Here is a 250649-nt window from a genome sequence, read left to right as displayed (position 1 = left end):
TGGGGTGCTCACGTGTGCACTCACTGGGTGCTCAGGTTTGCGCTATTTAACCCCTCATGCAATTAGTTGGGTGCTCATGGGTGAACCGATGGGGTGCTCATGCATCAAGTAATTGGCCACTTATGCACAAAATAAGAGGGCATTCCTGCATTTATTAATTGGAATTTGCTCATTCAAAAAGGCAGGAGAGGCTGGGACTTGTGCCCGGAGGAGGTGTGGGGACCAGCCCTGAGCAGGGGAAGGCACCAACATTTCTGGACAGGCAAAGCCTGGGGTGAGCCCCAGCTCCCTGGGGGGTCTCGTACAGCTCCCCTGGGCTTCGGGGTGTGACTGTGAACATCTGGAGGACATGCACACAGCTGGAGCTATACAGCACCAGGTACCCAGCAAAGTCACCCCAAAACGGCTCCCAGCCCTGCCAGGCTGCGATGCTGCGAGTGCTCGGGGCTGCGACTGTCTTACTGCTGAGCCCAGGGCCGTCGTGCCCATTGCCCTGGGCAGAGCCCACGAACTCCCGGGGAACAGGTTAGCCTGAAAGAAATCTCTGAAGCAGCTTTTAGCCTAACAGGAGCATTTTCTGCGTTAAAGTGTCATTCTCACGTTCCCCTTCTCTGCCAAAACTTTTCTCAGTTATTCCCAACAGAAAGCCTTTAAGCCACCAGGCACTCGGAACTGACGGTCCTGCGTTTGTGTCACAGGCTGGCATCCATCCCCCGTACGAACGCGCAAGGAGCTCGGGGCTGCCTCTTCGTGCCCGGCACGTACAGAGCCCTGTCCTGCACAGGGGCGGCTGGCTGCCACGTGCCACCCTCGCAGCAGGGTGACGAGGGGGCGTCCCTGCCACGGGAGGAACGGAGCCCGTTTTGGTGCCGGCTGGGTGGACACAGCACCAGCCACAGGCAGCGTGCCCGGGGGCCGCATCCTGCACCGGGTCCCTCCGTGCCCGGCTGGGCAGGCATGCAGCCCCACGCCTGGCACGCTCTGTTTGTGCCTGTTTTGTCTCCATGACATTGAGACTCGTCTATTAATTACCTGGCAGTTGCCATGGTTATGCCAAAGCCCTCCAGGAGATGCTGCCGCGCAGGACCAGGCGAGCATGCCGCTGCCAGGGGCTGCGGGAAAGGGGGACAAGGGCATCTCCCCCAAAGCACCCACCCTTCCCGCTGCTGGGGCTACGCCGGCTCCAGCCACAAGCTGTGGTTTTCCAGGGTCCCACGCTGCATTTGCAGCCGGGGCTATGCTTGCCGTTCTGCAGACCAGGCTCCGGCAAGGGGCTTGCCACTGGTGTGAGGTGACAGCTCTGTCCCCACGCACCCCACCGGCAAGCGCTGGGGAGTCAGTCCTCGCACGTTGGGGGGGCCTCGCCGCCGGGCTCCCGCTGCTCTTGGGAAGGCACCGGCAAGTCGGCCGGCACCACAGCGGCTGCTTGTGCACTTTGCTGCCGGGCGCTCCCGAGACGCACTGGGAGTTGAAGAGGCCGCTGTGCAAATTCACTGGCACTGACCTTAATCCGCTTTGTGTTTCTTTTCTTCCTGGATGTCTTTATAGGGCTTAATCTGCACCCAGCGAGATGTCTTAATGCAGCTGCTGGATCACACCAAGCGGCCGGCTTTCAGCAAGCTTTCCAATTAACAGCGCGTTTCATTCCCGCCTGAGGAATTAGGATCAATGAATTCATCAGCCTTTATTCCTGCTCCTCCGTGGCTGGCACCCCTGCCTGCGCCCAGCGCCTGCAGAACACCCCTGGGACAGGCAGCGGGGGGGCTGCATTGCCCCCAGGCTCGTGCACGATGCTCTGGCCCCCACAAGGCACCTTCAATCCGAGCAGCCCTAGCAGCAGGGTGCGAGGGAGAGCCCTCACCCCTTGGGCAATGCATTGTCACGCTGACCGGCTCCAAGCAGTGACAGGGCCCAGAGCTCATCCCAGTGGGGAAAATAAGCCAGAATCACCAGTTTTAATAAGAAATGCAGTGGTTGTGGCTCTGATCCTCTCTCCAGAAGTAGCACACACAGTCTTGTGTGCTGGGAGCAAGGCGAGGGCAGGGAAAACCTGGATGAATTAATTGCCCAGTATAGCTTTGCTCTCCCCCCCTCTTTCACCCCCAGAGCTCGGGGCCGTGCACGGCGGCAGCTTTCTGCTCCCCATCCCAGGGCACATCTCAGACCCACACGCGGGGAAGGGGCTCGGGGCGCACACTTGCCTTGCAGGAGGCGATGCCCGAGAAACCCCTTCCCGGGGGCGAAGGCTGCGTGCGATCACCCTGCGATCCTGTCCCCTTTTGTCCCCTTCCATCCCCGGGGTCGGGCACAGCCCACCGCAGCGGCTGACGTGCTGCCAGGCTGCAGCCCATCAGGGCTGGCAGCTGGTTTCACCCAGGCCCATCTCCGGCCTCTCCCAAGCCATTACAGCGTGATGACAGCAATCTTCCCTCCGCGCACCGATCAGCTCATCTCTGTGGCTTTTTCTATTATAAGTGGGGAAAATAAAAAAAGACCTGTGTGCTCCCCTCCCAGCCCACCCCGCCCGCAGCCTCAGGGCTCCCCTTTAAAGTCAGCCTCGCCGCCAGCTAATAAGCATATAATGGATTTGGGCAATTTTCTCAATTAGGAGTTTTAATTATATTATTTTAGTGGCTGCTTGTTCTGGGTGGCTTTTGGCTGCATTTCCCTGGGCTGCCGTGAAGACGAAAACACAACTTTGCCCTGTTGATCCAAACAGGCGATGGTCAGAGCGATTCCTACCAGAACAAAAGGACCATTAGAAGGGAGCTGGCGGGATAACTGGTGCCAGGGCTGCACGGCGGGAGCACGAGCACCTCGGCCTCACAGCATCGCGTCCTTCCCCTGAAGAGGCGGCTGAGCTTACATGGACACACAAGCCCCGAGCCAGAGCATGGTGCAGCCTTCCTCCTCCAGACATGCTGGGGCTGGGAGAGACCCTGAGCCTCCTGTCCTGGCAGCAGGCAGGGGAGCAGGCAGCAGCAGGCAGCAGCCTGCAGCTCTCCAGGGGCTGCTTGCTGGGATCCCCGGTCCCCCAGACCCGTGGGTCAGCAGTGTGACCCACGGCATCACGGCCACTGCACACATGGAATATGTTTTCCCGAGAGGAGGCAGGGAGCCATGGGAGGCAGCAGGCAGGAGGGACAGGGCAGCAGGCAGGCAGGGACAGGGCAGCAGGCAAGAGCAGGCTGGCGCCGGAGTACCAGAGCACAGTCCAGACTAACTCCAGGGTATTTGCACTTTCCCATTGTTATTGCAATAAAAGGAAGAAAGAGCATTTCTGGGAGCGTGGTAGGAACGGAGGGGGCAGGGAGAGGAGACAAGGGACGACATTCAAAGCCCAGACAGTTTGTGTCCCCCTGCAAGGATCCGTCCCATCTGGCACGAGGCACTTGCACTCCTGGCGCAGGGTGTCCCCACCATCACCGTCATGCCAGCTCCACTCCCAGAGCCGTGAAGTCCTCTCCGAGCTGCAGCTATTCTACGATGCTCTATCATTATCCTCATCGCCTACGTCTTCCTCCGAGAGCTCTTCCTCATGGGCTTCGGACTTGGCATCATCTTCCACTGGGGAGAGGGGATGCAGGGCTGCAGCAGGAGCGGGTGGCCCTGACCCGCCGAGGGGAGGTAAAACCCCCCGGCTGCAAACACAGCCAGCAATCCCACCCCCATGCTGGGAGTGGGAACACGGACGCCATCCCACCCCACGGCAGCAAAGGCAGAGCAGAGAGCCGGCACAGACCACCGTGTCGAGCCCACGAATGCAGACAAGCACTGAACCCCCCCGCAGACCAGCAATCCCTCCATCCCCGGGGCGAAGCAGCCCTGTTGAGGGCACCAGCTGCCACGAAAGCCGCCGTGGGACCCAGGAGCAGCCCCAGCGCAGCCCCCAGCCCAAGCGCTCGCCCTGGCCCCGCAGCACTCACGGGTGACGTGCTGCCCGCTGAGGTAGACTGGTCCAGCTCCACACTTGAGCACAAAGGTGACGGGAGGGACCAGCTCCAGACCTTTGAGACTGATCTGCAAAGAGACAGAGCTCAGAGACCCCTGACCCCAGCCCGGGGTGAAATTATCGCCCCACGGCCAGGGGCTGCACGCTGTGCGTTCGGCTGCCCTTACCATGGGGAGCACCGAGGTCCGCAGCGCCGCGATGGGCACCGGCTTGTGGTCCCCGTAGGTGTTTTTCGAATCAACAGCCACCACGTGCAGCTCGTCCCTGGCCTCAGCCCCCAGGCAGATCTGCAGAGCCAAGCAGAGACCCGTGGCAGGGAGCCCAGCCATCAGCCAGCCCTGCTGCTAGGGCACAGGCTCGCTCCGACGGGCTCTTCGGCAAGCCTCGGATCTCACCGTTCTCAGCAGGACCAGGTGCTCCAAGAAGTCATCGTCCTCCTTCACCACGCAGCTCCGAGTGCCCGTGTTCAGCTGGCAGCCTGCAGGGACGCAGCATCGTCTGTGCACGCGTGAGCTGCCCACCCCGTGCAAGCCTCAGGCGAGCCAAAAGCAAAGGGGAGGCTTTCCTGGGTGCACACTCCACGGGAAAGGAGGAATCATGCCCTGTGCACACCCACCCTGGCCGCCCGGAGAGCACAGCCACCGTCCTCCCACTCACTCCTGCCACCAGGTCCCACTAAAGCAGCCCGGGGCATGCGGCTCCATACCCCACAGGGCAGCAACGGGCCTCTCCTCCGACAGCGACCTGCAGAAGGGAGAAGGGCTGCTCATCCTCCACAGCGGATCCAACACCAGCAGCAGAAACCAGCTCCTGTGGAACAAACACCAGAGAAAACAGCGTTCAACTGCTCTGGAGCAGAAACACAAGGAAGAAACGTGACTTTGGAGCACAGAGAGCAAACTCTCCAGTCCCAAAAGCCCAGAGAGCAAACTCTCCAGTTCCAAAAGCCCAGAGCCAGGACAGCAGCATGCAGGCAGCTCACACCAGGACCGTTTGCTTTCTGCAAGAGGTGACAGCAGCTGGACAAGCCTCCCCTGGGCAGGATGGCATTGCTAAGTGAAGAATAAAAACACCTAGCTGCTTATGCATCCCCTGGGGAAAGGGAAAGCCAGTTAAATGCCTTTACAGACAAAACCAGCCCCACGAGGATGAGCAGCCTCCCTGCAGCAGGAGAGCGTGGTAAGCAGAGGCAGCTCGGGGCAGCCGGTGCACCCTCCCAGCACAGAGCGGTTTCAGCTAACCAGAGCCACTAAAGCCTCTGAGAAGCATTTAGTACAGAGAGAGCACATGGAGGCCCCCAAACGCCACACTGGCACCAAGGACTTGGTCAGCATCGGTGTTTAATCTGGCAGCACGATCCAGCACAGGGACTGGGGTGTCAGAGGGAGCTGCCCCCCTGCCCCACACACAGCAGCAGCCCTGGGGGACCACAGGACGTGCCCCTCCCCACAGGCTGCCCAGCAGCCCGCACCCAGCCGGGGAGAGCCGCACCAAGAGAGCCGCACCGAGAGAGCCACAAGCACCAGCACCTGGCACTGGCTGCTGATAAAGAGAAGGGGGACCCCGAGGGAGGTGCGGTTTGGGAACGCAGCGCAGGTGCTTTGGGGGGGCAGGTGGCACCAATGCACCCACCCCCCCCTCATCACTGCACGCCCCCCAGGAGGACCTGCAGCAAACAGTTAAGCCTGAAGGCAGAAGCAGCTCCACTCGAGCAAACTTTATCACAGAATCATAGGCTCCCAGGTTGGAAGGGACCTCGAGGATCATCTGGTCCAACCTTTCCTGGCAGAAGCACTGGCTAGACAAGGTGGCCCAGCACCTTGATTGGAGACGAGGACGCCAGCCCTGTGAGTGGGACTTGCAGAGACCCAGGGTCCCCCATTCCCTGCGACAGCCCCCCATCACCCCCTGCCTGGGGCTTTCCTGTGGTCCGGGAAGTTACTCATTAACACCGTGGCTCTTGAGGGGCTAACGAACAGCTCCTGGGCTGGTGCTGGACTGTGTCCCCTCAGCAGGTCACTGAGGGTACCCTGGGGAGGATGAGGCCACAGCGGGGCTTGGGGACACACAGGACCTGCTTGTGCTTGGGGCCAGCTGCAGGGGTCAGACACCAGCCCCCCAAGAGCCACCAGAGCGAAGTCTGAAGCTCTACAATGGAAACAGTCAGCAAGAGCTTCATTTGTCTCTTTATTTAGCGATTTCATCCTTGCTGGGTATTAAAAGCAAAATGCGCCAAGGGAGGATCCCGGCAGGGGAGACCCCCAGCACCCCAGTCCCTGGGGCTGCAGCCAGACCCCGCAGGCTCCGTGTGGGAGCTGGGACTTCCCCGGCACCAGGAGGTGGCACTGGGCATCTGCGCGTGGGCTCCCGGGGAGGGACACGGTAGCCGGGGCAGCTCGGGGGGCTGCGGGTGCGTGGGGTGCCCCAATGCTCCGGGCATCACCCCGGCACAAAGCTCCCCCCTGGGGCACAGGGCTGGTGGGTGCTGTCCCCAGCCCTGGGGAGGGACAGCCCTGCCTGCCAGGGAACCCTGGCAGCACCAGGCTCTGCCTGCCCTTTCGGGGTGCAGGGAGATGTGGCAGGGCTGGGGGCTGGCACCGTGGCATGCCCAGAGCCCGGCTTTTCCCTGCCTGCCCGCTCAGCCGGTCCCTGCCAGCCACAGCCCCGGGTGCCCGGGAGGGGGATGCACGCCCGAGCCTCGGGCAGCCCCTCGGGAAGGGCACGTGGAAGAAGCATCCCTCTGCTCGGCACAGATTCAAAGGCATCGCAGAGTTTCGAAGGTTTATTTCACACAGAGGGTGGGGGGAGGCAAAACAGGACAAAAACTTTACAGTCACCGTGACATATTTACAACCAACGTTATCCCCAAAGTCACTGCGTGGCAGCGTGGCGTGGGCACAGCCGCGAAGGCGAGCGCCCGTCTGTACATGCACCCCGAGCTCCGCTGGCACCGCAGCGTGCACGGAGGAGCCACCGCAGCATCTCGGGGCTGGCCTGGCCCTGCCGCCGCCTCCCACCACGCTGGCAGCACAAATTGGTTTAAAGCAAGAGCTTAACCTCCCTGCCCTTGCCCCACTGCCCCACGTACCCAGACCAGCGTGCAGGGGCCCCAGGATGAAAACCGCCCCCCTACAATGCTCTCCCCGCCTGATCCCACTGCTGATGCTCCTCCAGCTTCATCCACCCCGCCTCCCGTTCCCGAACGGCACAGAAACATGGACATCTGCCCCGAACGGAGAGGGAGAAACAGGATGAGATTTGACAAGAGCATAATTCACTTTTTTTGCCCACTCCCCCATGCTCGGAGCTCCCCTTGCTGCCCTGTGCTTTTCCTTTGCTAAAGGTATCGCTGCGGCTCCCGGGATCGCACCCAGCCCTGGGAATGCAGCGGCTGGGGTAGGAATGGCGTGGAGATCCTGGAAAGGGCTCGTGCCTGCAGGAGGCTCTTCTCCCCTTCCTGACGGGCTGTCCGAAACCTGGCCAAGCCTGGGATGACGAGGTCCTTTGAGAGAGCGGAGCCGCCAGCCACCGCATCCCACCACCAGCCGTGCCGGGAAGCATCCCCGGGTGGGAGCTTGTCCCTGGTCCACGCAGCGAGCACAGGCGCGTCCCCAAGGCTGTGCTGCCTCTTGGCCAGCGGCGCGGGAGCTTTTTCCCTGCTGGCTCCAGCTCTCCAGCACCAACAGCATGGAGGAGCCAGCTCCTCGGGCCCTGCTGTGACCACGACTGCTCCCGAGGGAGAGCCCCTCTCCTCTCCGGGTCAGTGCATGCACCGGAGGGTCCTTCCAGCACCACTGCCCCCAGCACCGCTCCTCCGTCCCCTTCGCAACACCCGGCCCTGCAAGAAGAGGGTGGGAGGTGACGCAGCATCACCCACCGGGCTCAACCCTCGCAGCTGCATAGCCCCGGGGACGGGGACCCAAAGCCACCGCCCTGGGAGAAAGGGGAGCAGCGGGCAGGGAAGGGGATCCAGGGCTGGAGCCGGGCCAAAAGCACCATGCGTAAGGTCTGGAGCCCCAGCAGCCCGTAAGCCAACGCGGCAGAGGCAGCCGCCCCGACGGGGGTTAAAGCATCCCGGGGCAGGCGGGGAGGTGGCAGCAGACGGCAGGGCTGACGCCAGGCTCACGTGCGGAAAGCGGGCAGCTGCCTGCGGGCTGGCCAAAGGCTGCGCTCCCCCAGGGAAGGCAGCGGCCAAAGCGGGCAGAGGAGATGCTGCGAGGGATGATCGCCCCGACCCCGCCGCAGGGCCGGCCGAGGGGAAGCACACTCACTCTCGTCCCGGCTCTCGGCTGCTCCCAGTCAGATGGAAGGACCCGCTGGCGTCTCTCTGCCGGCAAACCTTAAACAGGAGAGCACAGTGCGTGAAGAGCCCAGAGCTTTCCCATGATTTACCATCCCGTAGTCCGAGCGTGGATGAATCCTTCCTCAGAACACGCGACTTCAGGAAACACTTTCTGGCACCTCTTTCTGCACGTCTCTGCCAACAGTAGCTCTGCCTGTGTGTGCTGGCAGGAACCTCTCCTGCCTTCGGGCATCAGGAGGGGTTTTGGACCAGAGAAAGCTGGTTAAAATCCACAGTAACCAGAATAATTCAAATTTTGTCATACTAATAAATAATTCAGGGAGGAAAAAACCCACCCTGTAATTTGCAGAAGGAGGTGTAAACCCACGTAAGGGTGCAGGCAGCGGGCTGGCAGGGCAGAGCCACAGCACAGGCATCCCTGCCAGCCCTCTGCCCTGGCACGGGGCTGCCAGCTACGGAAAGCCCATCTCCCGTCCGCAGGGCTGATGGCAGCGAGGGACGGAGGGCGACGAAATAAATTCCCTTCCCAGGTTTACACTCTGTCGGAGAGCAAAGCGACCTGCAGAGCCCAGGCTGGCGACAGCGGCCCCCGGCTGCCTCACTGCGGAGGGGCTCCCCCCATTTTCCTTCTTTAACAGCAGAAGTGGGAGCCGGGGGGGGGGGGGAGAAGGAGGGGAATCCCAGGCTTCGGGATGCATTCCTGTTCAGCCGGTTTGCTTCCCTATTCACCACCAGTGTTTTCTTTACCCAGGAACAGCAGACCCCGTCCTGGCGGGCTGGGGTGCTCCCTGGGAAGGGACAAGGCGGGACTGGGCTGGGACCCCAGTTTTGCAGCCCAGTGGAGGGGCCGGGGTTTTAGGGGAACCTAAAGGCAGAGGGCAGCGGTTCCCAGCCCTGCACCCCAGCGCCTCTCCCACGCACCCCAAGGTCTGCCTGTCCTCCGGCTCCGCGCTGTGCCGTCAGACCATCGACAGCCCCCCCGGTCGCACCCCAAAGGGCTGGTCTCCCGGAGCCCCCCCAAGCGAGCGCCTGCGGGTACCTACTCGTCAAGCTGCGAGCACAGCGTGGTCTGGGTGCCCTGCAGCCGGGACTCGCCCAGGGGCCGCTGCCGGTGGCCGCTGCCCTGGGACAGGCTGGTCTCCTCCGTCCGGCTGCTGCAGCGGCTGCCGCTGCCCCGAGCCTCGCCGTCCTCCTCGGGGTGCCCGGGGGCCGCCGCCTTGCTGTCCTCCGAGGGCCCCCCCCCGGGCTGAAGGCACAGGGACAGCGCTGCAGGTCCTGTGAGACGGCGTGGAGCCGGCGGTCGGCGCGGCGCGGGCAGCACAGCAGCTTGCGGAAGGCGCTCCTGAAGTCGGGGCTGCGGCAGTAGATGATGGGGTTGAAGGCTGAGTTGACGTAGCCCAGCCAGTTGAGGAAGAGGAAGAGCTGATCCGGCACCAGCGGCCGGCAGAAGACCTTGATGATGTTGGCCACAAAGAAGGGCAGCCAGCAGAGCGTGAAGGTGCCCATGATGATGCCCAGGGTCTTGAGCGCCTTGTGCTCCTTGATGGCCAGCAGACGGGAGGGCCGTCTCCGCCGGCTGCTCCTGGAGCTGGAGCTGGAGCTGGGGGGCTCCTGCAAGAACCTCACCTTGTCCTTGCCAATGAGCTGGACGTGCCGCGTGGCCACGGCGAAGACGCGGACGTAGACGAAGATCATGACGAGCAGGGGCACGTAGAAGGAGATGGTGGAGGAGATGATGGCGTAGGTCACGTTGGTGACAAAGTCGCAGCAGCGCGGGTCGTCGTAGCAGCGCACCGCCTGCTCGTCCGCCCCGTCCCGCCACCAGTGGTTCATGATGGGCAGGAAGGAGATGAAGGCAGAGATGGCCCACACCAGGCACACCACGGCCCGCGCCCTGCCCTTGGTCACCAGCGCCTCGTACTGCAGCGGCGACGTGATGGCGAGGTAGCGATCCACGGCGATGGCGCACAGCGTCTCGATGCTGGCCGTGACGCACAGCACGTCCAGCGAGGTCCACAGCTCGCACACCATCGTGCCGTAGGGCCAGTGGCCGCTCAGCAGGATGGTGGCCCCCGGCGGCACCACCAGCAAGCCCATGATGAGGTCGGCGCAAGCCAGCGAGGTGACGAAGACGTTGGTCATGGTCTGCAGCCGCGGCGTCCTGGCGATGGCCACGATCACCAGCAAGTTGCCGGCCACGATGACCAGCACGGTGAGGCTCAGGGCGGCCCCCACCACCCACTGCCGGCTCAGGCTGGCCGCCCCGCTGCAGTTGCTGCCGCCCCCAGCGCTGCCGCCCCCCAGGCGCTGCCGTTGCCGGCGGCCAGGGCGGTCATCTCCGCCGGGCTCGGGGCGGGGGGGGGCTGGGGGGGGGAGCGGGTCCCGCACCCCCGACGTGCCGCTCCCTCCCCGAGCACCCCGCTCCCCGCGGCCGCCGGAGCCCGGAGCAGCCCTCGGGGCGGACCGGCGGGGCTGCGGCGGGGCCGGGCTCCCCTCCGCCGCGCTCCCCGGGCCGCTGCTGGGAGGAGGAGCCTTTAAAGGCGCGGGGCGGCCCCGGGCTGCCCCGCTCCGGAGATCAATGAAGGCAGAACGGACTACGGCACCGCCTCCCCCCGGCCGGGCACCCCCGGCCCGCCCCGCTCCCCCCGGCATCCCCACGGAGCGCTCCAGCCCCGCACCGTCCGTCCTTGTTCTCCACGCAGCCTGCACCGTGCCACGCACACACCAGCCCCTCACCGTCCGCCCTGGTCCTTCTCTGTGCACCCCTCACCCTGCACCCCTCACCGCGTGCTCTCGTCCTTCTCCAAGCACCTCAGCGTCTCGCCCTGCACCCCTCGCTCTAAACCCCCCACCCTGCACCCCAGGACTTCGCTACGTGCCCCTCTCCGTACACCCCTCCCCGTGCTCAGGCTCTCCCTGGGGAGGACAATGACACCCCTGTCCCCCCGACATCAGCGGAGGGATGGCGATGACAGCCCCACTCCAAAAGACGACATCCAGGGCATCTCACAGTCGCTACTTCACTTCCACATTTATTGCCCAAACCTCCTTCCCAGCTGATGGAGGAGAACGGGCAGAGCTTTGTTGCTCCCCCTCCTGTATTTGGGAGGGTGCTGCTGTTCTGGAGACCCCCACCCACCCTTCCTTCTCCACTCACACACGGCAGTGGGGAGCCCCCTCAAGACTGGAAGGCACTGGGCTGCTCCAGAGCCCCAGCAGCCTTGGCCCCACGGCTGCCCCCAGCTCCGCTCCTCCTGAGGGCCCCTGGGCAGACTCCAGAGCGGGTAATTTTTTCACTATCAGCTATTTATACAAATACTGGAACTTCTAAGACAGGCGCTCTCCAAATATGGCATTTTGAAGTTTCAGCCAAATGGGGGAATGTTGACAAAGAGGAAAAAAATATGTGTAAAAATTATCCAGTTGGCATTTCTTCCCATTCATGAGCTAGCAAAACAGAGCCCCATTTTTACAAGCTTGATCTTTACAAGACTGTTTTGGTTTTTCAAAGCAGACGAGGGCTTGATGCAACCCCTTTTAGCTCCCAGCTCTGGCATTAATTACCGGCTTGGACCGAGCCCTGGACTTGCTATTTACAGAGCGAGTTGTCCCTCCGCTGGAACGGCACATGGCCCAAACGAGATGCGTGCAGGAAAGGCCTTGTCTTTTCAATGTGGCTGCAGGTGTAACTCCAGCGTGCATCGGCACACAGAGCCGCAGCTGGGGTTTGTGTCTGAAAAGTAAAGCAAGAGCATCTGTGGGAATGCCCATGGATAACGAGGGCGTCGGGCTTGGCTCCACAGAGCCGGCAGAGGCCAGGCACAGGGGCAGGATGCCCGGCTCTGTTCATGGCTCTGCCACCGCTCTGCTGGGTGACCAGGGGCTGGCGGCTTCCCATCCTCACCTCCGCTTCCCATCCTCGCCTCCGCCTCCCAGGCAGCCCGGTGTGCGCCCACCCGGCAGAGCTGGGCTGCACGCTGGCTCCAGGGCACCGAAAGGGCTGCAGGACTCGGCCCCGGGGGTTTTACAGTGTATTCTCCTGCAGCCGGTCCTTCACGGCGCTTTCAGACCATCTCCACACCACCGTGCCCTGGAGGGGATCTCCCACCGCATTCGGAGTAACAGACAGACACACTGCCCGCAGCGGGACAAACAGCCAGGCTTTCTCGAGTTGCTGAAGCAGGCATCCAAAACACCACTTCTGATTGTCTTCTCTCCAGCGCCTAAATGAGACTTTTCCTCCCACTCCCAGACAGGAGAGCTCGGCACCCTCCCCCCTTCCCAGGGAGCCGACTGGACTGGGGAGAGGAAGGGAGAGTCCTGGGCATTTCGTCAAGGCAGGGGAAGTAACGTGGCTCAGTATCTTTGTCCCAGTTTTACAGCTGGAAAAGCTGAAGCACAGAGATGCTGGGTCTCGCACAGCCCTGACCCCCATCCCCTCTGCTCTAGAGCCTCCACCCAAGCCCCCGCGGTGCTGGAGACCCCGGCTGCACCCTCCAGCCCAGGGCTGTCACCAGGGAAAGCATCCTCTCCCCTTGCCCATCGCTGCCATGGGCCAGAACCGCCGGCCCGGCTCTCTACCTGCGCAGCCGCTGCCGCCACGGGCAGAGGGAGGCAGAGCCGGCCCCAGAGAGACCCGGTGGGGAAGCGCTGGCCAGAGGGTCAAGCGGCTGTTTAGAAAACTCTGGGAAAATATGTTTATGCCATGCATCAGAGCAGCTCCTTTGGCTCTTGCTACAGAATAAACAATGGCTATTTAAAAAAATACTTCTTTATACATAGAGAGGGAGTCAGGATGGATTAGGGAAGGTCCCTACTTGGGGAGAGATGGGATGCAGGGAACAAGCAGTGCAGCTCTCTGTGCTGGATAGCACACGGAGCTCCTGGTGCCCACAGATGTGTTGAGAGAGGAAACAGATGTCTGAGCTGGTCCCAGACCCACCTGAGGGGGCACAGGGTCTGCCTGGCCACAGAGGTAGAGGCGTGAGACAGCTCAAGTAGCAGCTATGGAGCCGTTTGCAGAGGGTGTTCGGCAGCTCCTGGAGGATGCCTCAGCATGGGGCATTTTCCCCTGCAAACAGAGCCTAGCACCGGGGCAAGATGCCTGCGAGGTTCTGGATCCCTCCCAAGGCGATGCTGAGGGCAAGGGGCTGCATACCAGCCTGCAGCGTCAGGCTCCCCCAGGCCCGCTGATGCCCAGCAGTGCCGGGGCAGCGAGCAGGAGCCATCCCTTCGGCCAGGGGAGGATGGAGCAGGGGTTTCCTCTGTGCCAGCGTTCCTCCTGCAAGGAGCTCAAACACAATTTTGTAGATTCCTGGGGAAATAACTTGGGGTCATTCAGAGACGGCTGGACACAAGCCCGCCTTTCTCCAGCTGGTGCACCAGCGTAGCCCTCCATGCAGGGCCAGGGCAACCTGCTTTGGCCAGCGCTGGCATCCTGAGCCTGTGTAAGGCATAAATCATCCTCCCTGATCTTAAACAAAGTTTTTGCATGCTGGCACTCCTGCTTAAGTGGATGTAAAGTCCCTGCACTGTTTAATCCCTGTCCCACAGCCTTATCCACCCCAACCAGGCTGCTTGCACACAACCCTAATTAAGTGTTTCAGGTTCACACATACAGTTCTAGTTCTATTAATCCCCCTCACCAAGGGTGTGGGTGAGGCGTGATTCGAGACATGTAAAGCATATAAATCAGCGCCTGGCATTTAGCAGATAGAGGGGAGCTTGTGACGGCTGCAGGAGCTTGGCAGACACGAGGTCTGGCTCCAGCCCGCTTAGGGAAGGGCAACGCACCCCGAGGGGTGACGTGCTGGTGTCGGTCACACTGTCAGGGTGCAGCCTGCCTCGGGGCTGCGAAGTGAGCCAGAGCTGCGGCGCTGACCCCTTCACCTGCAAACCAGAGAGCCAGCCCTTGTCCAAACCCAAGGTACCCCAGCGTGCCTGTGTGGGTATGCACAGGGATAACGCTGTTCAAGGGAGGGTGGATCATTTCTGTCTGCCCGAGAGACAAACCCAGCCTGGGCAAGCGGTGCACGAGCAGCTGGCAGGGAGGAGGGCACCACGTATCAGATCCCTGCCCAAGCTCCCATGACCTGCCACCTCAGGTATTAAGCACAGTTTTAATCCTCTGTCCCTCATATTCAATTCATAATTGCATCTGTGAGCTCACCAAAGCTGGCTGTGCCCCAAGAGGGCAGGCAGGCACCGAGGAGGGACCAAGGCTTGACAGGAGGAGAGGAGAGACCAGGCAGCAGTGGGCAAGCACTAGCTTTGCCTCCCAGCATCATCAAATGCAGCACATTCAGACTCTGCCAAGGCTGAGCCGGGCTGATGCCACACTAGGATAAAACAAAAGCTTTTTATAGCTGGGAACTCTTGCTCTCTCCCCTGGCATGCTGTTTGCATGCTCACCATTACAGAACAAGTGATAAAAACCAGCACACAGCAGGAGTCACAGCGGCATTGCTGCTCACTGCCATCACCGCTGCAGGCACACCGACAGCGGGGACACGGGCATCCCCCTCTCCCCAGGGCCTCGCTGCTCTCCCCTTTGGTTCAGCCTTCCTCAGCTTCCCTATCACAGCAGAGGGTCAGAAAGCAAAGCCAGTGCAGTATGTGATTGCACTGAAACTGCCAAGAGAGCTTTTGAGGGTTTTTGCCTGTCCATCCCAGCCCTTCCCTGGAACATGGGTGCAGGGAGCAGAGCAGGGGAGAGGCACTACTGCACCCAGAGAGATCCAGTTCAGCTTTGCACCAGTAAGAGACCGTGCCAGAGCCCCTCTTGAGCCAGGCTTGTGTTGCAAAGTGTTGCCCATCCATGGAATTCAGAGCTAGAGCTGTGCTGGCGCAAGTCCCCAGCCCAGAGCAAAGGGCAAGGGCAGCTGGAGAGGATCACCACCACAGCCTGGGACAGCCATGAGCCCCAGCACCTCTGGGATGGGCACTGCACCCCTGCAGCCTCATCAGCACTCATTCCCCCACCAGGTTTCCAAAAAAGGTTTTCCCAAGAAACCACACACACTCTAAGGACACAACAACTCCTGGCTCACATGCCCCAGCCTAGCCAGAGCAGCCTGAGTGACCGCTAAAGCCCTCAAGATACGATTTACTTATGCAAACTCTCCGGGGAAGCACCCAGGCAGGTACAGGGCAGCAGGCTCAGGCTCCGCAGGCAGGACTAACACCTCTGAGAGCTGTCCCTGCACAGCACGTAAGTCCCACCAGCCCAGGACCCTGCAGCTTCCCCACATTCACATCTGCACAAGGGCTCTGAGCAAGCCCTGCCCGGGGACCCCACGGACCCACATCACCCCGCAGCGCTGCGTGGGGCTGATGAGACATCCCCTCTGCGGCAAACCCACCTGGGCTCGGAGCCATCCACAACACAGAGCCACACACCACACCATTACCTGCACCAGAACAAGCCACCAGCCCCTGCAAGGCTGCCTGCCATAGTGCTGGCTGCCACCAGGGTCCCACCACCTCCCCAGCCTCTTTTATCCCTCCCTCCCTAATCCCTAAATGCCTCCCAGGTGGAGGGGGCTGCATCCCAGTTTGGCATTAACCCCCTTTTGCCCGGGGGGGCTGGCATAGCTGAGGGGTGAGACGGGGCTGTTGTGGCTGCAGGGAAGACCCTGCCCACCCACCCAGGGCCGCAGGGGACACTTGGGGACAGCGCAGGAGGTCGGTGAGGACTGTGTGATGCTCTACCCTCTGCCTAAGCAAGAGCGGCTCAAGGAACATCGTTTTACCCCAAATCCCCTTGGCCACCCGGTGCGGCGCGGGGAGGGAGCCCGGCGTTTGGTGGGGCGGGCACGGGGCCAGGCCAGGAGCTGGGCTTTTGGCAATGGGTCCTGCTCTGCCTTTAACGTCCGCAGTGGTAATTAGTCTGGGGCTCTCCGCACTGAGACTTGAGGAATAGTTTCCATATCAGATTCACAAATCTTGCTTTGAAGTTGTTTGGGATTATCTGTCATCATGTTTCCTTGTCAGCACACAAACACGCTGTGATGAAGCTTTAACCCGCTGGGTACTGCCTGTCCCAGGAAGGCTGGAGGAAGCTGTACATAAACTCTCGGCTCTATATAAACTCTCCTCCCCCAGTAAATGCAAGCGCAGCTCTGGGAGCCGTAGCATCGTGTCAGCCGGGGCTCAGGCACAGGCAGGAAGGAAAAATTCTCTGTGTCAGAACAATAAAAAATAATTTAAAAGTGCTGTTTCACTGACTCTCATGCAAGCTGCTCATTTTAGAGCTTGGGTTAGTCAAGACATGCTCAGTAGCCCACCGTACCTGCAAAGGGAAACACGTTTCCTTTTGCAGGGCAGCATATACATCGCCTTTATGGGAGTTTAAGCAGGGTTTGTGCTTTGCCTCTGAGGCAGCTTATAACCCATCACACGTCTTGTAGCTCCTTTGACCTGGCTGCCACCCTAGCGCAGCCTCCCCGGCAGCCTGCGGCACAGCACGGGGGGTAGTCCTGGTCCCCCAGCCGGCACGCGAGCCTCGGCACTGCCATCCCTGCTCGGGGCAAGCCTTGCTTCCCACAGCGGCGCAGACGGGAGCATCCCGGCAGGCTCCGAGCTCCCACGTATTTGGAAGGGCGAGCAGCCATCTCACACGCTCACATCCTGTTTTCCAAGCGAAGCTCCTGGGAGCAAATGCATCGATAATGATGAAAGAGGCAGAGCGTACCCTGGGTACCGAGAAGGTCAAAGCCCGCTGCTGGCTGCCTGCGCAGGCAGGGCTGAGGTCACTCGATTCGCTGTTTATTAGCCCGTTCCCACAGTGGTTTGCCCTACGGACACACAGCTTCGGCGGAGGGAGCTGTGGTGCCTCCCAGGGTGAAGGATGGGGCCGGGCAGGGCTGGTGGGATCCCTTCGCCTCGTCTGGGACACCCCGGGTGGCTTTGGGGGGACAGACAGGGCTGGCGGGGTGGGAAAGCTGGCATGGTGAATGCAGCTTGTTACCTGCCGCGGTGGCGAGCAGCATCGCTTCCCACCGGGGAGGAGATGGAGGCACGGATCTCGCTGCTGGGGCCGATCCTGCCCTGCCCAGAGCAGGCAGCCCCGAGGCCGGGCACGGCCGCTCACCATCCTGGGGCTGAGGCTCTTCCCGAGGCTACAGCAGCGTTGTGAGAATTAGGGAAAGGGGCATCGAGATCCTGAAACCCAGCCAGTGTCAAAGGCTACACTAAAGCAATCTCAGGTCCTTCTCCTGCCCCCCAAATCCCTGTGCAATTATGTTTTCAGATTTAAAAAAAAAAAAAACAACATAATAAAGCTGTTTTCTTTCCCTTGTTGCTGCAGGGAAAGCCTGCCGCAGCAGCAAGAGCAATGCCTGCAGGCAGTTATTCCCACTTTCCGACATTTTTAACACAGCTTGCAGCAGGGTTTTGTTTCTGACATTTCCCATCTCCCTCCAGCCACAGGTACCTGGAGAAGTGAGAGTCCTTGTCCTGCCGCCTGGACCTGCAAAGGTTTTACAGATGTTTTCACAACCCCTTCTCCATCGTTTCTGGTTTTCCTGAAGCTATTGCTAAAGAAAAATGGGCTGGGGGGGAAAGAGGGAGAAGTTTGCAATAACACTGGTACAGATTTCACAAAAAGTGTGGAAACTGTCGTGAAAAAACGTCAGCAACAAAAATAACATCTGAGAGTAGCCGTGCTTTCGGGCAGAGGTTTCTGAGGAAGAGAGGAGCATCCCCGTGGTGGTTTTCCCTGGCTCTGCCCCTGGCCGCAGGGCAGGAGGGTGAGGGTCCGGCCCCGCTTTGGGGAGAGGAGGCTGCTTTGGGGGACGGTGGGCAGGGATGGGGGCCTCCCGCAGGGAGGGAGCGAGCGAGCGAGAGTCAGCAGCCCTGAGCGGTGCCGCCGGCCAGCCCGGCCACGGCCGCAGGACACCGGCCAAACCGCCACATGCCACCCTGGTGTCAGACCCCCGGGTGCTGCCCGTGGCTGCCTCCCGCCGCGCATCCCCCTGCCCCTCCTCTGCCCCCTTCCCTGCCCCGGGCTCCATCCGCTGCAGCTCCCAGTTGCACCCCCGCCACCTGAGAGCATCCCTGCTTCCCAGTGCTCCGGTCCCCTCCTGGGCCTGACCCTGCACCCAGCGCGCCCGTGCGAGGGCTCGCCCCTGCTTGCGCAGCCCCCGGGGCTGTGTTTGCTTCCAGCCCGTGATGTTTGCAGGGTGGAAAAACAACAACAACAACAACAACAACAACAACAGCAACAAGGAGGAGGAGGAGGTCAGGCACTTCCCCTCCGGCTCTGGCCATGGCCGCTGTGGTGGCTCCCATGCCATGGCAGCTATTTTTAACCCGTGCATTCCTCCTGCCTCCCCGGCATTTCTCAGGAACCTCCTTCTTGAGGGAAGCAAATGGGGAAAAGGTTCTTCCCTTCAGACTGCATCCCGGAGCTCATGTCCGGGCGCTGGGAGAAGCGGCTGCCCCAGTGCCCTGTCCCCTCGCCCTGCCCACCAGGACGGAGACCCTTGGGGCTGCGAGGGGCTCCGGGTCCCTCTGCCCGGGCAGGCAAAACTCCCTCCCTCGGGCTGGGAGCTGAGCAAGATTTCACAGCTCCAGGCACGCTCATCGCTGCCCGGAGCCATCTTTCACAGCCCGGCTCGCTCCCAGCCCGGCTCCAGCACCCACAGCGCCTTCAGCCCAGCTGCTTCTCTTGGCATGCCGCGCAGGCGGGTGTTTCCATCGGCACATAGTTCACATCACGCTCGGAGCTCAGCTTTTACGCTTATGCAATAAGCACTGGGAGCAGCTTGTTGTTCGGTGACTCCCGCGTGCCTTAGATGGGGAGAGACGAGAATAGGAATGAGGAGGTCCTGTGGCTGCAGCGAAAGCACTGGGGGATGCGGCGGGAGCCAGGAGGAGGAGGAGGAGGAGGAGGCAGAAGCTAAGCCAGTTTCCAAACCCCGAAGGCAGAACCCGTGCTGGCAGCTCAGCCTCACCTCCCGCAGCAGACCTGCCTGAGCATCCCGGTTCACACGGGATCCGGCACGGCCACGGGGCAGGCAGGCTGCCGAGGGCAGGTTACTCTCAGTGCAGGCAGGGAATGAAAACCTTTCCCTGCCCAGGCATTTCCGTGGTTGCGAAGGGCAGCGGTGGCTTGCCCGGGCAGGGCAGGGTGTTGTAAGAGCCGGGAGCAGGCCAGCAGGAGCTGCCGGGCCGGTGGAGGGACTGAGCCCCTCTGAGGTCAGGAAAGGTCCAATGAATATTTTTTTTCCTAATTGGCACACGGGCCTTTTGGCTCCCAGAAGCGATTTGAAGCGTGAGCAAGCACAGCGCGGGGACTCCGGGTGCTGGGACCCACGTCCCAGCTGCGTCCTCTCCGCAGCCTGCCCAACCGCGCTGCCTCTTGCCTGCTTCTGCCCCGGGGAAGAGCCCAGGATCCATACCGAAGGGCAGGCGGATTGCTCAGGAATACTTTCCTTCTCCAGGCCACCTTCCAGCCCCATCTACGGAGCAGGCTGGAGTCGGACGGCACATGGCAGAGGGATGCCAGGTGCCACGCAAACGGCATGGATGTGAGCCTGCGGCCGACGGGCAAAGGCTTCCCTCCTGACTCAGAGATGCATCCCAGCTCCTGGGAGTCTGACTCAGTGCCATTTGCTCTCCCTGCTCCATTTTTCCGCCCTGCAGTTGTTTCTGCCAGGCTTTCCCCCCACAAACAGCCGGAGAGCCCCTGCCTCCAGTGCAGGAGAGCCCATGCAGCCCCTTGGTCTGGGGCAGAGCTTGCTGCGGGTGCGAGTGGAGCCGTGGCTTGTGCAAGACGCTGGTGGCAGGCGTGTGCCCGCGCCGTGCCGGCCCGCAGGGACGTCCCTGCCTCTGCCGAATTTCCTTTGCAAAAGCATGAACCAAACGGCACGTCCCAGGGATGCGTTTTGGGGTGCTGAGCACCCTCAGCAAGTGCCAGCCCCGACCCGCGCCCAGGGGACAGGGACACTGGGGTCCGCAGTCCTGCCGAGCCCTGGCGAGGGTTTTCCTGCCCTGGCGAGGGTTTTCCTGCCCGAGGGCTGCAGGCAGGGCTGCAGGCAGGATGGGCTTGTTTACCAGGGGCAACTTTTATCTGCACAAACAGCTCTTGGGCGGGCAAAGTGGATATGGGTTTGTCGTTATCTCCGCTGGCAATCGGAGGGGAATGTAAACACGGATGGGGTGGAAATGCTGCGGCACAGGGACATCCTCGCCGGGGGGTCGCTGCGGTGGGCAGCAGCACCCGGGGACCCACCATCACCCCGTCCTGCGTGGGGCTGGAGCTGGGTTTCCCAGCCACGGGAGAGACGGGGTGCGGCGTTGGGCTGAAGACGAGCCCTCCTGCGCGGGAGCCATGCAGACGGGGAGATGATGGATGGGGTGAGATGAAAGCCGCCAGTCCCCGCTGCCCACCATGCAGAAGTTTATCCTCCCCTCCGTTTATTTTCTTCCTGTCTGCAGCAAACCCTCCTGTAATCAGCAGCCCGGTTAGTATTGGTGGAAGTGCCACCGGGGATAGCCCGGGGATGGGCAGGAACTGCCCCTTGCTGCCCGTCCCCGGAGGCTGCTCTCACGCCAGGGGCTGCTGGGCAGTGGAGAAGGGGGCTGTTCCCCCCGGCAGCCCCCGGCTGTCGTGTGTGCAATGCAAACTTCAGTATTTCATGACTTACAAGACAGATTGCCCTCCCCGGGAGCCTGCTAGGGGAGCAAGCGGTGTACAAAAAGCCGCCCCTGCTCAGCTAGAAGTGATTTAAACCGGGTCAATAGCAAAGGCGCTGCAATTGCTGGGGAGCAGGTGAAGAGATGGACACCTATGAGAAGCACTTCTGCTCCCGATTTAGGAGGCAATAAGGTGATAACCCTGTATCACATGAGGATGATGAAGGGCTTTCCAGCCCTGTTAGCTGCCCAGGGAAAGGGCAAATAAAATGACCTAGAGATGAACATACTGTAACCAGTGGGTGCTGGCAGCGTGGGCAGGCGAACATCAGGGCCCGATGCCTCTTCCCTGCCTGCTGGCACAGAGCAGGCAGCACCAGGGCAGCAGGAGCCGGTGTCTGGGGGCATCTAACGAACCCCCTGGCCAGGAGCATCCCTGGTGCCCCGCGTGCTGCCGGGAGCACCGGGCTCTGACAGGCGCTGGGACGGCGACACCATGGCGGGGCTGGGGTCCCCACGTCCCCCTTCATCTCTTTTCTTGGTGGTTGTCGGTGCCGTCCCCGTGCACAGAACCGCAGAGAAATGCCGGACGTCCCAGCGACAGGCGGCACAGGGGTCCTGCCCCCCCTGGAGACATCACTGATTTATTGCCCGGGGCTGGTTGTTCCCTGGCCCTGGGTCCAGGTGGTTTCCCCTTTCTTTCTTCTTGCTTTTTTTTTTAATCTCCAGCCTGTGTGGGAAATGGGAGACAGAGACAGATGAGGAGGAAAGGCTATTGTTAGGGCTCTGGGCTGTGCATCCCGGACCAGCTCGCTCGGTGCCAGCTGGTTTCTGGGGAGGTCTCTCCAGCGGGGGAGATGATTGTATCAGCAGAGTCCAGGAAAGACGTCGCTGCCAGCCTGGGAGAGCAGCGTGTTCTCCGCGACGGGCTGGAGCTCTGCAGAACTCAGCAAAGGCAGCCAGAGCTGAGCATCCACATCCTTGGTCTTGGGGGATGCTGGGGGACCAGCTGTCTCACGCTGCTTGGCTCTGCTGCAGCTTTTCGGGGTCCCCTGGGCACCCCAAGTGCTGCGTGGGAGCCCCCCCGATGGGGACGTGCCTGCAGGTCTCATGGCGTGGAGAAGCCGTCTCTGCAGGACAGAAAGGGTCCGGTCCCCTGAAGGGGCATCTCCAGAAAGAGCATTTCGTGGGATTTTGAACACCCTGGAGGGTTTCCCCCCACATTTACTGTTGCAGCCAGTCCTTGCCCACAGCCTGACCCGGGGGTCCCCCAGGCACCGAGAGCAGATGCCCCGATGAAGCGGGGGCTCGTGGCCCCCTGCTCTGCCCCAGCCAGGATGTGCCCTTAAACCCTGACCTCCCCCCAGCTCCTTGACCCCGTAATGGTCCATTCTCTGGGAGGAGGAGGAGGAGGAAACGGCGGTGGACCTTGTTATTCGGCGGCGGGACGCCTCGCTGGGTTGGGGGTCACTGCTGATGTCATTTGGCACGGCCGGATATGTTATTTTCCTGCCCCAGCGCCTGGTAATCGATTCAGCAGCTGGCACGGGGCGAGGGCTGCAGGCTGCTGCCTGGCACCGCCGCCTGCCCGGGGTCCCAGGGGTTCTTGGGGATACCATAGCCTGCCCGGGGTCTTGGGAGTCCTTGGTGGGCACCGCAGCCTGCCTGGGGTCCCGGGGGTCCTTGGGGAGCAGAGCCCTCGAAGCGCCCCTCTCCATACCCCAGCCTGGCAGGAGACCACTGCCCTGGCCACACAAATGCTGCCCTGGAGAAAGGGCTCAGAGCTCCCCCCCTCCCGGGGACCCCCAGCACCCCAGGGCTGGACCATGGCTCCGCAGGGATGAGGTTTCATCCCCCAGGGATGGGGCAGTGGCTGGGGAACCGCGGGAGCTGGCTCAGCCCTGGCTGGCCGGGGCTGCCCAAGCCAAGCGTGGGTCGAAGCAGGCAGGGAAGGAGGGAGGGCAGCGAGGTGCCGCCGGTTTGGCCGTGCCCAGCTCCAGGCCCTGGGCCAGGGTCCGGCGCGGCGTGCGGCAGCCCAGCTCCATCTGTTGGAGCCGGGGTGATGGCGGGGTTTGGGCAGAAGAGGGGCTGGCTGTGTCCCACCACCGCCTGGGCCAGGAGAGCAGCCCCAAGCCCCTTTCCAGGGACGGTCACGGCCACCGCCACGGTTCTGCGATGCAGGCGGAATGCTGCCGAAACGCTGCTGGCATCCATGCCGGCTCCCTGCTTCCCTGCCATCAGCAGATGTCAGCATCGGACCGGTGTCCCTGGGTGGGTCAGCCGAGCCCTGCGGTCACTGCTGAGGCAGGGTCAGGCCCTCGGCTTACTCGGCTGCCTCGTGTGCGAAGCACCGGGCTGGGATAGCGGGGGCACTGGTGGGGGTCTGCCCCCTTCCCGGCCATGCCACCCTTCTGACAAGCTAAGGGAGCCCCTCTCCCTCCGTCGGGCAGGCATGGCTGAGCTGCTGGCACTCATCACACTTGTGAGCAGGGTGGTCCTGCCGGGTGGGAGCGGGCTCTGCCCTGCCCAAGGATGCTCAGAGAGGCTTTGTGCCAGGGCTTCATCCCTGGGCCCCCCAGCTTTCCCCCCCTGCCCAGCCTGGGGCTCCCGCACAGCGAGTCCAACCCACCCTGCTGTCCTCCCCCTGCACTTCAGCTTCAATTTAAATGTTTTATTTAATAAAGTTTTAACAAAAAAACCCGACTTTTTTTCACTGCCCCCAGGCCCGGGCAGCCCAACCGGAGCAGTCCTGCTCAGGGTGGGTCCCAGCACCCCTCGGGGCCACGGCGTGGGGGTGCCGGACGCGTGTGCAGGCGCTGCGCAGCCCCCCCGGCCCCTCCCGCATTTGCTCCCTGTCCCCCCGGCGGTGGCAGAGCCATTTGGGATGGGGGGGGTCCTGCCACCCAGGCGGGCAGACATCTGTCCCCGCAGGGTTCACACGGGGACCACCCGGGATCTCCCACAGCGGCCACCCCAGCTGCACGCCCCGCGTGGGGCAGGCGGGGGTCACTAAGCGGCGGGGGGGGGGGGGGGGCACCCCCAGGGGGGCAGGGGGGCTGGGACCCCCCGGCGGGAGGAGGCAGGAGGCAGCGCTGTCAGCATCCCCCTGCGGACCCCGTGGGGTCACTGCACGGCGCTGGGCGCACGGCACGGGGCGGGGGGGCAGGGGGCACCGCGCCCCCCAGCAGCGGGGGCACAGGCGCTGGGTGCCTCGGGCGGGGGGGGGGGGGGGGGGGGGGGGGGGGGGGGGGGGGGGGGGGACGACGACGGACCGGGGGGCACAGGGACCCGGCGGGCGCCCGGGCGCGCCCCGCCCCCTGCCCCGCCCCCGCCCCTGCCCAGACTAAACCCCGCCCTCGTCCCCGCCCCCTGCCCCGCCCTTCACTCTATTTCCCGTCGCACCCCGCAGCGGAAGGGGCGTGTCCGGGGGCGGAAGCGGCGGGCAGGGCGGGCAGGGCGGCAGCAGCAGCAGGAGCGCCCCGGTCCCGGCCGCGGCGCCATGTCGGGCCGCTGCTGTCAGGGGCAGACGCCGAGTCGCGACATCCCGGGCCCCGGCAAGTGCCTCGCCCTGCCCGACGGCGCCCCGTTGCCGCCCGGCGACTACAGCACCACGCCGGGGGCACCGTCTTCGGGACCACGCCGGGCGGTGAGCGGCGGGCCGGGGCCGGGGCCTCTCCCTGCCGGGGTGTGGGGGGAGGATGCTCGAGCGGGAGCCTCTCGGGTGCGGGGGGCGGCCCCGGTTTTGCGGTGGGAACCGGGCGGGCCCTTGTTTGGCAGCTCGTACCCTAGCGCGGGGTTACGGGGGGAGGCCCTTGTGTTGGCACGGCGGCGTGTGGGGAGCTGGGGGGGCTCGTGTTCCAGTGGCGGGGGCTGTCCCCTTGAGCAAGGGGACGTGGAGGGAAGGGGGGGCTCTCCCTTTGGCCGGGGGTGTGCGGGGAGCGGCGGAGGAGGGGGGAGGAGGGAGCCCTTGCTTTGCCCGGGGGCTGTGTGGGGGCTTGGGGGGGTTCTTACTCAGATGGGGATATAAGGGGGTGGTGAGGGGGGTCTCTTGCTTTGACTGGGGGGTGTACGGGTAGTGGGGGGGCTCTCGTTCTGCAGGTGGTGTTGGGGGACACACACACCCCCCGTTTGGGCGGCAGCAGCTGCGTGGGTGTTCTCACTTCGGCGCGGACTTGGTGCTGGGGGCTCTCATCTTGCGGGGGTGACCTGGGAGCCCCATGTGTTGGCTGGGGTGGGTCCCCCCTCCCCGGGCCAGGGTCTGGCTTAGCAGGGTCAGGTTTTCCCCTGGGAGCTTGGCCGCTGCTGTGCTGTGAGGGAAAACAGGGGAGCCGGGGGGCTTCCACCTTCCCACGAGCGTGCCGGAGCTGGTGCAGTGACAGCATCTGCCTGGGTGTCTGCGCTGAAAAGCAAGGCTGCTGTTTGTGCCCCTGGGGAGCCTTGCAGGGAGCAAAGCCATCCTCCAATTTGGGTTACTGATTAATTCTAATCTCTAGTATTTGCTGTTTCCTGTGGCAGTAAGTAAACCCCAGGGCATTTTTTTTTCTTCTTGTCCCAAGTTGCTCTAACTTCTGAAAGTGCAGTGCTCCGCTACCGCAGAAAGGCAGTGGGTTGGTTCCTTCTTTCTTTGCTGCAAGTCTTGTTGTGCGGCCTCGATAGCTGCGCTGTGTGTGACTACCAGGGGTGGTATCTTTTAGGGATCTGATCTTCAAATAAGAAGAATAAACTGATTGTGGGAGTTAGCTGTACTTGCTGCCTGCTCAGAGCAGAGGCAGCTAAGGGGGGCTGCAAGTACACAACCTGTAAGCTTAGCGTTTATGCCTCATGTGTTTTCTGTCGCCATGTACTACAGCAGAGACATAATGTGCAAAGCTCCCTAAAGGGCTCGTCCATCTGAAGGCTTTGTGCCCACGTTGCTTGCTTGAGTGTCTGTTTATTTTGAGTAGTTTGGCTTTCGAGACAAGTGGCTGCTGTTCCGGATGATGACACCGGGCACCAGGTCAGTTGTGTGTATTTCCAGCTACGGCAGCTGCCTGTGCTCCTGCTGATCAGTGGTTGGAGATAATTTTCTCCATACCTTTAAGATTAACCCCGTGCTGCTACATAAAAGATCCATGTGAGCAGCGGGAATGATGAAACTGTACTTGAAGTTCAGCCAAAAGAGCAAACTAAATGGGAGGTGGTGGGTGATGTTTTGTTTGTCCCTCAGGCCTACTGTTCTCTTTACAACACAATATTTCAGGGGTTAAAATTCAGAGAGAAGGGGGAAGTCAGCATTGCTGACTCACTTGGTTTTTTTGTGTTTGTGCATAAAAGCTTGGTTGGGGAACTGAAGTTCTTGTGTTATTTCTGCCATATGTTCTCTGAAAGCAGCAAATAACTGAAGTACTTAAATAGCACTTGCAGTAATTATGCCATGGAAGACAGGAGAATGAGAATGACTTTCTCAGCTATATTCGTGTGCTCTGAGTAGTGGAATAGAAATGAGCAATTAACAGTGTTGTGCAGTGTAATGAGCCTTCCAGGATTATCATCTCTGTCTGTGGAGAGTTAATGAATGTCTAGAGTGAGGAGGAGGAACACAAATTGTGTTTATTGTCAGGGTGTGCGCACCTGGCAAAATCCACAGTGCTCTTGTGACTGCGTGGTACTTTAGGCTGTCCCCAGCCTGTTTGAGGACACCTCGTGCTGCTGAGGCCCAGCTGTGGGTGCTGGCTCTTCACCTTCAGGTGTTGAATTTGGGTGCTAAAAGGAGGAATTGATTTAAGACTCCTGAAGGACTTGGGGGGCTGTTAGCCTTGGGTTGTTGGTCTGCCTTTGTGGCCACTATTGCAAAGAATTTCTTGTCCTGTGCAGTCTGGAAGAGCTCTCATGAAGACATTATCAATACATTTCACACCAGACTCCCCAGGTTAACGCACTGAAGTGTCACTTCAAAGAGTGCTGGGGCCAGGCCAGCTTGGACTTGGAGAGCCTCTCTGCTTCCTGGGCCGTGCTCTCTTCATCTGTTTTCTGCTAAGCCATGTATCCACTGGTTCAGGCAGAATGCTTTGCATTACTCCTTTGCATATAACCCCTGACTGCTGTAAAAATAAATAATCTTATGTTTCAGAAGCACTCATTTTAGGTGCTTTTGTTGAAAATGTTCAACATATGCAGTCCACTGAAAAAAGTCTGAGATTTCCTGCAAAGCAGTAGGTTAAATTTGAAGAATCAGAAGAAAGAAGCAAATCAAGTTTGTTGTGTGAAACCTCTGACTAATTTCGGAGAAGAATTGAGGACTGTAATCTCTGAAGTCATCCCTTTGGCTGTAGGCAGCGCTGGGGATGTGAGTGATGGAAAAAGGGCTCGGTGCCAGAGCCAGAAACCCACAGCAGCAGTGCGGGGTGACTGAAGGCTTTTGAAAAGGTGGTACTCTGCAGCTATGGTATGCTGAGTTATGTGCATCTAACAGCTGAGTTTATTGACTTGGAAAGAGCAGAGGAACACTTGGTTTTCCAGTCACCAGGCACTTGTAGATCAGCTTTTTTGTTACCACCTCTACTCTGGTCTGGCTTTGCTGCTTGTGGGCAAAAACACAAGCTTTTCCTCTTCTGCACGACACTGAGATGAAGTTCTCGGGGCAGGTTGCTTTTGAGTCTCCAGAAGTGTTGAAGTGACATCCTAAAATGCGGTTTGGATAAAAGGGGCCTTTCTGGGGAGGGCAGGCAGTTGTGTGTTGTGATGCTCTGAAGTGTCCTCCCTCTAATCCCGGGAGCAGCACAGCCCGCCGTGGGACTGATGTGAGCGAGCAGAGTTTCACTGTGGTTTCTGGGCCTTTGGTTCGGTGCCAGCGATCGGAGGAAAGGACTTGGTTTTCCTTTTTCAGCTACCTTCACAGATCTCTCGGGGTTCTGTGATCCCCTCTGGAAGGGAAGAAATTCCCTGTCCTCTGCCAGCACAGGCAGTAGCTGTTTTTCTTACAGCAGTGGTAAAAAAAAAAAACAGTATGAAGGAGCAGAGAGGAGTGTGTAAGAGGTGATGTGTGACCTTTAAGCATAGTCTGTTCTCAGTATTCCCTTTGTGCCTGTCCTGGCTCCTTGCCCAGGGCGCACACACGCTTTGTCTTTAAGTAAAGCCCATGTGCAGTAGTATCTGGGGAGTCCCGCCAGCTCGGTCCGTCAGAGCCGAGATGCACGGCGAGCTGCAGTGCTCGTGGTGCTTGCGGTGCTTGCCATGAGCAATGCAGAGCGGGTGGTGATCCGCTGGTGCCCACACTGCGTGTTGCAGAAGGAGCTGCCTCTGGTGCTGCTGGCTCAGCCACGGACGTGTCGGCTCTTTTGATGGGGATGGGATGGCCCTTAGAGCAGCGCAGCTCACAGTGCCTGGGCTCCGTCAGGACCAGAGCAACAGGGGTGTATTTGGCAGGAAGGGAATGAGGTGTTGTACTGGATGCGTCTTCAAACTTAGTGTTTCATCCTGATGAAAATACTCAAAGTGAACCAAACTCTCATCCAGACTTCCCAAGTCGCACAGCGAGGCGCTTGAGTGTTGAAGCCGTGGTATAACCAGGGCTTTCAGGGAGCAGAGCAGTCCCCATGGGGTGTAGGCTTTCCTACTAAATACATACTAATCTCCCTTACAACGGGAGGAGAGCTGCTATTAACTCAGCTTTCCGCGGTGGAAGGAGCCCATTTATGGCCTCGGGCCGTGCCTGTTGACAGCCGAGGCTGGGTGTCCTGCTCTGGCTGTCTGTGGGGTGTTTGCTTTTGTAAGCTTTGGGCATGTGACTGTCAGAGGAACGTGAACCAGGCGTGGAAACTCTTGTCCGCCTGAACTGTGCTCTTAATACTGGGTACGTGAGCTGCAGTTCTAGGAAGCCCTGTCCTCGCCTCTGTGAACCTCCCAGGAATTTAACACGAACTCACAGACTAGCTGCCTGCCTTCTCCAGTCCAGCTGACTGCTAGAGCACAGATCTGTGTTGGGTTAGATCTCCCCTTGGATCTAGTGAAGCAGCTCAAATTCAAAATCTTTTAGTGAAAAGGTTTTCAGTGTTTTGGGAACTCAACTTTCTTGAAACATGATACCCAGCTATATTATTTTATAGCCATGCTTCAAAATAAAGTGAGTTTAATGTTCCAGGACTGATGTTAATGGGAGCTTGTTTGCCTGCACGTGTGTACTTTCAGTTAATGCTTTTCAGGGAGTACAAACGGAGAAGTTGCCTTTCCCTCTTGCTGGAACAGGAGCAGAGCAGCAAGGGCCTGATCCAGAGGGGGTTTGCAGGCCTCCTCTTGGGGAAAGAAAAAAATTGTTTTCCAGTACTTTATGGGTTAAGGCTGTGGTCTGTTTGGAGGGATCCCTTTTCTGTGTGTGGCTTTTGAGCTTCTTCCAGTGCAATTCCTTTATAAGGAACGGGCTGTTCAGTCCAGTGGTATTCCTAGAAGTCCGTGCCCAGAGCTGAGCTCTGCTCCCGCGGAGGCTCCTGTAATGCGCTGGAGCTGGCTTCTTCCACATAGGGCAGGGCAAGTAGGCTGTGGTCTGGTTAACCATTAAAACAGACGAGTGTTAACAACTTTATTCAAGCCTTTTGAAAGGTATATGTAACTGTGCTGGACAGCCAGCACCTGGTACGTGAATGCCGGTGCAGGAATTTCTGCTGGGCAATGTTCAGTGTGACATAAGGTCGGCACTGCCATGTCCTATTACCTGATGTGTATGCTTGTGTCTACCTACAGTTCTGAGCCCCTGACAACTTAGAAAAGCCTGTTATGCTTATGAGCGGAAATTAAATTCAATTTACTGTTTCCTTTGGGTGGTGTTGTGACCTTGAGTTAGGTAGAAGGGGCTGGATCTATTGCATGTGGTGTTGGTCTGGGTTTTGGAGTCTTGTTCTCTCTGGGCAGCAGATTGGTAGCGTTAGCTGTTACTTGGGTACCTGATGCTTCATACTTTTTTGGCAAATAAAGTGTTAATGGTATCTGGCTTTCTTGTAAGGTAGCACAAAATGAACAGAGTAAGTGCTAAATAATAGGTATCACTTTAAATATGACTCCTGCTGTTGCTTTACACCTCTAGCTGTGAAGAGGGCCCAGCTGTACTCATGCATCAAAAAGCTAAAAGCTGACAGTGTTCTTGTCTCCCCCAGGTACCAGGATTATTTATGATCGTAAGTTTTTGATGGAGTGCCGCAATTCTCCGGTTGCCAAAACACCACCTTCTGACCTTCCGGACATTCCAGGTGTTACAAGCCCAAATGTGGAGGAGTTGAAGATTGAGAACAACCATGTCCAAAACTGCGATGAGAAAGTGAGCACAGGTGAGTGCGTGCAAAAAAACCTGGTGAAGTGCACTGCTGGTTCCTAGAAATACTGAAGTTTACACAAGGAATGGGGCCAGGAGATCCCTATAAGCTATGGACAATACTCTAATAACTTCTTGCAAAAACAAAGCGTGCTTGATGTTACTAGGTAATTAGGTTCTCATGGCTATTAGGTTCTGCTGTGGTCCCCAGTAATGTGACTTTTTTCAGTTAAGTGTAATCTGTTACAATCACTTAATTCTCATTAATGTAGCATTTGGGAAACTGCTGCTGGATTAACAGTCCTGTGGTGAGGGAACGGGTGTGGCTGTTGCTGCCTCTCTCTATCCTGGACCAGTTTGCAGCTGCTTTGCGTTTTTGAAAAAGATCAGATTACAATTTGAAGAAGGATTTGCTTGGGGTTTTTAATATCAGCCTGACTTGTAAATTCCTTCTGCCTTTTTTGACACCGAGGCTTCTGGTGTACAAGTGAGCTCAATTTAGGTAGCTTTGTATATATCAGTTATCCAGTATCCACTGCTGTCCTTAGTGGGTTCAGCAGAAGCTTGCGGGTGTGGGTAAGATGGCAAGGTAGAGGTGAGTCCCCAGGAGAACAGAGATCACTGGCCACTTTGTGCATGTGGACACTTAACTAAAGGCACTGTAGCAGCATCAAGTATTGCTCTTGAACAGTTTTTTTTGAAGTTACATGAGATTACTTCTTGAAGCAACCTGAAACTACTGAGTAAGATCATTTATCTTCTCTCTAAAAATAAAGATCTGAGTGCTCATTAGTTGGCTTCCATGCCCACTCTAAGCAAAATCTTTCCAGAGTCAGTATTGCTTAATGGTTTTTTTTACACACTGTTGTGACCTTTAGTGGCTCACTGGATTCTCTGGCAAAGTGCAATGCAGGCTGCATGCTGGAAGCCAGCTTGGCTGTGGCTCTTCCAAAGAAGCCCTGTCCTCGGGGACGGACCGTCGCTGCTCCTGTTGGCATCCTGTCAGCTTGCGGGAGCTGTGGTAACAGCTGTACGGGTGACAGGTTGTGAAATGTACTGTTGTGACTCTGGTAACAGGAGTTTGTACCAGTGATCATTATCAACATTGTTCTTTCTGTTCCTTTTTACAAGGAAATCCAGGGGTAGAAACAAATTACTTAAAGGGCATCTTCTCTACCTCTGCTCTTGTCTGTCTGTCTGTGAGTAAGATCCCCTCTACAGACAGGGCTTACATTTTGCTTGTACAAGATGGTTTTTTGTATCAAGCTTGATGCCTGAATGCAGATTTTAAGTCTGAACTGCCATGTTTCTGAAGCACAGCTGACGGTTGTTTCTTCAATAAAATATTTGGTATTTAATGTGAAACTTTGAGGACTCATTTGTGGTTTTTGTCCCTCTCAACAGGTGAGGAAGAGCAGTTTGACATGGACATCTAAAGCGTGTGCCCTGAGAGTGCTTATCTAGTGAAGAACCAGGACCTTGTCTTGAGGATTCCCACCAGCCAGGCTTAAAAGTAGCCCATGCCTTGAGTGCCTTCCTGCTTCCTGGGAAAGGCAGTTTATTCCCTTCCGAGAACAGAGTGTGTCCTGTTACAAGGACTGAGTCTCAGCCTCTCTGTGTGGGTGCGAATACACAAGCGCAGCCCCTGCTGATGGGCCTTGGAGTGCCGGAGGAAACACTCTCAATGATTGTTTTTGTTTCCAGTTTTATGCTTTTGTTAATCATTTTAATACTGTAAAAGTTACAGAAATGCAATATAAGGGAGAAATAAAAATCATTTTGAGTCTCCTGGTACGGAGATTAATGCAATAAATATGGCTTCCGTCCTTTATTCATTCCAGCAAGAAACTACTGACCTGTTGCAGAAAAATCGTGTATAGCCTTCAGATAAACACTGTGCTTTTGGGTTTCCCCTGAAGGACAAAGGCTGTGATGCCTTAAGCCCTCTTGGCAAAACATCTGCGTATGTCCCACATGCAACACCTGGTCACTGCAGGAAGTTTCAGTGTGCTCTGAGTCTGCTTCCAGAAATAGTTAGCAAAAACCATCCACTGCGTGTTTCCAGATGGTTCTTTTGCAAGGTCGTGGTGCAGGTGTCTGAGCTCCTTCACCCTCCCTGACGAGGGGCAGGGCTTGCTCAGGCTGTGGGTGGAAGCACCTGAAATGGGTTCGGCAGGAGCCACCCGTAGCTGAGCGCTGCAGAGAGCGTCCCTGACTCCGAGCTGCCTTCTCCTGCCCTGCCGGGGGAAAAAACCGAGCTTCCAGCTTCTGCGCTGCAATTCCCACCTCCCAGAATAGCAGATCTCTGCCAGCATGCGAGTGAGTGCTTGACTATGTTTTCTGCTGGGTTTTTGATCCATGCTGAAACTGTCATGCTGCTTTATACTTGTTTCTCCTTTCTGTAACTTGGAGAGCAGGGATTAAGATGCCTGGAAAAGAGAGGGTTTAACTGGGAGGTTAGAAATAACTCTGGTTTTAAGAGGGGAATTTTCATCTGAGAAAGTAATTTTACTGTGGGAGTGCTCAACTTGGGCCCCCAGAGCGAGTATCTGCTTTTCTAGTCTCGGTGCAGTTTAGTAGGCATGTGTTACGGAGCAGTCTGTAACACACCGCTGCCTTCCTGCTTTAGGGATGGTGCTGATGGTGGCATCTTGTGGTGGTGGTGGCAGCTGAGGCACCTCAAAGAGGGAGAATGCATATTAGGACGTGGCCTGAACCTCAGACTTCCTAAAAGACAATGAGCGTCTGTTCAGATAGTCTTGGTAGGTAGTGCTTAAATATCTGCTAATTAAGCTCAATTGTGACATTATGATATGCAAGCCTTTAATAATGAGTAACAGAAGAAACAGAGACAAAGCAATTGCTGCAGATAAACTTGCATTTCTTTAAGATAAGATTTAAGTGTTTCTCTGAAACCTTAATGGGAACAGATTCAAATTTATTGCCCTCAAGTGTCACTTTATCAGTCTTGCAACTCCAGCTCAGTTGCAGGGTTTTGTTATGATGTGTGTTTAAAGAGGAGCTGCTATCGCTGCTGGAATACGCGCTGAGACTGACTTGTCTTCCTTGCTAAATTAATATTTTCAGATAGAAACGGCACTAACTAGGTGGTTGTGTTGCTGACAGCATTGTGCAGCAGTTCAGATCCACATGTCCTCGGAGCCCTCCTGCTCTGGTCACCACACATCACAGCAACCTCTGGCTTCGATTTCTGGGGGAGGCAGCAGCAGATTTGGTTTTAAGAAAGCTTACCGTGTTGATGTTCGTTTGTCCAAAGCGGGTTACTTTAGGGAAGACTGAAAAAGCTGTGACAGGCTTGTGGGGTGTTTGCAGTAGTTAAGTCTATGCACTCAGTGCTGAGGCGTGTTTTCCTGCTCTGTCCTAACCAAAAAGTTTGTAATTATTGCTCGAGTGTGGCTTTACAACTGGAAGAGTTGTATTGATGTAACTCTTGGCAAATAGGTTTCGCTGGAAAAGGACCTCTATAAACAGGATGGGGTTTTACCCCTCTTACTCTCCTGAAATAAATACTCTTCCACAACTATAGCACCCACTTTATCTACCTTTGGAGTACTGAAAATGGTAGAGGTGTCAGTGCAGCTTCCCGGGCCCTGCCGCCTGCCCGTCCGTCTGGCAGCCTGCCTGCGTGGCTCGGACGAACCCAGCCGCGGCGCTGGGCTGGCACAGGACGGCGGGCAGGGGCCAAGGGCTGTTGTTTGCAAAGCCCCCGTGAGATCTGGTGCTCGCTCTGCGCCCGCTCCCTTTACCGGCAGCGTCCTGCTGCGTTACCCAGGGGTGAGGTTTCGATGGGGGACGCAGTGCCGGTGACCGCGGCGGTGCCGGTGACCCCGGCTGACCCGGGTGGCGGAGCTGTCCTGTGCCCCCGCGGTGGTGCCATCCCGAGCTAAGGGCTGCGCATCCAGGCAGCTCTCTGGGGAGAAACAAGGTGATTTCAGCCTCGCTGCTTTTTTTGCTGGGAGTTTCTGACCCGCAGCGGCCCAGGGGTGAACGGGAGCCTCGTGGTGTCGGGTTTTTACGGCGGTACAAAAGCGGCTGCCTGCCTTTTTTTGGAGTGAGTGTCAGCTATTGCAAGTAATGCTTTTAAATCCTGTTCCCTCCCACTGCTGTACTGGAGGGTAACAAGTGCTGTGAGCGTTAAGTATTTTGTCCGTGCCCGCGACAGCTTTGCATCGGTATCTGCGTGCTTATGTAGATCTGAGGGGAGCATCAAAGCGCCAGCTGCCTCCGAAAGCAATTCATAGCCGATAATTCGGAGAGAGGGAGAGCACCCTGCGAAGCACCCGGCCAGGTGCGAGGGGGTCCGGGAGGGTCAGGGCTCCTGCTGGCTTCCCGGTGCGGGGCCCTGGGGCCATGGGCACAGCAGCGCAGTCGCTGGGGGCAGAGCGAGTCGCTACCAAAGCTGTGAATGCGTGATGCAGCGACGTGGCACTTGTGTGCATCTGCTCTGGTGCGATTTGTCCCAAGCCCATGCCTTGAACTCCTCCTCTGCCCATGGCGTGGGACCACACGGTCTCAGCATCCCCTGCTCCGGTCCTTCGCAGTTCACCTCCCTCCCCTACACCCCGAGCCAGTGCCACATCCTTCAGCCGGGCTTTTTTGGACCTGTCTCCTGTGTGCATTCATGTTACTAGTGCTCAAAGCTTGCCTAAGCCATGTAAGGAGCAGCTCAGTGTTTCCAGGGCAGATCCCTGCTTGAGCGGGGTTTGTTCCTCGCCCGGCACTTGCACTAACAGGCTGAGGAGCTGCTTTTGCCACGGGCTGAGCCCCCAGGCGAGCGCAGGCTGCTGCGTGGCTGCCCTTGCACACACAGCAGGAGGGGAGGCAGCCGTGGGTGGCTGCCTCGCACAGCTGGGATGCTCCGGGGAGGTCCGAGGGACAAGTGTTGGCTTTGTCATTGCATTTTCCGTCCCTGCCCCTTTTCGTCTCGAGCAGAGCAGAGCAGCGCGCCCAGCGTGCCTGTGTCCTGCTCTGCGTCCCGGTCACGGGACGCACAATACTTGCCTGACCCAGCTAGTGCCTTAATCCGCCATTTGTACAAATATTACCCTGGGCCTTTGATAAGCCCTTCGAGTCTGTTTGTTCTCACTCACTCTTTCCTCGTCCGTCCAAAGTAAACCGTGCCTATCTTCCCTCCCTGACCGTGTGCTGTTCCTCCCGAGGCGCGGGCAGCAGCTCGCACACAGGCAGCTGGTGGCTGCGACTCGCTGCCGTTGCCAGCAGCCGATGCTGCTCTTGCTCGCATTTGGGGGGGAGCATGCGGGCTGCGAGGGTCTGGCCCCGTGCACGGCGAGGGAAGCTGGGAGGCAGGCAGGGTCGCAGGTCCCCGTCCTGATCCCAGCTGGGCTGTGGCTGCCTCATGCTCCAGTGCTCCCTGAGCAGTCACTGCTTGCATCCAAGTCTTGCAGCATCGGTAGGCAGCACTCCCGTAAAACCCTAGGCACTTTCCCTGCTGGAAAACCTTCCCTGCATCGGGAAGGCTCCATCCTTCCTATGCCAACATGTAAGGATGCTAAAGCCAAGCCAGTCCTTCCAAAAGCAGAGACCCTGCCAGCTCCCCGGCACCTCCAGGAGGGCAACGAGGTGCTCCACGCACTCGCGGCAGGGTTTCTGCTCTGCAGCAAAACTCCCACTGAGAAACTGGTGCAGAAACTGGTGCAAAGACCGATGCCTTCTGCCCAGGCGAGGCTCACAAGCGCACCTCTGAGAGCAAGAGCAAGGTCTGGCCGCGCGTGCCAGCCAGACCGTTCCCTGGCTGTGCTGCGGCACTTGGGCGAAAGCCTCCACATCCCATTCCTGCTGTCCCACCGCCTGTGCAGTGTCCCTGCCCCAGCAGCCTCTGGCCCTGGGATGCTGAAGGGTCCTGCTGGTCGCTGGAACGGCGCTGAGCTGGAGCCAGCCTGGGGGTGCCTGCAGGAGGGCAGCCCGCGCCGGGCAGGACCCCCATGGCAAGGCTGGAACTGTCCCCTGCTTTATCGTCCTGTGTGTCTGGGCTCCCTCTCTCACACGGCTGATGTGTATTGGGGCAGGAGAAGGGCCAGGCAGCAGAGCCCTCTCTGCTCAGAGATTAGGTCTCCGCTCACAGCCCAAGCCTTGCAAAGCCGGGCCCGCTAGCAGATGCCTTGCCTAAGCGCGGCGGTGCAGCTTTATTGTCACCGTCCACACTTTGATGTTTTCCTTACAGCCCTGGAATCTCAGCCTTTATTTTTCCACCCGGCTCTTCCCAGGGAACGGCTGCCTGCCACCTCCTGCCCCACTACAGCTTTTGAACCCGCTGCTCGGTTTCAAACAGGCTTGATGGAGGGGCAGAGATGGCAGAGATACAGCTGCCAGCAAGGCTGACGGACACAGGGGGCTGGGGAGGGCGCGGGGGGGGGGGCTCTGGGGGGGCTCGGAGCTGGTGAGCGTGGGAGAGTGAAACCTCCCAGCTTCGCTGCTGGTGTGACAACAGTTCTTGGAGAGGGAGTAGCCAGCCTGCGGAGGAAGAGGCAAAAAAATTTAATTTTATTTCCTCAAGAGCAGATTGCTGTGTGCGTCTGCCTCCTGCCAGGGGTTAGGGGTTAGCCCCACGCCTCCCTGCCCACCCTTGACAGCTCCTGCAAATGACCCTCTAATGACGGGATGGTCCCAGTGTGAAACGCTGTCGGAATATGTAAGCGGCCCAGGGCAGGGTCTGCGGGGCGGGGGGGACCAGACACGCTTTGTTTATCCGCCGGCTGGGATGTGGATTGGGGATAATCAGGCTGGGCTGGGGATGTGGAGTCGGGGCTGCTGGTCCCAGGAGGGGAGGGATGGGAATGGCCCCCGTCCCGCACAGCCACCCGGGGCCACCCGCTGCCAGCCCTAACGCCCGTGGTCCTGCTCGTCCCCTCCGCTGCGTGTAGCTGGGGACCCCACGCGTGTGCCGTGTCCCCGTCCACGGCCGTGGGAGGGGGCAGCTGTGAGCCTGGGGGAGCCCAGACCCACGGCCGGGGCTGCAACGGGGTGAGCTCAGCCAAACCCGGGGACTGACCCTCACTGCCCCAGGATGAGCGTCCCCCCCAGGGCTGGCACGCAGCAGGGCATGGTCACTCAAGACCCCAGGCATCGCCCCGGGGCTGGAGCTCTTCCCGCTCCAGCTCCCAGCCCCATCACCCCTTCAGGTGGGTGACCCAAAGGAGAGCTGCCTGCACGGGCCGCTGCGCATGGCTTAAAATTCATTGCTATTAGAGAACGGGGCCCTTCCCCTTATCTCCAAGGGGCAAATAAAGGCAGAAAATCCCCTTAGCCCTCCTCTTCAACGCCTGCAGGTGCTTCCCTGCTTGCTCTTGAGCAACCCCCCGTCAGGGTGGGAACAGCCTCTTCATTATCGCACGCGAACTTTCCTGTTCACGGAGCTGTTGAACATCTTTTGCACCGTTCGAGGGGACCCCCTTGCTCTAGCAAGTTACGGTAGCAGCCCACCTTGCTCTGGGTGTTACCGCCCGGCGTTGCCGGTTTTGCCGGCAAGCCGTATGGCTTGCCGGCAAAACCGGCAACGCCGGGCGGTAACGGAGCAGGGATAACCTCTGGGTGCAGCAGATGCACAGAGAAATGGGGGAATCGCGCCCTGACAGACCATTCAACAGCAAAACGGGCTGTGGAAATCAGCAGAATCTACCAGGCATTTTTAATACATATAATTTATTGATGAATTATACAACCACGACCCTTCCGCTACTGCCCCATCCAGCGAGTGGTGGAAAAGGTTTGAGCAAAGCCGTGGTTTTACAGAGGAAAGCAGTGTGTGAGCTGAGATGTTCAGGGCAGGCAGGAGGGCTGGGGGGGGCTCAAACCCACCGAGACCGACCGCGGGGCTGCCTTATTGCCAGGGGAACCTCGTTTGCCTGTGCAAACCCTCCCTGGCTCCGGGATGATGCTTTGGGGAGGGATGCGGGACAAAAGGTCCGTCTTTTGCATCACTCCCTGCGTGGTCCTGGGCGAGGAGCGTATATGGTGGAGGTTGCTGCCTCCCTGCCTGCTGCCAGCCCGTTCCTCCTGCATCCATCCCTCCCAGGGCATGCCCAGCCCTGCAGCTCAGGGCAGGAGTGGGCTGTGACGAACCCCTGTCTGCTGCTGCCCACGTGGTGCTGCCGGCTGGGGGCTCTAGACGTTGGGCTAGCACCTTAACTTGGCTTAATTGTAATAGAAATCTGATAGAGTTTTAATAGAAATATAATAGAAGTCTTAAGAGAAATGCCTAAACCCCGGGGGAGATTGAAGATCCCAACGGTGCAGACGCTCAGTGTGGTCAGACACCGGTGCTGCAGTGTCCCGCCGAGAGCCCGTAGCTACCGGCGATTCCTATCACGGGCAAAAGGAGCTTGGCCGTGGGCAGTGTGTCGTGGCAGGGAGCGATGCTGCTGCGGCTCCAGCCCTGCGCCCCAGCTCCTGCCTCTGCGGAGCAGCACCAGCCCTCGGCTGCCCTGGCACACGCCAGCCGCCAGCGCCGCGGCTCCTGGATAAACGCAGCCGTCGGGCTCTCACCACCCCGGTGCTGCCACCAGCGCCACAGGGAGGTGTCTGATGGCCTTTCCCACGCCGAGCCTGGATCCGTCCATGCACCGTGGCCGTGCAGTGCTGCAGAACTGCTAACGCCCAGGCACCCCACTCCTCCCCTGGCGCAGCCAGAGCTTCGCCGACCCACAGGCACGTGGGCTTCAGAGACGCCCCGCTCTGCGCGTTGGTCGTGGGTTTGGCGGCCAGTCCTCGGGGACACTTTCTGGGCAGCGGCGTGCCCCTTCCTGGCAGGGGATGAGCTGGCCTCAGTTGCAGCCGCACTCCTCGATGATCATGTCCTCGTGGTGGCGGACGACGATTTCTCCCTTCTCGTAGTACAGCATGGAGAGGGGACTCATCCTGACCGGGGAGCAGGCGGGGCAGGGCACCTGGTTGGGCTTGTAGAGCTGCAGCAAACTCTGTGGGGAGACAGGGGAAGGGCAAAGCATCACCCCCTGCCGCGGGCCGGCGGGGCCGGGGTGTGCGGGGGGAGCAGCAAACCCCTCTTACCTGTATGTAAGCATGGTTGGTGGGCTTGAAGGTCTCGTCCACGGGTGACGGACACTGCCCTTCGCACCGGTAGGCGTTGTACTTTTTGGGGTAGACGATCCAGCTGCCCCAGCCGGTCTGCTCGAAATCCACCATCATGTCCACCCTCCTGCACAGGGACCTGCCCTCCTCCCCCGGGACGGCAGCGGCAGCGTCGCTCACTTTGATCCTTTGCTTCTCCGTCCTGTTCCTGCGGTGCCGGCGGGTCCCCACGGCCTGGGAGCCGCTCTCACGCATGACGTGCTTGGAGGTCTCCGCTGTCCTGATGAGGCTGTGGTCTCCCGGAGACTTGTCCTTGGAGAAGACGAGCAGCAGGACTCCGTCCGTCACGTCCTGGGGCAGGGCTGGCTCCCCGCGGCCGGCGTCGCTCGAGGCGGGTGAGCGCATCGCGGCAGTGGCTGGGGCGGCCGACCCACTCGCCTCCCACCGCTCCCTTCCCGTGGGACCACGGTGCCCAGGGGCCACGGCTTGGTGGAGCCAGGACCGGAGCAGGCCGGTGACCTCAAAGACTTTCCAGGAGGCCTGAGTGAAAGAGGGGCTGCCAGCCACGGTGCCCAGGAAGAGCTGGTGGGCGCAGGTCCCGCCGCCCCGGCACCTCCGTCGCCGGCTGTGGTAGATGTCCAGGGAGACGTCACGGGCTGGGGAGAGGCCGGGCAGGCGGACGCGGAGCTCGGCCAGGCTCACCTCCTGGCTGCTGGAGAGGGAGGACATGTCGAAGGAGAGCGCCCAGCGGGAGCCGTTCTGCAGGGAGCCTGAAACCCAAGGGGCACGGTGAGGGCACCGCCGGCTTTGCCGGGGAGTGCCAGTGCCGGGGGGGGACGGTGCCCTCGCGTGCTGGTGGGGCACGGTCCCTGCTGCGGGAGCCCGAGGGTTGGGGGAAAGCAGCCAGATGCACCCTGAGAGCCAGTGAGAGCACCGGACAGTGCCGGTCCCAGGGAGAGGGATGCTCGGGGACAGTACCGGTCCCGGGGACGGTGCCAGTCCCAGGACAGGGATGCCCAGGGATGGTGCCGGTCCCGGGGACAGTGCCAGTCCCGGGGAGAGGGATGCCCGGGGACAGTGCCGGTCCCGGGGACGGTGCCAGTCCCAGGACGGGGATGCCCGGGGACGGTGCTGGTCCCAGGACAGGGATGCCCGGGGATGGTGCGGGTCCCGGGGACGGTGCCGGTCCCAGGACAGGGATGCCCGGGGATGGTGCCAGTCCCGGGGACAGTGCCGGTCCCAGGACAGGGATGCCCGGGGCCGCGGCCCCACTCACCGTGCGGGGAGAGGCTGAGGGCGGCGGCGGCGGCGGCGCGGAGCGGGGCGGGAGGGGCGCGGAGCAGCTGCAGCATCAGCGGGGGGCAGCGCGGCGGGGCGCGGGGCGCGGCGCGGGTGGGTGCGTGGGTCGGTGCGCGGGTGGGTGCGCGGGTGGGTGCGCGGGTGGGTGCGCAGCCCAGGCGGAGCAGGGCGAGGGCGCAGAGCGCCAGCGCGGGCGCGCAGCGCAGCGGGGCCCGCATGGCTGCAGGGGCCGCCCGCAGCCGCCCTATTTGTACAGCGGCCCCGAGCGCCGCCCCGGGCGCCCCCGGCCCCCCCTCCCCGCGGCCCCGGCCCCCCCCCCCCCCCGCCCACCCTCCCCTCTTCTCCCCGTCCCTTGTCCCATCCCTCCGTCCCCGGCTCCCTCCCTCCCTCCGTCCCTCTCTCCCTCCCCCTCCACTCCACCCCCCATCTGCCCCCCGCCATCCCTCCCCATTTCCATCTCCCCCGTTCCTCCCTTTCTCCCTCCCTCCTTCTCCCCATCCTTCCCTCCCTGCCTCCAGCCCTATCCATCCCTGCCTCATCCCTCCATCTCTCCATCTCCCCATGTCTTCTCCTCCTCCCCGTCCCTCTCTCCATCCATCCCTCCTGGGCTCGTCCCCACCACCAGCTCTCTCCAGCCCTGCCAGGGAGGGCTGCCACCCCCTTCCTGCGCGGGGACACCGCTATCCCCAACACCGTGCACTGCCTGGAACCTGGGACCCCTGGGGATGGGTGGCCCCAGCACCCACCCACAGCCATCCTGTCCTGCTCCTTGGAGAAGGGACCAGGTACTGGGGTACCCGTGGGCTTCGTCCCCATCACTCGCCCAGCCCCGTCCAGGCAGGGGCTCAGCCTCCCTTGGTTTCTCCTTCTCCCAGAGCCATCCAGAGCAGGACCAGGGAAGAGGGTGCTGAGCACCCACCGGCCCTCCCCGCTGAGGGCACAGGGTGCAGGACAGGACAACGGGGCTCGTACCGCTGGGTGCGGGGGGGGGATGCCAGCCGGGCAGCGCAGGGTGAACGGCACCGTCCTTGGGTGGGCCTTGCCCAAGGACCAGCCTTGGGGGGACCCGGTGAGGCTGGGGCAGGGGTGCTGCTATAGACCAGGCAGAGGGATGCGATGCGTGAACCCTTCTGCCATGAGCCTTGAATGCTGCAGAGCGAGCGAGAGCGGCCCTGGGGACACATGGCCGCGTGTTAGCCCCCAGCACAGCTGTGCCCAGCCCCGGAGGTGTGAGGAGCCGAGCAGGGGGGTCCCCCGCCTCCGCCGGCCCTCCCAGCGAGAGGGTTTCGCAGAGCGGTGGCTGGCGAGGCGATGTTCCTCCTTTCCGGGGGGAAACGTGCTAAATCTTCACGCGGGACCCCCCGGCATGGGGCCGGTGTCGGAGAGGAGCCCACGGGTGTTGCAGGTGGCTGGCGGCATCCCCCCGCCCTGCCGGGCACCGGGGGCCTGGGCCCTGCTCCCCGCGGGGACGCGTGCTGACGTGGGGTTTATTACCCCCAAAGTCAGCCCCGCACCTAGCTCTCAGGCTTTGGCTGGGTGACGTCACGGCCGAGCAGGGTGACGCCACGGCTCCGCCCCCCCCACCCGCCCGCCGTGTCCTTCCCGGCGGCCGCCGGCAGGTGGCGCCGCTCCGCCCGCCCTCCCGCTGTGGGCCCCACCGAGGGCCGTTGCCCTTTAGAGCGGGGAGTCTCGCGAGAGCGGCGGGTGGCGCCTTCTCGCGAGAGCGGGGCGGTGGGTGGAAATGGCGGCACCGCCGGTGGCGGCCGTGCCCGGGATTGTCGCTCCCGCGGCCGAGGGTGGGGAGCCCGCCCCGGACCCTCCCGCCGCGGAGCCTCCGGCCCCGCCCGAACCGGGCGCTACCGACGCCGAGACCGGGTATGCCCCTCCCTCCCCGCGGGCCCGGCCCGCCGGCGCAGGCCCAAGCCCCCCGCATCCCTCAGCCTCGGAAACCGTGAGGGTTATGGGGGGGGGCTCTCCCGCCTCCCCTGTTACCCTGGAAACCGGGAGGGTACCGGGAGGGTCCGCGCCCCCTCCCCCGGGAAAGCCATGGGGTTCCCGGTGGTCCTTCTGCCCCAGCGACACCGCGGGGTGCCCGGGCCGGGCTGCCCGGGAGGGCCCAGTCTGCCCCAGTTTGCCCCAGTCTGCCCCAGGCCCCGGGGCCAGGCTGTTCCCCGCCACGGTTACGCCAGGGCCGAGGTGGGGGCCGCTCTCAGGAACGCGTTTCTGCTCTCGCAGGGGGGATGCCGCCCTGGTCGATGTCACCACAGCTCTGGAGACAGAGTCCGCCAACGGGAAGGACCCGCTGGTAGGTGGCCCGGGGCTGGCGGGGAGAGGCCCGGCCCGCGGGGGTGAGCTCTGCGGAGCTGGGACGGGTAGAGAACGTGAGAGCACCCGAAGCGGGACGTGCAGGCTCTCGGTGAGGGTGCTGCCTGGCCGCCCTTGCCGCCAGACGCCACAGTTCGCTTGTCCCTGCAGCAGAGCTGCCCTGCGCGGGTCTGCGAGACCTAGGGATCCTGGAGTTGGGAATTGTCCTTCCTTCTGGGGGGTCATTGCAGGCTGAGGTTGAGGCTTATCCCTGGGATCCCTCTTCCCCAGACGGCTAGCCCTCTCCCTTCTCCCATTCAGTTTTTTTGGTTTTTTTTTTTCCCCTCCCCACCAGCCCAAAGGGTTCTTACTTGGTAGCCATCTAGTGTCTTTGAACAGATGACAGGGAGATGCAAAGGCGTAAGGTAGCCACAGGTTGTACGTGGTGTAGAGAAAGGGCAAGCGTGGAATTCTTTTTTCAGAAGATAAAATGTTTCTATTTAACAAATAGATGCCTGGCAATGCCTGACATGTTAGGACTAGTAAGCATCCTCAGTTTTCCAAGATTACTAAGTCAAGGGTAAGATGAAGACGTAGAAGGTGAGAAGGTAGTTATTCAAAAAACAAAATCTGAACACATTCCTGTGGTTCAGACGAGAAGGACTTTCCATCCTGCTAGCTCCAGTTTTAGTTCTTCAAAAAATTATTTTGGAAATGAAATCCTCGCCCATCTGACTAGTTGTAACTAACTGGATGTACAGAATAGTTCCAGCTCACTCACAGCGTGGCTGTGTACTAGGGGAAAAAAAATTTATTCCCTCTGAATTCTCCTGTCTTGACAGGTTACTGCACAAAACTTCTTTCCTGTCTGATTCAGTCAGTCTTTAAGCCAGTCCAAGTTTGCTGATCTGCTCTGGTTGTAGGAAGCAGCCGGGGACAACTCCGAAGTCTTGGATGCTCAGGCAGGCTCAGTGGATGAAGAGAACGGACGGCAGCTTGGAGAGATAGAGCTGCAGTGTGGGATTTGTACAAAGTGGTTCACAGCAGACACGTTTGGCATTGATACCACGTACGTAAGCTCTGCTTAATGCTGGGCATGAAACTTTGGTTAGCAAAAATGAAAGTATTTAGAGTGTAAATTCCCAAGGTCCAGGACCTTGTCCAGGTCCTTGGACACTTGGAAACCAGTGTGTTATGTAAATAACGAAAGCTGTACCCAGCACAGCAGGAAGTGTTTATGTTCGTACATTGCAACTTTAAAAAAAAAATCTTTGTCCAGACTTCAGGACTGTCAGAGCCACCCTGGGACTTGGTGCCTCGGAGGCCTGTAAATGTTATTTGAAAAGCAGGGGGGGCTTCAACAGACATTTTCAGTTGGCGTGAACAAAAAATAAAATCTTCCTGTAAGTGAAAAGTAAATTCAGGTTTCTTTCTAGAACCTGTGTGGGACTGACCTTAGACTTACTAAAAACTTAAATTTTTTGGTTGTACTTTGTTCCTACAAAGTACTCTAGGCTTCCAGTTAAAATTAATTGACTCAGGTGGAGCTCCCTGTCCAGAGCTTCTGGATTGTTGTCTCTTATTTTGCTGAATGAATTTCAGGACTTCTCTAAAACAAGATGACACTCAGCTTGCTTACATTTTTCTCAAGAGCTTTGTGGCTTTTCTTGATGCCCATGATAATCCTAAATTGATGAAAATATCATTGAACATGTAAGATGTTTCTGGTTTTGGAGAGAGAGAGAATAATTAATTTGTTAACCTGGAATAATGAATTTCTTAACCCGATGTAGTAAAGAATAATTAATTTCTTAACCTGATGTAGTAAGTAAGGCATACACCAGAACTTACAAATCAGCGTGCTCTTTTCCAGATCGTGTCTGCCTTTCATGACCAACTACAGTTTCCACTGCAATGTTTGCCATCACAGCGGGAACACATATTTCTTAAGAAAACAAGCAAGTAAGTGTAAAAGCACGTTCAGTGAAATGTTGTGCAAGCTAATCCCAGAGGCTTCATTTTATCTAAAGTCGGTGGGAGGGTTCTGCTGAAGCTTTTCAAAAAAGACCAAAAAAATCCCATATTAGCAATAAAGTGCGGCTTCTTCTAAAAAAGTTTTGCTGTTTTGCTGCTAACTTATTGAGATGGTGAAGATCTTCTGTTTAGTGAGGGCTGCTGAGTTAGGACAGAACTTGTGAGGGTTTTACTGTTATGCAAGGTAGCATGGATGCTGTGTGGTCAGTAATCGCTGTGTACATGCGTGTACGTTTGCTCTTCTCCATGAAGTGTAATTCTAGCTCTGGTGTGTTTTTGTTTTTAAGATCTCAAGGAAATGTGCCTTAGTGCTCTGGCCAACTTAACGTGGCAGTCGAGGACACAAGATGAGCACCCAAAAACTATGTTCTCAAAAGATAAGGTATGGCTGTTATAAAAATCATCATGGATTTATGTAAGCTATGATTTCAGTGAAGAGTAAGTTCAAACAAATACTGGCAGCGAGACTTTCAGACCCACACTGTTAAGACTTTTTTTTTTTTTTACAGGATATTATCCCATTTATTGATAAATACTGGGAGTGTATGACAACACGACAGAGACCTGGGAAAATGACTTGGCCTAATAATATTGTCAAAACTATGGTAAGTATTCAGAGTTAAATTCGTGGAGGACTTTCTGCGAATGGTACAGTTGTCTGACATCCGTGTTCGCTGAGGTCTGGACTTAGAGCTAAATGGTGAACATTCTAATGCTTCTTATGTAGTTGATATACATACTACATATTAATAGTAAATACTACGATTTAAACACTTGTTAATGAACTTGATATGATCTTACCCTGTGTAACTTAAACTCCTCCTCTATTTTAGTGTAAAGAAAGAGATGTATTCTTGGTGAAAGAGCATCCGGACCCAGGCAGTAAAGACCCAGAAGAAGATTACCCCAAGTTTGGACTTCTAGACCAAGTACGTAATTAGAGATGGAAGGAAAGTGTGCCGTGGGGCATTGGGAGGAACGGGCAAGGGCTCTTTTTGCTGGTGGCTTATACTCAGTCAAATGACCAAAACTTAGCCAAGTCACGCTGTGAGCCTGTGCTGTGCCAAGCGCTGTGCTGGAGTACTCCAGCACCTGGAAGTGCCGTGTTCAGGCTGTGGGTGGGAAGTTTGACCGAGTCTATACATCAGATTTTTTTTATCTCTTTCAGGATCTTGCCAATATTGGTCCTGCATATGATAACCAGAAACAGAACAATGCTGTATCCACAAGCGGAAACTTAAATGGCAAGTTCTTTAATCGGGCGGTTTTTTAATATTTGGGACTAAGCTGTATTTTCCCAGTCCTTTAGCTGGGTGTCTGTGCAGTTACGTCAGTGGAGGTGCTGCAGTTAAACCTGTCGTGTCAACAGGTTATGCTTATTATGTTCGAAACATGTTCAGCCAGTGTTACCATGCTTTTCTGTAGAGAGAGATTATTTTTACCTTCTTGTGAAGGCTCAACTTTTTTCTTCATGGCGGCCAGCTAAATCAAGATGCTTGCAAGGAAGCTGAGCTTGTCAGTTTTCTTCCATAACGATTTTAATTTACCTACTTGTATTACTCAGATTCCCTCACTCTGAGATTTGAAAGTAGTTGGGGAAAGTAGGTGTTATTCCTTATAATCACTGCTGGCATTTTCCTGTTGTTCCTTTTTGTGGAATGACAGCTGTGCTAACAACTTTGCCTAGCTCGCTGAGATTACTTATGGTAATCTTACTGTAGTAATAGTAACTGCTGATGAGATTTCTTTGTGCACAAGGCTACACCGTTGTATATTAAACACATTCCAATAGTACCTAACAGGAGGTGGTTTGGGCTTTTTAAAACCGGGCTGTAGATATCTAAGGCTGCATTGTCTCCATTTCATGCACTGGTTGTTTTTTAATTTCTGGAAGATTGACAAATATGTGGTGCCACTTCTGTTCTTACAGGTGGAGCCTCTTTGGGAGGTGAATATTTACCTTTCAGCTTCTAAAACTTAAGTATTATTGTTTGCAAAGCTTTTTCGCTCAATTATCTTAGAAGCTAAAGTCAATTAAAAATCAAAAGTGTGCCCTGGTGTGATTGCAATAATACTTTAATACAAAACAATTTCACTTTTTAATCTTTAGCAGTTAGAAGCTTTTAATTATCATATTCTGCCCCACTTGACTGGTTTAAAGTTTTATTTTCACTTATGTTTATATTTACATTGTATGATTTGACCTGATATTGTTGTAGTTTTAAATCTTAATGCCTAAATAAGTGGTCTGAATCTGTGAGCTGGTATGATATTGTGATTGTTTAGGCAAATAAGTGATGACAAACTGGAGAGCCTAAATATTTATCTGCACTAAAACTAGCAGGTGCAGCTGAGATCATGTCATGTTTGCGCAGAATATGGTATTCCTTCAGTGGTTTGGATCCCTTACACCGTAAGGGGAATGCTGATAATTTAAAAGCTGACTGTATTTTTAGTTACGACACAGTATGCGGTTCGTAAAGGTGTTTATCTACAGTACATGAAAATTCTATAGTTTTCCTTGTAAATCAGCAGTGATCTTTTTCAAAACAGTGTAATGATAAAATGCATATACAATTTAATGTATTCAAACTAATATCAGTATAACATTTTATTACATTTGACGTAGCTTTTCCTATACTGTAGTTTTATTTATGAGTAAAAATTGGGTGCTGTAATACAAAATGATACACTGTTCAATTGTAGCACTGATTTTGGTAATACTGAAGAGAAACACCTCTATTGCTTTTCATTTTTCCTCAACTTAGGTGTGTATTATTTTATTTTATAGATGGAAGTTTAATGTTAAGTGCTTACCGCTTATTGGTGTCAGAGCGTTTCTCCAGCGTAGTGTGTCACTGGGATGATGACTTTGCTTAAAATCAGATAGTGTGTGCTGTAGGTTTGGGTTTTCTGCTACTTTTGCAGAAATAAATTTGAACTGTGACTGGAATCTCCATGAAAGCAAATAATAATGCTGTTGAAGCGGATCCCAATGCTGCTGTCCGTAGATCTTTTGATGACAGAAAAGAGTCTTAATTCTCACCTTAAAAGCTTGAGTTGAGCTCATTTTGTTGATAAATGTGGCTTAGCTTCCACTCTAAATTTAGACATTTCAAAAGCTGACTAGAAGCTACATAAAAGTTCGGGATTTTGCTATGCTCGCTTTCAATAAAGTCTGTTTCACACGTAACTCTGGAAGAAGGTACTGGAGCTCCTGAACTGACTTTAATTTGGCTGCTTCTGCCCCTTCCCGTTTGTGGAGATTCCGTGCTCACGGGCTCTCTCTGACCATCAGCTGCTTAATATGCCATGGTTTCTGTGTTAAGGGGGAATTGCTGCAGGAGGCAGCGGGAAGGGACGGGGAGCGAAGCGCAAGCAGCAAGACGGAGGGACCACAGGAACAGCCAAGAAAACCAGAAGGTAAGAGGAAGGATGATGCGGTGGCACAGTGACGAGCATCTATAGCGAGGTGTTGTATGCTAGTCAGAGGGACAGCTTTGCTTCTGATGGCTTAAGCTGCCTCCCGCCTGTCTCTGCCCTTGGTAGATTTATGGGGAATCATGCCATAGCCCTGTGATGTTATTGATAGGTCACATGATAGAAATTATTTGAAATAGATGAGTATACGCTCATTGCGTAGATGAGTATATGCTCATTTCGCACAGACTCTTGGAAGCAAAGCGGCGTGCAGGCCGTGAGCACTGCAGGTACAGCGCTGTAAGAGGTTGTCCTGCGTTGACTTGTGACTGAACCGTCGCCACCGTGAGATGCCAACCTGTAGTTTTTGTGTTTCACAGTGACCCGTTGTTTTCTGCTCAGCGCTTACCGCCCCACGGTTATCCTTTGGAACACCCCTTTAATAAAGATGGATATCGTTACATCTTGGCTGAGCCTGACCCCCACGCACCTGACCCAGAAAAATTGGAGCTAGACTGTTGGGCAGGAAAGCCTATTCCTGGGGACCTCTACAGAGCCTGCCTGTACGAACGAGTCCTCCTAGCACTGCACGACCGAGGTACAAAGCTTGCTAGTCGCATGCAAGTTCTATAGCCAGCTCCTCTTACGAGGGGCCATCTTCTGTAACCTCACGTTACCCGTTATTGACGTTTCAGACGTAATTGCTTTAAGAGGTGCAAATGTAAATCCACTCCTGTATGTTCACTTGCCTCTTGATGTCGCTGCACATGAGAAATCACAAATGAACCACTCATACCATCTCTCATCTACCGCAGCTCCTCAGTTAAAGATTTCTGATGACAGACTGACTGTTATCGGCGAGAAGGGCTATTCAATGGTACGGGCCTCGCATGGAGTGCGGAAAGGAGCGTGGTACTTTGAAATATCCATGGATGAGATGCCTCCAGACACAGCTGCCAGATTAGGCTGGTCACAGCCATTAGGTAAATAATTTTACCAAATATTTCTTAGCAGTAGATTCCAACTGATTCCTGTATTTCTTTCCCCAGTAATTTAGACCTAAGGTGGGTAAGTCATGTTCAGCTTGCCTGCTTCTTCACTGCTTTTCTTAAGGGGAAACTCTTTCTGCAGGTGGTCAGAACTGTGCAGAACTGCAGTACGGGTGGATCCTTTATGCATGCTTGGCCTTGCTTAACACTGTAGTCAGCGCATTTGTACTAATGGAAGTCGTATTTGCTAACTGAATGTAATTACTGTTCCAAGACTTGAAGCGGGACACACAGTGGTGCTCCTGCTACGCTGTGTGTGTTCACAAAGAAACGTTGGTTTCCACAGGGAACCTCCAGGCGCCTCTGGGATATGACAAGTTCAGTTACTCCTGGCGCAGCAAAAAGGGAACAAAGTTTCACCAGTCGATAGGGAAACACTATTCGTCTGGCTATGGACAGGGTGATATACTGGGATTTTACATCAGTCTTCCAGAAGATACTGAGACTGCCAAATCGCTGCCTGACACTTACAAAGATAAGGTGAGGTGTGGAGTTCACTATCGGATTAAGTGTTGGCTAGGTGGGCAAGTGGAAAACAGGTTGCTCTAGCCTCGCTTTTGCCCCCCTTGAGTGCATCCTTTCCATCCTGCCTCTGGGTACCACTGTGGTTCATAGCGGAGAGGGCCAAAGCGTTGATCTCAAGAAAACGAAATACGCAGAACCACCCAGAGTTCTGCAAGGGAAGACTCTGCGTGGACTAGTGAATGAGATTGCCCACGTCTTGTTTCATCTTCTCTTCCCCTCCTAGTTCTCAAATGATTGAGCTGTGTGAATTGCTTTTCACGGGTACTTTGAGACTGCAGGCACGGCTGTCCCAGAGCAGGGCTCCTGTAGGTCTGCTGTTCTTTCATATGTCACTAAGAGTAACAGTTTTTCTGGCTTACTTCTGAAGTGGTTGTTTTCTAATATTGCAGGCTTTGATCAAATTCAAAAGCTACTTGTACTTTGAAGAGAAGGACTTTGTGGACAAAGCAGAGAAGAGCCTAAAGCAAGCACCTGGAAGCCAGGTAAGTTACGTGTTGGTAGGTGAAGGATGCAGAGCTTCAGGAAGAGTGGAGAACCTGCTGAGACTGGCTTATTCTATGTATTAATCGCTTGCATTTAATGAGCACAAAGGGAGGCTGATCATTAGTTCTTCATCAAAAACAAGAATGCTTTTATTAAAGCAACAACAAACATAACTTGGCAAACCAGCTGCACCCTTTGCTTGTAATATTATTGCTGTCACTTAAGTAATTGTCTGGCATCAGGTAAAGGGCAGCGTAGGTTAAGCTGCCTCTTGAGGGTTGCTTTGCAGTTCGCAAGTAAGGTCATGAAAGTTAGCATCAATGGAAAAAACATCTTCATTTTTTCTTTTCAGATAATATTCTTCAAGAATGGTGCCAGCCAAGGAATTGCCTTTAAAGACATCTTTGAAGGAGTTTATTTTCCTGCTATTTCTTTGTACAAAGGCTGCACAGTAAGTAACGTATCTTTGGAAGATAATTCCTAAGTCCATCATAGTTTTAGTGCATAGAATGTGGGCACTCGAGCAAGTGAAGAGGAAGGGTGGGAATTATTTTAGTGAAGCAACTCTGGGACAATGCTGCTGTTCACTTGCATGATGTAACTTTATCAAACTGCTGAACGAACGCTCTCCTTTCATGCCAAGGATGGTTGTTCATGTGGTCTTGCACAGGGTGCAGGTAGGCTCAGGAGCAGGAGGGGATGAGGACTGAAGACTAAAGAAACTTGCCTGTTTTTTTGGATCTAATGACAAATGTGTCTTCCACAGGTTTCTATAAACTTTGGGCCATATTTCAAGTATCCACCTAGAGATATCACTTACCGTCCGGTAAGTAATAACAAGCTTTTTACCCCCCACTTTGTGGTAGCCTCACAGGATTTAAACAGAAGGTGGTTGAGAGTTTGGTGGTGGTGGGAGCTGATTTATACCAAGCCTGTATCTGTCGTCTTCAGTCTTTGTACTTGGATAGTGTAGCCAAAAGGGTTGTATTTAAAAATATTTAAGGACAGATAGCCTAACAAATAACTTAGCTAAATTTTAAGTAAATAGGAGATGCTGTCTTGTTCCTCTTGACAGATGATAAAGTCCCTGTTCTTGCCTGTGTTAGCCTCTTCTATCAGTAAGAGGGCTGAATTCCTGTTTAAGGAAACACTTGGGAATTCCCCCCCCTGCCCCCTGTAATGTTTTCAGGAGGGAAACAGTCCTGGAATGCTGCCGTACAGCAGGGCTAGTCACTCTTTGTGCCTGTACTTCATGACTCGAGCTAACTGTCTGTCATTCCCTTTGCAGATGAGTGACATGGGCTGGGGTGCTGTTGTAGAACACACGCTGGCAGACGTACTGTATCACGTCGAGACAGAAGTTGATGGAAGACGAAGTCCACCCTGGGAGCCATAAATGAAGCAGGCGACACAGCGTGAACAAAAATGACACAGCGGGTATCCAGTCAAGTGGTTTTTATTACAGAGGAACATGCATCACTCGGAGCGATCGGGCAACGAGCAAACAAGCCGAAGACAACGCAGCTCTTGATGGCAGGCGTTACGTGTATTTGTTACCTGCTGAAGATTCACACTCTACCACTACGCTGGAGTCTTAAGTGAATGCAGTTCTAGTATGTATTGTGCTATTTGTGGGCATCTCTTGGAGTCTTCAGTAACTTTTACAGTGTAGCTGGCTGAAGAGGCAAGTATTGTGTTGAGGTAACTTCTCGCGTGATGTACCTGGGTTGTAACAGGCGCTTGTTCAGCGAGAGCAGGCCGTAGTTGGACCTGCCTGCCGTGTGTACACTTGGAGAAGCAACATTGCCACTTCTGCTCAGCTGTGTTTGGCTAATTGTAAACGACAGCTTCCAGCCAGGAGGATTGTGTTGTAACAAGACTACTGCATGTCAGACTGAAATTTGGGCTTCTGTCCAAACTGTATTTTTTTTTCCCCACAAACTGGAAACCAGTTTAAAAATAAAGGCTTTAACTCTTGCTTGTTTTTTTGTCTTGGACTTGTTACAAATGAGATTTACACTCAGAGTAGCTACACGTTTGAGATCTCTCAAGCTGAAGATCTCCTCCTGCTCCCTGCATTGACAAGTTAGACAGGGCCTCCTGCAATGATCACCGTTGCAGAGCTTTGAATGAATAAATAATTTGACACTCTGTGTGTGTCTGTACAGGAAAAATAAATTAGAGCTGCTTCACTGGGGGGAGAAGGGAATAAAATTTTTAGGTAAGTAAGTGCATGCTGTGTTTGTGTTTTGGGGGAAGGAGGGGAGTAAAAGTTGAAGTGAAGTCAGTGTGCTGGTCCTCCTGCCTTCCCTGGCAGGGCTCTGGGACCTCCCCAATAACTAATAAGCCAAGGCCTTTAATAGTAGACACCACTACTTAAAGCTTTATTTATTTATTGAAACTAATTAGTTAGGGAGGTCGCAGGGGCCTGACTGCACCAGCATGTGCTCTGTGGAGCAGATGCAGGACTGGGACCTCAAATTTTTGGTCCTGCATTTGCACAATGAGCATGTGCAACCTCCCTAACCAATTAGTTTCAATAAATAAAGCTTGCTTTATTTATTGAAATGATGTGTTAATTAGTGGTGTCGACTATTAAAGGCACAGGCTGTTACTAAATTGTGTCTGACTTTCCCCATTACAAGATTCCCTACTTTACCCCTGCACAAAGCATTACAACAGCAGTCGGCGTGGTCAGCAGGTCACGGCCACCGTCCGGGCCAGGCGCTCCCGAAGGTGGTTGGCAAAGTCGACCTGCGTCTGGGACAGGACCTGGTTGATGATGGTCTTCGGCAGCCAGCCCTGGAGAGGAGCAGGTTAGAGCCCGTGAGCGGAACGTGCCTCGAACGCAACTCCTGCTTCCGAAGGTTCGCTGCAAAACTTACCTTCAGGTCAATGCTGAGAAGCCAGATGAGCTTGGTTTGCGAAGGGCTGCCGGGCAGCGGGCGCAGGATCATACACGTGGGACCGTTCTCAGCTCTGGAAGAGGACAGGAGTGCACACGTTGGAAAGCAACGTCTGACCTAACCTCAAAACTGACAGCCGTGCTGAAGCACTTTTTGTGAATTAGGGTTTCCTGAGACAAACCTAATTACTCAGAGCCCGTACGAAAGGCTAGGGTGTGAAGCTGGCTTTCGTTACACAGCCTGTCAGTGAATGCAAAAGGTGACTACCTTATAAATCCTTCCTGGTCTGGCATAGCTCCGTATTTTGTGGACATGCCGGCCAGGACACAGGTGGAGCCACGTCTCTTAGAGCACCGGACGCTCACAAAGTCCCGTGGTCCAACAATGTTGCCAGGGGTAGCGGCCGCCTTCTCATGGGTGATCACTGTGTCCTTCCCAATCTTCTGCAGAATCTGGACAGTTTAGAATTAAAATGTTAATTTGAAGTATTTATTGCAAACATAGCTAAAAGCTAGCTTTGATTACCGTGTGTTCAAATACATGCTCTTACAAAAACTCGGTGTTTATAGTGAGAAAAATTGCAAACATCTGCTTCACCCCAGAAAGCAGAACATTAGTTTTCCATACCTGAAAAGGGAAGGTATTTCTCTTAATGCTTCTCTTGTTCCAGACAAGCTGTGGAATAGCAAAACGCTCTTCCCTGCACGTTGGGGTACTGTGCTATTTCTCCTCCAGTAGCAGTACAAATTTAACAGCAGAACTGGCCTCCGACCTTGCAGTAAAGTGCAAGTGCATTTGCTACAGAATAAGTAGCAGGCAAGCTGCTACAGACTCACTGCTGCTGCAGTAGCAACGCGATTACTGCAGAACAAGCTCTACGGCTGCAGTAGGAAGCGGACAAGATAAAGTGTGGCTTCTCCATTCCCAAAGAATGGGTGGAGAAATCCCTGTGCTGGGCAAAGCGATTCTTTGGCCCTTCCAACGCCGCTCGGAGCAGCATGTGTGTGTGACCCTGGCTGAGACGGGTCTGACGTGCGCTTCCTACCTTGACTTCTTTGACGTTGGGGTTCCAGTCTCCCATCTGCTCCATGTTGTCCACCAGCTCACTGTACACCGCGTCCAGGGGCTGGTCCACCACCACCTCGAGTCGGAACACCTTGCCCACGTCCGGGAGCACTTTGCTCAGCACTTTGTCTCCGTTATCCTGGAGAGGGGAAGGCAGAGTTAGTATCACAAATCCTGTGACAGGAGGACCACGTCAGTCTGGTGCAAAGCAGAGCACCTACCACCACCGTCTCTGTCTTCCAGCCATCCTGGTCCCCGAGGATGCTGAGCGATTTCTGGAGGGCTTCCTCTCCTTGCTTGATGTAAGACATTTCCATCTCACTGAAGGGCTTCTCCTCCAGCCTTGAGCCTGCACGGGGTCAGGCAAAAGCAGGAGCGAGTGTGAGAACACTGCGCAGTTGACTAACACACATTGTAATGCCAGATAAGCTTTATCTACATCAAATAATACACTTCTCCGTGCCCAGGGGCTGGGGAAGTAAACTCAATTCCCACTGCTTGCCTGCCTTCACTGTTTGTTTCGCAAAAGCACAGGCTAGCCATGAGCAGGTTTTCCTCCAAGCACTGTCCCGAGCCCCGACCCGCGACGGTCACCACCCGGCAGAAAGGGGCAGACCCCCGTCTGCCGGTCACTTACTGAGCAAGGAGCTTCTTCTGCGAACCTGGTTAATCCACGTGCTGGGTCCCGTGCTGCGGCAGGCGAACTTGCTCAGCTCCTGGCTGATGGCGACAGCGGCTTGTCGTCTCAGACCTGAGGGCAGAGAGCGCATCACTCGCCAGCACCAGGCACCACACTGCAGAGGGCTTGCTAGCTTTTTTTTTCCTCCAATTCAAACATACGACATCATTGAAAAAGTCTCTGCTTGCTGCCTTCACTGAAGTCCCCACAGGCACAGAGAGCAGTTGACTGCCATTGCACTGTTCTGGGACAGAAGCTGTCCTAAACAAACCCGGGCTTTGCTCCAGGTCCGAGTCACACAGCATGCGGGGAGCAGATGACAGTCATAAAAACACCGAGGAGCAATCATGTGGGTGCCCAGGAAAGGCCGTAGGAAATGCAGTACAAGAATACAAAATCCTCACAGCCAGTGGGAGCGTTACTTATAGTTACTCTCCACGTTCAGCACTGGCACGCAGCCGTCCCCCTCGGACCCCAGCAATCGGCCCGGCGGCAAAAAGGGTTGTGGAGACAGTAAAACAAAAACCCCAGAAAACGACATGGCATGGGGCGGGGAGAGCATCCCCGGAGCCTCCAGCCTCCTCCTGCCCTGCGAGCCCTGCCAGCGCTGCCCACCGCAGGCAGCCCACCGCAGGCAGCCCACAGAGAGGGGCTCCCCCAGCCCCGCGTCCCGGTCCCCCGGCCCCTCACCAGTCATCTTGCGCAGGTGCCGGTAGGAGATGGCGGCGCAGAGCTTGAACGTTGCAGGCAGCATCTCCCTGGTCCAGACGGAGCCGTGGGCTTCAGGCGGGCGTCTCTGTGGCGAGTGCTCCTCTGCCCCGGCCCTCCGGGCGCCCGGCCTTAAGTACGCCCGCTGAAGGATGCTGGCTTGTCAGCAGGGAGATAAGAGCCATCACTTACGGCAGGGCCCCGGGGGCCAAGGCCAGATCCGGCTCCTCACGCATCTGCCGGGGGCCACGGGTCACCGCCGGCGCGTCCGGCGAGCAGATGCACGCACATGGGTGGACGCGTGCTCGTACACCGTGCTGGCACGATGGAGCCCGGCCAGCCCCCCGTCCGCAGTCCAGCCGTGGGGGGCACAGGCAGCTCCCGCAGCGAGCCGAGGGCAGGAGACGGTGGCACAGCCTCCCTGCCCAGCTCGTACGGTGCTTTGCGGGTGATCCCTGTGCCAGGGACAAACCCCGCTGCACATGGACCTGGGGTCCATGGCACAGCTGCCCCCGCACAGATCATCAGCCATGGATAACAACGGATACCAATCAATTCTGACAGGTAACAATGGATAATGGCGGGTAACAACGGATAACGATGGACAACACCACCTCACAGCACAACCATCCTGGAATAACCGGAGCCAGGCTCAGCCCAACCTCAGCTAATGCTGGACACAAGAACCGGGGCAGCCCGTCCCCCCCCGGGGACCAGACCCCCCCCCAGAGCCCTCCCTGTGGCGGCACCTTAAAGCCCCAGTGCACGAGACCAGACCCCGCAGAGCGGGACCTCCCGGCATCACTGGCACCCACGAACGAGCGTGGGATCGGTGGGCACCCGAGATGGCTGTGCACGGCAGGAACACCAGGGATGCTTCACGCACACCGCATGGACAAGCGTGTTTCGGAGGGCGTGCAGCCCTCCCCTTCGCCCCGCAGAGCACCACGCTCACGCAGCTGCTCTTTCAGCCTATATAAAGCTGAATATTAAGTATATTAAGCCGCTGAGCCCGGGGCCGGGAGCGAGGGGCAGCCCCCGTACCTCCCCCAGAGGCCGGTTTATCTGCCACGGGGCTGGGCGCGGTGGGCAACGGCAGAGCAGCGATAACACTCAAGGATGAAATGACATTTCTGGGATGAGTTACGGCCCCAGAGACCAGCGCTCCCAAGAACCCGTGAATCACCAGCTGCTTCCTTTGACGTCAGCCCCCGCACCCTCCTGCGGGGAACCTGACCTTCCTCCCCGCTGTTGCAACAACTTGGCCAAGGGGGAGGTCAGCCGCTCGCTGCGCCGGCGGCCCGGCCCCGGGGAGCCCCTCGCCCCCTCCAGCCTGCCCGCCGAGCTCCCGAGAGGCAATTTGCGTCCTACCTGCCATCCGGGAACGGTCCCGCTGCTCCAGCCCTGCTGCTGCCTGGGACGGCTCCCCTCCATCGCCGGGGCTGCTGTTCTCCATCGCATGCAAGAAGAGACACCCCGCATTCATGTCAGCGACGCGCAATTAGATGGAGGTGCTGGTGGGACCACGAGGAAGCCAGAAGCTGCACCATCCCCTTCCCAAATGTTTACTGGGAAATCCCCGCCATGGCCACGCTCCCACTCGCCGACCGGTGCTGCAGGCGTGATTCCCGGGTCCCTGCCGCAGCTCTCCCCCCGGCTGGGCTTCACCCACCCGGTCCCCACATGCCTGCACATGGGGGGAGCAAAAATCAGGAGGGTTTGAAATTCCCGAGTTGCTGCCGGGAGCTCCCAACCCCGCAGCCTGGAGCTCGTGCCAAACGCACGCCGAGCACCGACGGGTCTGCGGTGCCCGGGGAGAGCGGGTGAGACCCCCCCCGGCACGGTGCGTCGCCCACAGCCCCCCGCAGCCCCCCTGCCCTGCACAGGGGACGCAGCACCGGGGACCGTGGCGGCAGGGCGAACCCCCGGCTGCGAACCAGCCGGGACCGTTGTTATCCCAGACGGAGCAGCCGCTCCTGGGCACAAGGCCTCGGCACAAGGACACGCTGTTGTTTGTGAGAAGAACCAAAACAGCTCGGGCGAAGCCGCCCCTCCGGCTCCAGGCTGGGGGTGGGGGGGTGGGTGCTGGAGGGGCACAAGCCCCTCTGCACCCCTCGGGAGGGGACACAGGGACAGTCACACTGTGCTGTGGCACACAAGGCAAATGCTCCAGGCAGCCAGTCCCCGGAGCGGCACACAGAGACCCACAGCCTGCCGGGAAGCTGTGCCGAAAAGGCACCCAGAACCCTCAGGAGGGTCTGGTTAATTGGGATACCCCCAGGACCCCCCCCAGCTTCTGATGTGACCTCAGCATCTCCTCCAGACATCCCTCAGGGGTCCCGCGCTGTCGCCGTGCTGCTGGGCTGCCGGCTGCATCCGCCGAGCCTGCGAGGGGAAGGGACGGCAGCCCTCCCGTGGCACCGGGGATGGCACCGGTGCTGGGGAACGCGGTGCCACAGGCATCGGGGACGGGATTCGGGTCCCAGCACCTACCTCGGGCACCGGGAAGGTGCCTCTCCATGGGGGCAGGAGGGAGCAGGGCTGGTCTGGCCAGCTGAACCCACATGTGTTCCAGCACCGCTCGACTGCCCGGGGCAGGATGAGGCCCCGGCTACAGCTCGGACCTGCCTGGACCCACCTGGAACCTTGGCTGGCAATGCCGAGCCGGGCCCTGCCGAGCTGGGGGTGCCGAGGGCAAGGGGAGCGCATGGCCACGTCCTGCATGCCAGCAAGGGGATGCCCAGGAAGACGGCATGGCCCCGCTCCGGGATGGGCACCCAGCGCCCTCCCACCCACGTCCCGTGGGGGCAGGAGGAGGGAGAAAATGCTGGGGGAGGTAAAGACAGCTGAGAAAGCCCCCGCAGCCCCCCCGACCCCCCCCGAAACGCCCCCCACGTCCCCAGGCAAAGTCACCACGCGGCTCTGTTTGCAGCTTTTAGCTTAAAAATGTACATCCAGGCGCTCAACGTAGAAATATTTACAACTGTTTACAAATGTACAAAACCGGATCGAATGTAAACCAAAGGCGCCGGAGGCAGAGATTCACCGGGGCCCAAAGGCCTGGGGGCCCGGGCGCCTGCAGCACCCACAGCATGGCCCCCCCCAGCCCGCGGGTGCTGCCCCTCGCACACCCACATGCGCTGCCCCTTGCACACCCACATGCGCTGCCTGCCCCTCGCTCACCCACGCGTGCCCACTGCCCCTTGCACACCCAGCCCCACGGGTGCTGTGCCCTTGTGCACCCCACCAGCCCTGGGGCAAGGCTAGGGCACCCCAAGGCTGCCCTGAGCTGTCCCGTGAGGACGGAGGGAGCCCCCCACCCCACGCCCCCCCCCAGCCCAGCCATGTTCGAGAAAATTCCCTTCTCTGAGCCCGTTTCACATTGTGGTGGCCAGAGCAGGAGCGGGGGGGGCTGTGTTTCCCCCAAGGCGGGGGCTCTGTCGGGGCAACCCCATCCCTCCTGCTGCAGCACAGCCGGGGGGAGCCAGGGGTGTCCCCCCCCACTCCAAGGCTGCCTTTGTTTCTATTTGGAGAGCACAGATAAACCTGCAGCCCCCCCCCCATGCCCGCAGAGGTCACGCACTGAACCAGCGATAAGATAACGGGCTCAAACGCAGCAAAAATAGGTCCCTGCCCTGGCCTGGGGGGGCGGGTGGGGGGGGTCCCGCAGTGGGAGCCCCCAGGAACAGGCTGGCTGTGCTGTGGGGCTGGGGGAAAGGGGGCTGGGAGCTGCCCGGGTTGGGGTCGGGCAGACTCTGCTGCTGCCCCGTTGCCCCCCCATCAGCCCCTGCCCACACACGTCAGCCCGTGCCGGCAGCCCGCATCCATCTGCGCCAGCACCCCGCCTCGCCTCCACGAGCATCCCCGCGCACCCCGGCCCCAGCGCTGGTCCGAGATGATAACCCTGAGAGGGCACGGGGGGGGGGCTGGGGGCTGCCCGGCCCCGGCGGCTCCCCCCCGGGACGGCGAGAGGGGTCAGGACGGCGCCGGTGCCGGGGTTCGGCAGGCGGAGTTGGCCGCGGGAGGGTGCGAGTTCACGGCGGCCGGGTGGGGGGGGTGGATGGTGGTGCCAATGGTGTAGTCGGCTGGCTGCGAGGGACAGAGAGATGGCAGGCAGTGAGCCAGGGGGGTCTCGGGGAGACCCCAGGGCAACCCCCCCCCCCTCAAAATGCCCCCCCGTCTCTTACATGGCGTCGGAAGAGCCTCTGCAGAAGGCTGCGCTTGGGGGGCTCGGGCAGCTGCCTCCAGTCCAGGTCGGGGGAGCGGGTCCCGCTGGGTCCGAACACGTTGAGGTCCTTGAAGCACTCTGTCTCGATCATCTGGGGGGGTCGGGTCACGGGGGGGTGGGCACAGGCAGCCCTGGTGGTGCCGCAGCGGGGCGGGATCCCCCTCGTGCCCCGTGCCCCCGGTACCTCGTTCTGCCAGGGGATGGAGACGCTGCCGGTGGCGAACTTGGCGTAGAAATCGTTGTCGGTTTGGTCCAAGTTGACGCCCTTCACCGTCGAGAACTGCTCGATGTCCAGCACGTCCTTGCAATAAACTGCCCGGGGCTGCGGGAGCCGGAGAGCTGTCAGCGGGGGGGAGCAGGGCTCGCCCCCCCCAGTGGGTGCCCACCCCTGCCCTGCCCCTTACGTCCGGCACGAAGGAGGGTGTCATGATGCCAGCCTCCAGGCGCTTGAAGTTGATGGTCCTGAAGAAGGGATGGCGCTTCACCTCGGCCGCCCCGTCGGCCCCGCAGCCCAGCCGCTGCTTGGGGTCCTTGGCCAGGAGCTGGGGAGGGGGACGGGCGGTCACGGCGGGGGGATGGAGCCGGCCCCGGCCCCCGTGGGGACTGGCAGGTCCCGGGTCCCCAGCTCACCATCTTGCAGATGGCCCGAGCCTCCTCGCTGAACTTGTCCGAGTACAGCTCCTGCTCCTCCTGCACCCGCTTCTCCACCTCCTCCCGCTTCACCCGCTCCTTGCGGGCGCGGAAGGGCGACTGCCCCTCGATCATCTCGTACACCAGGCAGCCCAGGCCCCACCAGTCGGGGCTGAAGGTGTAGCGCTCGTTGTTGATCACCTCCGGGGCTGCGAGGCATGGCCCCAAACCTGTCAGCGGCCAGGTACGCCGTGGCACGGGGACCCCCGGGCCAGCCCGGCCGGCGCAGCCCCCATGCTCACCCATGTAGCCGACGGTGCCCACGCGGCCACGGATGGTCTCGCCCTCAGGGATCTTGATAGCCAGCCCCAGGTCGGAGATCCTGATGTGGCCTGGGGCAGGGAGGGGATGGAGGGCATCGTCCCAGGGAAGGTGCCCTTGCACAGAGGGCAGCATCCCAGGGAAGGGCCACCCCACATCCCTGCACGTCCTCCCCAAAACACAGCCAGAGACCCCCCAGGAGGCACACAGAGACCCAGCCTGGAAGCCAAGAGCATGGGCAGAGCCAGACCCAGCAGCTCCTTCCTCACCATCATCATCCAGCAGGATGTTCTCCGGCTTCAGGTCCCTGCAGGGACAGACGGGATGGCTCAGCACAGAGCGGTCCCATCCAGCCGCCCGGCCGGCCCCGTGCCCACGCCCCGCTCACCGGTAGACGATGCCCTCCTGGTGCAGGTGCTGGAGCCCGCAGCAGATCTCCGCCGCGTAGAAGACCACGCGTTGGTCCTCGAAGCCGGGGTTGCCCATGTTGTAGATGTGGAACTTGAGGTCGCCGCCGTTCATGATGGTCAGCACCAGGCAGAGCGCGTCCTTCGTCTCGTAGGCGTACGCCAGGCTCACCTGCGCGTCCGCCCCGGCCGTCAGCGCCAGCCCCGGCCCCCCTGCTCCCCGGCCCCCCAACAAGAGCACGACACGCACCACGAACCGGCTGTTGACCTTCTCCAGGATCTGCTTCTCGTTCAGGGCCATCGCCTCCCCTTTCCGCTTCTTGATCCGCTTCTTCTCCAGCTTCTTGCAGGCGTACATCTTCCCCGTGGCCCGCACCTGGCAGGCACACACCTGGGGGGGGGACGGCAGAGCGGTGAGCCCCTGCCAGCCCGCCATCGCCCCCCCCTCCTCCCCCCATGGCCGTACCTCTCCGAAACCGCCCTTGCCCAGGATCCGGTACTGCCGAAACGTGTCCTTGGTGACCGACTGCCTGAAACGCACAGCCCCGGGCACATCAGCCCCGCCGCCCCCCAGTCCCCCCCCTCAAGACCCCTTGGACCCCCCCCAGACCCCCCCCTCACCTCTCCAGGTACTTCCACTGCAGGAACCGGTCGAAATACATGCTGTCCTGGTAGTCGGTGAAGGGGTCCCCGCTCAGGTACTCGTGCAGGGGGCTGCGGGGGGAGAGGGGACGGTCGGCGTTGCCGGCAGCCCCCCCGGATGCCCGTCCCCGGGCAGGGCACTCACCGCAGGCAGCTGCTGAAGAGGTCCTTGCAGGGGCTTTTCTGCAGGTCCTGCAGACACCGGCTGGCGTGGGGCTGGCCGACCTCGGGCAGGAAATCCGGGGACTGCCGAGGGGAGCAGACGGATGCACACCCACGCCCTGCCTGCATCGCTCCCGCATCCCACCCATGATCCTGGCCGGGCAATGGGTGCCACCGGGATGCCCGGAGAGCAGGGATGCGGCTCCATGGCCAGCAAGGGACCCCCCGCCGCTGCCCCTGCTCCCATCCCATCCTCACCCCGTCCTGCTCTGGCTGCCTGGGGGGGGGGAAAAGCCCCCCGAGGACTCACCTCCTGCTTGAGGAACCGGCGGATGATCTCCTCCCCCATCTCCTTCCGCTTCTCATCCGGGGAGAGCTCGTAGTCCGCCTGGGATGCCCGGGGAGAGGAGGGTGCTGCAGACAGCGGCACTGGGCATGGCTCTGCCCTGTGCCCCCCGCCGAGCCCCCGGCCTCCCCAAATGAGGCACGTCTGCCCGGGCCGTGGGGCGAGGGAGCCGTCTGCACCCGCACCACAGGCAGCTGCCTGCACCGGGGGCTCACGGTGGTGCTGGCAGCCCTAGGGGGTCTCCCACACTGCTCCCTGCAGCAGGCAGGGGAGGGGGGCAGTGGGGTGGGCTGCCAGACCCAGACCCGCTGCAGCCTGGGCAGCTCTAGTTACTCAAAACGGGGGGGGAAAAAGCGTCCTGCAAGAGCTCTAAGAGCCGGCACAAGCAGGGGCCGTTTTACAGGCACGTCTTTCCCACTAGCAGCCCCCACGGCTGTCGGGTCCCTGCACACCCGAGAGGCTCTGGCTGCTCCCCCCGAGGCCCCCGGCCCCCCTGGAAAACCGACCCTGCTGCGCAGGGCACGTACCCGATGCTGACCCAAACCGTGCAGCAACGGGAAACACAGATCATTTTGTGAGGCTCGTGTTTCCCATTTGCCAGCATCTGAAATCTCCTGGCACCGGGGTAAACCCTGCAGCAGGCGTGGATGGATTCTCCAGCAGCGTTTTGAACTCGCTGGGATGGAGAGCCCCCTTCCTCTGGCACGACCCAGAGAGAAACCCGCGGCGCACTGGGATGGGGTGGTCTTTGCCTCCCCTGCAGCCCCCCCGGGTACCGCTCCACAGCCACTGCCCTGGGGCTCACGCTGCAAACCTGCCACGGGACTCGGCAAAACCCCGACCAGCCCCATCCCGGGAAAATGCCTCTGCACGTCACCGACCCCGAGCAGAGCCGGCGCGGTGGCATCCCGCGGGGTCCCTCACCACGGCGTCCAGGAAGCGGATGCAGCGCAGGAGCTCCGGCCGCGTCTCGCAGAACTGCCGGAAGAGCAGCCGGCCGATGGGCTGCTTCTGGCACAGGCTGCCGTAGTCCTGCTCTGCAAGGGAAGGCGGGACGTGCCACGCACCGTGCCGAGCACATGCCGCGGCCCCGCGCCCACCGTGGCCGCGACCCGGCGCTGTGCCGGGACCCGTGAGCCGGTTCTGCCAGTTCCCAGCGCCTTTCTCAGCTCACCCAGGCCCCTCCGCAGCTCATCGCACTGGCTGATGTGCGGGAACCGGAGGATCTCCCTCCACTTCTTGCTCCTGCCTTTCCGCTTGCCGCCACCTCCTGCAGCCGGGGGGAGAGGGAGAAGAGGTGACGCCGGCAGAGCCCCTGCCCACTCCTGCAGAACCACCCGGTTTGGGGTTTCCCCCCATCCCACCACTGCTGGTCCCCAAAACCCATCGCTCACACACGTACCCGCACGCCGCCAGCACTGGGGCTTTGGGCAACTCTAAAGCCACGTGGGAAAACAGGTCCTCAGCCCTGGAGAGAGCTCTGACCCCCGAGGGGACCCTCGCCCTGAACAGCCGAGGGGATCCCCACCCGGTCACGGCTCCCAGCCCCGCTCCAGGGCAGGAATGGGATCCCCCTCGGCATCGCCCAGCGCCAGGGGAGGCCGAGCCCGGCGGGTGCAGGCTTCCTCCCTGAACAATGCTGCGGCCCCGTGTCGCTCCCTCCCGTAAACATCTGGTTTCCTTGTCTCCCCACCGAGCCGCTCGTCCTGCTCGTGGGGCTGCAGCAGCCCGGCCTCTGCCTCCTCCGGGATGGGGACTCTCTGGGGACGAGGAGGGGGCAGAGGAATGGCCCCACAGCAGCAGCCGCTCCTCCCGGGCTCACGGGCGGATGCTTGGCGCGTGAAGTCATCCCTGCAGGGACCTGACATCAGCGCGGCTCCGAGCTGGTGGCCGGCCAGCACCGCCCGCCGCCAGCCCCAGTGACGCCGAGGCGAGCCCGTGGGACACCACGGTGCTGGGCTCCGGCGGGGCCAGCGTTTCGGCCGGGCAGAGCTTCCTGCCGTCATCGGCTCGCTTCCTCCGGCAGGAATAGCCCCGCGCCAGCCAGCGGAGCAACCTTGGCGGCGAGAGTGCGCGGGTCCCCGGGCACCCTGCTCACCCTGACACCGGCGGCACAGGGTCCCGAGCACTCGGCGCCCGAGGAAGAGGAGCAGCCGCTCCCCTCACCCCACGGTGCCCAGGCTGGGGCCCCCCGGGCAGCTGGCAAACGGGTGATGCCCAGGCAAGGACCCTCCGCCTGCCCCAGGAGCCATCCGACATGGGCAGCCCAGGCAGCCCCGACCTCGCAGGGATGCTCAGAGGCCACAGCTTCGTGGCCGGGCTCAGCGGCACGCCGCCCACGCAATTCCCTCCCTGCCTCTTCCGCAGACTCTGCAGGTATCAGCCCCCGGCACCCCGCACCGCCCAACGCTTTACGGCGCTCCTTCCAAATTACAACTTGTTTGCTGCGACAATAAAAATAAATTAACGCTCGTCATCTGCGCCCCAACGCATCTGCCCCGGCTGAGCCCTGGGGACGTGCTCTCAGCCGGGCTCTGCCGGAGCTCGCTGCGGGCTGGGACGGTGCCCACTGGGGAAGGGCCGGGTGGGAAGGAGGGGAGCTGAGCGCACGGGGAGGTTCAAGTCAGAAGTGTTTTGCCTCCACACAGGCTTCTGCTGCAGCATCCTCCTTCCCCGGTCCGGTCCCCCCTGCAGCGTGCCAGGCACGGCATAGCCAGGGCAAGCAGGGAAGAGCACCATGTCCCCAGTGCATGTCCCGTCCTCAGCGCATCCCTGGGTGAAACTGCACCAAAACCGACGCGTGGCAGAGCCACCCCAGCTCCCACCGAGGCCCCAGGGCAAAGGGGGAGCGGAGCTCAGAGTGGGACCCACTCCTCCACCTGTAGCATGCTCAGGCAAAGCAAACCCATCCCGTTCCCTCCCCAGCGTCCCCAGCCACCACCACCTCTCCCACCCCAGCCGGTTGCCGCAGCGAGGGAAGCCGAGACGTGAGTCCCACCAGGACGTGGAGCTAGAGCCTGTGCAAGACCCAGAGACCTCAAAGTAAAGGGGGGGGGGGGAAAAATAGATACAATCCTTGTGCCGTGCCGGCACAAACCCCCCGGGCAGGCAGGAGCCCTGGCGAGTGCTCAGTCTGCTCCTGCCGCACACGGCTGCTCCCGGGGGTCTCAGCTCCCCCTTCTCATCCCAGAGCATCAGCCTGCACCCCACGGCCCTGGACCTGTGAAGTGGGGTCCCCCCGTGCCACGGCAGCCCAGGCGGCTTTCCACGCCGGCCGCAAAAGGAGACATCGCTGCCATCTCCAGTGCAGGCAGTGCACGTACCGGTGCAGGCAGTGCCTGTGTCCCTGCGGGCAGGGCACCTGCGGGGCTGCCCCAACCCCAGCCCGCCGTGGGGCAGGACCACCCCAGCCCACGTCCCCCACCGCCACCCGCAGCCCCCCTGCGGAAGCGACCCTGCCCTCGCCGTGGCTTCCCAGGGTGGAGCCGGATCCCGGCAGCCGGCGGAGCCGCACGAAGGGCTGGCAGCCCTTCCTGGCCCGGTGCGGGGCTGCAGGCAGGGCAGGGGGCCCGGCCGCAGCCACCCCCCTGCCAGCACGGACCCCTTGGGGCTGGGCAGCAGAGCACCGACGGGGAGATGCCGGAGGCGTCCAGCTCCTCTCCCGCAGCATCCTCTGCAGGGTCAGGGGCAGCCGGGAAAGAGGACGTGCAGGGAGCAGCCAGCAGCCGTGCTGGGGCATCCCACCGCTGCCTGCTCCCTGCCCGTACAAACGAGAGCCAGTGGCCTGCCAGGCAGCGGGACGCAGCAGGAAAGATAAAATGAGAAATGGGCGCTCGCCTCGGCCCTGCTCCCCCCAAGTGAACCGCGCCGGGAAACCCTGCGAGGACGCTGCTGCCGCCGCCACCGAGCCGACCGCGGCAACCAGAAAAGCTGCTGAAAGCAAAATAAAACCGTTCCTCGGCGGAAAGGAGCCCACGTACCAAACGGCACGGCACACGCGGGGAGGTGTGTTACACCAACACAGCTGCCGGCAGCGAAAGCCCCGCGGCAGGCAGGAGCGGGCCCCCACCAGGTCCCCCACCGCCAGCTGGCATGTGGTGAGACGGCACCGATGCCCGGCGAGGTGCGGACCCGGCTGCCCCCGCCCCAGCGAGCCATAAAGCCTTACTCACCGCCTGTTATCTCCTCCGCACCCGCACGCTCCTGAGTTTTTATCCCGGGCACTTCCGCGGGCGGACGAGCCCTTTTGGCTCCCTGAGCTTTAGGAGCCCCTGGGGACATCAGCTCTCCCTCGAAAGCTCCAGTGGCCCCAGCAGGGAGCTGGGCACGAAGCCCAGGGAGTCCGGCCAGCCAGAGGCCCCTGCAGCCCTCATGGGGCCAGCGGGGGGGAGCAGCCCCCCCCAGACCCCCTTTTGGGGGGCAAAGCCCCCGGGTGTGCAGCAGGAAGGGCCACGAGGCCAAAGCGAGGGGCCCTGCAGCAGAGCAAGGCTCTTTCGAGGGGCGCAGCGGGCGGCAGCAGCTCGGGGAGCCCCTCAAACCACGGAGACCCCCGAGCTGGTGGGGTCTCAGCTCTCCGCTGAGGCAGCTCCAGTCCTCCCCAGGCCACCGGGGAGGGAAGCAGCCGCCCGGCTGGGACCCAGCCCTCGTCCCGCTCCGCTTCCCGGCTTCCGGCACCTCTCCCAGCCGTCGCACACCGACATTAACCCGTTTGGTGCCCGTGGCGGCAGAGCCCCCCTCGCCCTCGCTCCCGGGGCCAAAACCCCCTTCTCCAGCTCTGGCTCGGCCGAGGCTCCGGCTCACGTGGGCGGCCGTCGTACATCCCATGGGACAGGAGCAGGGTCTAGCCCCGAGCAGGGAACATTGGTGTGAACGCCTGGCCGGCCGCTCCAAGCTCCTGACGCCAAACCTCTCCCTCCCCGGCGAGGGCACCGGCACCTCTCCGGCCCCTGCACATGAGCTGCCCCCGCGGCATCTCCAGTGCTGCTGGAAGCGACCGGAATGGGGGTAAGGGAACCTTTAGAAGATAGGGATTTCCAAAGACAAACGGGATCCTCTCCGAGCGGCCCCGTCCCCCGCCTCGCCCGCAGGGCCATGCCAGCGCCGGTGGCTCTCACGGCCGTTTGCTTTTTGGTCACAAAGGTTTGCGACGAGGGCGCCGGTTTTCCAAAGGAAACCAAAAGCAAACAAAGGCGCCCGCGCTTCCCCCGGGGAGCCCGTGCCAAGCCCCGCTTTTGGAGGGGTGCAGATGCCCGCAGCCTTTCGCCCCCCAGGCCTCGCCCCGGCTGCCGGCAGGGCTCAAACCAGGGCAGCGGCGCCGGCACCACCCTGGCTCCGCCGGCACACCGGCAAGGCCGTGTTTTTCCTGGCAGCGCCCGTTTCGCTCAGGCCTGCACCAAGCCGTCCTGGCACCAGCGAAGTTTTGCTCACACGAGCCCCGTCCACGCCAGGCACGTCCTGCTGGCACGGACAGACAGATGGACGGGCAGAGCGGCTCTCGGCCGACCCGCGTCCCGAGCCCGCGGCGTCTCGGCACACGCACCGCTTGGGGAAACGGCACCTAAATCGCTTTTTAAATTCTCTGCCCCGCGTCCCTGGGTCTGCAGGGTGGGTGGGACAGACGGACGGACGCGTCCCACGGCACCAGGTACAGCGGTGCGGCAGCCGTCCCCTCCCGGGGGCTCGGCGATGCCAACCGGGACGAGCCCACCCGGCCACCCACCACCCTGGACGGAGGGGTCCCGGGGTGCCCACGGGGGTGGTGCGTGGGGTGACCCGGGCCGAGGGTGCCCGTTGGGAGGGGGACGCAGGGAGGGTGCGCGGGGAGGGGAGCCGGGACGCAGCGTGGGAAGGGGGACCGGGGTTGGACCGGGACGGGGCGGGGGGGGGGGGGCGCGGTACCTTCGCGGGCCTTGAGCAGGACGGTGTTGGCCACGATGTTCTCCAGCTCCATGGCGCGGGGGGGGCAGCGGGCGGCGGAGCAGCCCCGCCGCCCGCACACCATGCCCGGCGCGGCGCTGCCCCGGCCCGGCGGCGCGGGGCGGTCCGGGCGCCTCCCGCCGCAACCGGCCGCCTCCGGGGGGTGCGTCACCGCCGTGACGTCACGGGCCGCCCCCTGGCGTCACGGGCTTATGTAAGGGGCAGCGCCGCGCCCCGCCGCACGGGAGCGCCCACCCCACTTCGGGGCTCCTCCCGGCCCCCCCCCCCCCCCCCCGGTTTGGGGGTCGGGCGGGGGGGGGACGGGACACAGCGACCCCCGGAGCCCGAGCAACCGGCTGCAGCAGAGCAGCCTTCCTCCTCCTCCTCCTCCCCAGCGCACCACAGCCCCCAGAAACGAGACCCCAGACCGACAGGGAGGGGAGCCCCGTCCCACCCGCACCGCGGGGCTGAGCCCGGGGACGGGACCCCCCCCCCGCCAGGGCTGGGACAGCCCTCGCCTTCATGCAGTCACTGCAGGCATCGCCGCCCCAATCCCCCCGACCCCAAAACACCCCGCTGCCCCCCAGAGCAACAGGGGCAGCAGAACAACGAAACCGAAAAAGCCGTTTCCTCCCGGCAGAGATTTTCCAGCTGCAGGAGCCACCACCGTCTCCATAAAGCCTTTTTTTTTTCGTCTTGTTAAAGCAAGAAATTGCATTTCCTTGTTTACGCCTTTTCTGCCACCAAACTCACAATATCCCGCTCGAGCCTACACGAGCAAACACAACAGGGAAGATGCGTTTTCTCCCCAAAAGCGAGAAGCCCTCACCACAGGGAAACGTGTTTCTGGGCTGCCCAGCCGGCGAGGGGGGGCCAGCTCCGTCTATGTCGGCTGTTTGCTTTCCAGGAGGGCTGCAGTCAGACCTGCCTGTACTCGGTGTGTGCACCGGCGAGCGGAGCACAGCTCCTCCTGCAAAGAAATGAGCCACTTTGGAAGAGAAAACCCACTCGCAGGGACCCCCTCTGCCCCCCCCAAGCACAGGCGCTTCCCCCAGAGAGCGTTTACACTTCGCGGGGAAACAAACTGAAAGAGGTTTCGCAGGGAGAGCCCGCTCCGCTCGCCGCCGAGGTTTGCTCGTTCCTGCCGGCGCGCGGGAGGCTCCCACAGCCTGGCAGCGGCCCAAAGCCAACCCAAACCCAACCGCTGCCTCTGCTGCGGCGCAGGAAGGCTCCCGCCCGTCGCCGTCACCCAACGGCATCGGGACAAGCTCGACACGAAGGACTCTCCTACCTGTCACAGCCACGCCAGCTCCTCCAAAGCACCGAGGCGAGGAGATGCTGCCGGAGGCGGAGGGGCTGCCGGTGTCCCCGGGGCGGCAGGGCCAGCCGAGCTGCAGCAGCTCTTCATCAGCGGGTAATTAGTGGGCTCAGCTGCAGGGGAGCAGCCACAGCCAGGCTGGGGGGAGCCAGCGGCCCTTGTCAGGGTGCGGGGGGTACCCAGGTCCTGCTCCCCGTCCCGGAGGGAGGGATCCCGCCACATCCTTAAGCTTTTCCTCAGAGCGAGCCCACCCCGCACCAGGACCAAGGGTCCAGTTTCCCCCTGCACAGTGCCCTGCAGGGACAAGAGTTGGCACGACGGTGGTGGTCCCGAAAGAGGGGAAAGCATCAGGCCCCGAACACAGGCAAAACCATCATTGTTGAGATTGAGGATTTATTTACACGTCAAGGAAAACTCTCACCCAGAGTCACGTGAGGAGGAAAAAGCAAACAAACCCAAAGGACCAAGCGATTTGCCTCCTGAACACAAATGCTCGCGCTCCCCAGCACGCCTGGCCACCTCAAAGGGCAGCCGAACGCCTTCTCTCCTCCTTCTCCGCAAGGAGAAACTAAAGGCATTTTTTTTTTTTCTTTTACAGTTATCTGCGCCACAGAAAACACAATCTGAAAATAAAAACCGCCTTTCCAAAGAGATCTGCCCACGCGCGGGCGGATCACAGAGCACCCCTCGCTCTGCCACGGAGAAAAGGTCCGAGGGGCAGCACACCTAGTACTCGTCCAGGGTGTCTGCCCGCGGGACAGAGAGGCCCCGCTCCTTCAGCGCCTGCACCTTCAGCTTCTCCGACTCCTGCTTGGCCTGCTGCTCCACCCGCTGCTCCTCCAGGATCTCCTCGATGGAGACCTGCTGCAGAGGCGTGTCGCTCTCCTTCTCCAGGTCCTGCAAGAGAAACAGCCCGTTCAGCACCGCAAGGCAGCTGCTGCGGCCAAGACATGCAGCTCAGCTTGTGGGATGCTCCGGGCACCGCTCTGCCCGCCGGGCAGCTCGGGGCTGGGCCGACGTCGCCTCTGCCGAGCGCATCTCATCGGCCAGGGCAGCGCCGGTCTGGAGGGGCCAAAAGCCAGCGGGGATGGCAAAGGTCTGTGCGGATCTGCACTCACGTCCCCGCTGGGACACTGACCCACACCCCTCTCACGTGCGTGGGCTTTGGTGACGTCCGAGCGCTTCCTACAAGCGCCTGGCCAGGCTCTGTGCTCCCAGGGGGAGCGGGCATCGCTGTGCCACGGACAATGTGCTCCATCGCTCTTGGCAAAGCTGTTGGAGCAGGACGGTTCCCGAGGTGAGCAGCCGAGCCACGGTAGTGTCTGCCTCCCAAGCTCTGGGCTTACTAGCTCGAAGGCAGCCCGGGGATTTGGTTCTGTTAACGCTCGGGTTCTCCCTGCGTCACGGTCACAGATTTGCACGTGCAGGACAGTCTCCTCCAGGCGAGCCCCGGAGGCCCCCGGACCGCGGTGAGCCCGTGCCCACACATCTTCCGTGAGTCCCATCAAAAGGCGGAAGCGATGCAGAACAGAGGTGCTGGAGGCACCCCGACGGGTGGGGATGCGGGCAGGAACCCCCCCCAGGACAGCCGGGGCCACCCGGGATGGCTGTCCATGGGAGGGGGCTCCCGGGGAGCAGCCGGGCTGAGCTCAGCCCAAAGGGCCGAAGCGAACAGCAAGTGAGACGGTGCTCGACTCCTCCCGAGCCCATCCCAGACGGTGTCCCCCGGTGCCGAGGCAGCAGGGAGGGGACAGCCCCGCAGGCAGCTGCTAGTGACACCTCCCAGCAATGCCACGCACGGGCCAGGGCTTCCCCACATCTCCCACGCATCGCTCTTTCATCCCCCCCATCGTCCCAGAGGAGCTGCAGCTGCGGGCCGGCACCTCCACCCCCCCGCCCTCGGATACGCGGCGGGCATTTCCCTGATGGTTCAGCCTGAACCGGCCCTGGGAAGGGGCTCAGATCTCAGCCCCCCGCAACGGGACAGTGACCATGTTTCACGGCAGACAGACAGATGGACACCCAGCTCCAGTGTCTGCCTCTGCGGTGCTGCGTGGAGTCACGTCACCACAAACACCACCAGCGCAGTCCCAGACCGCAGCGGAGCCGCTGCCCTGGGGTGGCAGCAGGCAGAGAACAGGCAGAGAGCAGGCAGAAGCCGCCGCTTACTTACTATTTCCCCCAGCAGAACAACGTTCTCGCCTCTCACAACAAAGATGCCTCGAGGGATGTCCCCATACTTCTTGCCCACATGGATGCGCTCCACAGTCTGGTGCAACACCAAGTTTGCTGCAGCGATCGAGAGAGAGAGAAAACAATCCCTATTTCGCTGTGATTTCCAGCTATAAAGAGCGTCTGATCCCAGCCAGGCAAAAAACCCAGAGCAGCGATGGCACCGGCGCTCTCGTGCCTCTCGGCAGGTCCTGTGAGCCGGATCACCGAAGGCACCGACCGCAGCAACGGCCGCAGCACCTCGGGAGCGGCAGGGCAGCTCCCGCGCCATGAGGCAGCCTCTGCCCTCCAGCTCCCGCAGCCTGCGCAGGCAGGGCAGCGAGCTCAGACCCCCGGGGCCCCAGCTCACCCAAGCACCACGTGCCGACAGAGAAGACAACGGCATCGTTGGTGCTGCAGGTTCTGGGCGAGGACCAAGGCGCTCGGTCGTGAGCACAAACCTCACCTGCGCGTGTCTCGGGCTATTTCTGCCCAAAAAGGGATGCCAGAGCATCAATGCTGGATGCGATGGGGAGGGGGGGAAGCACCCAGTTGTGGAAGAAGTGCCAAGCCTGGGGGGTTGGCGGGCACGGCGTTTACGCAGGCGGGCGTTTAACCCACAGCACAAACACGCTCTAAAAACACGACCTGCAGCCACGCCGCCCTACGTGCAACTCAACTCATTTCTTTTAAAACTCGTGGTGTTTTTAGCCAAGGAGCCGCGCGCTCCTGCTCAGGACGGGGACGCGGCGGGGTCATTACTGCAGGCGGTGCAGCCGCCGCGCTAAGCGGGGACCAAGAAACGGGGCAGCTCTCACCAAATCCAAACTCCCGCTTTACCGTTAAGCCACTGTTTGGGAAGGGAGCTGCTCCGGTAAGTGCGGCCCTGAGGGGTGCGGGAGCATCGCCCAGCTCATGCGAACGGGCACGGCGGGGCTCTCCTCCTCCTCCTCCTCGCCAGCCCCGGCACACAGCTGGCACCGGAGCGCATCCAAAGCCCGGCCTAAGCCTTCTGCAGCCCCCCCGGTGCAGACGTACCGAACTGGTCGATGCTACGCAGGTACCCGATGAGCGTCCGGCCGTCCCGCAGCAGGACCAGGTGCTTCTCTGCGAGAAGAGGGAGAGCGGGAGGGTCAGCCACGGCCACGCGTGGGCATTCACGCCCCCGCACCGCCCCACCCTACAGCGTGGGGAAAACAGCGATGTGCGGTTAACCGCCCCCGCAGCGCGAAGGGGAGCGAAGACGGCTTCCGCAGCAGCCCCCACGCGGGACCGGTGCCTACGGGGGGCAGCACCCACGGGGAACAGAGGGGCGCAGCCGCCCCACGGGGGACGGTGCCCCCGGGGAACCGGGGAGGGGGGGCCCAGCCGCCCAGCTGTAGGAAGGTCCCGGCACGGCGGTGCACTCACTGTCGATGTCCTGGATGAGGCTGGCCGTGCCGGGCATGTAGTTCATGGTGGTGCCGCCGCGCCGCCCCCAGCGGAAGCGCCGCCATGCGCCGGTGCCGCCGCCACCGCCCCGGAACCGCCCCGCCGCTGGGCGGGACCCACTCTGGCTCTGCCCTTTTAAGCCGCGCCGGCCGTGCCCGCGGGGCGGCGGCCGATTGGTCGGCGCCGGCAGGGTCTGGCCGCCGATTGGTGGCGGGGCGGGAGGCGGCCATTGGCGGCGGGACGGGACGGGGCGGGGCGGGGCGGCGGCCATGGAGCCCCACGATCGCGCCGCCGAGCCGGGCCCGCCGTGGCCCCCCGGGTCCCCCCGCCCGCCGGCGGCGGCGCAGGTAACGGCGGGGGCGGCGGGGAGCGGGGGGGGGGGGGCCGGGGGGCCGGGGCGAAGGCGGCCGCCGCGATCCCGGCCGTTGAGCCGAGCCACCGGGGCTGGAGCCCACCCGCTGACCCGTTCCCGCGGCGGCCGGGGCAGCCGCGATCTCCGTCCCCTCGGCCCGCAGCGGGGCCGAGGCAGAGCCCCGCGGGGCGCGGGCCTTTGACGGGGCGGGCGCCGCCTTGTTGCGGGTTGCCCGCCGGGGCCGTCCCGCGGAGGAGGGCGGGGCAGGGCGTGGCAGGGCGTGGCGGGCAGCGCTGGAGCCTTCGCCTTTGCCCCCCCCCCCCCCCCCCACTAACGGGCAGCCGAGTTTCCCACCTCCCAGCCGTGACCGGGACGGTTCCGCCAGCCGGGCAGGGCAGCAGCGGGAGCACGGAGCCCGGCTGGACGGGTCAGCTCCGCGCGGCCGTGACCCGTCCCCCCAAACCAGACCCGACCCGAGCCGCAGGGAAGCGGCAGCGAGCCGTGCCGCACTGTCCGGATCTTTAAGCTCATCTCTTGCCTCCCAAACGCTGATTGATTTTTCTCAGCTCTCGTAGCTTGATTCCCAAAAGGATCCGTTTGCATTAAAAATCTGCTCTTTGGGCTCGGGCAGGTGTTTAACCGGAGAAAAATGCATAAAACGACGAGCGTGGTGAAGTTTTACCTTCATATCCAGTTCAAGGTGACATTTCTAGGGCACGTATTTTAACGAAGAGACCACTGGGGAAATGCCGCCATCCTTGGTTGGTTTGCTGCCGAGGTCACTGGTGAGAGCTGGGCACCAGGAACGTGTCCCAGCCCCGGTTAACCGGCCCTTCACCGACAGACAGAACTGCCTCTTCCCCGGTGTGAGTGCGTGGCCTGAGGATCCGATCCCCGCCACGTCCCCCTCCTTCCAGGCACGGCAGACTAAAGCTGCCAGCCACGTGAGCGGCGGCATTTGTACGACAGACCCCACCAGCGGAAAGCAGCCGGCAGCGCCAGGGCGGCACAGCGGGGAAAAAAGCACTGCCAGTCCCGCTGTGCCCCGGTCCCATGACTCGCTCTTCCCGGGATCTATTATTTGCTGTTTTTATTGCAGCAATAGCTTTTTTTAGGGGCCATTGCACAAATACTGTGTGAAGAGAAAGGCTTTACTCTTTCCAAAGAGGTTGTCTGCTGTCCAGACGTAACTGTGGTTTGTTTTAATCCTATGGGACATGTAGGTTTGATCCACCTCTTTCATAAATCCCGGCACGCAGGTGATACAATCTCTCCTCCGTGAAACAGTTTGTGGGCAAAAAACGGCTTTGCCCAAAGCTACAGGGAGTCATCCGTGAGCTCCTGAAATCCTGACGCTTAATTGTCTCTGCGGTTAGATGGAAGCTCACGTTCAATACCCATTGATTACTTGAATGTATTCAGGTAAATTCTCACAGATGTTCCGGACGTACAGACCTTTCACACGACAAGTTCTCAAGCCCGACAGCTCCCATGGCCGCAGCGTGACCTGCGGCTCGGTGATCTGAACACCCTGCTCCTCGGGCCCCAGAACCGGTAGATCTCGTCCGCTTGCATCACTTTTGTTTGCAGACTGAAAGAGGAAACGAACTTTCCTGGAGCGATTTTCATGCACCAGTCGGTGACTACGTTGACGTGGTTGAACCTCCTGGGAGCTGCTTGCTGTGAGGAATTGTACGCCTATTTCTGAGCAAAGCTTAGCTGAGTGAAGCATGGTTAAGCTTAGCGTGTCCCCTCTCTTCCCGCCCTCCAGACAAATCTGTCCCCCTGTAACGCCCACGACACTGCCTGCCTCCCCGAGCGTGCTGCGAGGGCAGTGGGACCAAAGCGTGACGCAGACGGGCGTTTCTGGACAGTGGCCAACAGAAAGCCACGTTAGAGCAGGAAAACCTAAAGCTGGGGCAGATCAGCTTGGGGACGAAGGAATCCCCTGGTTAAACGCTGCAGGAAGGGCCAGTCCTCTTTCCCTGGGCTGCTGCTGGGCCAGACCGGAGCCCCTCTGCCCCGTGTCCATGGCCCATCACCTTTCCTCTGCTCTTCCCTCCTCCCCAGGCAATGGATTCTCCCTACGCAAACGGAGCCTACAGCCCGCCGTACCCTCCGGCTCCCGGCACTGCTCCGCACTACACCGGCCTGCCGCAGACACGGGGTTACTACTGCTCCGGGCCCCCGCGGACCCCCTACCCTGCGGAGTCCACGGGCATGTACCGGCCCCCGTCGCCTGCTCCCCCCTGGAGCTACGCCCCACCGGACTGCCCCGCCGAAGGGTCCTCTCTCAGGAGGCAGCAGGTTCCTGGCTACTCCCCACCGCAGGTAAGAGGCCGGGCACTGGCCAGAGCAATTTCCAGCCCCGGTGTCGGTGCAGCTGCTGGGCTTGCAGTTCCTGGGGCACAAGAAATTGTTTTATGGGGCCGCAGCGGAGGGAAAGCCCGCAGTACCTCCTCCGATGGATCCGTGGGTCCTGTTGTGCCTTGAGCAGCTTGCCCTGCCTGGTTTTATTCTTATAAAAACTGGTGGTCACCCCAGAGACTCCAAGCTTGTGGGCTAGGAAAGCAGGAATCGGGCAGCAAGCCTGACGCTGCGGCTGTTCCCAGGGCTGTCTGGAGGGAGCGGTGCTCGGAGTGACTCCAGGGTAACGCCTGTTCCCCCCTCTTCTTGCAGACCCCGGGAATGCCCATCCCGCAGTACCCATACGGAGACAGCAATGCAGGGGTCACGGCGCAGGGGCCTCCGCCACAGCCCAGACCCCCGGAGGACACGTGGGCTCCCCCCGCCGTCTATGGGGTGCAGCCGCGTTATGCGTGGCCCGCCGCTTCGGTGCACAGGAACCCGTTCGTCTCCGAATCGCACCCACCCTGGACTGGCAGCGGAGCTCCTTCCCACCCTCCTGCCTGGGACCCCAAGGTACAGCTGATGCTTCTACAGCGCGTGCCTATGCTGGGTCCTGGCTGCGGTCAGACCTCCGAGATTATACGGCTTTCCTCAAAACCTGCCTTTGAGCAGGAGTCAAATGATTCTCCCCGGAGGTTTGGTCCCCCGGCAGCAGCGCTGGCACGATTTGGGGACAGGGGCTGCTCTGACTTGGGAACAGCTCAGAAGTGTGCTACCTGCAAGAGAAGTATCTTCTCCGGTGTATCCAAATGGGACCGTGCTGAAATCTATTTAGCATCTCCCCTGTTCGTGGGTAACGAGCGTTCAGTGGCTCACGCCGTTTCTTCTAGACACGTGCCCCTTGCCGGGGATCTGCTCTGTAACGGCCAGGGACTGGAGCGTGGGTCCCGTGTCCCTCTTTGGGACTTCTCGCAGAAACCAGCCCGCTTGGCAGGACACGGGGTGCCAGCCCGCGGGGACGTGGTATGTTATGATGTCACGGTGTGTGACAGTCCAGAAAATGCTGCCCAGATCCCTGGTAACGTCATGCCTAACCCGGTCTGCCCTGTCCTCCCAGGCACGCACACCCCAAAGCAGTCACGGTGTGACCTGTCGCCCAGTTCCCTCAGCCCTGCCTGCCTGCCTCTGGAGTGCAGGATGAGAGATTAAAACCCTGGCTTTAAGGGAAATGCACTTAAAGATTTTTTTTTTTTTCTCCTTCTGACCGTAGGATACTGCTTACGACAAACCTGAGCAAAGTGCAAACCACCACAACTACTATTCCGATGTCAATCACCAGCACTCTGGGACAATGAATGACCACAAGCCAGCCGCTCCGCTCAACGCCAAGCCATCCCCCTCAAACCCCAAGGTGCAGTACAGCGCGCAGCCCCAAATGTACGACAGTGCGTCTCGGAAGCTTTTGGCTGGGAACCGGGAGGCTGGCTTTAAACCCGGTGACCAGCCTTCAACAAATTCTGCAGCCATCCAGCCAGAGATTCAGAGAATCCTCCACGTTATGGGGGAGGCTGAACAGCTGGAGCAAGAGGTGGATGAATTCGTAGGGAAAAAGACAGATAAATCCTACCGGCTTCTGGAGGAGATGTTGACCAAGCTGCTGTTGGAACTGGATTCCATCGAGACTGGTGGCCAGGACGGTGTTCGGCAGGCCAGGAAAGAGTCTGTCCACAGAATTCAGGCCATACTGGAAAAACTGGAAAGAAAGGGATTGTGAAAGCACATCAGCCACAACGCACAGCCTGTTGTTGAGGTTCCAAAGAGTTTTAGTTCTGTTAAATCTCAGCTCTTTCTGCTACGCACTATTGACAACGGAATAGCAATAAGCCCTGAGTTAAAAAAACAAAACGAAACGAAACCACCCAAAAAAACCCCCAGAAGCCCAGCCCCAACAAATGACGTGGCAGTGGACAAATTAAGAGAGGTCTGAAGCAGCAAACTGAACTGTTCGTTTGTTCCAGGCTTTGGCAAAGCAGAACCACCTGAGGTACGTACGCTGTGGAGGTCTCCGGGGGGGTCCGCATCCTCTTCATCACCAGGAAGAAAATCACTGTACAAAGTTCCCCAAACCAGGCCCAATCCAGAGGGGCCTCCTGCCGCCACAGCAGTTCTTTAAACAGCCGGAACACTTGTCAGATGTGGTCACAACGGCACTGCAACGTGCAGCCACAAACCAAGGCTCTGGGCTTGTCAGTCACTGCTTGTATTTTCAGCTTCAGCTTCCTCGCCGTAAAAACCTGTGTGTCGTCCTGGGGTTTTGTGTGGTTTTAGTGCACTCAAGTAGCGACACTGAAGTGCTGCAGAAAGGGACCACGCTGGCAGCCCATCAATGCAAGCAGATGTCACGTCGTGCTCTTCCTCCTCTGTCGTGAAGAGCCAGTCCGTGCTGTCCCCCATGGACACGGGAACACAGCCTGGAATTCTCAGTTCTGCCACTGAAAAGGAGAGGCACAAGCAGAGGAACGATGTCAGAGCAGAGCAACCCGAAACGGCAGGATGCTTGGAAATGCTTTCCAGGTGACTTGGGTAAAAATCCACTTTTTAATTGTGATGTCCTTCCACGTACTGCAAGTTTTGTGTGCCAGGGCAAAGGCCATACTTGTGGCACTGTACAGGACAGGGGGGAAGGGAACAGCTCAGCCTACTGTTAACCTTCGGGTTACAACATGTTAAGTGAATCATTACTGTGTGTGACGAGATAATAAACCCTGACAACTTTTAAATGTTATTTTGTAATTAAGACGTCTCGAAGTCTTTTTTCTTTAAAAAGAAGTTGTGGGCAAGGTTGCGTAACTTAGACCTGCCTGTAACCAAAACACCAGCCGGGCTGTCTCAGCGGCCGAGGTTAGGGATAAATGCAGCAAGTTACCTCCGAGAATGCTTGTTTGGGAGGTGCCGGGCTACAGCGGCCCCATCGCCTCCCAAGCAGTGCAGATGCTCCAGGAGCCGTCAGCCGCGGCTCTAGAGCCGGTGTTTTGGAAGGGATGTGGCAGGGGTCTTGGCGCGCCCGAGGCTGGGAGCGTCCTGACCGTGGACTCTGCGGGCTGACGGCCAGCCGGTGGCCTGAAGGCACCCGGCAGATCCCACATCGTTCCCAGACGGGGCTGCGTGCATGGGACTGACCTTTGCAGCTCGTTGGATGTGTCCGTGAGCGCACGTGTCGGTCACGCTGCGAAAACGGCCGCGTCCGAGGTGAGCCAGGAAAGAGCTGAATGTCCTGGGACGGGTAAATGCTTGGCTGCTATTTTATTGCGTCCTCTTGTCAGGCAGAGAGCAGGCACGCCAAGCTATCCGTGCTTCAGATACAGCATGAAATCTGAGGATCGGTGGCTATACTGGGAGATAAAGCAGATCACAATAAACAGACTGATGCCCTGTTACTGTACTGCATACAGAAAGCAATGGCCCAGCTGCAGTGAATGCCACCTTTCTTTCTCTGATAAAGGCAGCAGTGTCAGCGGCATCTCCAGGAATTAATCCGTGCTTTGGGTTTGTTTCTTTTTGTGAAAATACTCGTGGTAGGGATGGTTTCCACACAACCAGCCGTGCTACCGGCGGCTCTTTAAACCCAGAGGGATGAAGAGCAGCACTGTGCTGTCTCTACCCCTTTCGTTTTATCTTACGGTTGAAAGTCTTGTTAAATGCTGCCTCTAATGTCCTGAAATCTTTCCCAAGAGACTGCTGTGGGTTCATTGAATTAGCTTGATACAGTAATAACTTTATTTAGGTTTTTTGAAAGGGAATACAGGCAACAAAAACCATCAACCACTCCAAAGAAATGCTTGGGGTGGGGGCAGAAAGCTGAGTCCTTGTGCTACAGGATTGCTAGCAGACTCAATTCCAGATTTACTGAGTCCTATTCTTCTGATCCTTTAGCATTTCCCGCAAGGTTTGTCTATAAAAGGCTACGAAGGAGATGAAAAAGTAAAGAAGGAACGTAAGTACCCAAAGAGACCTAACTTGTCACTTTCTAGAAAAGTCAAGAACTGAAAAATCCAGCCGGCGGAGCGGGACGAGCCGCTGTGCTTGCAGCATGCGGGTGGCAGCCCGAACCACGATCTGCAATAGGCAAAGGCTGCAGGGGAGGCTGTGCTCTCATGAGGCGAAGGGAAGCTTGGAAGGAGAGTACTGGTGATGCAGGAGGGGAGGACAGCCTCTGCTGCATTTCTCCTTGGTGCTCGGCGCATGACTGAGCTCTGAAACCACCCGTACCTGGCTCGAAGGTGCTCCCTTCTGCTAGAGGCGGATGCACATTTGATCCCTGTAACTCATATTCGGGAGTGGAGCCAGCCCTGATGAAAAGTGTGACCACCCTACCCCACCGCTTCGCTCTCCGGCCGTTTCAGGTTCGGCACCAAGTCCAGGCCACGGTCCCACCGCATTTGTGCTCTCTAGGGAATTACCAAAGAGCTCATTCCCCTCTCTGTTACATTTGTTTTTTTATTTGGTTGGCACGGCTGTTGAAATAAAGGTTTGGATTCCCTTTGTGCAGGATCTAGCCAAAGTCTGAAATTTGTTGTTGCAAGAGATGGTGTAAGTCATCCTTCAGCAGAGAAAGTGCAGTCATTCAGCTCGTCAACCAGTGCACATTGACTTCTACAGCACGGAGAGCTGCTCCAGCTGCAAAGGACAGCTCGCGGTGCAGGCAGTCCTCCTTCGCACCCCTCCTCACAGCAGGGCCTCCCCCTGCATTGCCGAACCAACCCCTTTATAAAACAACACCAAGGATGGGCAGAACTGCAGCCCAGCTGTAGCCCTGCACGCAGCCCCCGGCGCTGCTACACGAGCACAACGGCCAGCAGCCCGGCGGCAGCTCGCCCTCCCCGCTACCGATGGCCTTTCACAGCTCTTCCTGCTACCGTCACTCGAGTAAGGTGGCAACAGGCAAACAGGGCACTGACGTGTCAGCCCTGCTGCTTTTTTGAGGACGTGGTGTTATCAGCAGAAGTGCTGCAGCAAGTCGCTGCTTACAGGTACATGAAAAGAAGCAGCCAGCAGCCAGCTTCAGTTAGTCTGGAATCCGTGGAGCTGGCCGAAACTTTATTTTCTGTATTTGTTTCAGTAGCAAGAATTGCATCAGGAACAAAACTGCATTGTTTATTGCATCCTGTTCGCTCTAATACTCGTTTCCCTCCCCTGTCAGTTGCCAGGGAAAAGAGGTACGTAGGTTCTAGCTGCGCAAGGAGGAGTGTGGAGCAATCCCGATACCTTGCAAACTCAGTAGCACTGCAATGCAGTCAGCTAGGAGAGAAGAAAAAACCATACACTCAGCTGCTGTATCACCAGCGCTCTGTGGACTGGGACAAAGGTTTCCTGCTGTGGAGACGTGGTAAGAATGATACCTTTATCTGTTCCTAAGAAAAACTGAAAGTATGTGCGTGGCATACAAGCCAGACAAGATCTGGGAGGAAGGAGGGTTTCTTCTTTGGTGTTTTGGTGCTGAACCTATCAAGGTAACGTATTCCTTTACGGTATTTCCTCTTCCGGAGTTTAGGTCCCTGTACGTGGGAAGGACTTGGCAGAGGGTTATGTAAACCTCTAGTTAAAAGCACATGAAAGAACATTAAAAAGTGGGCTGAAATGGCAGGTTATCATTTCAGCAGGGCCGGTTATTTGAGCAGCTCTGTGAGAAGACGTGGCTGCGTATGATGTTTCTGCATCCCTCGGGCAGACGGTGGGTTTTATGTGTTTCCCCCAAAGCCGAGCCGAACTGTGAGCAGGGATCAGGGCATACCTTCCACACCGCAGCCTGCAGAAAACTCCTGCTGACGTAACCGCATCCGTCCCCGCCATGTCCCTGCTGCCTTCCTTCTCCTTCAAAGCAGGACCAAAGTGGGTCACGGCTCGGACGGCGATCTGGAAGGAGACAGACGCTGCAGCAGAGGTGCAGGCAGGAGCTGTGTCAGCACCGAGCTGGCGCAGGCCCTGCGCAGGCAAGCCTGCACGGACAAGGTTTGCAGCCATTTGCTCTGCAGATGCAAAACTGAGGATTTCAGCACTTCTGGCCATTCAGTCTTCCTAGCCAGTAAACGCCGTGGCGGAGGTGAGCACTGGGATGACAATTCCTGGCAACTGGTTTATCTTACAGCATCCACCCACATCACAAAACCCCAAATTAGAAAGCGTGTCTCTGTTGATCACGAGGCTCGTCTCTACAGAAACCAAACTCTTATTCTGGGGTTGCCTGTGGCTTCTATGAGCAGCGCCCGCCATCAGAAGAGGGTTTCTCCATCTCCAGTAAGGCGAAAGGGGCACGGAAGGACTGAAAAACAAACATTAAATCAGAATCTCGTGGTTTCTGCTGCAGAGCGCCCTATGCTCAAGTGTTTGTCCACGCCGCACGTGGGAGGCAACCGGCATGAAGGCACGTGCTTCCCAGCGACGCTGTGCCAACACTGCGCACCCCTGCCCGCCCGCATCCGGCTTAGGGGCGTAATGACCAGCCTGAAGTCAAGATTTAGGCCGGAGAGTCCTAATTAGCGCTGGCATCCCCTGCCTGCGATGGCGTTGGGGCACGGATCCACTCGGGCCGCCGCCAGCTGCGAGGGCTGCGCAACCCTCCCGAGAGCTGCGGGCTGCGGGCAGGGGCTGCGGGCAAGGGTTGCAGGCAGGGGCTGCGGGCAGGGGCTTTGTGCAGCGGGGGCAGCGGTTGCAGGCAGGGCTGCAGGCAGGGGCCCGCTCCTTCCCGCGCCGCCCCACTCGTGACGGCAGCCGCGGCGGGGCCGGCCCGGCCGGGAAGCACCGCCCCGGGCTGGGCGGTCGCCGGGGCCGGGAGCGGGGCCTGCGCTGCCGGCCGGGCCGGGCCGGGCCGCGCCGCCGGAGGAGCCGCCTCGGTCGCGGGGGCCGCGCCGGCAGAGAGCCAGGTTGGGGGGTGGCGGGGCTGGGGTTGGACACCCACGGACACGCGTGGGCGCAAGGGGCGGGGGGGGGGGTAGAGAGGGTGTCGCCCGCAGGGTCCGTCCCCCCGCGACCCCCGGGAGACGGGGATTTTGGGGGAGCGTCTTCTATTTGAGGCGGAACAAGCATTTCTGAGGCTGCTGACGTTCACCCGCTCGCGTGGCCCGCCGTCTCTGCGCAGGAGGGAGCATCATGTCTGCTCGGGAGCAGCAACAGGCGCAGCCCCCCCAGCCCGCTGCGGCCGCCGCCTCGGAGGCTGCGGAGCTGGACGCCGCAAACAGATACGAAGCGGTTCTTCCCCACTGGTTTTACTGCAAGGTCATGGACTCCAGAGAGCGATGGATCCCTTTCAGCACGCAGGACTCGGAGCGGCTGGAAGAGGCTCACGGCTCAGGTAGGGTGGGGGCTGCCCCGTCCAGAACCGCAGATAAAAACTCCATCCAGCTCCACGGGTCGGGGGATTTCACAGCACGGCTTGCCTTCAGCTCCTGTCATTTCTATTTTTAAATCGCCCTTTGATTTTAAATACCTAGCCCCTGCTCTTAAAATCGCTACAAGGAACCGGCCTGGTAAGGTCAATGGGAGAGCATCAGGTGTGTGCTCAAGGGAAACACTGTCCGGGTATCCGAGGGAAATTCCCTGAACACATCCATGGCTTCTGCCCGGGATACAAAATTTTCCCTCGGGAATTTTAAATTGGGACTTATTTTGGCAATGTGCCTACTCCTAGAGCTGTAAATGCATGAATAACTAAGCTGTTTGGATGCATCGAATGTTCTGACCTCATTCATTTGATATATGCTCTAAATTATATATAGTCATACTGCAAAGCACTCTTCTGGTGTGGATGGGAGAGTGCTAGCAGGATGGCAGAAATTCCGCTGGGGAGATTTCCCTCGTGCGGACACATGGTGCTCTGCCTGCCTGCCTGCCTGCTCCTGGAGGGTGCTGCCCAGGCAGCGGGGTCTGCTCTGAGCGGCACTGCTTGCCGTGAGACCCTTGTGCTGCTGACTATCGCCCGTCTGTGCGACCCGCTGCCAGGACTGTACTTAAAGCACCGCTGCTGCCGACGGCCGTGGGCAGAGCACCGATTGCCCAAGGGCTGTTCCCGTCCTCCCTCTCCCAGGAAGCTTTCGGACTAGAGGCCGTGCCGCCGGTCCTCGGTGCTGCAGCCGAGCCGAGCACAGCCTGGCACGGGGTGCTCTGCCGGCAGCCTGGCCAGCGGGCAAACCCAAAGGGCGGCAGAACGGACAGAATTTGAAGTCCGTATTGGGATCTGTGCAGAGTTCTCCGTTTTAGAGGGGAATGGCTTGGAGACCTGGAGACCCGCACCTCCACCATTAAGCAATGCACTTCCCAGGGCCACAAATTCACATTTTACCATCTAAGCAAGGCAGGTGGAGTCCGTGTAAGCCTGTGCTTGAACTAGAGTGGAAGACGGTTGTAGCTTAAGGCCTTCATCTTACCTCCTGCCTCTGGGGGAAGTTTGACTTGGGGCATCTCTCCTAGGATGCCCACTGACGCTGTTCTCTGCGGTTGGGTACGGAGAACATTGGTGTCTCCTGCCGTTGCTCAGACATGCTTGGGTGTGCTGCCCACAGAAGATGCTCCAGTCTCATCACTCTGTTCTGGCGTGGTATAAAGCTTTCTGGTAGCGTGCCTTTCTGGTCCTCTCGCGATTAATTTCAGGCCTTGGTTCCTGCAGGGAGAGACAAAGAAGATCTGGTTGTCCCAACATCGGGGGGTAGGTACGACGTGCATCTGAAGAAGAGGCAGCGCGTTGCAGTGTACTGGGAGGAGGAGGTATCTGAAGTACGTCGCTGCACCTGGTTTTACAAGGGAGACAAGGACAATAAGTATATTCCCTACTCGGAGACCTTCAGCGAAGAACTGGAGGTAAACACGCCTTTCCTGGTAGCATCCATCTTGCCGAGAAGCATCTTGGCTTCTCGTTGTCAAATACTGGCCCTGATGTCCCAAACTCCATACGGGGCAACTGGCACCACAGTCAGGCCTGAGGACACGAACTCGAAAGAAGCTTTGGCCTGGCGTTTTTGCAGCTGATTAACACAACTGTAAACACCGCCACTGTCTCCCTCCCGGCCTGCTGTAGCTGGGCGCCCTCCCCTTCCTCCTGCCCTCGGCCAGCCGCGTCGGCATCCTTCTGCTACACGTTTAAGCGCCCGGGTGCTCTCGGCATGCCGTGCGGCTCTGGCCTTGCTTGCAGCCTCGCTCGAGCAGCTTTGCTCTGTTTTTTCCTGACCCTGTGTGCTCTAACTCCAGTTCGACTCTCCTTGTGAGAGTCATCCTCACTACGCTCATAGTTTCACCAAAGCCAAGGGAGTTGCAAATGCAAGAAAGAGAAATCATCGTTACGGGGACCCAGCGTTAGAGACTTCAGTAGTCTGTACTCTTAATGGCTGGAGACTTTTCTTTGGAAAGATATATATGTAGAGATATATAGATATATGTATAAAAATACACATCTTTACAATAACCTGTATTCTGATGTACCAAAAAATACAACTCTAAATTGATGGGGAAACCTGCTGCTGCTGCTATTAAAGTGGGGGCTTCTTGGAAACTCTCTGGCAGATGATACTCAGATGACCCTGCTGCTCCTCCAGCCTGACCTGGCTGATTTCTCTGCCGCTTTTGCAAAGCGTGTTGATAAGAGATACCGTAAAATGGGTGGGGAACGTCCCAGGTGGTTGAATATTCATGGGAATACCTTCAGCTGACTCACAGAGGGTGTTCTTTTCCATAGGAGGCTTACATGATTGCTGTGACCCTGGATGAGTGGAAGAAGAAACTGGAGTCCCCTAACAGGGAAATCATTATCTTGCACAACCCAAAGGTGAGGAGCGCCTGGTGATCTTTGTGTTGACCAGCAAGGACATCCCTTCGGTTCTCTTGAGGGCCTGCCTTTATGCTCTGGCTTTATGCTGTTTCTTTTAACCACACCCGCTGAGAAATCAGTTCTGTCCAAACGGCACTCCCCTCGCCTACCTGCGCCAGAGTAGAGGGCAATGCCAGCAGAAAGTCTGCTTCACACCTTAACGTTTCTTTTCAACACACCTTTCACTCTCTTTGTGCAAAGGGCTCGTACCAGCACTGTTGAACAGCACGGTCTGGTCCCACCCCGTGTCACCTACCAGCTGTTGCAGCAAAATTTCTCCTCTGCTTAACCACAGTATGCAGCGCAGCTTAATGACAGGCTCTTCTTGTTTACAAGCTGATGGTGCACTACCATCCGGTTGCCACCTCCGACGACTGGGGCTCAACTCCTACAGAACAAGGTCGACCTCGGACTGTGAAGAGAGGAGTAGAAAACATCGCTGCCGAGATCCCCAATGGTGAGCTCGCTTCTCCCTCCCTTCCACCCATCCAAAGCTACAGAGTCTGTTTTCCAACCTGTGTTCTCAAAAAGGCAGGAGCTTCCATGATCCTTTTAAATGAAGGACACGTCTAAAAATTTTGTGCTGAAAGGAACTGAATGGTTTTCAGAAACCTTCCTAGCACCAGAGAGCCCACAGCGTAACTTCCAGCTCCTGCGCTGAGACCAGAGCTGTTGAAGGCACTGCAGTGCCTGAAATTACCCCCGAGGTCTTGGCGTGTATGTTCACAAAGGAGGAGTTTCTTTCCGTGGTAGGGACACAGGGGTTTATCACTTACCTACATGCCGGTGGCTTTCTGGCGCACGTGCTCTCCCCGTCTCTGAAGCTGTGCATCAGCTCTGCCCCCTCCCAGATGTCCCCGAGCTCCCGCTCAGGCCTCAGGACTTGTCCCCGTGGTGAGGACAGGTAGTTACTCCCATCCAAACCCTTCATTTTCCATGCGTGCATGCCTTCAGGAAAGTACATATGCAAACTAAAGTGTGTGGGAAGTAGAGAACGAGACGTAACTCCAGCGGGTGCGTACCTGAGAGATGCAGCTACGCGGGGGCCGGGTGGCTCAGCAGAGCAGGCTGGGCACGGGGCAGCTGGACCGAGTCCTCCTGGTCCTGCCCTCTCCCATGCTGAAGGTGCCCCACGGCCGGGTGGGTGTGAACTGCGAGGACCATCCACTCCTGCTGAAGCGAGGACGGTGACAGAAGGGGGGGACGAGCCACCTCGCCTTCCTCTACTGTCCTGTCGATCCGGATCCATCCCAGGGTGGGCAGCTGAATTTAGCAGGACAAACAGTTCAGAAACGTGAGAAATCCCACTCCCCTTTAGGCATAAAATCCAGGCACTAACTGGATTTGTTACCTGGCTGAGGTGAGGATGGGAGGCCCCGCTCTCCTGCAGAGCATGTGGTTTCAGCGGGTCGGTTCCCCATTAAGCGATGCCTCCCGCAGGGCCTGGGCTCTGAACTCTTCCTTCCTCCTTAGGAGAGCCTCTGCAAATTGATCACCTGGTTTTCGTGGTGCACGGGATCGGCCCAGCGTGTGACATTCGGTTCAGGAGCATCGTCCAGTGCGGTAGGTGTGGAGCCCGGCCGGGGTGCTCTTTCCATATGCTGCTTTTAGCAGAGCCAGTAAACCCTCATCTGCACGGACAATGTGAAACGCTGTCAGAGTGCATTCAAACCATCCCGGCACTCACGTTGGCAAGCTGCACGGTCAAATTTGCTGACTGCAGCGGCGAGCGTGAATGCAGTGCTCACTAACCCATTAAATCCTATCATCTGGAAAGGTTTGGGCAACCGCTTTTCATCACTGTGTTCTGCTGCTGCTCGAAATAGTGAGTTTCCCAAATTGGATACAGATTTTCCAAGTAACTGTCTAAACCTGCTAAACTAATTAGTAGCCTGCTCAGTCTATTGCTACGGGTTAATCTCACTGGGTGAAGTCTAAGAGGCAACACCCCATCCAGCAGCCTCTGGAGCAATTTTGGACCAAAACCAGGGACACTGCTTCTGGCTCAGGAAATCCCCAAGCTGCAAATGCCTGGCGGTTAGGAGACCGTGCGAGAAGTATCGCTGGTCTTACACACCCCTCGAAGCACCCGCTGTTGATCAATATTGGAGACAGGGTACTAAACCAAGTAACTCTGGTCTGACCTGTTCATTATTACTTGCTCAGAGTGCTTCAGTTCTGTAGGAGAGGTGATCATTGAAACTGCCTGGAAACCCGACATGATTTGACTTGTAGAAATCAAGGGAGCTGAGATTTTTCACAGCAGACTGTCTTTAGATCCTATAAAATATACCTCTGCTATAATGCAGTCTATTCTTCTATATGTTCATCTGACGAAACTATTTTCAAGGCTGCTGACCATTTGAAATGAAGGAAACCAGCCCTTCTCCCTCAGAACTCAGTAATTTCAAGTTCGTCTCCTCCCTTAGGATTCCCCTTCTAACACATGCATCTTTGCAACAGATTTATTTTTTTTAAATTCCTAAAAGTACCTTTCTTAACCCGACTGCTGTGTTAAAGCCCTGCCCATGTGGAAAGGAGGCTTGTTACAGATGGGACAGCAGAATCCAGTAAACACACATGTAATGACATGGAGCCTTCCCCTGATCTTGTAGTTAAAGATTCAAGGTCTTAGGGTAGCAGCAGCAGATTAAAGACCCTGGTGGGATTTCCCCTGGTAATGATCTTTCCTTTTATCTTATTAAGTGTTGTTGATGCAGCAGGCTTGCCCTGTAGCCCGGTGGATCTCGGTAAGGGTTCATGCTCTTTTCCAGTGAATGACTTCAGGAATGTTTCCCTGAGCATGCTGCAAGCGCACTTCAAGAAAGCCCAGGAGCAGCAGCAGATCGGCCGGGTGGAGTTCCTACCTGTGAACTGGCACAGCTCCCTCCACTCCACCGGGGTGGATGTGTAAGTGTCCCGGACAGCCATCTCCTCCAGTGCCGGCGTCCGTGGGAATGGCGAAGTGCACAGCCAGCCTCCTCCCGCGTAAACTCTGCTTTTTCTGGTGGCCACTGCAGGCAAAGGGAAAGCTGTGAGGGTTCAGGGCTGTGAGGATGCAGGGGTAAGCAGGACAGACGGGGTCCTGTAGAGCACCGCCGTGCCAGACCCCGTCCCCACCGTCTTTTTGCAGCCCTGTTTCGCAGAGCACAGCAGGTGCCTGCTCTGATCAGCATCCAGCCGGAGAGGAGAGGCTTCTGCCTTTCCCTGGCTAATACCAGGAGGGACCGTGGACATCCACACCTTGCTAAAGGCCTCTGGAAACGGAGTACCCTGTTTCTGCACTCAAGCACTGCTCTGCAGTGCCCTAGGAAGCGGGGAGAGCAGGTTAGGCTCCTGGGGAGGAAAGGCCAGGCTCCTTACTCCTGCCTGGAGCATAAGAGCACAGGCCATGCTCTACCTTTGGTCTCGGCATGAGCTGAGGGTCTGGATTACAACGCATGTCCTTTGAGACGGTGGCAGTCCTTCTCTGAACTTACGTTTTGCTTTAGAAACGTGGTGGGGTTCACTGGCACCCCTAACCGCAATTCCCTCTCTCCTCTTTTTCCCCCCACAGTGACCTGGAGCGAATCACTCTGCCGAGCATCAATCGCCTGCGTCACTTCATCAACGACACCATCCTGGACGTTTTCTTTTACAACAGCTCCACCTATTGCCAGACCATCGTGGACACGGTGGCGTCCGAAATGAACCGCCTGTACCAGCTCTTCCTGCAGAGGAACCCGCTCTTCAAAGGGGGGGTCTCCATTGCGGGGCACAGCCTGGGTAAGGGCTTTCACCCGCGGGTCCCGTGAACGTCACCGTACCGTGGGAGCAGGGGGGGTACTGGTCTTTCGTCCCACCAAGGAGATGTCTTGGGGCTTTTCCCCCCGACGAGATGCTGACGCTCTGTCCGCCTGCGCCTGGTTTCTAGGGTCGCTCATTTTGTTCGATCTCCTGACGAACCAGAAGGCTGCTCCCGAGGAGGACGAGCACAGCGAAGAGGTACGCGCTCTCCGGCCGTGCAGGGACCCGTGGGGTACTCCCGCAGCACTTGCACGGGTAGCTGTGCCGGTGCAGCGTCACACCGACCTCCTGCTTCTGCGGCTGCTTGGGGAAGGGAGAGAGACTCCAAAATGCACAGGAGAAAATAAGTGAGCAAAAAGCATGACCCCTGATGGCTCTGTTCACAGGGGTCCAGGACAACCTCAAGCAACAGGGGTATTGAGGAAGTAAAAGAAATCCTGCAGAAGCTAGAGCTGTCCGAATATTGTGATGTTTTTGAGAAGGAGAAAATGGACAGGCAAGCACTGGTAAGGAGCTCTCCTGTTTTGCTGTCTCTTGTGTTTCTTCTTTGCTTTTCTTCGCAGCCCTCCCACCCATTGCACATCTTCCTGGTAGTGAGTCACTCACACACGAAACGTCTCTGAGGAGTGCAGCAGGAACAGAATTACAGAGAACAGAAATACCTCACCGCACACACCTCTCTGCTCCTGTACTAACGTCTGGGTTGCTTATTTTCCAGTTCTTGTGCACAGAGAAAAACCTTAAAGAAATGGGAATTCCCTTAGGACCAAGAATGAAGATACTCCATTACATCAGCTCCAAGAGGGAGATGCAGGTTTGTCTTCTGCACGGCTTGTATTCATCCAGATCACGTCCCACCACTCTCAGACAAGGACCAGACATCAGCCTGGTACCCAGGATGCGAGGCCTCAGTCCCTGAGCACCCCGACCTCCTCGTTCCTGGCCATCCTTGCTCAGGCAGCTCTCAGGGGCTTGTGGCTGCGGCGACAGAGCTGCTTGCTGCTCCGGCGTGTTACGCTGGTGTTACGGGTGTTACCCTACTGCAGGATCACTTTATCCCGTGGCCTGTAAGGGTGATCACAGAGCAGGAGGGCTCGTTAACGGTGGTAGAGACTGAAGTTAGTGATGCCAGCTAGAGAGGTGGTCGGCTGGGGAAGGATGGTGCTGCCAAGACTGCCCAGGTTCTGGAGGATACGGGATGCCGGGCCGTTCGCTGCCTCGCGTACTTGCTCACGGGCAGGTAGGACGGGCCGTGGCGTGGGCTCGCTGCAGGAGCCGCGCTAGCGAGGTTTCCCGGTTGTGTTGCTGCAGGACCAGAGCGCAGCAGCTCCTGGGCACAGCGGGGAGCGGGGAGCGGAGCCTGCGTCCCCGTCGCAGCGCGACCCCGACAGCACAGACGATGGCAAGAATTGCCAGTACCGGGACGTTGGCTTAGGACAGGTAACTACCAAGCTCGGCACCATGCTCTAACTGCAACAACGAGGCGCTCGTAACACCAGCATGGAGTTTGTCTCATGAAACAAATCTGAACCTCCCTCTCTCCTAGGTCTCGGCAAACTATCCTCAGCTAAACTACAAGCCCACCATCTTCTTTGCTTTTGGGTCTCCCATCGGGATGTTTCTCACAGTGCGAGGAGTGAAGCGGATCAACCCAAACTACAGCCTGCCCACCTGCAAAGGCTTCTTCAACATCTTCCACCCTGTAGGTATAAGAGCCAGAGCCTTCCTGCGTGGGACGCCTGGAGCACGAGCCCTGCCTCACTGTCCCCCTCCTCTGTACAGTTTGACCCGGTGGCATACAGGATCGAGCCCATGATCGTCCCAGATCTGGAGTTTGAGCCCATGCTGCTGCCTCACCACAAAGGCAGGAAGAGAATGCACCTAGGTAAGGGAAGGGGCAGCCCCTCTCCCCCAGCCCGGGGCAGCTCCTGCGGCCCCCAGCCCGACGCCGACCCCTCCTGCCTTTCAGAGCTGAAGGAAGGGCTGACTCGCATGAGCGTGGACCTGAAGAACAACTTGCTGGGGTCCCTGCGGGTAGCCTGGCAGTCCTTCACTCGAGCCCCACTGCCAGCCGTGGAGGCAGCGAGTACGGACGCTGAAGCAGAGGCAGAGACCAGCGTGGAGAAGCAGCCAGGTCGGTGGTGTGCGCGGGGTGGTGGGGAGCCGGGGATGCAGCATCGTGACCTGCCCACAGAGCAGCGTGCTCGGGCTCCCTGCAGCCGTGCCAGCGAGGTGCCCATCCTGGCGTTGAACCCAGGCGCTGCTGCCCTCTTCTGTGCTCAGCAAAGGGATTGCCTTTGAGCTGCGGATGGGCTTGGCTCTCCAAATGCTGTGGCCTTCCCGTTATTGCCTGATGAAGGGGGGAAGAGGGAACCTGCCTGGTCAGTAACGGCCTCCTGGGGGTCTCAGCACACCACACCAGTCTGTAAGACTGCCAAGCCTGCCACCCTTCTCTGGCTGTCTCTTGCAATGCTGTTTTCCAAGCGAGAGCCCTGGGGGGAAGGACCCAGCACTTAAGCTGCCTCTTCTCTGCAGGAGCCTGCAGTGGGGCGAAGGGAGGGCACGGCGATGCTGTTGTATTTTCATGGCTGCTGGTGCCCGGTGCCTGAACCGCATTGCTCTTCTTCATTCCTTCAGACACAAAGCCAGACGAGACGTCCACAGCAGTGAAGGAAGAGGCCTCCCTCATTAATGTGGGGAGGCTGAATGGAGGGAATCGCATAGACTACGTGCTGCAGGAGAAGCCAATAGAGAGCTTTAACGAGTATCTGTTTGCACTACAAGGGCACCTCTGCTATTGGTAAGATTCTGCATAACCGTCAAAGCTTCAAATTCATGTCTGATGTAAGCAGAATGCCATCATTTTTAAAGCCAATGTAATAAGAAAAGCCTTAACTGAGTAAACAAGATATGCTCCTGCCTGTAACGCAGACACAGAGGGTGGGTAGGGACAGAGGAAGGAGACTGGTGTAGTTCTCCTTGCCTAGCACTGCCTGCATTTGCTGAGCGCTGTATCTACCCCATAACCATCACAGATGTCCTGGCAGAGTGGAGGGAAGTGTCCCCTTCCAATTCCCATGTCTTCCTCCTCCAGGGAGTCGGAAGACACCGTTCTGCTGGTTCTGAAGGAGATCTACCAGACACAAGGCATTACACTGGATCAACCTTTGCCAGGAAGCCAGTGACCAACCTGTGCTGTTCTGGCTGTTTGATGTAAGTCATTTTGTCTACACCTTCCTTCTGAATTTCCTAGGACACCTCAGAGGACATCTGGTCCATTTGAGGGAATAATATTCCTTATTTACAGCACTGTGTCTAAGGCAGGAGTTTGTGTCAAGTTTTTTCTTTGGCCTGTCAGCATGTTTGGCTTCTTTACTCTTACCCTGCACACAAGCACTATTGGACACGAGGAGAGCTAATAAACCGCTGCTGCTGAAGATAAGGGCAGCAGCAACTGCACAGGGTTACAATCAGTTCAGTCCACCAAGGGAACAACCAGATGCATGTCCCGTACTCCAAGCCTCCCGGGCTAAACGTTTCTTATAGACAAGTGGTGAGACAGAGCGTGGACCCTGCGGTTCTTGCAGGGGTGCTTTCACCCTCTGCTGCTAATGGCTGGCCGAGGGCAGACTAGGGGTAAGGCGCATCCGTATGTTTTCTTGCCCTCGAAGCCTAACACTGGTAATTGCTGGGGACGGGAGGCTGGGCTGGGTGGATTTCGGTCTGCCCTAGTGCAGCTATTCCTATGTTCTCCTTCTGCTTTCTTAGATCCAATTCAACTGAGTACTCACCAGGAAAGTCCAGATTTCTTCTCTGCCTTCCTCTCTCCTCTGCTGCTGTGTCCCGCATGCTGCTTCCCAAGTACTTGCTGCTACCTGGAGATAAGGATGATTTTCCTCCATTTTGGGTAGGGGTGGGGGGAAAAAATAGCAAGGGAAAACACTTCTGCTCAAACACACACAGCGCTTGCACTGTGACTCCCTGGGGCAACATGTACTTTTAACCCTCCACCTTCTAAGTTATCACACTAGCTCCTCTAGCACTGAAGCAGACTAGCTGTCTGGGCTAGGAACCGACATCGAGGGCCTGACTCTGCTCCTGGCTTAGCGAGGAAACTTGCAGCTTGTGACCTTGAGGAATAAAAGCCTTAAACACGCAGCACGGAGAGAGCTATAGCAGCCTTGTCGAGCGAAGGAGATCGCTGACTTCTCCCTGCCATAACACAGGGCACCAGGCGCGAGGACTGCGGTCTTTGGGAGGTGAAGCCCAGGCCACAGGCGTCTGCTGTTAAGCGAGCAGGAATGTGTCTACCAGCCATTCTCATCTCCTTGAATTGCTGCTGCATGGTTTGTGCACCCGTGGGCCGTGCCAGGCAGGACTGCTCCATAAAACAACTCGTGAGAGCGGCACATTTGTGCGCTGTCTTGACCCAGGCGCTCCTACCTGCTGTAATATGTTGGTAGCGACTTCTCGGCATCCTCACCCAGCCCACGGCAGCAAGCAAACCAAGGGCCTCCCTGAGGCACTGCCTGCATCTTGCGTAGGACCAAGCTAGTGGCCAGGTGTACCTATACGGGAGGAAAGCTTCACCTCCAGATCAAACTACAGCTAGACTGCGGGAAAGCAGCTGCTCCTCAGCAGCGTCCAGGCAATTCGGAGGCCTGGAGGGACAGCCCTCCTGTGCTTTGCAGGGGCACGGAGCACCGCTACCGTCCTGCTGCAGTGTGGCTTTCAGGGTGGCTACAGAGATCTCATGCCAGCCAGGCTCCAGTCATTGTGTTTGGTTTTAAATACACAAAATGCAGCCGGCGAAGTCGGAGCCCAGATCCGTAGGGTCTGGACACTGTGTCCCAATGACCCCACTGAAGAAGCGACACCAGCTCTGCAGGCAGTTCAGTCTGCAGCTGCCTGTGGTGTGCTAGCTCTGCTCGAAGGGGGACGGGGCCAGAGAGCCTCCCGTGATCCCTCCCTTGTGACCAAAACCACCCCAAAACCACCCCGGCTGACTCACTGGCTGGGCTGAGGCTGGAGCCTCGGGGCAAGGCAGAGGCAGACGCTTCAGTGATGCGTAAGGTCGTTGCTGTGACAGCCTTTGGAAGAGCCAAACCACTTTCCCTCCCACTGACTTTTGCCCTGCACGGGGTAAGGAGCCTTTTTTCCACAGCCTGTTTGTTTGTCCTCTGTTGTACTACATTATTTGCACTATTTGAAAGGTTTTGTTTGCAGCCTACATCCCTCCTCCCATCCCAAAGGAACAGAAGCTGTTCTTTTACCTGACTGCAGAAACAGACATGCTGCTCAGTCGGCGCCTGAACTACTGATTGCTAAAGCGTCTCCTACAAGAGTAGGAAAAGGAACAGTCTTAACACGGGACACTCTCATGATCAGCTTTTTAAGTTATGCACTTTGTAAAAAAAAAGTTAAATACATTTTAAATGTTATTTAATGTCTTTTCCAGTAAAAGCCAAAATAAATAAGTAGATGACCATGGCGTGTGCATGTTTGGGGGGAGAGGGAGGGGAGGGGTTTGAAAAATTCACATATGCACAATTTTAGGGGAAAGTAAAGCTATTTCTGTAACTTCTATGGAAGTTGCAGGGTCAGAGACGGCTTACGTGGCCCAAACTGAAGATGATGGGGTGGTGTTTTCATTACCGTCATGTCCTGAGCTTGGCAGAGGCACACGTGCCTTGCTCTGATACAGCCTCACCTTTGCTGTCTGCATGTACATACACTTGATCAAGAATACACATATCTATGGAGGAGACTAGTGACATGTAACTACTTACAACAGTCCTGCCATACAGCTGTGCCTTGGATTTCTCAGCAGCACTCTACCCTTCCATTGTCTGAGAAAACAACCCATGGTGTAGAGAAACAAGCACCTCTGAAGGGATGCTTTCAGACACCATTTCATTTTCTGCTGACTGTCATCTCTTTACAACTGTATTAAAGCTGCAAGGAAAGAGATACAAAATAAACACTCACCTAGAAACCCCTGCAGACACACGAAAGGAAAAGGCTTATACAGCAATAAACCCAGTCCTTGAAGTAGAGTTTTTAGTACCACAGTTCATTAAAAAAATTAAACTCCTTTATTTGGCAAATTAGAAAAAATCAGGGCTAGCACAATAATACAAATAATGATCATGCTAGTTTCATCTTCCCTCTCCCCCACTTAATCCATGGTTAGACTGCAACCTCACGCTCATTACTCCAAATTAGCTCAGCTGCAATTGAAAAGACGGACTTAAACCCGGCGCCAGGAGCAGGTCCTGCACTTCATTTCGACATATGCTTCCCATGAGAAGGGATGGGACAGCTCGGCTGGACTGAAGAGACTGGACTGATGGTGCTTTCTGGACCGGACACAAGAACACCCACCGGACGGGGCACACCAGACTGTCATGTTTTTCCAGCTCTTGCTTCAGCACCTTTCATACCTGGGCTGTCCTCCTGCAGGCCTGCACGCCGAATGCCTCGCTCGCTTCGCAGCGGGCCCGAAGGGAGGGACACCTACAAAACTCGGTTAAACGAAGCAACACAGGCCCCTGAGCAGGACAACTTACCAGCACTGCAGAGAACGCCTGCTTGGGTTTCGGGTTCATCCTCATTTGAGCCACTTCTTGCAGATCACGACCAACCTCCCCAAAGCCTTCCCCTGCCCTAGCACTGAAGGAGCAGCAGGAGAGATGCCGGCAGGACAGAGCCCATCGCTATATATCTAGGGGAAAGCTGGAAGCTGCAGGCTTTTCTTGGTGCGCTGGCAGTTGTCTGGATTTGTACAGAAATGGCTTGTGGCACACAGAGTCCGTCAGAGGAGGGTAATACTGCCTGTAGCAGAGGTACGCAAGCACGAAGCCGATCACTGAGCCAACCAACACATCTGTGGGCAAGACCAGAGGAGAGTTAACTTCCCTTTACCCTCCCAAGCTTCATGATTGAATTCTCCAGCAGGCTGCTTATCAGCCTACTCAGAGCTGAGCTGGATCGGCGACTTGACCCTCGACTATAAAACTAAGCTTGGCATATATTTCAAAAACAAAGAGAAAGGCATCATCACCTTGCAGGCAGCAAAAAAATTACCACCGGAGGAGTAATCAAAAAACCCAAGTTGCCATAGTGGGCTCTGAACACCTCTGCGGCACCGTGGACCCCCCCCCCGCGCTCAGAGTGCCCCCGCTCAGGGCACCCAGTCGTGTGCCCCCCGTCCAGGTCCACAGGCAGACGCCGACCCACCTTGCCAGTGGTGCTTGTAGTCGCAGGTGCGGGACACGGCGATGAGGGTGGCGAGGAACAGCGGAAGGAGGAAGCTGCAGAGCCGCAGAGCCCTGCCTCCCCGGCCGGGAGCGAAGCAGCGCAGCTTCCCGGCTATGTAGAAGGCAGAGAAGGCGAGCCCAGCGAAGGCAACTGTAAGAGAAGCGTGTCGCTTCAGGAACGGCTCCGGGCTCTGCCGTGGGCCCTCAGCCAGACCTTCACCCTCTCCTCGGCTGCAAGAGGACATCTGCCCTGCCCACATGAGCCAAAGGGAGCACCAGCTCGTGAGCGATGGAGGAGCCATAGAAGCTGGTACTTGGCAAGCATCCCTCCTCCCAGGAGCTACAGACAGCTTCAGATTACATTTGTCACCCCATTGCTTTGCAGAGGGAAAGCTGAGACCCCCAAACAGGCCAAAGAACGTAGCCAAAGCCGCGGGGTGCATGAAAGCAAACCCAAGCTGCCCTCCCCACAGGCTTCTGCTCACCATGGTTCGCTGTCTGGGGCTGCAGCGGGTAGGGGACATGGAAAACTTACACGAAGCGTGTCCGCTGGGGAAGCTTTTGCGTCCCTCAGTCACTATGCCAGGGTCGCCTGTGCACACCAGCTCCACGTTCGCTTGCCCATCCGGGAAGCATCGATAGAAGAAGTCTGGCCGTGGCCTAGGGCAGAGAACAAGGCACATAGCCCTCGGGCGTGCAGCGCTCCCTGCACGGTGCTCAGGAGACGTCTGAGCACCCAGCCCTCCCACGGAGCACCCACATCCGAACGCAGTCGCCAGCCACCTCGCACAGCTCCCTCCATCGTGCAAAGGGAAGGCGGCGCAGCTCAGGCTGCGCGAAATGCAAAACCGAGCATCGCACCCAGCTCCGCTCCTGCCTGGGCAGGCAGGGCTCGGCAGACGAGAGGCAGGCTGCAGCAGCACACCCTCACCGGCCCACCGCTGCTCAGGCGGGACCCGGTTTAGACCCTGAGGATTAGCACTGCGCTGATCCTCCCCGTCCAGCCCAGCAGAGCAAATGCCTTACAAGAACCGAATTCCCACGCGGCCCCAACGCGCCCGCGCAGCCTGCGGGCACACCGGAGCAGAGCTCTCAGGCTGCGGCTCGGCACAGGTAACTTTTCGCCACCCTGACCACGTGGCCCGGGGAGACGAAACCATCCCATCCGCTCCCTGTACGCATGCCAAAGCACTCCTCCCTGGCGCAGGCCTGAACGAGCCCGTCTAAACGATGCCCAGAGACAGCAAGTCCCCGCCAGTGTTTGTTCTAATATTTAATTGTCTTTACAGCTAGAAAAACCACATTCTTTCCAGGCTGACTATGTCCAACTTCAGCTTCTGGCCCTTGCTCCTGCTATGGTAGCTCTACCACTGTGCAGACGTGCCTCCCCTCCCCGCACGGCGCAGCTAAGAAGGAGCCAGTTTCTCACCTCCCCACAATGAGCTTCAGGGCATCTGTGAAAACCCCGTTCAGGGCGAGAGCAAGGCTGGCAGCTAGGAGAGGGCACAGAGGTCACATCAGCATCGTCCCCACCTGAACATGCGGCTTCGAGGCACATTCAGGCACGGGCAGCACTCAAACTTCAGCTGGAGCCACACAGCTCAGCTTTGATACCCCTGGCACAACACTTGTGCCCCAGCAAGAGCAAAGGACTCATCCGTGAGACCCCTGGCTCACAGCCACAGCATCAGGGCAGACCCCTCGGGGGGCTGCAGCTCTCTGGGATAAGAAGGAGCTCACCTAGGCAGGCTTCCCGCGTGTCTTCTCGGTCGGCATTCATGAACACCCTTGCCAGGACAATGAGCAGTAAGGGAGACAGAAACGCGATGAACTGCCACAGAACGAGAAGACTGTTAGGTGTCTGTCAGCGAAGCAGATTTAAGCACCCTCACCACAACACAACAGCAATTGCTCAAGAAGACTATACACTTTCCTTCCCCAAAGCCAAGCAGCAACCTGTCCTCTCCGCACACAATTACATTTCCATCAGAAAGCAAAACCAACCCCAGCTGCATCCACAGCAAGCCCTGCCTAACCCTGTGCTCCCCACAGCGTGGCCATTCCTCCTGTTTGTCACCCAACGGCAGCGCCTCGCGTACAAAACCCCACGGGCTGCTGGACATTGCCTATACCGAAGCACGAGGCAAAAAGAACCCCAGGCAGCATAAATAATGCAGTGCACTAAAAATCCCCTCTCTGCATCCCACTCCTTCCCATGCTTTACCCACTCAGTGCACACGCTCAGCAGAGCAGCGGAGCCTTCCCTCCTCTGAGAAAAGCCCAGCGTATCCTCAAGCTCTCAAATAGCACCTCTGGCACGAGCGCACTGCTTCGGCTGGCATCACTCCTGCCTGCAGCTCCCTCCTCTCTGGGTATCCCTTCACAGCATCAGCCTCAGCACCTCAACTCTCCCCATCCCTCCAAGCACAAGGATTAGCTCTTCGTCAGCAGCGCCCATGCTGCATGTCAGCAAAAAATACAGGAGCCGCTGATTCAGAGAAAACCAGTTATCATTCACAACATCTCAGCGGTGACTGCCGCTGCGGGATTTCACCCCGGGGACGTCCACGGTGTGTCCGACAGGCTCCCAAGGAGTCCGCTACCACCTGAACGAAGTCTGGCATACGTCATGCTTTACACCGCCAAATCCAAACGCTACACCAAGGCACTGCCCTTTAACGTTTAGTGCCCACCTCTTGCAGAAAATCGCAAGTGCTATTTGCTAAGAAAGTGGGTGCGTGCCCAACCCAGGAGCCACAGCGTCTCACTGGAACACCCCTTCTTCAGAGGAAGAGACAGCCCCTTTAACAGACTATTGTCTACTCGAAATCCAACACCTACAGTTTTACATTAAACCCTTTTAACAGAGCCTAGAGACCTAGGGAAAACACTTTCACAATAAAAGTATACTAAAACTTTGCTGAAAACAGCTGCTTTCAAGCAAAACACTCCCTGATAGTAAGAGAGATGCTATCCTCCATGGTCTGAGTAATGTGGATGCGAAATTGACCATGAACAACAGCGAAAAGTCCCCACTAGCTTTTATAAACTCAGTTAAAATCCCAATGACAACCCTGGATGGTAAAGCCTAAAGAGATGACATAAATGACTGTAAACATTGTCTAGTTTGCAATAACATATTGTACTTGCAGTAATGTACATTAAGAACTACAGGTATTCTCGCAATACGAGCCTTTTAGCTAGAAGCTTTGCTTTAAAAGGATAGTTTATATATACGAGAAAAAACTAAGTAAATGCAGGAAACCGCTGAACTTACAAACATGGGTACTGTGGGTACGTGATCCACTTCTATGTACGGGTTTTTGTAAAGCCACATCTCTTCAGGCTGCACCACACGCTGAAACGGAGGCAGAAACTCCATGATCCTGGAGAGGAAAAAGGAAAAAAAGAACAAAAAACCAACAGAAACCAACCCAGATTTTGGGCAGGCTGCGCCCCCCGCCCGCGGATCGCAGAGACCGGGCGAGCGGGAGCTCTGCCTCCTCGCATCGTGCGGGGAGGGGACGGGGCGAGGGAGGGCCGAGGCGCTCTGGGGGTGCTGCCCCCCCCCGCCCCAGCAGCCCCCAAGCTGCCGCGGCCGGGCCAGCTCCGGGAACGCCCGGTTCGGACGCCGCGGGCTGCGGGAGGGCCGGGCCCGGGAGCCACACACCCCCCGCTCCCTCCCCCCGGGGTGGGGGGGGCACCGCCGCCCCCGGCCCGCACTCACGCGAAGGCGGCCAGCAGCAGGGCCCGCACCGCCGCCTCCGCCGCCAGCTCCGCACCGCCGCCCGCCCGCCGCATGGCCGCCCCGCGCCGCCGACGTGGCGCCGCCGCCCTCCCCGGGGCGGAGCGGAGCGGGCCGACCGTCCCGTCCCGTCCCGTCCCGTCCCCGCCACGGGAGCGAGAAGTCCCCTGGTCGTGTGTGTGTGTCCCCCCCCCGCCGCCTCCCAGGGGCCCGGCTCCCGCAGGAGCGCAGCCCGCGGGCGGCGGCAGCAGCAGCAGGGCGCCCGAGGAAGCAGCCGGGTCCTGGCCCAGGCCCTGCCTCGTCCCCCCCCCGCCCCGGCCTCCCTGCCTGCGCCCCGCCAGCGGGGGGGGGGGGGGGGGGGTGGTGTCCTGCCGCCGCCTCCCGGGGAGCGGGAGCCCCGGCCCGGGCAGCCGGACGAACGGAAAAGCGTTTCGTCGTTGGAACATTCAGAACGATTTATTGAAGTCAACCTCAAGCAAAAGTTCAAATCAGTGGAATGTCATTAAAAACCTTCCCAAATTAATCCTCACGGAAGCAAAAACACATCTGAATTCCAAAGTATTTGTAAAATAAAAAAGGCAACATCTCAGTAAATATAATGTACAAAAATTATATGTTCCTACCATCACACACATTCAGTAAGAAGCTAAAATATTACAGGCAATTCTAGATACACTATAACTAGTTGACAGTAAGCTACCTATGTACAGGTTAACCAAGCTTTACAGGTTTCACACTATGCAAGAGAACATAGGCCGAACAACAAAACCCCCAAAATATCGTATATCTCAAAGTCTATGCGGCAACATCAAGTCATAATACAGTAATGCCCCAGTGGAACATCGCCAGGGAAATTTCACACTACTTCGTTAGTGTCAAGAGCTTCTAGTCAACTTCCAAAAACTCTTAAGATATCGACTTCAGTGAATATTGATGCTTTGCTATTAAAGACTCGAGTGATTTCGTTAAAATAACATTTCACAGAATCTACAAAGTTTGTTACAGATAAACAAAGTCTACAGAAATAACGACTCTACAAAGGTCATCCTTACAGATAGAGAGTACATGGGAATGGAAACGGAATCTGCAGGTATCTGTGTTGTGCAACATCACTCGCGTGGAAACAAACGGGTTCAGTTTCTCACAGCAACCCCTGGTACGCGCACACCCCTACGCGGAACAAACACCCTTATTACCAGCCAGCTGAAACAGTAAATTATCACCTTGTTTTCTGTGGCAACGCCATCGGTTGGTTTGAAACGGAAAAGTGACACCAGAAATGAGATACAGCTCGACCAGTGAATGGGAAACGTGGTTTGGTTTTTTTTTTCCATCCAGTCTGTTTACAACCCAAAAGCGAGTACGAACTGCTCAGAAGGGTCCAGTGCCCGGCTGCGCCAGGACGCCTGGAGAGGAGCACCGCACAGCCACCTTGCCGTCCGGAGCTGGAAGAGACGGCGCTAGGAAAGGCAGCTCGCCTCTCTCCCCTGCACTACCCCCCCGGCAGCTAGTACCACACGAGAAACAGTGAATGAGTGAATGGCTTTGGCAAATTCATACGCGTTTTCCCTTTTTGATTTCACATTAATTACAGAAGTCTTCTATGCAAAGCACAGACAGAGTTTCAGCTCAACAACTCCCCCCTCTCCAGAGCAGTGAGATAGCCCCTCACAGGGGTAATAAGGACCTGAGCTCGTCACTCAGGAATAGAACATAATAGCAAACAGCTTTTTTTTTTCTTTTTTTTCTTTTTTGCCCTTTTTTTTTCTTTTTTCGTCAGAACAACATTGTGAATACATCCAAAGTGTAGGAGTGTATCGTAAGTGCAAATGTTTTTGCTACACAAAAGGTAAATGGTAGGGGAAAGTTGATGGAAAACTGAAAGCAAACGGACAGCATTACTCCAAGGTTGCCGTCTCTCATGCAACACGCTTCTTGAACACACACAAGTCTGAGACAGCTGCTTTGAAAAACTCTCCCATTTGCCACAGATTCACTGTACAGTGGGAGCAGAAAGTAACTTCAGGGAAGTCAAAGACATTTTCAATGTAGTATACAAAAAAAGTTATGTATAAATAAAAAAGCTGTATAAGGAACCGCAGAGCTTCAAGTACATTAAACCCTGAATTCAATGAGGCAGAGGTTTCAATGTTAAAGTGACTACTTCGTACCAGCGCTGGACATCCCCCCTCCCACCCTCCTCCCCCACCCCACCCACATATTTCTGTAAAGTTTCAATATATACAGATTTTATGCTCATTGTTAATTACGTCTAGTAATTGTGTCTTTCCCATTCTATCCTGAAATTAAGATACAAGAAGTTTTTTAGAAGAAAGGCCAAAATTAAACATTCCAGCCCTATTACTCCATTTTAACAGATTCTCTAAGACCATGGAGGTGACCAGAGAAGGTAATTTGCCCACAAAATTGCCTTTTAACGTCATCCTTCCTGAGCTGCAAATGCCTTCAACAGTCTACTGATAGGACAAGTCTATACTAATAATCTGAAAGCTACAATAACTAATGCTTGCACCATGTATTTAGAAAATGGTAGTAACCAGCCATTGCACCATTTGGCCACGGTCTGCAGAACGTCCGCGCTGTGCTAAGGTGCGAACTGTAGAGTAAAAGCTCCAGTAAACAACAAAATCCCGTTAACTTTGCAGAGCAGCTCAGACACTGCACTAGAGAGCGCACAGGCGACAGAGCTGCAGTCAGGCGTTCGCCAGAAGCGTGGTGCCATCTCAAAAATTTAAAACAACAGGGAAAAGTGTGACGGTGCGTTCCAGTTAAGGAACAACTGACAGTCTTAAACAGCAGATTTAAGTTCTCCATCGAAATCACCAGCAGTTCTGTGGATTTCTTCCAGGCCTCAGCACGAAACGACCAAACTATCCAAGATTACTTATCTCATTTTAGAGACCACACAAATTTAATTCAGCAGCTGACTCCCCCTCTGCTGATGCCAATTAATCAAAACAGCTGTTAAATCTTTTCCTCACAAAGGAATTGCATTATTGTTATTCAGTTTGCAAAGATGTGGTTAAAATGTGTATTTTAACATTTTGTGTTTGGCATATAGAACAAACCCCCTACAGTTACCAAAATACTTTGAATTAGGTATTTTCTTATCTCAGAATGTTAAAAGTTTTTTTGAAAGATTCACCTTCTCTCCAATAGCGTGAAATCCAGTTCAGACTTTTTGTTCGTAAGTTGTACAAGCTTATAAACCAATCTCCTATTTTCCCTTTTAAGTCCAAGCCCAGCTGTCAGCTATTATTAATCTTTTTTTGGTGGAAAAAGGAGCACCTGTAAGAAGTTTGAAAACAAAGTCAACCAAGACATCAGGCGGCATGGCACAGGAGTTGCAGCAGGCCTCAATTCACAGCATTTTACAAGTTTTTAAGCCTTCTGTGAACCTTCACGTGTTCTGCGATACTCGGCGCACCGGCACGTCACAGCAGGACGTCTCGCGTGGCGACCGACGGTCCGTGGCTCTTGTCTGCTCCCCGCCACGTCAAACGCTCGTGAGGGCGTTCTGGTGCCACCACGCCATTTCCCTCTGGTCAGTAAGCCACCACGGACACAGAATGAAAAAAGTATGTAGGTGCACTCACGCGACAGCGTATCTGCAATATTCAGAATGCTCTAACTTCCTAAGAGAAAATCATTTGAACATTACCCAGCCTAATAAATAATATAAAGCAAACACATCGGGCCTTACAGACACTGTAGCAAGAGCTATGTTTGGAATTTCCGAAAAGGTTAAACACCCCCAGTAAGAGCTTAAAAAGAGACATTTATCACACAAAATGTTAAGAAAAATAAAATCCTTTTTGTAAATTTTTTTTTGTAAAAAATACCAAAATATAGCACTGCTTTCAAGCAAGATTAGTGTTTCAGACATTCACTGTAGTACGGACCACAAGATGAAGTGCTTCATAGATCCCAATAGCCCTCTGTACCATGAACTGACCCACGAGATATCTGCACAGTTATGCCACCCAAGACACCCCCAAGTTTGTAGGAAAGGCATCTGCAGACCTTCAGAAGATGAACTGCCAGATCAGTTAAATGGCACAGTAGCTGCTTAAAGAGATTGTAGTGTATTTTGTAATTTTACAATTGCACACAAAAAAATCCCCCCCGTACATAAATTTGAGGACAAGAAGGACACCAGCCAGAGGCAAGACATGTTCTAAAATCCCACATGTTCTTTTTCAGCCTGCTATTTTCTTGAACTGAGAAGTCACCACATTCCTGTAGGTTTATGTAAGCAGTTTTCCAGAGACAAGGTTCTTAATTCAAAGGCTTAATTTAGCCAGGTGCCAGCAACACCTGAAATTAATTCTTTTCATTCAGGATTATTTTCAATACCCATTAGCAAAAAGCTAGCACGAAGTTAGCTAATACCAGTATACAAGTCAAAAGTACACTCTAACTATACCAGGGCAGGGGGAGACGCACAGTGCTTTGTAAGATTGTGGGCTAGGGGAGGAGGTTCACCAAAGACTAACTTCAGCCTGGGGAAACTAGTCCCCCGAGGCTCCTTGCACAAGAAATGGAGGAGGATAGGTTTTTCAAAAGAAGATCTGGAGCAGGAGCCTACCTAAGCCACTTCAAAAGCCTCACTGAAGGAGCCTGTCTCTCTACTGATTAACAGAGGAAATCCAAGAGAGAGCCGTCTCATGAGGCTGAAGTTGGCTGCTGTGAATACGGCCCGATACCCAGATAGAAAATACCCTGTTCATTGAAGAAGCGCTGAGATTTTTTCTTAGCTCCATTAACAACGAAGATTAAAAAGTTAGAAGATCTCTCTCAGCAAAAAAAATCTAAACATTCTGTCAAAACAAACATGCACATGGCTCAGATTCCTTAAGCGCTCAAATTTCCTTTGAGGCTAATAGGAGTCTGAGAAGGCGGCAATAAAGAATCACACTAGTATCACTGCCATAAAACAAGTGCAGACTTGGCAGATGACAAATACACACGCACAGAACAATCCTCCATCCAAAGAAGTCAATGGCAGAGCTCCCGCTGGCAGGATTAAGACTACAGTTCTGAGTGTGCTGCAGTATGTGACCGAGGCTGGGAGGCTCTCCTAACTAGGAAGGTTTTCCAAATTAGGTGGGATAAAGAAATGACCATTGTGCAATTAAGCTCTTTCTGAATTTCCATCTATCTGCAAACACCTGGTTATAGCTCTCAAGCAAGGAACCATGATTTCTTCCCTCCTTAAACAATGCTAGATCTTGTGTTACAAGCACTTCCAAGGAGTCATACACCTGATTTCTCATAGGAAAAGCTTTACAATAATATTCATAAGTTAACATGATATATAACCTACCTTCTCAAAATGCCTTTAAAAATAAGTACTGGAATGGAGGCATTTCAGGGTCACCTGGTCTGAAACCCACATCTGTCTTTATGGCATCTCAATGTTACACAGAGTGGGGAGCCTTTATTCTTTTCATAAACTAGACACAAAAGTTACGTTGGCTTTGCTATTTTGTTTTTAAAGACACGTTGACTGATCAAAACCAGATCTTCAACACCCTTTAAAAATTAAATAAATAAATACGTTGCTATGCTTTGCTTTCTACACTCAAAGAACATATTATAAACAGAATATTCTTTTCACTGTCAAAAGGTCTACGTTTTTCTTTGAAGGCCAAAACGTTTCTGGTTTCCAACAGTAAGAGCTGCTGTAGCACATTCAAGGGTAAAAGAAAGACCAAACAATAAAAAACAAACACCACTGCCTGCTTCTGCTTGCTAAGATTAAATGGTCCCGTTCCCAGTTCACACACGACGGCTCTGATGACAAAGACTGAATGTGTCATAGCAGTCTCTTCAAGTTCATTGCCTGTTTGCCCCTCTTCTCCCCTCCCTTGTTTGTTTTTAAACCAAATTCACTCCTTTGCTTCTTCTACAGGATTCTGTGGTTCCAATTTGCACTTTATCTTGCTCCAGTACTCAGGTGCCACAGGAGATTTAGGGTCATGTGCGGAGCAGCAGAGACGGCCATCCAACGCTGATGCCACCAGGGCTCCCTTCTCGTGATCTTTACAGAACGAATGAGGGCAAAACTCACAGAATGAAACTGCAGGACTGCTACAGACGTCGCACTGATGCCACGGACATTCCCACTTTCCTGAGGATGGGAGGGGAAGGGAGAAGAGAGAGACAGGAAGCTGAAATTAGTGCATTTCGGGGACAGCACTGGCCTTTAACCCTTACTCCATGTTGTAATTGTTCAGATGAATGCAAAGAAAGTTCAGAAAAATCAGCTCTTACTGTAGCTGCTACTTCTGCGTCTCATTTACAAGAATCTGACCGGAAACAGCTCTTAGTCGTTTCGCCTTTTTTTTAGGCCTCACTTGGCTCAAAACATTGCTGCATGCATAACGAGAGCTTAAAATAGTTAGATTGACCTCCTTTGGCATCAAGGCACCAAACGTCCTTGCAAGATGGAGTTTGTTTTGTACATTTTTCTGATTTGTGAGCATCTCTTATTGATGTGGACACAGTACTCGCTCAGATGGGTATCTCCAAATTAAGTTTTAGTTCAACTGCAGTGTACTTCAATGTAGAAGACTGAATGCATTAGTTTTGAAAAATAAGCAAGAAATGGCTCAGAGAAGAACAAGTTGTGTAAAAATATGTTCGAGCATAAAAAACCCCAGATCCCCCAAACCATTCAGACACGTATTTGTATGACCACGTGCTGAACTCTCAGACTGCAAAGGTACACTGAATATAGCAAAAAAGGAAAATCAAAAGCTTCTTGCTGCTGTGTCCAAGCCTCGCTGACGTCCCTTTTGGCTGGGTTACTGTCGAGAAACAGAGAGCACTCTCCTTCACAGGGACATGGCATTTACAGTGTGTCGAGACCCGCGTCCCAAAGAGTGAGAATAACACCAAGATGGGACTCCAGACCTCTAATGAAGTTGTAACTAGCCTATCTGGGCCAGGCTAACCCTCTCCCCACCAAACTTCAAAGGAAAACAAAGCCAACAAAAAAACCTAATTCAAGTTGCTCTTGGTGCTAAGATGCTATCATTTCTTTCTCCTCAAAATAGCTAATTTGCTGGATAGCTTCCCTGTTTCTAATATGCTGAAAAGGTATGTGACAGATTCAACTTCACTCATAGCAGCCTTTTGGTTAATTTAATCATTGACTAATCTGGACTTCCAATTATTTTCACCAAAGTCTTTGGAATCGGGAAGATTAAAGAGATATGGACTTTTACAAAATCCTGCAATCGGATTAAGATGTTGTATTGAATAATTTGAGCCCTAGCTACAAAAAGCTATGCCTTAACAGGGAAAAAGTCAAACAGAAGATACGTGCCATCAGGATACAGCAGATAATTTAAATACATTTACTGATTAATCGAGCCCTACACATCATGCTTGCTATGTCAGTGGTTTGAACCGTCGTTTGACTTGCGCTTGGTGACACTGGGACATCCAGACGATGCTTATATTTCAATCAAAAGAAGAGGAGGAAGTTTGATCCAAGAAAGAGATGCAACAAGAAGAACATGAAAAATTATTAGAATGCCTCTCTGTCCATCGGTTCTCATTTAGGAACACTGCCACCTGATGTATTTCTAAAAATGAGTGGTATCGCAAAAGCAAATATGCTGCATTTAATGTAAACGAATACTGCATTTCAGCTCAAACATTGTCTTGCTGCAGGAGGGAAAAGATGAATAGGAAGCCATACGATTGCTCTTACCAAAAGGTGGTTGAGTCAGGTTAAGGCATAGGAGGTGGTATGCTTTGGGACAGTCCTTTTTATCACACATGACTAGTTCTCCCCCATCTCCACACTGGAAACAGTTGTCTTCATGCATCTGCTTCTGTTCTGTTTTTATTTTCCGTTTCTTCTGCTTTAATTTTGCATTCTTCACCTTCTCTTCATTTGCCGTTGCAAATGCTGTCTAGCAATTACAAAGATCACAGCACACAGTCACTTTATAAACCCCTTGCATTAATTTAATCAACTTTGGGTTATTATTTGCATGAACTATGCTTAAATTAAATCCACTCAAAAAAGTTTTTAAGCTATAAAAGCCAGAAATGCCCATCCACATGTATCTGAATTAACACAATTTGGTAAACTAACTTCACCCTAGACACAACAGCACTACAGTGCTTAACTGTAAAATCTTTAGAGACTTTCAAGGGTGGAAAGTATTACACAGACTGAAGAAAGAAGTTAAATAAAACAAAAACCTCTCTTTGCCCGCTCTCACTAGATCTCTGGATTTGGGAAGAGAAGCTTCAATTTTCATCCATGTACCTTTGGACGCACTCCTAGGAAACCACTGCAGTTTTCTGCTCCACAATGACATTCGGTCCTACCATTGCCCAGGCAATCCAAATTATAATTAAATGTTAACTCCATTCCTAGAATTTAAAGAAAAACAATTCACCCACACAGACACTGAGGAAAGACAGGCTTGTGACAATGACATTTCATTACTATTTCTCTCTTCATAGTCTGTGAGATCTAGCAGCAATATATGTTTTAAAAGGGCAAGCTTGAAATAGTGCATTGATTTCATAAACTCTGAAAGTAGCAAATCCTGCCTAGATCAGACATAAGCAGCAGCTATACTATCATACAGACCCAGTTAAAATGGCAGATCAAGTAAAACACTTAACATGGAAAGATAATACCACACCAGACAAATATTGGTGAAAAGCAGCAATGCCATGGTAAGCGTTTACATGACACAGAGTTAACATTGTACTTAGCAACAAACCCCGTAGTTAGCTTTAACAGTAGTTTTCAGCTTCAAACTATTTCTAACTATAAGATCCCTGCTAAAACTGGAACTCAAATATTTGTCTCCACTCCAATGAATGACAAAGTTCCTATAAACATCACTGGTATTAAGTAACTTCAGAGAAAAAAAACCAAACATGGCCAAGTTAGGAACTTAGCCATTTCAAGACAAAAGCATACATGCAAAATAGTGCCATCTTTTTACCTGCAGGAATATCACAAAGAGCAAATAGTCCAACTCTAATGTCACCATTCACTGTCCATTTCTGTGTTTCACAGTTTGGATTACAACTATGGTTCATAAAACGAGAATAATTCCCCTTTGGGCCAGCATCTATTATCCGGTCCTTCAAATAAAAGACAAAGACATATTTAGTACTTACAAACAAAAAAAGGTTGCCTGCTGACAAGTGACTACTGATGGCTAAGGCAGCAAAAATTCTGCTTATTTTAAATTAGTTAGGAGTGGTAAGTTTTCCCTGTAGAGTTAGTTTTATGAAAAACTGTCTGAATATTTGTGCTTACAGAAGTGAAACAGGCACAGAGTGCACAACCTAAGACACAGGCTTTCTGTTTCATCTCTTCACCCATTCCATTAAAGAGAAATACAGATGTTATCCTCCTACTGACACCTGAGTGTCGGCAGGAGGATAACATCAAACATGGAATGATGCTTCTGCCAGCATTTTGCCCCTAGTTTCAACCAGAAACAGTTTATATTGAACAAGACATAATATTTACCTTTGTTACAGTTAACATATAAAAATTGGTTACGCTGTTTTCATGTGCACGTTTGATCCGCAATCTGCACTCTTCTTCGTCAATTAGCTCGCCAACATATTCATTCACAAATTCACCCTGAAAAGTAAACAAAAATAAGAAATCCATGCTTACTACTTCTTATGATGATAAAGGGAAGCAGCACAGAAAAAAGCATGTCCTATAAAAATATACTCTAATCATCACAAAAAGTATTAACTTTAACCATCTAGTAGGCAAGATGTGAATATGTGCACCAGGTATTTGTTGTCCAAGCAGTAAGCCCACTCAAAATAAAAAGGCAGCAGAGCCAAGCACTGTTTCCATATTCACTACACAAGCCATATTTGTCAGTTCTCCATAATCCTTTAAAGTTTCATGTTTTCTTTTAAAAAGGACAGTGAGACAATATTCATAGACTCCTAAGGAAACGTGAACTACTACAATGGCAAGTATTTTCACTACATACTTCACTTTTATTAGGACTTTTAATGGTCAATAAACTCAGAACATTTGCAGCACAAAGTTTTAATGAAACACAGATTATACAAAAATTGTAAACTTAAAAAAATGAATCACTAAAAGACATGTTTAAGAGTAGCCCTCCAGGCCAACAGCGTGTTCCCAACTTTTACCTAAGGGAATTCAGAAGAGCTGGGATGTGATTGATACCTTGATACAAGGGAGTCAATACTCAGCACTCTGAGCATCACTTTATCAAGACAGCCAGTTGCTGATGGTTTAAAACACTGTTAAAAATAGCTACTTGAAATACTCAAATTCAAGTGTCCAACAAGCACCTGATATTTCAGGAAAAACTCTTGTAACATACAGTACCAACATGTTAACAAGCGCTACCCTGCCAGCCATGCTCGGGGCAGACGCCTGGGCAGGCGACTTCCGAGATGCCCTGAAGGCTGCGACAGGGCTCCAGGCAGCAGTGCCTGTCCCTGCATACCCTCACCCGCGGCGGTCACAACCCAAACATGAATGAAGAAAGTGTTAAATGAAGGGGATAAGGGTGGAAATCAGGCAATTTGGGTCCCGTTTCTGAGAGGTAAGTCACCCAAGTGACTCAGAAGCCTGGCACTTGTTAAGACTGATTTACAATCTGGAATAGTCTGAGTCTTATCTAACACACATTCACTTGATAAAAATCACTTGGGTGCTTCTGAAAATTTTAGCCCAAATCAAAGGGAAAAAACTGAAGTCCCTTCAGCGCCAAGTTGCTTTCAGTTCAGCCTGTGTATTTGGGAACACCTGGACAATTCAACAGAACCACCAACAGTTTTCAGTAAAGCTCTTACAGGACACAAATGCATTTATAAAGTTTGCATATTAAATTCACAGGAACTCTACTATTAAAAAAAAACCCAAACCTGCTATAAAAATTCACCTGGTACTTGGGACAGGAATAATCATAGTGTATTGAAAGGTTTTTAAACACAGCTTTTCCCCTCACTATTCCTCTAGCTACTTGTTGTCAAATCAGTCAGGTATGCATAGGTTGAAAAAAGTCCCAAACGCAGTCAGAAGTTTCCACCTATAACCAATGGAGTGGTTAACGGCATCCTCACCGAAACTGGTCTGTTAAAACACCTCCAATATCACCCTACTTACATGCATGCTTGCCACAAACCACTACATAATATTTCTCCATCTCAGATTTCTAGAGACTGTAAACTACATTTTAAAAAGCCAAGGAGGTAGATGTCTAGTAAAAATGGACAAAAGCAAAGAATTCACAGTTGAATTTACTATACATAAGCCCAAAGCTTTCATCTTGAGATTGCAGGACCTCTTCAGTGGATTATCCTACACACTACCTGTGCATACAGTTAGATACCGCATTGCTTAATGGTAGAAGAATCAGTTCAGGATGTCTTTGCTTTTTCTATGCTTTCTGATTACACCGGAAGCTAAACACATCATCCCACAGTGATGATCCAATCCAAAACGTCACAGCAGAATTTCCAGTCTGGAGAGCAGCCACTTTCTCTCTACAGAGCAGAGCAGTGTAATCCTCACATCAAGTTCAAGTCCACCAAAACTGTCGCCTGTTTGCTCGTGATGAGGAGCTCCAGGATATTGTTGCTGTTAAGACGAGTGCAAATTCAAACTGAAGAAAATACGAAGGCAACCAAGAGCAAAAGAGTTCTCTAGAGCAGAGTCTTGAGGATGTGGGTTACATGACAAAAACAACTTGTCCTGAAGTCTTAAAGTGTCCGATTCCATCCGTGGACATAACTGCATCTTCTGCTCTTCAGGTATGCTCAGCCATCTCCTTGTTCAGAAACAACGAAGCCTGCATGAGTAAGAGCAAAACACACATCCGTCCATCAGATCCATTCCTCTGCCTGGCAAGTCAAAGCAGAGGTGAAATCCAGGCCAATCATCCTCATGCTTGCCTCGAAGTACAGCAAGACTGCAATCCAGCTAGACGAGGATTCTCACACTTAGATATGCAAGTGTAAGATTTTGTTTTTCATTATCAACTGCCGCATATCCCACCTGAATCCCAGACTGGTATCCCCAGCAATACAGTGTGCAGTGGTACAGCGTAAAGGAAAACCAAAGCGATCCACATCCAATTGCTTTCTGACAGTCAGGGAAGAATATTCTCATTCCCCCTCCTCACTGACCGCACCCACTGATCCTCTTAAGGACGCCAGCCATTCTAGTATTTAAGCCAAAGTCTGTAACATTTCCTGAGGCTCATCAGTCCTTGCTGCTTTTTGTTATAATAGCAGCATCATTTCCACCAACAGAAATCTCGGTATCTTCATTATTCTTCTCTGCCTTCTTGAACTTCTAAGAACCTTTAAAGTTTGTTGTCCAATGCAGCCTGATCACCTCAAGCCTTTCATTAATAATCCCCTGCGAGTTCTTCTGAAACAAATCCAGGCTGAAGAGTTGAACGCCAGGAGGGTGAGAAAGCTGACTCGTTACCAGACGTCCATAAGAGCAATACCGCAAACTCCCCCACTGCAACCCACTAACAGGAAAACGCCATCAGTATGTTGCTGTGTAACAGCATAAAAAGAAAAGGCAAAAGGAGAGACGCAAGAATAACCCCTTGAAAAGGGGCTCACAATTCAAGCCGACTCCACCCACCCTTTGAGCTTCTCTCATATTTTGTGATTGTCATTTGCTGGCTTATAATAAGGACGAGGGGAAGAAAAGGGGGGGAAAAAAAAAAAAGAGAGAAAAAACAGGCGACTTATTCTGGCAGCCCTATAAGATTTCATCATCTTCAATGGCCTTATTTAGGGAAAGAAACCATCATTCAGACTACTTCTTCCCAGACCGTGCTCTCCCTTTTTGCCCAGTAGGCAGAGTGAGAAAACACACGCATGCTCTTTCCCTCCACCAACAGAATTCACAAATTCACCAACACCTGGAACTCGCTTTTCTTCTGTAGGTATCAAGGTTAAGATGCTTCTGTCAGAAGAGCTAAGCAGATTTCACCATTACTGCTTCACCCACAGAAGTGTGTCTTTTTAACACAAAGCATTTACTTGCAAGTGCTGAAATTTTTGTATGCATGCGCTTCAGGTACACAGAGTTGCAGTGTTTTCACATAAAACCACACTGATGGCTATCACAGCCTTCGTCCTTTGTAATTCTACCTTTTTAATGCTCCTTTTTGTCCTGAGACCCCATCCACGTCGATCAGTTTTTATGATTTCAGCATCAGGGTAGAGTCTTTTGGTGAAACACTGGTTCTGACACCGCTCTCCCGCTGGGCACACCTGGGGATGGCACTCATACTGCAGCATCCTGTTCAGACACTCTGACTCGAGGCCACAGGGGTTCTCGTCCGATGGCTTGCAGTTACAGCGAGGGATTTCTGACAGATCAGCTACCTGAATCTGAACCTTCCCTATTACCTTGTTGGACTGCGGAACAAAGGAAAAAAAGAATTAAATGATGAAGACAATGCACAAAGAACACAGACTTAACAGCTTTACTGGAGGCCAATCATCAACTGACACGAGAAGGCAAGAAAATAACGATTACGTCATTATTTTTCCTCTAGACCCTTTTGAAGGATAGTGTGTCACAAGTATACTTCCTGCAATTCAGCAGCAGACACATGCATGTGCTTCTACAGATGGTAGTTGCCACTCTACTGCTAACTTAACTGGGGACACGTACCGTTCAGAGAAGACAATAGTAAGCAATTTAAGCAAAGAACATTAAAACTCATGACTCCAGACAGTACAGCGTGAGTCTCTTCCCAGGAAAATTACTGGTTCAGGAACTCAAAGCACACAAAAGTTTATCAAGTACATCACTGGGATTTCTTCCAACTAAAACCATTAAAGGAATAACACCAAGTCCTATGTGTCCAAAATTGCTGGCAAGAGTTAGACTCTGCAGTAGGATGAGCAGTCAGTACTCCTACTAATATTGAGGTCAGTGTTAACAAAGTTCAGTAAGTTGCAATAGCCAGCATGTATCTAAGACACACGAGACGAGCTTGCAACCAGCAAAATTCTACCTTAGGTAAAACTGTTCTTCAACTGTTAACTCTCTTTCACAAATACGCTGCTAAAAGAATGTTTTATGGTACTATAAGACAGAACAAAAGATTCTCAAAAAGAACAGCAAAATGATTTATTTGAATTTCCTTAAGCTTGAATTCTTGCAAATATTGGTTTAAATACATAGCTTACTCACGCACAGAATAAAAACAGGAAAAGAAAGAAGCCAACTCACTTTAATATGTTTATAAGGTGGAGGTTTCCTTGAATTCCTTTCAATTTCTAATGCCTCTTTGCTTTCTCTTTGTGCTTTCAGCTCCTGGAAGCGCTTTGCCGCTTCTTCAAGTGCTGTGCAAGGGAGTTCAAAATAGAAAGCAATTAGCACCAGCTGCTGTTAATCAAATATATATGTATGTATTTAAATTTATTTTTTTTAAAAGCTAGGAATAGAATTCTATGAACAAAAACACAAGCTAAAAATGAGTTATTGCAGTATATCATGAATCTATCATCAGGTACTTTTCAGTAGGTACTGAGATACTGAACAACGATCCCATGCAGCAGAGCCCAAGCTCCATCTTAACATTTCCCAGTTTGTGGAAGAATTGAACTTGCCCACAACAATGCACAATGAGTAGGCACTTAAAGAAACATATTTTTATCTGCAGTCAAGGGATCTACATAATGTTTGCAATTTTACGTGAACACAGAACACTAGTCACATAATATTCCCATGCAGGTTAAGTGGTGATGGAGACACAAACACGTGGAATTTTTTTGATAAACCACTATAAACTTTGTTTGATTTTACCTTTCTTGAAGGTCTTGTTAATACTAGTTTGCCCCTCAGCAAAGCTTTTATCTCCTTCAACATAAGGGAAAACTCTGCCCTGGTGTACCCAATAGTAGTCATGTGAACCAAAGAAAAATACTGGGAAGTCCCCGATATCATGTTTGAGGCCCTGTATGTTGAGAGGCACAGACCTGGGATTGCAGATCTCTGCTGGCCACCACCTGAAAAGTGGAAAAAAAAGAAGAACGTAAGTTCCCTGAACCATAGCCTTAGCTTCTGGGTTTGCCTAACTGGTTGAGAAATAAAAGCCAGTTTTCCTTTCTTAAAGAAAGGAACTCCTTCCTTATGCAATCAAGGCTCCCTCTAGCAATACCTGGGAAGTACCATGCAAAACACGAGAAAAGTTCTTACTCCAGATTTTGGAAAAGCCTTTTGAGAACATACGTGGCATGAGAGTTGATCTCTAAGATCACCTATAAATGCTTGTATTCCTGCAGGTGACTAACAGCATACACAAGCTAGGACATCTTCTGTAAGACAGCCCCTGGTTTTCCATATCACTATTACGCTCTACAGAGCAAATGTAAGCACAATCAAGTACCCATCATTGCCAGGAAAAAGCAGGAGAATTTAATTTCAAGGGCGACATCGATGTCTGACAGAAAGTAGATGAATTATTGTATTTCTAGTTCTTGTTTACAAAGACTGAGCTGCTTTGAGTTATCTTCCTGTAATTCTATAGTACATTAAAAACATCCAAAGCATTAAAAACCAAAACCAGCGAACTTGCCTGTAATTTCCAAGCTTGACCCAAACGATCTGCTTGTAACGTAGCTTCTTGCCAGCTTTACAGTCATTGCAATTCCAGCATCCTTCAGGCATTTCTATGTTGAGACACTCAGGGTGAAAGGAAGCTGGGCAGGATTCACAGCACAACAGTTTTCCACCTTTAAACAAAGAAACCCTGCTTGGTTTATAGAAGTCAGGATTTGCTTCCCCCTGTGCATAGCAACTGGCATTCATTTTAAATCATCCATTCTACATTCTCGTTTGCCCCACAGAAAAAAATGGCAAAAGAAAGGGATCAAGTCAAACTTAACAATGTTGGTTAAAAAAGACTGTGCAGTGCAATCATCTAATGTGTAAGTTGTGACTCTTAACTGCATCAAAGATATACAAAAAAGCAGCTGAGTATTTTTTAAACATGAGGTAAGTTGGCAGGAGAAGCAACATTCCCAAAGGAAGCACCGCATCTGAAAGCGGTGCCACTAGCTTTTAGTTCTTTGGTGATGGCCAAAACTTTGGTTTATTTCTTTGGTGACGGCCAAAACAATGACAAATAACCAAATTTTTAAGAAACACTTTTTCAATCAACATTGTTATGACTGAATCCCCCAGCAATCAGTTAGTGTGCATTAAAAAACCCTGCAGCCTATAGGTTGATCAATGCTTTTCTGTACCAAGGACATTATAAAAGAATTGTAGTAAGTGTGTTTATTCCACAAAAAGAAAAGTTTACCAGTATGAGCACAGAACATAATGCAGACTGAGACACCACACAAGTTGTCCCCATCCCAAAAGTTCCTTTTGCGCACAGAGGAAATCTTAGCGCAGGGGTTAATGTTAATTTCTGAAGTTTACACTTATTTGGACAAAAGTTGTTTTGGCTGGCTTATATTTTGGCAGATATATTAAACACGGAGAGCCACAGCACATTTCTAAGCCACTCTCAGCAAACAAAGCAGCTCACACAATAAGGCTTGATACATTACACATATTGTAATATTTTATATATGTAAGTATATAAAATATATACACATTTTTATAGACATACAATTTTTTAAAAAACTAACAATTTTTTGTGTCCCAGACGGAAAATCTGGGAGAGACTTAAGAGTATTTAAAGCAATTTTCAATCACAGTATCAAAAGAAGTATGAATAGTAACTTTCAAACATTTATCAGAAAATCTTGTCCACCTATAGACTTTCAAAAATATCACTCCATGAATTGATTGTTGCATGTCACAATAAGCATTCCTTAAACAAATCAGTTGCATGACCAATACTGTATTTCCTCTGCTAAAAACAGTAAAATCCAACCATATGGATTTTCCAGAGCTCCCCAAACCCATAATATAATTTTAACTTTAAAAATATTTTTTTGCAAATGTTATTTCAGAGGAAATACAGACCCAGTGTAAATTACTGAAACATTATCCAACATGGTAAAATGCCAAGAGATGCAAAAATCAAACAAAATCAAACACAAAACTTTCAGTGCTAAGCAAGAAAAAAACCCAACACTTCGCTCTCAGGATGCATTAGTAAGGTATTGCTCAAGCTAAGCAGAGGGCTCAAAATAATTTTTGTTTTGAGGAATTACAGGAACTACTGAAAGCCATCAATCTAGCAACGTTCAAAATAACCTAACTTCAGAATGGTTAATTGGGCACCGTTTCTGAACACTCTCGGGAAATCAAATTTCTGTGGGGAATAAAATATTAGATCTGAGTATTTTATACAGACAACCGTTATCTCCCCATAAGGTATTCTGAGATGCTACAGCACCACCCACACCAGAAGGAAGTGATCTCTCTCTCCCGGAGCTGCAGGGTTTTCTGCACAGGACAGAAAGCCCGTCCGCCCGCCATCTAACATCTCCTGCCGCTCCCACATGCGGCACTGCTTCAGAAAGCGAGTACCCGTCCCGCGAGGAGGGGAAGGAGCACTGGCTGTCCCAGGCTAGCGGAGATGGAACGCGAGGCCCAAGGACTAATGGACACATATGCAGGCAAAACCTCGCTGCCTTCCCCCTTCGGACATCCTCTGGATGGACACAGCACCCGCCCTCGTTCAACCTGAAAAATCCTTTCTTCGCTCAGGCTCTGCAGAACCTACCTAGAAGATCTGAAACAGAACATCCCCCCTCTCCTTCCATACATAAAATCAATTTAAGAAGCTGTTTTACATCATCCTCGTAAGTACTGAACTGCAACGATATCAAGCTCTATTTGCCTCCTCTTCACGTGACTGTGTAAATAGCTTCCCTGAAGCTGGACTAGCCTAGGCCAGATACAAAATGATTTAACCTCTTTCAAGGAGAATTTAGTGACAGCAATTATTTTAAGCCCTTTTGTAATAAAAAAAATTGCCAACAACATGAACACACGCTCACAATAATCAATGAGTGAAGTTTACTGAAAAGCAGTAAGTGGTGCTTGACAAGCAGACATTTCTCGTTTGATTTAAAGAGAGAGAAATAATAGAAAAAGCGAAAGTAAATTAAAGAGAAAGAAACTATTTTGGTTACCTTTCTCACATTTCTTTTTGGAAGCTGACGAAGGAGGAGGAATCATAGGTAATTTCATCAACTCAGCACGATTTGATTCATTCAGTAGGTAGTGGGACTTATAGGCATATGAACTGAACAGGGGGTCTGAATGATCCTGCACTACCAACCCTATACGAAACAAACAGAAAGAGATGAGTTGCAATGAAACTACCCATGATTCCATAAAGGAGAAAATAAAATAAATCAAATGAACACCTCTAATGCATATATGTGTGAATGGAAAAAAGATAAAATGAAGAAAAAGAAAAGTCTGACAGAAAGTTTCTTCGCTAAGAAAGAGGTTATGTGTTGGAGAGACTAAATTAAACTTAACTGGAAAAACATGATGAATAAGCTGCTTCTAAGTGGAATTTCAATTGTGCTTTTACCCTTAATTTGTGCATTTATAGAAAAGCACAAGAAAAGCAACCAATTTTAAATCTGTGTGACCCACCCTCCCTCCCGAATGGAAAAAGCAAGCTAATTTGAAGAGCTGGGGGATGACGGTCACTGCATCAAAGGTCATGCTGTTAGCTGGGGCTACGAACTGAAAAAGCAGACGCTGTATACAAGAACTCACCATCCCACTTACTACAAATCTATCTCTAAGATCTTATCTATGAAAGTGTTTGGCCTTTATAGTTGTCTTGGAAAAAAATAACAAGGGGGGTCCGTGATTCTGCAAGGCACCAGAGGGGAAAGAACAGATGAAAGTTCTGCCCTATGCTGTTTGTTTTTAAGTAAAGCTCCACCAACCCTGCCCTCCCACAGCTACTTCGGAGCAGTCAAGCACTCTGTTCTCCTATATGCCTTTATTTCAAATGATGTGTTTGCATTTCTCCGTCTTTCTCCACCAAGAAGAGTTTTTCCTCATTGCTCCAAAGAGCCAGGCACCCCAGGTGAGAGCCCCATAGCTAGAGATCAGAAGCGTTTGGCCAGTAATTCACGGGAAGAGCAGAGCAACTGAGACCCAAAGAAGCAGGGAAGATGAGCTACCAAGATAGCCACCAATTCTTTCCCTTGTGGGACACACGCGGAGCTGAGTGCTGTAGAGCAGCTTTCGAAATGGAGTGCCTAAAAAACTGCTGTAAGGAGAATGGCGTCAGCCTATCTGGAAAGCATGTCCTCAGGAGGATTCATAAAACAAGTATGACCTACACATGCAATTAGGTGAACTATAACGTGCTTAATGAAGGATATTTCAGGAAGGTGAATAAGAAGTCTTAAAATATACCGTATTTGAAGTACCTCATGATAAGCAAGTTTGTATACTTTATAGATTGTCTCGTATCTACATTTTCTCACTTCAGTAATGCTTTGCATCTAAATACAAAGTTTCTCCTTCTGATATCAGCTAAAACTACTTAAATGACCGTTCTCACATACAGATGCCCAAGTATTTCTAAAGCATTCAGTTCCCCATTTCTTTCTGAGCAGGTACTCTCAGTGCTCCTGCCACAGATGCTGTCCTCACCTTATGTCCCTCATGCTGACCACATATGACTAGACAGGACTCAATTCAACCCATCCGGGGGAGTTTGCTAAATGTAAACCTCGCACAATCTTTCTTCGGTGAAGCACACTGGCTCCTGATTCCAGCTATGCCTAGTAGAAACAAACCCCACAAAAATTTTCTAGAACAACAAGTACACAGTTGCTGTAAAACACAGAGGATTCAGTCAGTGGTAGCGGTTTTAACTTCAAGTTCTCATAACTAAGACTCAGTGAATATACAGGACAGGAAATTCCATCTGCCAGGGTTCAGAGGTTACTTATATTGCCAGGAGAAAATACAGACTTCTGTAGTTTCATCTCTGATGAAGCTAGATTCAGGTATAAACAGAATTACTAAAACAATGTCAAATGAAAAAAAAAACAAAAAAAAGAAAAAAGCATGAAAATTTTCTTCTGCACTTCATTTATTTTTTAGAAATAAATGCAGGTCTGCATCTTCAGCAAGCATAAGACTCCTTTACTGTAATTCAGTTTTGGAATTCTACTCCTAAATTCCTATTTCTGTGTCGTATATAAGATGGATGCCAAATAGCAGGTACTCCTTTTCACAAAGCTTTTAAATAGGTTCTACCCAAGAGAAGTAAGAGGCCTCTATTTTACACCTTTGTGTCACAGAGTAAGTAGCCAAAACTTGGAGAAAAAATTCCCAAGGAGATTCACCTTCATATGTATCTGTAACAAACTACTGCAGATTTATAATCTAAGTAGGTTCTTCTATGATATTTGGATCTCAAGTCAGCTTCAGGCATCTGTAGTAGCTGGCCACAAGTTTAATAAAGTACAACTTCAAAGAAATTTATTTAGCTGTTTTATATCACGCAATGTATTTTGATACTACAGCTTAATAGTGTTTTGAAATTGGCAGAAAACAAAACATTTAGGTTAAGCCCGCTGGCACAAGCCTGCCATTGCTTTCCATTCACTTCTTAGTACAAACACAGCTTTCAGAACTGAGATCAGCAACATTCGCCTCAGCGCCGTTCTCTAACGGCTAAGATCCCATGACCTACCTCATGTAGGAGCAGAACAGCAGGACAAGACATCATCCTACTGTACAGAATTCTTCACATTAGTACTTACAGGGGCAGACTAAAGCCACCGTTGGACCTTGCCAAGAGACATTTCTGATCTGACATTCAAACCAGGGAAGATCCACACAAACTCTTCTGTCATAAACCTACATCTGATCCTGGTACCAGACTGACTCCGGACAACTGAGATAAAAAACATAAACCCAAACTGCTGAAAATACTATGGAACTGCCCTATCCACCACAGAAATTGTTTTTAATGATTCTACTCTAGCTCTAGAAAACAAACAACTTCTTTCCGCGTATTTAGGTTGGCCTTTTGGACCTAACTATTGGTTAAATTAACAATGCTGAAGGATAGGTATTTGTTTTTCTCAGAGTTCACATCTGATGCGGAATGCCCCAAAGCATCTATCTGCTAACAGAATGCTACATCACACATTTTCAGCTAGCTCTACTTCAAAGACATGGCAACTGGTGTGGGTTTTGTTGTTCGGACTGTGCATTTGTACGTGTAATAACACTATCAACCAAAATTAGACACAAAACATATAAAGCTACCTAAAAACCTAAAATGAGAGCATAAAGACACATACAACGTCAAACTTGCATGTGTACATTTATGCAATGCTGATGTGATTCACATCACACATATCCTGTTTTGGGGTGGCCCCAAAATGTTTAAATAAGCCCACAAAAGGAGAAACACTCAACCACGTTGTAAACATCTTTTTACACATTCAGAGGAGCTTTTCTAAAGCTCATTCTAAAACTTACTGTTTCTCTCTGAGCTTCTGGATTTTTTTTATATTTTATTTTAAACTTGATCCTTTGTGATGGCTCCTAAATTACTTGGAAATGAGGAAAGGGGAAGAAAGGAGGGAGGTAGAAAGGAAATTATTCTGACACCATCTTTCCCTTCCTATTCAAAGATCTTTAATTACTACTCTGCTCTTGCAAATTCAAGGCAATCTTTCCCATACTAAACCTCCAACTGAATGAACACAAGTGAAAACAAGTAACTTCAGGATTCATATCATTTTCACTTTCTTATTAGTGACTTTCAAAGCTGCTGAAAAGAATACATCCAACAAACTTTTGAACTACTGTATAGGATACATATTATTATTCAAACACCTAACTGTCACTTCAATTAATCCAAGAGAATAATGATATTTTTGCATTATGAGACTAAAGCAACTGAGGCACCGAAACTTTTCAACCTGCTATCTGGCAGAAGATTAGTGACTTAAGAGCCATAAAAGTAACAAGTGGAAAAAAAGAAAAATGGAAGAATAAAAAAAAAAGAGAACTTTGGCATATGGAAAATCTCAGTATAAAATCTGTTTATACAGTATTGCAAATGTTTTTCTTTCAAAGTTCTCAAATGTGATGGTAGTTATAAATTAAAATGAATTTTTCTAGTTCATGAGTAAATCCTACTTTTTAGCCTTAAAAATTTCAACAGTTTTAAGTCTGTGAGTGGTGAATGAATCCCCTTCTGCTTAATAGACAGTGAATAATAACACAGCATCCACTCTCAGCTTGCAATGGCTGGAACTGGGGGCTTGGCATCCTCTTTTTCCTACTGGCAAAACAAGTAGGCCTTCTGAATACCTATTGCTGTGTCTGAATATCAAATATTATGGACCAAAATAGCAAGTGGAAGTCTCATGAGAACTGTTGACAAAAAAAAAAAAAAAAAATAATCACAGGCAGCATTTAAATCCCAGAGAACCCTAAGGGAGGAGTTCTTTATGAAATACATTATTTTTATCACTAAACTGCACAAGTGACCATACAACTATAAAACAGGGGAAAAAACAAGTGTGCTCACCTCTTGCACAAACGAAACAAAAGCCTACATTTACAGCTGATGAGGAGTGATTCCTTTTGGAATGGTTACTACAGATGAGAATGTGGGATGACACAAACAAGCTTCCTGCAGCAATACAGCCATCTCCTGAGTGATAGGCAATGGGACATCTGAAACATCTCACCATGCGACCTGTTTAATATAAATGCAGAAAAATGCACCATGTCACCCTGGAGTCGGGATATGGCAGAAGACACCACAGACAGATGCAAGGCTGATTTTTATTCCAATCGGAGTACTAGATTAAAAAGAAACATTTACATCTTAAAAAAAAAAAAGTTTCACAAAAGTTAACTCTTAACTTTCACTTTAAAACTCTGTTAAGAAAAAATACATGGTTTTAATCATTCTAGAGTCTATTTGTTTTGTTTAAATATTTTGGTTAATTTCTAGAAGGATTCTTTTTTTCTTGAAAAGCAATTGTTCTAAAGGCCATTACCATCTTTTAAAAAAACAACATTCCTTGGCCTTGCACTACTAAACCTTGGCTTCCACTAAACCCAGCAACGAAAGACGACTTCAGTGTTGCAGATCCAGGTATACTTCAACAGCGGTCTCAGGCTGCTAGCTGTTTTCCCACCCACAATAGATTTAAGTTAATGACCTCATTAAGAAGGAAACCCTTGCTCCTTGCTGCACGCTGCATTACAGAGGGTAGAGTTATATTCATTGTTATTGTGATGATGCATTTGAGTTTCCTCCTGCTGTTCAAAGCCAGCTCTGTTCTCACCTTTGCTTGCTTTATGAATATCCTTATCCATCGAGCAGGCAGTACAGCAATGCTGCGGGCAACGAAATCCTCGCGACTCGAACAGAGCAGTGGCAAACTTGCGAACACAGGCCTCGTGATAAAATTTACCACACGTGTTGACGGAACAGCGCTTCACATCTTTGCCAGGAAGTTTGCATGAAAAGCATGTATGTTCTCCTTGTAAAAGAAGGAATAAAGAAGCCCAACTGTAATGGCCAATTCTTTGATACACAGATGTTGTTAAAAAAAATTCTGAAGCGAACAGAGTTGCACTGGTTTGAGCTACACGGGCTCCTTCCCTTCAAACAGGTAAGCTGGTTACTATAATCCACAATAACTATGTAATTGCTGTTCACATAAAAGTCCCTTATTCTGAGTAAAACCTTAGGCAGTTTACTACTTTTTTTCTTACCAGGTACTTGCTAAGTGGAAAATGAGAATCTGGCCTCAGAAGTCAAAAAATTAATAGAATAACCCAAACCCACTCCCAAAACCTAGAAGCTTACCAGCTCGGTTTGCTCTGACCAGAATATGGCTCCTTAGCAAAGCGGGAAATCCCTCCCCATTTTTCAGACACAGGAACACACTCACCGTTTTTACACTCAGTGCAGATGAACTTCTCATCGGGCATTGACTTCAGGCCGAGACACTCCATATGAAAGACGCTGCAACACTCGCCCTCGCAGGACACCAGAGACTCGCCAGAGCTCTCGCAGATCTTAAACAAGCAGACAGCTAATCAGAGAACAAAGGGTACCTGACATACTTAAATGCAAATGACTACCAGATGTTAATGAAGAAGAGAAACTGGCTGAAATCTCTTCAGAGCTAAGATAAGGCAGGAGAACTGGCCTACATCCCACAGCAGACCTGGTAAGTCTCTGGGCTGAAGACAATCCCAGCACTTTCTGCATCTTGCTCTCATAACAGCGTGAGCCTGGACAGATAGGAGAGGCACTACAGGATCCATCTGGACTCCTCATTTTCTCACGCACCTGAAGAGTGAGAGCAGCTTGTTCCCTTACTACTGACCAGAAAACTGGCCAGAAGATTCCAGGATTTTCTCTCCAAAATGCCAGAAAATTCTCACTCTGCCCAATCCTGAAAGACCATCTGGAATCTTCGAACGGAGCAGAAAATGGCATCTACTTTTTCTACTTACGCTAGCAGATATGGATTAGATACCACTTTCTAGCTTTTGAGCTTTTTAGCATGCAGGAGGGCTTATGAATCATTTCCAGAGCATAAAAGCTCTAAAAGCCGTGATATTTTGAGATGTTGAATTATGAGACACGGTTAAAACAAAGTAGTGTAATTTGAAAAGTCTGTCACTCAAGTTAACAGAAACGGACGATACATCTTTAGTATTCATTTCTTTACAGTACCATCATTTACCTGACAAACAGTGTCTTTTTTATTTGTTCCAGTTCCTCTCCTGGATAAGCTAGAGTCTACCGACTGCACATCAGAAGCATCAGCATCGGCAGTAGCTGATGGGCTGTCTGAACGTTTTCCAAAACTACCCTACAAAGAGGAAAAATCCAAGGCACTCAAACAAGACACTTCCAAAGGACAACCACACTGTGAAAAAAATATTTATGTCACCACTGATTAAAAGACCATTCAATATGTTAAGAGATACAGAGGTCCTTGAAACTTGCTGAACTTCATTAGAATGATACAAGAAGTGCTGCCTTCTTGACATATCTTTTACCTGTACATGCAAAAAACCATAAAGATATCTATCTTACTTTTTCCAGGCACCAATCAGTTTTACACTAAGATACAGCAGCATCCCCCAATTCCCAAAGAATCTAACAACCTTCCAACGAGCAAACCGAGTCAGTGATCTAAACCAATGTTTTGCCAGACAAAGTAGGAAAATTTGTGAAGAAAGATTATATCTTTTTTCTATCAATACAATGAAGGGGATTAGAAAGAAAAAGACTAGGCTTTATTTTTTAGACAATAAAAGACACAAAATTTGTAGAAAATAGCGTTCACATATTTAGCAATACGCAACTGAAAAGCCTATTATACCGACAGATTAAACAAACAAGTCCCTGTGAGAAACAATATGCCTTTACCTGTAAATCATTAAGTCCTCTTGAATCAGAGTCAGATGTATCTCTGTAAGCTGAGCTAGTCAGTTCTACATCAGTTGAGGCACGACTCCTTTTCTTTAAAGGTTTACAAGAATCTGAAATCTCGCTGGCACCTTAACACAACATACTAAAATTAGTTTTAATGTATGTTCTCAACTTTTTGCTTAGCATTAATAAAAGAAAGATGAGAGATAGCCTGAAACTGTACTTTATTTGCTAGCCTTAATTTTCAGTTTGCAATTTTGATACTAGTTTAATTCTCCCTGAAAAGCTAATTAACTGAAAACCACCTTAGGAAGACCTTTTGACAAACTTCTGAACATGCTGACATGGCAGAGGAAGCTACTAAATTGTCTATAACAGAGCATAAACCCTTAGGAGATTACCTCTTCTTCATTCATCTTTAAAATATGGCTAAGCAAAGACTTTTTTTTTTTTTTTAAGAAATGTCCAGAAGGACTTATATTCCGTGCTTACAGCACATTAACAAACACTATCTTTCCAACCAGCAATGCACAAACAAACGAACAACAAAACCCCAGGAAACCCTCACAAGAGAAATTACGATCAGCATCTATCATGTTCATCACCAGAAAGCATTAAGACCTCTGTGGTTTACACAGAACGAAAACCATTGCCGAAGTGTGATGAGCCAGGAAGCTTTAACAAAGTTTGTTTTCGTATGTAACTCACCTTTCTGCAATCCTGTCTTCACTGCTGTCAGTGGAACCATTTCAACCTGTTTGAATAGGAAAATCCATAGTTAAAACCAGAGGAATTTTTCTCCCTAGTATTAAAAAGAAAACATTTAAGTTTAAGCGATTAGCATCTCTGAACTCAGATGTAGTCTGTCATCCCCTTCTTAGTGTGAGCCTTCTTGTCCTGTTGGATTTAATCCTAGCTGCCTACGCTGAATGCCAGGAGACAAGGCAGCCATACGTTCACTAGCAAGGTCCTTTCCAATCACTCCCTTTGGGCATGAAGATGACAGGAAAGCTTTCTCCGTGTCCAGCAGGCAGGAGCGGGGTTCGTTTTGGCAGCCAGCTCTGATGCTTTTGTAAAACCCCACACCTGTGTAAGCACAAGTTCCCCTTAACAGGTATGACAGTCGGGTTAGTGAGACACTTAATGCATCGCCATTTAAGGCCCTTCCACCAAGCATGCACTCTTGAGCTCCTGGGAACAGACTTTCTCTCTGTATAGAGTGCTGCAAGGCGCCCAGCGATGGCGAGACGGACTGCGCACACAGCATTGCAGGGCTCTATACAGCTGGAAACTCAATGTCAGTACACACTTAAGCAGACAACTTTACAATCTTGCAAAAGCGCTTCAAGTTCTCGATCCTATATCGGAAGGATAAGTTTAGAAACTGTTCTGCCAATGTACATGTAACACGTGAGAATTTGGCGACTGTATAATAATTATAGAAGAAAGTTGTTGCCTAAACTCCTGGTTTTAAGGTTAAGAATTACAAGTTATTTCTTTACAATGTGGTTACATATGCATGTAGAAACACATTTAGTAAATATTTAAGGATTATTCTATAATTTTTTTAAAAAATATTTTATTTTGTTGTACAATAGGTAAAAACATACAATAGAAGGATTTGTATAGGATACATTTCGTAATACAAATATAAAATCTAAACAATCACTTTTATTTCTCCACTAGTCACTGTAACAGTAGCATTAACATTTTGTTTTTCCCATTAATTGTACTCGTTCCAGTTATAATTTTATACCAAGTTGTTGCAGACTAATTTGGGAATCAGTTGCAAGGAAACTTGACTTTGGGTAACAAATATTGTTGCATAATTGTAAGAAGTTAGTAAGGTGGTTTTTTTTTTTAATATAACTTAATACATTCAAGGTTATGTGCACTACAGTGCATCTGTGTTTAATTTTTAGTCATATACTTTTCCTGAGAAAAGCACTTTAATGTTCATAGTCTTAGTTAGCTAGATAATATAAGCAAAGCTAACTGGGATCCATGAAGTTCATATTGTTGGTTCTTATACCTTTGTTAAATTAAGAAACATTTACAAACATAAAATAACTCATTTGAAAATAGGGAGGCTGCAACACCTCACGACAAGAGGCTTAAGGGACTACGTCAGGTATCTCATGCCCAACATTTAAGTTGCTTTAAAGTTTCAGTGAGAAACTTTCTAGAGTTAGAGCATTCTTCTGCCGAACACAGATGTAAATGCTATGGCATCAAAAGAAAAATATGAAAAAAAAAAAAGGCAACTGGGTCCACTTTCAATCTCTGAAGTGAATGAAGTGCAAAACAAAGCGTAAAGGGCAAAGAATAAATTAAAATAAAAGAGATAAAAACAATTTTTCCCCTTCCCATATAAACCTTTAGCCTGACTGTCCCTTTTTAAAAATTCTCACTGGTAAAAGCTATACTACGAAACATTTTATACAAAATTCTCAGGTTTCAAGTGGAGAGGCCCTTGAAGAGGGGAAAATCAATCATGTAAGGAAAAGAACCAACAACTTTGACAAACTTGTTAAAAAAATTGTATTCAGTTTTTAACACTAATGTCCATCCACTGAACTTTCCTACTCATTTCCACGCAGATTTTTTTATAATTTTTTTTAAAGCAACAACATTTGTCTGTCTGACATCCAGATTGAAGGAATGCCCTGTACATGTTAGATCTACTTAAGGAAAAAAAAAAAAAAAGTATATCCCAGAAGATCTGTTTTGCTGATGTCTGCCAACATAAAAGTCTGACTATTCATCTTTAAGTTAAATCATTCTTAAAGTCCATTTGCAAAAGTGGTCAGATTAATCAGTCTAACTTCATTTGAAAAACAAAACCTCAATACAAACCAGTAGCTAAATCAAGAGCAAAAGGAAGGAACCTGGTGGCAATTCCATCAAATAGAAATTACTGAAACAAAATCATTTTGCTCATAACAGAAATCTCAAAGTAAACATGGCAGGTTCATTAGGAGTCTTGCATCATTGAGTTCCCATTTTCCATAGCCTGACTGATACTGTGAAGATGCCAGTAGCAGAGTCACAGCAATGGTATTGACAAGGGGATTTCATGAAGGATAGTCCAAAACGAAACCCGATGGGGAAAAATGGAGAAAAATAAAAAGGCACCAATATAAGCCACAACATTTATGAATACAATATATTTTAACTCTCTACATGGAGGAAGCCAACCTGCTCCTTTTTGATCTTCTTCTTTGGCACAACTTCAGTGGATTTCTCAGACTCTGAGCGGGTTCGAATCGATCTTCTCTGTTGCTTCTTTTCTACAGAACCTGAAGAAGGAAAAAGGTTTCCATTATATGATTCCTTGTATTTCTGAGGTACAGCAAGATGTTCAACACCAAATCAACAGATAAAGTAACGAAACCAAGACTTTTTCCTCTTTTGAATGTTTTATTTTTAAATTCAGTTCCAAGCTATTTGCCAACTGGTGCTGTGGTTGCAGACAACACGTTCTGATTCCATAGACAGAGAGATCAGCTTCAGAAAAAAAAGACACCAGTAACAGAGCAAAACAAAAAGCTGGAATCCAGTTTAGGGCAAACAGATTTTCATAACACACCTCTCAAGCATAGTCTTCACTTTGGTTAATTTTTAACCAAATAGTCCTTCTTTGGTGTTTATGGGAAGGTATCCACAATCAACTTCTTGAACTAAAACAAGCTAGAAATTTGAAACACAAAACAAGTTTTCACTCAACGTCAGTTCTGTGCCCCTGCAGGGGCACAGCCTTCTATCAGAACTGGCTAACACAAAAACTTAAAGCAAGAACCACGCTGTAACACGTGCCATCAATATGAAATCTGAACGCTCAACTAAACATTTCGAGGGGTGAAGAAAAACTCAATCAGAAGCAGTGATCATGATGTGTTATTATCACCAATGAAAGTGAAAAACAAGTTTTTGAAAATATTACCATGGAAAACAAACTCAGATTAATGAAGGTTATTATGACATTTCAAGAGATGAAGTAGGAGCTGCTGGTTTTTTGACAACTAAGGCTGGCAAAATCAGAAGACCTTTCTATGCTACAGTACCACCAGAAAGGGCATATTGAGAAACATGTACACCACACTTAACATCATGTGCAACTTTTGAAACAAAGTACACATTTAGAGCTGTACTGACAGAAAACTGGAATTTGAAGATTTACAATTATCTGTTGTGAAGCATTATTCTTGTTTTTCAGTTTTGGGTGTTTCACCTAAAGAAGACACAAGTGTAAAATACTTTGTATTCTTCCAAGCAAAAATGCAAACTCTCGGGACCAGGAATTAGCTTACTGTGCCTGACAGATATACTGTTAGAAGTTGTAAACCTGCGTCGTCTTGTTAGGAGATAAAATATCTAGAGAGATAGGCAGGCTTTAATCAGACAATGAAAGAAAGCCTTTCAAAACAACTCCAGGAAAAAAATGACAATTCATCTTGATTAATCAGATGAGCATTTTTATCAAGGTTGCATGGCTCAGGAATATCTCAGTAACTAAACTTTCCAGTTGAAAAAATTGCGGTTTTACAATAACTGTATTTCTGAGGGGAAAAAAATTAATTGTTTTTCTTCGAGGGAAAAAAAGTTTTACAGCATATTAACTAATTAATAATAGCAATGAGTTATTAATAATTCAGAAATTAACAACTCAGCTCAACATCCTTCATGTTAGCACACGTGTAACTTTTGGTTCCAATGAGCCGCATCCTTTGAGAGACACACACAACTACAATGGATCTCAACACTAAAGCTAGGGACCATCTTTTGTCCCCTTTGAGTTTGGCCAAAATTCTCTGAAACAGCTTAAAGTAAATTTAAGCGAGTGTGACCCATTTAATTCATCTTCATTCAGTTCATTTAATCAATAATGTATTTTCTCCCTGTGCTGCCCCATTGTAGTAAAGGAAATAAGATGCAAGCCCTGTATCAGAGGAGAAACTCCAGAATCAGCGCATCTAATATTGGCTGAAAGCAATATTGATCAATGCAACGGGCACTTTTTCCTCTTCCCACTCTCCAAGGATCCAGTGCATCACCTCCACAATGCTCCTATCCCGTCTTCATGCATATTTTGATCCAGAGTTTCAGGACAGATTTCAGACCAGCAATCTACCTCACTACTGGCCAGGTCAGGTCAATCCTATTTCGGGTGTATGTGGAGACCAGAGGCACTATGAAATCTCATAGTTATTCTCTTAGTATCAGATTTCAAGTTACAGAATTATTTTCCTGGCATTATGGAATTCTGTATATCTAACTGCAGTTATTAATAAGGACTCCCAGAGTCATTCTGTAAAATACTTTACCGTAAAGGTATTCTGAAGTTCCGGTGACCTTAAATTTGAAAAAAGGACTTCGCAGTTATGTTCCATGAGAGGGGACCAATAACTGTCTGGACTTTGGAAATGGCTTTGAAAGTGACTGTTTGGAGTGTATACTGAAGTAAAGCTCATGCACTCTATAGGGTGTTATCAGGTGGAGTTTTACGTATCCAAAAAACCTAAGAAAATGAAAAAAGAGAGGCTCAGAATTCTCACCCCCCTACGTCTGAAGAGCCATTGTGAAGGTGAAGCCTTTAGTTCCCAGGTGAGAGAAACAAAACAGCGATCACCTCTCCTGCTGCAAGGCAATTAAAGTAGCAACTGTTTGAAAAAAACTGAAGTAGCTAGAGCAACTAAAACTGGAAAGAAGAACCACTGTCGACAACAGCAGAGGAAATCCCACTCGTACCAGAATATCCGGAGTACTCAGCCTGTACTGTAAAGTCCCCAAATACAGTCCGTAAAACAGTGCGTACAAAAATAAGCCTACCTAAAAACTATACAAGTACAGAAACTGAAGCATGTTCGCAGAGGACAGTGATCTCATGTATGTTGACCACTGAGGTTTTTGACTTGGGAATCTCATTTATTTTATGTTTGGAAAGGGAGAAACAGACCGGTAGTTAAAGCAGAAGTGACACTTGGCAACATTATGAGATTTTTTTTCCTCAAGAAGAGAGGGGTTTCTTTTAGCATGTGTACTGTAATAAGTCTTCCATCTTTTTTGCTTCCATACCATGAGCATTTGGACATCCTATTGTGAGAGAAAATCAAGGTGTTCTGCTGCAACCTAAAATTTACTTTTACATACCCAATGTAAAACTAAGTATGTCTGAGACTATATCAAGGATACGATTACAAGCACAGTAACAAACGTGCAATAGTTAATGGGGATTTTACATGGCCTGTACAAAACCTGTGGTTGAAAAACAAAAGTCACTATAAGGACTGGAGGAACTTGAAAAGTTCTTGGTTTAGGATGACTCAAAAACTGTCTCTTTTCAGGAACCTCCACCCTTTCACCCAAGGGTATCTGTCTCCTCTTGAGGATGATGAGAGGACATACTGCAGACAAATTTCTGCTGGTGGAGAAAAGCTCAATCCCTTTGGAAGAATTCCCATTAGCTATTTCTCAAAAATCAAAACATGAAAAAATGTTGGTTTTCTGTTCCAAGTCTAGAAAGCACTCATCCCGTTTATCTTTCTTGTTGTTCTCTACTACTGTACTACAAATTAAACTTCAAATAGCTTGTTCCAGGCTTTCCCTTTTCGGTCTCAAACTCCATTATTTGCTTCAGTGGTTCTTCTCCCTCAGACATCATACTTTAAAACTTAGTGCTTTACAGTGGGGCCCTAAAATGCCTTCAGAAGGCAAGCATTATCTCATTTTGCTCATGGAGTTAGTTGAAGCAGTTTAAAAAATCACTATCCTTTACAAAGGTCACGCAGGAACTCAACAACAAAGTCTAGGAAAGCACCGATCCTGATTCAGAGCCATTCCTTACTGAACTATGCCACTTCCAGATTCTCTTCCTTTGATCCCAGCTGTTGTATTTCACATTTGGTGCGAAAAGCCATTACGATACTCTGCTAACACACGTCCACTATGTTGTCTTCTAAAACTACTTGCCATCTGCTCTCCACAAGGAACATCCTTCTCATATGTTGACTTAGATACTGTAAGTCGCAGACGCTAAAAGTTCAGAGGCCAAACCAGCTAATCCCATCACAAAGACATCCTGTGTTTCTCAAGCATCTGGGCTCATCATGTGTTATATCAGCCATGCTTGTTACAACTATTACGTAAACAGAAAGATGTTAATAATAACTTTTAACTAATGATAAAATATTGATATTTGAATTTAAATGCTAGATTGCTGAAGTTCAGACAAGGATTCTGCAATTTTGCCTACCTGTTGACCCAGAAGTTGTTTCAGGAGAGGACACGTTTTGCACCGCTGATTTTTCATTTCTCTGATTTGATGAAGAATTAAGTTTCTCTTGTCCTTTGACGCTTATTTCTGTTTTGTTACCAACTCCCTTAAAAAGAAGAAAAGGAAAAGATTGTCTTAAAGTATTTATGTATGTGTTGTTGCTAACAGGCATATTGATCTACTCCTAAATTTCAGAACAGAAACATTCAATGTTCTTCAATGCAACACATACACATGATGATATCTACTACTGAGTTGCTTCCCTGCAGAACTTTCCATCCCTCTCAATCTCCCCTTACACACAAGGAAAAAAAAAAAAAAAAAAATTCCAGACTTTTCTAAACATTACCTTCTCTATAATGCTTAGGATGAAATAAATACCCTCCAGGTAGAGAGGCAGAAGGAGGATGCAGAGAAATAGTCCTAAACCTTTTCCTTACACTGACTGTGAGAAGCTGCTGTGCACCTGAAGGAAGCCAGGAGGCAGAACTCATTTTAAAAGTCTGTTATACAAAATGTAGTTATTACTTTTTAGTACATTATTAATAGTTTTGTCATCTCATCTGTTTCCCACAAATCAATTAAGGTTGTATTACACAGAATTTCTGGATTATTTCAACTAGGAAGCTGGAATTAAACAGCTGTAATATTTTGAATGCGTTATGAGCAAAAATGTGACCATCTGGAGGGAGCTCCTCTGCCACCAGTCAAAATGGTTACTGCCAGAGACTTCTGGATGCACTGAAATTAAGAGTTCAGTGCACTAAAAGATTCTGTTGTCACATCTGTCCTTTGTTAGATTTAATCTCTCCAACGAAAGGAACATGTATTGTGAAAGCTTGGTGGACACAAGTTTAAGCTCCACAGTAACACAGACTTGGGATAATTTATGAACAAAAGAGGAATCACTACACAAAGTACATACCTTAGTGGAATAAACAAACTGATCGATGAGTTTTCCATCCCCAGCAGCATTCTGAAGGGCAAAAACCTGTTCAATTTTAACAACTGGAGACATGTTACATTTCTGAAGATCCAAGTTGTGCATGGTTATTGAAGCTGGTAAGGATTTTCTAGCCGCAGCTGTTTTCCATGCGATTTTCACAGGAGGTGGCTCCTCTTCTTCCACACTTGACTGCCTCCGTTGGCTTTGTCTTCGCACCTCAGCATTTGAAGGCGACGCTGCTACCACATTGGCATGTTCTGGCTGGGTGTTCAATGCTGGCTTCGGTCGTCGGTTCTTCTTGGTCTCCGATTTAGAAGCAGCAGTCTTTTTGGCTTTTGACAAAACCTCCTCTGGCTCTTTGTCTATATAAATGAAGGTGTATTGTTCTATCCTTTCTTCCCGAGTCATTTTCAAGGCTTTCTCAGCATGGGCAATACCAATATCCCACTGAGCACGCTCCCTTTGTGGCCTTGGTTTGCGAATCTTAAGGAACAAAGACAAGCAGCTAATTACACTGAAGATTTTGCCACGTATAGCACTTAAAATGCAATCCTGAGGTTCTTTAAATCTCTCAGGCAGCAGATTTAAGTTTGCTCTCCATTTACAGGGTATTTTTTGAAAGGTGGACAGTGAATCCCCTGCTCAGAGTACCAGCAGACACTTGAGCTGGATCATATGACCATCACAATTAAAAGTGTCTGCCCTCAGTTACAGCTTCACTAAAGACAAGAACAGGCAGTATTCAAGCCCGTAATTCTGAGACACAGAATTAATCCTAATTTATCTACTTTTTAAATCCTCCTTATTTTTCTATAAACACTCTTTTCCGTCCACATCAATATTTTGATTAGCATAAATACTGACTGAAGTAGTCCATCTACACCGTAAGTAATTCCTGTAGCTAACACTTCCTTTCCAATAAAACAATGGAAAAGAACATATCCACTAGTATCAGGGGCTGGAAGAGTGTCCTTTAAAAACTGTATTTTCCAAAGAACAGGTTAATAGTGAACACACAGGCACTGTTTTTATTTAATATTCTAATACAGATGTAAAATTATCTCCAATGCCCAGGATGACTACCATCGTGAGGAGCCGACAAAGTAGGTTCAGCTATCAGCCTTTTCACATGAAAGTTGTAAGAGTATGGAAACATTTTCGTTATCTTTGTGAAAAACACTTCTGCCAGTGAAATGCAGACAACCCTTTACAGGATAAAGTACTACAGAGTTTCAGAACTGCCCCACGAGAGTTTCACTTACACAGGCACTGTCGATAACCCTCTACACAATTACTGTTCATCATACCTTCTGTTTCTCAGAGTGGTTGCTGGCTTGCTTAGCAGCCTCAGCCAATAATTGCTCATACTGTTTGTGTCCTTTGTACTCTCGAACCCGCTTCTCGTGCACCCACGCCCTCTCTGGCTGGTTGCTAAAAAACTGAACATGGTATTCACGGGCACCTGAAAATGAAAAATTCTAGTCAGCAGTTTTATCAACATCGCTTTGCTGGTTTAGCTTATGCTTTCCTCCTCCACATCACTCAATACCTGTAGGTGGAAGTACCTAGCTGAAGTTTAGAAATAAGATGGGCCTAGAGTTAGAACAGTTTAAGATGGGAAGATAAGTATACCTTGCCCACACTAAACACTCTCACACTTACCAGTGTCTTCTCATAAATACATTCACTTGAGAAAAGTGGGAGCATCTGTGCACAAGCCTAATTTGCACAGCCCCATCTGCAGAGGTAATTTAATAGGTACTAGTTTTATACATTTCAGGAATAGTCCTGTTTAGCATACACACAAGCAGAATTCATCCCACAAAGGGAGTTCAAAGGTATTTTTAATAAAGGAACAACTACAGACACCTGATATACTCTGGCAAAGATCTTCCTCCCTTACCTCTTGTATTAATTTTGGTATGAACATCAAGCTGTGGATCACATGAAACCATGCAAGGCCACCACGGGTACGTTCCCACCTTGGACCAAACCAGATCGCCAACCTGAAACTTGATGTCATGGGTGATTTGTGTTGGAAGAGAAGGCAAGAACTGCTGGACCTACAAAGAAAATGCAAGCTTAAAGCCACAGAAGACAATTTAGCGCACTTAGAGATGCACAGACTATCCACAGGGACTTGTTATTTTTCTCTCAGATATCCCTGAGGTTTGATAACCTAACACGAGAGAAACATTTCTTAGAAATGACAGAACGGAGTTACATACAGCTAGGATTTACACAAGATAGTCACTGACAAACCAAGACACACAACAGCAACCCCCTCCACCACCCCAAAAACCTTTCTGCTTCATAAGTTGATTAAGAATGTTGCTTTTGGGACAAAATAAAGCAATAAATACAGTACAACAAGAGATGTTTTGATGCAGTAATGATTAATAAGAGAGAGTTTCAAAGAAAGAGCAACTGATTTATCTGACAAATTAAAGAATCCATGTAATAATTACTCCAAAAATAGCAACACGCTAGAAGTTCAAAAAGTGTTAATTAGTATATGTACTAACCGGGGTTTCCTCCAACACTGTATCTTCTCTTGGTCTTTCTGATAGCATGCTAAGCCTCTCATTTGGTCTCTAGGAAGTTGGTAACAACAAAGAGAAAAAAGGAAAAACAAACACAAACAAGGTAAGGGGACAGTAAAACAAACAAAAAAAGCTAATAATGAAACCAGGCAGAAAAAATAATTCACGGAGAGAAAAGCAACCATGAACCCAGAAAATATGAATACGATGACTCCTTATGCCCAATTCAAAACATAGTAGCATCACAATCAAAAATTACCTTTTTTCCCCTACACTATTTACATCACCATCACACCTACATACAACAATGTTCTCCCGTAACAGGTGACAGAAGAACACACGCTCAGGGACAGTAAACCCAAATAACTTTCCACCTAAATTAAAATACAACTTCAAAGGAAACAGAAGAACATGTGAAGAATATCCATAGTAATGTGATGAGTCTCACTGTATACCAGTTATTTGCAAAAACTACATTACAAAAATCATATTAAATATACAACATGAAAATTGTAAAATCAATATTAAATTGCATATAGTTGACAAATACATTTGGAGAGCCAAAAGTCAACAACATAAAGCCTACGGTGCATTTATAAGCCAGGCTGAGGCACGCACACAGTCTATTCTGGCAGAGTAGGACAGGAAAAGATTTTGACAGAACAGGGATCACCACTGAACAGAAGCTGACACCATCGGTGGAGGAGCCATGATAGGGAGTGTGATGACACAGCAGCTGAGAAGATAAGAGGTGGGCCGTGAACTGTCTAATGAGACAGAGACCAGACATTTGCTTTTAGTAGAGCAGAGGAGAAGTCAGTAGTCAAAGGACTCAAAGAGCAGTAAAAATAGGAGTCAGACACATGCAGTGAGAAACTAAGAATGCTGTTAATCCAAACTGTAGCTAGTCCACTTAAGATGAAGACCCCACATTAGTCAATACTGCATGCTTCAGCTCACAGAAACTAGGAAACACACATGTAAACAGCATCTAGAACCACTGAGGTCAGCTCTGGCATAGATCAGTATCTCATTTGGAGCTGTCTGTAGAAAACGATCATTTAAGACCGATCATATTAATATTTGCTGGGCAGAAATCATTCCTCCCTGGTACAGCAGAAAGCACGGCAATGACTCCTGCCTTTCTTTTGCTACAGTGAGTTAGTGGAAACTTCACCTCTGCCAGGAGAGCCAAGCTGACTACACAGATTGCAAACTTCCAGCTCCTCATGGAATACAACTAACGAGCAGAATAGCTTATTCTTAAAACAAGTATTCAGAGCTTAAAGTTCAACAGTGTTTTCATAACATTTTCATTTCAAATCAGCCTTTCAAGTATGAACATCCCCCCACAGTCAGTCCGTTTCCACAGAGATTACAGCGTCAGAATGAGGAAACAACTGCAGATCACCTTACCTTCAAATAGCCATGCTGAGTATAAGTGTAAAAGAACCCAAAGTTGTACCAGAAGTTTTGTTTGTTCCTATTAAGATGATCCTAAGTTACAAGTCTCATACCATTAATACTAAAGATGACGAAAGTGTACGTGATGAACGTACAGGAAGATGAAATCGTGTAGTGGAAAGCCAAACGGTGGGAGGATGAAACTGAGACTGCACTGGATAATTCATAACAAAAACCACTAGCACAAAACCCTGTTCATGTCAGAGTGATCTGCTGTCTGAAACAAGGGTGAATAACGTGCAAGATTTTATTGCAACACCACCTTTAGAAAGGGAAATGGAAGCTACAAGGAGGACAAAAGCAAGACCAAGGCTTCTGGTGAATTCTGGATGACACATGACTAGTAACTTGGAATTTGAGAGGCAAGGTTTTAGTTCAATCTGGGAAAGACAGCATGCTGGAAAAGACAGAAGATTATGTTCTTGCGATAACCAGGTAACACCAGTCAAAGAGAGGGACAGGCATAGCTGAAGCTTCAAGAGTAGAACCGGAGTCCCCGGTAAGAAGGAGGACAAAATGGTAAGGCAAAACAGACAGCCTGATGTGGGGGTGATGAAAGTCTGGAGAAGAGGCCAGAAAGCTTGGATAAAAGACCATGTCTTTAGCTGAACTCTGAAAGAACCAAACTCACTGAGGTTTGATTTAAGTGAAACTTGGGGGATAAACGTATGATTACAGCAGCAAACAAAGGACAGGCGGACGAACAACACACGAGCAGCAGAGGCGTTCAGCAGAGAGCTGACCGTGAGAACAGACCCCTCTTTCCACCTCTCTATGCAGGTATAACGCAAGTGCGTGGGAGATGCCATCCGGGGCATTGCCTTCCCATTGTAACCGCCTCCTGGTCGCAGGCTGCCAGCTGGACACGTCAGCTGCTGCAGCCACTTGAAAGTGGCTTCAAACAGCATTTCCGAGATCAAGAAAGTGACGTACAAATGCAGTCACGGATGGCTCGTATTTTAATTGGATAGTCCATTTCAAGTTTAGATTACAATGTTTATTAAGATCTTACTGAGCTTCATTAGAGTCAACTATGGTAATCAAATATAGCAGAAGCTCAAACTCTTGATACATCACCAACCTGATCTTTGGAAGAGGTCCACTTACTAGAAGGGGGATATAACAGTTATAAAACTTGTAAATATTCCTGGTAAGGGGTGTCTATGTGAAATCAGCTTGTCTTCCATTAAAAATAACAACAACGATACTACATCAAGCATATGAACCTGCTATACTAGATCAGAGTCCTCATCCCTACAGGACAGGATCTTCTCCCAAGCCTACCAAAAGCAGCAAGTTTCAAGGAGTTTCACAGGAACTTACAAGAAACTCAGCTACATACTGTAACAGCCCAGCCCAGCCTGAGCTGGGCAATTTCTGTCCTGGCCTGATACAGCAACTTCCCCATTCCTGACACTTGCCACTCCTCTCTGCTACCCATTCCCCTCAAACCGGGAAATACAGAAACCAGTATCACAGAGTTGGCAGGAATAAGTGAGAGAAAAGGAAACAGAAGCAATGAAGCGGCTTACAAAACTGAAGAAAAAAGAATGGCTGAGAGTACCGAAGACCAGTAATTCGTGTCTCTACTTCCTGGAATCTAAGTTAAAACACCACTTATATATACACACCTTGTATATGCACAACCATATTACAGAACTTGACAGAAACGGTAATAGACATCAATATCGAATTTTCCCAAAGTTTGCTGAGTCAACTGGTACTTCTCATTTGCCTACTGTTTTAGAATACTAATTTCTACTGGCTTCTACACATGCTACATAGCTCTTGGGTTTTGTACATCATCACAATATTTAGAATATCTTTCAAAAATTAATTAAAAGCTGCAGTGCTGAATACTCCAAGTAACCTGACTTTCCACTGAATAACACAGCATTATTTTGAGAGGCAATTTTAGGGATGTGTATGCTTGCATGCTTTTGGCCAACAGCTCCATCTTCAACACTGTCCAAAGCGTAGCAAACTCTGAACATGCTAAAATACTAAATAATATGAAAAAAAATTATATAACCTTTTCTAACTTTTATTTTTCATATGCAGTCTTTTAACCAAAACTGTGTTGTCCTAGAAATACAATTCCTAGCAACCTAATATTGAGTACCCGACAAGTAAACAAAGCCTCACGACTTTAAGTATGTATACAACTAAAAGTAAGGAAAAACACTGCCAAAGACGCATACTCCATCAACAGTATCAGGTATACAGACGGCTGAAACTATTATTCCACTTACATTTTGCTCCTCTGGTTCTAATTTTGGAATTTTGTGCGACTTGCGCTCTTCCGATCGGGAAGAGTCATGCTTGCTACTTTTTTTCCTTTTCTCTTTTCTCCCTTCATGTTTCGCCTTAGCATACTCACTCGCTTGTACTTCATTTAAAAGGTCCCCACACAGAGAGGACTCAAACAATTCCCTGCCGTTCTGGATAGTTTTGGTTATTTTTAATTTGATCTCTGGTGAGCCAGTCTTCTTTGGAATCACCGTTTGTGAAACTGAAGGTGGTGGTGGAGGTGGCGGCTGTGGAGGGGAAGGTTTTTCCAGAACTTCGTGTGGCCTTGCATTAGAGTTTTCCATTTGGTAATACTCCGGGGGACTAAAGTTTCTGACTGTACCAAAACCATTGGCTGAGCCATTGGGATATTGACTGTACGTCTGGTATTTGGCTTGAGGTTCGTATATATTGATTGTTGGTGGGTAGCCATTAGTGATGGGTGGAAGGTCCTCCGTTGTGGGCGTAGGGTACTGAAAGCCTTGCTGCAGGGCAGTTTCGTATGGCGTTTGTCCACCATCTTCAGCAATGTCACTGCTGGCATCAAAGGCATCCTCTTGGCGGATGTTGGCTGAGTCAATGAGTTGAGGTGGTTGCTGAATTGTGTTTCCCATGATCCCTTGCATGAAAGAGAAAGAGAAATCCATTGTTCTGCTCCAGCATCCTTAGCTTTCCCTTTTTCTCATAGGGCCTAAAGGCGGGGAAAGGGAAATAAGAAGTCAGTGTAAATCAGAAGATAATAGTTAAGCAAATTAAATTATTGAGAAAAAAAAAAAGAGATCTAAAGACCAATTTCCTCCTCTCCATTCAGTAGCCACCCTCTCACGGATTTAGAGAGGCTGGGTATTACTGAATCTTTAAAAAGGGCTATTTATAAATTTCTGCAGAACAGCTTTTTTACATGACCACTTTCTCCTTTTCCAAGACATTCAAAGAAATGTTGTAAGCACCTACAAGTGCTTAAAAACTGAGCCCAAGTGTTACAAAGTCAGAATAATGGTGTTAAAATTCCAGCCGCTCTCTATAGCCCTGCTAGTTTGGCGCTAGGAAGCATTATTCTAACACAAAGCAGTAAGACAGCAGACTTTGACCCTCAAGCATAAAGAAGATACCAAGTTCTCTTGACACCATAGTCACTGCAAACTGAACAAGCCAGAAAAACCACAGAAAGACCACTCAGACAAGAGGGAAACCTCTTCCTCCCCTCCTCCCTGCCAAAATTCGAGACAGATGAGCAGCCCTTAGGCCAAGAGGAGACCTAGGCCATGGGCTTTTCTGAACACTGGCACAATTAAAGCAAACAGGTCATTCCACCTCAGCTGCCGGGAAAACCAGTTCATACCCTATGACAGCCTCAGATGGGGTTTCCCAACCCCTTCCCTCACCAGAAAAGCAGAGTAGAGTTTGCACCCGTCGGCTCTCAGCAGCTACGTGAGGAGGGTTATTCTCCTCACTCCCCGCCCCCCCGCCTTATTTTAATATTAAACACGTAGGGCTTAAACACTACGTGGTTCTGAGAGAGAGAAAAATAGCCTCAGCATCAAAAGATCTCCAAAACCTGAGGTTATTCACAGAACTAGATTATAGCTGAGAAAGCTGTCATACACACTTTCAATTTTCCATTGCATATTAGAACACCAAAATCAGACTACATCAAAGTTAGATTTCCAAAACTCAACTACTGGCTCAGAGAAGGCTTTGGCATTCACCTAAATAATCTCAATGTTCAACAAGAAGAAACATACAGTGACCTAAACTTCAGGTAAGAAATACAAGTTTGCTTCCAAGCAAGGTCAATTTAGCCCTTCCAAAGTAAACATAGCTCTGTATTATTTATTCTGTCTCTGTGTAGGCATAAAGGAGGGTTACTGTGCCCTTTTGGTCAGGGTTTGAAACGACATTAACACATCCCACAGATACTTCTCATAATAAGAATCTACGTATAACCCTGCCCACATTAAATTCTCACCCTCTCAATGCAATGCATCTCAATACCTTATCTAATAGTTTTCAAAACACTAAGAACACTTCCCTCCTCTGAGACTGCAAGAAGAAACTGAAGTTATAACAGTAACAAGTAAGAACTTGACCAGAATTTTGCTGTATGTTTTGTGGACTTCATACTCAGATTATATTGATGTTTGTATTCATCTTTACTGCCCTGTGCAGTCAACTAGGGGCACATTTGTCACTGTAATTAAGTGACTTAGGGAAACAACTTAATAGCACAGCGCTATGCAGCAAAATTCACTAATTGCAGTAACTTTTAAATCTCGTGGCTGTAAAACCATCCCTTCTCTCCAGCAGCTCTCTGCACATCAGCCACAAAACCAACACAAAAATGTTACTGTCGAGGGGACAGCATATCTGAGGGACAGTGCACGGAGCAAGCGGGATTGCGTATCAAGGTCAAAAACACAAAACCACCACCCATTCTAGGAAGAGGAAGTGGGACTGTTTGTACTATTTACCAATTAATTGTTACTTTACATCTGCCAAACTGAAGAGCAAACAACAGATTTCTCACACTAGTAAGAAACTGCACCCTAGGCTGCTTTTATTTGTTACTAAAACCAGGTTCAATCTATTTTTTTTTTTTCCTTCTGAATACTTAAAAAACAAAACCAAAACAAACGTATCTTCAGAAGCTGCAACAGCGCTTCAGTCATCCTGGCACATCCATTGCTGGATGGACAGAGTCAAAGCAGAAATAATTTAAGAAATTTTAGAATTAGTCTCAACTTCCCAGTTTTTTATTGTTGCTGTTTTCTTTTAATAGTAATTAAATCACTTTCTTTTACCCAAATACTCTGAAAGTAAGACCATCCATTTAGTTTAGTAGAACTAAGCACCAGAATATTAAATAAGGGATCTGTTAAAGTATATCACACCAGGACCCAAACTTTGGTGTGGCCACGCCAGAACTATAAAAAGCAAAAATCAACTTGCAGAAAGTGAAACTCTATAAAACAAAAACTATACAGCATTCTGTGCTTCGTTAAGAGTAACTTTACTAATGTCACACGGTATTTGAATAATTATGCTTTATGTTTTCCTGCTTATAAATCTAAGAGTGGAAACTTTGTACGATTTGGGTCCTGCTGGAGGATGCTAATCTGATGCAGTAAAATAATTTTAACGTTTTTCATTTCTCTCTTGAGAAGGAAGAGAAAGGATGATAATTTGTTTAAAAGAATTTTTTCCCCAGGTGCAGGTTCTTTGGCCTTACTTACAATGTCAAATATCAAGGCACACTACTCATTTCACTAGACAGTACAGCTCCTCTAACGAGTAAGTATCTCATGGTGTAAGAGGAAAAAAAAAAACTCACTGCCACTACCAGAACAACTAATCCTCATCCAGCCAACACCACCAGATTTAGACTCTCCACAAACCCTCGTTTTCAAATCAGCAATGGATATTTACATTCAGGAGACTGCCTTGAAATTGTCCATCTGTATAACCATCTTCTAGTCATACAACTCACCAAGTACAGACTGAGAACTTGTGCCTCAACTGTTGCATCAGGGAGAAAAAAACCCCTCTCTCCTACTACTGTGACCTGTGGGTCACACGATTTGGTCATCCAGTTCATTCCTCTGGCAGCAGATTAATGGCATGTCACTGTGGACAACATTACAGAAGTTCTGATCTGTTGCCAGGCTGGTATGTTGACTTCACTTAAATCTTCCTTAAAGACTTCTCTAAAATTGAGCCACAACATCAGGTGAGGCTGCGTAAAGAACACTAGAAAGCTGTTCATACAATCCACAGCCAAGCATTTCAGTTTGAGAAGCACTGAAATTGTACAACAGCTTAAGCAAAAGGTTTCTGCCCTAAAAAGCATTACCCTATCCCATCTCTTTGAAACAGGAACAGACCTTTTTCTATTACACCGGCAACTTTCAGCCTTTCCTTAAAAGTGCTTCCATGCTTTTTAAAGTTGGAATATAAACCAAACTATTTTGTGCAGCATTTCACTGGGACATTTATTTATTCTCTGGGATGTTACAAGCATATACCTGGCCAATTACTATGTACTGTATTAGGCTATTCATATTCACCCATTCTAATCCCATCTATAAACATCATTCAAAAGTTGATGATCTACAGACTGCTGAGTGATTTAACAAAGACTGTTTATGAGCCTCAGCCCTGTTCCTAATAGGAAGAACTCCCTGTCACAAGGCGAGAGCACTAAGCCATGACAACACTACAGGCTTCTGGTCATGGTCATGTCCGTCTGGGTCTACAGCAAGATGCAATACTTGATCAACGTAGCCAGCAAAAGTCCTTACCCGTACAGAGACAAAGAACGCTCTTGCCAGGGCAGCTTATTTTTCTCAGAAGGGCTGAAATAAGGTATAGCAGCAAAAATGCAGTTTTGCTAGTGTTGAGAAGCAGAAGTTCTCTGCTGATACCTTGGTACAACTATCCCACCAAAGTGGTATAAATGAGATCCAGACATAGTATTAACAGAATTCAAAAGCTGCATGACAGTGTCTGGTCCCTCTTATCTCCTCCACATACAGCCCTCCAGGTCAAAGTCTGCCCACGCTGTACCACTCTTCGCAGCAGCCAGTCCCCAGCTGCGACAGTTCCTAAAGCTGTCAATGCACTCGCTTCCACAGGCACTAACTGAAAGGGGTGGGTCATCAGCGTGCTTCATTTTGTTACGTGACAAGAGTTGTGGATTAATGAACTTCAAAACACCCTACTTACATTGGATTTAGGAGTTACCAGTTAAAGAAAACAGTTTTGATTATTATTTTTTTTTTAAGTAACTCCTTTCTGGAGCTCACCTGTGTAAAATAGTCCTCGATGCTAGCCTATGCTTCATAGTTGGGACAATCTGTACACCTGCCTCATTATCTTCCTATACAGGCTGCAGAAGCAAGGATTATTGCTTCACTGAATTGCTACTCTCCACAGTCTTAAAACACAAGAGGTTGTTCTCCTCCCACAGAGCTGACATCACCGAGAGCTTCCTCCTTCCGAGTCTTTCGCTGTCATCATGGTTAACACACCCAGATTTTCCCACCCTTCTTCCTTTCCAAAGCTCTGCATCAGTTTGTTCATTTCTCAGTTGCTACCCAGTGAGGTGGCATCGGGCCTGCGTTACAGTGGAAGGACAGCGCCTGGAGCTACTGAAATAACAGAACAACATTGTGAACCCTGAACGTATAGGAATCTCAACATTTAAACCCAAGGAAGGATTACTTTGTAAAAGTCACTCCCAAGCTCTAATGTGAGGAATACCCCGTTGTTGTTGAAATACCAACAACAGGCTCAAGAGAGTCGTACCTATCCTTCCTCAGCAGGGGAACACTACCTACAACCACAAGTGAATGTGAATTTCAGTGATACGTGTTGATCTTGCAGAAAACCATTTCAGAATAAATTCTTCTCACTACAACAGCGATTACTCTATTAAATTACAGTATCAGCCTCCTGCAAGCTGTAGAATTTAGCTTCCAAATATGACCCGTAACAGATACTGCAGTGATAGGACATTGGAACTCAACCAACAGATAAAGAAACAATTTAATTATTTCAAGGTTTATAGGAAATGGATACTTTATAGCAGCTGGGAAACAACTTGAAATCAACGATACTTTCAAAAGTGCAACTGAATTTCCTAATGAGAGGAAAAGAGTTTGTTCTCTAAAACTAGGTAGCCAGCATTCTGTACTTGTCCTTTCCCACGGCTGTAGGATCTTCTGACCGAGCAGGAAAACAGGACTGTTTACAGACACTGCAACTCCACACACGGACACTGTTTGAGCAAATATTTTCATGTTGCCCATGGGAGAGTCACAATTCAAACTATCAGACGAAAAAGTAAATGAAAGAAAAAATATCAGCCGTACAAGATAAGGTAGGTCAACCTAGTAGAGCTCTTACAGTGCTCTTTCTTAAATTAACACTAAGTTTGTTTCACTTCCCATCCCGAGCTGCTTAGCTTGACCGAGCGTAACTCGAAAAAAATCACTTACACCTTCAACAGCGAGTGCCCAGTCATGGGAAAGTTTCAAAGACATTAGGAATCCTCTGGGTTCACATTTTTCACCAACAATTGCACTTATCTAAAGCCATTTTTAGTACGAGTATTTTGCAACTTCACTCTCGGAAAACAAGGTACTTAAGAAGTTCTCAAATATTGCTTTCATGCTGCAGTACACTAAATAATAACTGACCTCTCAGATTATCAAACAATTCTGAACAATGCTGATCCCATTTGATGAAAGCTTTTCTTCCTCCCAAAGAGGGAGTTTTGTAGGTTTGCACAAAACGCAGTAACACGGTAGGACTTACCTATAAAATACACAAACACGCATCTGTCCACTGTATTATTGCTCAATCAGGAAGACATCAAAAAAGTGAGAAAACATACGGCAACTATGCAATGCGTAAGAGAAATTTCCTAAATGTCAGAAGCACCCACCGCTATTCATCACCGAACAGGAGCCCAAGGTAAAAACTCCCAAGCGTGAGGAAGGAGGACTGTCTCCAAAGCCTGCTGGATGCAGAACTCTGAGAAACTGGCCGTACCTAGCCAGAGGCAGCCAGAAGCCAGTGCAAAATGACAGTGCTTTCCCCAAACGACTGAGACCCACGGGGTTTTATGCACTTTCTGCCCACTGCTACCAGCTGACGAGCCCTGCTCGGACCTGCACAGACGCCTGTTAATCTGAGGCTGGCTATCACCAGATGGTGAGCTGACACAACATCTACTGACAAAAAGCGTAGCACGCACATATTTTAAAGCAAGTTTCCACAAAACCTTTTTGAATTAATTTTACCCTTTTCTGTTGACAACCACCACACGGGTAGCCCTGCCTAAAGCAGCTGGGTCAGCACTTGTTAGAGGCAAGGCGTTTTACATAGATGGAAAGTATCCGCTGTGAGAACAGAAACTGTCCTACTGGCTCACTGACTGAGCTGAAAAAGCAATAATTTGAGTCAGTCTTATGTGTTCACTGAAAGGTGTCACTGCCTTGTCACCCTGAGCTGGACTTTCTATCAACAGTCTTGAAAGCAGAAGTTCTAGGCCATCTTTATGCACAAACGACAACCCAGCTCCTGTCCACATGGACCTAAATCAGAGAGATTCAAAGATCTGTTCATATCCTACCACCCCTTCATTACTTGAGTCACCACACGTACATTTACTGCCATTTTCTGCACTGTTTCATTCCAACGCATGTCTGTATCTAACCTGTGCTGGTACTGGTCATCTCAAACGTCTAATCCATGCATCTATTCTCAACAGATCTTCAATGCTATACGTGTTTTACACACAGACAGCTGTTTGGCTGGAACAGGCTAGGTTGGTTGGGTTTTTTAAGTGATGCAATCGACTTCTGTTGTGTTTCCTCCTCTCAAAACCTGAAGACTGCCCTGCTGGAACCGCATGAAATGTGCAACTTGGCTTTTGCTGAAGTTCTGCTGAACACATCTGCCACCGAACTCCTCACTAGAACTGAACATACCCGTGCATTTTCTACAGTCATGTCAAAAATCACCCGGAGGGCCGCCTTTATCAACTATAACAGCATCCTGTGGTGTTCAAATTATATGAACTGTAGACAGAAATAAAATAATTATTCTTACTGATTCCTGCATTCAGTATTTGCAGTTTGCTTTGTCCCATTTTGTTCTGGATGTCCTTAAGAAATCATGCATGGAAAGTTTTATGTACATACTTTAAGACAATGCCAAGTTTTTCAACAGCATGTAGATTCATTAGCAGAAAAACTGTAGCCTGTGGATTTCTACTGTCTTCAGCTGGACTGAGCAGTCTCTTCTGGCAGACACTGATGGTGAATCAGAGGCCTCCTGACAAACTTTAAAGCATGTGGTAAGGCTGACTACTTCCCTGTATACCTTTTTAAAGGTGGTTTGGTTTGGTTTTTTTAGATGCCAGAAGAAATAGTCATGTCTGTAATACGGTTTTGATAAGGCCACTTTTAACAAGTTTCCCATGGTGACATGGAAAGAAACAACTCGGACGGCAGCCAAGAAAATGCTATGCATTAAAAAGAAAAAAAAAAAAAAAGAGAAAAGGGGTTTGTCTTGAAAATGAGCTTAGAGTACTCATTTGTTTTTAGAGCCTCGGGATTCAAATAGGAAACGTGGAGGAAAATCTTTTGCTCTTCAGGGAAAGTCACGGATTGATACTCATGTAAAACCAGAAGTCAGATCTTTGGCAATACCAAACACTAAGAGTCATGACATGCCTTCACATATCAAACCCAGTGTAATGACTGCAATGTATCTCATGTGAATCCCTTCAAACTCACGCAAACTTGCCAAACTGAAAAACGCAAAACACAATTGTATTAAAACAAAACATACAGTCTTTGATCATCATCCTCTACTCTTACTCTGTAACTTCATAAAGCACATGCTTATTTTTTGGAGCAAAATCTTTTCAAGCAGTTCATTAAAAAAAATATTTAAAAAAAAAATCTAACTGCCAAAACATTCTCTGTGCATGTCTAAAATAAGCCACTGGAAGACCTAAACAGTCATCAAAACAGGCTACAATTTTTTCTTCAACTATGATTACAGACTACTTTACATTGTCTTTTGGGTTGGCTAGTATATATAGAACTATGTTATCATTAAGATTTTTTTTTTTTAACAACAAATTGAAAATCTTAAACCTGTATGAAAATTGCCGAGTGTATTGACAGTCAAAAGAAAGCAGAGTGAGACACAGAACAAAGCAGAGTACAATGCAACAGTACCGCAGGAAAAAATAAAAATCCAAGAAACAACAGATCTTTCACTTATATGCAGTTCTTCAGAGCACGCAATGAAAACCTCTTTATCTGAGAAGAAGTTGACAAGTACGCGGTTCGGTCACAAAGACGGCTTTGCATCGTTTCAGAAGAGCGCGGTGCAGGCTCTACCCCCAAGTTTCTCCCCACCAGAAGGTTTGGGGCTCGCCGAGACCGGCTCCCCCCGCTCGGCCTCCTCCGAAACCCAGGCGCTCAGCCCGGTCACCTGCCGCGGACCCGCCCGCCGGCCGGACCGGGGAATAAGGAGGCGCTGGGGGCCGCCGCTTGCCCGAAACCCACCGGGTGGGACAAGCGAGCGGGTCCCGCTGCGCGTCACGGAGCCCTGCCCGACTCGGCCCTCTGCGGCCCGGCTCCGCGCCTCACGGAGACGGCGGGCCACCGCCGCGCCGCCCTGCCCGGCCCGGCCCGACCCGGCCCGGCCCTGCCCGTGGGGCCGGGTCGGCTCAGGACGGCCCGGGGCCCACCGCCCCCTCCCTCCACGGGGGCGGCCCCGGGGACCGCGCCGCCGCCGCAGCGCCGGCAGCAAACATGGCGGCCGCGGCCCCTTTAAGCCCGGGCGGGCCGGCACCGCCGCGGCCGCCCCCGCCAGCGCGGCCGCCCGCTGCCCTCACCTTCAGTCTGTTCCATTCTAACTGCCCCCGCCGCGTCCACCCAGCCCAGCGGAGACAAAGGCCGGCGGCGGGGGCGGCGGCGGCAGCGGCGGCGGGGCCTCCCCGCCTCCTCCCGCAGCAGCAGGCCGCGACGGAGCCCCGGCCTCGATTTCCGCGCCCCCGCCGCTGGCGCCGGGCTCCGCCCCGGGAGGCCGCCCGCCCCCCCACCGCCCGCTCCCGGCCGGTGCGGCCAAGGGGAGGCGCTCGGCGGGGCGCGGGCGGGCGCGGGCGACCGCTGGCGGCGGGGGAAGGCGGCGCTCCGTGCCGCTCTGCCCGGGTCCCGGCCCCGCTTGCGCGCCCTCCGCCTCCGCCCCCCCGCCGCCGCCGCCGCGCACCGCTCACCGCGCAAGCGCGCCGCGCAAAACACCGCCCCCCGCGCCCCATTGGCCGCCCGGGCGGCGCCCGCCGCAAGGCACGACGGGGGATGTAGTCCCGCGGGCCGGGCCCGGGGCGCCGGCGGAGGCTGAGGCGGGCGGGCGCGGCGGCGGCCAGCGCGGTAGCAACTCGCTCTAAGTACCCCACGCGTTTAAATTCAGCGTCTCGTGGGGCGCACGGCGTGTCCCGGGTACAATAAAACCCACGCTGGGTGCCGCGGGAGTCTGGCCGCCGGGACGGGGATGGCGTCGAGCTGTTGCTCTGCACACCTCAGCCTTACCGCAGCACCCATGGAAAGCGGTGAGGCGTACCACCCGCTGACAACACACACAACGCACGAACCCACCGAGGTGGACGTGGCGAGAGGACGGCGGTTCCAGCAGCCCCGGCTGACCCTGCCGCGCTTACCGGCGCAACGAGGGCGGCGGGTTGAGCAACGATGATGCCGGCGGGCACCGAGCGCCGGGCACGGACACGCGTTCCAGCGAAGCCCAGCGTGTGCCGAGGCGTTACCGACCCCGCCGCGCAGCTGGAACCGGCCCACCAAACCGTGCCGTGCGTTGGCACCGCTGTTAGGAAACGGGCACGGCGCGGCCCAGACGTACCGCGCGCGTTTAATTACGGTTGGGCGGCACGAGGCCTGGGAAAAAACCCAGTTCTGCTGGAGAGATCGTAACATGCCTTGCAGAGTCTAGGTCTAGCTCCCGAGGTTTGGCATCTGGGTTGGCTCGAGAAAGAAAATGCTGTCATCCTCAGTAGTTTCTAATCCTATTTTGGCTGAAAAATTATGCATTGAGATGTTTGCAATTAATTCCCCTCCTCCACAACCCTCAAGTCTTTCTTTTGCGGAAGAAAACACAACTGCAGTGCACACAATAAATCTTTCCTGCAGCAAAAACATTAACATGCAAGGAAAAAAAAGGAAAATGGAAAGCAAGAAAAGCACAAGAGAATGGAAAGTAAACAAGATGGGAAGATAAGATGATGTCTGTTACTAGAAAAAAAAAGTCAGACAATAAAATTAGGTAGAAAGAGAGACATGACCCAACATGAAAGAGGAAGCTGAAGAGATACGAGCTTCACGAGTCACTGAGCAAAGACTGCGCAACGATTTCCAAATTCACAGCATTTCCCACTGCCCAGAAAGCAGAGGCTCGGAGCCCACAATGAGGAGGCGTTTTTCTTGTCTGGGGGGTGGGTGGGAATTGCTGTAATAAAGTGAATTTTAAAAGCGATTCTCCTCCTCCTTAAATACAATAAGGCAGCAAAAATGGAGATGACCTAGAAAAGGCTTTCTCTCTGTCTTCTCCTCCCTTCTGTAAATTCTAAATGCTTAATATTAGGCATCAAATATTGAGGTTAATATTAATATGGGGGGGTCCTGATGGTCTTGTGGCTGAAGTAATCAAGGGATGAGAATATATTTTCTTTCTGATTCCTTTTGACAACCAATGAACGTTCTGACAGGAACTACAGTTTTTCCTCCATTTTTCTCTTGTTCAGTTTCCTTTCGCACTACTTTCTCCTGCTCCTGATAGTTTTTACTGGAAATGATCTGTTGGTTGGGAAACTGCAGGCAGAGCTAAAGCTGAGAGCAGACGAGGGAAGCACCACGACAGCAACTTCACCTTTCTCAGCCCCTGAGGAAGGCTGGATGATCCGTGCCGTGGCCAGCACAGAACATGGAATAAGAGAAACGTAACACGCCGTTTTGCTTGCCCTGTGCAGGGACTACAAGATACAACCAGCTACCAGAAGAACACACAGTCACGGTAATTAGCGACCCTCACTGGGATCACCGCTCAGCCTGCACTGATGAACCTGTGGGCGCTTGACCCCAGCCCTCGGAAGAAGCACTTCTGCTGCTCTGCAGGCGCTCGGGACCTCACCACCAGACTCCACATTTCCAGCTCCGGGAGATCATCGCACGCCGTTCACGCCAGCGAGCGACCGCAGCTCCATCAGTAACAGACCCCAGCATTCCTTATACGCCACACACTTGAGTGCTTTACAATAACCCCGAAGACGTATGCAAGAGAAAACAATGTTCTTGAACAATCTAAGAGGTGGTGTGCTCTCCCTGAAGAATGTTCCCCTTTAAAAGCAGCGTGCTAATTGCTTCCAGAAGCTGTGCCCCGAATCGTGCTGCCTGCCTGTTTCAGAACAGTTCAGAACTGATGCCTGATCCTGGACAAACAACCTGCGCCCGGTGCCGTTCCCAAAAAGAAGGGGTGGTGTGCTAAGGGGGCTCTGAACAGCAGCGCAGAAGCTGCAGCTCTCTAACAGGGCTTTAAGCGGGCAGTGTCGAGGAGGGGCTCCGACCCCTCACCGCTTTAGTGACTTTCCTAAAGGCCCAGCGCTTAACACAGCGAGGGAGCATCCATGCATCAGTCTCCTTTGAAACAGGAGCGTCTAGCCCTCGTTCATGCAGGAAAAACTCTTGAAGACATAATCTAAATACATTTAAAGCACAGTTTTGAACTCCGTGAAAGCTAGGAGGTAAATAAGCACATCCAACAGACTCTGGTCTGCATTGTCTTAGAAGCCATCTCACGAATTCACATTGAAAGGAGACAAAATCAGCGCTTCCAAGTTCTTGAAAGCTGGAGCGCCAGTACAGTGACGCAGATCTCCCACTCTAGCGTGATGAACAAAGGACACCTTCTTGAGCTGGGTTCAGAGGACAGGCGTTTGTGTTTGCCTACTCATCTAGTTTTAATTTCCTATTCTGTCACTTCCTCAAGCAAGAGCCTCTCCCAAGGGAAAAAAACAAAACAAAACAAAACAAAACCCTCTTCTGCGATCCCGGGGGACGTGGTTTAGCAGAACGAACTCTGGCAGAATAAAGCACACAGGAACTAAACTGTACTATTACATGGTCTGCATTAACAATGCAGAAATGTTTGGACAGTAAAAAAGTATTTGGATTAATGGCGGGGTGGGGTTTTTTTCAGAATTTAAAGGACTTGGAGACCAGCCTTTTATGGGAAACATGCTTTCCCACCAATGGAAAACACAGCAACGTGCCGAGAGCTCTGGTGGCAGACCTCGGGAGCTTTCTGTCCCGTTTCTTACCCATCTTTCCCAATTTTCTTTTCTACTTTTTTAAATATTGTTTGTCTGTTTAGGCACCCATTAGTGAAGTTGCCAGAAGCTTACAAACCTTTTTCATTGTGGGCAATAAAACTTTTTTCCCCCACTAGTCTCTCAAACACAGAAGACAGTTCGAGAGAGCAAGTCTCCTGTCACCTACCGAGAACATTTCTCCAGCTGCCTACGTGCTTCATCGGATCCGCAGACCCACAGTATTTGTCTCAAACACGTCAGGGCTTGAAACTTCCTTCTGACACCTAATTCCATGCCAAGCTGTTCTCAGGCGATAACACACAAAAGGAGACTACTCACACATGCCCCGTCGTACACACAGCTGCTCAGAATATGTTCTGCTCTATATATAGATGCAAACTGCAATCACTTAAATGGGAACCTTTCATGTAAAAGCAAAGTTTTGTTCCATACAAAAAAAAAAAAGGCGATACTATCAACGTTTTGCCGGAGAGTGTGGGCTACCTGTTGTGGTCTGCTGAACTACCGATGGTGTTTTCCCTTTTGAAAACCCTATAAACGCACCAGGAAACATCCAACGTGGCCGCCGCCAAAAGGACGTCAGCGTGCGAGTTAACTGCTTAAGCAGCTCTCCTACCTCTTGCCAGGACTCGAGCCAAGGCTTCGTGGGACACAGCAGGCGCGCGGAGCAGAACCAGAGAGTCCCTTCTGGCCAGGAGCCCGTCTCCGTGCATGGCTCCCCGTTTCTCTCCCGCTCTCCAGGTGCTACGTAAACAACAATGAAAAGGCGCAGGTGAAGATACGCCACCAGCGGAGCTCCTCTGGCCTCACTGTTCGGGCAGGAGCGCTGCCGGTCCTGGGAGTGCGCCGGGGCAGCCTGCAGCAAAACTAATGCGAAGTAATATAAAGAGCGGGAGAAAGGAGGGGTCCCCAGGCACCGGCAACCCCGAGGCCTGCGCCTGCCCCGTGCACCGGCCCGGGGAGGAGGCCCCGCCGCAGGCCTCGCCGCAGGCCTCAGGCCCAGAGGCCACCCCGGTCGTTGTCACGGCGCTCCCGTCTCCCCAGGCCGATCCCGAGCGCGCCCCCTCCTCACCCTCCCTTACGTCACGCGCAGCTCGACCGCCTCGCGATGGCGTCACGCACCGGCCCGTGACATCACCCTCCAAGGCCCGCCCTCTCGCACGTCGCCGCCGCCGCCCTCGCAGCCAATGAGCGGCCCTTCATAAGGGCACCTCGGGTCAAGCCCCGCCCCGCCCTGCCTCCCATTGGGTGGCCTCCGGCAGGGCCGCAGTCCTGCCTTCTGATTGGCTCCCGCCGAAGGGGCTGTGACGCAACGCGATGGCGTGATGGAGCGGTAACCATAGAGCGCCGCTCGCCGGCCTAGAGTGCCGCGGGCAGGGCGCGATGGGACAGCTCGGGAGGACTGGGGCCGCGGCCGGGCCCGTCGCGGGAGCGGGGCCGGCGGTGAGCGGGAGGACCGGGACCGGGACCGGGCAGCGGGGCCGGGACCGACCGGGGGGGGGGCAGCGGGGCCGGGACGGCTGGGCCGGGCCGGCCCAGCCGGGGGGGGGCGGGAGGGACCGGGGCGCCGGGGTCCGGCCCGGCCGGGGAACCTGTGGGGAACCCCCGGGTGCTGGCTGCGGTGCGGCCTCGTCACCCGGCGGGCCCTGCCCCGCTGCCAGCCCAGGGCGGAGCCGCCGCGCAGCCGCCGCTCACGTCTCCCCTCGCACCCCCGGCAGCGGCCCGGGCGGGAAGGTGATGTGCCAGAGGCCTGGCGGGTCCTGCCAGGGCCCGGCCCCGCGGCGCGGAGGGCCGCAGCGCTCCCCGCCCGCTCCCCGAGGCTCCCCGGCCGCTCGCCTGGAGATGAGGGTCCCTCCGCTGTCCGCGTCCAGGCAGAGCCGATGACTCCGTGGCACCATGGCCTTCTACAGCTGCAACATGCTCCTTGCGATAGCCAGGTCGAGGTGAGGCGTGGGTTGATTTTTGCAGGCGCTCAGTGCCGTAGCGTTCCTGTTGTTCCATGTGCTGGATTGGAGATGGAACAGGCTGAGGATACTCGCACCCAAGGGAGGAAGGAGGCTCCCTCCCATGATAACGCTTTTCTTTAGCGATTTATTTACAGTGACTGGTGCTGTTCCGATCTTTGCTAGTGTACACGTTCAGTGTAATAGCAATGCTTTAAACTAGTGTACTTCTACAAACTTCTACAAAACATTACTTGGCTAAACGTGAGCAGTACAAAGTTTGATTTATCTAAAACTAAGGGATTTCAGCAGCTGTCATAATGCATAGCAGCCTGCGAGGTCTTAGCTCTCATATAAAAAGAGATCAAGCTATCTAACCGCTTGCCTCTCCTCAGTGTGCAGCCTGCCTTTTCTAGCTGGTGTTGCTGGGGGAGGCGGGGGCAGGAAACACGGAGAACTCCGTTCTAAACGCTTGGTGAGAGGAGAAGGGGCTTTGGTTTTTCTTTGTTTGCAACTGGCAAATTTTAGCCAATGCAATTGGTAGAAACGCTTCCTAGAGGCAGTCTGAAGTCTTGAGTTATTCTCCCCCACGAGAAAAGTTGTTAGCGTGGGACAAATTCTCAATATTTTATCTGTTGCTGAAGGATCAGAATCTCAGATACTGAGGCAGCCACAAGATCAATTTCACAAGATTAATTTGGCGCTAAGAACATTAACTTGTGTGAAATGCTTAGGTACCTTAGCCACGATGCACTATTACTTGCTTAAATACCTCTCCACTTTCAGAGGCTCCCATCTGCTTGTGCACTCCAGTTCTCCATACTCTCCAGCAGTTGCTTTTGTCCAACTAGTGGATTCTCATTTAAACTGGGCTTGCGTAAGAGACTCCGAAAACCAGCCATCGCTGCACCGCGCACGGTTGGTCACCAGCCTACCTCACTCGCCGGCTAAAGTTGTGCGAACGTTTCACACGTCTGCCTGCTTGCGTCAGGAGCTGCGAGATGAACCTCCGCCCCACCGAAGGACTGTAAGCCAGGGTGCTAAGCCTGCCAAAACTCCAACACAACAAGTCATAGAGACTCCCGTGGGCAACAAGTCTTTACGCCAAAAAATTGTGGATGAACTGAAGCATTATTACAATGGATTCCACTTGCTTTGGATTGACACTAAGGTGGCTGCCAGGATGGTGTGGAGGCTGTTACACGGTCAGGTCCTCACTAGGAGGGAGAGACGAAGGGTAGGTGCCAGACGTACGAACACCTTGCTAAAATGATGCATTAAGAGGCTTACTGTAATGAAAGAAGTTTAACCACTCAGTTTCCACACTTCTTTGGGACACTTTTTTTTTGGGTGTCTGGTTGAATAATAATTTCTGCTGTGCTCTTCTCTGTACAGTTGCTGAGAACTTGTGCAGATCTCTTCCGGCTGGTTCCCTTCCTGGTGTTTGTCATTGTCCCCTTCATGGAATTTCTGTTACCTGTATTCTTGAAACTCTTTCCTGAAATGCTGCCCTCGACGTTTGAGACAGAGTCAAAAAAGGTTTGTGTCCTTTCTGAAGATGTAGACTGTACTCCAGCTCATTGGAACATCTGTACAACTGCATAAAGAGCTGTTGGTTCCTGCCTGCTGCTGTCAATGAGTATCAGCATTTGTAAATGCTGTAAACAGTGATCAGCAGGAAAGTGCACGGCAATTTCATTTTCTATAGTAACCAAAGCCTATTTGCTTTCAGTACTGAAGTCTTATTTCACCTCTTTCCCAGAATCCTCTCCCTTCTGATTTTCAAGTGGAATTTCTAATTATGTTTTATTTCCTACATGAAGGAAGAAAAGCAGAAAAAGAAATTAAATGCAAAGCTGGAGTTAGCAAAGTTCCTGCAGGAGACCATTGCAGAGATGGCCAAAAGGAACAAAGCAGATACAGGACAAGGAAAACAATTCTCTTCTTATGTGCACCAGGTAAAATGGGCTGTGCTGGGGATGACAGCAATGGTACTTATGCCAGCTTTAGCTGGTATAGGGGGAAGAGGAATCACAAACTGTGATTCTGTTTAGGTTTGGTTTTTGGCCCTGATGCCTCTGCTTTGTTTAGATTCGTCACACCGGCCATCAGCCCAGTACCCAGGAGATCGTACGCTTCTCCAAGCTCTTTGAGGATGAGCTGACCCTGGAACACTTGGAACGGCCGCAGTTGGTAGCTCTTTGCAAATTGCTTGAGCTGCAGCCCATTGGCACCAACAATCTGCTCCGCTTTCAGCTTCTGCTGAGACTCAGAACTATCAAGGCAGATGATGAAGTAAGTTTAAAATAGCACAGATGTAACTGCTTTGGTGGAATGCGCGCTTTTCGCAATCTCAAGTTCTGCCCTCTGAATCACTGCCTGCTTTACATAAGGCATGTGTCACTGCCCACACTCCATCCTCAGATGTGAAGTTTAATACTCATCAGAGTCGGATTCTCCCCAGGAGAGATTCCAGAAAAAAACCAGAGTGAGAGTTCATCTTCCTGCACCCTTGCTGCCTTTGGTGAACCCTAATGAGTGTGGCACTGCAGACACTGTCACTGTTTAAAACACCCTTATATTTTTATTCTGGAGTCATACTAACTTGTGAAAAAGGGAGGTTCCAATTCTGGAATAAATACTGTATGGAAACACCAGATTTTGACTAACTGAATTCTGTATGAGTTTATATTACTTTATAAAGTGGCTGCATTTGTTTAGCCTGGAGAAGGCCAAGGGAGACTCCGCTTGCTGTTTTCAAGTGCCTAATGGGGTTATTTAGAAAATGCAACCAGATTTACAGGTGCATAGTGAAAGGACAACAGGTAATGGTCATAAGTTGCAGCAAGGGAAATTCCAGCTTGATAAGAAAAAAACCTAAAATCAGTGAGTGGGTAAACAGTGGAACAGGTTGTCTAGAGGTTGTGAAATCCCCATCCCTAGAGAGGCTCAAAGCATAAGTGGAAGAGGCTGAGCAATGTAAAGAAACTTTTAGGTTAACCTGCTTTTGAACAGGAGGTTGGACTGGGGACCTCCAGAAGCCCCTTCCAGCCTACATTTTATGATTGTGTAGGAACTGTGATTTGAAATGGTGTTAAGAATCCTATTACGACACAGAGGAAAGACCGGAAAACTTCTTGCTAGTAAGAGGTGACCAGTTCTGAAAGGCATACGCAACTAACCACAGGTTCAGCTTTAGAGCCTGCAACCTTGGCGATTCTCAGGGTCACATGCCTTTGAGTGAATTCTTCAAACCTGTAGGATCACATGTAAAAGTGAAATTCTCAGTACTTGGGGGAAAAACAAAATAATCAGGATCAAAGTTTTTCATCCTCTGTAGCTGAAGACTGTCAGCTTTCAAGGACAGAATGAATTATCTACAAAGTCAGTTCTGTCTCATCTTTGTATTGGTATGACTTTATGCACATTTACCTAAACAGACATTTCTTTGGGCTCAAGCTCACCAAGTACGTCAGGGTTTTGGCTTGCTCTATGCCTAGATAGGAACATTCCTTTTCATTTCAGATGATAGCCAAGGAAGGAGTCAACGGCCTAAGTGTGTCAGAACTGCAGAGCGCATGCAGAGCCAGAGGAATGCGATCATTGGGTCTCTCAGAGGAGCAACTAAAGGAACAGCTCAGACAGGCAAGTACGCTCTGGTCTGATCTTGTTTGACAAGGTTTCTCCTAGGACAGAGTGGCGTGCAGTGTTCAGATAGAGCAGGCACAGTTTCACTAAGGATTGATGTTCTGAGTGTTTCTAGGTGGATCCTCACCTGCATAGCTGAGCTTTAAGTCATGAAGGATCCAGATTATGTCTTAGACTAAAGAGAAAACCAAGTAGCATCGGGGCCAGCTAGAAGCAAGATGAAGCGGGGGGGGTGGAATATGTTTTAAGCTTCTAAAGTAGCCAAGACTTGTAGTAGAGCCAACACTAGTCTTTAATAAGCATTCAAGCAGATTACAGATACTGCTGTAGGTGCTGTATCTCAGATACGCTGTAGATAACTCGAAGTACTTAGCTTTCACTGTTGGCTGTTTGTCAGTAGTGATGTTGGTACCTCACTAGTAGCTGGAAACTTCCTCTCTAGTGTGTATTCCATATGGTATTCTTAACTCTTCAAAACTATTTCTTCTCATTGTGGTAACTTAAAACTGTGTTAGCCAGACTCAAGATAGCTTTAAGATCTTTAAGGACAAAGAGTGCTATATAAGTACTGACGTAGAGCCAATATGAAATAACTTTTCCTTCTGTTTTCTTCTAACAGTGGCTGGATCTGCATTTAAAAGAGAATGTTCCACCTTCTCTGCTCCTGCTTTCCCGTGCCTTGTACTTAATAGAGATAAAGCCACAATCTGTTCCGGTTCCACAAAATAAGGTGAGTTCTTTGAAGAAAACTTTCAGGTTAATAGTTTAACCATTGCGCATTATAAAAATGAAGCACTGTGACATGGATCTTGTTCTTTGATCCTCCAAGTGGACCGAAGTTATAACTGTGCTGAACTATATGTTCTTCCGTAGATAGGTGAAACTGCTGAAATCATGACATCCGTTCTTGAAGGTCAAGAGACCCTAGTGGATCCTGCCCCCACTGTACAGGGACGAAAGGTTAGAAAATCGCAGTCTGCAAGTAGGAAAATGAGTGTGTAGTGCTGTAATCTTTGGGAAGAGCGTGTGAACAAACCTTTCCAAAGCTAGACAAAAACCGATGTTTGACACCATTGCACATAAGCAATGTATATTCTTGCATTGTGTACGTGTTTTTGCCCGAGAGCCTCACAGTTGCATACTCTGACTTAAGAGACAGTGAAAGGGTACAGAGATCGGCCGTGGCACATCTTGTCCTGTAGCTGGAAACAGCTGGTTATTCAATACCGTGTTACTGGCTTCCAGCAGAGGAGCACTCACAAGCTGCTAAGTTGCTTTGTTCACATAAATACAGAGACTTCAATCCAGGTACACTTAGCTCAGAGAAGCCAGTTACAGGTGACTTGTTTTCAGCTCCCCTCGTGAACTTGCGCTGAGTTGTCCAGGACAAAAAGAGCCAAAATATCTAGAGTAAGAAAGCCAGAGCATATGGTTCTGAGCATAAGGCTGAAGTGAATTCCTTAGACTAGTCCAAGCTGATGAAAGCAGCAACAGAAATTAAAGGAGAATATTGTGTCAATGGCTAGAAATATTTCCAAATAGCTCTGTTTAATTGCATAGGGGAAATGATGGAAATGCCGACATACAGCTTTCACAAACGTGCATTGCAGGGAACAGCCTCATTCAGAAAGGAGAAGGGACTGTACGGCGTCTAGCTAGAGCTTTGTTTTCTGAGAGGGTTCTGTGACTTAAAGCTGCTTTTTCCTTAAAGAATGAAGAATTTGTATCTCAGCCAACAGAGAAATTGCCCGTCTCGGAAGTGTCAGTTAAGCCTCCCCCACGAGAGGTAAGCTTTTCAAAATCCTTAGAGTTCCCGAAGGAGATTGTTCTTCACACAACTTATAGACAAGCTGTGGAAATTTGTGCTACAGGATGTTGTGAATGTTAAGTTCAAGGAGCAACTGGAGAAATTGTGGACAAGAGCTACTTTGAGGGCTGTTAAATACAAAAATACCACATGTGACTGAGAGACTGCAGTCAAATTGGGGAAGGTAGCAGAGCACCGTGGGGAATTACCAGTATGGCCTTTCCTTGTAGTCTTCCATAATAATCTGCTTTGGACCGCTAGGATAGACCAGCCTTCCATCAGAACCGCCATAGCGTTAAGTGCCACTTTGTATCTGTAAAATTATTTCTACAGTGACTTGCCTTTCTTCTGCCCATTTTCTTTCTGTGAATATTTGATTTCAATTTAGCTGCTTATGTATACATCTAGGATGCCCACTTCAGGCAAGTGTGGGAGTCCAGGCTGACTTTTATCGACAGGAGAATGCTCCTTTACCCTGAACAACTTTGTTGTTAGTCAGCTGTTATCCTCCAGAGCAGGTTCCCATAGTAAATGGGAGGATACCTTCTTCAAAAAAGGTTTTGAATTTCAAGAAGCGTTTGTATTGGTACTGCCTAAAATCTGCAACTGTCTCTTACACCTAGACTAAAATGGAAGCATCTCAGAGCAGCAAGGCCGGCGCCAATGGAGTCTAGCCTGAAGCCAGTGAGGACTGTCTAACACTGGGAGAGAAGAGCTTTCATCTCTGCACCTCCGAAGGGAAGAGTGATTTTCCAGGAGGCTGCTTTACACAAAAGGGTGTCAGTAGCCCTCAGGGGCCTCTCTGTCTATTCCAAGCTTATTAGCAACTAGACCATGCTACGGCTATCTGGATGGCACCGGCTTCTCATTTGTACTGGATCCCCTACCCCTGCCATTTTAACTTATATTGTAAGTATGTTAATAATGATGCTGCCGTCTGTGCTGTTACTGGACAGGTGTTTGTGCTCCTAAACCTTAGGAAAGGCAGCTTTTCATTGTCGTAAAGGCCTGGGCGCAGAATGAGCTAGGCTGGAAGTCCAGTAAAGCCTGTTCTACGGTTTGAAATCCTCTGCAGGAACATACCCACATATCCAGGGCTTGCAGCTTGTCCTGCTGCCGCAGCTTTACAAGCTCAAGCTCTTGATCCTAGTTAGCGTGGTTTAACCAATAACTAGTGCACAGAATGACCCGTGTAGCCATTGTATTTCACCGTCACATTTGTACCAAGGAGAATAACCACAGCAAAGGGAGGACCTGCACTCTCCTCAGTGGCGTGGTTGAACTTACTTAACTGTTCAGAAAGACTTACAAACTTGCTGGACAAGAGCAGAGCAGTGAAGAGGACAGCTTCCACTGCGTGAGCGTTTGCATTCATCAGTAAGAGCTGCAGCAGGTGCCAGGCACTGTTACAGAAGGCAGAGACTTGCATTTTTAGGATCCCACTGGGTCATGTGAGGCAGCAACCTGGGGACCCACGCACATTTCCCAAGTGCGATGTAAGACTTGGTTAAACCTTATCAGGCTCGGAACTACGCATCAGCAAGTGCTCTCAGACTTCCTATACTTACAAAATGATTCTGCACGCACTCCAGTGTTGACTGTTACTTGGTAGACTCTATAGGAGGATACTGAAAAGCTGTTTTTAGCATTTGTTAATTTTTTTTACTTTGTCCTATGTAAATGTTCAGAAATTACTCACATTATGGATTTTAAATATGTATATTTATACTTACTGTAAAATTAAAGTTAGACTTGGTGCTAAGTAGAACGAAACGTCTTTTCTAGAGGTCAGACAGCCTTTAGAACAATCCGACTCAAAAAAAGCCAGTCATCTCAAGGTCGGGTGTTACCAGCACTTTAAACGTGTGACTTCAGGCCCTTACTGGCAACGCAGAAGCAGCTTGCAGAAGACAGCTACCGTCGTACTGTGTTCTCAGTTCTGTACCCGCTCCCCGCCTTGTCAGCACAGCCAGGATGCACTGCTGAGTATTTGTATTTAGCTGGTGGTTAGTAAATGAGAACAAATGTTATTTCAATAAAATAACCCCATTGCTCAAGTGTCACTCCTGCCTCGGTGTAGCACGGATGAGATGCTGCCGGTAGCCATTACTTTGCAGACTGAGCTGGAATAGCCTTTGGCTACTTGGCTATGTAACAGGAGCCTTGTCTCCCTGATAACACTGACAGTCGCTGTTACTTGAACAGAACTGTGCCCTAACATCTGCGGAGCCCGCTTTGTCTAGAAAAGCATTTCGCCCCCTGAAGAACTGAGTACAAATGTTGTTCAGTGCGAGATTTCACTGGTGTTGAGCACTGAGATTAGCGCTCAGAAGTAAAAGGCGGCAAGTAATTTGTGTATTATGGCTAAAGCATGTAAATAGTGAGATGGAATTCCTGAATTCAAGGTAAGTGGGAAGAGCTGTGCAAGGGACAAGTCTCCCTGTTTTAAAGGGCACAAACTGGACTTGCGGAGCCAGCCTACTTCACTAAACCATGTCCAAGCAAGAACGTCGCAGGCAGGAGGGAAGTCAGTCTTTTTGATAGGGTAAACAAGCTCAGTGTAACTGTGGATAGGATTTCGTGAAGTGCAAAACAAAAGAAGTGGCTGAGAAAGAAGCTTGAGTAAGTTGTTGCTGTGGGGAATGAGACAACTCCAGCCAAGCCATGTGAATTATCTTTGAGTCGCTGAAGCTGCTGTGTCGATTCAGAAGCCAAAGTAAGTTACGTGTGCTTTCATGGAGCTACGCATGTAGCTTCAAGAGAAGTAGAAGAGCAGGTACCGTTAACCAAAGGGTCACTGCCACAGAGCCAGGGTAGGAGACCTCCTCCGAGTTGCTTGCAAATGGTGTTGGTTAACTGCAGCTCGAGAGCCATCTCTGTAGGACGGGTAGCTCAGCCAATACTAATGCAATCCGAGGGAATCGATCCCTGTCCCACGCTAGCAGATACATACAACAATTCCATTACTATCGATGATTTTTCCAGCTCTGCCACACTGCCCCAAACCCCCACTCCTTGCCAGCAGTCAATAGTTTACAGCACTGTTACCAAGGGCCGTGGTCCTCTAGTACAACGTGCAGCAATCGGTCAACGCACGCGTCGCACGCACAAAACCTCCACCGGTGCTTCCCGGGAGCCACGGCAGGCATCCGAGCTGTGCCTGGCTCCTCCGGGCTCTGCCGGCTGCACGCCCACCACAACCCCCGTCCGAACACGCGTGGGGAGGGCTGGTCCTGCGCCGAGGCACGGCCCCGGCCCCGCGCTGCCTGCGCGGCCGCTGCCCGCCGGTAGATAGCAGCACCACCCGATCCTCGTCCCGAAAAAACCCCGAACTGGGATGCTGGGGCTTAAACCTCCTCCTTTGGGAGCAGCCCACGCCGCTGCCCGGCGCTGAGCCTGCCCAGCTCCATCCCTCGGCAGCGGGCAGGGCTGCCCGCCCGTCGCGGCAGAGCTGGGGCTGCGAAATCACGCACGTCCTGGGCGGCCACGCTGCTGTCGGTGAAGCCCTTTGGATTTAAGCTGGGATCCGGCTGCCAGATGCAGGTGGCATCCAGCAACCGGCATTAAAACCACTCAGATCCTGTAAAGGCAAGTCATACCGGTAACTGCACTGGGATCTCGCTCGCTGTTCCCGCTGCTCCCCAGTATCTGGGGCTACCTGGGCCAGCTTGGAGTGGGGACAGCCGTGCGTGTAGCTCTCTCCTCCAGCTCCCGCCCAGCCAACAGCCCTGCTGGGTTCAAGCTCCAGCTCCCCAAGCAACACATAAAAGCCACATGTACAAGGCGCGTTGCGAGCCCTTTCTGATTTTAAAGAGCTGGCTGCAGCCCTGTAACAACAGAGCAGCACATGGAGAGTCTGCTGCTTGCACGCAACCCTACAATAACAAGCCAACGTCTGAGCCGGGGAAGGCAAAGTTTGGTTGAGAAATTGTATTTCCAGGGGCAATTAAGAGCCACAGGAGGGAGCATTACCCAGAAGTGCCCTCTCGACAGAGCCCGTCTGAAGGCACCCATCATGGCTGAGGAATTTCAAATTCCCAGAATCAGCCATTCACTAGCGCAGCGTAATGAAGTGTTTTCAGCACCAACCAGACTTCAAAGGTTTCTGTTTTCTCCACGCCTGCAGCAGCAGCTGAGCTTCAAAGCTCAGACCCCGGCGCTGCATCCAGACCCGCTCCAGCCAACAGAGGCAAAACAAACCCACTCGGACGTGTGCGCTGCAGAGCTGGCCCCACGCTTTGCAGTGCTGCCTGCGGGCAGGGCAAGCAGCGGGGAGATGCTGCCTGCGACCCAGCCTCCCCACCCGCTCCTGCCCCTTCCACAGCCCCCAAGGGCAGCGCATCGGTGGGGCACAGGCGTGTTGGAGATGGGTTCCCCAAGGCTCCCACGCACGCGTGGGCATCACCGCCCGGTCGCTGCTCCTGCAGCCTGCCCGGGAGCCAGCACCGGAGCCGTGCCCTGCCCCAGGCCCCCCACGTAAGCCCCTGTGCAAGCATCACTAGCACACAGACACGCTTCCTCCACTCAGCTCACCAAGCTCGTCACCACCGTGCTTGCAGCCCATGGAAGCAAGCCTGCCTGATGCAGCCAGCAAGCCCAGCAGGTACCTTCTGCACAGCAGCAACAGGCTCATCTTTCCCCTGCCTTAACGCTGCATCTGACACAGACCAGTAAGCCAGCAGCACTAACAGCTGAGCCGGATCAGGCCGTCAGCTTCTCAGGGTAAACAATCCAACAGGGACAGGCTTGGAGAAGCTGATTTTGAACCAGTACAAACACTCTGTTGCAAACCTGAGGAGGCCTGAGCCCACCTGGTCACAGATTGCAGGGAGGAATATTTACTGCTTCACTGCAGCAGCGTCAAGGCTGCGTGCAGCCGTGTGCCTGGGCAGCGTCACCCACGCCGCCCCTGATAAGGGCTGTTAGGGAGAGACGGGAGCACAGAGGAAGAGGGTTTTTTTCTGTCCTTGCTTCTGGAGCTGTCGAATCAACACTGTCCTGTTTTCTAACCTACCTACAGGGAGGACGGTCACTAAGGCAGAGTTATCTGGGCTGTCTGAACACCTGACTCTGGGAACAAGGGTTTTGAGTAATAGCACATGCCCACAGCCCTCTGGAGAGGCAAGAGCCGCGCACCGAGTTTCTCAACAGCCAGGAAAGGGAGTTAGCAGCAGCAGCAGCTCACCAGCAACATTTCCAGAGAAACCCCTGCTGCCAGCAGCTGAGCTGCTTGGGCAGAGGCAGGAGCGAGCAGCTGCGGGGAGAAAACCCCGCTCGGCCCATTTCACAGCCTCAGTTATGCAAAAAATAAACCATTCCCGAGAGAACAACAATAATAATAATAACAGCCAGAGCAGACAGCCCCGGAGCTGGGGAGCACTTACCAGCAGTGCCTGGGATCCTCTGGGGGCTGCAGGCTATAGGGCGGCTATAGAGCAGGAGCCCTTCTCCTGCTCCAGGTTTAAAGGGACCCGCCTGCCCGCCCCCCAGCACAGGGCTCCCTGGGGGCGGGGGTGGCCCTGCCTCCCCAGGGGCTTCTGGCAGAGCCAGGGGGTCCCAGGGGTGGGCAGGGGAGCAGGGCTTTGCTTTTGGAACCATTCCCGCTTTGCAGGCGGCGAGGGAGTGGCGTGGGGGGCACAGCATCCCGGGGTGCACCCAGCCCAGGAGCCAGAGGAGACACCCCCCACCCTCCACCCCCCTCCCAGGGGTCCTGCTCAGAGCACAGCGGTCCCGGGGGGCAGCACGGGGCTGTGACAATGTGCAAATCACCGACAGCTCACGGGTCAGGTCACCCAGCAAAGGGGGAGGCTGCGCCTGGGTGCTCCTGCCCCCGGAGAAGAAGGAGAGGGAGAAATGGCTCCGTCCTGCCCATGCACGCTCGGAGCACGGGGGGCTTGCCAGGGCTGCCCCGGGCTGATGCCCCAGTCCCTGGGGATGGGCTGCTGCAGACCTGCCCCTGCGCACGTCTCGGAAGCGCTCCACAGGCCTTGTCCCTCTGGGGATGCTCCTTTCTGGGGATGCTGCACGGCTCAAAGCCCAGCCCTCAGCCTGCGCTGTGGTGATCTGCCCCACGCAGCCGGTGGACCGGCATACTGGGAGATCCACCCGTGGCCGCTCAAAGGCTTTTCTCCCCCCTCCTGAGCACTGCAGACCTCTCTGCCCCAGCTCCCGGCACCCAGGGAGGCTGTTTGCTCCTGCCCTGATACAGGCAGGAGTCGGGACTCAGCCAGGGAAAGAACAAGCTCTGCCAGCGAGCCCTTTGGCCGCAGAGGGGCAAAGACACGTGCCCCCCTCCCAGGGCTGCTTCAGCTCTGCCAGGCTCGCGGGAAGGGGGTGCCAGCCCCAGCGAGAGCCCAGCCGGCACCTGGGCCGCCCGCATCGCCCCCGAGCCGCTCTGCATCCCCATCTCCGGGTGGGATCCCCTCCCACCGCCGGGCTCTGCGCTGCACGGCACGATGGCAGGCCTGGCTGGGGGACAAGCACCGCGTTACTCGGGCAGCCTGGAAAGTTTTCAGGGTGTTTGGAGAATTTGGAGTTGGATTTCAAATTGTCAGGAGCTTTTCCGGTCTCGGTGCAAGAGGTAGGCAGAAAATTACTGAGATAATACCCTTAATTTCCTGCAAATGGGTAATGTTCCCTTGAAAGACTGCCACTCCAATAGTCCTTAAATACATCATAGGAGAACATCTTATACCACGTAATACAGGATAATGAGAGAAGTCATCTTCTCCCGCCCGGTGTTCCAGGCCTGCGACTGCTCCAGCTTCTGAACCCACCTGAACTCTTCCTGGCAGTGTTTAGGAACCGCCTAGGGAAGTTTGAGGTGGAATGATCAGATAATATCTCCTTCGGCGGCTGCTTTGCCAGCTGGGCTCAACCAGCCCAGAGAGGAGCAGCAGCTTTGTCCAAAAGGTCTGGCAGCCCTCGAGCATCCTGCACTGCGTGAGAGATGCCTTCTGGCCGGGGACGGGTCTGTCTGCTGGGGCCAGGCGTCCCCCCAGCCCTGCAGCTGTCTGAAGCTCACCCACTGCTGCCATCCTTAAACGGGGGGCTTAAACACAACCTATTTCCTCTGGGTAACCCAAGAGCCGGGCGAGCTGCTCAGCTCCGTGGCCTTGGCAGCTTCACCGGCGTGTCAGGAGCTGCGAGTTACCCAGCCGAGGCATGGGAGCATGAGGAGGCCTGTTCTCTGCTGGTTTTATGGTCATTAACAGTAATTAACATGGGAAGCAGCAGTTGGTGCCCAGGGCCATGGTGGGAACCCAGCCCCGGGGCTCGGCTCAGCCCCCACCAAGCTTGCAGCAAGCTCGCAGCAAGCAGTCCCCATTGCCTACCTGCTCCCTCTGAGCGCCCACCCCGTGCCCGCTCCCAGCGGGTCCCTCGGGATGCTCCTGCCCGGCAGCCCCTGCTCGAGGCCGAGGGAGAGGAGGAGGTTGGCGGGGTGTCCTGGGCGGGACGAAGGCAGAGCCAGCCTGCGCCTGCCGCGGAGGGAGCAGCACATTCTTCTGCTGAGAAGTTTTGCAGATGGAGAGCACAGAGGGGCTGGCAGAGAGCCTGCGGCATCACCTGGGCACTGCACTTTGGCTGCCCGGCCGTGGGCGAGCAAAGGGCGAGCTAAGGTGCTCCCCACGGCCCCGTCCTCATGGCTCTGCCATGACCACGCCATGCTGGCGTGTGTGCGAGCGGTCGCTTCGCGTCTGTTTTCCTCCCGTGTTTTTAATTTAGAAAGGTCTGGAAGCTGGAGCTTGCTCTTCCCTGGTTTTCCTGCGGTGACCCCCAGCCCCGCGGCAGGGTTGCCAGCTTCGGTGTTTAGCCTGAAAGTGAGCACAAATTGTGAACAAAGCCACCCTTCTGCCGGGGGGAGCAGGGCACTGGAGCCCGGCGGAGGTGGATGAACCCAGAGCGGTCTTGGGCCACTTCCACATCTCTGAACAAACCCATTTTCAGACCAAAAATCCCCATCACCTCCCCCAGCTGCTTCCCCCCAGCCCTTGCAGGTTGTTGGCTGCCGCAGGGCTTTCCGGGGGGATGGAGCTCGACCTCCTCCCCAACCCCGGCAGGTAGCCAGTCCCTGGGCTGGGAAAGGCAAGTCCTTCCCGGGTGGATTTGTGCTGCAAAGCTGTGGAGAGGAGCTCTGGTCCCCTGTGCCCCTCAGCAGGCGCCTGCGGGTGCTGCGGGGCCAGCAGCACATGCCCGAGTCTTGGCTCTGCCCGACGTGCCGGGACCCCAGGCGCCTTCCTGGGACCCCCTTACCCCACAGGCACAAAAAGGGGAGAGTCAGCGGTTTTGCTACATGACCCCCCGAGCGAGCGGAGGAAACGAACCCAGCAGAGCCCCATAAATTACTGGATTCTGTTCTGCAACATCGGGCAAATTAAACGTTGCAGAGATCCAAGGCCATGTGTGCTTTGGCGTGGGGAGAGCTTTTCCAGCCACGCCGGTGCCAAACACCTTTCAGCTCTCCCCTCGGCTCGGAGAGCCGGCTCCTCCGCCGGTTTATCCTTCCCCCGGGCATCCCTGCGCTATCAGTGCTCCCGGCTCAGAGCTGGGCTTTACGGCACCCGTGTCTGCCGCCATCCCGCCAGCGGACGCCGTGCCGGTGTGGGGGCAGCGTCTTGCCCGGGAGGCGGTGGATTTCTGCTGGATGCTGGTCGGAAACGTCTCCCGTGCCACAGCCAGCCCTGGTCCTTGCGTCAGCCTCTTCCCCAGAAAGCTGTTGGGGAAAGATGCACTGGTCAGCACTTTATAGTAGATTAATATTCAGGGAGAAAAGCACTGATTTAGTGAGGCCCAAGCACAACAAAGGCTGAGATTTATAGCCTCCTGTATTCGAGGGTTGCATTCCTAGCAGGCTTTCTGTCTCTGTTATAAATTTGTAAAAAAAGGAGACGGAGGCTTACACCAGCTTAAAGTAACGTAGAACAAGGGCTCGACAGCCAAACCTTGCGCGGAGCGTTACGGGGCGCAGGCGGCAACGTCCCTGGGTTGTCTGCCAGGGATGGTCCCGTCCCGCCTCTGCCCGTCCTCGCACCCCCACGCGCCCCGGCTGCACCCGATGGAGCGCTGGCTGCGGCGTGGGGATGCTGGGGGGGTGCTCATCCCCTGCGCATGCTGCAGAGCTCCCCCGCCGCAGCTGGAGCTGAGCCACGGTGCTGCCACCGGCCCGGTACAGGCTGCGCTCAGGATTTGGGAGCATCCCATCCCGGAGCCAGCCGTGGAGTGAGGCAGCACACAGGGGTGCGGAGGGTGCAGGATCCCTTCTGAGCCTGCCGCGCAGTGGCGGGGCGTGAGCAGGAGCGGGAATCGCCTGCAGCTGCCCCGGTTCATAACCGCTGTTTTGTTTGGATGAAATGAAGCCGATCCGTGGTGTTTGACAGGGTCTGGTGCGCGAGCTGTCAGGGCGGTGATGTGCGGCAGGGGAGCCTCGCCGAGAGCTGTGCCAAGTTCCCGCCTCGGGAAGGCCTGAGCGGACGGTGCGACCGGGGCCGGGATGCGTGCCAGGACACCGGCAGCCACCGCGGGGCTCGGTGGCCGCGCCAGGGCAGGGGCACAGACCCCCCGTGCGAGCGGCCCCTTCCAGAGCTGCCCTCTTCTGCCCCTGCCTTGCAGCCCCCCACGTCCAGCATCCACCCCACGGATGGGGCTGCGAGAGGCAGGGTGAAGGGGTGTCCGCTCCCGGACATCCCCAGGGTTTTGGGGAGCGCCGCCCCGAGCCCCGGGCAGATGATGGCTGCCGGGGTTGCAGCCGTGGCCCTGCTCCCGCTGAGCTTCCTGCGGTCTCCGCTCGGCAGCCCCCCGCCTCTCAGGGGCGGGGGCCAGGGTTATTTCCTCGCAAGGAAGCAATTTACGGCTGGAAAGCTGCCCCAGCTTCGCTGCCACGACCTCTCTCCCGCTCCGCTCGCCATCGGCCACGCTGCGAGAGGGGCTGCGTGGGACCGTGCGGTGCCGGGGGCTGCCGGCACCCCTCTGCCCACCGCGCTCGCCTGCACGGCTGGGGGGGCTGCCTGCACCGCACAGAGCCGGGTGCTGCACGTCCGCTGCAGCTCCGAGGCGCAGTGAGCGTTTTGGGGGGAGCCGCGTGCCCCCTCGCAGGTTGCCTCCGCCACAGCTGTGCACATCTGGCTCCGTCTTTGCTCAGCTGTGGGTGGCCGGGGGGGGGGGGGGGGGGGGGGCTGGAGCTGGACCCCTGGGTCCCGCTGCCTCGCGGCGGCGCTGACCCTGCAGCTGGGTGGGACGCGCGGGGCGGAGGGGTGTCCGGGAGTGGCGATGGCCCCGGGTGGGGGGGTCACTCCCCGTGCACCCGCTGAGCCGTGCTCTGGGAGCCGGGCCGTGGGACCCCGCATCAAGGTGGAATTGCAAAGGAGGTTTCCTGCCATGGCTGGCAGCCGGACAAAGCCCAGCTCAGTGCCGAGCGGAGCAGCCAGGTCCTGGGCCCGGGCCAAGAGATTGTCTCGGTCCTGCACAGCCGGAGGGCTTTAAAAGGAGAGAAAGAGGAAGGCGAGGAGTGGAAGAGACAAAGGATGCTGTGAGAGCCAAACATGCCGTCGTGGGCCGAGTGCTTGGTGGCCACCAATGCCCAATGCCCCCAGCCACCTGCTCGGGGGGCTCCCACAGGCAGCGACTCTGGATCCCCCGTTATTTTGGGCTCATTTCCTGAGGGACCCCGTCCCACCTACCTCCTAAGTTCAATTGCAGCGGGGACAGCCTGGTGCCGGGCAGTGCTGGATGGGCCACAGGACCCCCCGGGCAGGCACCCAGCAGCACTGGGTGATGGGGACTGCTTTGGTACCGCAGGTCCCCATGCAGCCCTGAGCGGAGCTTGCCAGGGCATCCCGCACAGGGGTTGCAGGATGAGCTCCTGCAGCCTTGTCCCAGGCTTGCTGCCGCCCTTGGAGCTGATGGCTTGGGGTCCTGCTCCGTGCGGGGTCGGTGTGGGGGCCACCCACGTGCTGGCTGTGCGAGTGAAGGGTGCTGGCGCCAGCTTTGGGGTATCTCCGTCTCCTGGAGTTGCCCACGTGAAGAGGATGCCGTACCGTGAAGGGCAGAGAGGAGCCAGGTCTCCCTGCTCCGGGGCCAGCGTCCGGGCAGCACCGTCCCCACAGACCTCCAGGGCTTCGGCTCGATGAAAGGCAGCGCAGCATCCCCAGGGCTCTGCAGGAGGGACCGTCCATGCCCACGGCGCTGGGTCCCCGAGGGGATCCAAAGAGGGCTCCCGGCTGTGCGTGCCCATCCCTTCCCCAGCCCTGCCGTGTGCATTAGCAGCGCTGCTGGAGTCGCTCTGCTTATTATCATATTTAATTGCCCTCCTGGTAACCCCAGGAAATGAGCAGAAGATTGTGATAGCAGCAGTTTCTGATGATGTAAACACGAGCTCCATCTCTCCCCGCCGCCTTGCCAAGTCGGTCCCAGGGAGAGCGGTGATTTATGGAGACCCCCAGCCCCGCTCCCCCCGCTCCCGGCTGCCTGGGCTGCGAGTTTAATCTAGGACTGTGAATTCAACATAAATCACTTGATTAAAAGCTCTACTTAATTTAGCAGGGGGGGAGGGAGGAGCAGAGCGCAGCTGATCGATTTAATTTACACAGGGAAATAGCAACAAGCAGATGCTTTTAAAAGGGCCAGTGAGGCCGATGATGCTGCAGCCGTTTCATCTTAACCATTTAAGTGCTCGGTAAAGGGGCTGGCAGCCTCTCACCCCCCGGGGTGAGCCACCACCCAGCACCCCTGCCCGGACCCCGCATGCCCGAGCAGCTCAGGGGGCCGTGGGGTGCAGGATGCCCCCGTGATGCCCCGATTGAGGGTCCTTGGCAGCATCTTTAACCGCCCCGGGCTTCTTGGGCAATGAAACGCCTTTCCCTGGGCCAGCGGTTTCTGGAGGCAGCAGGTCAAGTTTAAATGCAAACAGGCTGGGGCTGGCACCGGCTCTGTCCTGGGAGGAGAAAAAAAGACAGGGAAAGTGGAGAGATTGAACCAGAGCCGCAGCAGTTACGTCAGCCGGGGGCTCGCGGGGCCCCAGGGCTGCATCACCCCGATCCCGTGGGGATGCTGGCACCTTCTGCAGGGTCCTCGCCTGCGGGCCAGTGGGACCCAGTCCCTCGGCAGGCGGGCAGGTCGTCCCCAGGACGGGACTCGCCAGGCGACACTTTCTGACACTGTCACAGTCGTGCATGCGTTGTTTTGGTAGCAAAAAGGAGGCGAATGGTTTTTAGTTGTTGAATGGGAGAATATTTTTATGGGGAATGTTGGAGCCATGAAAAAAACAGAGTCCCCACAAAACCAGCTGCCATTCCTCGCTACTCTTTGAACGTCGCTTTCCCAAACCGGTCGCTTGGATGAGCTTTAGCACCCAGACCCCTTGCAGCCCCTTCCCCATCGCCTGCCAGCCCCCAGCATCTCCCGCTGCCCCCCCCAGGGATGGGGCCATGGCTGGCAAAGTCTCGGTTAAAGTCTTTAATAATTACAAGAATTCCAGATTCATTACAGAAGAGTTTACAACAAATAATATTTCTCCATACAAAGGCAAAATAAACTTTTCAAGTAATAGCATCCTGGCTCTGGAGTCTCAACGCCAGCAATGGGGAGGGAGGGGGGCACACGTGGCCCCGTCCCTGGCGAGGGGCTGCCCTGGCCAGGGAAATGCCCCATCCTCCCCAGCACAGCAAACCCGCACCAGCTTCGCAGAGCAGAGCTTGGGCAGCCGGGCACCGCAACCGTCTCTGGCACAGAGACCGGCGGGCACGGACGGGCAGAGCCGGGTGGCACGGTGCCCCGGACGAGGACGCTCCCCCGGGCGCCGGTAAGGCACTGGCGGGCATTGCCCGGGGAGCGGGGACTGCGCAGGGCGCGTGTCCCCCGGCTGGGGCGCAGCGGGGCCAGGACCGGGCACCGAGCCGGGCTGGAGGGGCTGGTGCCACGCGGCACCGCTCCGGTGTCCCGGTGCCTCGGGGGGCTGGCGTGGGACCCGCGTGACCCCAGGCCCCCCGCTCCTTCCCAAAGGGAGCCAGCCGCCGGGGCAGGGGCTGCAGCCCCCTCCCCAGGGCACCGTCCCGACCCCTCACCGGCACTGCCTAAAACACAGGGCACGCCTGCGCCCCGGCACCCCACGCACCGCTACGGTGCCGCGGGCGCTTGGCAGGCGATGCCCGGCCCCAGCCCCGCCAGAGCCCCGGGGGGGTGCGGGGGGACGCGGGGGCCAGGGAAAGGCCAGGCACATAATGACAACGTATTCCCAAAAGGCATCGACGCATTATTATTATTGTTTAATACAACCCCATATAAAACTGAAGCAGCAGCAGCAATTCTTATTGAGGGACCTAAACTGAAATAGGTTTAGAACATAATTTAAAAAAATAAAAACAGCAAAAGTAGCAAAATATATGAACTTTTTTTTTTCATAGCAACTGATATCTACCAGCCACTAGTACCTTACTACCAAACTGGTATATCTCTGGTAACAACCCTTTTAAAAAGACATGTAAATATATATTCATATTTATACATATTTTTAGTTATGTACACAGGACTTTTGTTTTTAGCACTGGTGTATTTGGCTGCCTCTATTATCAGTGCTGAGCAATGCACACGCTGCGTCTCCCACTTCCAAGGTACCAGGGTTTTGGTCAGCAAAGCCCGTCGGTGCTGGCACTGCTGAGCTGCGGGACCAGCCCCAGAGCATCTCGGGCAGCGAGCACCGCGCCGGCAGGACTCCCGCGCCAGCGAGGCTTCCGGCACACCGACGATCCCCGGCTCGCACGGCCGCTGAAACCCGGCGCTGGTCTCGGCTTAGCGAGTTCTCCAAGTTGCAGATAAGCCCGGTTCTCCGTGCCCTGCCAGGACGTGCCGTCCCAGGATGGGTGGCTGGCTCCCTGGCAGAGTGCTGCCCACAGGAGAGGATTTCGGCTTAACCAAGTGGAAATATTCAAGCACAGACTTCATGGCAAAGAGGTTTTTAAAAAAAAAAAAAAAAAAGGAAACACCAAAAAAACACCAGAACAAAACCTTTGGGCTGCAGAGAGCTCACAACTAAGGCGGCAGGAGAAGCTGGCATGAGAGGTGGGTGGATTTGGTTACGTGAGATGCTACGGTTGTGTCTCTGAACCCTTTCTGCAATAGCTCAGCACGACCGGGCTGCGCAGGCAGCGTCCGCCGGCAGCCCGTGGGCACGGGCACAGCCTGGCATGGCAGTCCCTGCTGGCAGTGCCACCCTCAGTGTCGCTTCAGTCCGCCGTTGGTGTGCTGAGGGGGGAACTTGGGAAGGCACGGCTCGTACGGAAGAGGGTCGTGAGAAAAAACAGAGTCCTCTCCCGAGGAGCAGGTGGAGCTGCGGGTGTCCGGGAAGCCGGGAGAATACTGATCCAGCGGCATGGAGAGGTCCAGGTACTCCTGGGAGGGACGAACCCCGAGGACGGGCTCAGGAGGGGACCGGGCTTCCCCTGGGGAGCGCCCACCCCAGGCAGGGTGGGTGCAGGTGGGGGCTCGTGGGTGCCGCCTCTCCTACCTGGTTGGAGGTCATGGCCACGATCCTATCCAGGTCTTCCACCAGCTGCTTGAAGGTCGGTCTCTGGGAGGGGACGGCGTGCCAGCAATCCCGCATCATCATGTACCTGGGAGGGCAGAGGGGAGGCGAGGGCTGAGCCTGGAGCGAGCGGCTCGGGCTGGGGACCCCCCACCCACGGGAGAGGAGCAGCACCCAGGGACGGCCGCCAGCACTCGGGCTGGGACACGCGGCCAGCAAAGATGCTATTCTGGGGATTCAGGGCTAATCCCCTGCGTGGAAGGAAGGGAACTCCCCTCCCGGCCGCGGGTGCTGGGAAGGACACAGGGCTGTTCCGGGAGGAGGATGTACGGGGAGCTAAGCTAGTCCCTGCTCTGGGGTCATCCTGGGATTCACTCCTGCCGAGAAATAACGAAGGGAAGATGTTGATTATTGCAAACAGATTGAGCTGATGTTTTTGCAGGGCTGGGAACTGCTGGGAAAGTAACTCTGAACATCTGCCTGTCCCCCCCTGCACCTGCCTGCGCCCCGGGCCGGGCGGTCGCACCCAGAGGCTCCCGACCCCGCGCTGCTGCTGCAGCCCCGGCTCCAGGGGCGCAGGCAGGGGAAGCGGTGCCGGTCCCCGGCCGGGCGGGGGGCGTTGGGGTGCCAGCATCCCCCTCTTCCCCGGCCCAGCGCCGCACTCACAGCTCGTTGGTGCAGTTGCTGGGCTTGTCCATCCTGTGACCTTCCTTCAGCAGCTTGAAGAGCTCCTCGACCGGCACGCCGGGGTAGGGCGAGCCGCCCAGCGTGAAGATCTCCCACAGCAGCACGCCGAAGGACCACCTGCCCGGGGCAAACACAGGGCAGACGCTGGGGCACCCGGCTCCGTGGAGCTGACACCCCCACTTCAAAGCTTTGGGTACAGCCAGAAGTTCGTTTGCTGGGAGGGACAAGCACTAACAGCTTTGATTCGCTCTGCAAGACAAACGAGTCCCAGCGCCAAATACAATTTGGATTCAAAACATTTTGCCTGCTGACGCCAATTACATTTTCATTAAATTAAGAGGAATCACATCTGGTGCACTTCGCCACGGCGCGTATCGTGTTCACCAGCGGGCGCTGGGTGCTGCTACGCGAGCTGCGGCAGGGTGGGACGCGACCCCCGCAAGCTGCTGCGAGATGCAGGCAGCGACGCAGGCAGCAAGAGCGTTGCTGGACGGGGTGGCCAAGAAGGGCCCCGTCCCCCAGCTCACAGCAGAGCGCCCAGCAGACAAGCGAGGGTTTCCCCGTGCACCGGCAGTTTTGGCTCCCCGTCTCCCCCCAACCCGGTCCATCGCTGGCGAAGCCGGGCAGGGAGCACGCGTCCCGCAGCTGCTACTCACACGTCACTCTGATGAGTGTATATTCGGTCGAACAGAGCCTCTGGGGCCATCCACTTCACCGGCAGGCGACCCTGGGACACAAGCAAGCCCCACATCAGCCCCGTGCTGCCAGGGAGCGGGGGGATTGGGGGGGGCAAGCCCTGCACGCCCGTGGCATCACCAGCACGGGTTGGGGCATCGCCAGCACAGAGAGTGCTGCTGCCCTCGCCCACCACTCACGTTTGTCGTCTTCTTGTAGTAATCTATGTGGTGGATGTCGCGGGCCAGACCGAAGTCAGCGATCTTCATCACGTTGTCCTCGGTCACCAGGACGTTCCTGGCCGCCAGATCCCTGTGGATGCACTGACCGAGCGCGGGGCCGTCAGGTGGTCCCCGAAGCCCCCGGATGGTTCCCCACAATGAAACGGGCTGGGAGGGAAGGGTGCATCCACCCCAAGCCCAGCTGCCGGGCTCCCCATCCCACCACGGCCCCCCAGGAGCTCCTCACCTTCTTGGAGGCCAGGTACTCCATGCCCCGGGCCACCTGGTAGGCGCAGGAGACCAGGTCCTTGAAGGAGAGCTGCTCCTCGGGGACGCGGGTGGGGTTGTAGCAGTACTCCATGCCGGGGGGCCGCCGGGCTTGCAGGTACTCCCGCAGGTTGCCCTTGCTCGCGTATTCCACGATCACGTAGAGGGGTCCTGCGGGGACGGCGGGATGAGCGGCCGGACCACGGAGCGGGGGGTCCTGACCCCACGGGTGCAGGATCAGTCCCCTCCCGGTGCATGGACGGCAGCCGGAGGGGTGGCAGAGGGGATGCCCCCTCCCCGCTCGTGCGCCCTCACCGTCCTGCGTGCAGGCTCCCAGCAGGTTGATGATGTTCTTGTGCTTGCCGATCATCTTCATCATCTCCATCTCGGAGATGAGGTCGGACAAGTCCTTCTCCGTGGCGTCGGCTAAAGCGGCGGAGAAGGCAGCGGTCAGGGGGGGCCAGGCTGGGTCCCCCCGGCATTGCACACACCCGGCCCCAGCCAGGGCTGCGGCATCATGCCGGGACCCCCCGCTTCTTGCCGCCACTTACACTTGAGCATCTTCACTGCCACCTTGGTCACGCGGTTTGGCTTGTCCTTGTCGAGGCCGATGGCTTCCGCCAGCACCACCTGCCCGAAGCACCCTTCTCCCAGGGGCTTGCCCAGGATCAGCCTGGCGGGAGGAGAGACCCTGACGCGGGGGCCGGCGGCCGTGGGGGGAAGCAGGTCGGTCACCAAACAGCATCAGCGGTGCCGCCATCCTCACCCAGCTCCCACCCAGGCTGCTCCGGCAGCTCGTCCCCAGGGCAGAGCGCAGGCAGCGGGGATGGGACCTCACCTGTCCCGGGGCAGCTCCCAGCGCGGGTCCTCGGGGAGCTCGTACTCGGAGACGCCGGCCAGCATGGGGGTGCCGCTGGAGGAGAGCCGTGAGGGCCGGACCAGCATCACGCCCGAGTTCATGGAGGAGCTGGAGTCGGCCGACACCTGCAGCGGGGACCGTGGGTTACCTTCACGCAGCGCCCGGGGCCGCAGCCGGCTGCCCCTACTGGGAGGGTGATGCTGACTGGGAGCCTTCGCGCCCCAACCCTGCCTGCAGCCCCCTGCCCGCAGCCCCCTCTGCCCGCAGGCATGGGGCCCCATCAGCGCTGCTTCCACATTGGACCTGGACTAAGTAATTTTTAATTAATTTCCGGCATGCTGATACCACAAAATATACAGCCTGGGAGTCCTCTTGTCTCCTCAGTGTGTAAAACACGCTCTTCTGCTCGAACATTAAATTCATTAAATTGCTGTAAATCCTTCTGGTCCTCCTCATCCTCCCCGCTGAGCCCCGCCGAGCAGGGGATGAGGAGGGGCTGTGCAGCCCCCCCTGCTCGCTGTGCTGCCAGTCTGGGGCACAGCCCAGGGACGGTCCCCACCCCGCGCCACGGAGAGGCACAAGGCTGGAGAGGGCGGCACGTGCAGCGGGGCGAGATGGTTCCGGGTGTCCCCCCACCCATCCTCATCCAGAACCTCCCCCCGGGAAGGGCAGGTCTCCCAGGAGGGGCAGTAGGTGCAAACAAACCCCCTCTCTACTTTCTGTTACCTGTCTGCGCAGGGGGATGCTCTTGGCCAGCTTATGCACGGCCAGCTGGCTGTTGAAGTCCGTCTTCTTGGTGGTGCTCTTCATCTTGTAGATGATGACGGTCACCACCATGCAGGAGATGAGGAAGGCCCCGGTGCAGTAAATGATGATTTCCAGGTAGAGGGGGGACGTCATCATGGCCGGGGTGTCTTCAATAGCTGGGTCGGCGTGAACAGGACATTAGCACCCGCAAGCCTGCCCGGGGCCGAGGAGCGGAGCGGTGCTGGGGGGAGCCCCCCCCGGCTCCTCCCCATGCTCAGCGGGGACACGCTCTGCATCGCCGGAGGCCTCGGTGCAGCAGGGACCGGGGGGCTGACCACCCACCCTGGCAGGGAAGGTGTGCCTGCATCCCCGGGCTCCGCACCCCCACGGCCGTGCAAGGCTTCCAGCGCATCCGCAGGCGCGTGCCTGGGGCAGGATGGGGCCCTGGGCTGGGAAGGGCTCAGCTGAGAAAGGTGTGAAGTGGGGGGGAGAGTGCCCGCGTCCCTTGGCCGGGGCCGTGCCGGACAGCAGCGCCGGCTGCACCGGGGCAGCGGAGCTCTCCCATGGGGGCTGCGCTGGGGTTGCTCTCCTGCATCACCCCGCAGGGACGGGGCATCGCAGGCACCCCCGGGGATGGGTCCCCTTCCCGGCTGCTATGCTCTGCCCACACTCGGAGCTGCAAGTCCCTCGGGGTCTGGGGGTTACCCTGAGCAGGGTGGGATGGAGGGGGCTGTGCAGCAGTGCCTGGGGCTGCGGGACTCCAGGCGTTACTGCTAACAACCGGGGAGAGCTCGGGGCAGAGCAGCCAGAAGCACCTCCAGTGGCAGCGATCTGCTGTGGGACCCCTGGGTGATGGGGAGGAGGGTCCCGTCCCCGCCGTGCCGTGGGGCAGACCCTGCTTTGGTGGCTGCTGGTGGCAGAGGAGGTGTCAGTGCCGTGAACAGCTCAGAGCAGCTGCAGCCATGTGGCACGGTCCAGCGTGGCCGCAAACCGTGGCGAATCTGGCAGGGTGGGAGCTGCCATTGCACCCCCCGGCAGCACCCCCAACCTGACCCCCCCAAAGAACAGAGCCTCAGAGAAATGTGTAAGAGGGAGTCGAAGATTTCTGTCCCACCTCCGAGCACACCCGGCTGACAAAGCAGCGGCTGATAACGGGGAAAGTTTTTGGCTGGAAAGCAACAACCATGCAGCACCCCAAAAACTTTCCCGGCTGCTGTTATCAGGCTTTGGTCCGTGCAGCATTGATGCCCGAGGAGCAGCATCAATGGGGACAGGGGCAGCCGTCCCCGGCAGCGCAGCAGAAGCGACACACAGCCCCGGCACGGGTCCTGTGCCGCAGGGCAAGGCCAGCTCGCCGGCAGGCAGGCACGCAGGCAGCGCTGCCAGCATCCCCCCAAACCCCGCTGCTGCCCGGGCACTCCGTGCCCCCCTGTGCGGGCAACGCTGGCCTTGCCCGAGGGCACGGGACCGTCCTGCTCCAGCGGAGCAGCCCCTGGTTAAGTTCCCCTGGGTATGCATCGCCTGGGCCAGGGAGAGAGCAGGGGGGCAGACCCCAATCGGGGGGCGCGGGGGGGCACACAGCAGGGGGACGCGTGCCCCGTCCCGCTCCGGCTGCAGAGAGCAGCCCCACAGCTCTCCCGCTGCAGGCTAACCAGCACCGGGTGGGCAGGGGCTGGGAAGCGCTCTCTCCCGGACCACAATGCATACATTGGAAAGGAGGGAGGAAAGGGAGAGGAAGAGGAGTATATACCTTCGAGAACTGTCAACCATGCAGAGTGATGGGAGATCCCAATAGAATTACCCGCCAAACATGTATACTCCCCAGCATCCTCAAATGAGACATTCCTTAAGTGAAGGACTTCCATTTCTTTGTCTGTTGTGTTAACGCCAGCCGTCTGGAAGGAAAAATGGAAGCAAAAAACGGAGAAGCAAACGACATGAGATCTTCTGGGAAGGAAGCCAGAGAGGAGGGAGAGCCCAGTCTCATTTGCCAGACCCCCGGGGAGCAGACAGAGACCACTGCAGACCTGCTAGAGAGACCCTCAGGATGACCACTCATCCAGGCGGACCTAAGGAGATGCTGGTTAAAAACCCTTCACCAAACTGAGTGTCCTGCCCATCTGAACATGCTGGCAATGGGCTACATGGAGAAATAAACCTCGGGCAGAGCCGGCCGGCTGACTTGCACGACACGGGGAGGCACGAGGACAGAGACGGGAGGATGGAGACAGGAGGGCAGCACAGACGGGGGATGTAGCAGTGTCGTCCCCAGCCGACGGGGTGCCCGGGCTGGGTACAAAGGTGCGGGCTGGCCCGATGGCAGCACCCGCAGGGACCCGGGTCTGGTGGTGCCGGACCCACCAGGCACTCAGGCAGTCCCGGTGTCTGTGTGACGGGGTGGGAAGCACACAGGAGAAACATTGGGACACACACACACAGAGCACAAAACCTAGCCGGCCCTGCTGAGTATTTTTCCATGGCTTGTTGCACCAGAAACACAGCAGAAACAAGAGAGCCCAGAGTTTTGTTTTCCACCGCCGGGGACTGACGGTCCGAGGAAACACCCCGCTGGGCGTTCTTCCGATTACCTTTTGCCAGAGGTCTGGTGACAGTGAGCCACGCAGACTGGTTGGCCTCGCCAATATAATTGGAAACCTTACAAACATACTCCCCGCTCTCCGCCTCTGTCACATTATACAGGGTCAGCACCTCCGCATCAGAGCTATTAATCCCGGAGTGCTGGAACAGACCAACAACATGGAGTCACATTGACGCGGTGAGAAACGGCAGCGCCCGGAGCATCGGCACCGCCTCTGCCGGCGCGGGGGCTGCTCCCCCCTGGTACCCGCTGCCGGGCAGGAGGGATGGGGCTGTGCACGGGGTGGTCGCGGGAGGCAGGGGTAGAGAGGCACGGGGCTGTAATCCTGCCCCCCCCCCGCAACCCGGCCAGGGGAACGGCTGCGCGCCCCGGGGGTCTGCATAGCAGCCGGTTTGCTCGGTGTGAGCAGGACCGCTGGCGCGCACAGGGAGCTGCTCTCGCTGGGACGGATCCGGGGCTCAGCTCCCCACCTCCTGCGCCATGCTCGCTCCCGAGGCTCGCCCACCCAGCCCCACGGCGTCTGCCTTTAGGGCTTCAAAGGGATTGCACTGCCTGTATGCGGCCGAGGAGCCGGGCAGCCCTCCCTCCCCACCTCTCACCGGGGCACCCCGGCACGGAGCCGGGCAGGCTGGCGATGGCTCTGGGGCTCCAGCTGCCTCGAGGCCGCTCGGCTGCCAGCCGGTGGTCCCCAGCCCCAGGCGGCTCCTCTCGCCCGGCAGGCAGCGTGGCCGCCATCCGCACGGCTGCCGCTGCCCGGGTCCTGCCCCACGGACGGGCAAGCCTGCGGGGACGCGGGCTGGGGCAGCCCGGCGTGTGGCTTTACCTTCAGGATCTGCACGTAGGGCAGGTTGTCGGGGCCAATCTTGCTGCCGTTCACCTCGATGTGCTTCAGCCACTGGATGTGGGGCTGGGGGTCGCTGTAGACCTTGCAGACAAACTCCACGTTGCTGCCCAGGGCCACCGTCTTGTTGGCAGGCAGCCCTGCCTGCAGGATGGGCCGGTGCGGGGACCGCTCTGCAGGACCCGGGGAGACGGGGCACCTTACGACGGGGCTCGGGGTGCTCGGCCGCCCGCACACAGGAGAGCATCTGCCTTGCGCAGGGCTGCACCCTGCAGCCCCCGCCGTCCATGAGAACCCCCGGCTGGGGTGGGCACCGATGCACCCGGCAGAGCCGTGGCGTTCCCTTCCCCGGGGCCCCCCCCGCAGCGGGGTAAGAGCAGCCAGGAGAGGCTGGGGATGGGGACAGGTGAAATCCCGGCGCGGGGACGGGGACGTCAGTACCTATTCAGGGGGGTCAGAGGTCAAACAAACCTAACGAGGGCCCCGGCCGTTAACAAAGCGGCTGCCACTGTGGTGAGTCAGCATTAACAAACCCCTTTGTTCACCTCGCTGACTGTTCCCTTCAGTTTGCTCAGTGTAATCAAATTAAATCACATTTTTAATGGTTCATTTACTGGCATTTAGAGCAGCTCCACATGTGGAACTGCTCAGACCAGCCTTCCCAGCTGGGAATTATGGCTAATAAGGCGATTAGAAAAAGTTTCTGTCTGGTCTATGAAATTATTTCCACCACAATTAAAAATCCCCAGAACGGGCTGAGGTGAACCTTCCGCCTCGCCTCCTCACGGACCCGCTGTGCCGTGGAGGTGCCCACCGGGGCAGGCGGCCACGGGGACGGCGAGTGTGCCCCGTCCCCGTGAGCACTCCCCATCCCCATCTTTGCAAGGTGCAGCACCCATTTCTGCTCGGGAAGGGCGGGGTGGATGGGGACCCGGGGTGAGCCCCCCCAGCCCCACGCTCCTCACCCACGACATCCAGCTGGTAGGTGTGGTTGATGCTCCCGTATTTGTTCTCCACGATGCACGTGTAGTTGCCCTTATCGGACGGCACCACCGAGTCCATGATGATGCTCCAGGTCGCGTAGCGGACCTGGGGGCACGGGGATGACGACAGAGCCCGTTACGTGCGAAGCGCCGGCGGGCTGGAGGACACGAGCCCTCGTTCCCGTTCACGTCAGAGCTCGCTCAGCCCCCCGGCCCCCGCCGTACAGGCAGGACATAAATCTCCCTTTGAGGTCACCTTTCCCCTTTCCTACAGAGGGACCGTAATTGCTCCCAGCTGTCCCAGGACAGCCTCGCCACGGAGCCAACTGCGCCGAGAAGCAGATGTTGTGAGCCGAGCGTGATGGGCTCACCCGGCGCGCAGGGACACCCCTCTCCGGCGGCCCCAGCGTGTGGAGGGAACAGACCGGCATTGTTCCCCCGCCACCGCAGCTCGGGAAGAGCCGCTTCCCGCGCTGGCCCTGGGGCTCGGACCCGCGCTGCTCCCCACAGCCAGCCCCACCAGCGACAGGGCACCGTGCTGGTCAGCGGGCAGGGCGCAGCCTAGGCACCCGGGACACCTCCGTGGGTGCTGCCGACCAGGCACGTTTCCTCTGGGACGGGTCCCGGCGGCTCAGCTGGGCTGCGAGTGCTCCCCAGGTCCCTCCTGGCCACAGGGATGGCTTTCCTACGCCCAGCCCCTGCCGGCTCTGGCTGCGGCTCCTCCTGGCGAGACCTCCCTAAGCCCTGCTCCCTGCCGGGGCGGCTGCATTCCTCCCTCCCAGCTGGAAACTGGTTATTTCCACAGTCCTGCATTTCAGCCCCATTAGCTATCCAGGGCACCGCGCTGTCACCGTCCGGGGAGCCATGGCGCTGCCAGCAACCCCTCTCCTCCCCGCCTGTGAGCCCACGTCCCTCCCCGGGACGTGCTACACGGAGCCGAGAGCCGTGACGTGGCCACATTCCTGCTGCGTGTCCCTGGCACCTGGCTGGAGCCCGCGGCACGCAGGGCCACGGCCGGATCCCATTTGTGCAACACAGTGCATGACTCCGTGGCGAGTGAGCGCCCAAAGACATGGCCCTGCAGCACCCAGCCAGGCTGGCTGGGGGTCCCACTCGGGGAGACATGCACCGAGGGGTGTGAGCCCCGGGCAGGCTGCAGCCTCACTCCAGAAAACTAACTAAGAGAGATGAAAAAAGGGGACGGTGCTCCCTTGTAGGGTCACCTGGGGATCCCTGGGCTGGAGCTGCTGCCAGCGTGATAGCAGCCCCGGCTGCTGGACAAGTGTGGTCCACCCTCTCCTTTGGGGAGGGGAGAAGCTTGGGGGGTCCCGGCATGCCTCTCCCACCACTGGGGCTCTTCTCCTGCAGCAGCAACCCCACTGCGGGACCAGAGCCGCGAGAAGGGGAAAGCTGAGCCCCCAGCCCATCCAGGGGGACCTGCAGCCTGGACCTGCTGCGGGTGCTGGGGAAGCAGCGCTGCAGCCCCCTGCCCGGCTCAGGGGGTGAATGTGGCCCCCGTACGCAGGCCAGGGCACCCTCCCCGCCAAGCCGGTACCCCTGGGCGGCTGGCACAGCTCCTGCCGACCACCGCTGGGCAATGGAGGGGCTCTTCCACCCCTGCAGCCCCAGGGCTGCCCGCCACCCCCAGGAGCCCCGCGCCCGCCGGGGACGCCAAGACCCCCTCTCCTCGGCGGGGGGATTAGGCGAAGCCGGCGAAGGCAGGCTGGCTTCGTCCGCCGCCCCCTCCCCCAGAGGTTGAGCTGGTGCAAACATGACCCAGAAGCAGGTCATTGCCGTAGGGCTATTTTGCAACAGGAATGTCAGAGGGGCCCATCTGCCCCCGCCGGGGGCTGCGCGGACAGGGGGCTCGGTGCCTCTTAAGCTGCAGAGCCCCTTCCCGGTCCTCCCCCTCCCCGCGCCGCCCCAGAGCGAGCCCTCCAGCCCCGGCCCCTTGAGGTGCGCAGAGCCTGCAGCCGGCCGGATTGAGCCCCAAGGCAGCTGCCCGCAGCGTCCGCGCAGGCAGGGCCAGGGGCTGCCTCCCCGCCACCTCTGTGGGGTGCTGCCCTGCACCGCCCCGGCCCCCCGGCTCCGGTACCTTGTACCCCCCGATGCGGTGGTCAGGTTTGAACTCCTTGCCGTTCTTCAGCCAGCGCAGCGTGGGGTTGGGCGTCCCGCTCGACGGACACTTGAATTTCACCGTTTTGGCGGCGGGGACGGCGTGGAGCTTCTTCTCCATCTTCTCGGGATAGGTCCAGTAGGGAGCGATGGCCTCTGGGGAGCAGAGCGGGGGGGCTCAGCAGGGCCGGTGCGGGGCACCTGGCCAAACCCACTGGCCAAACCCACTGGGGCTTCAGCCACAGGGAGCTCCGGCATTTCACTCCTGGTTTAACCCCAAGGATGCCCAGGGCAGGGCTGAGCTGGGAAGCCAGAGAGGTGCAGGCAGCTGAGCCTGGCTCTGGCAGGGAGGGGAGCTCCCAGACAGACACGGGGCATTATCCGGGAGTCACAGCAGCCCTGCGGGGCCCTTTCTTTGCGAGGTGCACACTCGGCACACGTGGCTGCAGCAGCAGTTACCCCGATGTAGCCGTACCGGCATGTCCCCTTGCTCTGACCAGGCTGCTTCGCCTGGCTGCTCCCCCGTCTGCTTTGCCAGACCTGCTCCCTGCACCGAGCCCTCGCCACCGCCGGGTGCCCTGGGCTGGAGCGGGAGCCCCTGCCCACCCTTGCCTGCCTTTCTCCGTCCCTGCACGATGCTTGCAAGTGTGCCCAGCTTCCCCTCGCCCCCCACCAAAGGCCAGGGGCAAACCCATCTCGCACGTACGGTTCGGCTTGGTGTTATCCACCTCCTTCTCCTCCGAAGAGGAATCATCTTCATCATCATCATCCTCCGCGGAGGGGAGCGCGTCTGCAAGAGAAGAGACGGCCCAGCTGAACATCCGTGCATGGACTCTTCCTGAGCAGGGCCAGTCGGGGCCTGGAGCATCGTGGGCTGGTGGCACGAGACTGTGTCCAGTGGGGCGGCCGGGGCAGGGCAGTGCTGATGCACAGTGGGGAGGTGCGGGGATCCCAGGTGAACGCTGTGCATGCCCACCAGCACAGCCAGGGCTGATAGTGCCTGCCATCCGGGTGCTCACAGCCCGCGGACATCATGCAGCAATTTGCCCCCAGGGTGATTTCAGAGCTCCACGCCGTGTGTCCAAGCACGGCTCCTCGCCCCGTGCCTGGTGCCACCAACCCCTCTGGGGCAGCAGCCGAGACCCTGCGGGCACAGAAACGCCCCAAGCCTCGGTGGACACCTCCCAACCTTGAGTGTTCGTTCCTCTCCAGCCTCACGCTCCGTCAATGCCAACGTGGACCTCGGCTCACACCCAGCGCGTGCCCACTCCTGCGGGCAGCCCTGCAGCCCCCCCAGCCCCATGCAGACAAACAGGCGACAACCTCCAGCTGCTTCTCCCTGCACCGCAGCAGGCGGGAAGTCACTGCATCATGCCGGTAACTCCTCCAGGCACCCCCAAATCGCAGGTCCACCCCGAACTCACCGCGCAGCCAGACAGATTCGCGCGTGGCCGGTGCATGTGCCGGCGAGCATGCAAAGGCGTGCAGAGGCAGCCTGCTCCTTGCTCCGCAGCCCGGCCCCGGGGCTGCCCCTTCCCTGCGCACCCGGGGCCGCTACGAACCTGAGACGTTCACGGAGAAGTAGGTGGTCTCGCTTCCCGAGGGGCTGTTGGTCATGCAGGCATAGAGCCCCGAGTCCTCGGGTACTGCGTCCCTGACCTCTACCTCCTCCCCGGTAATGCGTGTCCGGTTGTTCTCGGCCAGCTGGACGCCGTCGCGCACCCAGTTGATGCTCTGGACGTCATCCCTCAGCCGGCAGCGCAGCTGGAGGAGGTCACCGGGGTGGGCCGAGTAGGACTCCACTTCAATTTTTGCTTTGGGCAGAACTGGAGGAGTTAGGAGAGAGAAGAAGAAAAAAAAAAAAAAACCAGGAGAAAAGAAATAGAGACCAAAGGAAACCATGCTGCTGCTGCTGCTGCTGCCGCTGCTGCCGCAGCTCTGTGTTAATGAAGCAACATGCGCTGCTGGGATGCTCCCGCGGCGGCACCGAGGCCCGGCTGCGCCAGCGAGCCCGGGTGAGGGGAGCCAGCGGCAGCAGCCAGGGCGGCTGCGGAGCGGAGGGGAGGCAGAGGCAGAGGCTGCGAGCACCCCAAGCAGCAGCAAGCGCTTCACCCCTGCGGTAGGACCCGCTCGGTGGCCGGGGACTTCCAAAGCACTCGCACACCCCTCGATCTCTTACTAAGCACTGCTCGGCCCAGAGGGAGCGTGCCACGGCAGGGGCTTTGAAATGGGGGAGAAATGGGCAACTTGAGACACCTCAGGCAGCGCCGGCTGCTTGGGCAGGATCCCGGCCTCTCCCAGGAGCATCCCAAATCTCTGCTCAGCTCTGCCACTGTGCAGGGGTCCCGGGATCCCCACCACCATGAGCGGGAAGCCAGCGAAGCAGACCAGGGTTCCCATGCCACCAGGACCCTCGCCCCGGTTAGAGTGCTTCGGGGCAGGGGCAGGAAGGCCGGGGGGACGAGGGGGCTGCGGCAGGACAGCAGGCAGGGGAGCGAGGGTCTGCGAGAGCGGCGTCGCTGCAAAAGGTCAGCCCAGGGGAGCTCCGGCGAGACAGGTGCCGGCCGCGGCATTCCCGTTCGCGGCGACCCTGGGCAGGGAGAGCTGCAGCTGCTCCCCGATGCGACATTTGTGTGAGCAGCACAAAGATCCTTTCTCTCCATCCCACTGCTACGTGATCTTGTCTCTCCTGGCCCTGGTAGCGCAGACACGGCTCCATCCTCAAGCGCTGCCCTCCACCCTCCGTGGTGGTGCATGAGTGGCTCTCCCGGTCCTGGGCTTGGTGCAGACGTCCAGGTTTCAAACCACCTCTTCAAATTTCGCAGCCCGAGGAAGCATTCAGGCTGTTGCAGCTCCATGGGCGCTGAGGCTCCCTGCGACGGTGCGGGGCGGATGCAGAGTGACCATCGTCCCAGGAACGAGCAGCACGGGCTGGCATGCACGGCTCCGGGTCCTGAGTGCTGCTGCGGGAGCAGCACGAAGGGGCACACAGCGCTGCTGCGGGCGCTGCTCTCAGGGGCCAGAGCTGCTCGGCAGCGTCCTGGAAGGAAGCACCGTGTTTCCACTGTGCCTCGGGCCGGTGGCAGGCCGGCTTCAGGCAGGCTGAGGGCAAGAGCCGATGGTGCCGCGGGGGCATGGCCGAAGGTCTCCACAGTGCAACTGCTCTGTATCAGAGGGGTCCAGAGTAGGGGCTGGAAAATCCCAACAAACCCTGTGCAGGCAGCCCAGCAGGAACGGTCTGGAAACGTTCAAACTTCAGCTGATCCATGAATCGAGGTCTGTTCCCTCCAGGATGGAGGTGCTCGGTGGCCAGGCAGCCCGCAGGCACCGTACTCCGGCCACGGGGGCAAGAGCAAAGCCACAGCTCTCCCTTGGGACCCACGCAGCCCCCAGCGAGGAGCCCGGCAATTTCCAAAACAGCAGCTAATTACCAACGCCCACAGCATCCGAGCGCGCGTTGGAGGGGCTGTCTCGCTGCAGAACTAACACGCGTTATCACCCTCACCTCTCGGTGCCCACCGAGCCAGACAGGCGCAACCTCTTCCCCCCTCCTCTGCCGGCACCCCAGAACAGCCGTGGAGCCGCTCGTCCTGGGGCCATCAACTGCCGAAAGCCGGCACAGGGTCTCTGCCTGCACTAAACCCTCCTGGTCAAACATCCCCGAGCTGAGCCAGCGCAGGCAGGGAGCACAGGCTGGCAGCGAGCAGCGCGGGGCCGGGGCCGTCAGCAAGGCACCACTCGTCCCAGGACCCACCAACGGCTCCGTACTGCCAAAAATGAAAGCTCAGCTCTTCCAAAACTCTCATTTACTGCATCGTGACCTGCACTTCGCTTTCTGGCCACTTTTCTTTTCCTCGTACTGATGAGAAGCTTCATGGGGAAAACATCTATGAGCAGCTCCAGTTTCTCCTTTTTGTTTTGCTTCGCAATTGAAGGAAAACAGCGTGCTGGGGAAGAATTCACTTTCCTCAGCTGCTAGAAGACCAAAAGCCAGGGCTCCAGATCCATCAGTAAGAGCTTACAAAGCGTTTTAACGTGGAAGGCGAAGACTGGTGGGAGTCCCTTAGGTGGCGGGGGAACGGTCTTGCTTCTGCAATCCTGTTTTCCCCCTGGTTTTCTCTCACAGCCTCGCAGGACGAGCACTTCTAGTAGCTCTGATTTGTGTTTCAAGTGATTAGTCACAGGCATCTTCCAACGCACACAATGCAGCGGCGATGTCCCGTCGCCGTCTGTCTGAACACCACGGGACTCGGTAACACAACGTCCTCCTGTCCGTCCTGATTCCCTTCTCAAACACAGCAAGGTCAGCGAGCGATAAACAGCCACGAAAACCCAAACCAACACGAAATGTGAAGCTGCAGCCACAGCCATATCTGCCCTTATCTCGCTCCCTCCACCCCCAGCTCAGGTCTGCCGCTCCCCATGCACCAACAAACTCACTCCTTATCGAACAGAATAACCTGCAGAAGGTGGCTGGAGCTGCTGAGGACTCCCACTGCCCATGAACGTCCCCCGATGTCCCTGTCGCCTGTCCCCAGCCACCCGCACGCCGGCACATGAGGAGCCATGCGCAGGTCCGGCATCCCACGGCCGTGGTGCCGAGGCACGGTGGGCACTGCTGGACCTGCGGGGTCCCACCACACCGCAACTGAACCGATGCTGGGCCAGGATCAGTTCTAGCCAGCAAAACACCGCTGTGGTCCAAGAGCTCGTACAGGTCACCTCCTCACCGAGCCTGCGCCACGGGCTCCTGCCCATCAACTCGCCCGGAAAAGTCTGCAGGAAAACCTGCCCGTGCTGGCGCAGGCAGGGAAGCTCCTGCCAGCCCCGTGCTCCGCAAACACCTCTCAGCTGGACCTGGGGACTGGGGAGGAGGTGGCCTGGGGGTAGAAAAGGTCTTTGGAGGGAGGGAAAACTTCAAGCCACCCCAATCTGACGCTGGAGCTCGGGGAGGCAGCATCCCAGGCTCAGGCGGGTCCCTTCCCGTGGGCACAGCATCACGCGGGTCCCCGGGCACCCTGTGCAAGTGCCACCGCTCCTTCAGGCCATCGAGCTGCGGGCTCTGCTGCGCCGAGGAGCCCGGGCAGGCAGGGGCCGGGGGTCCGCCGGCGTGTGGCCAGATCACCTTTCAAAGGCAGCAGCCCCCTCCGCCAGCCCCTCCGAGTCAGGGGCTGTTTTGCATTAATAGCGTGACCGGGGAGGCGCGGAGGCGTCGAGTGTGATGGACGGGAGAGGGGAGGCAGAGGGCAAGGCAGGATCCTGCCCTTTGGTAACCCAAAGCACATCTCTGGCACTCAGGGATAAGGCGGAAAACGCAGCATGGTGGGAACGGCCTGAAAACGAATTCACAGGCTAATGAGCATGTCCAGGTTAGCTCACCCTCCGGGCGGGAGCAGGGCCGGGCCAGCGCACGGGCTTGCATGACACTGCTGCGGGGCAGCCCTGGCAGGCAGACAGCGCCGCGGCCACCGGGCCGGCCCTGCTGGCACCAGGGCAGCCCAGCTCACATGGCAGCTGATGCACAGAAGTCCGTTTGGAAATGCAGCCTCTACGTAAAACCAGGGGTTGCAGCGGATGCACCAGGAGCAGCGCGGTCCCGGGCTGCCCCTCGCCTGGGAGCAGCCGGCGGCGTGAGCCGTGTTACCGGCATGCCCTCCACGTATGTTAATTAGGGTGAGCCCGTTTGATCACTGGACTCCATCAGCCTGAAACGTCTCTTTCTCATGTTCTGCTTTTCTGTAACCTAAACCAAGGCGCCAGGTGCAGCCCCTCCGCAGCGCCGCCAGCCCGGCCGGCAGCTCCCATCAGGGCGCGAGCAAGCCCCGAGCAGGCCACATTAGCAAAAGTTTAATCAGCCAGACAAACGCTTGGCTCTCCTCCCCGGGCCCTTGCCTGCCCTCGCGCTGCACGGCAAGGCTCTGGAGAAGTCACCCGCGTTGCTCCCAGCATCGCACAAAGGTCGGTCGGCGCTGGGCAATGCCCGGGGCGGGTGGGATTGCTCTCCGCAGCCAGGCTGCAGCAAAGCCAGGCTGCAGCAGCACCGGCCGGGAGCTGCGGGGCGCAGGGGTGCTTACAGCCCGCTTTGAGCAAAACAGGGCAACGGTGAGCAGAGCAAACAAAATACCAGCAGCGCCTGCTGCTCGCCTGCCTGGAGAAAGCAGCAAAATGCACGTTAGATCTGGCACATCTGAACTATCTGCTGTTCCCTTTTTAACTTAAACTCTCCAGGCCGGGGAGGTAGCACCAGCTTCCCGGTCTGGATCCCGCAGGGCAGAGCCCCGTCCCATCCCGGTGCAGCGGGGACAGGAGTGCTCACAGCCTGCGGGGAGCCTCGATGCCCTGGGCAAGGTGAGGGACTAGCTTATGCCTCCGCTTTCAAACGAGCCTGAAAAGCAGATGCACGCTGCAACGGCCAGAGCAGCCCGCGGTGGTTTTATTACTTTATTCCAGCTTTGAAATGGAACCGAAAGCAGAGCCGAGCCCGGCGAGCGCCGGCCAGATGGAGAGTGTCACCAAATGCATATAACTGTCACCGGCTCCCCCAGGGCTGACCCTCACCGGGGACAGCAGGAGACAGGGACACGGGGCAGCAGCCCTGGGGAGAGGAGCGGCACCGATTAACCTTCACCCCCCCACCCCGTTCTCCGCGCAGCCCGTGCTCCCCCAGGCCTGTGCATGCACACAGCGGAGGAGCCCGGCGTGCAGCCCCCCAGAGCGGCGGGAGCGGCGGGCTGTGCTGGTGATGGCGATGGCAATAAAGCGGCCAACAAAGCGGCACGGGGACAATGCGGGCGGGGGGCGCGGGGCCGCGGCCGCCGGTTGCCCTGGAGACCCCAGCGGGGCTTTCCGAAGGTATTTCCTGAAGAAAAAGCACACACATGCCCGGCAGCCCCGCTAATCCCAACAGGAAGCGCTTACCGGGATGTGGGGATTGGCTTCTTTCTTATTTAAAAAGCTCCTCGCCCTGCCGACCCCCAAAAGCCCGGGCTGTGCCGGGGGGATGCACCCAGCAGCATCCCTGCACCCCGGCTGCTCCTGGAGGGATGCACAGCCCCGGTGCCCCTTCCCTGGGGAAAGGCTGCAGCAGGGAGATGCCAGCGGGCAAGTGTCAGGGCCTCAAGGCAGCACTGGCTCTTCCTGGGGGGCTCAAGGCACCCACAGCTCTTCCGAACCAAGCCCGCCCGGGAGGCGGTGGGCTTCTCCCCACCCTCCGGTCCCCAGATGCTTCCTCCAGCAGGGAGAGGGGGATTTATGTACTGCTCCGGGCACTCCCGCTCTTCCTAGCCTGCCCGTCAAATGAAGCAGCACTTAATTAACAGGCATGCTGGTAGTTTGCAAAGCTGTCAGATAAATCCACCCCTTTCCCCCCGGGACACCCCCGGCCACGCTCAGAGCTCTGCAGCAGAGAGGAGCCCTTGGGGGCAGCAGCTCGGGGCACAGACACCCATCGGCTCCCCCCCAGGCGTGGGGCAGCCGGGGGTCCTGCCCATCCCGGGGGGCACAAGCGAACACCCCAACCCGCACACGTGCCTATGGCTTTTTGCAATAACTGCTGGCTTTGCCTGGGCCCTGGCTCGCTGCTGGTGCAGGCAGAGTTTGCCTTCCTCTCCCCTCATCTCTCCTGAACAGCCCCGGGCTGTTGCACATGGGGGGGCTCGACAGCCAGGCAGCCCCCAGACACAGGGACACCCCCCTGCACCCCTCTTGCGGCTCCGCTCACCGTGGGGCAGCTCTGCAGCCCAGGCTCCGGCAGAGTGCTGCTGCTTTTCCCAAAGACTCATATTTCTTTTTTTCCTCCTCAATTAAGGGCCGGAGTGACAGCATCCGAGTGGAAAGGCGGGAGGCGGGGAACAATGCCTGCTCAACAGGCTGGGAGGGGAAGGCCAGCAGCGTGATGCCCCAGAGGACACGGCGATGCCCAGGGGAGCCGGGGACTGAGCGGCTGCAGCAATCGGGGTCTGGGGGAGCGGAGGGCTGGGAGGTGCAGGTGGGGGCTGCTGGGCCCCCCGAGCGCCCGCAACGGTCCTGGGCTGCTGCCATCAACAGCAAAAGTGCAGGAGGCTTCACGGCTTGGCAGGGGACCTCTAAGCTGCTCAGAGGGCTCCAGCGAGGAGTCGGCCACTCCAAATCTGATCCCCTGGGGCTCCCTGGGGCAAGGGGTGGGGATACACCGAGAGCTGCAAAAACAAGGGAGGGGGGGACAGCAGGGAGACGGGGAGGGGGGACAAAGCCGAGGGCCAGCAGTCCCTGCGGGGAGCAGCGGGGACAAGCCGAGGACCCTCGCTGTGCCGCCTCCGGGGATGCTGCGCCTGGTGACAGCATGTCCCAGGCTACAGCTGTGCCACATAGCCCCAAACATCTCGGCTGCTGGGGGCGGGGGCGCAGATTACAGCCCCCGGGTTCACACACAATGTTCCTGCCAGCGCTGAGCGAGTTTTGGGGAGAGGAGGAGGCGGCGGCGGCGGCACAGCCCCGTGCTCACAGAGGTCCCCAGAGCTGCCCGGGCTCAGCACGCTTCCAGCCCTGGACTTTTGGCTCCTGTTGGGTCCGGAGCAAGACCCCTGGATGAGCCGGGCGCAACAAAGCCCCGGGAGCCAGGGCCCCCGCTGGCCCCGCAGATGGGGCCGGGGGGAGGTTAAGCCTGTGGCCAGCTGGGCGGACGGCGGCACCGGGAAATGGGGCAGCCCTCCGCCCCAAGGGGGGCTCGGCCGCACAGGGAGGGAGCTGCAGCCCCGGGGTTCCTCTGCCAAACCCCCCCTGCTCCGGAGGGCAGATGCATCCCCCAGGAAAGTATCTGCTGCGCCGGGGCGGCTGTTGGGGCTCAGCGTGCCCCAAAACGAGCTGCCCAAGGCAGGATCCCCCCCACCCCGGGACATGGCAGTGCCTGGCTCCCCACGAAAACCTGCTCGGCTGCTTTGCACCCCCAGCACCCCCCAGGCAGGGATGAGGCAGACCCCGAGCGGTGGAAATGCCTGAACAGCAGCGAGGACAATAGCAGACAAGGAGAGAGGAAAAAAATCCCCTCGGCAATTTTCTGCAGGTTTCTATTTAACCTGAAGACAAAGACCGGCTTTGTGAGGGAAGGCGATGGAGGTTGCTCATGGAAATTTCTTGGCTTTTCCCCTTAACTAGGGGGTTTTTACCACCTCCAAATTTAGGTAACTATAAAATACAGTAAGTGCCCATTAATATTTTATTTGCTGCAGATTTTTCAGTAATGGGAGCGAGCCCCTCACAAAGGCAGAGTTCCCAAGCCCCCTCCCCATGCCACGAGGAGAGGCGGGCCAGCGACTGAAAACCCTCCTCTGCGGCGAGGCAGGGGCCGCTGGCCGGGCGCGGGGGATTACTCGCTCCCTGAGAAGGGAGCTTAGCTGCCTCAGAACCGGGAGTAAAATGAAACCCCATAAACATTCAGAACAAAGTCCGGGAAAGCTGCTGCCTCCGCCGCGGAGGGGACCTGACTGCGGCCGCCGCTGCCCCCGGCCGGCGTGGGCGATGCTCGTGACCCGGCGGCGATGTGGGGGAAGGACAGCGAGCCCGGCCCCGGGGACACGATGCCCCACGGCACAGGAGCTGAGCCCCCACGCACACCCCGCGGGACCCCAAACTCCCCCAGGGCCGGATCCGGAGCCCGCCCTGCCAGGCGACCTGCAAGGTGCCGGCGGCACGGCCCCGGCCACGGGTCCTGGCCCAGGACCGGCTCTTCCCATCCCGCACGTCCTGCCGGGAACATTTCGTTCCCACCAGCCGGCCCTGGAGCCAAGGGACGGACTCTGCCCCAGCCGGGCTCCTGCTGTGGCACTAATTAGGCCGCCCTGGTGAGAGCCGTGTCGGGAAATGTTTCCAGAGGTTATTGTTAGTCCTGGCATGAGGCTGGCGAGGAACCAGCTCCCTCCTCTCCAACCTCTCCTCCTCCACTGCCACCGCCTGATGCTGCTCCCCAAACCCTCCGGGGGCTGCAGGGCTCCTTAAGCACCCCAAAACCCATCTTTGCTCAAATTAGCCCTCAGCCTGAACACCCCGACAGCTTTCCCAACGCCATAGCCGGGGCCAGGGCCGCAGTGCTGCTCTCCCGGCGGCACGAGAGCCATCCTTACCCCAAAGGCCGCCAGGAAACCTCTTCCAGAAAGAGCGATCTCCCAAGAAAAACATGTTTACCGCTGTCAACTGCGTTATTTACGGAAGGAGGGAGTGAGCATGCCAACGGAAAAATCTCTGAGATGGTCCCCGCGAGCGATGCTCTGCCCGGGCTCCTCTCTGGGGCCTGCAGCTCCCCAGGGACCACGCACAGCTCCGGCTATCTCATGGGATGTATCCGTGACCAGGGTACCTGCCGCTCAGGCCAGAGGCACCGAGCCGGCCCGCCGGCCACAGCATCATGGCATGCTTCCAGCCGGGATCACCCAGTTGTCCCCCACCGAGGCCGGTGCGGGGGACCCCAGCCGCAGCACGGTTTGCTCACCGGTGCCAGCTCCTGCCCCGTCCCAAGCCCTGAGCCATGAAGGGACCGTGGGCACAGGGAAGCGCGGCTGTTCACCGGGGCACCACGCAGCGCCGTGTCCACGCCGGCAGCAGCGGCAATCAGCCTCTCGGGGTTTTGGTGGGAGGAAGAGGGAAGGGGGAGCGAGCCTTAAAAAGAAAAGCAGTACCCCACAGACCAGACATTCTTGGGTAATTAAAACCAAAAGGCAGTAAGTCAGAAGTCCTGCGCGGTGCTGCCTGGTCTGTTTATTCTCCGCCTCACCGAGGCGAAGGCCAAGGCTTTGAAATGCCAGCGCGGTGCTTTCTGCCGGGGCAGCTGTCTCCAGGGCCAGGTGACCCACTCAGCCCAGCCGCTGCGTCTCGGGGTGCCACCGGGCTCCGGAGCCTTGCAGGGCTGCGGCAGGAGCAAACCCCCAGCCTGCCCGTCGCTGGCCGCAAGCCCTTGCGAGGCTTTTAGGGGAAAGCAGCGATGAAAAGCGAGGGAGATGCCCTCGCCTCGGGCTGTGCTCTCCCACGCACTGCCAGCTGGCAAAGCCTGCACCGGTATCGTGCACCCAAATCCTCATCCCCACCGGCTGAGCCTAGGATCACCCCAGTGTGAAGCAGGGGTGGGAGAAGGCTTCACACACGTCTTGGGCTGCAGATCATCACAGGGAAGCAGGTGCCGTGCCACGCAATGACCCCCCTGCCGGGGACACAGCCCCCAGGGCTTTGTGTCCTTCTCCAAACCAACAACGTCGGGTTTTGCCACAATTTCCCTCCAGGTTTAAAACGTCCACGGGCAATGCTGGAACCACGCACGCACTTTTTGTGCCCACGCAAATTGCTCTCCGCAGAAAACAAACACGTGCCACATCCCCACCGACACCAGCCGACGGCTCCAAGGCAGCCGGGCGACCACACGGCACCGCGCTGCTGCCGGGGGACGTGCCCGTGCCCCCGCTGCAGCCCCCGCGGCCGGACCTCGCACCAGCCTCTGCCTCTTCTGCAAGGGAGGCCAGCTACCTTATCGCCAGAAGAGAAACGCAAGGGACGAGGGAGCCGGGCGCTCCCCGGCGCGGCCGCGGTGGTTTGCTCGTCTTACCTTGGTCGGGCAGGGTGGGGGCCGGCCTGGCAGCTGAGAGCGCGGCTGTGACCAGCACAGCCCAAAGGATGAGGCACCGCCAGGTAAACATCCCACTGCTGCGGCTACTGCTCGGCGACTGGGCTCCGCAACTCCCACTCCATGGGGACCCCGGGCTGGCCCCGGGCGGGCGCGGGGGGGTCTCCGCCGGGCCGTCAGCCCCTCCGAGCTGCAAACGAGGAAAGCAGAGTCAGAGCAGGGCGAGAGGCACCCCCGTGTCCCACCATCCAGCCCCCTCGGCGCACAGCACAGCTCCGCGGGTGGGACGTGCTCGCCATCGCAGGCGATGCTCCTCGAGCATCCAGCCCGGACAGCGAGATGTGCCCGGACCCGTGGTGGCAGGTCCCCGCGGACCCCTCCGCAGCCCGAAGCGACCCAGCGCTGACTGGCAGGGTTATGTTTTCCTGCATAAAAGTGCTGATGTGTCGAGAGTAAAACCGCTGGCGAAGCAGAATCGAATGCAGCAAAATTTCCCAGAACGGTGGGAGAAATTTTCAAACACCAGTTAAAGAAAGGCAGGTTTCTGCTCTCCTCTTCCTGCACTTAGTTTGTGCTGAAAAGTGGAACTCTCATACAGATCAAAATGCCACAAAATTTTTCAAACAAAAACCCCCTTGGCCCAAGCTGGGTCATCATGGTGTGGCAGCTCCCAGAAATTTCTTGAGTTTTCTTTAACTCTGCTCAGATGAAAAATAATCTCAAAATCTTGACAAGTTCTGTGGGACAGGAGAAGAGTTTCTGTTGGGCTCTGAAAGCCCAATTCTCCGCTGTGCGAGCACGCCTGCAGGCAAACACCCTCCTGCCTCTCTCCCTTGTTCCCACAACATCTTCTGGCCCAAACGCCCCAGGCAGTGCTGGGACCCAGCCCAGGACCCCCGGGTGCTCCGGGACCAGCAGCACCCCACTCCGCCGCGGCTGACCCAAGACTTGGCTGCGGCAAATCCCACGTATCCAGACCAAAATCTGATGTTGTCCATGTCACCGTGCAACCCTGGCAAAGCAGATCCTGCTGCAAACCCCAGCCTCCTCCATCCCCTATAGCATCTATAGGGCACGCATGCAGCCACCCCCTATGGAAACGCCTTCCCGGAGCCGAAGGGGTTAGCCGGCGCCTCGGCCCCGCTCCCACGTGCGGCAGATCTCTTTCCACTAACAGCTGTTTTTGGAGCGGCCGTGCGGGGAGAAATCCCCCGGCTTCCACGGCCAATACTGCAATTCGCTCTCGTCCCTGCCAGCTCTCACGCTGGGCTCTCCAGCCCGCCCGTCCCCTCGGGTCCCTGTCCCCTTCCCCTGCCAGGGGACCGCTCCGTGCAGGGAGGCATCAGAGCCAGGTTCTGGCACAGGGAGACCCAGCGGAGCCCGATCCCGGCTCAAGGTGCCCCGGGGATGTGCCCTCTGTGGCCCTCATCCCTCCTTCCCTCTGACCGTCCCTCCTTCCCACCACGCTGGGAGCGTGGAGCTCTGCCAAAACACGTTCGAGGGGGACGCTGGAGCCAAAGCCCAAGCCCAGCTGCCCCCAGCCAACTGCTCCCAGCAGTGTGGATGCGAGCAAACCCCCGCGCTCCACCCCCGCGACACATCTGCGGCTCTGCAGAAGCCTGGGACGGAGGTCCTGACGCTGGCCGTCGTTAATTGTCCCCCTGGGCTTTGCCGAAGAGCTCGCCGGCGAGATCCCTGCCCAGTTAATTGCACAACCCGAGCACGGCCGTGCTGGTCTGGCCAGGGTGCTGCTGGCCCAGGACCGGCTGGCGGCAGATGCTCTGGGAGAAGTGCAAGGACCAGGGCGTGGACAGGATGATACCATCCCCAAAACCCTCCTCCAGGCTCCGGCAGCCAGAAGCCAGAGCACCTCCCCGGGGTGCAGCGGTACCTCCGTGCCCCGTAGCCCTTGCTGAGCATCCTGAGCTCACCCCGTTCCTCTCCCGACCGACTCGCGCCCCCCAAAGCCCCGTGCTGAGCTGTTCCCAACCTGCCATGTGAACAAGCGCTTCCTTTTGCCCTAAGGCGTCTGTCTAAAGTATGCGCTGTTAAAAACAGTGAGTAATAATTGTCGTGAGTAATAAGCCGCTACTCATCCTCCCCACGCACTCGGTCCATCAGAGCTCCGGACACCCCGGCCACTGCCTCTCCTGTGCCAGACCCTTCGCTCCCCTTGCCTGAAGCACCGGCTTTTCCCTGCGGATGGGCTGAGCAGCCGCCAGAGCCAGCCTCAAAGGGCTCCTGTTTAACACCGGGTGCTGCCTGGGGAGCTCAGACCCCCTGAACAGCCTCTGCAGCCCAAGGAAACCCAGCCGGGGTGCAGGTTTGGGGGCTCCGGCTGCCTCCTCCCTGCCCCAACCCAAGCTCTGGCTCTCGCTGGCGCAGGAGCATTTGGGACCCACAATATTGACACAAGCAGTCAGGCAGGGAAAAGCGGCACCCAGCAAACACCGGCGTTATCTCCGAGCGCCAGTGCTCCCAGGCGCCAGGCAGCGCGCTTTAAAATAGTTATTGAATGTTAACAATTTATCAGGGTTTGGAAGGGGGAGGTGGAATTCTTCGTGGGGGGGGGAAAAAAAAAAGTCTTTGGTATTTCTGGAAATTATTTTCTGTCTCTAAGTGGTTTTGTTTATCGACAGCACATGCTCCCCGGAACATGCCCTAATGCGGAGCGTCTGCGTGGGCCTCCCGAGCCGGCCCCGCGCCGAGGGGAGGGAGGGATGGAGGGAGGGAGCGATGGAGGGATGGAGGGAGGGGAGCGCAGCGCCTCCAGAAGCGGCAGTTCCTGAAAAATGAGTCAGTGCTGGCTCGGCGCACAGCAAAGCCCTTCTCCAGATACACCTCGGAGCAGGCGCCTTCCAGCTGATTCAGGGGCTCGACAGCAGCATATTTCCATGGCGTACGGATCACTCGGCAGCAAAGAGCTGCCCTGCGTCTGGGAGAGTCACTGGGAGGGAGAGGGAGGGAGGGAGGGACGCGTGCCAAGATCCAGAGGGAGCGCACGGCTGATGCTCGGCTCCCCGGGGCAGAAAGGGAGGTGGCAGCAGCTACGGCTTTGCTAGAAGGCAGACGGGTGCAGGGCAGGGGGTCAAACCAAGCATCCTGCCTGCCCCCCCCAGACAGGCTCAGCAGCACCCTAGGAAATCCCGGTGTTCAGAGAGGAGTGGATGCTGAAGGGAAGGGGCAGCGCAGACCCTTCCCTCCTTCCCTAGGTAAAAGGGAGCCCGGGGAGCCCCACAGCGCCTGCCCCCCCGGGCCTCCTCTGTGCCCGCTCAGCAAGGAGGCAAGAAAGCGGGGAGAGTGCTCCTACCTGTGCAAACAACAGCATGGCTCTTCTCCGTGTTTATACTGCTTTTATATAAATCCCAACAGGAAACGGTTTGCTCGGGAGGACGGCAGCTCGAGCAGGGTGGGTCTCCAGCTCCTGCTGGGCACCGTCCCCGCTCCCCGCGGCCCCGGCACACTGCAATTTACTGCTCAGGGGTGGATTCAAACAACTAAAAATGGAAGCAGTAAGAGAGGAGCCAGGGCTAACTGCCCCTCGGAGACCTGCTTCCGAGGCTGCAATTACAACCGGCCATTACACCCACGGAGCTATTTCGGAGCGGTGACGGACACCCCTGTGCCCACCTGTGCACCCTGCCAGGGACACACGCTCCCTGCACACCCGGCGTCAGGGAAGATGCTCTCACGCCGCCTTTGCACGCCTGTGCGTTCAGGAGAAGCAGCTTCGTGCAACCTGTCTCCCCGGTTGTCCTCGGGGACCCCGAGAGCTGCACTTTTGCCTCTCCCACGCCGGTGAGTCACCGGGCTGAGCTGTCCCAGGGACGCAGCACGAGACGGGACCTTCCACACTTGGGCGGCAGCCTGTGCCAAACGCTTCTGAGCTGAGTGTAGCGGGGAAGCCCCTTCCCGTCCCACAGCTCATCCCCAGGAATGCATCCAAGGTGCCAAAAGCAGGAGCCGGTGCCGGAGCAAGGTGCTTGGCTGGGGCACCCGGGGGTTGGAGCCCAGGCTCAGCCTGGGGCTTCCCGCGATGCCGTGCTGTCCCACAGGGGAGCCCCTGACCTGATCCCCCGGGAGCAGGCTCCGTGCGCTCGTGCTGCCGGCTGTGATGGGGCGGGTAGCTGCCGCCGGTCGGCTTGGGGGGCTGGGGTGGCTCTGGACCGGGGAGCTTGGCCTCCGCTCACGCAGCCGCCGCCTCCCCGTTGGAGCAGAGCTGGCCCGCGCAGCATCCACCACGTCAGAGCATCCCGGAGGCAGGCGAGCGCCGGGGTGCCTTGGCGCCAGCAACCAGCGTGTAACGCAGCAGGCAGAAAAACAACGGGGCAAGGCCAAATTCAACAGGGAGAAGAGTCTGAGCTCGGCTCCCGGGTCGGCAAGGCTTCAGGAGCCCGGGGGGGGGGCTGCACCCAGCTCGGGGCCACACGTTCCTCGGGGTGGAGAGATGGTGGCTGCCAGCAGGAGACCTTGCCTGGCACAGATGCCCTCCCGCTCCAAAACACAGAAAGGAGACTCAGTTTTTCTCTGAGGCTCAACACAAGCAGCCCTCCAGGCGCCCTTGGGGAAAAAGGGCACGCCAAAGGCAAAATTCGTGGGCGACGCGGAGAAAAGCCTTTCCCTCGCCCAGCGCTCCTTGCCCCAGCCTGCGGCTCAGGTCAGGAACCAAGTATTTGCTGAAATAAAAAGCAAACACAACTGCAAATGTAACTATAGGGAAAAACTATAATGCTTAAAGCAGACGCATGCTTGGAAAAATAAATATCCAACTGTGCAGCACACATACCGCGTTAACCCTTCCCAGCCATACGTGCCGCAGCCTGCCGCGAGGCCTCACAGCTACCAGGGGTATCTCTGGCGCTGAGTTCACTGCACGCTGTGGGCATCCAGCGGCGGGGGAGCCTGGCATGTGGGGCAGGAGGGATGGGGAAAGGCCCAGCCCCATCCACCCATCTCTGTAAAACCAGTTCAGTTTTAGAAGCATCCTCAAATTCAGGGATCCCTCCCCGAGGGCTTGATTTTCAGACCTGCAGAGCATCCACTGGTACCCGACAACCGCCACTGGGCTGGTACCACTGACTGCTCTGGGAGGGGACTGGTCCAGGACAGGGACACTGGGACGCAACCACAGCCTGCCATCCCCTGGGAGAGGCAGAGCCCTGTTACCCAGCCTGGGAAGGAGCTGGATGGGGTTTTGCTGCATTCAGCTCCTCCAAGGAAAGCTGCTGGGAGGGGAAGGACACACACTTCTCCAGCAAACGTATCCCCAACTGTTGGCATTTCCCTTCGTGCCCAGCAGCAGAAGGTCCCCAACGGGGGAGAAAGCCCAGCTGCCGGGATGGGACGAGCGTCTGCGCCCCAGCCCCGGCCGAGTGGCCCCTTCTAGCAGCCAGGGCTTGTGGGGCCGGAGCATCGGGGGGAAACCAGCTGGGGCTGGGGGCAATACAGCTCCTAGTTCAGTTTACATTTTTTGGCAGATAAATAAACAGGGAGCTCCAGTTCACACCCGAGAGGAACCTGGGCTCCTTCCCAGCGCTCCCACGGCAGGCACCTCGCACGCAGCAAAGCCCGGAGCCGATGGATGCGCGCGCGGGCTGCTTTTGCAACGGCGCTGCTCCTGCCTTCGCCCCGCCAGGGCAGGGGCTATTTATTTTAATCCTCTCTCAGCAACACAACGAAAAGGCAACAGTGCATGCCAGCCACCGCAGAGATTAAGGGAGGAAGTGCTCCTGTGTGGGGAAAATGGCTGCTAGCCAGAGCAGGGGTCCACGGGGTCCACGCTCCTGCAGCATCCCCAGGGCTGGGCAGGGTGGCTGCCCCCCTGCGCCCCCGCTCCTCTGCACGCACGCTCGCATCCAGCTGGTCAGCACCCAGAGATCTCCAGCCAGAGCAAATCACCGCCTCCGCCTGAACACAAATCCCAATTTCACTCTGGCTGGGACCCTGGCAGACCAGCAACCTCCCAGCCCGTCTGTTTTATTAACACAAGCAGTTGGGCGAACCGCACTGTTCAGGTTTAAACATTGACGGAAAGGAAGCTGCACCAGCCAGCCGTGACACTCAAGACACGGGGCAGTAACTCAACAATCCAGGCAGAGAAGGGAATCGCGAGACGGCTTCAGTGCTCCTCGGTGTAACCTGAACACGGACACGCTCTGCTCCTTCCTCGCACAAGGCCAGCTGGCTGCGACCGCGGCTCACGGCCCCAACAGCAAAAATCACAAACACTGCAACCAAAAACGCCACTCAAAACCCACGCCAGCGCATCGGCCCAGCGGATAACTGAATATCGCACGCGTAGTCAGCCGCCACGCCGCACTCCCTGCGCGTTCGCCACGAACAAATGAGAGCAATTCCCAGAGACCCGCAAAGAGTTGGGATAAAGGAGGCTCTCGGAGTCCCCCACCTCCCCGCGGGCAGCCTGCAAACACAAAGGGAAACATAAACTCTAGGAGCGCGTTATTCCGAGCACCTCCGTCCGCGGTGACCGCCGGAACGCCCCAGGATCCGAAATCTTAAACAAAACCAAACCCAGCTCCTTTTCCATCTTTTTCTGGAAGCCGTGAGGCTCCCGCTTAGGAACTTTTCGGGAATAAGGGACCAGGCAGCAACTCGGAAAACAGCCCCCAGCCCCGCGGCCGGGCTCCCCCGCAGCCGGGAGGGGTCTCGGGCCCCAGCCCGCCCCGGGGCCGGCGCTGCGGGGAGGTTTCCAGCCCCGGCTCGGCCCGAAGGACGGGCTCCGACCCGCCGCGTTTCAAAACTGCCGCCCGCCGAGCTGCTCCGGCGGCGGAGCGGCTGCAAACCGGGGCCCCCGCCGCCTGCCACCCCCGGGGGGCTGCAAACCGGGGCCCCCGACACACGCACTCCGGACGGCCCCGGCGTCCGCAACCCTCCAGCGCCCGCAAACCGGAGCCGTCCGTTCCCCCCCCCGGTGTCCGCAACCCTCCAGCGCCCGCAAACCGGAGCCCCCCCCCCGCCCCGGTGCCCGCAAGCCGGGGCCGCCGTCGAGCCGCCCCGCCACGGGCGACGGGCGCACCTCGGGGGGGGGTGGTGGGTCCGGCCGCGGCGGAGCCCCGCGGGACGGGGGTGGCCCCAGGTCCCGGATGGGGCCCCCGCCGCCAGCCGCGCGGAGCACAAAGCGATGCCCCGCGGTCCCCCTCCCCGCCGCGGTGCCGGTCCCGGCCTCGGGCAGCCCCGGCCGGAGCGCGGCGGCGGTACTCACCGGAGCCCCGCGGGTGGCGGCGGCGGCGGCGGCGGCGCGGTGCCCGCCGCTCCCGGGAACAATGGAGGGGAGCCCCGGCCGGGGCGAGAGGCGCAGCCCCGCCGCCGCCGCGCTCACAGCGGCCGCCCCATGGCGGGGCCGGCCCCGAGGTGGCGGCGGGAGGCGCTCCCGGAGGCGCGGCCGCCCCGACGGCCGCCGCTGCCGCTGCCCGCGCCGCCGCGTCCCCGCCGTGCGCCCGCCGCCGCCGGACTGAGCCGCTCCCGCACCGCCCCGCCGCCTCCTCCCGGCTCCTCCCCGCCTTCCTCCCTCCCTCCTCCTCCTCCTCCTCCTCCTCAGCGGCCTGATGGGGCTTGTAGTCGTCCCCGGGCTGCGCTCCCGGCAGCCTCCCGCCAGCGGGGTCCCGGGGGTCCCCGCTGGGTTTTACAGGCGGTTGTCGCCCCGAAACCAGCCCAGGCTGCGCGGAGCAGGGGCTGGCCGTGCCGCGGCGGGATGCTCGCCTCCGCGCTCTCGCCCTGTTGCTCTCGGTGGCGCCGGGGAAGCCTCGGGTGCAGGCGGGGGCGAAGGGATCGCCTGCACCCCACTGTTTTCCCCGCCCGGGACCCAGCCCAGAGGCAGCAGCACGCAGGCAGGAGGTGTGGGCAGAGCTTTGGGCAGCCCGGAGCCCCCAGCCTGGCCCTTTCTGCAAAGCGAGGCCCCAGGGCACCCACTTTCTGTGAGCAGGTTTTCAAAGGGTTGCCAGACCCAAATCCTTCCCGGGAGCCATCCAGGAGCCACCGCTGCTGCAGTCCCTGCCCTTCCCAGCTGTGTACATCGGGCAACCTTTCACCGAGGTTTGGAGCAGGAACATGGAGCACCCCAAAACCTCTCTACGTGCACAGGCAAGCACATGCGCCTTCCGCTCAGTCTCAGCCAGGACCGCACTGGGTCCCCGAGCCGGAGGGCAAGGTGGGATATTGCCCCACCAGTGAACCCAGCCTGTCTTCCGTACTCTGCAACATGCGAGCCCACCCCACAGAGCCCCAGTTTGTGCAGCTCAGGCAAGCTCCCCCAAAGCTGGGCTGGCTCGGGGTAACACGGCTGATGCAGGGCGGTTCAGCCCCCGCGCAGGAAGCACAAGTACGGGAGCAGCCCCGAGTCAGACTCCAAGTGAGGGCATCCCAGAATGAAGACATCTCTGCCTGGCAGTGAAAGACCTGTGCGAGGCAATGTGGAAGTGATTAAGTTATAACAGGGAAGAGGACAGGCTGAATTAGCCCTGTCAATCACCAGAGCTATATTTGAACCAAATGCTGGGCATCCATCTTCAGGAGCAGCCTCTTGCTGGTTCAGGCAACTGTTCAGCTTGCCATGCCAAGACCCACTGACTATTTTCTTTCCAGGATGACAGATGTGTGGACAGGGAGACGGGGGGAAGGTAACACACCTGCTGGGACGCTATTCTCCCAGCAAGCTGAACATGGGGAGTGTTTTGACGACTGCAGGGCAGCAGAGCCGCCCCCCGCAAGCACAACTCACCCCACGCACCTTTGGGGCATCCCGGGCAGCCGCTCATTCCTCTCCCCTCATCGCCCAACAGCCAGGAGCCAGGCCACTTTGTGCTGAAGGTGCTCTGGTAGCAAGGCTGCTGGGGCACTGGCTGGGGCACCCACGCGAGCCGGGGCAGCTGCCCTGCACAGCAGCTCCTGGCCCTGCTCTCCTCCAGAGCGGCCGTGCCTCCCGCTGAGCTTTTGTCCCAGACTTATTAATGTCGGCCCTGAAACGGACCTCACGGGATTGCACCCTAACGCCTCGCGATGGAAAGGGGACGGGCTCACACCTCTGCTGCTGCTGTTCCCTGGGGATGGTTTTCTGCTTGACTGCATCAACAGGACACAAGTTCTTGGGCCTTTATAAGTAAAGGTGTTTGCAAATGGCAGAAAATGGGGAAAACCATCCCCTGCTCCTGGGAGGCTTGAGGATTCGGCTGCATCCCTGGCCTCGGCATCGCGTCGGGGCTCAGGGCAGGAGGGACCACAAGCTGTCACCATCTGGTGGCATAAGCGGAGCATGAACAGGTCCTCCAGGATGGACAGGGAGACGAACGCTCCCCCAGAGCGGACGGGGGACTGCCGAGGGCCACGGCTGAGACTGAGGAGCAGCAGGGCCCCAAGGACCAAGCTGGAGCTCCCTGCCTGCCTGCACTTGCAGGGGTGGGCAGAGGGCCGGGGGACTGTGCTTTGGCAGCAGCAGGCAGCACCAGCTTCTGCCAGCCCGTGGCCCTTCTCCTGGACCGGGGGGTGATGTGCTGGGCTCTTCCACACGCATTTGCGTTGGTGATGCAATTTCGAGGCAATGCAGATGCTAATTTCACATGAACCTGGGCTTGTTTCAGTTTAGCTGTAGTTAATCAAGAACAGGATTAAGAAAAACTTAAAGTAGGTCTCAGTTACCACGACAGCTGAACAACTTACCGTGTGTCAGGCAAATCCCCGGGACAGCCTGCGAGCACCAGCCAGTGGGGAGCAGCAGCAAACACGCAGGTTCGGCTCAGCCAGGGAGGTTTACCGTGCCGTCGGGTACTGCCCGGTGCTCAGCTCTGCTGCAGAAATCAGAGTGCTCAGCCAGGGCTTTGCACTGGTTTAGCAAATCCCATTTCAAACCCTACGTGCAGCGCGCTCCCGTGGGATTGCTCTGTGCAGGCCAGGATGAGGAAGGTGGAGGAGGCCATGCCATTGGGCTGGCAGGGGAAGGGGCACTGGGCTGTCCCGCTGCTGCTCCCCTGCTCTCTGGCCACACCACTGCCTCCTCCAAAGGGCACCGCGGTTCCCCGGGCTGAGTCTGGGGGCTTTCCTGTGCTGCCGGTGGACATTGCTCCGAATATGGGAGCAGCAGGTTCTTAATTAAAAAGTAATTCTTTCTGCCTGGGAGAGCAAACCAGCTGCTGCTGCAGGACAGGAGGTGGTAAGGCCCATGGCAGGCTGGCACGGACACCATGGGGAGGTGTCCCCTGTGTCTCAGGGGAAGGTCTGCATCGCAGCAGAGGGGCTCCTGGCCTCTGGATAGCCGGTGTGCAGCCGTGGTCCAGACCCTGCCTCCACATGCGGTCCTGCCGCAGGCTGGCGGCTGTGTCTGGGTCATCCGCCTCCTTGGGAGAGTGGCAGGGAGGTGGCTGGGAAGGGGGAGGCACGCTGCAGAGCTGCCCTGACACAGAAAAGAGCCAGAGAAAGAAAGGGGCTTGCGAGGCCGGGGCTTGCAGGGTTTTGTCTTGGCTGCAGAGGAACAAAGGCGTTTGGGGAGCAGCTCCCCGGGGACTCTGCTCCCAGAGCCTGCAGCTTTCACAGCCTCCCTGCAAGCTCTCCTTCCTCCCACCGCATGGGACCGAGCGCAGGGCAGGGCGCAGGGGATGTACCTGCTGGCACGCACGCACCCTCGTACCCTGCCCACAGGGACACGCGCCGTCCCATCTGCATCCCTGCATAGGGTCACACATATATACCCTCCAGGCTCCACGTGTGCACATCCACACGCTCAGCACCGTCAGGCTGCCCGCCTCCGCTTGCCAGCCCAAGGCCGCGGGGTGGCCTTCCTCTGCCGCCCACCTCCGCACACCGGCTCCCAGCTGCGGCACCGAGAAGCAGCAAAACCCACCACGGGGCAAATCTGCACCATCGCTGCGGTCGGGCACGGGCGCAGCAGTGGTGATGCCGATGGGCACCGGCACAGCCCCTGGACTGGCGCTGGGGGAGCAGCCTGTCCTCCCTCGCCCACCCAGGCGGGTTTCCCAGCGTCTCCAGAGTGGTTCTAGTGGGAACCGGAGTGTGAAGAAGGGGCACAGAAAGGGCTGAGCTGGAGGAGGAGAGTCCCAGCACAATAGAGAGGCTCCCCCCTGGCCTTGCGTTCCCAGTTAAAGATCTGCAGCTCTCCCCTCCTCCCCACTACAAAGGGGCTCTTTTCAGTCCCTAATTCTGCATTTAGAAAACAAAAGCAGATGCATCTAGTTTAGGTTTGGAGAGGGGGAGGCAAGAGCAAATGCTGAAGAACAAAGAGCTTTCCCTGACAGATCCGACTGACAAAGACTTTGTCAGCTCCATCTCTCCCTGAAAAGGCCGGAGCACATCAGGGTGCGGGGCTCCTTGCAGGCAGCTGGCTGGCTTGTGGCTTCGAGCCTGTGCGAGAAAGGCAGAGCACACATGTGCGCGGGCGCTGCTCCCCGCGGGACGTGCGCGCGGGCGCTCGCGGTGGGACGTGCACCAGCCCCGCTGTGGCCAGGGCCGAGCGTGCACAAGTGTGCACTCATGTTAACGGGTGCGCCGTGGGGTGCAGCCTGGCCCCAGGGTTCAGGCGGGACACCCATGTCCTCCCCCCCGGACGGGAGCCAGCGCTGAGGGCAGGCTGTGCCTGTGCCGCCCTCCCTCCTGATCCCCAAAACCGGACCGTTGCCTTTCCCCCGCTCTCCCCTCCCGGCCGGGCAGCAGGGTTTGCTCGGCGCGCTGCAGAGACTTCCAGGTGCGTTGTCCGACCTTGGCAAACCGCTTCCCGTCAGCCGGAACGTCTGAGTCACGGAGAACGACTCGGCGCGCTGCCCCAAGGCCAGCAGCTCGCCGGTTGGCAGCCGGGATGCATGGACACAGTTTGCCGACGCTGCCTCAGAGAAGTCGAGCCCCTCTCGAGGGCCAGCGGCCAGCCAGGCCACCCTGCCGCCGGCCGGCAGGACCCCGCGGGGAGCTCTCAAAACACCAACGTTCCCCGGGAAACGTGACACGTGAAAATCAGCAACACCAGGGATAAAGCATCAGCTCCCGGGCATGGTTTGGAAGCAAAGCGCTGCCTTTTACAGGAAGCCCCCTCTCTCGCCTCTCCGCTCCAGCTCAATAAAGCGTTATTAGTGGCTCCGGCTGCAGCTACAGGCGCTGCCGGCGCTCAGCTGGACTTCGGCTGCCCAGCCAGGCTGGGTCGGCGCCTGTGGCAGCATCGCTCGGCTGCACGCAGCCCCGGCCCAGCCCACACCACGCCTGCCTGGGAGCGGCATCTCTGGGATGCTGCTGTGCCGGGGTGAAGCCTTGGCACGGGCAAAGCACTGGCTGCAGGGCCGCAGGCTGGCTCCCCAGCGCTCTCCTTGCCCAGAGGTTTCTCTGCTATCAGCATCGACCCAAACTGGCTTTTTCCTTCCTTGGTTGCATCTCAACAGCACTGTAATATCCCCCATCCGCTGCTACTTGGCTGCTTTTCTGATAGCGATGAAGGGAAATGCATCCTTCAGAAACCCCTGCCTGCCAAACTGCCCAAGCACCATCTCACTCACGGAGGAGAGGACCAGCTCCAGGGCCAGAGATGCTCAGGGCACCCACAGTCACACTGCGCTCTGCCCACAGACACGGCATTTAGGAGACCTAGCAGGAGCTGTATCGAGCAAGCTTAGCCAGGGAGAGGAAAACACCTTGAGCAGCTCCTCCTGTCCCCTGCACCGAGCTGCTTCGCAGCAACGGCTCGCCGAGAAACCAGCGCTGGGAGCCGGGCAGGGCCCAGCCCCTCCAGCCGGGGCAGCGAGCTCTGCTACCCTGCAATTGCCAAATACCAAGGAGCTCATTAAGACATCACATGATATTTTATTGTCTGCGGACAACAATTGGGGCAGACAGTTGCACGGCGCTGTTTGCAGCAGTTAGGCGCATCCCCAGACTGGTGGCCCTCCAGGACAGGCTCCCACTGCCACCCCCAGCTCCCCCAGGGCTGCCTGGGGCAGGGGGAGAGGGGAGGTGGAAGGGAAGGATGCTCAGTGCTCTGCATCCCCTTGGGCGCTCCCGGCACAAAGCTGCAGCCTTCCCCATGCTGCTCTTCTGCCAGAGCCGCCAGGCAAAGGGCTGAACCATCCCTCTGAGAAACCTGTTGCCCGAGAGAGAGCTGCCGGGTTTGGTTCACGCAGCCTGGGCTCATCACCGGGGAAGCGCCCTGGGCAGCTCTGGCAGGCGGTTCAGCCCCACGGTAACTCACTGCGGCAGATAATCCATCGCAGAGGGCCTGCAGCCTTGTCTTGCCTTCAGCCCAAGGGGGAGGCTCTTTAATTTGCTTGGAGGCGAGCAGCGTGCCCTCGGAAGCACGGCGTGGATCAGCCGTCCACGAGGACAATTATTCACTGCAGTGTATCTCCTGTACCAGGCGGGCTTGACTTCTGGCCCCCGATTGATTTGCAGAGGGAAATTAATTATGTTTGTTTGACATTGCCCCTCTTGCACTGAAGCTGAGCTGGTGTATGAATGTCACACTGCTCCAGCTGGGCTCTCTCGCAGGGCTGTGATGTTTAATAAGCTGTCCCAGGAGACATCCAGCACTTCCCATTAGCTGCACTGATGCTCTACTTGTCCCGAGGCTGTGCCCACACACCCAGGCAGCCTCAGAGACCCGAGGATGGAGCGCTTCAACCCTGGGTTCGCTCCCTATGAGGGGGAAAAGGGCCCGGGCTCTCTGGGGGGCAGTGGCTGCTAAGCTGCCCTGGTGACATGAGATCCGGAGATGCTGATGGCTGCCCAGGACAGCCGCTATCTCAAGAGCCGGGGCAGGGACAGGGCACTGCCCGTCCCCTTGGCTCTCCACCCTGAGAAAGTCTCCTGCTATCCTTGAATCAGGCCCAAAAGATCTCCAGGGGTAGATAAAGGTGCTGAAGTCGATCAGAGTAATAACAGCAACCTCCTCTGGCTGTTATCTTGCCTTAGCAGGAGGAGGAAGCTCCAGATAACAAATGTCTGTAATTTACAGCATTTATAGCGATACAGGCAAAGAGCAAAAGACAAATCACTTGGGCAGATCTCCTCTGGCCCTCGAGGACACGCTCCTTTATCGCACCCCTGCAGCGGCACCCGCAGAGCCCAGCCCGGGTGCCGGCCCAGGGGGGCTGCTGCAGCCCCTCTCCTTGCTGGGAACTGGGGACATGGGGACAGGTCCCTCGAGCTGGTGGGATCAGTGCAAGTTTCCAGGGGCAGCAAACAGCCCGGGCTGCCGCAGAGATCTGTTCGGCTGCGGGATTTGCCTCTCCGGCTCTCGGACTCCCGTGCAGGCTAGGGCCGAGGATGGTGCTGCCTGCTCTTCCTCCCCAGGGCCGGACGCATTTTGCCTTCTTGTTGCTGCAAAGAATCTGCCACTTGCATAATCTGATAATAGCGTTTTCTGCACACTGTCATTTAGGAGCCCAATGGCAGCTCCTTTCATCAGGAGAAAGGCTGTAATTATGTGTCATTACCCATGGGCTATGATTTTTCTCCCACTACCTAGAGCTGTTTTTTCTTTCAAGCAACACTTGGATATTTATAGTGAAAAAAGCCACAGCCAGGAACAAAACAACCGGGATGAGGACTTTCCCCTGCAAGGGTACAAAATGAAAGCAATGCAAAGAAAACTCTAACAGGTTCAGAGCCTGGAAGGAAGGAAGGACCCAAGCAGTTGGGTCCTTGTGTTGTTTCCCAGGTTCTGATGAGTGAGGGATCCAGTGGATCCACTCCCTAGAGCTGGTCTCACAGATGCTGCTTTGCAAAGCTCAGCGTAAGGACAGGAGGCAGAGGCACCGGCTGGGCTGGGAGGGAGGAAGGCCAGAGCGGGATGGAGGGGGTGGTTGCGGCTGCACTGATGGAAGTGCTCCACGGCACAGCCACGCTGCCTCCCCATCCTCCTCCACCTCATCCGGGGCCTTGGATCCCCTGGATTTGGAAGCAAGGTGCTTGGTGCAGGGCTCTCCCCATTGCCAGACATGGGAAGAAGGAAGTTTTTTGGGAGTCTTTGCACCCTGAAGGACAAGACACGGACACAGAGGGCAGGAGGAGCTCTGTGCTGCCTGCGGTGGCAGCAGGGCCTGGGATGCAGGCAGCAGGTCCTGCCCAGCTGGTCTAGGGCCAGGACCTCGCCGCATCCAGGCAGCCTGGCACCCAGCCTGGCAGCAACCTGGCCCCCGGGATCTGCAGCCCCTTTCAGAGGAGCTTCCTAGGCACATCTGAATATTTCGGTAGCCAATTTTCCCTGGGCTCCCCGCACAGGCTGCCGGTCCCCTTTAACGCGGGGAGTTTTCTCCCAGTTCGCAGGCTGCTTCCTGTCTAGACAGCCCCGGAGAAGCCGCTGTATTTATAGACCAGGGCAGAGAGCTGTGCCCGCTTGCTTTGCCAAAGCCACATGAGCCTGATGCTGCTGGTGAGGCCGGACGAATATGCCTCCCACACGCTGGAAACAGGAGGAGGAGGAAGGCAAAGCAAACCACAGACAGACCCTAAACTCTCTAACCCCCTCCAGATTGCAAACAGCTCCTCTCGCCTTCCCGTCCGGGACCGCTGGGCTCCTCTTGCCCTTTCCCTGCTTCTGGAAACAGCCAAGCTTCTCCATCCCTCCCTGGAAGAGCATCACTCCCAAAGAAGAGCCACTGTTCCCATTGGACCGATGCACGCTCTGCCCAGAGCACCTTCCCCAAGCACCGCCGGAGCACGCCTGTCCTCCCCCACCACGGCTGCCCCTCCTCCGGGGCCAAGCCCCCGTCAAGCTGCCCTACACCACACACCTCCAGGGTCACAGGCTCTCGCTGCTCCTGCAGCAGCTCTGCAGCTTCCCCGGCTGCAGCCTGGCCCTGCGCAGGAGCCTGAGGGTTGGAAACGCTCCTTTGGGATCACAGGTGCTGGAAACCTCCACAGACACCTGAGGGTCATGGCTGGGCCCAAAGGCACCCTTCTAGGGGTGCCTCCAGCAAGGAGAAACACCCTGTCCCTGCTCACCGAAGAGCATTAAGCTAGAAGGAGCCCCTGGTGATTATATTCAGTGTTTCCCAGCTCATTTCTTGCACCAGCTGCTTTCAAAACCCTTCCTGCCTTGCTCACCCTGCCCTGAGCAACCCCATCCTCTGCAACAGCCCATCCTCCCCATCACCTTCCCCAGGTCCTTGGAGACCTGCCCAGACCCACCACCCTCGCTGGCTGGAGAGCCACCAGGCAGGGCTGCAGCACGTGTCCACGCAGCCGAGGTTTGCTCCCAGCCAAGGGGAAGGAAGGTCCCCACGCCGGCCCCGAGAGCGGTCCCTCCGACCCCGCTGCCGCTCCCGCAGCAGGGACCTGCCATCCCCCAGCCAGCGAGGGATGAGCCCCGGCTGCCCCTGGATCCCACAGCTCCCGCGGTGGCTGCAGCCGTGACTTGTCATCCCTTGTCATCCCCGGGTTTCCTGCGGGCAGGGCAGGCGGTAAGGAGGCCGGAGGCTGCCATATCACATTTCCCATCACACAGGAATGTAAACACAGGAGCAGGGTTAGCCCCTTGGGAGGGGCGGCAGAAGATGCACGCCTGCTCCCGCATCCCCGAGACACAGCTCCAGCCCCCCTCGTCCCTGCCCTCGCCTGCAGCATCCCTGGCAGTCCCCAGGTAGGCAGAGGAACGGCATGGTACCTCCAGCTAGAGGTGACGTGGTCACCAAGCCTCCCCAGGCCCTTACCCGGATCCACAGGTTTTGAGAGCACCCGCAGTGCTAGGGCAGGCAAGTGGTATAGACAGCGAGAGCGCAAGAGCTGCACAGTGCCTAAAAGCTTCTCCAATTAGACTCTTATTGATTAATTCCTTCAGGCTTCATCTGTAGGGGTAGGAAGCATCCTCTGGTACGCTCATCGCCAATATTTGACTTTAAAATATTTACCCTTCTCTTTGCTGATGGGCTGTGATTTCCAAGAAGGCTTTAAAGCCTGTTTTAACTGTTTGGTGCTAAAGGACACAGAGCACAGCCTGGCTCAGAAGGTGGCCCCGACAGAGGTTTCTGGCCGGCTCACAGGGAGCTGTTGCAGAGGGGTTTGGTGACCAAAGGGTGGGAGCTCCCGTCCCTGCTGCTGAGCACTGAGAAGGTGACACTGGGGGGACTTGGCCAGGCGGGCTGCAGAGATGTGATGTGTAAAGCCCCTTCAGTTTGCCCTGCCTCCATGCAGGCAGTGGAAGGGGCTCTGTGCACGAGGAATTAGAGGAACAGAAGCCGAACCGGGTTTCCAGGAAGCTTCCCCATGATGGATTTATAGGCACGGTGCCCTTTTTACAGGAGTTCACGCTGAAAACAAGCTGCAGATGCTCTCCTTGGGGTCTCCAGCAACGAGCCCAGATTTACTGCTGCCGTCTCGCAGCGAGCACTGGACGGCAGCTGCGCTCCGGGCCGGGGGGTCGGTGGCTGCGCCCGCTGCTCCCAGCGCTGCAGCTACTGGGGACGGCTTCACAGAGCTGAGCTCCAGCTGATCGCACTGCCCAGGGCAGCCCCCCATGTCTGTCCCCCTTAGCAGCCGTGTCCCCACGCTGGGAGTGTGACCACTGCAGCCGCTGCCGCCGAGTCCAGGCACCGCCATGGAGCACAAGGGTCTGTCTGTGCAGAGCCAAGCCCCGTGCCGGGGGGCAGAGGTTTTCCCTGTTGTTCCTGAGAGACCTCAAGGTCAGGCGTTTGCAGGGAGAGTGTGCCGGGCGGCTGCAGGGTCGGATTCGGCACGTTGAGGGGGGCCCTTCGCCCGGGGGTGTCTGTCTGCTCCCATCAGAGGAGCCGGGTCTGCCAGGCAGACTGCAAACGTCACGGAGTCCTCGGGCTGCGCTTTTCCTTATTCGCCAGGGAATTACCGCAGGGCTCCACGCCTAACGCGGCACTGGGAAATCTCAGCTTGAGTGTTAAACTGAGACTTGCAAGACACTGCTTCTGAGCAGCCCTTACCCCCGGCAAACCGTCCCTCCGTCCGTGGCTCTGCCCAGCCTGAAGCACTCATCCCCCGGCCCCAGCATGCCGCAGGGCTGTGACAACCAAGCAGCCGTGGTGGCACGGCCCTGCAGGGAAACACCTCCCCGAATTCCCCAGGGAGCTCGGTGGCTCTGGGAGCCCGTGGCCGAGCCATTGGCTTGTGTAGCCGCATGCACCGCGCGCGGTGGAGGCGAGAGTGGGGCAAGCTTGGCCGGGGAGGGAGCCCCGCGCGGTCCTGCCTGGCCGGCCGGCGCTTCCCTGGCTGGTTTGGGCAGAGGACAAAATGCAGGCTCTGTGCAGGGCTGCACGTGGGGGAGGCAGGTGATGCTCCAGCCTCTCAAGATGCAAACCGCCCTCGTCGCAGCAGCCTGAGCGACGTGAGGGGCGACCCTGTTGCAGCGGGGTGTCAGCCCGGCTGCTGACCCGCTGCGGCCTTGTCTCCGGCAGCTCTGCGTGCCGGGCTGCGGCACCGCGGCTCTTCAGAAACGGTGACCCCTGGCTACGCCCTGTTCAGTAACAAAGGCAAATTCATGCTGAATAACCATGCAAATCACTAGCCCAGGAGCCTGGAGCAGTGCCCATGCGAGGAGCTCGCTCAGTTGACAGAGTCGCTGGGCAAAACGGTCCCTACCCTCTAGCTGGGCAATTCCCAGCCCGGACAATCATCTCCCTCTTTGTGTGTTGTAACAACCTGCCGATGCCAAGTGGCCCAAACCTTCCTGTGGACGCTCCCCCGGGCCTCCTGGCCACAGCTCTGCAAGACACCAGGCCACCTTGGGTGACAGGGCACGCGGGGACAGCTCCTGCCAAGCCCGGTTCCCACGGCTGCCCGTCCTGCCCGGGGGCTTTGCTTCTCCAGAGTCACCCATTCCACCGCTCGCCTGCCCAGCTACGGGGCTGCCCAGCTGCCGGTGCCCCGATCTGCCCTGGCACAGCTGCAGGGGGGCCAAAACATGGAGCCGATGCTGGGAGCAGTGGTGACAGCCAAAGCCTGTCCCCGTGTCCCCGCGCTCCCATGGCAGCCGGAGGTGCAGCCACCCGGGGTTGCAGCATTGTCCGTGGTGCACTGGGTCCTGCTGGACCCGTGCGAGCTCTGCAGCCCTCCCTGCCCAGCTCCGTCCCTCCTCGGCCGTGGGGGCTCACCCTGTGCCCAGCCGCGGGGTTTCGGGTGGCCCTGGGGACCGGGAGCTCCACTGGCGCTGTGTGCGCGTGGACCCCAATGCTTGGAAGCTCTTCCCTGAAACGCCTGGGAACAGGCTTCATCCCAAACCGGTACTTCCCGCGCTCCGGCCATGCGGCGAGCAGCTGCAGCCCCAGGCAGGAGGAAACGCTGAGCCGCTGGCAACTCTCAGAAATTCCCCAAACGTGCTGTTTTGTCCTGTGGGGACCGGCGCAGCGCGGTGCAGGCGGAGGCAGGGGAGAAGCCACTGAAAGGGTCCTTCGAGCACGCTGAGCACTGGGGCAGGGCTTGCAAAGTCCCCTGCCTGCCCCGTCATAGCTCCGTCACCTCCATCACTGTCCGGCAGGCTACAAAGCTGGATAAGGAAGGAAAGACCCTGAGGCTGGGGCCGGGAGCATCCTGCCTGCCCTGCCTGCCCTGCCTGCCCTGCCTGCATGCGGAGCTGACAGCGCGCTGGGTAAACTAAGGAGATTAGCGCTGGGATTGGAGCTGGTGTGAAAAATGACTCCCATTTTGAATGGATAAAGCTGCTTTTCTCTCCTGTGCGCTGGGACCGCAGAAGCAGATTCAAAGTTTAATCCCTTCCGCCTGATCCTTCTCGTTAGACATAATGTAATTAACGGGACGGCGAGGAGCTGCAAAGCTGTTTGTGCTCCAGGGTCACGTCGGAGAACAACAGGGCACCAACTGCCGCTGGGGCAGGGCGGCCGGCGGAGGAATTTGGGGGACGTGGGGCACACGGAGCCTCCGTACAGAGGGCACGCGGCACGGGAGGCAGCGGCCGCGGCGGCGCCTGCCAAGGGCTGCAGGAGCTGAACGAGGAGCTGACCCCGCGCTCATTAAGAGGAGGACCGGGGGCTGCCCCACAGAGCCCCCGCATGCTGTGAGCCGGGGCGGCCGCAGGAGCTGCGTGCATCCCTGCCTGCACCCAGCCTGCCGCAGTCCTGCCGTGCTCCTGTGCTCTCCCGGAGACCTGGGCTGCGGCAGCGCTGGGTGCATCAGCATGTGTCTGGGCCCGTGCCAGCAGCCTCCGTCCCCACCCGAGGTATGGATAGCTGGGGACCGGAGGGTCTCTGGCATCCCGTGGCGCAGAGGTCGCTCCCCCCACCCCGGGCAGAGGGACCGTGGTGCTGCCGGCTGGGAGAAAGAGCCACCTGCGAGCCCGAAGGCATCGCCCCCCGAGCCCCCGGCACACCATCCCGCTGCTGCATCTTGGCAGGCGGCTGCTGGGCTGGACCATCAAACCCTCCTGGGGCTGGGCTGGGGGTCCCGGCACCAAGGGCCCCTCGGGGGGGATGGAGTGCCCTCTCTCCCCCTCAACAAAACAAGGGGGAAAGGTCCGGACTCGGCAGGGAGCCCCCGGCCCCCCTGGGCTGCCCCCATCGCACCGGCCCCTCCCCACCTGTCACCCGCCGACTCCGTGGCCCCACTGGAATAAAAGGGCCCATTTATTTGAGGCGTGCTAAATAACTCGGCGCGGCCCCGCTGCCCTGGCTGAAGACACCCCTGGCTGTCCTCAGGAATGCTCCCGGGGTGCCAGCTCCAAAGGCAGCTGTGGTGGGCCTTAGATCTTTATGGCCAGTAAAGGGGTCCGTGGCTAATTTATGCCCCTCCTATAATTTACAGCCTCTTTACAGCTGCTGTAAAATGACCTATAAATCACGGGCAACATCATAGGCCAGAGACAAAGCCCCCGCATCGTCACCTGCCAGCTGGCCCCGAGCAGGGAGCGGTGGCTGTCCAGGGACGGAGAGGGGCTGAGCCCGCGGCAGGTACATCCACGCTGCAGCCAGGCACTGGGAGCACTGGTCGGGGTTTATAGCTGCAACCCAGGGACCTGGGCAAGAGGGGGGTGGCTGGAGGCGTTGCAACACGAACAGCCCAAGGTCTTGTCCGCCTGCACTGTGCCATCGTGCAGGGGCACGCGGTGCCTCTGGGTGCTGCAGCTGCATCCCACATGGTGCTGGCCACGGGCTTCCCAGCCGGGGCTCCCAGGGTGGCCCAGGGTGCAGGGCAGTGGGTTTGATTCCTTGGCTGCAAAGGTGAGGCCATTTGTCCCCTCATCTATGCAGCTCAGGCAGCAGCGTGGGCTCGTGGCGAGCGCGATGCTCCTTGGTTTGCAGCCCCGAGAAGGCGCACGGGTCCGGCCCCCGCAGCCCGGCGCTGCACGGCACGTGGAGCATCACAGCCAAAAACCAGCGCTCGTCCCACCCTGCCCTGTCCTACAGCCCCGACGCGTGGGACTCAGGCTGCGGCACTCGTTAGCACCGCTCCTCATTTGCCCAGATGCTCTGCTGGCTGGGGGCCAGCGGCTCCCCATCCTCCCATGGCTGCCTTGGGGACCCCGTTCAGGATGGGGCCCCCGCCGACCGCCCCCGGGGCAGGGACGGCAGATGCGGCGTCGAGGGTCACTCGGGTCCTCGCTGGGTCCCGGGGTGGGACCGAAGGGAAACTCGGTGGCTTCGCGCGGAGGTGCTTGCGGAGGCTTTTGCTCCCAGTGCGCCGCAGAAAGGGCTGACTCAAACGATGGTGGGGAGGAAGCAAAAACCCCCAAAGCCACGGCATCCGAGCTGGCAGGAGGTGGTTTGCGCTTGGGCCTGAGCAAAGGCTCTGAACTCCGCTCTGCCTCTTCCCACAGAGGCAGCAGCCTGTGTTGGCTTTGGCAGGGCCGGGGTTTCTGTTGCGCAAATCCCCGGGGAGGAGGGGGCTCAGCTGCGGGGGTGTCGCGTTCCCGGCACAGTGGCTGCCTTTGTGCCCAGGTGTAAGGGCAGAGCAGGTGCTGCCGGGGCACCCCCCGTCCTGGCATTCAGCATTTGCTAACGCTAAACCTTCCCGGGGCCGGTGCTGTGCAAGCCCTGCGTCTGCCCGTGGCTCCGGGGTGCTGCGGCCCCAGGGCAGCCGTGCCCCTCGCCGGGGGGATCCCGTAGGATGCCGTGGGGAGGGGAGCTGGGGCAGGGGGTTACCCGCAGCTCTGCCCCTCGCCGGGGCAGGTGCCGCACAGCCGGGCTCGGCCGCTCTGCCCCGCGCCGCCTCCCGTGTTTATTTAAACTTCCTCCAACCCCTACGTCCGCTCCTATTTTTGCCAGGCGATGGGTCCGTGACCCTGGAGCGCAGCCACAGGGCTGGGTCTGTGTCCTCGGCTTGCACCTATGCCCCGTTCCTAAAAACCGGGCTTGGCACTGGTCCCCCTCCTTGCCCGGGCTTTAAATAGCAATCCTGCTCAGCTGTGTTTCTGTATATATATGTATGTATTTATATACACCAATTACAAACTACAACAGCGTGCAGGAAAACACAGGTGGTATTTTTAGGTGACAAACGTCCTAAAGGGACAATGGCCCAAGTGGACATCTGGTGTGACGAGCCTGGAGGCACCTGGCTGCTGCCCGGGGGGGTTTGACCCCAGGTTGTATAAAGAAACAGAGGATGGGGGGGTCCTCCCAGGCCTGGGGAGAGCGGGGACCAGCGGTGCTGGTGGCTGGAGGGACAATCGGAGTGCCCAGCGTGGGACCGGCCCCTCTGCCCCCTGCCCACCCCTCCTGTCAGGCCATGCAGGCACGGCGCGGCCGTCTGAGCTTCCAGGGCTTGATGAAGGCTCCTGCTGCAATGCCGTTACCGGGGGCGTTCAGGAGAAGTAACGCTATTACCGAGCTGCAGCGTGCGCGCTTTGCTGGCCGGGGAGTAGGAACTAGACCAGGAATAGCACTGCCAACGAGGCGGGGGCGAGGACCCCCAATGCACCCCACCACGCTGCAGGCAGGGTCCCCTGCTGTGCCCAGCGCTGTGCGGGCGATGGAGCGGGCTCAGGCTCCGCAGAGATGTCCTGCCCGGCGCAGGCACCCGGCTCCTCCTGGCCCGGCTGGTGCATGCCTCACACCGAAGCTCTCTGGCAGCAATGCTGAAACCAGCGGCGGCGGGAAGAGGGGAGCGGTTTTGCTCTCAATTGCAAGACCACGGAAATATTAGGTGGGCAGGAGGGGACTGCCCGGGGACGTGTCCTGCTCTCTCCAGCCGCAGCAGACCGCGGCCGCATCCGGAGCACAGGGCAAGTCCGGGTGCCACGACGCCCCGCCGCACCCTCGCACCAGCACGGTGGGAAGCGGTGGGGAGGAGTGGTCTGGGGCAAGGGCTGCTGGGGTGAAGATGCTGGTAAGCATCTGGGGCTGGGCTACGGAGCACATTTCTGAAATGTTTTAGGTTATTCTGGTTAAAAAACAACAAACCAGAAAGTGAAATTTTATCTGCAAGAGAGAATGTGAGGTTTCAGTAAAAAAATCTGTAGATTTTCTGTTCTGCTTTGTTTTGACAAAAAGGCCAGCTCTGCGTGAAAACCTCTCGGTGCCTTCCTGCTGCTGCCGTACCTGCAGCAGACGCCTCATCCTGCTGTGCCGGGAGCCTCCGGCACACGGCTGACCAACCGGCTCAGCCCTGGACCCTGCTGCCCCAGACCCTCGGCTCGGCGCAGCTGCCCCACGACCCCCCCTTTCCCCCCCGGCCTGGCTGGGCTGAGCCGCTGCACCCGCGTCACTGCTTCCCCCGGCACGGCACAGCAATTATCTCTTGGTTACTGTGGCTTTGCACAAACGCTTGCACGGGGAGGCAAGGCGGCTCTGAAGTGACCACTGATGGTTTTGGTGGCTCACGCAGCCCCCAGCCCTGTGTAGCACCCGGGGGGGCTGTGGCCCCCCAAAGCAAGTGGCATGGGGGTGGGGGTCTGTCCGAGAGGGCACTCGCTGCTGCTCCTCGTGTGCTGCAGCCTGGAAATGGCTTTCACAGCCCGTCCCTTAGCAAGATTTATCAAAGGCTGCGCGCCCAGGGCTGCGGCTGCCGGGAGGGTCTCGGCAGAGCAGGGCACGGGGCGGAGGCTGCTGCCTGCAGCCACGAGGTGAGGCCCTGCGTGGAGGCTGCAGGCTGAGGAAGAGCTGATTGATGGGCAGGATAATTTTTCAGCATCTTACACTTCCTTTCACTGGGTTAGCAGATGCTCAGCCTCACTTTCTCAGGTGTTTCTCTGTAGGAACAACCTGCCACCCTTCAGCCGTGCCCCGCTCAACTCGGGCACAGGGAACAGCCCCTGGTCTCCTCTTGAGTTTTGTTTTTTTAAATCTGGGTGCTTTCCCTTTTCCCTCTTTAGGACAAAGGCTCCAGCGGTGCCAAGCCCATCCCTGCAGATGCTGCTGCTGCCTGGGCACCTGGGAAGCAGCCACTTGGCTCCGGACCCCGGCAGTTCCCGGAGTGGGAAGCAGCCAGCCAAACCCATTTCTGGCACGGCTGCCCGGGCAGCGGCGCTGCAGCCGGGGCTGGATGTGCTGCATGGCTGCTAACGGGCTGTGTGGCACGGAGGATGGCGATCCCTGCTCTGCCACCCTTCGCATGGCACACCGTGGTGCCTCTGCCGGGGAGTCCCGGCACGGCCAGACCCTCTGCGAGGAGCTGAGGGTTTAGGGCTGGGGCTTGGGATAAAACCCAGTTTGGCCGCTCCTGTGTCCCAGTCTTGTAGAGCTGGAAATGGGGCTGCACTGGGCAGAAATCCGGCACAAGCATCACACGTCCTGCCGCTGCCGCCCTGCACCGGGCGACTGCCACCTCCGCCTTGGGGCGAGCTCCTGCAGGTGCCCGAGGCTGAGCCCTCCTCCACATGGTTTCGTGGGCAGGATGGGGCCCCTCTGCCTTGATTTACGCCCGGGAGGAAGAAGCGTGTGCAGGGCGTTCATTGCAGGGATGTGCTTTCAGAGCAAAGCTCCTAATTATAAGGGCCACTCTGCACTGTAATTTAAGATGAACTCAACAGACACGTCTAATTTGTGGCCGGGGACAGATTTAACCTGCAGGACGGGTGCCAGGAACCTGCCAGCCCTGCCCCTCTGCAATTTCTGGATGCAGCTTCACTTGGCTGCGGAGAGGAGCTGCTGCCCGGGCGCCCGGGGCTGGCACAAGCAGCCGGGGGATTGGCACCAGCGAGCAGCAGCCGGCCCGGGGTGCAGCCGCTGCTCTGGGGGTGTCTGGCTCCCCCAAATGCCGAGCGAGGCGGGTGCCAAGGGATGACCCAGCTGACTCTGCCAGGGCCCCATGGCAGCCCCATGCGGGCAGGGCTGGCTCAGCCTCTCCCCGGGATGCTCCGGGGTTACGTGGAGGCAATGCGAGCGTGAGCTGTGCCGGCGGAGGTCCTGCTGCTCTCTTTCCTCACCCTGGTCTGAAATAGAAATGCGAAAGAGGGATATAAGAGGAAAATGATGTCACAAAAGTTGCTGGAGGGACGGAGGGAAAATCAACAGGCGTGTTATTGGAAGCAAAGCCACCCAGAGTTTTCCAAGCAGCTCTTGCCAACAGAGAGCTCGCTGAAAAGTGGATACCACGCTCTCTGGGGTCTGCTTGCATATTTGCTCTGTTGGGCTGCTCCTACCACTCGCTTTTGTTTGGCCTTTTCTGATGAATTATTTAGCAATTACGCTATCTGTCGCTCTGACACCTCCTGTACACGCAGAGTCTCTGGCAGATGGGTGCTGATGAGCTGACGAGTTCTGATCTCTGGGCTAGAAGGTCGCGCAGAGATCTTTTGTCTCCAAAAGCAGAACCTGTTTTCCCTTCTCTGCTTTCTCTCTTACCAGCAGACAGCTGAAAACACTCTGTTTTCCCCAGAGCATGACCCACGGTTCTGGGAACTTCTGCATTTCCCAGGTGAAGCTTTCCTTGTTTTGCACAGCATTTTGCACCCGTGGGCAGAGCTGCCCGGGTGCTTTGCAGAGCAGGGGATGTGCGCATCCATCCCGAGGAAGGGCTGACACGGGCACCCAGCACGCTCCGCAGGCGTGGGGCTGCCCGTGCTGCCCCGGGACAGCTTTCATCCCCCGGGGAGAAGGCAGGGCTGCCGCGGGCAGCGTGTCCCACGGGACCCCGCAGCTCTGCAGTGCTAGTGGCAGCGCCGTCCCAGGCTGATAGCCCCGGATAGGATGGGATGCATGGAACCAGGCTCGCTGGACTGCTCCTAATGGGATCATCTCTCGCTAATGCACAGGGCCCTCCGAGACAGGCATCATCCCTGATACTTACCAACTCATTAAATAGGAAAGAGGAAATGAAGAGTGAAAAGCACATTTTGTGGGGAGGAAGGAGCCCAAGGCGGGGGGAGATGCTGTGCTTCTGTCTGCGGGAACGGCTGCAGAGGGAACAGCAGCCGGTTCAGCGGCCCCAGCAGTAACACAAAGCAGTGTGCTGTGTTTTCAAACTCTTATAAGTGCAAACTAATGCACTATTTACAAGATGCAAGTAAAGCGGCCTCTCACACCTCTCCTCCCTTCCCACTGCTGTGCTGGGGGGGGTCCCGTGTTTCAGGCTGCAGGATCAGGGCAGGCTGCAGCGCTGGGCTGGAAGAGGCAGCTGTGGGGCGGCAAAAGCCTGTTTCTTGGAAAGCCCAAAGGAAATAGCATAGAAAATGGGGAAAAAAATCCACCCCAGTGCACCCAGAAAGCTGTAGAGCAGCCAGCATCACCCCAGATGGGAGCCACCTTGCACTGTGCAAGCATAGGTGTCCCATGGGGCCACACGGTATGCAGGGCAAAAAGAGCTTCCCAGCAAAGTGGCAGTGATGGGAAGAGGGTCTGTGCCGAGCGCTGCCGAAGGCGGGCACAGCACCTCCCGCCCCGGCCTTGCTCCCCGGGGAGATGCTCACAGGTCCTTGCCGGCACTGGCTCCCCTCTGATGGTGCTCGGCTGCACGTGAACGTGCGGGTCGGCAGTTTCAGCCCGGGTTAGTGCTCCGGCTCGTGCACGCTGCCTGCACTCCCGCAGCAGCAGACGGATGAGGGTCCCGCAGCTCCCCTCTGCAGCGGGCGCAGGGCTGGCTGGGCAGCTGCACACCGGGGTACGCTGCTCCGGGCGCGCAGGCGTCTGTGTCGGCAACGCCTGCCTATAAACCAACCTGACGGGGTTTAATTGCTTCCTTTTAACGGGTGCTAACAGTGCAAAGGTTAATATGAACTGTTAAACTCGCAGTTTTGCGCAGGCTTTTTTATGCTGCCCGACAGACGCCGTCAGCCCCGGGAGTGCTCCTCCCTGGCGCTGGGCACGAGGCTGGGCACGTCCCCGCGGCCCCTCTGGTGCCACTCAGCATCCCGGAACCAGCCCAGGAAGCCATCCAGGAGATGCAGTAGATGCAAAAAGCTCTCCTCTGCATCAGGAATCTCATGCACCGGTGCCGAGAGCCGTGCAAGCGGGAGCAGGATCCCCAAAAGCTCTGCAGGCAGGAGCCAGGAACTCGTCCTTGGGAGAAGATGCATCCGTGGGCATATTCCCCTCCCAGGAGCAGGCGTGCGGCCGTGCAGTCCCCAGCCCGGGTCCGTCCTGCAGGCACTCAGCGCTCTGGCCCTCATCCAGGGAAGCACTTAAGAGCATCTCTCTTTTGCAATACAGGAAATTCTTTGAAAATGCTTAAAGTCCGTGGATTCACAGATTTGAAGACCAGAAGCAGCCCTGAGGTCGGTGTGCTGATGAGACCCCCAAGCCTGGCTGATGGGTCTCCTGCAGCCCCCCATGCGCCCCAACACCCAGGGATGGAGACGGGACTGCTCCCCGTCCCTCCTCCCCTCATCATCCTCGCTCTCACGAGCATGCGTCGGTCCCCAGGCAAACCCCGAGTGCTCCTGGCTGCTGGCTCTCGCTGTGCCATCTTCTGCGCGGTTTGATTGAAGAGCTCTCCAGTGCCTGGCATTTTCTGCCCACAGAGGTACTTAGTCACTGCAATCAAGTCGGCACTTCGTCTCCTTTTGATTAGCTGAACAGACTGCGCTCTGCAAGTCTGCGGAGCAGGGTGGTGCCTGGGCTAATCAGGCTGCGTGCAGCGCCCTGCAGAGACGCCCTGCAGCACCCTGCAGAGATGCAGCACCCTGTGGAGATGCTCCGCAGCACCCCGTGGAGATGCTCCAGTGCCGGTGATGCTGCTCCCGCTCCCTCTGCCCAGCCGGGGGGATGTTAGTTGGGTGCTGGAAGGGCCCTTGCCTGCCCTGCACAGGCAGCTCCCTGGGACGGGCAGGGAGGGATTTCTGAGGCTCCTGGCTTGGCTGAGCTGCAGCTCTGAGCCTGCCCTCAGCCCCCGGACGCTGCAGAGCAGCCAGAGCTGCTTGTATAAGCGCATGCCCCGCAGATAACAGGGAGCAGTTGCTAAGCAGAGGACGGGCTCATTAAGGGTGGAATTACAGCACAAATATTGCTTGTACTTTAGAGCTGCTGCCTCAGCCGTGGGGCTGGAGATAGCCCTGACCCCAGAAACTCGGGGTCCCCAGAACCCCCTCCCCAGGAGCCAGCAGCCCTCCGCCTCCCCCAGCCCCACCGGTGGGCAATCTGCCACGGCAAACCTTGGGAGCGGCAGGGAAGGGGCTGGGGGCAGCTGGCAGCCATGGGTTTCTCCAAACCAGCATTACTAAAAAGCAGGAAAGGTTTAAACCCTCCTCTCAGAACAAACGCAGGAGGCCTCCGGGTGCTGCTGAGACATGTTGCCTATAAATCAGGGTGATTAGTGGGTTTATAAAGCCGGGGAGCATCGATCCAGGCTGGAGCGCTCAGTCATCACGCCGAGCAGCCGACCCATCGAGCAGGCGAGGAGCCGCGTGCTGGCCTAATGGACACTGATGTATTTGCAGAAACATCTTGCTAGATTGTTGCTGTGGGGTTTTTTGCTTTTCCAGAACTGTTAAATCAATCGCCCTGGCCTGGCGTCCCCGTCCCCGGGGTCCCACGCTGCCGGCTCCTGGCCCCACAGGGCTCTCCCCAGCCGGTGCTGCAGCAGCTGATTTTGGGAATACGATACAGAAATGGCTGCTTCTCACTGAGAAATGGGAAGTTTAGGACTTTTGTACTTCGCTTCTAACATTTTTAGACCAGCTTTTTCTGCTGGAGAAACGCCAAGGTCCCTTCGCTCTCCTGCAGGACACAGATAGCCAGACGTGCATATTTACGTGTGCACATTCTCATATACATTTCAATGCACGCATCTTTAAACGTGTTTTTTATTTTAAAAAGCCAAGCCTTTATTTGAATGTTAAATAAGCCGCTGGCTGTGAATTGCAGCAGTGGAGTAGGCAACAGCAGCAGACTGGGCATTACCTCCTCTGCGAGGTTTGGGTTATACTGGTATGAAGTCGGACCCCTTTTCTGTGCCCTGCTAAAGGGCTTTTTCCACGACGATGGGGCAATTTTTAAAGACAGAACGAGAGGACAGATGACTCTTTGGGGGGAGGCTATGCAGTGGTGAAACGTGATATTTTCTGAATGAAGTGCCCAGCGCATTCGACACATCCCAGGTAGGGCTGCAGCATGTCCGTCATGCCTTGGCCCCTCGGCTTCCTTCGTGCCAGGCGATGCCGGGTTGTCTCGGGCTGGCTGTAGAGCCAGAGAGCGCTGCCTGAGTGTTTTTCATGTACAAGCCACCCCCCAATGTCTATTCTACCCATGTGCCAGGTTGCACTGATGTGGTTCTTTCCCGCATCCCCGTTGGAAGCCCTCAATGGGGCTACTGTGGGTCGGGAGCGGCTCCTCCTCCCTCCCCAGCACCGTCTCGGGACGACCTCGTGCACGGCTGAACCCTGTCAAAGCTCAGAGCGATGCTGGGACCCTTCGGTGAGCACCGAGCGCATTACCTCAGTAGCACTACTTCCTTTCCTGGGGCCTAATTAGGGTCTGAAATCAAAAGCATAACGACCCTATTTCCTCTCGCTCAATGGAGCTGTAAGAAGTAGGAAAGGAGCTTTCTGGTGAAACTGCCTGGGTAAGTAATGGCAACAGAAATGCCCGTGGTGGCAGAGCCTTCGGACGCTTGTGCCACTACTGCATTTTAAACATCTCAACTGTGTTTGGACCCCTAAATAAAAAGCAGGTTTCCCAACACAATCTGGGCTGCTGCTGTTCAGAGTTGGAAGGAAATGGGGAAATTCTCCACAGCTCTCAATGGGAACGGCTGTGTGCTAATGGCGCGCTGGAAACCTGAGCCCATCTGACCAGGAATTTGCTGGCAATAGCATAAAACAAAGGCTCTGTCCTGGGAAGTCAAAATGCCGGCAGAATTATTTAGATGAATACTTCGGATTGTCTTCAAGAGAGACACTTCGCAGCGATCGGCCCAGCGGCTTATGCAAAGGGCCATGCAAATCAGGCTGATAAATATGGAGTAGGGCAGAAAGGCGACAAAAGGTGTCTGTGCTCTGCCGGGAAGGCTGCAAATGCCGCACCGGCATATGGCCTGTCCCGGTGGGGGCTCGTCCCTGGCATCCGCAGCCCCGCGACACACAACCTCTGCTCTGCAGGGGCTTCTCGGCTTCCCAGGGGGAAAGAGCATCTTGCACACCCCCGGGCGCGGGGAGGGGACGTGAGCACCTGCAGGGCTGGTCCAGGCTCAGGTGCCCCTTCTCCCTGCCATCCCCTGCCCCGCAAATGCCCTCGCTGCCGGAGCGTTTCGGATTTTGCTGCAGGAGGTTTGCCCTGTCCAGAAACCCCACCTCGAGCTTCTCCTGCACAACAAAATGTCTGTCAAAAACCAGCCGGGGGTGCAGGAAAAAATCAGGCAAACACCAACTGGATGCTGTGAGAGGATGCAGAAGCCGGCTAAGAATAGAAATGCCTCCCCGGCCACCAGCCCGGACAGCGCGCGTGGAGAGGCCAACTGCTGCCATCAGCAAGGGACTTCTTCACTTAACAGGTCCACGGGGAGCAATCGTGCAGGCAGCGACAGAGCTATTAGGAGGAAACGCACTGCTGGCTGAGCTGAGCAATGCCAGGTTTCCTTCTTTATTCTTTCCAGTAATCAGTTAAAATAGCTGGAATAAATCAATAGCTGCATGCATGATCTTCCCCTCCTGCTCTGCTCTCTGTAGAGGCTCCCGCAGCCCGGGCGGCCGAGGGACAGCTCTGCAGGCACGGCACTGCCCGTGCACCGGCCACGGCTCCTGCCCGAGTGCGCCGGAGGCTCCAGGGGGCTGCGGGGGGAGAGGGGCCGCATCCAGCACCCCCCCCCACCCCAGGGGTGCTCCGGGCGTGCTGCTGCTGCCGCCGCCTGCTCGGTGCTGGCTGGAGCACGGCAAGGGGCAAACCAGTCCTTTTCCATGCGAACCGCTTCCTTCACTCTTAAGGCTCTTTGCCAAAAATAGAAAGAAAAAAAATAGGCCTCTCAGGAGCTGATGGCAGGAGCGGCTTCCAGGGGGCACGGAGAGCAAAGCAAGCTACGAGCCTGGGGTGGGTCAGCAGATCAGCCCTGAGTCAGGACGGGAACCCAAGCACCCTAATTCCCACCTTCCCTTTTACCCTCCAGGAAAACTCTCCTCCCGCGCCGCCGCCTCTGGTGCTCGGCTCTGCGGCACGGCCAGCGCCAGGGACCCGGTCTGCTCCTGCTGAACGTTTTTCATGCGTGGAGTTGAAATTAATGCGCATCCACAATAATTCCCGATTTTTTCCATCTTGGAAATGCCTTGTAAATTCTGACGTAACTTGGCAGAAAAAGAGATCATGTTTTATTGTGCTACACCCCAAGCATCTTCCTGGGAACGGGAACATTTAGGCTGGCCAGAGCGTCTGCTTAGCTCACGATGGCAGTCACAAATCTGCTGGTGTCAGCAGCCCCTTTCCTTTCATGCCCGTCCATGTTTTTCTTGCATTAGGGGAGGAATGGGAAGTTTCGAGGAGCCGGGGGTGGGGCACACGTGGTTTTGTTTTGAGCTCCGAGCAGCAAATGACTTCCCAGCCTTGCGATACTTGATGTCCCGGGCTGGAGAACGCCGGCGTGCTCCGAGGGCTCCGGGAGGACCTTACAGGCAGTAACTTTTGAACTCCTTGTAGACAGGATAAATGATGATTTAAAGATGTGCCAGCTGAACTCCCGGCTCCCCTCGGTGGCTCTTCGACTGGTGGATGTGATCTGAGACTCCAGCTTCCCCCATGCCAGGGTGTGAACCCCGTCAGGAGCCGTGCTGGAGGACGTGCCTCCCCTGCCAGCAGCCCCGTTTGTGGACGGGGTGCTGCCCCCAGCCCGGCTTCGCTGCCCCCAGCATCCCCCCCCCGAGCCCGGCTGCTGCCGTTTGCTGCCCAGGTCTGAGCAAGCCCGTGCTCTGCCCCGGCTCGCCGCTGGCTCGCAGGCACAGCAACAGCCCACGCGCGCAGCAAAGCTCCCTGCAATCCCTGGCCCGAGGAGGGGGTTTGGACTATCGGCATCATCGATGCCGGCTGCATTCATGGCCAGAGTCAGGAAAAAGCGGGTGAGTGGCCAGGGCCAGGGCACCCCTGGTTTTACAGCAGGCTGCTGCAAGGTCTGGCTGCGGGGTAAGCTCTGGGTTTACTCCTGCCTTGGCTCCAAGGAGTGGGTTAGCAGCCAAAGCCGGGTGTGATTTCCTCCTCTTTCCTGCTCTCCAGGCTCCAGCAGCGGCTTTTTCCCCCCCTGCTCTCCTCCCTGAAACCATCACTCACCCCGGGCCCTGTCTCCCCTGCAAAGCAATGCGTTCAGGCTGAAAAGAGCTCGGTGCTCGCGGCGGCTGCCACCCACATCCATCGTGCCCCACGCCGCGGGCACAGCTCTCAGCACCCACTGAGCTCACAAATGAATTATGCACCTTGCTGAGACCCATTTCTCTTTTATATAAGCTCCCTTCGGCCCCCTGTGGCTCTGGGGAGAGTTTTACAGGTGTCTGGGCTGCAGTTCCCCTCCCCAGGCTCAGGAAGCATCCTCCGAAGTACCCCGTGGGCGCTGGCAGCACGCTTCTTCCCAAACCCTCCCCACGAGAGGCTGCCCAGTGTTGCAGAAGATGGAGGAGGAAGCCGAGCAAAGCCATCTCCTTCCTCCCAGCCGCCCACCACGAGGCTGCGGGGAAGGGCTGCGGGGAAGGGCTGCAGGAGCTGCCAGGAGAGCACTGCTGGGTGCCCCTGCTCCTGGCAAGCCCCATCTCCCAGAGGGTTTGTGCACTTGCTGCAGCCTGTGTAATGCTGCCTGTCTCCCTATCTGTGTTATCATCTAAGTTAGGAAAGGGCTTTTGTTCCATTTGCCCTGCCTCATTTCACCGTCTTTGTTTTTCTTGCAAAGCCAGAGTTCTTGATTTATGCTAAATTCAGCTGGCCGGGTAATAGCGTGTGTGTTTGCATAAGTTATCACCTCCCAGACTCTCACACCCAGAGGGCTGGGAGCTCAGGAAGGCTTCCAGCTCAAAGCAGCCCCTGTTCCTACAGCACGCCAGAGAAAACACGTCTCCCTCACCGGAGAGTGACGATGTTAGCAGGTTTTGCTGCTTGTAAATCAGAATTTCCCTAGCAATCGCCCATCTGGTATGTGGCCCCTATTCCCACGGGCTGGCGGCGGGGTGGGGAGGTCCTGAGCCCCGTGGCTGCGGTGACGGTGCACAGGCAGCACCATGGCCCATCCCGGCATGGGGCTTTGGGGTTCTCTGGTGATGCTGGTGCTTCCCATCGAGGGAGCCGTGGGCACCTCGTGAATGCGCCAGCAGACATGGATTTGCTCATGATTTGCGGGACGAGGCTCTGGCAGCAGCACACATTCCACCCAGCAGTGCAGCCCGGCCTCTACCACCACCCTGGGCACCCGAAATTTCCTCCTCACTCCCTCCCTCGCCCTTCTCTTGCTCAGACATTTGCTTAAAAACGTGTGGCATGAGAGCAGCTCCGAAATCAGCCCCGCTCCCTCCACCGCACCAGTGTCATTTTCTCCGTGGCGCTTCCTCCCCATAATTTACGGCTGGATTGCGGGTTTTGACACTCCGATCACTCGAGATAAGAATTCTCCGGCATTATTATGCAGATGAGCTTATGAAAGCCCCTAAGTGCTTCTTGCCTGTGCAGCGAGGGAGCTTAAAACAAAGCGGTGTTTATTCCTCAGATGCTGGGGGAATGCTAAGTGGCAGCGCCGGGCTGAGCATCGTCTAGCCACGACCAGAGCCAGGGGCTGCCGCCCTGCTGCCCCCCGGCACCCCCAGCCCCACAGAGCCTGCAGGCTGCTGGAAGGGGCCAAAACTGCCTTTTGCCTTACTCCCAGCTGCTTTGCCCAGGAAAGCAGCGATTCAGCGTACCCTTTGAGTTTGGTAGCTTGTCTCACAGATTAGTTTAAGGCGGCTGGGAGGGGTTTGAATTACAGCAAAGCCGTCCCTCGCCCCAGTCCCACGCAAGGTGTCTGCAGACAGGGAGGTGGGAGGCAAAATGAATTCACAGTCTGGAGAGGTCGGGGGGGAGATGGATGGGGCACGGGATGAACAAGGCTGTTTTCTCCCCTGTCTTTGAATTTACATGGAACACCTCAAGTGCTGATAAATAAAAGAGAAATATGCTTCCCGCTGGGTGCGGGTGATTGCGGCATACATCAGCATCACACCGCTGCTGGCAGGAGGAGCAGGGAGCGGCGCTGACAGATCCTTCCTGAAGACGGATGGGACGGCTGGGCACTTTATTCAGGAAAGATGGAAGAAGTGAAAGATGTGTTAAATGGCAATAACCCCTCGATGAAGTATTTCACCATGTCAGGCACCAGTAAATGATGGCAGTTGTATCCAGCCTTGATTATTTCATGTCTACTTGCAACCCTCCATTAAAAAATGTACATGCTCTCTAATTTAGCTCCCCTACCCATATATTACCTGTGTGGTCGATGTTCTACACAAATGCCTCAGATAATGAAATTATAAGCAGGAGGAAATCACATTTTAATAGAAATCCTATTGGGCAACATGCCATGCCAGAATCGCATTAGCAGGGCAAATTTTGTGGGGGAGTTCATTTCTCATATTAGGCTGGGAAAAAAACCAGCCAGGGGTTGAGGGGACCTGCCTTTCCTCGAGTCCGCAGCAGCAGGAGCTCGGAGCAGGCTGGGGAAGCGGCTCCGGCCGGCGGCGGCGGCACAGCATCCCTGCCGGGACGGTCCCGCCGGCGCTGCGCTGGGCGGATGAAGTTCCACTTTCGAGGGTTTTTGCTCTGCTGCACTCTCCGGGTCATTTTCATGGAAAGTTTTCCTGCGACGTGCACGTTCTCCTAGAGCCAACCTGAGCCTATTTTCCAATTTTCCATCGAAAAATTGGGCTGTTTTTCAAGCAGAACAAGGCCCATTTCCAAGTGAATATGGGCTAGGCTTTGGCCTGTTTTCCAAGAAAAAGGGGATTTTTGCCTCAAAAACGTGCCAAAAGACTGTTTTTTCATGGCTTTTTTTCTGAAAAAAAATTGCAGTTTCATTGAAATTGAAGGAAGAAGGGAGTGAAAATCCTCACCCGAGGCTCTTTGAAAGAGGAGCTGCGGCGTGGGGGGCTTGTCCTCCCCAGCGGCACGGCCACCCTCCATGCCGGCTGCGACCCGCCGCTCCGGAGCAGGGGCACGGGGTGCCCTCGCCTAACCATGGAGCGCGGAAACGGAGGAGATGCACCCAGGCCCTGAGCACGCCGAATTTTTCCCTTCCGTGCCCGCTTCTGGATCATGGTCAGGGTGGCAGAGCTCCAGCGCTTCCCTTCGTCTCTGAGCGTGTTCCCTCCCTGGCGGGGTTACATTGGAGGGTTTCGGGTCTGCCCACCTCCGGCATCCACCCGTGATGGTGTCCCCGGGGCGGGTGCGAGGTGGCACCGGGGCTCTCGTGGGATGAGCACTTGCGCTGCTCCGGCATCTCCGGGTCAGCCCAGCCATGGAAAAGCTGGACTGGAAGAGGGAGAGCCCTGCCGGGGTGCATTCCCGTCCAACTATGAGTCCTGAAATGAAGGACTTCATAAAGAGGCAGGAATGGCCAGCGAGGGTCCTCGTCACCAGCCGTGGCACATTCAGCATAACGTGAAAGCTTAGCAACCAGCCCTGCGCCCCGGTGCAGCTCTGCCGCACCATGCCGCTGCCGCCAGCCAGCGCCGGGAGCTTCGGGGGGACGCTTCCTACCGTGATTTGCCTCCTGCAAAAACAATTACAGAGCACGAATGTCAGCTGCTTGGTTGAAAGCTGGGGCCTATTTGGATTTTCACCCCGGCAGCTCTGCCCTTCCTTACGACACACGATGCTGCCCGGGCACAGGACGGGGCATGGCAGGGCCGGGAGCTCTGGACCACTGCTCTGGATCCTCCCGGTGAGCATCAGCTGCCAGGCAGGGAGCGGGGAGGAGGGGAGGCTTGGCGGCTGGTCCTCTCTTGTGCCCGGGTCAGGCAGCCTCAGCTCTGCCCTTGACCTTGCGCTCAGAGCAGAGCTGTTGGACATCATTGCCGAGCACACTCCTGCCTGGCACACCCCCACCTCCCCGGCACCTCGCTCCTCTGCTGAGCCTGCGCCACCGTTAGCGTCAATAATTAGATCCATTTCTGCTCCAACAGGAACTTTCTCATGCGCAGCCCACGTAATCAAATCACCCTCGAGGTGCGGGAGACGTCATGGCCGTTGCCATGGCCCTGGGGAAGGGATGGAGGCTGGGAAGGAGAGGGGCAGGCAGGGAGAGGGAGCACGGGCAGGGAGAGGGAGTGCAGGCAGGGTGCTGCATCCCAGCAGTGCCGGCGATGGAGCTGTAACTGCAGTGGAGAGTTTAGTGATCCTGTGGCAAGGCATGGGACAGAGCAGGAGGGAAAGAGAGAGGACAGGGGGACCCACTATATTTGCACAAAAAGCTTGTATTTTCTAGGAGTTTTCACTGATTTTCAGCGCAGTGGTGTCAGAGATGAAGCCAGCGTTCTCGCGTTGTGTAATACACCCACTGGTGTGGACCACAGCATCTCCTCCTCGCGGGGCACCCCAGGCTGCCTGCGGGTCCAGTCCCCATCACCCTGTCCAGCCCATCCTTCCCTGGCTGGTGTCCCCTTCCCGACGGGATTCTCAAGGGGCTGCCCAAGGAATTGTGGAAGAATAACCAGGGAGGAGCATCCTGCTGCACGGTGTACACCAGCCTCTGGCTAATGGGGATCAGGATGAATAATTATGGCAGATTATTCTGCAATTCCAGGATCACTTCACTTTTCTCTGAGGCGTCTGCCCTGGCCATAGGGACAGATGGGATATGGGCCGGGTTGAGCCCCGTCTTGCTCCTTATGGCCACTCCAAGAGGCCATCACCAACCTCAGTGTTTTGCCTGTGCTGGGGGCTGCCGGTGGGGCGGCTCCGGGGGTTTTGCACCGCTGGCCGTGGGGAATCCCACTGGCAGCCGCCCCGGCTAATCCCGCACATGGCGGCGGCTCGGCCCCGGGGGCTCTGGGAGCACCGACCGTCTCCGGGAGAAACCCAGAGTTTTGTCAGGCTGCGAGGAGCAGTTGACAGCAAAAGTACTTGTCTGATAGCAAAGCAAAGCTCGGCTGCGTTTCAACGTGCCATTAATAACGGGCTGCTGCAGAAAGCGCTTGGCAAGTGGCAGCCGTTCTGAATTACGATGAAAACTACTGATAATAGCAACCACCTGACCACAATTGACTCCAGTCGCTGAGCTTTCTTAGGGACCTCTGGCAAGCTGGGGGGGGGTGCTCCTCCTGGGTCCCTGGCTGCAAGGGTAGCACCCAGAGCTGGGGCTGTGCCGGCCGGAGCTGGGGTGAGTGTGCTGCGGGGCTGCGCTCGCCGGCAGCGGGGCTCAGCCCTCTGTGCTTGGGTGTGGGTAGCTGGTTTGTCACTGTGTGCTCTGGGGTGCCGCTGAGGTGGAAGAGGGGACCCTCGGTCCCTGGCTCCCCCCAGGCATGGCCACTTCCATCCCCGCTGGGGTCTCTCTGCTCCCTCCCTGCCTGCTGCGGTGGGCTGCGAGGGGGAAAGCGGCAGCCTGCAGCCTGTGGGTATTTGTGTCTCTTGCAGCTCTGGAACAGATTTATAGCTGAAGGAAAGAATTTGGCAGTCGAGGGCTCTGTAATGAGCACTAAGCGCTTTGCTGTTTCTTAACAAACTGAAAACAGCGTGGGGCTGGTGGGAGGAGGCTGCTGCCCTGGCCCCGGAGCCTGGCGGTGCTGGGGTACGGTGCAGGTGGGTGCTGTGCAGGGGTTTGCATGCTGTTGCCAGCTCTCCAAAGGGTTTTGGGGGTGGCAGGGAGCTGGGGTTGTGCTTCCCTCTGCCCACTGTTACTTTGGTATGGACACAGCCCCTCAGCAGGGTGGGTGAGTTCCCACTGGCTGGTCTCGCTGTGGGATGATCGGCAGTACCCCTGTGATGCTCTGTCCTGGGGAGCTGCCCCAGCACAGCTCCTCACCCCTTTGCTGCAGGTGCCCCAGTGAGGCAAAGCCACGCCATGACCTGCCGTCCCTGAGCCCGGTCCTTTGCAGCAGCCTTGGATCAGTGGGACAAGCAAGGAAAAGTTGCTCCGGGTCTGATCCCGGTGCTCCCCCCCAGCAGCCTGTGAGTCTGTATTGATTTAATAAGAAAGATGTTTCTCTGTTTGCTTTGATTTCTCTGAGGAGCCCAAAACAAGTCCGAGCAGCTCCCTTGGGGCCTGAAGCTCCCCTACGACGCAGGAGTTAAAAGGGATTGAGGCTGTAGCTGAATTTAGTGGCTCCATTTTGCAAGTGAAGCATTTAAAGTAGGAAGGACTCGCAGCAAAGCAAGGGGCTCTCGTGCTAATGGGAAACATCAACTGAGCTCCCTGCCTGCCACATCGGCGCTGTGAACAAGTTACATCAGAAGTGAAATTACTGACTTGTATCTGCCAAACCTTGCATTTAATGTAATAACTGTTTTCAGGCAGTTTGGGAAGTCTGGCAGATATGCCCCGTGCTGTAATTCATGTGCATGACCTCCGCACGGCAGAGCCCATCCCGCAGCACGGGTGCCTGCGGCCGTTTGTTTTGCTCACAGACGTGTGGAGGCGATGCCCGAACCCCCTGGGCTCTCCCCAAATTGGGAGAGCCCCAGCAAGGGGACGCAGGGTGTCCAGCAGACATGGGCTCCCCCGGTGTGCAGAGGGATCCAGCCCCATGGGGGAGGCGAGGACGGGGATCGGGGCAGCGCTGATCCGACCCCCGGGCAGCCCTTGCGAGCTGTCACCCACTGCAGGCTCCTAAGCTCTGCCCGGCAGCACCCGGTTTCCCGTCCTGCCCTCCTGCTTGGCTCTGGGGAGCTGGCACTGGTTATTAACAGTGTTTGCTGCCAGGTCCTGAGCTCGTCCCTCTGTGAAGGGGCTTTATTGCAAATTTCACAGGTTTGAATGCTGCTTGATATACATCTTCCCCACCAGAAGGCCCCGAAGGTGAGACAGGTACGATGAGCCCTGTGCTGCTCAGAGAGGCTTTTGGAAGACGACCCCCTCTGAACCCTTCGGTAGGTGGGGACCAAAGGCTGCCAGGGGGCACGCAGGCAGGGATGCTCCCTGGCACCGCTGCCTCCGCACGAGGGATGCGGGGAGGGGAGAGGCTGAGGAAGGAGCACTGCAGCCGAGCCCCGATGACGAAGCCCCCTCCAGCGGGGGAGACCTGCCCCGGTGCCGCCTGTGTGTGGCCTTTACGGCCCGTGACCAATGGCCCCTCTTAGCCTTTGCTGGCACCGGCAGCCGCGGGCTTTCATCCCGGGCAGGAATGCCAATTAAACTTTGACTTTCTTGGTGTCGCTTACCCAAGAGCTCAACTCTAACCCTTTGCCTTTTGTATCGAAAATCGAGCCCTGCCACGCCTGTTAACATCTGCACAGATGTTTGGCGAGGGAGAGGAGAGGGGGGAATCCGGCCCCAAAGCGACCTTGCTGGTGCCGCTCCACCCCTCGCAGTCCCAGCGATGTTTGCTTCGCTGGAGAGCTGCAGGCAGGGTGCAGGCAAGCGCCGGATCCACCGAGACCCAGGCAGGAGGTGCAGCAGAGGTGCGGGCGTGCTGCCGGCTGCCACCCACCGTCCCATCAACTTTGGGGTGAAAGGGGGCTCTGCCCAGCACTCGTGTTATTTTAATATGACCTTGATGCACGGGCAGGAGCAGAGCCCCCCCCTTAGCAGTGCTGCAGGCTTTGCTGGGCAAGGTGGCGGTTATCAGGGTGCATCGCTGGGTTTCCATCAGGGAGGAGGAATTTCCAGGGATGTCTGTGTCCTGGCCGAGTTCAGGCCGTGCCTTGTGCATCCCCTGGCTGAGGGGTGCCAGGCGGCAGCGGGTCCCTGCGGCAGAGGGTCTGCCGTGGGGACTCTCCTGGAATTCCTACATTCTTGCACCTCTCCTGCCTTTATCTCTTGAAATCTTAATGGAGCAGATGTTGTGTGCACGACCATAAGGCAGAAACTCTCTGGCTGAATTTGCAGCCTGAGTTTAATTAGCCACCTGAGCCCCATTCTTCCTTTTGGCAGCAGACTTGCACTTTAATTAATCATCTCATTTTATTTACAGTGAGAACACGCACTCTGCCTTTGCCCTGCCTGCATCACAAGCCTTGTCTGCTTTTATGGCCGGTGCGATGTGAGTGCACGGCACCGCTCCAGCTCCCAGCAGGAGGGGAGCCCGTGGGGCTGTCGGGGCTCGGGGGGGTGACTGGTGGTTCAGCAGCTTGGCTCGACCCAGGCATTGCTGCTGTGGGACCCCCAACCAGTTGCTCTCCTGCCTAGTTTGCCCTGTCAGGGCAGGAGCTCAGGGCTCTCCCTTTCTCTCCTTGAGTGTACTGCCCTGTGCAGAAAAAGGATGGGGTATCGTGGCTAGAGAAGCCACGAGCAGGATTAAAGGCTGCTGGCACATGGACTGCTCTCTTACTCCCGTTTGGCAAGGACAGACATCTCCGTGACACCTTTCTAGCTCCCTTCCAAGCATTAGGCATTCTCTGAAGTAGGAAATATTTGCCCAGAGCCTGATAAAGTTAACTTGCCCCTGCCCTTCTGCTCATCTCCAGGATCGGCACGCTCCCTGGACCCTGCTGATGCCTCTCCGGACAGCCGGACATGCTGCTGCATCTCCCACCACATCGGGCTGCTGCATGTGTCCCTGCTGCCGCTCTGCAGGGACACATCAACGTGGTGTTGAGGGCAGGTATGTGCTTGCTCTGCCCAGGCCAAGTAGTGTAGTACTGAGCTGGAGCCTCACAGGGTGGGAGGCAGAGGGCTGCATTTGCCAGCAAAGTATCCTGAAGACACATCCAAACAGGTCCAGGCTCCCTGAAGTCCAGGACCCACAGCTGACTCATGTGAGTAGCACCAGCAGTTTCTCTGTAGAGTAAAAAATAGTAAAATCCCATAGTAAATTGTTCTCTCATCACAGAGATTTAATAGTGGGGCCGTGGGTGGGTTCAGATGTGCCAGAGCAGTGATTGTGTGGGAAATGAGTCTGTCTTCCTTTTTTTCCTTAGGAAAGAGGAACACAAGTTCAGCTGGCTGAGCCCAGAGCCAGTGGTCCTCATTCACTGCTGCGACTTTCTGTTCCAACTCGCTGGCCTCGACGAGCTGCCCCGGCGCTTACGGCACAAGCAGGGGAGAGGGGGGTGTGCTCCGGGGATGCTGGCTCCCACCACCGCATCGCCATCCCTGGTGCGGCTGCAAGCACGAGCTCGCCTCTCCCCTGCGTTTTCTACACCGCGACATTTGCTGCAGTCGGCTCCCAGCTCCCCGCAGCCACGCTGCCCGTGCACGAGGTGCCGAGGAGGGCTCTCCCTGCCCAAGAAATCCCCATGTAAGGAGGCGAAGAGCAAGTGCGGGGAGGGAAATGGCGATGCCCAGCGCAAGCATAACGTGTCTGGGCTGATGGCAAGGAGCAGGAGGCTTTGGTCACGCTCCAAGTCCCCATCAGAGGAGCACAGGGTGCATCCCTGTGCCAGGAGCTGTAGCAGAGAGGAGGAGGAGCGCCAAAAATTGGGGACCTGTCTGTAGGAGAAGCAGAGCTGCTCCCACCCGCCTGCTCCTTGCTTCTGCTTTTGGTTTCCTGCTGGAAATAGACTTTGTGGAAGCGATTTGCAGCAGTCAGCGAAAGAAGGGAGGGACTTTGCAAGAGGTGGAAGGATCAGATACGGGCCTCCCTCCTAGAAAAGGATGGGGCAGAATGGTGTTTGAAAGGTTTTGCATGGGCTCCCGTACACACAGGCTTGAAAGACCTTTGCGAGGGAGAGGGGAGGAATTACATGGAATGATATTGGGACTGAACAAAAAAAATAGGGAAAGCATTGCATAAAGATGATTATAAAAATATAACCTGTTCCATATGTGACCAGCTGAAAATGTGCACAGTGACTGGGGCAGGAGGTGGGTCTGGCACAGGCAGCCGTGCTATTGCCAACTGCTAAGCAAAGGCAGGCAGCTGCCTGTGAGAGCAGGGCACACGCTGCCGCCCACCACGCCGAGCCGCTGGCACCGGGCAGCAAAGCAAATGTGGTGCGAAGAGCCCACGCCAAGGGGACCTGGCTGCCCCCGCGCCTGGCCCCAGCTTCTTCCAGCTGCAGAACTTTCCATGACAAAGAAGGGTTTTCAGGAGAAAAGCGGGGAGGAGAAGAGGAGGAGAAGTGGGAGGAAGGCTGGCTGCTACACGGGCATGGGACCTGTGACCACAGCTTGCTCGGGTCTCCCACACTTGTGCCATTGACTCCCAGTCCCCCTCTCTCCACGGCAGCAGAAATAGTGGGGGAAGCAAAACAGCAGCAAGCGATGGCCAGCCCGAGGGGGGCTGCGTGAGCCCCAGCACGCAGCATCACCTGCTGCCCCCTGCTAACGAGCCCTTGGCATGCAAGTGGCAATTATTTCAGCCATAAAAGTCTAAAATCAGTTCTTTTATTGACCTGGCCTGTAACTGGATCCAGCGTGCAAACAGTAAAGGGCCCATTCCTGCAGCCCTCGTATCCCTCAAGCCTTTCCAAGCTGCCCTCGCTCTCCTCGGGAGCCCCTTGGGGTCTTGCAGCAAGGCAACCCCCCGGCTGCTGCCTGGGGCAGGGGCAGCACCGAGCGGTGTTTCCCAGCCCCTCCAAGCACCTTGCCTGCAGCGGGGCAGGGATGCCTCAATCCTCGGAGCAGAGCTGGCCGGGTCTAAGCACAGGGAAGCGGCGCTGGCTGGGTTTGCAGGTGGCTTTCTGGGTCAGATCCTGTGCCAGGCCTTCCAAAAATAGATCCTCTGTTTTAATCCATTTGTTATTTCTTCATGGTTTCCACAAAGCACTTGTTATTTCTATGTGCCATGTCCATTTATCTTTCCCTTCCAAAGCCTCCCGCTGCCAGATCAACAGCCCGCAGCGGCAGGATGGTCCATCTCTGCTGCAGATGCTGCTGTGGGAGCTCCCGAGAGCCAGGCTGGGACCGCGGGTTGGACCCTGCACCGGTCCAAAGCCTGCCAGGGCAGCATGGCTGGATGCTATTTAGAGGCTACTGTCCCTCATTTGGGTGTTTTGGGGAGGCTCCTGCCTCCTTTTCCTCCTCCTACATTAGCAGCCGAGTCTGGAGCATCATCTGTAGGCTCCAGAGTGCACATTCTCTCAGCTGAGCAGGGGGATTGCAGCTCTCGGGGTCAAAGTAACCGTGAGGTGAGGAGCCAGCCCCTGCCTGACCTTGGGCTGCCCAGGACGGTACCCAGAGATGCTTTGAGAGATGGATGAGGTGAGAGTGGGATGAGGAGAAAGAGCTCGCTGCTGCCAGGAGAGCAGGCTGGGATGCTTATCCCCTCCCGCAGAGAGGCACATGGCTGCCCGCTGCTGCTGCCTGCTGCTGCTGCCCGCTACTCTGGAGGAGGCAGGAGCGGGGGTGCCCGCTAGTAATCCCCCTTCCCCCAGCAACCTGCTGCCAGCACGGGTTTACAGCTCTTCTCAAGGTTTTATTAGTGCCTGGTACAGACCCAGGCCTGCTGCCTTGGCCAAATTGTCAGGTTGCTCATAAACCAGAATGATTTAGAAATAACTAATGCTGAAACTATTCCATATCATAAAGAAACAAGTGCTCCTTCCTGCCAGAAATGCTCCATGGTGACTGCGCTCCCGAGACCTGGTGAGCTATAGAAAGCACGGGACAGTTAATTAAATGGAAAGGCATCCCGTTCCCGGGCACCGGAGGGAGCGGCCGGAGGAGCCCACCGCAGCGCGGCGTGGGGCTTTGCTGGGTTGGCAGAGCGTTTAAAAACAAACACCGTGCGGCCGTGCGGCCGCGCTGGGCTCCCGGAGATGCCCGGCTGCAGCGGGGAGAGGGCCGAGTCCCTCCGGGGCTGCCCCATCCAGCTCCGGCACGGAGCTGGGGGTGTCTCCAGCCTGAGCTAACTCCCCACCGTGGGGCTCAGCTCCATCCCTCTTCCCGATGAGGTGCCGGCGCCGCGCGCGGCCCTTCCTGGGAGGGGCTCAGCACCCGGCAGGATCCGGCTCGCGGCGGGGGATGCTGGTGCTCTTCTCATCTGTTGGAGCTGGAGGGCGGGAGGCGGCTGCTGGGGCGAGGTATCGGGTTCTCCTCTCTGCGGTGCAGTATCTCCTTGAAGCGTGACAGCTGCGATTGCTTCCAGATGCGCGCCTCCTCTCCTCCAGCCGGCTGGGGGGGATGTGGTAAACTCCGCGATGGAAACCAAAACCCGGACCAGATGTACCGTGTCAGCCTCAGTAACGCGCACATCTGGCCCCAATGCGCGGGCACTGCCAGAGCTAACGGCTGGTATTGCTTCTGCGCTGACGGCGTCAGCGTCCAGCGCGGCCAAGCCAGGCTCGGGGCACTTCCCGTGGGATCCTCCATCCCGTGGGTACCAGCTTGCTCAGCCCCCGGGGCTGACGGGGAGCGTTTCGGGGGGCCGTACAGCCTGTGAGCTGGTGCCCTGGGTTTGCTGACTGCTCCTTAATGCCACGGAGAGCCGGACCTCGAGCTGCTCAGCGGGGCAGAGTACGGCCGGCCAGTACCGCACTGTCCTCCCCTGCCCAGCCCCGCTGCCGCACCAGGGACACGGGGAAGGACTCGTGACGTCACCGGTGATGTCAGGAAGGACTGGGACTGGTGACATCATGGGATAAATCGGGAAGGAGGAGGGACCTCTGCCTGCACACGAGGCTCTTGGCAGGCAGCAGCGATTAGGGAAGAGCAGCGGGGAGCCCGAGGACAAGCTCAGCGCTCGTCCAAGGGAAGATGCTCGGAGGCGGGGGGGTGCCAGGCACCCCGGGGCTGCGGCTCTGCCTTGGCACCACGCTGCCCGCCTGGGCTTTGCCTCCCCCCGACGAGCTGCGGGAATATCCATTAGAGATGGAGCCCAGCCGCGGTCCCGGAGGGTCTCCTCTGCAGCTCCCTCGTCCTCCTGTGCCTGCAGCCCGCACAAGCCCACCCTCTCCCACCGGCGCTGTGACAGCTCAGGTCCCCGCTTTTACCTTGGACCCTGCTTCTTACCTCGCGCCCAGCACTAATAACAATTATCCCCATGTACCTCCTTCACAGAGGACTTGAGAGAAGCAATTAATCTCAGTAACAGGCTTTGAAGAGAAGAAGTGCTGTCTAAGCACTGTGCTCTTATCCTTTTGATGGGGTTAGCTGTGTTGGAATACGAGCGAAGACATTTGGAGTAAATTAATAAAGAGTTTAATGACATCCAAAAGTTAGGGAGATGAAGCATTTGAAAGGAGTTTATAGCTTTATGGGGAGGGAATAGCAATGCAAAGGGCATGTTTTCTTCATCAAGTCTGCTCTTTGGGCTCCAGCATGACTGAGTCTTTGTACCTTTCACCAGGGTGCGTTCATTCACCCCGGGTCAGCCCACACGCCCGTGTCCTCCGTGGCAGGAGCCCAGTGACTGGTGCTCCCCTGGCAGCGCTGCCCGTGCAGCCCGCAGCCAGGCAGGACGGAGCAGAAGTGCCCGGGGAGCCGGGATTTCACCCTCCGCACAACCCCGGGTGCTTTCTCGGTGACGATGGTCCCCAATCAAAAGACCTTCTGTCCCCAGCTGCTTGGGAAACTCTGTGCAAACAACCCAGCCCACAGAAGGGGAAATATTTGGGGAACACGGCTGCCATATCCAACAGCTCCTGCCTGGGCAGCTGTGGCCATGCTGGGGGAAGCAGCGCTTTCCTTCACGCAGGGATGCAGGACACCACGCAGAGCGAGGCACGTAACCCCTTGCCACCGTGCTCATCTTCTGACGCTCCGAAATGGGAGAATTTGTGCAAATGCACTGGGCGCACCCGGCCGGTGCTGGCACTGCCGATGCTGGCTTTCCCAGAGCCGTGGTGGGAAGGTCAGGGCAGCTGCAGGGCAGTTATTTAAATCTCAGCGTCCCTATAGGTGATGGAGAAGAATCATTAAAATGCAGCAGGTGCCTTGGACTGTTTTGCCCTGAAATCTAAATGGTCTTAAAGCACTCCAGAGATAATGCATTTTCCTAGTGGTGTATTTATGAGAGAGTCAAGATACGAGCACTTGGCTCAGCTCCCAGAGCGAGTGTCCGATGCCGTGCACCCCATAGATGGTGTTTTTCGTGTTGTTTTTATATTTTCAGCCTGATTAGTACCCTTGTGGTGGCTGGAGCGTGGAGACTGCTTTATGTTTTGCCAGCAGGCTTTAAAGCCAACGTAATTTACACAGCGGCTGGCGGAGCGGGGAGGCACCGACATGCAGCGAAGCACTTTTCACCCGCTTCCTCAGCACCTTCCCGATGAGTTAGCCCTGCCCGGCGGCTGGGATCAGCTGGCCAGGGCGTTTGCTGGGATGTGATGCTATCCCTGTACCAAATTCCACAGCACAGGCGATTTCACAGCCCTTCCAAGAAATGCCTTTTACTCATAATCCCTGAGGTGCTCAGGCAGGGTCTGGGGGTGAGCAGGCAGACGGTCCTTCCCTGCGGATCTGCTCGGAGAAGCGATGGAGGGAGGGGGGAGCAGAGGCAGTGGGGGGTGCCCAGGGTGCCCTCCCTCCCTTCCATACCTGCAGCTCTGCACAAGCGCCCAGTGAAAGTCTAACACCCGGGCAAGGAGCGGGGAGGAGAGCCCCCGGGGTGCGTGCCCCGGCTCTGGGCGGCTGGGGCTGCTCCAGGGGTGCTCCAGATGTCAGTCCGAGCACACGAACATTGGCAGTTCTTCTCTAGACCTTGGCACAGGGCAAAATCAACCTCATAGTTAGGAACACATGTTTAGGGAGTGACCAGATTAGCTTTTGCAATGGTGCTAATTACTCTGAGTTAATTAGCAATCAGTTGCCTCTAGGCTATAAAAGCCCTCAGTGAATGTAAAAACCAAGCTAGAAGGCTCTGAGAGTGGTGCTTTGTGTAGTTTTTCTTCTCCTCTTTGTCTTTCTCTCTGCTCGGTTGGGGAAGTGGGAAGGCGAGGAGGGACTGTAAGGACTTAATGTGATCCCAGCTGCAATCAGACAAGTGAGTGGCAAAGAGAAATGTTGCCATGGTGTATTTAGGGATGCTGGCTGCAGGCAAGACAGAATATTGCTTCCTGGAGAGCACAGCCAGCTCCCAGCGGTGGAGTTAGTAGGAAGCAGCCCCAGGAGGAGAAATAGAGACGTGAGTGATCTGTGATGGCTCTGGTAGCTGCGGAAGAAAGGTTATCTGCTCCCAGCTCAGCCTTTCATGTAAGACGCTCAGGAGCAGGAGGAGCTGCGTGTCCTGGAGTGAGATGTGACTGCGGTGAAATGGAGGAACTGGGGGACTGTGAGTTAGTGCTGCTGGTGCTCTAAAACACGCCTGTGTCTGAGGCACGTGGACCTACGGATGTAACGGGTGCGTTAGGTATGGGCACCTCTATAAGACACACAAATGTGTGTGTATGCACGTGCATCTTCCAAGGCGTTGACAGAAGCAGTACATGGCTTTCTCTGTGTCTTGTGCCAGCAAAGGACAAGCTGCAGGTTGTTTAAGATGATTTCCTAGCAGGTAGCAAAGAAAAATGAATGTGCTTGTGCTGGATGTAGCGCTGGGTGGCAGGAACCCCTCGGGAGCTGGGTGGGCAGGAGCAGGGCGCTCCCCTCGCAAGGCAGGGAGCTACAGCAAGATGTTTCCTTGGTTTTGTGTAGTTGTTGGCACCCTGACATGGTGATTAATGCTGCTGGATGACGGCTGCCGGTGGCACATATGCGTGGAGAGCACATCACTTTTTCCAGTGGCCTCTGCCTAAATACCTTCAGCCAAAGGAACTGGGATGCTTTCCAAAGCAACCAAGCTTTCTGCAGGCAGAGCACCACGCCGTGCCCGGAGGCCCTGTGACGCCTGCTGCATGCTCTCCAGCCCTGCCCTGCTGCGAGGGAGTGCAGCGGGACCAGCCCCGGGACATGGCCAGAGGAGACCCGGGTGAAATACCCTGTAGCCACGAATGCACCCCGAAAGGAGCAGCCCCGAGTATCCCGCGTGCTGCCTCTGCTGTTGGCTCTGCCCAGGTAAGAGAGGAGCAGGCACGGGCCGTGGGGCACCCCAAACGCTGTCTGGGCACCCATGGTCCAGCCCCCCGTGGATGCGCGGTCCAGCCGCTCCCTTTGGTGTTGCATTTGTTTTCCTTGCTGCGATGACTCTGGCCAGACACGGGTGGGAGAGGCAGCGAGTGGGAGTGGAAAACGAGCCTGGGAGGAGACGGGGGAGCTGGGGTGGCAGAGTGAAAAGTCTCTCCCGTGGTGGGCGACCACTCAACACACGGACCGTGCTTTCCTCCGTGGGGTGGGCAGGTTCCTGGAAGTGGGGTCTGCTGCGGGGTGACCCTCTGCCCAGGCGTGCACGGGCCCACGTGGGGTGCCTGGGGGCCGGCTGCCGTGCAAGGAGCAAGCCTGGGTTGCTTGAACGTTGAAAGCAGGAAACGTTGGCTTGGAAAGCCAAAAGGCGCCTGGCGTCCCGCTACTATGTCCTGGGTCTGGTATCGCGGCTCTCCCCAAGCCGGCAGGTTCACAGGAGGCATTCCAACCACTGCTGCCCTGGGCTGCCCGCCAGCAGGCAGCTGCCAGCACTGCTCTCCAGGGAGCCGTCGGTGCGACGCAGGTGGGGACAAGGCCGCTTTCAGGGGAGCCCTGAGCGACATGCAGGAAAGCTGCTCCTACACGACCTTGCAGGTTTCAGCTAAAGCATGTTGGTATAGCAAAAGCATGTTAGCTAGATCTTTAAAAAACAAGGAGGAATATATAAAAGGCACATGTACATTTACATAAACATACAGATATGTGCTTGCATATATATATACACGCATACGTATCTGTTAAAGAGAGAGTCCTATCATTGTTTTCGCAGTGAAGACATCTGTCTTCGCTTGGGCTGGATCACTACCATGTTCCACATTACTCCTGCCCTGATTTTCGCAGCACGTCCTCTCCCACCTCCCAGCCCGGCCCTGGCTCTCACGCCGCTCTGAGCGGCTTCCTCGGGCTTTGCGAGCTCTTGGACCTGGCAATCCGCCTCCGCGCCCCGAGCGCAGCTTCCCAGCGCCATGAACATGCTGGGGCCATGCTGCATCCCTGCCCGGGCAGCTCCTCCTTTGTCTTCGCATAGTGGCATGGGCCAAAACTCGGCTCCTGGTTTTCTAACTTCATGGCTCCAGCAGTGAGCTTAATGGGGACGTTAGCGGTTCGTCCTCATCCCCCATGCGTTGACTGTGCTGACTTGTGTTGAACGCAGCATCCCCTTGGCTCCACCGCACCGCTGGCAGGGACCGAGCTCTGGGACCCTGCACTGCCGCCCAGGTGCCTCTTCCCTGGCCTGCTGGGTTTTGCTGGCTTAATCCGAAGGGAGATGTGCTGTGGGATACAGGCAGGGCTGGGCCAGGCTCTGCTGGAGTCTTCCCTCGGGCTTCAGCACGCTTTGGGGCAGCGGCTGGAGAACAGAGACAAAACTGTGCAGCCAAAATGCACCGTCCTGCCCTTTCCGTGGGGCTGACGCGTTGTGTTACAGATCTGCAGTTATTCCTTAATTCCAAGCTGTAACTACGCAATCAAGCTCTCCAGTGCAATAATTCCAAAACCCTTCTTGATTCCTGTATTAAATAAAGTAGATTTACAGAGTATATGAATTCCAGATTCAGCCCGGGACTCCAGGGACGCATATTCCTCTCCTGGAACTTGTATATCCGGCCCGAGGATGAAAACCCCCCGAAGCCCCGAGCATAACAAGCATTTCTTGTATTTTTTCTGTCTCCATCACATCGGGCATGTAGTGTATGCTCGGGCTGATAAACAGCATCTGGTTAGAGTCAGGTAAGGACCTCTCCGGGGAGTAGGTTTGTGGTCAGCTGCCAACCTTTCTCTCCCTCCTTAATGTGCTTTTGCAGATGGATGAAAACTGCAGCCAGTCAAGGTTATGGTTTCGGATAGCGCTGGGGAAGGGGGGAGAAGGTCGGGCTCCGTCTCTGTCCTATCGGCGCGGCTCTGCTGCCAGGGCTGTTGCTTAATGCAAGGCACATGCACCGCTGAGCCCTCTCCTCCCCTTGCAGGGGGGTTTAAGGGAACTCCACCGGCCAAGCAGCCCTGCGGAACAGGGGCCCGGCGAGGACGTGAAGACACCCCAAAGCCCGTCTCCCCTTCTGCGGCTCGCGGCTTTGGTCCAGGAGGAAGGTGCCTGCCCATCCGCCCGGGATGCGGTGCGGAAGAGCCGTGCCCGAGGAGCAGAAAGGCCCTGGGCAGCTGTGGCACTCGCTGTCCCTGCCGGTGCCGGCTCCCCTCGCCGGCGCTTTCGAGGAACAGAGGAGCGGTGTGCTGGTCCACTCAATTTTTGTTGGAAACCTGGAAGTCCCGCTGGCCTGCATGTGCCTCGTGGGATGCTTTGGAGCTTGCTGCCAGGTTCTGGAGAACTGTCCGAATTTGTGTTTCTTACAAGCACTTTTTTCTGCGGGAGGAGGAGGAAGTTCTTGTATAAAAATGGAAACGCACCCCTTCTGCCAAGCTATTAATTCTGCTTCCTATGGAAACCGAGAGGTCCCTGCCTTTACTCTGTGTTTCTGCACTGAACTTCCAAGTTTATTTTTATGCCCAGATTTGGCAAAGCATTTAAGCCTGAACGTAGCATTATGCGTGAGCTGAAGTCCATCCCTGCATCAGGGCGTATCTGAAACACCTTATAGCACACACAGACACGTGCTTCAGCAAACACCCCCCGCACTGGGTTTGTTCCTTACTACAGAGACTTTCTTTTTTTGTCCTTGCCAAGTTATCATTTGCTTTAATTAATTTCGCACAGCAAGCCTGGGAGCTGACTGGTGGTTTCAAGCCTCTAGAATAGCCAGGGAAACCAATTTAATTAGCTCAAGTGAGCCAAAGTTACTTAAGCGATTTGTAATAAGTTCCAGGCTCTCCCACACCAAAGGGGTTTCAGCCGAGGACAGAAACTTCCTGAGCCTGTTCTGCAGCGCGGCGGGGACGGGGCTCTTCATGCTGCAGCCGATGAACACTTGTGTGGGGACGCGGAGCAGCCCTGGCTGGGGAATTCAGCGGGTGCTGTCATGGGTTTTGCATCCCTGATGACAGGGCTGTGTTTTTGGGTGCAGCGGGCGTCGCTCCCCCTCTGTGGCCCACGAGAGCGCTGTGCAAACACAGCAGTTTCTTATTTGTGCATGCATCGCTTTCCTCTGCTGCGAGGGAAGGGCCAGGGAGATCGTGCCCATGGCGAGGGGACCCCTCGTGTCTCCCAACGCCTGCTAAGGGCCATCCTCGGCAGCAGCGTCAGCTTCGGCTGCATGTATTTATGTTGTTAAAAGCTATGATCAAAACACTGTTTTCCCTCTTTCTCTGCTTGCTGGGAATGTCGTGTGGGTGTGTACGTGCTTCTTGCTTTTGCAGGCAGGCTGACAGCGCGGATGTCCTGGCTCTGCTGGCATCAGGGCTGCGGGATGCTCCTGTACCCCAACCCTCTTCCCCACCTTGGAGGTAGGAGCTGCCACGTCGCATCAGCAGCTGATCCCTTGAGCCTCAGAGCAAACGGTGCCGCTTCAGTTCAGCCCGGCTAATTCAGCGAGGACTTGCCAGGTAGGCTGGAGCACCATCCCACATGTGCTGTGTTCGCTCTGCGACGTGGCTGCGATATCCGGCGCAGGCAAAACCGCTGCGAGACCAGATGCCGTTCCTGGGGCTTCGCTTCATCTCCCCGTCCTGCTCCTGGGGGAGCTGGCTGCGGGCTGCTCTTCACGTGGCAGTCGAGGGGATGAGCCGAATCCCGTCCCCAGAGCTCTGTGCTGGGGGCTGCCATGGCTTCAAAACGCCTTCTGCCAGAGAAAGCGCCCAGCCGGCTGCAGGGAAGAGCCGGGATGTGTTTCCCCAGCCTTGGCGGTGGGGCTGAGACCACAGCAGCAGCGCCGAAGGCAGTGACATGGGGCAGGTGCCCGGCACGGGCTGGCGGATCTCGGAGCAGCGGTGGGGCAAGCTCCCATCCATGGGATTGGGATACCGGCATGAAGATGATCCTAGCTGCTGGCGATGGGCACTCGGCTCCCTGCTGGGGAGGGCAGCGAGCACGGCAGCCCCTTTTCCCTGGCACGCGGTCCCTGTAATTCACTCTCTGGTGAAGCACCTCCAGCTGTTTGGCTGCGATGGGAAAAACAACAGCCTGGCTCTGCCATCGTGACAAAGCTGTCCTGACCCCCGGGGCCAAAGCCCCCTTGGGAAATGGGGGTGCTGCCTCACCAGGCTGCTTGCTGGAGCTCCCCCCCATGCATGCCGACTGCCTTTTTGTTGGGAAGAGGAGAGATGCGGGCCAAGGCACCCTCCTGGCCGTGCCCAGCTTCATCTCCAGCCCTCTGCAGAGGGCTCCTGCGGGTAACTGCAGTCCTGCAGCTGCGCCATGTCTTCACCCCTTCCTAAACACCGGCTTTAGGGATGCATTTGGCCTCTCTGCAGCAACCACCAGTAACATGTCCGACTGCAACGGCATGTTTGTCTCCCTGGTGCCTATCGGGAAGGATGGAGCGGGTCCAGGCAGCGCATTCAGCACCAGGCAGATGCCAGCACTGCTCCCTGGAGCGCTGCACGGCCCAGGCATGCCGGTGTGACCTGCCGGGAGAGCTGCTCTGAGCTGGTGCGGAGAGGCTGAAGCCACAGCTGGGGCTGACCTTGCCTTGCAGCCCTGGTGCTTGCTGGGGCCGGCTGTGAGCTCCTGCTCTTTGCTTTTCCAATTGCAGTGAACCTGCCTTGCCTTTCTGCTGCTGCAGAAGTAGTGGCTGGGCTTTGCGTGCTGAAGCCTTTCTACAGCCCTTGCGCAGCATCGCAGCCGTCGTGAGCGGGACAGCCCTGCCAGTCTCCTGCGCCATCCCTGGCAAGTGCCCGGTCCCCCGGTGCCCAGCTCTGCTTGGGTTTGCTGCGCACCCACCCAAAGGCCACGCTCCTGCAAGAGACGTCGCTGTGCAGGGAAGGCTGGAAGGGAGCGTAAATTAAACCCACATAAAAATCAACTTAATTATTGGGGAATAAAGATCCCATTATTCTCTCTGCCCTGAAGCAAGAAAAAGAAATTTCTCTTGTTTCCTTCCTAAATTCAAATGAGAGTGGGAGAGATTTATAGGGAAGGCGTGCCTGGCACGGGAGCAAGGGCAACAGCAGCTGGCACGGGAGCCAGGAGGAGCCAGCGATGCACGAGCCCGGCGGGGACCTCAGGCCGGCCGGCGGCACGGACCCCAGCTCCAGCACCCCGGCACCGGGATGTGACTTGTCTGCACGCCTCGGGAGGAGGAAGGTGCTACCAGGACAAACTCCTTTGGCTCCAGGCATTTCTGTGATTATACCCTACCTGCACGGACAGCTCGAGAATCTCATTGCACCGGCGCCTGTCTAACAATTCGCATTACGTTTGCAC

General features: G+C 55.6%; 15 protein-coding genes and 2 long non-coding RNA genes across 33 annotated transcripts; 7 read left to right on the top strand and 10 right to left on the bottom strand.

Moving 5' to 3' along the window:
- Positions 1-3051: 3051 nt before the first annotated feature.
- LOC127025243 (nucleoplasmin-like) lies at positions 3052-7251 on the bottom strand. The gene is made up of 6 exons (XM_050910107.1): positions 7142-7251; positions 4659-4801; positions 4348-4430; positions 4120-4239; positions 3927-4020; positions 3052-3567 (listed from the first exon to the last, which is right to left on the bottom strand). Exons 1-6 carry the CDS (start codon positions 7249-7251, stop codon positions 3482-3484), a joined length of 636 nt encoding a protein of 211 aa, XP_050766064.1. The 3' UTR covers positions 3052-3481.
- Positions 7252-8228: 977 nt separating this feature from the next.
- ADRB3 (adrenoceptor beta 3) lies at positions 8229-10591 on the bottom strand. The gene is given in 4 exon segments (XM_050910303.1): positions 8229-8291; positions 9299-9497; positions 9500-10553; positions 10556-10591. Coding segments are annotated over 4 exon segments (1329 nt in total). The 3' UTR covers positions 8229-8251.
- A 13766-nt stretch (positions 10592-24357) lies between these two features.
- On the top strand, positions 24358-31981 carry EIF4EBP1 (eukaryotic translation initiation factor 4E binding protein 1). The gene is given in 4 exon segments (XM_050910256.1): positions 24358-24508; positions 24511-24540; positions 30020-30190; positions 31579-31981. Coding segments are annotated over 4 exon segments (348 nt in total). The 5' UTR covers positions 24358-24393; the 3' UTR covers positions 31611-31981.
- Positions 31982-38975: 6994 nt separating this feature from the next.
- On the bottom strand, positions 38976-40757 carry NODAL (nodal growth differentiation factor). The gene is made up of 3 exons (XM_050910337.1): positions 40517-40757; positions 39220-40010; positions 38976-39128 (listed from the first exon to the last, which is right to left on the bottom strand). The coding sequence occupies exons 1-3, from the start codon at positions 40755-40757 to the stop codon at positions 38976-38978; spliced, it is 1185 nt and encodes a 394-aa protein (XP_050766294.1).
- A 1551-nt stretch (positions 40758-42308) lies between these two features.
- Positions 42309-52331, top strand: ASH2L (ASH2 like, histone lysine methyltransferase complex subunit). 3 transcript variants are annotated; one of them, XM_050910149.1, is made up of 17 exons: positions 42309-42414; positions 42775-42844; positions 43767-43912; positions 44717-44805; positions 45165-45259; positions 45387-45482; positions 45711-45806; positions 46046-46121; positions 46808-46825; positions 48207-48300; positions 48678-48895; positions 49113-49280; positions 49633-49826; positions 50261-50353; positions 50707-50805; positions 51121-51180; positions 51643-52331. In XM_050910149.1, exons 4-17 carry the CDS (start codon positions 44733-44735, stop codon positions 51748-51750), a joined length of 1488 nt encoding a protein of 495 aa, XP_050766106.1. In that variant the 5' UTR covers positions 42309-42414; positions 42775-42844; positions 43767-43912; positions 44717-44732; the 3' UTR covers positions 51751-52331. The 3 variants fall into 3 exon arrangements, with proteins under 3 accessions (XP_050766106.1, XP_050766107.1, XP_050766108.1); XM_050910150.1 differs by lacking the exon at positions 46808-46825; XM_050910151.1 differs by lacking the exon at positions 42775-42844 and having other exon boundaries at positions 42361-42414.
- On the bottom strand, positions 52329-55774 carry STAR (steroidogenic acute regulatory protein). The gene is made up of 7 exons (XM_050910152.1): positions 55695-55774; positions 54963-55076; positions 54547-54674; positions 54306-54464; positions 53528-53712; positions 53240-53333; positions 52329-53156 (listed from the first exon to the last, which is right to left on the bottom strand). Exons 1-7 carry the CDS (start codon positions 55756-55758, stop codon positions 53049-53051), a joined length of 852 nt encoding a protein of 283 aa, XP_050766109.1. The 5' UTR covers positions 55759-55774; the 3' UTR covers positions 52329-53048.
- Positions 55775-59651: 3877 nt separating this feature from the next.
- Positions 59652-68405, bottom strand: LOC127025288 (G protein-coupled receptor kinase 5-like). 2 transcript variants are annotated; one of them, XM_050910185.1, is made up of 16 exons: positions 68347-68405; positions 63623-63718; positions 63373-63485; positions 62413-62490; positions 62086-62186; positions 61920-62012; positions 61765-61828; positions 61549-61689; positions 61280-61470; positions 61161-61198; positions 60873-60962; positions 60571-60779; positions 60345-60482; positions 60125-60262; positions 59900-60031; positions 59652-59801 (listed from the first exon to the last, which is right to left on the bottom strand). In XM_050910185.1, the coding sequence occupies exons 1-16, from the start codon at positions 68396-68398 to the stop codon at positions 59688-59690; spliced, it is 1788 nt and encodes a 595-aa protein (XP_050766142.1). In that variant the 5' UTR covers positions 68399-68405; the 3' UTR covers positions 59652-59687. The 2 variants fall into 2 exon arrangements, with proteins under 2 accessions (XP_050766142.1, XP_050766143.1); XM_050910186.1 differs by lacking the exons at positions 63373-63485; positions 63623-63718; positions 68347-68405 and adding an exon at positions 63330-63360.
- Positions 68406-70055: 1650 nt separating this feature from the next.
- On the bottom strand, positions 70056-73369 carry LSM1 (LSM1 homolog, mRNA degradation associated). The gene is made up of 4 exons (XM_050910339.1): positions 73304-73369; positions 72932-73000; positions 71856-71971; positions 70056-70579 (listed from the first exon to the last, which is right to left on the bottom strand). Exons 1-4 carry the CDS (start codon positions 73347-73349, stop codon positions 70409-70411), a joined length of 402 nt encoding a protein of 133 aa, XP_050766296.1. The 5' UTR covers positions 73350-73369; the 3' UTR covers positions 70056-70408.
- A 224-nt stretch (positions 73370-73593) lies between these two features.
- BAG4 (BAG cochaperone 4) lies at positions 73594-78818 on the top strand. Its single transcript, XM_050910338.1, has 4 exons — positions 73594-73671; positions 75747-76007; positions 76356-76598; positions 77296-78818. Exons 1-4 carry the CDS (start codon positions 73594-73596, stop codon positions 77797-77799), a joined length of 1086 nt encoding a protein of 361 aa, XP_050766295.1. The 3' UTR covers positions 77800-78818.
- Positions 78819-79211: 393 nt separating this feature from the next.
- On the bottom strand, positions 79212-86249 carry LOC127025256 (uncharacterized). The gene is made up of 4 exons (XR_007767646.1): positions 86135-86249; positions 84446-84678; positions 81817-82344; positions 79212-79417 (listed from the first exon to the last, which is right to left on the bottom strand). It is a non-coding gene; the product is annotated as an uncharacterized LOC127025256 (long non-coding RNA).
- Positions 83153-95144, top strand: DDHD2 (DDHD domain containing 2). The gene is made up of 17 exons (XM_050910117.1): positions 83153-83373; positions 84685-84875; positions 85747-85836; positions 86215-86335; positions 87352-87441; positions 88653-88788; positions 89435-89643; positions 89792-89862; positions 90051-90170; positions 90383-90478; positions 90976-91104; positions 91211-91366; positions 91447-91549; positions 91634-91798; positions 92302-92464; positions 92759-92877; positions 93433-95144. Exons 1-16 carry the CDS (start codon positions 83172-83174, stop codon positions 92847-92849), a joined length of 2133 nt encoding a protein of 710 aa, XP_050766074.1. The 5' UTR covers positions 83153-83171; the 3' UTR covers positions 92850-92877; positions 93433-95144.
- PLPP5 (phospholipid phosphatase 5) lies at positions 89788-100684 on the bottom strand. 4 transcript variants are annotated; one of them, XM_050910118.1, is made up of 7 exons: positions 100201-100529; positions 98664-98754; positions 98353-98416; positions 97459-97583; positions 96904-97074; positions 96451-96550; positions 89788-89833 (listed from the first exon to the last, which is right to left on the bottom strand). In XM_050910118.1, the coding sequence occupies exons 1-7, from the start codon at positions 100303-100305 to the stop codon at positions 89788-89790; spliced, it is 702 nt and encodes a 233-aa protein (XP_050766075.1). In that variant the 5' UTR covers positions 100306-100529. The 4 variants fall into 4 exon arrangements, 3 of the variants coding, with proteins under 3 accessions (XP_050766075.1, XP_050766077.1, XP_050766076.1); XR_007767645.1 differs by lacking the exon at positions 89788-89833 and adding an exon at positions 95571-95619 and having other exon boundaries at positions 96234-96550; positions 100201-100526; XM_050910120.1 differs by lacking the exon at positions 89788-89833 and adding an exon at positions 100651-100684 and having other exon boundaries at positions 95737-96550; positions 100201-100309.
- Positions 100685-102898: 2214 nt separating this feature from the next.
- On the bottom strand, positions 102899-150091 carry NSD3 (nuclear receptor binding SET domain protein 3). 4 transcript variants are annotated; one of them, XM_050910362.1, is made up of 24 exons: positions 150035-150091; positions 140580-141307; positions 136846-136914; positions 136224-136383; positions 135628-135782; positions 134300-134803; positions 133354-133480; positions 129300-129400; positions 126810-126855; positions 126099-126229; positions 125407-125535; positions 124603-124729; positions 123991-124188; positions 123222-123392; positions 118819-118968; positions 116298-116454; positions 115526-115728; positions 114950-115062; positions 113857-114126; positions 110210-110326; positions 109674-109815; positions 108980-109086; positions 108413-108617; positions 102899-104230 (listed from the first exon to the last, which is right to left on the bottom strand). In XM_050910362.1, the coding sequence occupies exons 2-24, from the start codon at positions 141261-141263 to the stop codon at positions 104124-104126; spliced, it is 4173 nt and encodes a 1390-aa protein (XP_050766319.1). In that variant the 5' UTR covers positions 141264-141307; positions 150035-150091; the 3' UTR covers positions 102899-104123. The 4 variants fall into 4 exon arrangements, with proteins under 4 accessions (XP_050766319.1, XP_050766317.1, XP_050766320.1 ...); XM_050910360.1 differs by having other exon boundaries at positions 104162-106822; XM_050910363.1 differs by lacking the exon at positions 118819-118968 and having other exon boundaries at positions 104162-106822.
- Positions 150092-155241: 5150 nt separating this feature from the next.
- On the top strand, positions 155242-162695 carry LETM2 (leucine zipper and EF-hand containing transmembrane protein 2). The gene is made up of 10 exons (XM_050910297.1): positions 155242-155478; positions 156265-156715; positions 156874-157017; positions 157302-157436; positions 157570-157773; positions 159004-159123; positions 159746-159856; positions 160000-160086; positions 160838-160912; positions 161557-162695. The coding sequence occupies exons 1-10, from the start codon at positions 155432-155434 to the stop codon at positions 161605-161607; spliced, it is 1425 nt and encodes a 474-aa protein (XP_050766254.1). The 5' UTR covers positions 155242-155431; the 3' UTR covers positions 161608-162695.
- A 10673-nt stretch (positions 162696-173368) lies between these two features.
- Positions 173369-197182, bottom strand: FGFR1 (fibroblast growth factor receptor 1). 8 transcript variants are annotated; one of them, XM_050910079.1, is made up of 18 exons: positions 197009-197182; positions 190366-190380; positions 187005-187256; positions 186149-186232; positions 185423-185619; positions 183310-183433; positions 182327-182517; positions 180655-180799; positions 178863-179080; positions 178137-178282; positions 177850-177971; positions 177614-177724; positions 177279-177469; positions 177011-177133; positions 176792-176862; positions 176115-176252; positions 175431-175536; positions 173369-175315 (listed from the first exon to the last, which is right to left on the bottom strand). In XM_050910079.1, the coding sequence occupies exons 1-18, from the start codon at positions 197097-197099 to the stop codon at positions 175139-175141; spliced, it is 2502 nt and encodes an 833-aa protein (XP_050766036.1). In that variant the 5' UTR covers positions 197100-197182; the 3' UTR covers positions 173369-175138. The 8 variants fall into 8 exon arrangements, with proteins under 8 accessions (XP_050766036.1, XP_050766031.1, XP_050766032.1 ...); XM_050910074.1 differs by having other exon boundaries at positions 185423-185598; positions 186134-186232; positions 197009-197153; XM_050910075.1 differs by having other exon boundaries at positions 178884-179080; positions 185423-185598; positions 186134-186232; positions 197009-197153.
- Positions 197183-235395: 38213 nt separating this feature from the next.
- Positions 235396-239756, top strand: LOC127025381 (uncharacterized). Its single transcript, XM_050910314.1, has 4 exons — positions 235396-235410; positions 236210-236328; positions 237865-238001; positions 238318-239756. The coding sequence occupies exons 2-4, from the start codon at positions 236272-236274 to the stop codon at positions 238832-238834; spliced, it is 711 nt and encodes a 236-aa protein (XP_050766271.1). The 5' UTR covers positions 235396-235410; positions 236210-236271; the 3' UTR covers positions 238835-239756.
- A 4420-nt stretch (positions 239757-244176) lies between these two features.
- On the top strand, positions 244177-248373 carry LOC127025341 (uncharacterized). The gene is made up of 3 exons (XR_007767658.1): positions 244177-244262; positions 244913-245272; positions 247303-248373. It is a non-coding gene; the product is annotated as an uncharacterized LOC127025341 (long non-coding RNA).
- The last annotated feature ends 2276 nt before the right edge of the window (positions 248374-250649 follow it).

This window comes from Gymnogyps californianus, chromosome 23 (genome assembly GCF_018139145.2).
Source record: "Gymnogyps californianus isolate 813 chromosome 23, ASM1813914v2, whole genome shotgun sequence".
Lineage (NCBI taxonomy): Eukaryota > Metazoa > Chordata > Aves > Accipitriformes > Cathartidae > Gymnogyps > Gymnogyps californianus.
This window is presented reverse-complemented; position numbering and strand designations above follow the sequence as displayed.

Excerpts from the sequence above, each read along its gene's own strand:
- LOC127025243 (XM_050910107.1), bottom strand. The coding sequence starts at position 7,251 with ATGGGGGAGTGGGCAAAAAAAGTGAATTATGCTCTTGTCAAATCTCAT. Across the intron at positions 4,240-4,347 it reads ACCTGGTCCTGCTGAGAACG|ATCTGCCTGGGGGCTGAGGC; the intron begins GTGAGATCCGAG and ends TTGGCTCTGCAG. Across the intron at positions 3,568-3,926 it reads CAGCGGGCAGCACGTCACCC|TGGAAGATGATGCCAAGTCC; the intron begins GTGAGTGCTGCG and ends CCCTCTCCCCAG.
- NODAL (XM_050910337.1), bottom strand. The coding sequence starts at position 40,757 with ATGCGGGCCCCGCTGCGCTGCGCGCCCGCGCTGGCGCTCTGCGCCCTC. Across the intron at positions 40,011-40,516 it reads CCTCAGCCTCTCCCCGCACG|GCTCCCTGCAGAACGGCTCC; the intron begins GTGAGTGGGGCC and ends CTTGGGTTTCAG. Across the intron at positions 39,129-39,219 it reads CCAACCATGCTTACATACAG|AGTTTGCTGCAGCTCTACAA; the intron begins GTAAGAGGGGTT and ends GTCTCCCCACAG.
- ASH2L (XM_050910149.1), top strand. The coding sequence starts at position 44,733 with ATGACCAACTACAGTTTCCACTGCAATGTTTGCCATCACAGCGGGAAC. Across the intron at positions 48,301-48,677 it reads ACAGCCAAGAAAACCAGAAG|TGACCCGTTGTTTTCTGCTC; the intron begins GTAAGAGGAAGG and ends TGTGTTTCACAG. Across the intron at positions 50,806-51,120 it reads CTTTGTACAAAGGCTGCACA|GTTTCTATAAACTTTGGGCC; the intron begins GTAAGTAACGTA and ends TGTCTTCCACAG.
- STAR (XM_050910152.1), bottom strand. The coding sequence starts at position 55,758 with ATGCTGCCTGCAACGTTCAAGCTCTGCGCCGCCATCTCCTACCGGCAC. Across the intron at positions 53,713-54,305 it reads CCAACGTCAAAGAAGTCAAG|ATTCTGCAGAAGATTGGGAA; the intron begins GTAGGAAGCGCA and ends TAAACTGTCCAG. Across the intron at positions 53,157-53,239 it reads TTCTCAGCATTGACCTGAAG|GGCTGGCTGCCGAAGACCAT; the intron begins GTAAGTTTTGCA and ends GCTCCTCTCCAG.
- LOC127025288 (XM_050910185.1), bottom strand. The coding sequence starts at position 68,398 with ATGGAGCTGGAGAACATCGTGGCCAACACCGTCCTGCTCAAGGCCCGC. Across the intron at positions 61,471-61,548 it reads AGGTCAACAGCCGGTTCGTG|GTGAGCCTGGCGTACGCCTA; the intron begins GTGCGTGTCGTG and ends GCGGACGCGCAG. Across the intron at positions 60,263-60,344 it reads CACCCTCCTTCGTGCCGGAC|CCCCGGGCAGTTTATTGCAA; the intron begins GTAAGGGGCAGG and ends CGGCTCCCGCAG.
- LSM1 (XM_050910339.1), bottom strand. The coding sequence starts at position 73,349 with ATGAACTACATGCCCGGCACGGCCAGCCTCATCCAGGACATCGACA. Across the intron at positions 71,972-72,931 it reads GCGTAGCATCGACCAGTTCG|CAAACTTGGTGTTGCACCAG; the intron begins GTACGTCTGCAC and ends CGATCGCTGCAG. Across the intron at positions 70,580-71,855 it reads TTGTTCTGCTGGGGGAAATA|GACCTGGAGAAGGAGAGCGA; the intron begins GTAAGTAAGCGG and ends TTTCTCTTGCAG.
- BAG4 (XM_050910338.1), top strand. The coding sequence starts at position 73,594 with ATGGAGCCCCACGATCGCGCCGCCGAGCCGGGCCCGCCGTGGCCCCCC. Across the intron at positions 73,672-75,746 it reads GCCCGCCGGCGGCGGCGCAG|GCAATGGATTCTCCCTACGC; the intron begins GTAACGGCGGGG and ends CCTCCTCCCCAG. Across the intron at positions 76,008-76,355 it reads CTGGCTACTCCCCACCGCAG|ACCCCGGGAATGCCCATCCC; the intron begins GTAAGAGGCCGG and ends CTCTTCTTGCAG.
- DDHD2 (XM_050910117.1), top strand. The coding sequence starts at position 83,172 with ATGTCTGCTCGGGAGCAGCAACAGGCGCAGCCCCCCCAGCCCGCTGCG. Across the intron at positions 86,336-87,351 it reads CGCTGCCGAGATCCCCAATG|GAGAGCCTCTGCAAATTGAT; the intron begins GTGAGCTCGCTT and ends CTTCCTCCTTAG. Across the intron at positions 89,644-89,791 it reads CATTGCGGGGCACAGCCTGG|GGTCGCTCATTTTGTTCGAT; the intron begins GTAAGGGCTTTC and ends CCTGGTTTCTAG.
- PLPP5 (XM_050910120.1), bottom strand. The coding sequence starts at position 100,305 with ATGGAGTTTCTGCCTCCGTTTCAGCGTGTGGTGCAGCCTGAAGAGATG. Across the intron at positions 98,417-98,663 it reads CACGCGGGAAGCCTGCCTAG|CTGCCAGCCTTGCTCTCGCC; the intron begins GTGAGCTCCTTC and ends GCCCTCTCCTAG. Across the intron at positions 97,584-98,352 it reads CTGAAGCTCATTGTGGGGAG|GCCACGGCCAGACTTCTTCT; the intron begins GTGAGAAACTGG and ends TCTCTGCCCTAG.
- NSD3 (XM_050910360.1), bottom strand. The coding sequence starts at position 141,263 with ATGGATTTCTCTTTCTCTTTCATGCAAGGGATCATGGGAAACACAATT. Across the intron at positions 126,856-129,299 it reads AGAAGATCAAAAAGGAGCAG|GTTGAAATGGTTCCACTGAC; the intron begins GTTGGCTTCCTC and ends CTATTCAAACAG. Across the intron at positions 123,393-123,990 it reads TATTCATAAAGCAAGCAAAG|GTCGCATGGTGAGATGTTTC; the intron begins GTGAGAACAGAG and ends TATATTAAACAG.
- LETM2 (XM_050910297.1), top strand. The coding sequence starts at position 155,432 with ATGGCCTTCTACAGCTGCAACATGCTCCTTGCGATAGCCAGGTCGAG. Across the intron at positions 157,774-159,003 it reads CTATCAAGGCAGATGATGAA|ATGATAGCCAAGGAAGGAGT; the intron begins GTAAGTTTAAAA and ends TTTTCATTTCAG. Across the intron at positions 160,913-161,556 it reads TTAAGCCTCCCCCACGAGAG|ACTAAAATGGAAGCATCTCA; the intron begins GTAAGCTTTTCA and ends TCTTACACCTAG.
- FGFR1 (XM_050910079.1), bottom strand. The coding sequence starts at position 197,099 with ATGTTTACCTGGCGGTGCCTCATCCTTTGGGCTGTGCTGGTCACAGCC. Across the intron at positions 175,537-176,114 it reads AGCAACTGCACCAACGAGCT|GTACATGATGATGCGGGATT; the intron begins GTGAGTGCGGCG and ends CTGCCCTCCCAG. Across the intron at positions 175,316-175,430 it reads TGGCCATGACCTCCAACCAG|GAGTACCTGGACCTCTCCAT; the intron begins GTAGGAGAGGCG and ends CGTCCCTCCCAG.
- LOC127025381 (XM_050910314.1), top strand. The coding sequence starts at position 236,272 with ATGAGCCCTGTGCTGCTCAGAGAGGCTTTTGGAAGACGACCCCCTCTG. Across the intron at positions 236,329-237,864 it reads GACCCCCTCTGAACCCTTCG|GATCGGCACGCTCCCTGGAC; the intron begins GTAGGTGGGGAC and ends GCTCATCTCCAG. Across the intron at positions 238,002-238,317 it reads CAACGTGGTGTTGAGGGCAG|GAAAGAGGAACACAAGTTCA; the intron begins GTATGTGCTTGC and ends TTTTTTCCTTAG.